The sequence below is a fragment of the Bactrocera oleae genome, chromosome 4 (genome assembly GCF_042242935.1).
Source record: "Bactrocera oleae isolate idBacOlea1 chromosome 4, idBacOlea1, whole genome shotgun sequence".
Classification (NCBI taxonomy): Eukaryota; Metazoa; Arthropoda; class Insecta; order Diptera; family Tephritidae; genus Bactrocera; species Bactrocera oleae.
The window spans coordinates 71785220-72040670 of NC_091538.1; the positions used below are offsets into that span (position 1 = coordinate 71785220).

The following is a 255451-nucleotide window of genomic DNA, read 5'->3' on the forward strand; positions in this document are numbered from 1 at the left end:
TGTGCTTAATTATTGGATGTGCGAAAGTCCGATTCAACCACCAGCTGGTTTTTGTGAGGCGAGTCTATGGAGTTGGGCTTGCCAGATCCAGAGTACGAACTTGGAAGCGCAACCGCTTTTTTGTGTATATTTTCCATTGATTTGAATATTGATAAACTATCATACCATCTAGATCAGCCTTTACCTGGTAGTGTGTTAGGCGACAGTATACGAATACCATCTCAGCTTTTGAAAATGAAGCTGCGTGAGCTGTTTGCTAAACCGAAACCGGTTTGTGTGGCTAGGCCCAATAAGAGTGTCTACCAGCCGGCGATTTTCGTTTACGAACAACGTATTGCAGATTTGGATTGATTAGAATAATTTGTTTTCATGTCACTTACTTAAGAATGTGGTTAGATTATTTTAGATGAGAATATAGTTCATATCGTTGAGACAGTGCCCTGGAGGCATTAGTACGTTGACGCTTCAGATAAATGATTTATTTTTATATGAGCATTTTCACTTTGAAATATTAACGTTGAAATATTAGCTGCTTTGTCGGCTTTGTTTATACCGACGAAGTAGCTGTTATGTGCAGAGTGCATTATGATTGCCACGAAGTTTGCAATACCCAGAAGGAAACGTCGGATACCTTATAAGATACCCTAAACAAAATATATAAATTATCAGCATAGTAAGCTGTGTCAATTTAGCAATGTCTGTCTGTGTCTATGGAAACTTTTTTATTTGTGAAGGGTATTATAGTTTATGTTTCTAAGTGATTCCGACTTGTTTTCGTGCAAAAGTTCGATCACCGCCAGAGAAAGTAAACCAAAATATCGGTCGTTTTCGTTGACCAAGCCTACGACAATCGTTCGATATGATTTTATACGCCGTTTCAAAGTCAAACGTACGTCAGTCAAAGTTAGCTCAATTAATAGTAAAGATTATGTAATACAGTATAATATTATATATGTATGTATATATATAACGGTAATAGTATGTTATGGAAAGTATGCGAATGCTAAAGAAAGCGAAAGTAAGGAGAAGCTGAAACAACATCAAAATAACAAGCTTTCACTTTCGTTTTCAATTCACAGAGCCAAAATCGAAGTGTGGCACATTTAGATTAATTTTCGGCTTCAGACGCAGCGCTAGTCAAATTATTCGTTAACGGTGGTCATTTGGAGAAAAGTTAAATTAAGCTTCGTGTTGGTGGAATGATTGCGCATAAACTATTAACTGCTGTGATATTTACTCTGATAGTTGGTGGATTGACAAAATTGTCGCAAAGTGATGAAAAATTTTTACGTCGTCTCTCCAAATTGACGTTAAGTGAAGTTAAAAGCGAATACCAAATCAAGGAGGTGGTGCAGACTGCTCAGCGCTATAACGGCAGTCAGTTGGTGCCGGCCAATAGCTATAAGCTAGCGCTCTTTCCGCCGTTTTATATTGACGTGATCTACAACCCCGGCAGGCTGCAGCCAATAGCGCAGAATGCAGCCAATGAAGGAGACCCCAAATAAGTTGCAATCGAAAGGCAGAACAAAAAAATCAATGATATGCCAATAAGCGGAATCATAAATATTTATGAGTGTATTTATTTGTTAGAAAATAATAATTTAAACATAAAAATTGGTTGTTCAATTTCAAATGAAATATTTTAATAGTAACCTATACCCTCTACTACTATTCTAAATCAGTCTGTTTACTATAACAACTACTCTTGAACGCAGCGCTTATGCGCTGATTACACACTCACACACCACATAATTGCGGCTAAACATAATCCCTTGCCCATTTAGTGGGCACTTGCATCCGCAATTTCACTTTGGGTGCACGCATTTTCGTCGCCTTCGTCCACATCCGGTCGGTTACTTTGCATTTCCTTTGATTTCCGCGCGATTTCCGCCAGCTCAAATCGTGCATGTGCATATGTAGTTTGAGTTGGCAACGTTGCCTCATATACGCTTCAAAATAGTTGCCATTTAGAAATGTACTAATTTCCGTCTTTGCCAATGTATGCCACCAATTTGTCGTTGTAATATCCGCTTATGAAGCAGTGTCAGCGCGATGCATTGCTCTGCGCGCTTTTGACGTCGTCGCCGTTCGGTTTAGTGACATCTGCGACAGCAATCATCGGATCAGCGGCGGCAGCACTCACAGCAACAGCAGCAGTGGAATCTTCCGCTTCAGCATCAGCAGCTGTGTCATTCACATCCGCTATTTCCTCGTCATCATCACTGTCACCGTCGTCGCCACTTTCGCCTTTGCTTTCATCGTCGTTATTTTCGGAATCATCGCTGTTTGCGTCGCTAACTCCACCGCTGGCATTTTTCAATTTTGTTGATTCTGTCTCGGTTTTCAACAGCTCTGCATTGTAGTTCTCGATATTTTCCTGCTCTTCAATAGCGGCAGCATCCGCTTTGGTACGCTTGTATTCCAACCTATCGTCAGCACCCACTATTTCGTCAGCAGCTACAATCACAGCAGTGCTGTTAGGTTCACGGTCCACGCTACCAATATCCCCAGCCTCTACTGCTTCTAGATGTTTTCTGCCATTCTCCGTTTTGTAATCACTGATCACATATTCGTCGGTATCAATGGACGCATTGCCATCATTATCATCGTCATCATCATTGTCATCGTAGCCATCATCATCTTGGTAATCTTTGTCAGCGCCATCTTCACTGCTGTCCATTTGTTTGGTGTTTTTGCTGTTGACGGCGCTTACTGCCACATGCTCGACACTTTGGAAATTGACGTCCTTATCACTCAAGCCGCCTTGGAGTGGCTGTCGAGTGTCATACTCGTATGTTTTGTCATTATCTGTTTCTAAACTGGTTGTAAATTGTGCAACTGCTGTCATTGCAGCTGCCTGCCGCACACGGCTTTGAATGCCATTAACATGAAGCGATGCAGCGTTGGTCACATAGTCATCAACACCACCATCACCATCACCATCAGCATCGGCATCACCATCAATTGCACGCACAACCTCATCAATGTAGTAATTTTCGCCGCTCTCCATTCCATCCTCCGCAATGTCCACACCAGCATTGCTTTCGCCATAATATCCATTGCCATGAATGTCAGCGCTGCCTACACCTTCGTCAGCGACGCCTTCATTCGCTTTGTCACCAGTGCTGTCCATTTCAATGCGACGCTCTATTGGCTCAGCAACCACGGGCTCTCGGGGTCCTACTGGCAGTCCATTTCTGCTGTCATCGGCACTTGTAATTGTCAACTGTTCATGATTTTTTATTATTTTCTCCCGGTTATTCTCATCAGTAGTGTTTGCTGCTTGTACGACTGTTGCGTTTGTAGTGGGTAGCTCGTGTTCGCCGATATGACAGCTTATCGTATAACTCAAGGATCGTCCAAGCAACACACGTCCTCCAGATATCATTTCTGCCTTTTCATTCTCAATTTCATTTTCATTTCCATTTTCATTTGTTTTGCTGTACTGCTCACTTTTAATTATCTCCGTTTTGTTGCACATCACTTCCGATTTTGGCACTCCTTTACGCTCGCCCATCACACTACCTACGGTTGTCGTCTTGTCCGGCTGTGCCGAAAGCGTGTGGCTGATGTGTTGTAATCCAGTAGCCACCCAAGCCGACTTGTCGTTTGTGTTCTCCGCAAGCAACTCCTTGTTGGCGGCGAAGTGTGAGTGTTGTTGTTGGTGAATAGTTTCCACTTGCATTTCATTGGTTTTGTCAATATTTTCAATTTCCTTTCCTACATCGTTTTCAATTGCCACTTCCAGATGCTCTAAATTGTTTGCTGGCTCATTTGCAATCGTTGCAATCGGATAGGTTGCGAATGGCATTGCGGTTGCATCAAATAATGTCATTACTTTAGTTGTTAAAACTTTTGTTTCTGTTGCTGCTGGGTTTGTGGTTACAACATTTACATTACTGTACTCTGTTGCTGACTTGTTATTTTCTTCGTGCTCACTTTCATTACTTTCGCCATATTCATTCGATTGATAATTTGTTGTTGGTTGGTTAAGTTTACTAAATGGCGGTGCTTCATCTTTCTTTGAATCCTCAACACACATTCCATTGCATTCTTCCTCCCCATTAAGCACTTCCTGAAAAAGATATTCTTTTGAACTGTTTTCGTCACTCGCAATCTCTTTCGTGCGAATAAAATTTGTGAAATTCATCTGGGCCTGTAATATCGCATAATTCGATCCATAACCAATCTCCATAGAGTCGGTGCCATCATGCAGCATTTCAGCTATCGTATCGGGTCGTTCGTTGCTAACTGTGAAAGTTTGAGTTTTTTGAGCATTTTCGTATTCGTGTGAGCTCGTGGGTAAAATTGCGTTTTCTGGGCTTACCTCGTGTCTATCCATTAGTTGCTGCATCACATTAGAAATGGGTATAGAAAACTCATCAAATATTTCTGTGAGACTCTTAAAACCATTCTCTATATTGGCTGTTTTGAAAGTATTTGATAATGCGCTCGTGGATATTGTTGGCTCCGAGGGCTCAGATAAGGAAACCTCAGCTATCTGCTGTGGTTGGTTATATTCATAAATATTCATCAATTCACTTGTTTGTGACAAATATTCGTTTGATACACCGGCTAAGCTAGTTGCGTCGTCTGAGATTGGTGATTGCTTTCTTTTAGACGGTTTCGGTGCTGATTGTGGAAGTTTTAACGCCTCATATGATGTCGTACCATAAACCAATTCATTATTGTAGTTTGACGACTTGTTTATTGTAATGAAATGAGTCTCATATTCTTGCTCCTCTGAGATTCTATCATCAGACAGCGTCATTGCTGCTTGATGATTCTCGTTGGTAACCTCTTTCACATTAGATTGATGCGGAGGCTTGGATAATTTTAATCTGTCATTATCGAACGGTTCAACGCTAGGATTTAAAGTCTCATTTTGTTGACCTCTTTTTGTTGTAATTATAGTATCCTTCAAGACTGGTATTACATATGAATTAGCTGGTTCTTCATTAGTATCAGTTGGTTGCATTAGAGGCATTGGTAATTCCGGTAACACACTGTACGAGGATGCCTGATTAATTTTTTGGTTGTAATTTGTGGCAACATTGGCCGTCAAGTTTTCATGATTATTGTTTATATTACTAACCAGCGCATACACTCTTTCTGTTGGGTCTTCATCAGTGTATTCAGCCCTTTCTAGAATATTCACACCATTTACACCAACCATGTGTTGTTGTTTTTTGATGTTCTCCGCATTTTTTTGTAAAAAGTCTAACTGCTGCTTTAAAGTTTCATTGCTGCCAACATTCTTAATGTTCATACTCAGATTCTCTATTATGTGATCCTCAGATTCGTTCGAATCTTCACTGCTTGTAGTGGTTAGGTTGTGATCATCGAAGTTGGTTGTATTTTTAATATGCGTCAAATAGTCAATTGCCTCGGGCCATCGTTCAGGTGTTACTTTGGTTGAGAGTTCAAGGGGTTGTGCGTTTATCGTTGCGATTTGTTTGTTCTCATTCGCTGAGTTTTTTTGATTTGACTCATCTTCGCTCACTCCTGTAGGTGATTTTTCATTTGTGGCATATTTTCTTTCATAATAGTTAGGATTTAGTAGTTGTTCTGTTATAATATGATTTTCTCCTTGCAGTAAAAGCTCATCCATCAAAGATTTCAGTCGCTGGCTCGTCTCGTCTATCGCGATATTGTCTTCTTTTTCTGAAATATTGCCTTCCTTCGCTTGAACATTTTTATGTGTTTCTTCTATGAAATCAGTTGAAATTTTCGGAGTTGTAAATATAGTTCGACCTGAAGGAAATGAAATAATTTAAAATTGTATACTGTTCTTTATAATCGTTCATTATTATACCTTCATTTTTAGCTATTAGTCGTATAAAAATAAGCACCGCTAAGAAACATATTTCCGTTATTTTCATTATAAATAGAATAATAATATTCTTATAAATTATTTAATATAAGAACACTTAGCAAGAACGCTGCCGATTGAACTAAACCGAATTCCGAAGTTTCGCTCAATTTTATGAGCCATACAAACAATGTTGTGCCAGAAACGAGATCTATTCTAACTAGTGTTATAACTTAGTGTTAACTACGCTATTGTTATTTTTTTAAATAAACAATACAAAAGAATGAAGTCAGATTAAATGAGACAAAATGCGTTCAAATCCATTATAACTGATCAGCTGATAATTGATTTTCTCTTTTTGTTTTATTTTTTAGTTTTGAATTTTGGATGCCGTTGGCATATTTGGTTGCTGTTATCTTAGACATAACGGCTTTATATATCACGGCATTGCTTGTTCCGTTATTTGCATAATGTAAGTGCGCCTAGTTTTTCAGAAATATTTAGGACACTTTCTATTCCAATTGTTTATACCAATCAATTTAATTTCTACTATTTGCTTGTTCGATTCGACTCTCTCTAAGTTCTGACCTACCTAAGACTACTGATTTAAATTAATTAAAAATAATAAAAAAATAAAATAAAAACCTTAACTGCGGTTGCACCGAAGCTATAATACCCATCACAAATAAAAAGTTGTCTATATATGAACGTCTTTGTATGCTATAGATGCTAAAGAGCCACGGTCTAAAAAATGTGTTCCAAAATTATACCGTTATAATTGTTCAAATTATTTTTGCCAAATTTCGTGAATATATTTTGAGAAATCGGAAAATATTTTAATCGGTCAGTTTGTATGACAGCTATATCCTATAGTGGTCCGATATCGGCGGTTACGACAAATAACCAGCTTTTTGCTAAGAAATGGAAGTATGAAAAATTTCAGATCGAGATCTCAAAAACTGACGGAATATCTCGCGTATATACAGACATACTGGAGCAAAGACGCTAATCATGCATATACTTGTATACATATTTTATAGAGTCTCCGATGTTTCCTTTGCAGCAAACTTAACATACCCTGTTCAGGACTTATAAAATGCCCTTCTTTGTGCCATTGCTTGTTTAAAAATAAAAATGGAGTTTTGTTCGCAACAATAATTGCATTTACTCCGAATTAAGTGTGCAAGTCGGCACAATATGTAGAACACTGTCCTAATTCAATTAACCCTTTCAAAACAGTGCAAAACAGAACTAACTGCACGAAAGTGCCGTTACCATGATCAGTTCCATTAAAACTCCTTCCCTCCCCTTCTACAAATGTTTGTCTGCATATTGTTATGTAAATTGAAATTTATTGAATTTGCGCGCAGCTTTTGCCAACAAATCAAGCTCTCCGCTTTCGTTTCGCTGTTGCACATCAAATTTGTCATAATTTCCGTAAAATTTTATTCATAGACTTGTCAATAGCGAGCCATATATCAACAGCACAGGCAGCATTAACATTAACAGAGCAGCTTTTACTCGTACACATCAACATATGCATGTATGTATGTTTGTGTGCGTTTGAATGGTTTTGTACTTTGGTTATCGCCGACTTCACTATTCATCGGGTTTTATTAAAAACTAACTTTTTTGCCATTTGCCCATCATTCTCACATTCATTGGTGCGTTTACGCTTACAACACCAACAAACCGCTATATTTACATACATATGTGCGTATGTATGTGAGAGTTTTTGTAGGCCAACAACTGAACCGGTTTCACTGTGTTATTAGTTTATTTCCAGTTTTCTGAGTTGTTTTTGCCCACAGTTTGGCCTGCTTATCATCGCTGTTGTTTTTCTTGTTGCTTTACAGATTTCCATAATGCTTTCGGGCTCGATGCGGCTCACTGACCAAATGAATAAATTTCCATCAATATACAGCTATGTAAATATGTATTTACAACGCATTCGTCAACCGAGGCAATACCGTAAACATGCTTTACGCTTGTGTATGCGTGTGTGTATGTTTGGTTAATGTCAAAAACGTATTGATTCTGTCCGACAAAATATATGTAAGGTATCACATTATATAATATTTATAGCGCTAAATTAGTCAGTATTAAATTAGTACAAGATATCGCTGAACTGAGTATTTGTCCGTAGTAATAATCTTGATCTTTTTAGCTGGTGGTGCAAGAGTTTTAAAAACACTTGTCGAAGAATAGATTTACTAAGAAGCCATGGCCGTTAATATCGAGTCATCGTGATCATGCACTTAGGTTAGGATATTTGGAGCAACAGTCGCTTATCTCTTTTACTAACGAAAAATAATATATAATAAAATGAAATAAAACTGAGTGGAAGAGCTCTTTCATACCCTCCGTTAATCAGTATAATTATTCCTGAAAATAGTCATGTATACTTGTGTTTATAAATTTGCTTATATGAAGACCTAAACATTTTCAAGAAAGCAGCTCAAGAAAACGGAAGATCAACTATAATTCATTCATGCCCGAAGCGTTCGACTTTCGGTAATATCTTTGTTTCTTATTATTATTACAACGAAATTCCCGTCCATAGATCACAACCTATCAATATTATCGCATCACATCGTCATCACATCACCATCACATTCTGATCAATTTTTCGCTCTAACTCTACTTCTAACTTCCTGAGAAATATCATTTATGCAAATAATCTCCTAACGATCTTAAATCATAACTTATCATGTGATCATCAGTTGATGTTCACTACAGATAAATTAGTAAAAAAGTGACCATATGATATATTGTAATTCTTTGAAACTCACTTTTTCATATCTCAAAATTAAACTGTAATTTACTAACAAAATTGAAATTTGTGGCATGATGTTAAAGCAAATATAATTTCAGTAAATCCTAATTACTCATTTTAGCTTGCATGCAATTAGTAGGAGTCAACCTCTCGCATCCGTAACATGAAATGAGTCCCTCGCAGAAATGAAAGACATTGATACATATGTATATAGCTTTCGAATACAAGTATCGCATATACAAATAACTGCCAATTATTATATATATGAAAGTGAGTAAAAAGTTTTCGAGAGCAGCAATTTAGAGTGTGATTACCCGAAGCAGGATTAGCAGCAATGAAGTGGAAAACTGCAATGACTTCGCATTCAAATACATCGGAATAAAGGGCAGCGGAAGAGGAAGACGAAACTGAAAGACTTCAAATTGCTTGACAGAAAAGTAATGAAACGAAATGCTATTTGTCAGGGCGGCGTCGAGTTGGGTGAGAAATCGTGGAGCTGACCCGTACGCTGCTCTTCGCAATGGCAATGTCAACAGCAATCATAATAATTGTCACTTGCTGCATTCCATTGCCTGAGCAAATAGCACACAAGAAACAGAAACAGAAACTAAGTGTGCTCTGCAAAGACGTACACACACACACACAGCCAAAGTCAGCAAATCTCATTGAGTCTCCGTGTAATTCTGCATAACCTTGTCCTTTTAATCTCACCCGGTCTTATTTCTCTTTCACACTGCTTTCTTTCTAATTTTCACCATTCTCTATGCTTCTTGCACTTGTGCGCTTCAATGGACAAGTGTATGTGTAAATGTGCAAATGTGTGGGTATGTGTGCTATCACTCGTATGCCATGTCCATAGCTGGCGGTTGAGTGAAGTTCAAACAAACGCTTAGTAAAGTCAAGAACGTCAGGTAATGTCGCGCAAATAAGCCGGCAGCTTGGAGCAGACTAAAGTCAATTGTCAGTCAGTTGGTGTAATTAAGAAAATTACCGGACTTCTTTGTAGTGCCAACAATGTGAGTACAACAGAGTGTGTGTGTGTGCCTTACGTTAGAAAAGGTTTCACTGTGTACTGAATGAAGCTGAAGTGCTGGGACAGAATATTTGACTTTGGAATTTTTGAATGTTTCAGATTTCGAATGAAAGAAGCGCTATTTACTTTAATGTCCCATCCACAGAAGTCGACTTTCAGCACAATCCTTTGATAGATGAAATGGATGCGATAAATTTCGTACAGTCTGCTTGGCCACTTGCATTTTATGACTGAAATTTGTATTACTTTTTGTATTTTGTATAATAAGAGAAAAAATATTTCTATGTTTCTACATTTGCACAAAGATCGAAATTTAACGCGATATTTAACAGACTTTTGTCCCGTTTGAAACCTAAAAATTGGTCAACCCACATTTACTCTTATACGAAATTGGGTACCAGAGTGTTCCGACAACGATAAAAGCCAAATAACTTTCGGCCCGAAATTTGGTTTTGCTAAATATGTATTTCGCCGCTAGTGGGTGGTCCAGGCTTTTTTATGGTTAATAAATGCATGACAGCATATCTACTCAACTAATTATTCTAAGTTTCATTAACATCTTTATCCTCTAGAGGGTTAATTTTTCTCAAAAGCAACCAAACGAGTGATCTATTTTGCTTATAAATGGTATCGAAGATCTGCTGTGTTACGACGCACACTGAGCCTTACTTGAAGTAAATACAAAAACAACATGGTTTAGCCAGAAACATCGACCTTTATCAAACGTTTACTTTTCCCAAGAAGTAGTACAACTGGGATCGAATACAAAAGTATTAAAACCTATCACAAGTATTCTGAAAATTGTTTTCTGCATAGTCCTTGTGAAAATCTTCCAGACGTTCTTTTCAGCCTTGCTACACTCCATAATGACTGTAGAAAGCAAATGTTTCTTGACTAACAGTAGAATCTATTAATAACGTGTCAGCTGTTTTTAAGAAGCTCGCTCAGTTCGAAAGAATTTATCTGAATTAAAGGCCAGGTAAATTTTTTTATTAACTTGCTACCATTTATAATACGAGAGAGCTAAGTGGAAATATTGCCTCCTACATTTATACTTTTCTTAGCACGGCAAAACGGAGAATAATATGATTCTACAATTTAAACCAGAGTAGATAATTCTATCAGCGTCTAATGCGAAAGCCTGCAATCCAATATTGACAACATTGTTTGTCATTCATATGACAGCTTTGAGTTCCGCGAATAGCTCCGTCAATCCAGTCGACTCTGTCAGCTCGACATCAAACGACACGTCTTTTAAAGGCAGAGTGGAAAGCTATTGAAGAAGAAGATGTTCACTTGTGTAGTGGTCAGGCAGGTCGGGTCGGAATAACTTACATACATTTGCGATCACACACACACACGCACTGAAAGAAATCTGGCCTTGGCTGTGAATGTGCTAAGCAGCAAACTCAACACTTGAAATCAAGCATTCAGGTATATTGTCTGTCAGTCAGGTAGTCGGAGCGACAGTTGCCTAGAGAGCTATTGACAACTCTGTGAGAATACTTTTGTGCTTCGTTCTTTTTCCGTAGAATTCTAAGGATGAATTTGTGTGTGTATGCTAAGCGTGGGCGCTGTCGTGTTCATTTCCAGTGAAATAACTTCATCAGTCATCATCAAAATAACGAAATGACATTTACAAATTATGATTGATTGCTCTTTTTTGTTGGCAACGAACAAAGAGTGTCAAGAGTGTTGTTTGACACTCAAGGCTGCACATTAGGGTGGAGCGGCAAAAAATTGTATGTTTTTGCTTAGCCTAGGGGTAAAATCTGTAGATTATAAAAAAATACTAGTTTTAAAAGAAGTCTTAAACGACAACTTGCTTTACTTAAGCGTTAAAATAAATTTTGAGTCAAAAAAAGCCACATTCGGTAAATTTTAATATGAAGAGTTTAAACCAAAAATAAAAATATCGAAATTTTTCTTTAAAACTGAGTCGCATCTAGATGTTCACAAATTTTTTTTTTGTCCAAAAAAATTTTTTTTATATAATATACAGATTTTACCCTCAGGCTCAGCAAAAAAGAAAATTTTTTTTTTCGCTCCACCATACTGCACATCGCCCTGTTGCTCTCAAATAAGCAGTCTTCATTTATGCATAGATATCTATACTAGAGCGGGTCAATTCTTTTTCTATAAAATCCGACAACTATATCTCACATTTTCCATAGAATTAATTACTCAGAAATTTTATCTAAATGCATCTATGTCTTAAATTTTTATCTCAAAACTGACGAAGAAAACGGTTTTAGACCCATATTCTCTTAGGCAAAGTTGTTTAGATTGATCCGCAGAATATTTCTTGCAAATGTGACTTTTTCGTTTTGGTTTTGGTGCCCTGTAAATTATCCCGCTCGAATATATACATATATATTTGTTTCTATGGATATATGGATTTGCTGGAATCGATTGTGATTTAGCTGCCAGCTTAAATTGCTCATGAGTGCATATGCACTTGAGATGACTGCGTGCTCGCATTCATTGGTTTGGCTGCTGTGAAGCTTAAAGTGGGGAGAGCATAAAATGGCAACACCTGCTAATAGAAGATGCATTTATACAATATTCTATTTGCAAATTTGCTGTCTGCAAATTGAAGTGAGAGGGTACTAGAATTAATATATATGTATATATGATATTATATAATAGGAGATTAAAGCTTTTCTAAGCAGAAAGTGTGATTTTTGGCCATTGTATTGTGCTTGTCTTAAGAGTGTCTGAGTATCTGTATTTGAGTATCGGAACGTCTCTCAACGGTTAATGCATTTTAAGAGCAGCGTTTGCATTGAAAACCTTTAAACTTTCGGTTTAACTTTGAGATACAAGTAGAATAAATCGAACGCTATTAGAAAAAGTTCTTCAAATGTTCGCTTTGCATTTGTAGAGATTTTCATAAAGCACGAAGTCGGTATAGATACGCAAGAAGGTCTTTTCTACACTCAAACTGAGTAACATAAAATAAGTGTGGTTCTAAGTTTGAAACTTTTTTATTAATAAAGGGTTCCGTGAAACTTTCATCAAATTTAAATTTTACGAATTCATTTTAGAGGTATGCCTTAATTTTTGTCAGTGCTTGTTGTTTGTGTGATTGCTACTAATTGAGTTTACAAACGCGACACTTGTTATCTAAGGGTAAATGTTAAGCCTTACTTATTTCTTTTCACTCTAAACCCATGTATGTAGTTAGACACACGCACAGGCGCACGTGTAAATGTTTGGGATTAGCAGTCGTGATTCGTTTACAGTTTCAGCACACACATTGTGTTTTAGTTAGGATTTGTTAACATCAACACGTGACATATCGCTTTTGATCAATGTTTCTAGCTCATACAATCCAATAGACAGCTTTTAACTTCTAGTTTAAAACTGTTTTTTGCAGTTGTGTCCGCTTTTTGGCATTATGTACAGTTTTTTATTGTGCGCAGCCACAAAACTTTGTTGACGACTTTTTTGCGTGTTCAAAAGTCAAATATTTTATTAGGCTTTTTTTGTGCGTGATAATAGCTATTGATATGGCAGGGGAAAATATTAAAATGCCAGCACTGTTAATAATTTCATCAACTGTCAAAGCATGTTGCTGAGATCTACTTGACATTTCCAGCTAAAATATTTGACTAGCACAATTCACCGATTTCGCAGCGCAGCTTAGCAGATTTAATTCAATTCGTTCATAATATAATTTAGGAATTCAGTCAATTCTAATGGCTTTGCTATAAATTGCTGTTTGTATCAAATAATTCAATACAATTACAAGTATGTGTTGGCCTTTTGGAGTATTGCGTTTTAGGATATTGGTGTAAAAAATTTGTAATGCACTTCATTGGGAAATATATCGATATATTTTAGAAAATTTAATCAAATTTAGCAAATAAATGCAAATAAATTTTCGCCACAAAAAATGTAAATAATAAAAAATTTTTGTCACTTGTTAATTGATTGATATCCTAATGTCAGCCACAAGGTGACCACATTGCGTATGAGTGACTTTCAATTAAGTAATTAGTTTCGCGTTTCCCAGCTCTTCCTCTTGGCATGTGAAACAACAACTGACATTTATTAGTCAATCCTTCGATTGTTATGTGAATTATGAAATTTGTTCAACGCCATCGGCAATTAGTAATTAACGCATAGGCAATATAAATAATTGGGTGTGCATGTGTGCGGAGCAAGCACTTAATCCCGCGGGCCAGCGTTCGATAGCGATCTATTTTGTAAGCCGTGACGCACGTTTATGCTAATTTTACATCTAATTTATTCATTCATTTGTCTAATGTAGAGTAAATACGAACTGCAGTTGACGTTGAATAAAATATATATACATACATATTTACAGCTGCATTATAACGATGAATGTATCGTGGCTGGTTTGTTTATTAAATGTTGAAAAATAAAGAAAAAATGCTTTCATATAAATTTTTTTCACATATTAATGTTATGTTGATATCTATTGTTGAATTATTTTTAAATTTTAGAAATATTGTGTTTAATGTTTCTATGAATATTTTGTCTAAGGAAACGAGATGTCTAAAATTCGCTGCTATTATTTAAGTGTTAGGCCGTCAGTTATGGTATTTTATTAGACGCATCTTACTGCTACGGTATTCGTAACCAAAATGCCATTCAAATATCTTCTTTCTTCCAAAAGGCGACACCTTGTAATCACATTTCCAACACATGCGACCGATTAGGGATGCAAACGTTAATTTACAACACCATCAAGCAGCATGCAGCCTCGCTGAATCTTTAACTAACTTTTGTGTACCCAATAACTTCCTACAGCTCCATAAATGCAGTTCAGTGCCCTATTAGCCCATCAACTTGACAACTTGCCACTCACTTAGAATTCTAAGCGAAGCCCAGTCGATCCAAGCTCGGTTACGAGTAAATTCACACACGCACCCTCACAAGGCGTTGCTTACTGCTGGAGGGCTGTTTGTATGTGCATAAAGCAGCTGTTGATGCAACAGCACTAGCATTTTGACGCCTCTTTGTTGTGTTGTTGCAACGGCTGTAGTTTGCTTGCCGTTCAAACCAAACAATTATGCGCTTTTTGTGTATCTTTCGTTTTTGCGCCAGTCACCGGCAAGCAAGAAGGTTAAAGGCACTCTTGCCATTTTTCTCAGCTGCAAGTTCGTGCACCCGTACATCACCTCGCTTGACTTGCAGTCCGTTAACTTGAGGCAAGTCGGCTTAGCTAGTTCGTATTAGTGTTGCAGCCTCCTCTTAAGCTGTGCTATTGTTGTTGCATAGTGTTGGCAGTTACACCAACTAGTGCCGGTGTTTGCGGTTAGGCTGTGTAATGAGGCAGCTAACTTTGAGCGTTTTTAAGCACATTTCACTCAACAACAGGTGTTTACGGGTTTCCGAGCTTATAGTTGGGTAATTATGCTTACAGGTGCGCACACACCAAGCACACGTTGAATGGTCGCACACCAGAAAATCATTTCTGAGGTTTAATTTGGAGAATATTGAACTTTAAGTTAGAGTAATTGTTTGAAATTTTCGAAATCAGGCGCTCAGTGTGTAAGTCAATTCCTTTCACTTTTGTTAGTCTGTAAAGTTTTGAGGTTAATTAGAGCTGGATTTGTTTCAATGAAGAATATGTGGAATGTATGTTGGATGGCTATTTACTGAGGTCAGAAGGGAAAGCAGATATAATTAACCTGTTAATTCGAATTGATTGGCTATTTTTGTGGTGCAATCAGAGTTAACACCATATGAATCCAAAAAGTAAGAGTCTAGCTGCCGAATGTCCACCACCTTTTCTTACTCTTCTTTACTTGCGTTCAAGGTGCCCAATTTTTTGAATCGTCTTTACAATAGCGAGTAAAGTCGATTGCTTGTTTACCAAGCCGATGTCAATTAACTAAAAGTGAAGCTGGTTTTTGCGCTTGGCCCTTTTAATGCCAAGAAAGACTTGATTTTTATCTGCAGGCGCCATCTCATATAGCTTTAAGCGGTTATATCCACTCGAAAATTTCAGCAAATAGATTCTGCTTATATATCTGCTATGGAAAGTTTTAAGTTGATCCAGCAAATATAATATGGGATATGAGTGTTTTTTTAAAAAATATTTAACTTAGTGTAATCGGTAGGGTGGAGTGAAAAACATTTTTTTTTAACATCTCAGTTTTAAAGTAAATTTTCGAGTTAAAATTTTTATTTCGTAAACAATTTTTGATAAGTGTTCTAGAAGCTGTGGAGAGTACTCTATTTGGCCAATTTAAAGTTATCAACTTAAAAAATTTTTTGTGCTCATTATTAGAGTTTTAAAAAAAAGTGTTAAAAGACAACATGCTTTCCTTAAGCGTTAAAATAAATTTTGAGTCAAAAACCATCAAACTCGGTAATTTTTATATAAATGTGAACAGTTGAAATCAAATATAAATTTTTCTTGCCCAAAAAAAATTTTAACTCGAAATTTACTTTAAAAGTGATTTTTTTTGTAATCTACAAATTTTACTCTCAGGCTAAGCAAAAAAAAAATTTGTTTCGCTCCCCCCCAATACATTAATACACTGTTTAGATCTCTATGGAGGTTCAAATAAACTTATAGTATTTCGGGAAGGATGCTCAACTTAAATTCCCAAAATTAGTGGATCCACTAAAGCCACTACTAAACCCTAATTATTATTATACAGAAGTAATTTAATGCTTTCCCGCACACATCTCTAGTTAACAGCAGTAGCAGGTAAAGAAACAAGGTCCAGGATACGAGTACTATCTGCATTGTAAACTAGTTTTACCGTTCCAACAGAACGAGTCCAACAATTTGAGCGTCCGTATGTAATGTTCAAAATTTAGTTTTTACAATACGGAAGACATATTCTCATATCGCCATGTTGGAGGAAATAAATGCACTAAAACATTTGCAAGCACTCGCACCGGTGCAAACAAATTGTGAGTTGTATACGCTATGAATATTGCCACATATTGGCGATGGCTGAGTGAGGTCAGAGTGTCGTTGTTGTTGTCGTTTTGTTCCCTGCTGACGGATGTCCGCGCTGTTTGCACAATAGCGCACCATTCATGAATACAATGGCACCTCACAGTGCATACCATAACCATACATATTTGTATTAATGTACTTTTCACATACACACGCACACACACACACATGCTTAGAAATACAAGATGTTAATATTCATGTGCTAGAGAAAACATTTCACACACATATACACGGATATTTGCATGTGTGTGCGCGATGCTATAAGCACAAGTGTTTGCACGCACCCATACACTTACACACACACACACACACACACACACTTAGAAACAGCACAGTTACTCGGAATATTCTGAATAGCGGAAGTGAAGCTCGTGCGCCGTAGGTGCCAGTCGTCGCTGTTGTTGCCGCTGCTGCAACTGTTGGCCGTTTTTAAATGACTCAGCATTCAAGTTGATCGGAAGTGTGTGTAGTCCATCAAGAACAACAATAACAACAATGGTAACATACAACAACAACAACAGAAAACTTTTATGATAGCAGCAGTAAATTTGTGAGGCCATAAGCACCAACGGCAACATATTCTTAAGTGGCAATAATTCGGCAGTTGCGGGCACAACAACAACAACGACAACCACGAAAGCAGCAGCCGCAACGACGAAACAGCAACACTTGAGGACCACAAATCTCACTAGTAACGGGCAGCGGAAGTGTGAGTTGCTTGCGCTTCGTGAAAGCTGCTCAGCTTGCTGCGCCACTTTGCCGTTCCCAGCGTCTTTCACTTGCTAAAAGACACACACACACACAAACCTTCGAGTGTACATACTGCATGTGTAGACCCCTTAGTTATTGGCATTGTTCTTTTTTGCGTTGTTATCTGGCCCGAGCGTGCGGTGGTGCTTGTGGTGAGCCAGAATTTATTGTTAATTTATGAGCCGGATAGCATTTTAAGTGATTTTTTCCATGCTCCTGCACCATCTTGCTGCTCTCCCTATTCATACGTTGCCGTTTCATTCAGCGCTCGTCGCTGCCATTTTGACTTTTACGCCATTGCAAATATTTTCACTTGGAACTATTGCAGTTATGGTAGCTGCTGTTGTTGTTATAGCTGTTATGATATATATTTCACTTTTTCATCGCGGTTGGCCAAGTGTGAAGCGTGCGGTTGGAGAAGTTAAATGGAAATAAATGAAAATAAATTCATAACCATTGCAATCAAATTATTTATACATGATTTACAGAAATGAATTCACTTTTAGTTGATTAGTAGCACATATATACATACATATATGCAGACATGTCTGAATATTAATATATTTCTATATATTATTATATATATGTATATTAGATAATTTCTGTACAATAGCACATCGAGTTGCTGGCAATATTCTTTAGAATTAATTAAATTTATTGCTTCAATACTTTTTGTTTCATTCACAATTTGTTTTGGATAAAATATTTTACAGAGTTTTAGTCTGAATCTCAAAATTTAAATTTAGCTTTTATTTTATTTTAATTGTTTCATAAGTGTGTCATAAATACATAGTATTGCTGATGATTTAATATTGCTCTCTTCGACCCAAAATGGCCAGAATTTCTGAATCACCACACTCTCTAACTGTAAAATTTTTTCAAGAACGTGAAAGTTTTTTAGATCTAAATCAGTTAAAAAAGTCGGCTTTTTCAGAAAATATATTTAACCCAATCTACTAATCGTTTATAATGATCGTAATGTAAGAAAGCGCTAATAAATAATTATAGGCTTAATAAAAGAAATTCATCATTTTTTGTATAAACGACTTTAGTGAACAGTATTTTGCGTTGTATAACTGTAATCGAGTTACGCTATATCGCATTAGAAAAACAATATTTCGTTGGCAAAAAAACTTCTCAGACAGTTTTGTGATTGCTTGACTCAGTATTGTTTGAGCACGCGTTAAAGATGGATACCAGTAAAGAACGTTTGGAAATGTGATTAATATTTATGGAACTAATACTGCAGACGCCTATTATGCGCATATTTGATTTCGTCTAATTCGATCCGCTAATTTTGATGCTAAATATGTGCCACGCTCTGGAGGGTCAATTGTGGAAAATATCGATTAAAAAAGAAATCGACTTGATTTCCCAGGAGCAAAACATGACCCAAAAAACGTTTTCAACAATTCATATAAGTGAGGTTAAATCAAAAAGAAGCTCAATGTCTGGGTGCTACATAAATTAAGGCAAAAAAAAAAAAACCTCATGGATCGCATCTTTGCTGAATCGCAACAAAATTGATTTATTTCCAAAGCGGATGGCTACTGGTGATAAAGAGTGGGTAACTTACGACAATGTCCAGCAAAATCGATCGTCATCGAATCGCGGGGAGTCGTCTCAAACGGTGGCCAAGCTGTAATTGACTCTCATGAAAGGTTTGATTGATATTTGGTTGGATTGACAGGGAATCATCTACTTTGTGTGCACTCCTATAAGCAAACTCTTAATTCGATCCTGCACTGTTCAGCAATTGGACCGTCTGAAGGAAGCAATCGCCCAAAAGCGGCCGATTGGAGAAAAATTGTGTATCATCAGGACAAGGCCAAGAGAGTGAGTCGCTAGAAGTTCCGGTAGCTTGGTTGGGATGTTCACCTTACAGTTTCGACCTAGAATCAAGTGATTACTATATGTTCATGTCATAGACGAATGTTTTTGCAGGGGAAAAATTCGCTTCAAGTGAAGCTTATGGAAATCGACTGTCCTAATTTTTTGTAAATGGGCAGGAGCGTCCTGCAATGTTCTACAGTCCTGCTAAAAAGTGCTGGTTTTAGATCAAGAGAGTCTTTTGTATAGACAAAGCGCTTGAACGTATTATAAAGTTAGTTTGATTTTAACCAACACGCCCGATTGACTAAAGTCAGGAAATTTGAGATTTGTTTAGGCCTAGTCAACAAGCTGTGGCGATGGTTGTAATGGTATTAAGGCAAAAATGACCATCAGTTTTAAGCGAAGGATTTTAAGTCCTACCGTAAAGTGCATTGAATTAATTGATTATGATAGTAAATTTATTTAGACTTCATCGAAATAAATGCCGATTCGTTTAACCTGGCCAAAACCTATTAACAAGTGCTTAGAAAATTCAGCACTGCCACATCTGAGCAGATTCAAAGTGAGCTTTCGATGCTTGCAGATATTTGGTAGAAAGCGTAGTTTTCATGTCACACATGTTTTTACTACTATTTGTAATTAATTATACACAGAAATAAAAATATCTCAATTGGATGCACGTAAGCCCAAAGCCTGACTAGTTTTATTAGCGAAAATATATGTAACATTTACACGTAAATCTATAGAGTATTTGTGTATATGCAAATCTGTTTACTTTTGTAACTATAGATGTTTATATTCCCCCTGACAATGAATGTGCATAAAAATTGCTATTTTTCAAGCTGAGCAAGGCTTTCTCGAAATTGTCATGGTTTACAGGAACATAACACCAACCACTCCGTTGCTGCGCGTCCGCATTTCCGTCACGCCGCGCTGTCGAGTGCTCTTAATGCACCGGCTATTTTGTTAATCCCTGACTCGTGCCTATGCGCTAAAATACACAAAATCACGCAAACGAAGAACAACACGAAAACTTACATGGCACATATGCCGAAACACGCACGCACGCGCTCACACCCACACACGCATACACGTTGCAAGCGCCCGAACCCAATCCGACGCGGTGACATTTTAATTCATTGCGCAATGGACGCCTATTTGTTGCACAAATGAAAGCACAAAAAGCATGTAAACGCCTACACGGCATGTATGTGGGTGTGAGTATTCGTATGCTTGAGTAAATACCGAGTTGTAGGCAGTCAGTGATCACGCGCCGCGGGTAATGCCACTAAAATTTCCACTGCATGTAAGCGCCTCTAATGGCTTATAATGGCCGCCAACGTTTGGGCCAGCAATTGAATGTTGACTGGGAAAAGGTAGCTGCTGGGCGCGGGGCTTTGCTAATGGCAACTGTGTGTGTGCGCATATATGTGTACACATAGTAGTTGATTGTTAGTTTTTGAGCGTCCGGCGGTCGCTGCTTGTCGTGACAATTGGCCAAAAGACTGACAAACAACAATTGTGTTGCAGCGAGAGTTTCTGGCGCACGTAAGCCGAGAGCAGGAAAAGCAGCGCGGTTAGCAAACAGAAGCCGAGCAAATGAATCAAAACGATTTGTGTGATTTTTATACTGGCACGAAAGCGTTAACGATTGACGATTGCGATGAGCGGCTTACTTGCACGCCTATACAAATATATGCACGTATCTGTGTATATGTATGTGTCTGATTTTGACACTTATTTATTTATATACAACTCAATATACTCAGTTTTATATATTCCACGGCTTCATTTTCACAGTCACCGATATGTTAGTAAAAGCAGTAATTTGCATCGCTGTAATGGTGAAGGAATGAAAGAAAACATAAAAGAGCAGAAGTGTGCAAATAGGAGCGAAATATTTGCAAATCACCCTAAAGCGCGCAAATCTGGGCAACTTCAGTAAACGAGTAATGAAATAAAAATTAAAATAAATAACAATCAGAGCATACAGGCGCATATACCAGATACATATATACCGATATATACATACATATATTTATTCATTATTATTAATGTGTATGCACACTTGCATTTAACATTAAGGCTATGATCATAGCTAAATTTACGGAATTCGCAAAATCAACGCTTTGAAAATACCTGCAGATGTCAATAAAACTTGTTAATATAAATGTTGTTCACAAATCATGATTTGATGCTAAGCTTGATCTCGCTCGACCCCCAGCTTCAACTGTCGTGATCACAAGCTTGATTTTATTTGACCCCTAACATGAGCACGAGTGGCACCTAGTTTGACCTCCTTTATATCAACTTAACCTCGCTAGACCATATGCTTCCTCCCCATTGAGCCTTAGCTTGACGTGGCTAAATGCCTAGGCTGATATCTCTTGATCCTTAGACAGGGCATGTCTCAATTTTTAGTTAAGTTTGTATGCATAGATGGACCGTCAGACATCAGAAGAGTAAATCCTCTCATCATCGCGTTCACATTTATAAATTAACTCTATATCTCTTTCAGGTTATGCAGACAACCGTTAGGTGAACAAAAATAGTATATGCTGTGCCCCAAGTAGCTAGAGTATATTAAGACAATTTCTTTCTAATAAGCAGTAACAATTGGTTCTTTAGCCCGCTCTTAATAATTTAAGCAAGCTTGATACTAGAAAAGAATTTTCCTTCCTATCATACGATTTTTGATTTCTGCTGCACATCCGCTGACCGCATGCACTGCTGCTATGGACGCAGCCTTAGAGCTATTGGCTCGGCGCCCACACATTGCATGCGAACTCAGCTGAGTTAAACTTGTCTGCGTTAATATTGCAAACGTGCTCGAAATTGTCATTGTAGTCTTAGCGTTCATGCTGAAGCATTCGAATTCCCACCCTAACGCTCCCACTCCGGCGCTCTCTTTTTCGTGTATTTGCAAGTTGACAACATGGAAAAATAGTGTTTTATAAAAAGGCAGGCGAACAAAAATAGTAAATGGCATGGAATTTAGTTAAGTTACTTTAAAAAGTGGCGAGGGCGCTTTTAGCAGCCTGGGTGAAGGGTGGCCACTGATGATGGAAACGTGATGGATTTATGTGTGTGCTTTCGATTTATGACGCAACAGCACGGAAATGTGATTTTGAAAACGGTAGTCAAATAAAACTGCAACAAAGCGTTGGCAGAAGCATTCGCTTGCGCAGACAAACGCTTATGTTTCTATTTAGCGTAGAGATTTTTTCAACTTTTTTTAATGTTTTTTGCAGAAAAATAATTCTAGGCTTCAGCGGTGTTTCGCTGCATTTACAAACATATGCCGGTATTTCAGAAATCTGTAATTTAGACATAGCAATAAAGTTGTCATCTCTAATAAATTAATGAATATAGCGTCCACCTCTACAAATATTAGATTTTGAAAAATATTTAGAAGTTCTTCAATACTAACAGCATTAGCGCTACTAATTTGGAGACTTCATACTGCATGGAAAGCTCATTTGGTTTTATCATTTAGTTTGAAAAGCAATAAAAGCAATTCCAATTTTCGCAATTTACATACACATTAATCTGGTTGAAATTTACTTAATCTTAAAACTCCACGAAAATCCACTCAATGCTTAATTTGTATTATTTGCGTGTCTACAAACATCACACAAGCCAGAGGCATCCTTCAGATTATTGCTAAAATTGTGCTGAATGCAAATATACAAGTATATAAGCGCTTAAGTTACCCAGCGATATATTCAGAAGCGAATTTCTATCACATCCAATCAGGCGCCTTTTACTCTTCACTTCCCACTTGTCAAGTTAATCATCGTGCTACAGGTCGTATGAGTAACATCAATGCGAGTTTCAATTGTCGCACAAATTTACTTGATTACTGTAGTTTATCAGACGTGTGTGTATATTTACATTAGATTTTATATTTTATGTTACTCCTACATTTATATTTCATATTTAATAACGCAATGGTAAGCAACCGATTTCGCCGAACATTTAGAGAATAATTTACACAATGATTAGATTGCTTTCTGTTGAGAAATTTCGGAAATCATCGATTATATTTAATTTACAATGAATTTAAGTTATTAGTTCGGAGAAATATCAGCCGCACTCTTTTGTGAAATTTTGTACAAGAAAACATTTATCCTTTTGTAAATTATATTTTTCAAGAAAGCTAAAGCTTAGCTAAAAGATTTTTAAAATATAGTAGTATTTGATTTGCAGTTATGCAGAAGTGCCAATCAGCGAATGTTATATACGAGGTATGCTCAAAGGAAAAGATGAATTTAGATTTTTTTTTTTTAAAGTGCTTTTTTAGTTAACAATATCTATTTTGTCCCCTTTAAAGTAATACCCTTCGGATATAATACACTTGTGCCAACGCTTTTTCCAATCTTCGAAGCACTTCTGAAATGCGCTTTTCAGTATGGCCAACAGCTCTTGCTTCGATTCTGACTTGATCTCTTTTTCTTTCATTGGTTTCTTCAGTTTTGGGAACGGAAAAAAGTCACAGGGAGACAAATCTGGTGAATACGGTGGTTGAAGTATGATTATGGTTTTATTTTTTGCCAAAAAATCTCGAATATGCATGGACGGGAATCCACGATTTGTTTTCGCACAATTCCGATCGTTTGAGCCATATTGCTTCACGCATATGTTGCATAACTTCATTGTAGTATATTTTATTAACTGTGCGACGTTTTAGCAGGAACTCATGATGCACAACACCATTGTAATCAAAGAAAATGGTGAGCGTGCTTTTTCGGTCTTGGCTCATCTGTCAGCTTCCATTGGGATGATTCGGCCTTGATTTTGACGTTATAACCATATACCTACGTATCGTCAACACTTATGATCTGTATGAGCAAAGCCGGATCGTTGTTGATGTCATTCAACAACTCCTAAGCGATATTGCAATTTCATATCAACATGGCCATCATAAACCCAAACTTAAAATTAAAATTTCAATAGCAATTTAACACGATAGACGTAATACGCATCTCTATAAATAATTGAGAAGTTAAAAATTTTGTGAAGGGATTAGCTGTATAGGTATTAGCGATCGTCTGAAGTGATTGCCTGACACAACTTCGCTGAAAACATTGCTTTGGATTTGTCTAGAATAGACACTAAAACCATACTGATTTACAGCAATGGCAGTGCCCTTATTTTAAGAATAGAAAAGCCCAGCTACTTACCTACTCCCTGAATACCACGATCGCGTTGATATTATTTTGTTGAAGATGATATTCTTGTGCGCATGCAGCTTTGGCGAAATTCCATTCTTCGCTGGTTGATAAAATCTAATAAACTTCTTGTTAAATTATCAACTACGAGTGACCTCAGTTGCTTACGTAATCATAAATCATTTTGTGCAACCTTTTGCGCGGCGGTGCCAACATCAAATTCAATTTACAACTACTCGTCATGCAAATGGTCAGCGGCTGTTCGTCGGCCGGGTGGAAGGAGGGACAACTAAGGTAATTGAAATGAAAAATGAAAAGAAAAAGCTCGGTTGTGGCAACAGCTGCATTTGATTGAGTAGTTGGTTGCGCTCTTGCCGATGCAAACGAGAGGTGGGCGCCGAGCGCAGCGCACGACATGGCGGCGATAATTTACATTTCTGCATCACTTTTTCTTAATCCGAATGCAATCAAACTAAACCAGCAACCAGCGACCGGCGACCAACGTCCACCGAACAGGCGGGCTGCCGGGCAATGGAGTGGCTCAAGGAGAATATTACACAGCTGACGTCCGTCTGTTAGCCTTCAAATTAAATGAGTTTACAAACGTAGCAGTTGACGAATGAAACGCAAAACGAAAAAGTTGTTAATAATGGAAAGCAAAGTAAACTTGTTTGTATGCAAATAAATAATAAAGCGGTTTCTAGCGAGATGCATCTCTATAGTTGACTGGTGACGCTGAGTTAATACCCCTCTTGTTTAGAGTTTTTTCTGTTTGGATGCTTGATGTTGGCTCCGACTTCAACGTTTTGCCTTTTAACCTTATTGGATGGTTATTTACAAAGGCGATGGACTCTTAAGAACACTCTGCAGAATATTAACGGTTTACTTTTCGTCTCGTATTTTGCTAGAGAAGCAGAAGCTCAAATCGGGAAGGCTTCTTTGTTCCAACTTTTTTCTTCTGAAGTGAGCGATTATTCAAGAGTACTTCGTTTGACGGATATGTCATTCGGGAACGTTTGAGGCTCACCTTTCTACATAAAATACCTACGCATTTCTCTTAAAATTCTCAAATGTTGAGTAATACTTAGAGGGTATCCTTCACTAGCCTTCTTGATTGTAAGCAGTAGAAAGAAACGGTTGGAAGGCGATAGTCATTTGTAAACAATCAACAACTGAGCGGCAGCAGGAGAGCAAGCTCTTGACATCGTGCGCGTATCATTTGCTCATCATAATTAACTTTCCGCTTCACATTTCTCGCTTTCCAAACACAGAATATTTATAAATGTGCTCCTGGAAGTAAGTTACCTGCGTAGATGGGCACGGGGGTTCTTTGTCTATTAATTATAAAATGTCTTATCCGATCTTTAGCTAATTGAATTGTCTGCAAAAATTTAAATGTATATGAGTACATGATTACTTAAGTTATTTATAACGAAGTAAGCAAATTAACAAATCAGCAATCAATGCAACTGACTCCACTAACCAACGTAGAACGAAGCTAGAAACTAATTTTTACCCCACGTTTAATGGCAACGTAGCTGAGTCTCGGGCTCCTTCTGCCAGGTTTGTCGCATACTGATGAGTTGTTGCTTTTCTTTTCACTTCTTTTCTCAACTCATTTTAATTTGATTAATGAAATTAATTTGCGATAATCAACTGTCGGAATGACTAGCAAGGAAATAAGTTATAATTATGGTCATTAGAGTGCGGCCTAGACACGCGCCCTAGGCAATGGGGCTGCGCGCTGCGCTGCGTTGTGTATAGCTGTGGCCTGGGCAAAGCGCGGCTAACCGCACGTTACCCGCTTTTATTTAAACACGCTTGCAGGGGAGCATTGGTGGCGGTAGAAGGTGGTCGCACTAATTATTGCTGAGAAGGCTGATGTGGCCTTTTATTCAGCTAGTTTTTATCGTGGTTCGCTGCGCCGAAAGTGATTAATTGTATCGTTGAGTAAATATTTTAATATAGTTTAGATAATAAATGAAACATGTGGCATACCCCTCGTCATTATGCCGTTAGTTATACTTAGCAAAAGGAATCGTAGAATAAAAAATATGGAGTTGTGCTCGTCTTGAGCATAATTTATATTAATTAATAGAATAATATGGAATACACAATGACTACTTAATCAACTCAGTGTACAAGTACTTAATAATAACCAATTTCTTACGCTTTTTAATCCAAATGAGAATCGCCAGATAATTTCTTTAACTTTAGTTTGCTCGCTTAAAGATGCTGATATACCATTTGATGAGTTAACTAAATTCACCCGAAAATATTGAACTTTAACCTCACAAAGATTCCACAACATCATTGTCTATACAGTTATGACAACAGCGATTTGCGATTTATTTTGTCAGCTTATCGGTTCTTCTGGGCTCCACTTATTGACTCCGGATTGCAAAGCTCGTGCAGGGCAATATCGATTAAGAGTAAAAATAGGTAAAATTCTCCTCATAGATACTTTCAGGTCAAAGACAAAACTTTTATATCTAACCGTATACTCCGAAAAAATTCCAACAATGGCTGTACCTGGGTAGAATGTTGCAAATTTGCTACTGTAGTAGGTCTTGTAAAAGGAAAGATATCACTTTGTGATTGCTTAACTCAATATTGTGCGAGCAGGCGTCAAAGTTGGACACCAGCAAAGAGAAAATACGCAACTTCACAAAATTCTTAGTTGTTAGCCGACAACGCAGGCAGCTAAAAATGAGAAGCGTGTTTATGATCCTGATACAGAAAAAGCCAATGACGAGCAATTTGTTTCCGTTCTGGTAATTTTGATGTCAAAGTTGTGCCACGCTGTGGAAGGCCTATTATCGAAAATAACGACAAAATAATGGCAATCGTCGATCGTCAAGTAAGCACTTGTTCGATTGCCCAGAAGCAAATCATTGCACAAACACCGTTTGCAACCACTTAAATAAGGTTGGATGTAAAAAAGAAGCTCGATATATGGATGGCACACAAGTTAACGCAAAAACCGCCAGCGAAGCGCAACCAAATTGCAACAAAATCCATATATTTCTGCAGCGAATGGTTACTCGTGATGCAAAGTGGTTCACTTAGACAACGTCAAGCAAAAACGTTCGCGTTTAAATCGCGATGAGCCGGTGCAAAGGGTTGACAAGCCAGAAAGGTTTCGATATGTGTTTGATCTCCTATAGCCAAACTCTTAATTCGATACTATACCTTCAACAAATTAAACGTAAAACAATGAAACTAAATAAAATTTTAATTTCAGTAGGTTAATAGAATAATAGACGCTTACAAAATCCCTAGAGAAAAGAACGGATTTCAGTTCAAAGTTTAAAACGTGTACACTAACCGTAGTATGAGATCACTATTATACTACACAACGCATGCAGGGCGTGCAGAGCGTGAAATACATACACATATCCAGAATGCATAGAACTAATACAACGGTATCTATACTATAATTTTACTGTAGTAATACCAACTATATATATTACACACAAGCAATGATATGCAAGTAAAGCATACATTTGTACATGCAAATGAAACACGAACAGACTGATTGCAATTACAATACATTATTTCACCGGTTTCACTTAGCTGAGGAAATTAATTACATTTATTTAGAGTATGTAGTATTATATCGGCAGGCCAGTCAGTGCTATCACATCGCAAGTTGTGAGTTCATTTGAAGGGATCACGCAACAAAATATTTCTAACCTCAACATAAAGTGACAGAGTCACTGCAAATTCAGGTAAATTATATGTAAATTTGATATGCCTATGCCGCGCTACTTCTGTGTGCGGTTTCGGCGAGATACATATGAGCAGCGGAAGCCAATAAACTGAATCAACTGAATGCAGCAAACTCACAGCTCAATCAGTTCCGCTTGGCCTACATTTCGATGAATGCCTGTGTGGTCTGGTAAGCAATATATTAACAGTCGGGCGGCGAAACAACAACAAGTGGTGCCATGTAATGCACTGAACTTTCAAATCGTTACATCTCTCTTTGGATCTGTAAAATTTTACCATTCGAGAACCATTGTCCTTTACGCATTACTGGTTTCACAGATTTGCTCTGCTTGAAAACTTGAGGTTCGAAGAATAGTGAAAGTAATTTTAAGTAAAAGATTCTCAACTGTAGATAAAAACACGGTTCCAGACAGATTTCAATAAGAAATTTAATGCAAGGTTCCTGTCTCAGCAGAGACTTAAACCTATACAGGTTTTCTATAGTTTGATAATAAGGGGGCGAGAGCCTATAGGTCATAAGGCACTCAGAAAACAACCATTTTATGTTGTAGTCTTAATACCCATCAATTGCTGCGTTGTAAGGACAATAAAACACATTTTTGTGGTAAAAATTTTTCAATTAAAGATAAGGAAAAACCAACTTGCCAGTCCACGTCCATTTTTCTACTGGGTCAGGCTTGACACCCTCTCCTTAAACGGATACTTACAACCATAATGCTTGCAACATGCTGGCATTGCCGACAGCGCAGCGACAAATTGCCAACCATGATTTTTCGACGACAAGGCAAAAAGCATTAAAAGCAACAACAACAACAAACCAAACTAGCTGATAATCGATAGTCATAGCGCAACACGCGTAATTGAATACAAATCAATCAAATGAGATCGAAACCACTCGATTTAGCTGCAACGTGGGCCACACGCACACACACATGCGAACCTATCCCCCCTTCTCACACACACACACACACACACAGCAGTGGGGTGGTTGTAAAGATATGAAAGCAGCAGACGAACAATTCCTTCATGTTGAGGCAAGCAAATGTGGGTGTGTGCTTTTGATTTTGATAGATACAATATGCAACGTTCGCTACCTACACATACACACATATAAACATGCATGTTGTGTGCTGTGCGCCATCATTAGCGTTGCGCTTACAATTTATTGGCAATGTTGCATGCGAGAGCAGCGTTGAGAGCGGAGAGAGCGGCGGTTGCGGTGGTGCGGAAAGCAAACGAAATATTTTAGTCCAACTACATGCTGTTGCACCAATTTGAGTGGCGCATAAAAAAAAGAGTTACAAATGGGCGGATAAATGGATGCAAGCCGACACACCCACACACACAGACCCACATCATTACACAGACGGACTCGCATGCGACCGAGGCGAAGCAGGCAAGCAAGCAAGACTAATGGATGCGTCTAATAGCAGCGACAACATGACATGTGATGTGGCAAATTTAAAATGTGTTGCATGCTTGCCCACGTGGCGCCACCGAACGCCGGACATCAGCGGCATTTTGCATAAAATCTACAAGGAGCAAGCGAAAAAAGAGTGAAATAATGTTGGGCGGATCAAACATGCAGCGTCAGAATAATGGATTATCTCTCCGCACAGCACACATACACACACGCTCGTACACAGGCACAAATGTACATCAGCGTGTGGACGAAGGGCCGCATGACTGCAGGGATAAATGCATTTGCATTGAAACAAATGGCTTAACAATGTGTTGGTGTAGAAATACTAAATTTATCATGACATCAGCGCTGATGGCACTGCGATGCAATAAATATGACATGTGCTTATTTGTTTTTATTAGTTGCAGTGCAATCGACACATGCATATGTGTGTTGCATGTGTGTAGCTGGTGTTTACTGCCATGAAATGCCATTGGGTAGTTTGTGGCAACGTGAGTTCCGAGATTTATTTCACATAGTAATTAAAAATCCATATTAAATGGGTCTGGCACACAGTTGTCTGTCCGATTTTAATCGCTTTTGCATTTCGAAACAGTTCGACTCATCTTCATATTCATATACATACATATGATCATATACATACATATACTTTTATAATATAAATATTTATTTGCGTACACCTATGAAAGCTCTTCATGGTCTTCAAAACTGTAAACTAATTTTGCTAAGAATTTTAAGGTAGTTTCTCAAAATAAGGACAAAGTTATCACGTTCCCAATTCCGATTAATTATAACTTCATATGAAAGGATGTAATCGAGTTCGAAACGATTGCACAAGCCGAGCCAAGCCGAGTGCGGTCGCGAGTGCCGAGTTGAAGGCAACCGGAAAGGTCATAGGTTGCGGTTAGAGATCTTTAGATATAAGGGTTAGTTCCCGACAGAGTTTTTTGGTTTGCAATGAGTCCTCCATTCATTCTGAGTACCTATCAACGCTCTAGCGACATAGCTGCATAGCGCGGCAGTAGAGGAGCTCCCAGTGAGCTAGCGGTATCGTTTACAAACCACGAGGAAGTCCACTACTACTATATGTTTAGTCATTAAAGGACACTAGCTCCTTAGTATAGTCCCGCTTTGTGCTTATAACTTTCGCTGGAAATCTACCAACTCGGTAACCGTGTATCGCGAAATCCTCCTGCTTCGGCAGCCTGCACAATGGATTTGTAGGTACAAAATGTATGTTATGTTAATACGAGTTATAAGTAGAAACCACAGAAAGCCTATGCTCTATTAGGAGCCTATGCTCTATGACGATGATGAGCCGGGCCGAGCCGAGCCGAAACAACGTTAATAATTACCTAAACGGGATTTATGCCCTCAAATGATGCCGCTCGAAGCAAATCTAACTCAATACCGAGTTTTCGGTTCACTGTTACAGTATAACAATTTTAAGATCAACAGGTTACCAAACGAGTTTATTTAGACTGTTTCGAATGAGTTGATGTTTACTCCAATTTGCTCACTACAACTAATGAAATATCCATTATCGGATAATAACTCTGCTCTTTTCACTGTCCCTGCAGCCTTAGAGGTAGTAGATCTGATCAAAGTAATATTCCACAACATGGCAGATGGTTCGGGCTCTGCTAGTTCTAACAACACGTATCTAGTTTGTTATATCTTTGAATATTTTTTAAAAGCGATTATCATATTTTTGTCAATTTCGTGTAACAGAAATTTTTACGGCATTTCTGTATTCCTCTCTGCTGACCTAAGAGTTATTTATAGCAGCATTGCCAATGGAAACTGAACTTATGACGCCACCGCATAAGAAAATTGATTGTCAGTCCCAAATTTCGTATACTAAGTTTTGGATTTTCTATAAAAAAATTCATTGTAAATCAAGCTTCTGCTGCGACTAATCTTATACAAAAGTTACTGAAAAGGGATTGCCCCTAACCACTTATGGACAATCAATTTTCAATGGATTATATTACAACTAACGAAATGGTGCCTTCAGTTATCTAGATTTTAATCGAATATTTGTGGATTTTGTCGATTAAGGTGACCACCCCTTTCCAACACCCACTGCAGTTATAGTCCTCAAGTTGATTAGTATTTAGAAGATAATCTGCAACTTGTTGATTTCACCGCTGTGCTTTGGCAAAGATACCTGATACGTCTCTCTTCGTAGTAAACAAGATAAATGAAATTCTGATGTAAATTTGATTTGTTCAAATACGGAAATGCAATCCAATCCAAACATACCTACTTATGTATATGGAATAACTAACGGGAAAAACAATTGCAACAAAAGCAATATCAATGCAGCAAAGCACAAGAAAGGCTGACAAGGCAGTTAGCAGCTGCAGCTAACAAGTGCAACAAAAATCAAGCAAACTGCAACACGATAAAAACCACAACCCGTGTGGCAACTCAACCCAACTGTACATATTTGACAGTTGCCACAGTGAGCACCCGCCCAGGCACCCATCTGCAAACGCACGCACCCAAAGTTGCGCTGCAGAGAATGATTAATTATGCAATATAGCAATTGCCCTGAAAATTAAAATGCAAATATTACTTAAGCTTGTTATTATGAAAGTAAGAGTGGGCGTGGTGGAGGTGTGTGCACTTAATTGCTTTATGAAGCGAACGGTGGGATGGTTTCGGGCTCTTCACTCTTAGCACATATTGTACATTAGGTAGAAATAAAAAAATAGTAGTTGCTGGGGTTATTATGTGTAAATGTAATTATAAGATACTGAAACTATATTTTCCCTGGTTGTAACTCTCGCTGTGAATGCTGCTTGAATATGCTCCCAATCATGAATGTCATCAGCAAGTAGTATTGTGTCGGATGTATAGCTTGTATAACATCCGTGGTTTTAACAAAAGGAACGCGTTATCCTTTACTAGCAGGTAGTTAATGGAGTGGTTTTGTGCCTTGATAGTCCATGTAAAAAGGGGCTTCAGCGTTTTATTGAAGGGAATCTATGATCTCATGTTTTATGAAAAGGAACTTTCTCCTGTTAGAATGGTTTGCCTTAATTTATTGCGTTAGAGAAGTAAGCAAGTTCTTGATGAAAGGGGCGTACATTTAAACTTTCAAACACTTTTTGGCATATAAAGAAGAAAGAACAAATATTTGTTAACAAATATCAATCATCATGTGATAAATATATGAGATAGTATATCGCATCAATTTTAAACAACAGCTGTTTCAACGTTACTGGAATCAGTTCACTTTTCTTACGGAAAATGTCTATTTCCGGTGATCAAATGGTTTTTACATCGGTTAGGTGCATGCTTGTACAATATCACATTAGCTTACATCACATCTTACGGAATCGTAACATAACAGATCACATGACAAATAATCAAATCAAGCCACATAAAAACACAGCTTGTCGTCATGCTCTCATAGAATATTTCATCAAAATAATTTACTCTATCTCTGTGGTATTGCATCTTAATACTTGTCATTTTCATTTCTTAAATCACATCATATTATCACAAGATATCACATCACGTCGTGTAGCAAAGTTATATGGGTAAATTCTGTAGGCAGTGAATAATTTCACTTATATAATCTCTATAAAAAAAAATATAATATTTACTTATATATTATTCACATCTAGATCTGTGTTTTTTCGCTGTGCACCAAGTTCCAGCCGTACTTTTACTTGCTTGAGCAGTTCACAACTACATCAAGAGTGTGTACAAATGCATTAAATAATATTCATTAATGCATATAAGTATTTACCTCAGATTTTCTAATAAGCCCTCGTTGTTTTTGCTGTTGCAGCCTTCGTTATGTCGCAGCATACATTTTCTTTATGCTTTCATTTATTTCTCATCTGCGCTTAATTTATTTTGAATGGACTACTTTCTCTGTTCCGTCCCTTGAAAGAAATATTCTTCTTCTTTCTACAGCTATTTTCCATGTAATTTCTTTTTATTCACGCATTCTGCTCATATTATTTACCGTAATCGTCGTAGCGGTATCGTGATCTATACTTTGATTGCCATTGTTATTGTTGTTTCTGTGCATTTTAATATCCCCTTTGTCTGCGTGTGACGTCATGCAATGCACTGCGACAGCGTGAAAGGTTTTGTTATTATCACTATATTTACCATATAGCAAATCAACTATATAAACTACTTTACAACTAGCTTTGTATCATTCCTATTTTGGTCGAAAGTATAATACATCATTCTTTTGCCTCTCCAATAGAGACTCCCTTCAAAAATACAAAAGGCCATGCAATATGATATTTATACTAAATTTGGCATGAATTTCCGAATATTTTTAGATCGGACCACTATTGCTCTCATACAAACTGGCTTATCAAATTTAATATAAAGAAATCTTTATGTTACAAGAAATCCACGTTATAGATTCGTTGTAGCCGAACTTAACTTGTTTTCTCTTTTACACTTTTTTGTATAAAAAGTTCGTAAGAGAATTATATAGAAGAATTTCGCCTTTAAATTATTCTCAAAGATCTACCTTACATTTATGGTTCTTTGGAAATAATTACAAACCAATTCCCGTGAATAAATATGTACATGTATGTATGTATGTATGCATGTATATGTAGAAATAGTTTCTTTAGAATCAATTCCGCCTCGAATTTAGGTAAATAATTTGTGCTCTGAACATTTGCTAATGAGAAACTTCAAGTCATATTGCTTCCATAAAAAATCATTTAAATATATAAACTCACACATTATCACACACATAGATATAAACATATCTTTAGCTTTATAACTTTAAATACGATGCAAATACAAATTGATGCTTATCGATGAGGAAGCTGCAACCACAAGCAGGCAAGTACACAATTACCGAACGATATGAATCCATCAGCAGGGATGTAAATGTTCTTCATGATTAGAACAACAACAACAATAATATAAAGTATGCAGGTAAATACATATGTAAATCCACTTGCTATATATATACAAGCAAATACATCAGCATATATGTGCATATGTGGAACGCGAAACTATAAGCACAGTGAAAGGACTATCAAGTCAAAGAACAAAGACAGCAATAACAACTATAATAACAACAGGCGCAACAGCATACGCTTGACATGTCAACAGCATAAATATTTACATTTTGATTACACAAAACTCGCTTGCAGAATTAATTTACATGCAACAAAGGGGCGAAAACAATAGCAGCGACAAGGCAGAGACCGCAAAAACCTCACCAATCAATTGAGTTGTAAAACGCGTAAGAAAGTCATACACCGCTTTATATAAATTACAGCATACATACAGTTGATATATATACATACATGTGCATATAATATTACGAAGCCGCTGAGGTAAACGAAGAAGCACAGGGAAAAGAAGAGCGGAAATAATAATGACTGAATTGAGATCTTAAATCAAAAGCAATTGTCGCTTTAACGAGATGAGAAAAACCAGAAGCGGAAAGAAAATAAGAGGGCATGGTTTCAATTAAAAAAAAAAAAAAAAAGAAAAGGTCCAACTTGGATGGCAGCCATATACTATAATGATCCGATCTGAGCAATTTCTTTGGAGAATACATTGTTGGCTTAGACAATAACTCATGCCTAATTTCGTGAAGAAACCTCGTCAAATGAACGACGTGATTTTCCGTACAAGCATCATTCCGATCATTCAGTTTTTATGACAGCTATATGCTATAGTGATCTGATATCGCCCGTTCTGACAAATGAGAAGATTTTATTGAGAAAAGAACGGATGCAAAATTACAGATCGATATCTCAGAACTTGAGGAACGAGTGCGAGTTTCAAATTGAAGTTGGATATTGCCCTGCAAATCCGAATGGCTTGAGTATTCTTAGTAAGGAAAGAAAACTACCAGTTTGGAAACCAGAAAAGAGCAATCAAACTCTGAGTTCACTTAGATTATGGAAAACCCGTACGTTTCGTCAAAGCTTCGACTTTACTCTTAATGTGGTTAAAGGCAGGCAAATGCAGCATTTCATGCTTAGCTTCGTATACAAGTATGTTGATTTAGCTGAAAATCGCTCAAAGACTCTTTGTAACATTTCCACAACGTATTTATAATTATTTAGCAAACAACAACTTATCCGAGTCGAGATGTGAATAGTGTAGGGTTACGAAGAAAGCTGTCACAAAATGAGACGAATATATGCACCAAAGCGTACGAAGAATGATGAATGGCATAAATGAATTTAAGAAACTTAATTTTTTTTCCAAATTGCTATACATTTATGTCGCAGTGTGTTTTTGAACAGTGACAGCACTTAAAACCGGCACTTCCCCAGCAACAGCAGTTATGTTGACGACAATGCGCAAACACATGTAACAGTAAATATGCAAATATTACCAGAATACGGTATTTTTGAATGTAGCCAATCTGCTGGTAAACTGACCTAGCGCCGTGAGCGAATTTTCTCGCTTTCATAAAATGCAACACCTACACACATGGACACTCACATATACGCACATACACATGCGCACCTGCAAATGCAGTTGGGCATATGGAGGTCTGGAAAGTGTTACAAGGTTCCGGCACATTTTCAGAGCACTTGAAAGAATTGCTAGCCATTGGCGTTACATCCGGTCAAGGAGACAACTTTTAATGAGAGAGCTGAGTTGTACGAGCATCAAAATAAACATGGAGAGGGTAGAATATTTTTTGCAAGTTTCAAGTGATTCAACTCTACAAAAAATGTTTTGAACTTTTTCGAGAGAACATTTTTTTTAAGTGGTTGAGTTAGGTTAAATTAGATGATCGATAAATGGAAGTTGGATAAACGGGCTTAGTTCTGTTGAAGCCTACTTAGATTGGATCTTGTTTGCTCAAGTTTGATTTGGTCTAGAGTAAGCTTTTAATAAAACTACTGATGTATAAACTTAGGTTTAATGAGACTTATGGTTAGGTCAAGACTTTTATGCTAAATCTATACAGACATCTTCCAAAATTTTCAATTTTCGGCTGCGAGTAAGCTTACTCTTTCTTAACCTCAATTTATTAATTTTCTTTTTTGCCATTCAATCGGCGTACGAAAATAAATATGAATTTCTTCTGGAAAGAAATGAAATTTTTTCAGATTAAGTATAAGATTCTATTTTATGCACGGTGGACTTTGAATGAATATATTTTTATCGTAACTCAAATATGTCGATTTATTATGGAGCTATTAATATTTTTAAATAGATGGGCCATAGTTTTCATGATTTATTAAATTTACAGTTATACAGACATTAATTAATTGTTGATGCTTTTCAATACATTTAACAGTAATCTATATAAAATAGGGTAATTGATGCGATTTATGTAAATATGTGTCTATGTACATAATCAATCCGTAGGCAGTAAAGCAACACCAGATCAAACACTGACCGCCTTAGGACATGTTGGTGTCAAAGCAAATATTTTCTAATACTCACATACAAAGAGTTAATACTCCAAATCAAATATAATTAATCGAATAGGCATGTATATGATAAGCACATTCTTACATAATTAAAATCTCTCTTGCTAATTTATCCACTCAACCTATTATTAGCTACGGAACTAGCTCGTTTACATACACACACGCTTATAAATACAATTGTGAGAATTTTCTTGATGTTGTCGGCAACTTATATTTACGTGATATTTTCGACAGATTTTCCTTAAAGCCGATATTGTATGATCTTAAAAGCAATCCGCCTAATTTCAACGGCCAATACTTACATTTACATATTGCTTTAAACAGTAAAGATTAGACGTCGTTTGCCTGTTAGCTGACGATGTATAAGCCGCTTTGTGCGGCACTTTGGTCCACGCACGACAATACTTGCAAAGCTGAGTCATCAAACTTTGATATTTTGATGCGATTCCGCTCTCCTTCGCTCACTCCGTCACCGTCTGCTACGCACCCGTTATTTGGTATACTTCGCTGCTGCGCTTGATAGTTCAAATGCATGCAAATCACTTGCGGTTGTCGTAACACCTGCCGCACACGAATGGCTAAGCTGCCAGCATACCGAAGGAAGCGCACCGATTCTCGGTCATTGTGCTTGCTATCACGCTGTAAATGGCTTTAGCTAGGTGAATTGCGTGTGCTCTGTACTACCTGTGTTTGTTGGTGGTGTAATTTTGAACTACATATAATGCTTGTTGGAATATTTAATACGTGAGCATTGCCATTGTCTCATTGTAATCCGCTTAGACGCTTTGTTTACGTTGTCGTCGTTGCTCTGATTATTATGCAAATTCTTAACTTATTAGGCGTGGGAGAGCTTAAGTGAGCAGTGCTTAGAGTAGGTGCTTGATACAACTCATCTGAGCTGAGCTGATCCCCCGAAATCATCATGCAATGCCCACAAAGTGATTTCATGTCCTCAGCAAATAACTGGATAACTGCTTTCTGCTACTTTGTCTGTTATGTGAAGGTGGGGGAAGTTAACAAGTTGATTGCAACGTGATAAACTGGAAACCCAATCTTAATTGCTTGTTTAAGAGTTCGTGTTCGCATTTAAAATAAGTAGTTGTTTAATTGTACTTACATCACTCTGCTTAAAGTAATGCGTTGAAACGAAACTGGAATCGCATAGTTGGAAAGACTACAATACAACTTTAAAAAATTGATAAAATCAAGGGTCAATCCTATACTAAAATATTTTTGTAGCATAGCTCTTTCTTTAAAAGGTTTCTATGTAAGTTTTTAATGAAACATTTTTGAGTATTCTAATAACCAAAGAAAAGAGCGGTCAAAAGATCCATTCATTGCAATAGCGCTGCCACTTATTCATAATGTTAATATGCATAAGCTTTTATAATATTCAGAAATTTAGATATAGGAAAGTGTTTATTTATATTTATTCAATAATATTGATTCATATACCCGTAGTGTTGCCCTCTTGCTAGAACGTGCTTCGACAGATGGCTCTTGTTCTCCACGTCAGTCCCATATGCTCGGTATTGCTTCGTATTCGTTGTTGTAGCGTCAGAGTTCTGCCGTGTTGACAGTCCTTGACCGGATAAAAATCCGAATCTGTTTCGGTTACGTAGACCCGACTGTCGTGTGAACGGGCTTCGAGTTCGTCGCTACAGACTGCTGTTCAATGCTATTTCTCACGTAAACAGGGGCTGTGTAGGGTAGCGCGTGGTTGTATGAAACCTTCGGATAGTTGGACTGATAGTTAAATTGTGGATACAGCGTGGGCTGGTAACCGCTTTCCGAGTAACTTGCGATCTTCGCATATGAACGGGTTTGTATGCCGCTCTCATCTCGTTTCACTTTCGTATGCCTTCCTCTAATTGGAACTTTGGTTGGTGCAAACCCAGAGTCTATGCTATCATTTGGTGGTCGTGTTTTGGCGATTCGCTTCGATCTCTGTTTTTTGGTAATTGTTGACCTCTTTGAAGCTGAAGCTGATTTTTTCGACTTGGCAGAAGAATTCTGATTCTCCCTACTGCGTTCATCGTAATATTTTGTGTAGTGTTCTCGGCCAATTACCGCAACACCGCCACCGTTGGATGTTGGACCATATATGTAGCTGGATTCAGAGTTTGGTGAAGGACTATTGCGATTTAAAGCGACCTCCTGATTGGAATAATGGCTTGTATAGCTGCTTGGCTGAGGGTCGTAAGAATCGCTTGGGGGAGGATCTGGATAGGCGCTTGGAGGGGCGTCGTAAGAAGGACCAGGATTATTGCCTGCAGGAGAGGAGGCAAAAGAGCCAGAATAGGCGCCTGGGTAAGTGTGAGTATAAGAGCCTGGCCTATTTGTTGTATAAATATCCGAATAGGCAGGTGGATAAATAGAGGTAAAAGTTGTCGGCTCACTGTAATACGGATTATAGTGAGCTGTTTGCCAATACCAGGGATTGTTATAAGTACCGTAAGGCGATGCAGCCGAGTATGGACTTTGCGATGCCGAGTATGTAGGTACTTGAGGTTGAGGTTGATGTGGATATGGTAATGCTGGTTGATATGCTGGTAAAATAGGTGGGGTCACTGGCAGTAATACCGTGTATGGTCTATGTTTCCTGCGCTTTCGTTTCGGTCGCTTAGTTGTTGTGTGATGATAGTGATGATCGTCTTCATCAACATGTTGTTCATTTTCTTTCAGCACAACAATACAATTCACGACCGGCGCCCACTTGTTCTTATTTCCCACCATTTCAATACTGCTAGCATGTTCTTCGCTGTGGTCAACATTCGAGTGACCTTCATGATGCTGTAGATGCACTTCCTCCGCACTTTCTTGACTCTCATTGTCATCTGAGCGGCCTTGTCGATTGTGATGCGCACGATGTATATGGTGATCCTGATACTCGTGATGATGCTCGCTCCCCAGCGCTTCTTCTGTTCTAATGACACAAAGTGGATAACTGCCGCTTGGTGGTTTCTGTACCGGGCTAACGGAACCTAAGATGTTGGGGAAACCCAAACTCGTAACCCAGTCCATTGTCAGACCGGCCAACGCCGCGAGGCCGCTATTTATGAGACGACCTTCCGATATAACCGTCTTACCTTCGGATAGGTTGAGTATGGCCTCATATTCGGCCTGTGAGATGGGACGAAAGCTTGTGAGTTTTTCGGGCTTTGTATCTATGCCGGGGTGAATGCGATAAGTGATAGCGAATTGAATGCCAAAAAAGTTTAAGCTTACCTCCGCTTACCGCGTCGCATACCAAGCAAACCGCTGTGGCCACCAACAACACGCTTCGAATTAACATTCCGTAAGATTATCGAAATCTACTTGGTATCTGTTCTGCTAATAGATTCACATGCGTTGTCGAACTGACTAACTGAATTCGAGCGACACTTTAGCCGCCTCATTTATAGTCTCAGCTATAGACAGCTTTTTTATTCTAATTGGATTCGGCTAAACGAATGTGTATATATTCGGTGGTTTATTTTGGTAGCCGACTCCACTGCTCTACGACATTCTTTTCTTTGTGATTTCATTTTTGTATTTCTTTAGTAGCTATTATTTACAGCATTTTCGTTCTCTGCATTATTTGCCTTGCTTAACTTTAGCTCAGAAGATATCTTGGCAGTGTTCGTTTTTGTGTTGCCTGTTTTCGGCTTTTGTGTGCATTCTTTTGTGTGACCTACTTTCTTACTTATGCGAAAATTTTACTTTTCCCACAAAAGATCCATCATCATTTCGATTAATTTGTGCGAAAATATTTTTGTTTATACAGCTGAATATTTGCTTGCTGCAAAACACCGCACTTTCTTCGCTACCCAAGTATTAAAACGAAGAAGAACCAAACTCGTTTTTGAGAATTTTAGAAGCTAGCAGATTCGTGTATGTTTTGAGCGCTGATTATCTTGTGTTTTTGGTTTGATTGTTCAAACCTCCAAGTCACAAGTAAAAAAAAAAGATGTATGGATTTTGTAGATTACTTTTTTTTATGGAATTACAGCGCCTAAATGGAAATAAGTCAACTGTGTGCTGTCGCAACTTGCGCTCTTTTGTTTTTCGAAAGCGAAACCGCCATAAATGTGTATGAGGTTTGGTGTGAAATTCGTGATGGATTATGACAAATAGCGATGTACCTATATGGCCATAACGGTATTGCGGTGATTATTGCCTACAGAAAGTCGAAATATGTGTGTGATTTATTTTATTAGAGATGAATTTTTATTTTGTTATTAATATTCAGATAGGAAAAGCAAATGTATGTAAATGAATTGGAAGCGATTAGCCAGTTATGATTATATTTTAATCTTTGGATACTAGTTGAATATAAAGGGTAAGCACTGAAGCTTCAAGTGCAAGAAAGGGGGGTAAAGAAGATATGTTTGAAACCATTTCGAAATAGCTTTAGACTAATTAAAAACCTTGATCTATGAGATCTCGGTTAGCTTAAAATAAATAATTTAGAAATTTTCCAATTCATATAACAAGTGTTTGTAAAATGAAATCAAACGTTGACATGCTTGTATGATCCTTCCTAGATTGCGTATTGCAGCGATAATCAAGATTTATATTTAAATACGTGATAATGCTGTTTAGTTTGTTAGTCTCGGTCAATTTGAGCATAAGGTATTACAATAGTATTTTAAATAGTTAAAAGAATTTTTTGTAGTTAACTTCCCATGAGTGAGTTGCTCAAATACAAGTAATAGAGGTCTAGCTTCGGATGCAGCCGAAAACTATGTGGAATATCTAAAGATTAAAGTCGTGCAAAATAAAATTTTATTACTCAGACTGGTGCGGAGCGCAAGTATAAACTGATATCACACAACTTTTTTGTTCGAATCGTAGCGAAATAAAGTCAACCAGTATACCGAAAATCCTGACATTCAGTATATGGGGATAGGGAGGGCATGAACCGACAGCGATTATTTTTGAATTAGAGTTAGCGCATATCATGAGCAGAAGTTATTTTCAGTTTCGTTTTTATGCCATCACCAATGCTTGACATATCCATTATAAGCAACCGTAGCTTACGAGATATGCATATAAACCGACAGACATGCGAACATGAATTCATTTTGTTACTCGGTTCAGTAGTAGGAGTAAAAGACAACCGTTAAATGAGCGTTTAAACAACTTAAACTCACTTTTTTTTACAACGCGTCATACAACATCCCATCCGTCCCTCCATCGGTACCACATTGTCAAAATAAAATGCAATAATTTGAAATTTTTCTAAATCATGACTTTTATTAATCTCTGCTTGTGTTCAGTACAATTAAATGTGTGTTTGTGTGTGTTCGTTTATATGCAGTTATGTATTTGTTTACATTTCATTATTCTTAGTATTCTCCAATGCTAAACTATTATTATTCATTTACATATATAAATGTTGCATTACTAAGAATATATATATATATATATATATACATACATATATACGTATATATACTATATTATTTATTTATTGTTTTTTGGTTTTGTTGTTTTACACATAATCGTCATGCCTTTGTCATTATCATTAGTACTTATATCATTAACATTATTGTATGCCAAGCATAGATGAAAGTATGTAAGTATTTATACACATGCGCTAGTTTGCATGTATATGTGCACTACATATTTTTCTATGTGTGTGTGTATATATGCACAACATATATGTATATGCATGCACTATTCGAGCTCTGAGCTATGAAGATGAACTAATTTTGAAATGCATTATAAAATTACGTTATTTTACTCTATTTACTTTACGCTAATATATATGTATGTACAAATTAGTTGTATTTTTGCTGTATTTATATGAACTCGATTTCTAATATTTTAATCTTAGAATTCTGTAGCACATTACGTGCTTAGTTGCAAAGAATTATCGCTATTTTTGGTTAATATTTACAAATTTCTTTTTCTTTTACCATAAAAATTAAATGAAAGTTTCTTATTTTGCTAACATTTTTATTTATAATTAGACGCAATTTCTGCTGAATATTTATTTCTCTTCTTCACACTTTTGCTACATAAAGTGTGACTAAATATGTTACATTAGTAACTTTATTGAAAAAATTTATTTATAAAATCTTAACTCATACTTTTGTGCCTGCAAGAGAGCTCTATTCCCAAGAATCGGTAGTCTTTTATTTTAAATGCAAATGAACAACAAATATATACTGCATTAAAAATCAAGGTTTTCCGCGCCAAAATGTAGGCAATCGCGCACTCATTACCACTCCTACTTCCGGAAATTAAGGACAAAACACCTAAGGGTTAATGCACATGCAAGTCAGCAAAAGCGCGTTGTTCGTGAAATTTTTTTTTAAAAGGCAATTTATATAATAAATATATACAGATGATGTACTTTTACAAAATAGCGTTTCGTTCTAAAAAAAATTGGGATTCTCTTGATCTTGTTGATCCAGGAGGACTTCCGAAAAAAGTTGTTGAAGAAAGGTTTTTCTGCTTGAAGGTTTCTCAAAATCGAAATCTCAAAAAATGTATTAACACTATAAATGACTACAGGTAATGATCGGAGCACTAGACAAAATTTTGATTTTTCACATTCTTGTGGCTTTTCCAAAAAAAATTTTTTTTATGTGAAAACTTAAAAAAAATCAAATTTCTTATTCCTTTGATCATTACTTGGCAAATATGTCTAAAAAGGCCGTGTGAAAATTTCAATCATCGGCCCAGTCGTTTCGTAGAAGCGATTTGTGAAAACTGCCAACGCCAACTTAAAAATTCTAATAAATACGCACCAAAGCTTCTTGTCGGCTCAAATTTAAATTTTCGGTTAATATTCTCTAATACATACATACATTCAATAAAAATATATGCAAACAAAATCGAGTCTTTGCAATTGAATATAACCCTTCAAAGGTTTACTGCTTTTCAAAATCACCAGCCTTCGCCGCATCTATGATATAGTACTCCTTCAATTAAACTTTTTAAATATGCAAGCGCATTAATTTACGAAATATTGTTTTCAGAAATTCTTTAGAAAATATTTTTGTAGCGAAAACCCGAAGCCGAAAACAGCGCTAAAGACACACTTAGTTTGTTATTAGTGAGAAAATATATAGTTAAATAAACCAATTCTATTAAAAACTTCTGCTGAATATCCACTTTCAATGCTCTTCGATATTACAATTACAATTTTTTTTTTGTTATAAAAGTGGCTTGCACTTCATATTTGAGTTATTGTACATTTTCATTCATTACATTTATAGCAAAAAAAAAAACAATTTCTTGCTTCAACTTAATTTCACACTGTTTATTTTCATGTTTACTTAACTGCTAATGCGTTGCGGCATATGAAAATCTAACTGTATTTACCATCTAAAATTTAAATCGGCATTTCGCCTCCATTCTTCCAATTAGCCTATAGTTCAACTATATAAATATATTTATGTGTGTGTGTTGTGTGGTTGGTTCATTGTTTTACGGTTCGAGTTTAATGTTTTTGTTTTTGTTATGAAATTCATTTACCTTTAAAATTAGCTTAAAACTATTGACTTGCACAGTTCGCTTACTATTTACATATATAAACGTGTTTAGCATTCAATTGCCATCGCAGTTGAACTGATTGCAGTGGTAATACACGCCAGCGCAGCGCCGCAAGCGACTGCATGTATGTGGGTATATGTAAGTGTGGAAATGGAAATTCAAAACTGCGCGGAAACTAAATTATTAGGATTTAAAAATGAAAATTCACACATACACACAACTTTATACAGTTATTTTTAGGTTGATAATCAGCTTGGTGCTGATTATTCGTGCGTTGGTTGGTTGAAAAAAAAAAACTCAAACTCAAATAAAGGTAATATTTTTCGAACAAACATACAAGTACTTGTAGTTCATAGCATGCACACAAAAGAGCAACTAATTCGAAACTAATAAAATATTTACACCGCAAAATGAGTTTAACTACACAAAACTTATTTACTTGATACGCACACACTCGCACAAATACATCTATATTAATATTATATACGAACAATTGCTGCCACAATTTTGTAAAATTCGAAATTGATTGGAAATATTGTACAATACTTTTTCGCTCAAATCGACGGTTTGAAGAACTCCATGTAAAAATATGTAATCATTTAGGGTAGTTGCAAGTTATTTCAAAAATTATATTCTTATTTATATGTATAAATATTGCTATATTTATTTGAAATTTTTTTTATTCATTTATTGTTATTTATTGCAGGAACCAATTTATTGCAGTGCAATTTCATGACCAAATATAATTTTGCCCTCCAGCTACAAAACAAATTAAAAATCGCACAATTGAGAACTTTTTATTTCAGAATACATAATTATGTATACACATAACCATAAATCCTGCACTTTGCTATCAATGACATTGAAAAATTAATTCAAATAATTTCAGCATTTACTCCGGGCCAACAACACCAGCTAATAGAAGTGCATGCGATGAATGCAGAAGTGAGCTGAAATTGAATGCCGGCAAATAAAAGGTAATTTACTCTATTAATTTAAATACACATATGTGTATGTATGTACATACATAATTAGCAGTAAGTATGTATGTACATTCTTATGCAAAATGGGATTTAAAAAATAATGCTTATTATTACAAATTACGACTACATTTATTACACAGTATATTCAATTTAATTTAGCCACTCATTATTGCAAATTTTAACCGATTTATTTTATTATCATTCATTTTACAATGTGCGGCTTAAACGCTCTGGCGGCCATCATCCTTATTACATACATGCATATGTGCACACGCGTAACGGAGTATCTTCCCCACCGCCAAGTGAACACACACACACCCGTTACTTTTGCCAACGCTTACTTATTACAGCTACTATATGTGTGTTTAAGCACCCCGCGGCAGCAAACAGGTTCTAACTAGGCGCTATCATTTCTGACTAAGTTCAAATGTTTGACAGACTGCGCTTGAGTACCATTAGCATATCTTCAAAGTTGAAAATTTTTTTTAATAATTTGCAATATCCTTCTCTCGAAGGAAAGTGCATTAAACAGTGGAAAGAGCAATCTATATTCAGCATTCCTTTCAATTAATTATTAATGAAGATCCACCTAGCAATACCACAAAGTTTTTGAGTTAATTTATTTGCGTAGGAAAACAAAACAACAATTTTACAACTTTTGAAAGTATATTTAGCTTAGATTTCGTATTGCCACTTCGCTGCTTGTTGAGTTTTAATTCTATTGAAAGAAGCAGAAATTATATGAAGTTAAATTTATTACACAAATTTTGCTTATACACGTTTCTTAGACTTACAACACTTGCATGTTCGATTCGCCACTTTACTTCATAAACTAAAAAATGTCAGTTGTGAATACTTTTACATATTTCACTCTCTCTTTAATAGCAGTGCAGTTTATGACTGATTAGAGACAAGATAAATAATATGTTTGGTATTAAGTAATTATGAGTTGCCACTAGCCACACGCAAATGTAAGAAAGTTTTGGAAACGCTTTGCTTTCCGACACCACTGAGTGCATGTAACACTGAGATTATAGAGCTTCCTAATTAATTGATGGAAAAGCTTTGTATATTTTTAAAATTACAAATGCTTTTTCTTTTATAAATGTAAGGTTAACTGTGTCATCCAACACCAACTATTTTAAAAATGTTCAATTTGCTTTTAGGTGATTTTTTATGAGTCTACAAAATTATTTTAGTTAAAAAAAAATATATTCACACAGAAACTCGTAAAAATGATATTGCAAAAATTTAAAGCGTTGTGGGAAACGGTACTTTAAGTATATATCTGCATATATTTGATAGCGCATTTTCACATTTAAACCTGCGCGTATTGCTGCGGGGTGTCTATATTTACATACATACATACATAAGCCCCACACACATACAAAAAGAGCTTACGCATACAGTAACAATTTCAATTATGTCTAATATGGTAAGTCTTACATTTTACGGTTACTTATCTATGCTCCATCCTCAAAGAGCGCAATTCAATTGTTGACCTCCAGGAGGTTGACTCCCACAACTCACCTGCACACTTAACATTACGCTATTAAGTTATACTAACATATTTATATTTATATATATTATATATGTGTGTGTGTGATAGAATCCTCTATTTTACTTGATGGCTTAGTATCTATGATTTTTGTTTTACCTTTCGTGTTGTTTTGCTTTAATTATTATTTTCACTACAAGTGTTTGTCTTAAATTTCACTACAGCTATTTGATTTCTGGAAATATCTTAATATTTGTATGTATTTCTAAGGTTGCGTGCGTGTGTGTGTTATGGTTATCCACAGCTTAACCTATCAGTAGTATGTCCTCCATTTGTGTGAGTGTGTATGCGTGTAGGAAAGTAAAAGTAATTTCGTAAAAATTTCTAACCCAAATGGCAACACACAGCGAGCGAGTTCGTTCAATGAGAAAATGTGGCAACGTGGCGCGGCTGGGCAAGGCGCGAAGTCACGCTCAAGTCGGCAGTAAACTGGTCATACGCTGACACGGCACTAACGCGCCTAACACTCCAGCTGGGCGAAAGACAGAGGGCGGAGGAGCCACAAGTAATTCAAATGCATGTCGCAAAGTGTTTGGCTAGAGACTTGCGCTTATTTCTTAAAATTGCTGGTGTTTGCTTAATGTGTTGCTGGGTGGTATGTGGTGCTCGTCGTTTAATCACCAGCTGGGCCTGGTCTCTTGCGGCATAGCGCGGCGAGGAACGTTCAACCGAGATGGTTGTGGCGCTTGAGTGCGTGAGTGTTTTAACTTTAATGCGTTTACGCCCTTCTGCATGCTCCCGCGCCCCCAACCATTGCGTTCGGCAAAGCGCCTTCTGCTACTCCAGCCCTGCGTCCAATTCCATTTGTGAGCTCAAAGCGTGTGCGGCCCTTCAGCGTTGCGCAACTGTTGCGTCAACTACTTCATTTCGCTCACTGGCTTTATAGTATGTGTTGCTGTATATATTGTATATGTATGTTTGTGTGTGTGCGTGTAGCAGTATAATTGTTTGTGCTCGGTCACAGCTTCATCTTCATCTCGTAATTTCGCTGAGTGCGCGTGTTGCATGCGAACTTCTTGCGGTTGCGCCACTAATGCTAATGCGCCTCGGGCTGCGGCTACGGCTGTGTCTTTGGTAGTGGCGATTGTTGCAACTCCTTATACTCACGCACCTGTAGTCGTCGGTGGCTAGTGCCGTGCTCTGTGCAGCTGACGTTGGAGTTTTGCACTCGCTTCCGCCGTCATCGTTATTATTGTTTTTGTTACTTCTGCTGCATTTGCTGGTGCCTTTGGTTGTCACAGTGAGTAGTGTTGCAGCCGCTGTTGTTGTTGCGAGGAAGTGTTGCAAACAACAAGTGAAAATTGTGAAGAGCATGCAACAAATGCTACAGTAGAAATTGCCGCTGTACATGCTGCTCGAGTTGTGTTGCATGGCGGCAGGGTGCTCACCTGCAAAGAGGAAAGAGGAAAGATTCGAATAAGAAAATTACGTAGCAACTCTGTGGTCGTGAATAATTGAGCGTGTGTACGCCATAAACTATAAGTATTGAAGTACTTAACAAATGAAGAAATAAATGCGTGAATGAGTATAACGGTGAGTGTTCATGCTTTCGTGCGGCAGTATTCACACCGAGTACTGTTGAAGGTCCACTAATGCCGACTGCGTTTGAAGCCGTTTTAAAGTCGCTCAAGCTACAGATTTTTTGAGTAAGCATTAAAATATTTCTTCTCCTATTTACGTATATAACTCCAAGCAAAAAAGCTTCGAGGATCTACCAGTATCCAGATAAAGACCAGTACTCGGCATGGACACTAATACCCCGTATCGTGAGTAGCCTAACCGTGATAATCTCGAACTAAATAAACTCCAAAGCTTCCTCTAAGCTTATTTTCAGCTTTAAGCTTAGTTAATAATTACGTTGGCTTATTCCGCTTGCCCTCGAAAGGCTTAACCGTGTTTGGTAGCCCAGAATTCTGTTGAAGTTACATTTTTGTTAAATTTTTTATAATAAATGTATTTCTGAGCTACTTGACCAATAAGCTTGAGCGTTGAATTAAAACTTCTAAGATCCAAGACTCACAAAAAACTAGAATATGTTCTGCGAAACAACCAGTCGAGCAACTATTTTTATTTTATAAATAAAACAACTGTCTGTGCTATGGGTGCATTCCGACCAACCCTATCGCCATTTTCTTATTTGTTCTCTTAAGTATTGCTGCAAAAGGGCCAGTGTTAAGATTCCCCAACGGGGTCTTTCGTTCCGTTCATTCCGTTCGCTCCTATTCCACAATTAAAATACATTGTGTATTTATGTTGTTTACATGGAGTAGGTAACAGTAAACACAAACATCACGAAGCGGATACAATGCGAAAGTCTATAAAGTAACGGTGCTGCGCCAGTTGAAAAGGCAAAGCATGAACTATTCCAGAAACTTGAAAAACGACCACACTGAGTAGTGGCGAAGAGTAAGAGGCGAAGTTAGGAAATGCTAACTGCTGCAGGCCAGACACACACACTTACTAAACCGATACTTATGTAGTATATGTGGGTGTATGTGTGTTTGTGAATTTTCGTATAGTTTGGCTGCGTAGAACTGCTGGCGCCATTCACCTGCATCCTTGGCAGGGCAACCAAACCAACTGGAAGTGGCCGATAACATAAATGGCTTTTTCTATTATTTAGTTCAACCGCCCTTCTCTTTCCACCTGGTGACTTCCTCTTATTCGCTTTTGTAAAATGTTGCAGCGCACGTAATACGTAGTGGCATTAGAATTTGCTGCAGTTGCAAGTAACTTTATGTCAAAAATAAAAAAGTTTCTTATTTAGCGTCCAGTTTGTAGGATTTGGTGCGTGTATTGAATCGCTTTTTTATTTTGGCATCGTACTTCCGTTAACCACACTATGTTGCAGCAATTGATGATAGTGAAAGCTCGACTTCGAGTTTTAACACTCCAATGATGAGTGTTGCTTCTACCTTTGTGTTTTCAGTAATTTTGTTTTTCGCTGACAAAATAAGCTATTCCTCTCCTAGATTTTAATGAAGAATATCGTGAGATTTTTTAGACAGTTTAGACTTATTCTAAATATATGTACAATAGAACAACAAACAATAGAAGCTAAGTATATGATCATAAGCACAAAAATGTCTAAAATTGTGAGATCCGAGGTATTTTAGCTTTGATCTGGCAAAGCCGGGACATTCGAGTAGAAAGAAATTCTATCTTAACCGCTCACAAACAGCTTATGCTACTGGCATCCGGTTAAATGTTTAATCTTACATGACTACAGTTTGGGCTGTGTCCACTTAGCACACCTAAGATTATTGAGAGGAGAACTTTGCTGAAGATGAGTAGCTCACTAAACCCCTTACGACCTACCCTGACCCAGAAGAACTTGGGTTCGCACAGCTGCTCGTATCTGACCTGCCGAGCTCCTCTGAAGCTCAACGAACCAGTACTGAACCGAAAGATGCCAGTGGAGCTCCCCCTGTTGAAGTACCTGATGCAGTAAGCTCATCAGCATTGCATTTTCCTGGTGCTCGAGCACCAACCTAAATTTTCATTTAAATGAATTTAAATAATTCTTATTGACAATTTCTGTTGCTGCTCGAGGTCTCACGAATAATAATTAAGATGACTCAAGTGAAACAAGTGAGACAAGGCGAGAATCGTAAGCCGTTCAATGTAAGAGTAAAAAAGAGAGAAAAGATATGTTGTGAGTGGAAGCTAAGCAATTGCATGGAGTATAAAATGAGATGCGCCTAAGGCACATTTAACTTTTGATTACATTACACAATGAGCGGACCGCGTAGCCTTCACGAAGGATACGTAAACCTCCATATGGCAACATATGTAAAGCTACTTACTTATGTACGTACGCGTGTATTCCAGCCTGAAAGCATTTTGAAAGCAAATAAGCCAAGACGCGCACCAATTCAGTGCTACGGATATATTGCGGCAGATTACAAGTGCTTAAATGTCAGCGTGTAGGGAAATAGAAGGGTTCTGCACCTTGCAGAAAATTTTTACACTCTAGCATATGCACACAAGAGTTATATATATCAAAATGCTCTAGATGTCTGGATGAATTGATATTTGATTATGCTCGAAACTACTAAAAACGCGATCATTATCCAGAGAGTTCCACAAAACATATATAATTTAAAACACAAATGAAAAGGTAGGCCAGATAGGCGTGACATCACCTATTTTAAGATAAAATTTGATAACCAAAACTCACTTAATAAATTTAAACTGACCCCTTTCCCTTGGAGTTATCTATGTGAAATAAGGAGGACATAATTTCTTCATGAAAGTACGCTTTGGTGACCAAAATGGATGTGAAGATTGGTTTGTTGGAGGTTTTGACTCCCCGTTGAAATAGCGAAGTACCGCACTTTAAAAAATTTGGTGCCTATGCTTCACAACTAAAACATTTCATATTAAAGATTTGATGATGAGAAGTTATTACGAAAGGTTTACGAAGTTTGGCTTTAGCAGTGGCGTACGTTTTTCCTACAGGGTATTCACATAACCAATAGCAGTGTAAATGTCATATAAATGCTTACAAAATAGCAGAAGGCATGGTCACTCTCTGTGCACCATATAAGAAACTGTATAACAATGGCACTTGAAACAGAATCAAAAATGAAAATAGAATCCGACCTGGAAGCGCACGAGCAAATATATGTACGAACTAAAACGAAGTGAAGTAGCTGAAGTGAGTGAATGGCCGAAAGCCAATTGACAGCAGCGCTCTCTGCCAACACACTACGTACTAACATGACAAACGACAACAGCTTGATTACTAAATGAACATCCTTGCTGCAACAGTGGGATTGCCCCCAAACAGTGTTGCATTAACGGAAATGTTAGACACATAGCAAAAAGACGAAAAGCAGCACTGAGGAGGAGACGTCACCTGCGACACGAAATCGCTAAAGGCGAAACAGCAACTCACATACTTACAAAGAACACTAATAGTTCGCAGTTTCAAACGCTGACCAGCGAGCGAATAGCCTGTCTAACTAGCACAGGCACTATGAAAAATTGTGCATTGCCCCAGTGAGTACGTGAGTCGAAAAGTGGCGGGTATGCAACGCTGCGTTTGTGCGAAAGTCATGCGGCAGGCCTCAAGCAGTAAGCAATTGGACGCGAAGCGACTCGGAGCTGCAAAGACTTTCTAATGAGCCTGCTGGCTGGCGGCAAGCGGCAGCGCGGACCAGTGCGACCTGGAAGTATTGACACAACCTTTTTAACTTTTTTTTTTGTTTGCCGCCTTAGGCCAAACATGAAACACGAACAAAACGCAAATGTAGAGAAGTTTTGCAATGCAACACATTATTTTCTGCGCTGCTTGCAGCACACTCCACATTCCATTGTGACGAATTGCCGCGCACAGCGCACATTTTAAGTGGCCTGTCAAATGACTGCAACGCTTCGCGAGTATCAAGATTGCCCAGCGTCCTGCTGCAGTGTCGCGTGACGCGATTGTATGACTGCGCCATTTTGTTGCTGTTGTTTCGGGTAATCGACCGTTAAAGCGGCTTCGCCATTTGCTTTTGTTTGCAATGCGCAATGCATTTCCTCTCAATTCAATGCAAAGCCCCACACAGCCCCGCACAGCTTCGCATCAGCATTTGCACTTATTTATTTATTTTGCTTTCTTCTTCTGCTTTGCGCGAAGAAAAGCGTCTTTCTTGGTGTGCACTCAGAATGAAAGCAAACATTTACCCAATGCAAAAAATGTAAGAAATGCAACAAAAACTGCAACAAAATTGCACAAAAAGAGTGGCTGTAGAAAATAGTGTAGTAGTTGTTGCATAAAAGAAACCATTTGGCACAAGTTTATTTATCGCCAGAGGCGCCTCAATTTCAGTCTGTGTGCAGCAACACCACCGTTAGAACGTACTTACCCACATAGAAACACTCGCATAGAAAGCAAGTTGTAAGCTGTCACACAAAGCCACGTGAATATCTGCTTAGCACATGGACGCACATGCTCCTACACACACACATATATATATATATATATATATATGATATATATGTATAAAAACGCGCTGTGTAAGTGGTTTATTGTATGTGTTGTATAAATATTGGTGTGTAGTTAATTATTTTTTGCCGCTCGAGGCACTTCCTGTATACACAGTCATCAGCCTTTGTGCGACTGCTCGTATGTATGCGGACTCTTTTAACCCCAAAATGGAAAAATAATAAGAAAAGCAACAATTTGCAAGCATTTATATGCAATAGTTTCACATAAAAGTGCTGAATAGCTGAGGGAGGTAGCAGAGGACAGGTTTTAAATAAGTCAAAAGAAAGGAAATTGCAACAACTCAAAGCTACATGGCGAATCGAAGTTTTGCTGCTGCAACATGCGGTGTTAACTGCCTCGCCTAGATCTGTACACTTCCGTTTGGTTTAAAATAATAAAACTAATTTTACACCTGATTATTGATCTCTGGCGCATTTAATCGAAAGTACATTAAAAGTTTAAGAATTGCTGATCTGCGTGTGGCTTAAGCGATATGTCATAGGTGAGGGCTGATTATTAGTAGTGCGGGTACTCTTGGGGTCTGTTTAAGTTCCACCACACGGCATAATTGTAACTACATCGTAAACGATCGACTTACGCTATTTTAAATCAAAGCAATCCGTGAAGCTCGTAAAGTCATCGAAAGCTTGCCTCATGCGTGACGTCTATCCAGCTCTGTTATGACGATAATATTGAAAAAGTTAAGAAAACAGCGCTTGGAAAACGTTGTGTTGGCATCAGAGAGATAGCAGAGCAGCGCAACATCTCTTATGCATCACATTTTGGTTAAAGTATTGGGTATAAAGCGTGTCAGTGCCTAGGCTCATATCATAAGACCTGAATCTTTTGCAAACGTCGAGTAGAGGTCGAAAAAGTAATGCTTGACAACGTAGCTGAAAACCTTACATTTATCAAACGCATCATTCCTGATGATGTCTAGTAGCACTGAAAAATAGCAGTTTTGTTTTATGAAGTTTCTTAACCGATTTTGATAAACTTTGCCACGCTGATTCCCAATCTGTAGTCAGTTTTTGTCTAGCAGCTCTAGTTTTAGACACATAAACATATTACATATTTAGCCAAAAATACCACAATTTAGAATTTAAAAAAATATTGCTCTTACTTAGCATGAAAACAATCTTATTTGATGTGCTTTTCTTGCATAAGTAAAAATATCAGTCATGTTTTGGTTGCTCCAGCAGTAATCAACCAACATAATTGCATTCGAATGACGCTGGTATCGCTCTTCTATAGTGCGAATATCCTGGTGGAAGCGTTCTCTTTGTTCTTCGCTTAAGTCGCCAAAATTTTTTAGGAAGCGGTCTAAGTGGCTTAAGGGAAAGTGCATTTTGATGTTTATGGTACATCCCAGCCTCGGGAAGTGCAACATGAGCTGCTCAATGTGTTGAATGTAGTCTGGAAACTTTTTATTTCTTAAGAAATTTTGCACAACTCAAATAAATTCAATCCCTGCTGATTTCTCCTTAACCTATCTTACAATCAGTAAAAGTTGGTCCTTTATGAGTTCACTGATTTGAGGACCGTCAAAAATATCAGCTTTAATAGTTTCTGTGCTCAGCGGAGCTTTAGAGCTTTTACAAACTGTTTTATCAGGTCTCACTTTATAGGAAGAGAGGGTAATATAATGAGGTATCTGGCTATTAGAGCGGCATTTATCACATTCATACTACCCGGTACTAAATTCACTCTCAAAAGCTAAACTTTTCTAGTCCAGTGTTTTGTCCTGGCTCGGCTATCCCATAAGCACATGAGATGAGGGTGTTTGGTACAGGCTCGCACTCTCTGTTAGACAGTCCAAACATGTCTGCTGAAATTTTTGGTTTAAAGCATATCACAGTCATGCTAAGGAAAAGCCAGCAAAACTGCTCTCTAAGCTCATTTTCAACAGGCCTTTGCGACTTTGTCCAGCTTCCAAAAAGATCAAAAGGAAATTCACTGAGTAATATAATTAGTGCTATAAGAGTGAGTTAAATTATTGGTATTCCTTTATGAAGATTAAGATAAGGAATTTAGCGAGTAATTATAAAATTTTACGATATGTTATGTTATATAGAAAAGAACTGTGTTGTCTGAAATGTGCAAGAAATATGCTCCTGAAGAAAGGGTGAATCAAAGTGAAGTGATTACAATCAACTGAATTCTCGACTACAGTATACTGGGTATTAAGTTTTTCTGTGAGCTTATCATTCTGGTTGAATGGATTGCTTAAATAATTTCGTCGAAAAATAAACATATGGTTGACTTCGAAAAAAAAGTGTATTTATTTTTTAAATTAAAAATCGGTAAAATAGAAATTTAGCGATAAAACAAAATCCTAGCTCTTGCGAGAGCTATTGTTGAGTAGAATAATATATTCAAATTTCAGCACAATTGGTTGGATAGAAATTTGTTTATCATCCGGGCCGACGGTAAGAACGTTATTTCTAGAAAAACTCGTTTAAAGTCTCAACAACAAAATTAAATATGTTTCATAGAATTATTTTATTATTTTAGACAAATCATGCTACATATCAGTCGTCTATTCCTGGTGCGTATAATAAACCTACAACTTTTTCATAGGCCTTATTGCTAGTCACTTTTTCTGATCTGGGACTCATTCTGGCAATTTTAAAAGGATAAGCTAAGAGACGCTCAAGTATAGGTGCTATAATTTCGCCAAATTTTCGATTTTCATTCTAAATTTTTATAGTGTATTCTTAATATATCCTGCTTTTGAAAAAAGGAAATTTTTCTAAACTAAGCTACCAGGCTGCTACCTTAACTATTTTACTTGTGTTTTAGCTGTAAAGAGTATTATATATTGTTATTTATTTAAAAGAAAAAATTTTAAACTGGCGAGGACTTTAGTTGGGTCACTTAATGTATATTGGGTTGCTTGTTATTCTAAAACATAGGTTCTTAGAAACTTCAAAGAAAGTATCTGCAAGTATGAGCTCTTAGTTCTAAAGGCAACGTTCTATGCTTTACAATTATCTATTTTTTCTTATCATCAGAGAGAAAAAATCCAAATCTCGCTTCCAACTACCTGAAAAATTGTTTTCGTAAACCTAACCGTTTAAAAGATATTAACAGTTGAAATTTGATTAAGACACATTTTCTTTCGCCTGAATTTTATAACTCAATGAAAAAAAAATCGTTATATATCGGAAAACCTATTATACATATGTGTAAATACTTTTACTGCATTTTAAGCTTTTACAGCACATTTCACACACACATACGCATGTGTTCTATGCTAAAAAATCGCAATTAAATTTATTTCTTATTTTACTTCAATCTGTAGTCTTTACGATTATGTATTTGAATGACTATAAACATGAAATTTCCACAATCAAACCGATTAGCACATCGTTGAACGATTTGTCATCAAATTACGAGAATTTTACTATCAAAGGTAAAACATATTCATTGCAAATGTCGGCATTATAACTTTTTATTGTCAAATTACAGTGAAATACTTTTGTATTTAAGTGCATTTTTACTTTGGGGCATCATTCCATTTCGGTTTTGTGAATAAGCTCCGAATGCTTCTGTGCCTTTTATAGACTACCTTTCAGGCTGATTTAAATATGGACTAGGCAAGTCAGTTCGTAGAAAATAAAACTCTGAAACTCACTAAAATTGTTATTGTGCTTGTACTCAGCATAATAATAAAATCAGTTTATGACTAATGCCGCCAGACGACCAAATTGTGCCACTAATAAATAGGCACTAATGCCGCAGAGGAGGTTGGTGAATCAAAGGGAAAACTTGTGCTCTCGTATGAAAGCAGCGAACATTTGACGGCTTCTTGGAAAGACTGTTGCCACAAAGAGGTACTAAAACAAAAGCAAACACATAGACAGTGAAGTTGGTCTACGCCGTGTAATTTGCATAAACGACCCGTAAAGAACCTAACACACACACGAGGAGCACTTATCCACTCAGCGGCTGAAAGTTAGCAAAAATACAACTCTTTATGTAGATGGGATATACTAGGTATTTGTATTGCCTCGTTTTAGTCTGCTTTCCGAAAGTAGAGCGGTGAGTCTAGCAGCAAATTTAGAGCAGACCAGAATACATTCGCGTCAGAAACTAAATACTATGCGGATGTTAATATGAAAGTTGCTAACTTTATGCATCAATCTACTTACACTTGCTGTTGTGTTTCAGGTCTCATGCGAGGCAAATGACGGTTTCGTGAATTTTTTATTATTTTAAAATTTTATTGCATGCCAATTTGTGGCGGCAAAGGTATATCTTTCAACTTAGCGCCAACCGTAAAAACGAGCATTTTAAGAGAGGCGGGTGTGACGCCTTCAAAGTGTGCCATTGTACCATCTGCTAATGAAGAGAGCGACACATGCATAACTACATATATGTATATGTATGTATGTTGTATATGCGCGCACTAACGATTTAAACTGCCTTACATCCGTTCTTCTAGCGGGTAATTTGACCCAACTGCTCATTATACTCGAACCGCAATGCTCAGCAGTGAACGAAATTTTACGAGTTGGCAAAAATGCATTTCAACTACTCATGCGCATAAATGCACACACATATATATAAAGTTTGAAAAATGCAAATAACGGTGTTGTTAGCGCGCTAATAACGTTGCGGTTACTGACAAAGGTGGCGGCAGCGGATGTCACAAGAAGCTCATATATTCACCGCTCACTATGGCAGTCGCAACGACCATTGCAATAATACTGTTATTCTTTACGATCGTTTCGTATCGTAAAGCTGCTCATCAACTGGCTAGCTGTTGTTGTTGTTGCTATCATTTCAGAGTTGGAACAAACATGCGCCGAATAGGACTGGAAATAGTTCACTATTGTTGTTGCTGCTGTTGTCACCTGCTATCAAAGCTTATTCGTTATAAAAGAGCAAAAGCTCATGCATAAAAGCATTCGCTTATCTAAGTAGGAACGCTCATTTATGCGTTGAATAGGAAGAGAAGCACACTAAACTGTGCTTTATTTATAGATTGCTAAGCATTGAGCTGAACAATATGCTTATAACTCCGCAGGATTCGTGATAAGCACATAACTATTTGTAAACAAAAACAATAAAAAAACACACGTGTAGAATAATGCGCGGCATGCTTTGTTTGAGTTCGTACTTGGTGCACACATGTACCTAGATTTAATAATTTCATTATAAATATATTCGATATGTGATGCTGGCGACGAAATATTAAAAAAAAATTTTTTTAAAACCTTCGAAACTAGGCAACCTTCATAGCGTTCACACATATTCTACATAAATATAAATTTGAGAAATTCGTATTTAAAATCAGATTTTCATCTACTGAGGATTATATATTCACAGCATATGCGAGGCTTACATTATGTTAAATTTAATGACGTCAAATCGACAAAAACAACTTCCTTCGCTTCGATGAAGATTGTTAAACGGTTAATAAGTAGTCAATTTCAATTGTAATTGCTAAGCACAAATTTAATTCTCTCACACGATTGTTATTTGCTGGAATAGATTGCTGAAACAATTAATTTACTGCACTTTTTCGACTACAATTGTCAGTGAATTTGACACACAAAAAGAAGAGCATAATAAAAGCACTACCCCAAGAACTTATGGTGAATTCTTTAGTGAGCAAAAGCATTTTAAGCTACCGAAAAGGTTTCAATTTGAGAGAACTATCACATCTAAAACCTTCTTTCTTAGCAGAGACGTATTTTTCGGTTGTTTTGTTGTTTACTTGGATTTCTTTCTTCGTAATTCAACTCCTTCACACTCCATGATCAACATGAATACTCATCAACTATTAGTATAAAATAGTAAAGCAATGAACTTACTTAGCTATTTACTTACCTATTATAACGTGCACATACACCGAGGATGACTTCGCTATCGTTGGCACGCACGTATAATTGCCGGTGTCAGAGGGCATGGCACGGCGAATTTTCAATCTAAAAGAGAAAAAAGAGAACGGTTCAGCTGAATATGTTACAAAGCTCATTTGGTATTATTCATAAATATAATTGTATAGTTGAAGAGCTAAGCTGCGCGCTGGAGTCCCCGCTTAAGTGTAAGCTGTTTATATGCTCAATAGAGAATACCATTATTTGAGGCAGAAATATATGGAAATCGGACACAATAAAATCGCTTAAGCGCAGAAGAACTTTGTTTTTTTAATAGATTTTAGCTTTGAACAAGAAAAATTAAACTACTGATATAATAAGAAATAAAAAGAAGTATGCGTAACGTACTTGGGTTTATTGTGACCTACAAAGGAAGCAGGATCAAAACAAGGAAAAACCCTTTACTTTATTTTGATCGTTCAGTTTGTTTGCCAGCTATATGCTACAGGGGTTCGATGACAGATAATTTGTTTCCTTATCAGCCAATGAATAGCAACCTGACAATAAAGAAGCTAAAAAACTAAACATTATACGATTATGTACAACAACCACTTTTGGAGATTCTATCACTAGAATTGTAGTGAATTAATTTATCCACCATAAATGAACTATACGAGTATTTAAAATAAAAAATTGTGTGAATTAACGTTTGGCTCACCTTGATGTCAATCCATCTGTCCAATCGTTGTCGACACTAATCCGCGTCGCGCTGTCGATCTCATTTAGATTCGCTGACATATCGATAATTTCGGTGCCTGAAAAATTTAATTGAAAACTTTGAGTGAATCCAGTAAAAAAGTAATACAATATTTACAACAGCAACTGAGCAAATGCAAAATGTTCGACACAGTTATAGCAAAGATGTAATAAAAACGACTGAGTGCTGGTCAGCACATATAACGGATTTTCCAATAGGAATAATATGATTTCTATCTATATGTCGTTTCGGTCATTTCTTATACTTGTATGTAATGAACTGTAATTTATTTTTTCATGCTGAAGTTGTAATGACATTGAATGGCCTCCAAGAAGTTGTGATTTAACACCATTAGACTACTTTCTGTAGGCTGATTTGAAGTCCATGGACTTCAGCAATAAACCAAACTCTCTTCAAGCTTTAGAAGACAATATTGAACGTTAAATTGAATCAATTGTACTTCACGTTAAATAAAAAACATTTTAATTTCTTTAACAATTAGTGTGTTTTTTTTTTTTTTAAATCATATCACTCTTATTGGAAAACCCTGTATATACATGTGTGTGTGTGTACTTTTGTGCGTGTGCATTGGTATTGTCCACAATTATGCGCTTTTAATTGTCACATCAATTATGTGTTGGCGTATTTGCAGCATAATTGAGTAAAGTCATTTACGATTGCGTTGCTAGCAACAGTAACTACACCAATGTTGTTGTTTTTGTTGTTATGGTTGTTACTGTTATTGGCTTTGAATTATTCAGCCGTTGACGACACTGGCAAGCCGCTGCTGTGACACCCACAATACTTGTTGTTGTTCAGTGCCACTGAAGTATGGGCAGTTGTTAGTGCTAACGCTGTTGTTGTTGCTGGACTTGGCGGTGTTGTTATTACTTATGCCCATCGCTGTCGTTGTGAGCGAAATAAGATTGAAATGTGAAGTGTTAAAGCGAAAAAAGTGACACGCCCTGTCCAAATGTCGTTGTTGTTGTTATGCTATATTTTTGTCGGCGCTGTTTTTTTTGTTACTGCTTAACACAATTAGTGCGCTTGTCGAGGCTCGCGTCAGTTGGTGCCACACGTCATACGGGCAGCGGCAACAGCACAACAACAGCAAATGACAACGCCAATAAAACGAAAAACACTTTTTAATTAATTTGCGGCTAAAAGCGAACAACAAAACAACAACAACAAGCGAAAACAAAAACAATTGTAAAGCGCACGCGTACATAAACTATGGTTTTCACTTCTAGAAGATATAAGCACATCAATAGGCTTGTGAGTGTATTTGTATATGTGTATGCGCGTATGTGTATGTGTGTAAATAGACTTTGCGTATACGCACCTTTGTACCAGAAAATGTTGCCCAACTCGTGCGGTCCCTGCATGATGCGGCAGGTTAGATTTATATCGCTGCCACTTTTCACATACAAATCCGTTGGCCCGATTATGTTGGCTTTGAGCTCTGCAAAGATAACAGCGAATAATAACAATAACAGTTATCAATGAGCACTTCATACACATTATAGACTGTATAACAGTAACTAAAGTCAATGGCAAATTCACAAAGTGTGGTGTAGTCTAAATAACTGTAATATTAACTGTTCATTTGCATATATGCATATGCATATATTGTATATATATGGGTGTGTGTGTGCTCTAGTGATGTGGTGTGTGAATATGTGCTTGTGTTTGTCGAGTATTTGCATTAAGTTTAGACAATCGGTTCGCGCGTCATTAGATATAGAGTACTCCTTTGAGGTCACATGTAAATTGAGCACTCATTTAATTTGCGGATTATCACAGCACATTCATGAACTGATTAGAAAACAAAATTGTCAACTATATGGATGAATGTGTGTGCGTTTGAAAACATATACAGTTATTGTACGATTTATATTCCAATACACTATGAATTAACATATTGTTTTGACTAGTCTTACTTTTAAAAGGTATTGGTTTTAAGCAAAGAGTCAAAGAGAATAAATAATTTTTAAATGAGGTCTTTGTTGCTAGTGCCTTTAAACTGTAATATACAATAATTATTTTAAAATTTGTAAATGAAAAATTAAAAACTGTGGAATTTTTTTAGTTTGGGGTTATCCTGTGCACAAATCACTGTAAAAGGATAAACTCAATAGTTGATTATAGTGGGGTGGACTCAACAGGTTGTGATTTCCGTTTGTAACAGAAATAGGTACTAGAAAAGCATGCTCTGCAGTTTCTACAATTCGGAATATAAACTTAAAAATATAGTTTTTCGAATCTGCAGAAAAGACTATCGGATCGAATTTAAAGAGATTTAGACCAGCATCGATAATTTTTGAATGCAAAAAAATCATAGTAAAACTAAAACCATCGCAAAGGAAAATAAAGTAACAAAAATAAAAAGCAAAGCATTTTCAGGCGATCTGAGTTGAGGAAGAGAAAGTGGCTGAATTTTGAAGGGCAAAAAATGGTTTACCTAGATTGGCAAAACTACGAGTCCTATTGCAAAAAGTGTGGTGAGAAAATTTCAGGTAATAAAAATATCTAAATATTTCGTGTTAACTTTTTTTTCACATAACCTATAAATGTATGTGAAAAAAATCGAATAACCAAGTTTGTGGTTTTTATATTTGTCTTTTACAAATTTTTTCTTCCTTCACGAAATTTGGAGAATTAATCGTTTAATGTACGAAACTAGCTGCAATTTTTGCGTTTTTAAACCTTTATTTTCTCACTTATTTAAAAATTAATGTAAACTCAATTCGATTTTCAGTTTCAATTCAATTTTTCCAATCGCTTTCGAGCCGAGCTTTGTCTAAGGTTTCTATTTAGCAAAGCTGGCATAGAATCAATCTGTGTAAGACTTTATAAAACGCTTTCTCGAAAAGCCTTAGCTCGAGTCTCTAAAAAGCTTGTATTTGTGTATTCCTGAGAAAATAGTTCACATCCACTGGCCAACTTTCGTTTGTGTAGTCGAGTTTATTTAGCTCAATTTGTTTGTGCACAGTGTTATTTGGTTCGCCTCACATTGTGCTGTGCACATTTAAGATGTTATTTTCCACGCAAATAATAAAACTTCTAAGAAAAACACATTTACACAGCATTAGCATAAAATCCGAGCTCTACCCGCCTCCACCTGCGTGCGCTCTAAGCACTTTCGCCAGCAAATTCTATCCACTTGCACGCCACTCAAGCAACCGCAGCTAAGGCGCTTGCGGCGAAGGTTGCCATAGCAACAAAAAACTAAAGAAGAAATATTATTTCAGCAATGCACACTTCTGTGGCGCTGAATTGAGCAGAAAGTCTCGCAACTTTATGTGGAAACGCAAGTATTTGCACTTCGCTGAAATTTATGTAGCACTTCATGTAGCGTGTCCAAGATATTTGGTTGGGGGTGTACATGCCACTAAGCCAGCTTAACACCTGCTCAGTGTGGGTGTGTACGTGTGTAAGTGAAAATCAATTCGTTCATTCTTCTCTCTTTGACAACATTTGTTTAAGTTCTTTTTTTGCCTGCTTTTCTAAACTCTCCTCCACTTCTATGTGCCGTGTATTTTGCACAGTTTTGATACTTTTAATATCCCCCCGAGGGTCGCATCGTTTGTGTCATGGCGTTGATTTCGCTGCGGTTTTCACTTTTCAATGAACTCGATCGCAGTTGGAAAAAATTGTCACACGCTCACGCTCTGCAGAATTGTCGCCGCAGCGGCGGCTTCTATGAAAATTCATAAAACGGTTAGACGTTTGTATTTTGCACGCATGCCAACGGCGTAACACAGGCAAAGGTAACTTATATACATACATGTGTGTTGTGTTGCCCTGCAGGAAATTCTACAACAAGGTATAATGGAACTAGTAACACTTGCAATGTTCCTTTGGACTGAAGTAGCAGTTGATCGATTTCTTCACATTTCAATGGGAAACAAGCGATCCGAACAAAAATTCTCAAAATTTTACTTTGTATTTTTAAAATATGTAGAAATATATTCTTAACATTTTTAAACAATTGATAGATTATTATTTTTTCCACAAAATTCGCACGTTTAGTCTATCACACGCCTTGAGCAAAAAGTTTAGGCTCAGCAAAGTTCCGAATCACGAAGATTATTTTTAGTTATAGGACCACATAAGCTTGTGTGACTTGGGAAAGCATTTGTATTTGGTACAATATACTGACGACGTTTTTGAATTAAGGTTGAATCAAGATCTTATCAATTCTCTCGACAGTTGCTTATAGTAGATAGAGAAAATATATACGCTAATCACTGTTATCATACTGGTTCGAAGCCGTTCTGAACTCGCTTGGTTTATATACATTAGGGTGGAGCGAAATTTTTTTTTTTACTTAGCCTGAGGGCAAAACTTGTAGATTATAATAAAAGAAAATTTTTGCAAAAACTCACTTTTAAAGTAAATTTCGAGTTAAAATTTTTAATTCGTAAAAAATTTTTGATAAGTATTCTAGAAGCTGTGGAGAGTCCTCTTTCTGTGCAGTCAAAAGTTATCATTATTGGAGTTTTTAAAAAAAAAGGTCTTAAACGAAAACATACTTTCCTTAAGCGTTAAAATAAATTTTGAGTCAAAAACCATCAAACTCGGTAATTTTTATATAAATGTGAAGAGTTGAAACCAAAAAAAACTGTTAACTCAAAACTTACCCTAAAACTGAGTGGACCGCCACATATTAAAAAAAAAAATTTCTTTCCAAAATTTTTTTCCAAAATTTTTTTTTTTATTCTAAACATTTTACTTTCAATCTAAGCACAAAAAAAAGTTTTTTTTTCCCGTCACCCTAATATACATATATGTGTATGTCGTCATAAACTGTTATAAGCGTTCACATGACTTATATTATATTTGCAGTTTTGTTTACAAAACTTTTTTTTTTCTGAACAAAGTGAAAATAAAATCGGTCAACTGTTTTTAGTTATTCACCCATACATACATATACTATACACATACTTATTCGCTAACCTGCAACAAAAATATAAACTTATTGCCACTATGGGTTTTATAAAGTTTTTATATCGCAATACCAACAACACATTAAGTGATTACACTCAAAGCTTTGGTGCGCTGAAAGGCGTCACAAACAGCACACAGCACACACACATGCGAGAAGTAGGCGCAACGACTGTGTGCAAAAGTGCTGTTGTGATAATCACTCAGGTATTGCTTTTATAACATAAAAGTTGTTGTTGCTTATTGAAATGGGTTAAGAGGATGAAAGAAATGCTGTGCGCAGCGGACACTTTTACGCTACAAACACACTATGCGTGTGTGTTTGTATGTGTGCATGAGTGACGAGAAGATCGTAAGTTTCAATGAAACTTGCAGTGGCAAGTTGTTGAAGGATTCTACAATTCGTTTGATGTTGATTTCCATAAGTGGGTCAGTAATGTGGAATATAGCAACTTTAACTGTACAAAAAATGGAGAGCGCAAAATGCAAGGCATGCGTTGTGGCTTCTAGTGTGAAATGCATGCTTATTCTTTAGCCATTAAATTGACCGGTGAACGGAACCGCATTTTTTCATACGCCTTAGTCAGGCTGGGGTTGCAGTTTCTTTTTTCCAACCCAAGCAACTAACAAATTAAAATTTTAGTTTAGTTATTGTTGCGCCAAAAAATCGGTAATATTTCAGCCTTAAAAGCTCGTTATACGCTTTGTTCAATATATGATTGTGTTAACTGAAATATATATCAATTAAAAATCATTAAGTCATGAAAGCTCAGAAGAGTCCTACAAATTTAAATTTCCGAAACCCCAATCGATATATAGATGATCTACGCTCACACCGCCATTTTAATTAAACTGAAACAAAAACTTATTTAAAAATATATATATTAATGAACCTATCTCATTAGTTAACGCCTTAATTGTAATTTGTTTTACGCTTTTCTGTCGCGTGCAACTTCATTTCGGTCTTACGCACTGAAAGCAATTTGCGTCGTGTTGGAAATTAATTGTTGTTGTCGATGTGAAAAAAAAAATCAGTTCTCAATTTGCCGCGAACATATTTTCAGCACATTGGCGGCATTTTCGCGTTGCGCAGCGCGTAAGCAGTCAATGACATGAAAACATCGCATGCAAATGAGGAAACGCGGCATTGTGGCACATTCACCAAATGCCTGCCGGAGTGTTTGTGAGGCTTTGCGCATATCTACCGCATACTTATTTACTATATAAATATATATAATAGTTTAGCTGCCCTCTGGAGAACCCGCACCGAAATATGTTTTTGTTATTTGGAAATTCAACAACACTTTAAACCAAATTCATAAAATGATTGTAATTAACTGTAAAATGAAGTCCTTCGAGCTAGATATCAATTCAATGCGTTGGACGACTGAACCGAACGACCTGAAAATTTCTTACAACTTTCATAGACATATTTTTGCGATAATAATCTAAGGAATAAGCTTTTTGATAATATTGTAATTTTTTTCACAAAAACGTTTTTTTTTTTTTTTTGAGAAGCTGCAATTTTATTAAAAACAAAATTATTAACTATGCTTCCATCATTACCTGTCTTCAGTTATAGTAGGTAAATCTTTTTTTTTCGTAGATCCTCCAAGAAATCGGGTACGGGGTCAAGAGAATTCAAAACGAGTCGACGATTGTTTCTATCTTTTTATTAAATAATATGCCTCTTTGAAAACAATTCACCAAAAAAAGTTTTTTCTGACCTGCAAGTTTATATAATCCCTCAATATCTTATAAAGGGTGATTCGTTGAATTATAAAATCGTATTCCGCCAAAAGCTAATTGCTACACGAATTTTTCAGCCTGGTTGGCATACATATTTGATTTACTTACTGTATTAACAGTATGCTAGAGAATATTGGTACATATGTTTATTCTTAAACAAAACTCCTCTACTTTCTTTGCTACTTTTACACATTTTTGGAAAAAAAGCTGTGCCTCTCAAACTACAATAATTATCCAAATCGTTATGGTAGAAAAAAGTTTCACAATTCGAAAAAAAATTTCAAACTTCAAACAAATGAGCAGCTTGAATTTCCTGAAGGGTTTATGTATAAACCCTTTATATATACATACTATTTTATTTAAACACTTAAAGTTTTTAAATACTATATGGGCGGTTTATTAAGAGCAACGTTTAAAAGCAATATTTCAGCAAATGAATATGGGCAATGCGAGCGAAAGCAGCAAACGCATTGCATACTTATAGGAGCCACTAAGAGCCGCTGCTGCATATTTAATTGAAATCGTTTTGTTAAACGATGGATGTCATTAGGTGGGAAAACATTTCTATAAATGTATACATATACACACATACACACACATTCATACAAACACTGCATGCCACACAGTGGCATTAAAGTGGATTGCGTCGCGCTCAAATGACAACCGCACACATCCACATCCACATGCAGATGTACACAAAAAGCAGTGACGACTGCAACGCGGTTCGTCGCTAAATTATGTGACACCAGTGAATTAAAATGCAAAAAAGTTTATTGCAAATGTTGAAGGTTTATTAAAATCTTAACAGCTCTGCGACAGTGCCACCACTTTCCATGTGAGCGATGTGTGTGCATTGTGAGATTATTGTGGTAACTGTAAATTCGCTTTTATCTGCTTTTCCAATATTCCGCATGCATTGTTGGCAGTGTTGAGTGTTCTTTCCTCGTTGCTTCGTAAATTATTTCCCACAAGCGTAACAAATCTTGCACGCATATCACATGATATAAATCTCGTGAAGAGTATGAGTGCCCGCGCGTGTGTATGTGTTTCCATGAGTAAGCGCCGACTGTGGTCTACCTGCCGAGCGGTGGATGCACCCAGTCAACAATAGCGGAAAGTTTTTAGCAAATTTTTGCCTATGAATATGAAGCGGAATTAGATAGGACTGAACTAAAAAAATTTTAAATTGATTTATGTTAAATTTTTATTTATTTGTTAGTTGTTTAAAACTGGACTTGTAGAGCAGAATTTCATCTACTAATCATTAAATTTTAAGCTCTCGTCCAACATTTCTGCCTGTTACGCGACATTTTTCATTGCTGTGCAACACATTTCACCTGCGTCAATAAAAATAACAAGATTTTCGCAATCAAACACCCTGTATATATTTGCATTAGCAAATCTTTGCATGAAAACGCTGTGCGCCTTGCGATATGCTACGCGCATATTTCGCTTTCGTGTTTGTCGTATTGTATGCGTTCAATTTCGTGGCAAACGAAATAATTTTTCCTCGATCACAACAATGTACCGCAATTCCTCGCACCGCAAACAGTTATCTCTGCCACGCGCCACAACGCTGCTGCCACAACCATGCGGCAATACTTGCATGTGACATCGAAAAACTCGCACACACACACGCATTAATGTGCGTGTGTATTGTATTGTCATTGGGCCCGCAACGAATTTATTATGCTTGATTTTCGAGCTGTGCTTCGGTTTTTAGCACGCTTATGTAGGTACATGTGGACGTGTGATGCATGCCACAGCGTTGCCACCAGCCGTCACAATGCTTTGCTGACTTTTTTCACTTCACCTGGCATTCGACACACCGACCGCGCACATACTTTGTTGTTGTTGTTGATTTTTGATTGGTAAAAATGCGCTTTCAATGTTGAATGCGGAAACCAGCGAGCTTTTGCGTTTATCTCGCATTTATTTCTGTTTTGTAGGAATGCATAGAAATGAGGTGTACACAACGGTAATTAAAGTAATGAGGTCGATACGGAGTTCTAAGTTTTTTGAAGCGGTTTGTGTGTGAGTGACGAAAAACGCCAGAAGAATATTTTGGTTTACAAAAGGGAAATTTAGGGAAAAAGAAATTTGTATGAAAAATAATTTTTAAAATTTTTTTGTTCCGGTATTGAAATCGTACCATCGTAGATTTAACGACCACACAATGCAACGCTTTAAATATTCGATTATAAACCCAAAGCATGAAGCACAGACAAACAAACAGTTCATTGCTTCGACCAAAGCGCTTTTTCGACGCTCGATTCGTTAATTCTCATTTCCCTCATTTGCCTTCTCCATCCATTTTTAGTCACTCACTGCAATTGACTGCCATTACTACTAACTTGTGGTGAAAGCACATGTGACCTTAGAATTTATTGCGACAAATTGATTTTGACAGTCGCAAAATCTGCATGCGATGCCACCATCATTTATATCAAACTTTTGTATGAGAAATCACGAAAGTTACTGAGCGCAATACAACAGCGACCGCCCGAGCGTATGAGTGGCACACACAGCGCTTTATTTGCACAAAGTCGAAAAGAAAAAAAGGTTTCGTGTGAAATGAATTTGTCAAATTTATTTTTGTTTACTTGATTTGTCAATTAATTCCACTCAATTTGCGAACTGAGTATAAATTAATGATTGTCACGACGGCAAGGAGCAAAAAAGCCAATACAATGTAGATGAGAATTGAATGACGCAGCGGAAAATGAAAAAAAAATTTAATTTTTCTATAAAAGTTTGAAGTTTTGTAGTTTTTAGGCGAGTTGTTACATTCACTTCTTTTAATCGAATTAAATTTTAATTCACTTTTACTTTTAGCGCCAATTTACTGCGCGATTTAAATGAGGGAAATAATTTAAATATTTATTCTCTATTGTGCCACACATTCGCGCTTGCTTAAAGGCCTTTTAACTTGTGATCTGTGTCAGCGACATTGATTTAAACTTTTTGTGTAAAAATGTGTACTACTCCGCGCTTGCGCCCAGGGCAGAATAATGACCCACTTAAATAGAAATTACCCAATAAATATGGGAAAATGTGCGCATGCATCAACATATTTGGGGCAATAAATTTTTATCACTCCGTTACAGCAATGCGGTCGCCATACGAGCCCAGCAACTCAAGGTGCTTCGCAACGTGTACGTGTGTGTATGTGTGGCCACACAATATGTGCATGCATTTAAGTATGTGTGTGTGTGTGAAAATGTACAAAGTGTGCATGTGCCTAGTGTCTGAAATATATTGCTTTGCATACACGCTCAGACAGTTGTAAAAGTTCGGTTTTTTTTCTGCGAATACTCGTGAGTATATTTCGTTGGTTCAAAAGGACAAACACACGCGCGCGCAGTCATATGTGAGTGCATGTGTGAGTTGCTTTGTGTATGTATATAAATATGTGTATGCATGAGCATTTGTATATATTTTGGTGGAGCCTGACTTTTGTTGTCTCTATGTGCATAGCAAGCATAGACCGCGCCAGGCTTCGTCCCAGACAGTCGGCGCATATTTACAGTTACAAAGAATTTTTGTTTTAATTTTTAATGATTTTGCTTGCCTGAGAGCGCATAAAGTGACACAGTTGTATAAAATATCAAAATATTAATATTAATTGCGCCTAAAAGTGAGCTATATTTCTGGCTTATCTAAGGACTTTTTTACTTTCGTAATCCGTGGTTCATTTTGAATAATTTTGGATTTTCTAATTCGCGTAGCCGATCACCAGGGCGAGAGCCGAAAAATATGTCTGGTGGTGAATCATATTTTTCTGCTCGGTCTATCCGTTTCGCAGAAAGCTTCAAAAAAAGAGTGTCAAGTATTGGAGGCCGATTACACTAAATCAAACATTTTTACCAATAAGCTCATAACTCAGAAACTATTAGCCTGTTAAAAAATTTATGTAACTTCTTAATTTGAAAACCACTTCTAAGATTTGTGTGTTTGCCTAACATAAAAAGCGTTCATACCCAACCAAAACCCAAATCATCTTGAAACATAAATCAGTTTTACTTGTATGTGTTTGCACCTGAGTTTATTGGTTTGAACCTTAAGCTTGTAAATGTCGCTGCATCTGGTTTTTACAACGCGCGGCAACCTGCGCCAAATGTAGTAGAATAGGTACGGAAGATGTGTGTGTAGATCCAGAGGACATGCTAACATAATAAAATATATTTTTCTTTTGCTTCGGCGGCTTATGCATGCAGGCTGCGCTTCAAAGCAAGTGCATTTTTATGTTCCACATTGCGCCGAACTACCAATACTAAGCGAGTCATGCAAACGTACTAACTGCGCTTCTAGCAGTGCAAGCATGTGCACACTTATTCACATGTATACAGTCTGTATGTGTGTGTGTGTGTGTATGCAAAATAGTCTTTTTCCGTTTTTCAGTTAGCGATTTTTTGTTGTTATTACGACTGAAGCCAGCCGCTCATACACATACATATATGGTATAAATATTTCACTTGCTTATGCGCATATAACGGTGTCGGCATATGTTGTTGCCATTGTTGTTGTTATTTATTTGTGCTGCGCCTGGCTGTAAGCCAAGTGTGATAAATTTGAAATATGCCAAGTTTAGTAGCGCGTAAGCAAACACACATACACACGCACTCACACACGGAGAATGAAATGTATGCGAGTAAAGAAAAAACAAAACGAAGACAAAATATTGCTTTATAAAAATAAAAGTGTTACATGCTTGCATATTTGAGAACATGAAAATGAATTGCATGCTTTTAGGCGCATTGAGCGGTTGCTAGTTTTATGCCATTATTTTCGTTGAAATTGGAACAATTTCGGCTTTGCAAAATTGAGCGCAGAGTTGTAGCGAATTTTCTCGACTTGAAATTGGCACGAATTAGTTGGTCAGAAAATGAAATTTGGCGATTAAAAATAGATTAGCGAAACTAGCGCTAGCTGAATTTATATATATTATTTGGTATGAAATATTAATATTACAACTCAATAAATATTTGAACTTGCTTGTATAAAAAAAAAAACAACGTTCCCCACAGAGAAAGTAAAATATATTGCTTTCATGTTCGCTGCATAAAATTCTCATTTATTTATTCAATTTGAATATTTTCTCACAATGTAGGTGAGAGTGCGTGCCATGCAGACAGGCTGACACTCCCTATTACCTATACAACAATAGCATGTCTGCTCACTTAACACAAGCAGCACGACTTTACAGTTAGCACACACACACGCACACAAGCATACTGAGCGAAGATGTTTGCCCTTTGGATGTTTTCTATTTATTATGAGTGTGCTTGGCTAACATATTTTGTCAATTTCGCATATTAAAATTCATAACAGCAACGTGACCTGAAATTTTCCGTTAGTTGAGCACACCTCCACTTGTGCTCGTCACAACAATAGCCAGCTGAGCGCTCCGTTGCAGACATACAGGCAATTTCGCGCTGCGTGTTGCACGTTTAGCATGAAAAATAATGAAGAAACATAAACTCATACTTTGAGGTTCGTCTCACTTACAACTTACACACACGCACATAAGCAAACTCTCACATGTGCCGTTATGCACAGGTAAATGCGTCCTCAATAAGTAATTTATGCAAATCGGCTGCAATTTACCTACTAAATTGAGTTAACGTATCAAATTTCATTCCACCCACACACATGCACATATATATATACAAGTATATACATACGCATTTGCTTATGGAATCACATATATATTATATATTTATATATATATATAAATTAGAGTGGGTCAAAGCACACGAATATTTATTATTCGCCTGGTGCTCTGAAAAATAGGTTCTTAGATACTCTAAGAAAATCTCTCCATGCATGAGGTATACCAGCTGGGCTTGTATATTTTCATTTCACTATGGCACCAAGTGTGCCCGAGCGCCCCACCTCCGGCTGCAGTAATCGAATTTTGTGTGAAATTGAAGAACTGAGAAGCTGAAGATGTGAGGAGGCACAAATGCAGCCAAAAATCGAAATTGAATACTGTGCTTGTCAAGAGCAAAGATGAGCGACGAGTGATCCACAAAAGCAATATTACTTGAAAGAGTTGGAGATGGAGTATTTTCAATGGAAGCAAGTATAGCAAAAGCATAATTGATTGAAGGCATAACACCGGAAACGAGCAATAGGTTTCGATTTCAATATCTTAATACAAATTTAACATTTGTTGTCAGAATAGCCGGTGAAATTTTGAGTGGCATTTACGTCACTCGTTTTTAGAAAATATAAAAATATAAATTTAAACATAGTTGAATTTAGATTTGTAATCAAAAACCTGTTTTACATTGTGCCAGTTTGAGAAACATTTTTTTCCGAAAAAATTTGAATTGAACAGTGTGCAGTGCAAAATAGCCCAGGGAATAGCTGACAACGCCATATTATAAATGAATGCTTGAAGCTTGATTGTGAGAGAAATTTATAATAGAATACGAAATCAAAATAATACTCCATTTCAAAAACTCTAACAATAATAACTTCTGCTGCAACACCCATAAAATGCAATGCTTTAGCGTGACTCATACGCCATGTCTCACATTAAAATTAAATCAATACAAACGTGCAACAATGCTGCATATTTTGCCTTTAAACCACTGCAAAAGCATAACTAAAAAGCATAAGAAATACAATGCAACGTATTCTTAACGAATGCTCAGACGCCAGCAGCTGCTTGTTAAGTTGTTGCAGGCAACGCCGTAAGCGATACAAAAGCTCAGATAAATACATTTCTTGTAACACGCTCGCTTCAATAAATTAAACAAAGGCATCCAGTTGCATTCACAACTCTTGCGAGCTATGTTTTTATTTAACGGCAATTTATCTTTCAGCCAAGTAGAGCTTGTATGCGCATAAGTTTACACTCAGACAACTTAACACACTTAACGTACAGTTATATACGCTGATTACTTACATACGAGTAATGTGTGAAAATGTGAATGCGAATATACAATCGTGAGAGTATGTGAATTTAACTCATTTAACAAGCAACTCAATAAACAAATCAAAAGTTTCATTCAAGCGCTCTTCAGTTCGTTTATGACCTGTGAATTTTCATAGCAGACACTCGTTCAAAATATATTTACGTATACATATACATACATATATGATAGACTGCAAGGATATGTGGCCCATTTCACTCGAATTGGAATGCATTGAGATAGTTTATGGCAGTAGTTAATTTTAAAATCTAAAGCGATTGCCGTGTTGAAAGCCTAGATGGGTTTATCGAAAAAACAGAATCTCAAAAAAAAAAAAAAAAAAAAAAAAAAACTATGTAAGATAACGTTAAATACAGGTTGAATCCAACATTAGATTTTCTGAAAAATTTTTAGGTAAAGGAAAATGTTACCGGCGAGTGCTCACTCTCTATTTAGATATACTCGTGTGTTGTTTGCAGAACCAAATTAGTTTATGGACATGATTTTCATTTAAAACTATAGTCAGAAATATGCCGATTATATGCAATATAATATTATAATTTTCACAAAAATTTTAACTCGCATTTATAGTATGAACAAATTGCTTCAAAATTAAGTTAGAACGGTTATTAGGTAGTACATAACAGTTACAATTAGGCGGAATTAATTTTATCATTCAAAACGTATTAAGTGATTCTTCAAAAGAGTATATAACAGAAATTTGAAGTGAGTTAAATAATGTAGTGGAGATTTAAGTACATGGATATACAAGCACATATACACATACCCACTCTACATTATTATATATTCAATAGAAATGAAGAGGCAGCTACTCCAACTGATCAATTCAGACAACCGTAAATTAGGTGTGCATTTAAAAGAAAATATTTATATAAAAATATAAATTAACATGCTTTTTTCTTTATGCTGTGGCAGCCAAGTATCGAGTTTGTGGATTTAAAATTTAATGCAAATATCTCTTCTCTAGGCCACTCTGACATTGCAGCCTCTTTTAAATTTTGCATTGTAAATTTGCGAGTGAATTCTTAAAGCGCACTTTGAACAATATTAAAGCACATAACGAAATATTTGCAGGTAAATGTAGAAGAATAAAAAAAAGTTATTGTTCAAATTTGTGCCAACGGTAAATGCGTTTGTAGAGTATTCTGTTTAACAGCACAACACAGCAACAAAAAGAACACGAGTTTAACTTGCACTTCTTATGCACATATTTACTTTTGAATTTTGCATACGAAATATTTATATGTTTATGTTTAACAAAGTAAGAGTTAGGAATCTAAACAAATATGTTTTCTTAGCAAATATTTGCTTTTTGGCAAGCGAAGAAATCAATAATAGTTGTAGAGGAACGTACTACAACTTTCGGTCTATTTTGGTTGAAAGAAATCAATACAACTACTTATACATAATAATATTACACATTTATTTAAAATGCAAAGATAATTGCATGTTATTATTTAGTTGTAAAAAGCTTAGATATAACAAGAAAAAAGTTAACTTCGCCTATATCGAAGCTATATTACACTTCAAAGGGTCATTTATTATAACATAAAAGGGTATAAAACGATCTTTGTCTTGATTTTAATCGATTAGTTTGTATGGCAGATATATGTGCTATAGTAGCTTGTTCTAAACAATTTTTTCTGAGATTATAGCGTTATTTTGGGCAATAATCTGTGCAGAATTTCGTTAATATATTTTGTCGAACAAAAAAGTTTTCCATACAAGGGTTTGATACTGAATGATCAAATTGTGTGACAACATATCCTATAGCGGTCAGATATCGGCAGTTCCACCAATGGACAGCTTCTTGGAGCGAACAGGACGTGTGTAAAATTTGAAAACGGTATAGACTGTATATATATACGGTATATAGACAGGCGGACGAAAAGCTTCTCATATATATTAGGGTGGAGCGAAATTTTTTTTTTTGTTTTTGCTAAGCCTGAGGGTAAAATTTGTAGATTAAAAAAAAAAGAAAATTTTTGGAAGTAAAAAAAAAATTTTGTTAACATCTAGAGGCGGCCCACTCACTTTTAAAGTACATTTCGATTCAAAATATTTTTTGGACAAAAACTAAGTTTTGTTGGTTTAAATTCTTCACTTTTATATAAAAATTACCGAATTTGACAGTTTTTGACTCAAAATTTATTGTAACGCTTAAGAAAAGCATGATGTCGTTTAAGACTTTTTTTTTTAAACTCCAATAATGACCACCAAAAATTTTTTTAAGTTGATAACTTTTAATTCGCCTGAATAAGGCTTCTAGAACACTTATCAAAAAAATTTTACGAACTAAAAATTTTAACCGAAAGTTTACTTTAAAAATGAGGCTAGATGCTATGTTTTTTGTTTATTTCCAAAAATTTTTATTTTTTAGCAGGCTAAGCAAAAAAAAAAAAATTTCGCTCCACCCTAACATATATATATACATCTTAAAGGGTTTCCGACATTTCCTTACAAAATATACTTGTATATAAATGCACTAGATGATTAAAGCCATATAAAATAATTAATATTGATGTAACGGTAGAAAGTGCCTGCTCTTCTATCTGCTAGACTTATAAAAGCAGCATGAAATTTCATTCTAAAATACTATCTGTTGGAATTTGCCTGCATGTGTACACAAGTGTTGTTAGTGCTGTAAGTTTTATTACGTCTTACGTTCGCTTATGCGGATTATGTGACAAATTTGTGGTGTAAAAGAAAATATCTAAAATCGTAATCTGCTCAAATATACATTAAATTTTATTTTGTACATAAATATAATATATTTATTCTTATTAATTTCATTTATTTTTCATTTATAATAAATTCAACACAATTCCTGAATGCAAGCTCTCTCTCAAGCGCGTGTGTGTATGTTTGTAGACTGTTGAAAGCATTCTTTAAGAGCTCAAGCTGCATGCTTGAAAATGTATATATTTTTGTATATTTGCATTTTGCATTAGCCAAATTGCATCGAAACTGCAGTTCTCTCTCTTCTTCTTTTTTGTTTGAATTTTTAAAGTTTTCAATAACAAATGTCCAATGTTTTTGTAAATATATTATATATAACCCTCCTCTATATATATATATATATACATTCTTTATCAATTTTGAAATATTTCGAGACAGAGACAAAAATAAAATTATTTAACTGACAGTAAAGGAAGCCATATCAGTCATCTCTCCTTCATATCTGCTGCCCTTTGAAGAACAACTTTGTTAGACTAACTTGCTACTTAAGTAAATTGAAGGCCGAATGTGTGGCAACTTGTAGTGCTCTACTTGCATAGAATGTAAATTTGAATAAGCAACTTCAATGTATATATTAGGTTGCACTCCACAATATTGTTTGCAGCGCACTATGTGCTTACAAATGCTTTACGCTACAGCAACAGTGAAGAGAATGTGCGAAACTTTAACTCAAATAGAAAAATAAACCAAAAAAAAATAATAATAATAATACTTAAATATGTACTTTGTGTGGATTTATGACTAGTAATTTAGTGAAATATTTGATTGTGAACCCATTCCGGTTACTCACCAATCACATTGAACGTGTATGAAAGCGACATTTTCGGCTCCGTGTTGATCTGGCATTCGTAGATGCCAGAGTCGCGCTGCTGTGGATATTTTATTTGCAGGGTCCAATTGCCCGAATTTTCAGGTCGTATAACCTAAGACGAAAAATACATTTTCATAAGTTGTAATTTATTTTCCAGTTAAGTTTTAGGTTAATTGCACAACAAACTCGAGTTTAAGGGGCACAGCTAGTGTAAGAGCCTTATAAGGCGATTTTTAGGAATTTAAGAAAAAACAACTACTCTATCAATTATTTCAAAATTTTAAAAGTAAATATATATATTTATTTTGTGAATACACAGTAAATTTTTGAAAGCAAAAAATAAATTATTATTCGAGTTACAAGCGATCTCCGACGGCATTAAAAAAAAAGGTACTCCAACTCTGCAGTGCTTCCGACCTTCAGCGCAGATTAAACTTAAAAAAAAATGTTGTAATAGAAAATATTGTGCCTACGGTCGGAAAACAATCAAAAGCTCTTACAATGGGGGCGTTAAAACAAATTAAAAGTTACATAAAATTTTGGTCGCTTTTGGCCTGCAAAATTCGATTTTTTAACAGGTCAAAAAATTGCTGATTGAACTGAGCGGATACACTTTAGAAAGCTGTAACTCAAAAACTATTTGAAATATCGTTTTAAAAATTTAGTAATTTTTTTTTTTTAAGTTATAGCCTATCGAAATATGACAAGAAACTATGATTGTTACAAGGAAAGGTTGCATCCGCTTAGGGGACAAGAAAAATTTATTTCGCTTTAGATTGAAAATTTTGAAAACTCTTGCTTTGGTGGTATAGGCCATACACAAAAATGGCAAATGAACACGGGTGTATGGAGCTTCAAGAACACACTGTTAGATTTTTTAAAAATAATTAATTATATTAGCAAATAGCTCACCTGAAATCGCTGATCTGACGTGTAGGTCGTGGAACCAGCGGTTAATATGTGTAAGTCACGTTTTCTTATCCAGGAGACCTGTAAGGTAAAATCAAATAACAATTTCATCAGAAAAAATTTTAGAAAATTATGTTGTATGTCTTATTAAAAATATATTTCCTTCATAAAATTTACTTGAAAATTAGTTGCTTCGGCTTTTAATTGCTATAAATTGATTACTTTTAGATTTTGCTGCATTTAGATGTCACCAAATTCATTATTCTCGAAAGAATAAAGCAGAAAATAAATAAATTGTTACTTTTACAAATATAGTGCTAATAACTCTACCATTTTTATTCAGGTATTTGTAACTCGCTGACCTCAACATCGGTAATTTGCTCGCTTTAGGCCCCCGGCTCTGCGGCAACTTTTCGCAAACATTTATTTGCCAGCGCTAACAAAACAACATTAATTACCCGAACGGTATTGGGGTCACAAAAAATATTTCAAAAAAGACAACAACAATTATGCAAAACTCGAAAGACGAAGGTCACCGAAGCAAAACAAAAGAAGGTGCCTACAAATCATTTGCTACCTAATTTAAAAGCCACTCTCATCCGTTGACGCGGCTTTAGCCCTTGAAGCCCATAAAAACCTCGGATTCATGAACAAAGTTGTGAACAAACATTAAATACAATTAAAATGTTATAAATACATTTAAACTTTCAAGGGAAAATATGCGCATAGCCATGTCCCACCAACGAACCCCCCCAACTCTCCGGCATTTCGCCGGCTTAAGTGTCAACGCTGTTAACAAAGAAGTAAGCAAACAAATAGCAACAACAACACAAAAGCGAAAACCAACTAAAGTCTTTAAGTTTGTCGCATTGACGTGCGCAGTTTTGCCGTCTTCGCCAACTCTTTCGGAAGTTTTCGACTGTTTGGTCGCTATGATATTCGCTTCGCTGGCGCAAAATGACGCAACATTGCCAGTACAACAACAATGACACAACAATAATTATAGCTGCTGTCAGTAAAAGAAGGGCACCCGATTCCAATTGTAGGCAAGGCCGTCGTCGGACCGGCGAAGTGGCAACCCTAATAACGGCGACTGAACAAACAACAGCGCAAACAACAACAACAAGTCAGCGCAACCCTTCAAGTGTCAAAACAGAGCAAGCAAATAAATAACGCTAGCAAAGCGATCACAACTGACTTAACGGCTCAATTGAAGCGGCGTCAGCGTGCGACGCAAATGCACGCAGCAAAACGACGACAGCGCAGTCAGCGGCTAAGTGCAAGTCAAGCGAGTTTGCAACCCAACTCAAATTTGTTACTTCCCCCTTTTACATTTGGCGTTGCTTTTTAATGCTTAACATAATAAAGTTACCTTAAAAAACTTTGGCGACACATTCGGTTGCGGCTCGGCATCAAGTAACTGCTTCAAAGGCTTCTCGAGCAAAGGTAACTATGAGCTTAAATTTTTCCCTTTTTCACATATTTGTTTTGTATATTTTGTAAAATCCTGTTATTCAGTTTAGTGTTTGTTTGTTGATTTGAATTGTAACCTTTGAAAATTGGTTTTTGTTGCAATCAGTGAGTGTGCCACAAAAGCCGCGCAGTACAATAGCGCTGACAACAATGGCACAACACTAAACAAATACATTATAGAGAATAACAGAAAGTTTAAATTATGATAAATGCTGGCGGCAAAGGATGCCGCATACATAGATTCAGCACAACAAATACAATAACACGAAAATTTTATTTTCACTCAAATTATTTTGTATTCACTTTCATTGATTTTTGGGTAAATACCAGAGTTGAGTACACTGAGAAAAATTGAGGCATTATTTTCTTTGCCATGATAACGGAGTAGAAGCACAAAAGTTTAATTATTTTTCTGCAAGCATAAACTTCCAATGATTTGTAGCCTTTCTGATAGTATGCCTGGTGCCATACAGGGTTGTATAACCAGTTGTTTCTCGAATTTATGGAGGAATACCACCAAATTTGACTCCGATTTGACTTGGTTCATTTATATTGCGCGCGCAAATCAAATTGATCAAAATTTTTATCGTAGATTGGTAAAAACAACCTTATTTTATGTTCATATGAAGCTTTGTCGCCATATGTCAATTTGTCTGTGTTTGACTGCTGTTTGGTGAAGAAAGAGAAAATTGCTTGAATGCTTGAAATTTTGTGTTTCCAATGGAATGACGACTATGGCAACGAGTGACCGTTACATCGAAAAGGTTAAAATGTTCTCAAAAGAGATAATCGACAACCGATGTGTAGTTGAGGTTACTGCTTTCATCAAACAAATAATTAATGGTGACGAGACATGGGTTCAGGAATATGACGTCTAAACTGTTCAAAAATCTAGCGTATGGCGCTCCAAAAATAAGCCTAAACCGAAATATTTCAAAAATTCAGGTGATGCTTATTTCCCTAGCGTTATTCAGCATGAATACGTTCCACAGAGTCAAATGTTCAATAAGAAAATTAATCGCTTGTCCGTTTTAAGGCAAAAAATTCATGCCATATTCACCACAATGCGCCGTCACATTCTAGTGTGATTGTGACTGTCCTTTTGGCCAAGCCGATGACTATTTTTATACTCTCGCAACCTGTTGCTACAGAGTATAATAGTTTTGTTCACCTAACGGTTGTTTGTATCACCTAAAACTAATCGAGTTAGATATAGGGTTATGTATATATAAATGATCAGGATGAAGAGACGAGTTGAAATCCGTGTGACTGTCTGTCCGTCCGTCCGTCCGTGCAAGCTCTAACTTGAGTAAAAATTAAGATATCTTTATGAAACTTGGTAGACATGTTTCTTGGTACCGTGAGACGGTTGGTATTGCAGATGGGCGTAATCGGGCCACTGCCACGCCCACAAAACGCCATTAATCAAAAACAAATAACTTGCCATAACTAAGCTCCGCAATAAGATACAAGACTGTTATTTGGTACACAGGATCACATTAGAAAGATGCATCTGAAGTTAAAACTTTTTTTTAAAAAGTGGGCGTGGTCCCGCCTCTACTAGGTTTAATGTGCATATCTCCTAAACCGCTAATGCTATATTAACAAAATTCACTAAAAGCAAATGGTTTTAGCACTTCTATTGACGGTGTGAAAATAGTTGAAATCGGGTGGCAACTCCGCCCACTCCCCATATAACGGTACTGTTAAAAACTACTAAAAGCGCGATAAATCAAGCACTAAACACGCCAGAGACATTAAATTTTATCTCTGAGATGGTATAAATTGGCTTTATAGGAACCGCGTTCAAAATTAGTCAGTGGGTGTGGCACAGCCCACTTTTAGGTGAAAACCCATATCTTGAGATCTGCTCAACCGATTTCAACCAAATTCAGTGTATAACGTTCTTTTCATGTTTCTATGTCATAGTACGAAAATGGGCGAAATCGGACTACAACCACGCCTATTGCCCATATAACACCATTTTAAATTCCATCTGATTCTTTCACTTTCCACTATGCAAATCAGGCAATAATGACTGTATCGGGATAAAACTTTGCGTGAATAATGCAATTAAAGTATGCCACCTTGTGGCCAAAAATTATCTAAATCGAACCAAAATTGTTTAAGCCCCTAAGTACTAAATATGTGGACCCCATTGCCTATAGTTGACCTTCTACCGAAAATATCAGTCAATCCACAAAGAAATCTCAAAGGAGTATACTTTTGACTTTGCGAGAGTATAAAATGTTCGGTTACATCCGAACTTAGCCCTTCCTTACTTGTTTAATTTTCTAAACGCCTCGGGAAACACACCAAGTGTCCATTGACATCATTAAAAATTACTCGTTGAAGGCACTGAAAGCCATCTGGGCCGAGGCTTATAACAAGTGGAATGGAAAATTTACTTAAGCGTTGGCATGTTTGATTTGGCTCCTATTTTAAAGGCAATAATAAGGAATTTTATTCAAATTTCAATTTTTTTTTGTTTGTCAGTTCGGTTCAATTTTGATCAGGTGTTAAGTTGCTTTAGTAAGTATGTAGTTGGCAGTTGCATAAATTTAAGTTTTTTTCTTCTTTTTTTTCATGTTCCACCTTCTATATGACAAGTCCAAAAGATTTACTTATTGTATTTTTTTTACAGTATACCCTATTACCAAAGACACACAATAATCCAGGGCTAAAACCTAGCATGTAAGTTAATATGTGTCTGTATGTATGTGCTTGAAAAACAAAGCCGAAAGTGAGGAAAGTTATGAAAATTGTATTTCGTTTTCAAGCGTGAGCGCCTGCCTTCTGCCCGCGTTAACGCATCTGCGCATTATTAATTTTGTGCTTTCTGTCTGCGGCTATGATTGTTCCCCATTCGCACATTGTTAAGATTTATTTAATGACTTTAGTTTGCTAGCATTTAGTGAATGTCGAATTTGTTGGCTTTTATTGTTTTGGTGGCATTCCATTTTAATTACGTGCGCAAAAGTTATATAATTTTCAAAAATATAATATACATATGAACATGTAGTTATATATGTACATGCTCGCATATAGGCATTGTGGTGAGCATAGTTTAAGCCAGACAATTTACAAAGGAAGTGATAATTAAATTTGGAAATTATACATATATATGCAATTGTGTATATATATATACAGGTAAATTTAATTTTGCTTTACGAAAATGTATAACTCATTAATTCCGGTGATATTTAAATGTCGAAATAAGCAATAAGAAGAAAATTAATGAAGCACAATTAAATGAGACCATTAAAGAAATGGCAACCTTGTTCTCATAATATTTGTTTTTTAATTTCGTTCACGCTTTTTAACAATTTTACACTTACACACCTACATAAATAAACATTTTCTGACGCTTTGAATTAAATCGCGTTTCCCCACAACCTCAATGTTCTCAGCAATCGGTACTTAATGAGCTTAATTTTCTCACCATTGAACGGCAACTGTCGTCTCTATGCTGAGGCCGAAGGAAAAAAGCGAAAAACATGCCAAAAAAGGATAATTTTCAAGTGATCCCAGGCGCACTGATCCGAACCATATGTGCGGCTGGCAAAAATGCAAACAAGGCATGAAATAGTAACAAAATTAAATAAACGGGAAATTGTCATATTTTTCGTCGGCTTGTGCCATCGACCTGTGACCTAACTTCTGCTCTTAATTTTTATGCTATTTGTATTGAAATAAACGGAAAAACTGTCACGTAATGCGTGAATATGAATTCGTTCAACAGAAAATAGGACTTAAACAGTCTACTCCCAGGAGCACCCTGTTCTTATTTTTTGGCACAGTGGTTCTTCTCTTACAAAATAGAACATGAAATTTTGTTGCTATTTCTTTTTTTATTAAAATCAATATTTTAATGTAACCTTATCTACATACATTTTGATAGCGTAATAAAGTTTGTCGGAGAACTCGAGTATATCTCCAAACGTTTTATTTATGTAACCACTCCACATTAGGTATCTGAAGCAACCCTCTGTGTAAGGTGCGAGCGAGACTGTTTATTTTGATCAACCTGTTCTTTATAGAAAAATTTCATGCATTTATGTTACTGACTATTGAAAGATTAACCAGCTTCTTACGAAAACTATTTTTCCTTGACTATTAACGGTATATCCTCTCTACAGCAGATGTAGGTATCAAGAGGAGCTTATTCAGAGATATATGTATAAACTCCAAAAACATTGAAATATTTAGGAGAGAGCAGGCATAAATCTCCACACTAATCAAAATATGCGGTGCCGTGTCAATCCTTTCGAGAGACTATGAAATGTGACATACTCAACGACATTGGTTCCACCGATTCAATACTCAGCGTATTTTCTAGCTCTTCAAAAGTGAGAGGAGAATTATTCTGGTAACAAAAAAAGCGTTTGCATAATTTAGCTTAAATTTTCTTGAAAGTCGTTAAGTGATTGTAACACAGCTAGTTTGTCATTTTGGTCTTCTATACATATGACTGTTAGTTTCACAAATTGATCTGTTCCAGTGCAAGCGCCGTTATGTTGAACAAATTTTGTTGGTGAGCGTTACAAATTTTGAAACGGATTAACATTTCGTATTTATTTACTTTTGTGAAAGCCGGCGGAGCGAGTTCAATGTGAATGCTTCATCGCTTACCCTCAACAACAACTCAAGCCGAAGTCAACTTCCGATATAGTGTCTACACCAACTCACCGTTCTCTAATCCTTTCACTAACACCAAGGAAGACTTATTTCACTTTATTCATCTCAGCCCTTAAACTTATTATGTTAATTTAACGGTATTTACGCATACCAACAACAAAGACGAGCGAAAACAAAAAAGTGACGAGCTAACGGCCACAAGCCGTTAGGTAAATGTAATCGCAATTGAAAGCTTGCAAAACTCAAAGGATCCGAGTCGGCAACTAAGAAATTAGAAAAACGCGCTGAATAAGTGTTTTCACCCGTGTTGCTTGCTTTTGCACTTTTTGCGTCTCTCACCGCGACTTGCTATATGCTTGCTTTCTTTTCCTTTTTTGTTGAGCAAACCGGCGGAAAGTAAAACAATGCGAACCCTTGCATTTTCACATGCTTTCACTCATTTAAATTTAATCACTTGACGCAATTACCTAAGTAACGGGGTCTGAGTGAAGCGAAGCAAAATATATAGGAATTTCTGTTTGAAGAGGTTTTGCTCACACAAAGAGTGTCCATTTTTGAGATTATATTATATTTACAGTTTTCTGAACCAAGAGAATGTTGATAGCTATACTTGAAAGACTCTAGAAGCCAGCAAATTAGCTTGTTTTAAAACTGTTTGGATCATATTATGATGAACCTGTGGTTAGTACCAGATCTAAATTATTTCCTACCGTCTCTTATACAAATCTTATTGTCAAAGGTAATATTATCTTACATAATCTCTTTTACACAATATTTCGCTGGAATTTCTACCGAACTTCTTAAGAAATAAACTTATGTGTTATATAATTTTATATTCTTAAATGTGCCACAAAGTTTGCAATACCTTGAAGGAAACGTCGAGTCTATAAATTATATGTAGGGTAGAGCGAAAAAATTTATTTTTTTTGCTTAGCCTGAGGGTCAAATCTGTAGATTTTCAAAAAAGAAAATTTTGGAAAAAAAATTTTTTATTAACATCTCACTTTTAAGGCAAAGTTTCGAGTTAAAATTTTTATTTCGTAAAAAATGTTGATAAGTGTTCTAGAAGCTGTGGAGAGTCCTCTCTCTGGCCAATTAAAATTTATCAACTTACAAAAAAGTTTGTGGTCATTATTGTAGTTTAAAAAAAAAGTCATGCTTTCCTTAAGCGTTAAAATAAATTTTGAGTCAAAAATCGACAAATTCGGTCATTTATATAAATGTAAAGAGTTTAAAACAAAAAAAAAATTTTTTGTCCAAAAAAAATTTTAACTTGGAATTTACTTTAGACGTGAGTTTTATTTAGAAGTGCCGCCTAGATTAAAATTTTTTTTTTTATCCAAAATTTTTTTGTTTATTATAATCTACAAATTTTACTCTCAGGCTAAGCAACAAAATTTTTTTTCGCTCCACCCTAATATGTATATCTTTACGAAATTTGGCATATATTAGTCTCTTGGACAGTGCAACAATCATCAAACATATTGTACAGATAGGATTACTATAACTATTATATATACAAGTATATATAGTTACTATACAAATTGACCGCTGAAAATCAAAATAAACATATTTTTGTACCCTTTTATGCTATAAGATATGTATTGTACCTATGAAGGGTATTATAGCTTCGATTTTTTCTTGATTAATATCAGTTGCTGGAGATATAATTTTACAGGGGAGCCGCTATTGTTCATAAAATAAACTAAAAGTATTTGATAAGATAAGGAACGCATTGGCGATAAGGGTAGTGATCGGTACGATGAGAACAAGACAGATTTTCGGCCAGTCTGATTTCACAAGGCCAATTAATACTAAGACAACTTTATGCAAGTACTCTTCAAAATATGGCTTCTGTAGGGCACACCCTGTCTCCGTTTCAGGCAAGAACAAGTTTTTAAACAAAAATTTCACCACACTTGACCACCATAAACGATGAGAAAGTTCGGCTAATAGCAGAAGAAGATTTGTTTTCCTAAGCATTAGTCAAAGCCATCATGTACGCAACACCACACTACCACATAGAGAGCGCTCTGCGAGGTATACACTTAAATACAGGCTATGATATCAAGAATGAGCAATTTGCGTCAAGTCTCGGTCGCACTTAAGGCATAAACAAAGTTTTGCAAACTATAAAACACCCTAAAAGATTTTAATATTTCATTAAATTCCAAAAGTGAAAAGTTTTACCCGCACCGCCGCTCACCGCCGCTCGCCGCCCCATAACTGGCCACCTCAACGTCGTTGTGTGAACGGAAGCGTTAAAAACGAGCCGTCGTCCAACGATGCGGCATAATGAAGCGTCTTTTCGGTTGGAAGGTGTGACTTTGCCCAGCAACCACTATGTGTGTGTGTGTGTGTGAGGTGAAGCTGTATTCCCTCGGTGGTTATACAAGAAAACTTTTCCTTGTGAACAATTTAATAAGGTTTTTAGGTTTGAATAAATTGTACAGTAGTTTCACTTTACACTGTGTAACAAAATTTTGTTATCGCCGGTAATTTTTCATGTCACGACGCCGACCAACCCCTGGCCCGTCGTCGCGCTCCCTACAAGAACATCCTTTGCACTTTACTGTTCTTGCCGCTGATGTGGATTTTATAAAGGTGCCAATGCCTCGGTCGTAAGTTGTGGCATATCGCTTGTGGTTCGGCTATTAATGTGTACTGTGTGCGAAACTCTCGTAGTTGCTTGCCAAGAATTAGTTTAAGTGGTTGCGTAAAGCTTCATTCTATTGCGCCGCGCACAGCTGGACGAAAGGGCTGGCCTGCAGATTGGCGAAATGTTTTGCCAAAAATGCATTAAAACTTTTCTGATGTTCTAGTGCCTCGAGTGGCAACACCAAAAACTAGTAATATAAAACCTGAAGGCCGAGTGATATCTTCCTGCCAATCAGCAACTATTTCCTAGCTTAATGCATGCATGTGGAGATACATCTAAAAGCATATAGTATATACTCATATATATAAGTGATAAATTACATATCAATATGTAAACGAATATAGGTACGACACTTCCTACTCGATCAATAAGTCATCTGGATTGCGTTTAGTTACATTTTGCAAGAATAATTGAAAGCATAGTTGAATACTATACGTATACGTTTATATATCATGTATATTGTCTGGACCATTAATAAACTTAAAAGCTTTCAGTTTTCGAAGCCTTAAGAATGTTTAAGATTCTACATCAAATACATTAATCTTTTTGTAGCACATCTCTACCTTGAAAACAAACATATATAACTTAAAAGCATTCGTTGCCCACGCCACACCCAAGCGATGCCAAGCAAATACCCAGGAAATTAAATTATAATTAAGAAATCATGGAATTGCTTCAAACTCTGAAATTTGTTGTTGGTTGTTGACCTTACCCATCAGTCATCTCACCGCCTCACTTTGCACACGAAATTTCACCCGCATTTCACGTTCCCTTGCTGCTTCAGCATTTACCGTTTGCTGCCGGTAAAATATAAATATTTGTTAAACTTTGCCTCACCAATATCACAGAAATATTATGTTCGCTGTTTTTGTATTAAACAATCTTCAACGGCCTCTTTACAGCTTGGTCATCAGGGGGGCGATGACAAAGGTGTGAATGCTTGTTGATAGGAGCAACCATTAATTTTATGATTTCAGCATCAATAGCAAACAGCTTGTCACAAATATTCATTTTCATAATTATATAATTTTCTAAATATTACGTAATAGTGGGTAATTTCATATATAATCATTTTGTGGTACATTCAAAGCAGGTTGATGACCTTGTAAAGTTCCGAGCAGAAAATTTATTAATCACTTAATAACAATAAAGACCCAATGCAATATTTCAAAAATTAAAATTTTTTATATTGTATGTATGGAAGTGAACCAGACTTCTAGATTTACAACTTTGAATGCAGTGAGAGTTGCTTTAATTCTTTAGAACTTAGAGGCTCCACTTTCAAACCACTATTACCAGTGAATGAGAATCGGGAAAATGGTTTAAAAGAAATCACTAAAATGCTAATGTTCAAAATACTACAGTTTGAAGAGCGAGTTAGCGTTACGAATGTCACATTGATATCATCTACTGATAAATTACCCTTTATACTGCCAATTACTCACTCTCTCATTTTTTCTTCATCTACAAAGTGATTCTCTCTAATATGTGCAAATTAATATCAAATTACTTTCGCTTCAATAAAATAAACCTCGAGAAATTTAGAGCTCATTCCTAATGTTATATCAACGTCGCGTTTTGGCCGCATCAACAATGTTTTCGGTAAATCTTTTCTTTAACTCCACTAGAAATAGCAGAATTTTGTCTAACTTATTGTTAACACAAAGCCATCCAAAAACAAAAATTATGGAGTGTTTGTTCACTTAATGTTTTTGTATACTGTTCACTTAATGTTTTTGTATGTCTTTCTCGCTTCTTCGGTGCAAGAGTGTGGGTTCAAGAGGGCGCAAACGTTTTAAAGGGAGTTGCTCTCAAGCTGCTTTGCGGTCGAACCGAAAATTGAACGACTATTGTGATGTATTTAAAGCGAAAGCAATTTTAGTTTGTTGTAAATGGCTGCACGAAGTGGAAAACAAAATGGAAGGTGTTTAAAAATAGTCTTTATTAAAGGTAAGGTACCCGGTAGGAAAACTCTGATTTGAGCAGAAATTAAAGTTTTCGATAAATAGTCACTCCATTTATTTTGTATTTAAAAAATAAGATGTCAGAAGAGAGAAAATAGGGAAGAACTTAATAAATAATATAAAATAAATTAGTTTTTATGGGCTTAATAAACAAATTCTTTCACAAAGCGAAACATTGAGCTGCACGCTGTTGCTAGGACAGCAATCTCCGATTCACTTCCTGCCTTCCGATTTTCCTACATGGTCACCACAAGATATTTTGTATGCATTTGCTATCGCTTTACAGAAAACTTTGGCGAGTTCCTACTCCCAGGAACTGGTTAGCCCGTTGGTTTCACGCACGCTTATTGTACAATACTTTTGTGGCCGGAAATAGTACAACTTCGGCTTCCTGTTGGCTTTGATTTATCGCTCGGTGAGTTTTGCTTATACACCAAATAAAACAAACACACATACAACCAAATAAGCTGTACTGTTAGAAGCGAACACCCTGTATACTCTTACACAAACAGAGAGGCATGCATGAAATCCGCTTCGGATTTTGTTGATCGGAAGTTTGCTTTCAGCAACAAAAACTTCAAAAACGAATAGCCTGCAAATTTGTAAATGACCGTACGTGCCCGAGTGTGACCGCTTGTGTATGTGCCTGTGTCGGTGCTATTTTGTGGCGCGCTGACCGGAAACTTATTAGAAACTCGTTTGCTTAAATCAAAGCTAAAGTGTGCCACAAAATTCTGAATTGTGTATATAAATTTTGTTTTTTATCGTTATGTTTCAATACTTATATGTTTGAATGGCTTCATTTCGCTTATTAGGTGACCGGTGCTGTGATTTATTTAAATGGACTTCCAATCCATTCAGAAATGTTGGTTTTTCGTATTTAATGGTGTATTATAAATTGAAACTAAACATCTAAATGAAATGAAAAATTTGAGTAATATAAAGGTGTAAGAAGCAGAGCCATACCTTAGTTTTGAGGATTTTCGCAGAATGCAACACTCGCCAAGCGATTCCTTCTGTCCGCTTGTCAGTGTCAACATAGTTGAGAGTTTTTCCATATAAAAATTACGTAACTAGAGAGGCATATGTACATACATAAGCGAGAAAACGTGTTAACTTCGGCTGCACCGAATCTATAATACCCTTTACAGGTTCAGATTTTTCTAACAAGAATTTCATTTTGATCGATAAGTTTGTATGGCAGCTAAACGCTATACGAGTACACTACGATGTAATCGGTTCCAAAAAATGAACAGTTTTTTGGGGAGAAAATGATCAGATCGATTACTCAAAAACTGAAGACCTAGTTTGCATATATACAGACGAACAGCCAAGCGGACTTGGCTAACGCGACTCAGCTTATTACGCTGATCATTTATATACACATTATATAGGGTCTCGGATGTTTTTTCTGGGTGTTACAAACTTCGTGGCAAACTTAATGTACACAAAATACATAAATGGTTTTAACAATAATAACCCTAACTGTCGAAGTCTCACGACACATCATCCAATTGTTCGGAATTTACATAACATACACTCAATTTATTGACCCGGACTGGTCCATGTGAAATTCCGTAACGGTAATAAACCTAACACGATCACAAAGTATTCGTAAAATGTTTCGATACTTTTAGGCGTATTTTCGCATATTTTAATAAAAATGTAATTAATAAAAAAAAAATATGCAATATACGGAGTCATAATATTAGTAACATTACTTTTATTTTGGTAAATAGCTACCCCACCTTTTACAATAGTTTCTCGTTTGACTTGAACAATACAATTGAAATAAGGTATTTTAATCATATTATCAATGGTAATAAATTTCTGCTTATCTTTGCTGGCGATTTCAACATCAACTTCGCTGATAAAATATCAGAGCGGTTGACAACTTTTCTTTCGGAAAACTTTAATTTGAAAATGAATAATGATCCACAATAATCCACAACAAAATATCGTTTGTTTTTATTTTTCTTATGTTCGTGTGAAGTTTGCTCTCCATAGGTCAATTTGTGTGAATTTGGCAGCTGTTTACTTATTGCCGATGGAGCTTTAATGTAAGTAGCGAGAACTCAAACGAGTTTCGAGATATCCATATAACATTAATAATATCCGGAAGAAACGAGCGTATTTGGTTTATACACACACTACGAACGATTTATTCGAAAAGTGTTTGAACTTTGCAATTTAAGTAAAAACTGAAGGGAACCAATAAAAGAAAAAGCATAAATAAAAAATAGTGTGACTGAATTATAAATTTTAAGCAAAATTGTTCGTAAATTATCTAAGAAAATCATATAAAAATCACATACGAATTGAAAGCGTTCCATCTGCTGAGAGCTGCAAGCGAAAGCGGATAACAAGATCAAGCCAAAAGGAATAGAAGAGAATGGATGATAAGAATACTAAAGAAGTTAACGACAACATTGGCACCACTCACGATGGTAAGAGGCAAGGGGAAGGTTGCGAAATGCACATAAAAATGACAGAAGCGCCTTAATGCAGCTTTCACCTCCCCATGCGCACCCATATAATTGCTTTTAAGCTGGTTCAAGGAAAACTCAATAAGAGTTGTGTTGACACACGTGTAAACGGCAGCATGAGTTTCATGTTGCATGAGCGGAAAGCATTTATAATTACTTTAATTAGCTGCAGCACATGTCGTTCAACAAAAATGACCCTCGAGTGAGACAAACGGACAGCAGGATTTTCAAATTTAATGCTTTTAATATAATATTCCTTCAGTTGGCTCACACACCGTTTCTCTTTCCTTCAGCGCCTGCGGATGCGAAGAAGCAGTTGAACCTGCAAAGGCTACAAAAGCTTGCCGTGTTAGCGGCTGAGGCCGCTGCCAAATTTAAGACGGTGCCAGACACTAGCAAGGACATAAAAACTGCCTTGCCAACGACAACAACAACACCGATAGAGCTCGTCGCAATAGCCACACAGACAACCTTAAATCTGCTCGGCCGCGAGTGTAGCGATAAACCGCTTAGCCAAAAGTCTGATGACTCTGACTGTACTCTACAGTCCGACCAATCCGAAAACAATGCATTGAAGGCGCTTGCCACACCAGCGACAGATGGGAAAACATTTGCCAGTAATCAGACTCTCGACCGCATACTGCTGGCGCACTCGGAGCAAACGATAACCACCGCGCATATTGAGCTTGACTGCAATTCGAGTCAGCGTACTGCACACGAGCTGGTGCTGCAGGCCGGTAGCGGCTGCATCAAGCAGATGAGCTTAACGGCGGTTCGAGATGCCCCTTTTATAGCAGGGGCGGCAGGTAGCGAGTCAGCAGCGGTTGGTCTAGGCGGCAGCAATATGGAAGGTGCGCCACAGACCACACCCACAGGTTCCGTGCGTTCAATCGGCTCGCTCGTCTGTCGCATTTGTCATAATGCCGAAGATCCTGAGAGGTAAGAATTTGTAAACAGTAAGAGGTTATCTTGTTACAAGAAAATACGAACTCGCGAGGTTTTAACACTAGTTGTCGAGCTTCTGACGAATACAGAAAGCTACGTTTTGGCACATAGATACTCAGTACCAAATTTTGGCATAAAAATGTCTATATATATCATTACGACAGATGAATACGAGTATAAATCTCTAATTTCTAGTTTTTGATTCCGTTAGAGTTTTAGCATGCGAGGGTCTTTATTAACCAGAAAAGAAAAAGAATTTGTCAGCTATCATTGACGAGATTGACGGAATTTGAGCGTCTGTGCCGAAAGAGGCACACTAGTTAAGATCCACATTATTTTACGACCCTCACCTACCTCTGAAAATTTAAGAAACTGTTTAAAGAGGTCTTGGACTAAAAGTTATGTGATTTTTATATACCTCATGTAATATACCTATGCTCAATTTTTAAGCTATGCTTTCATTTCATTCTACAAGCACATGTGAGCGGGGAAAAGTTTATGTTGCGTCGGCGGCGTTAAACGCGCAAACAATAGAGACACTTTAATATTTTTGAAAATTTTTTTAAATACATGAAATATTAAGTCCTTATTTAAATATTATCTGTAACCAATAATGTAACCGAAAATGCCATTCGAATTATTCGCCGTATTTTGCTATTTAATTAAATTTACATAAAAGTGGCAATAATTAGTTGTTTATTTTTTCCCCCTTCTTTTTACTTGTTGTTGCTTCCAAAAATGTATTCAAAATTTAATTTCGACAAAGCACACACGGGTGCACCCGGTGGCGCCTGCCGGGCGTGTTATCTCTGTGCAGGCGAGCGCTTATCAGCGATTTTTAATCAAATAGCATTAACGCATACTTACAACAAATACAACAACACATATGCAAATATATTAATTTATATGAATGCATTTTAATTTGAAATATTTCTATGTGCAGATTAGTTTCGCCATGTTTGTGCAAGGGATCGCTGACATATGTGCACATTCACTGCCTAGAGCGCTGGATTAGCACCTCGAGGAGCACCGTCTGCGAGCTTTGCCAATTCCAGTACAATACCGTGCAGACGCTGAGGTGAGTGTGTGTGTGTGTGCGTTGTCGGGATAGATAACGATTCATAAGAGTGGTGGTGTGCAATTTGCGCGCTGTTTATCTTTGCATATCAATTCGGTAATTGGAAAATATTTGCGCTAATTAATGAATCGCGATTACAACAGCTGGTGAATTTGGGTGAATTCAACTGGGAGCAGCGCGATTATAAAGAACCGAAATATACACTCTTACATAAATATTGACAATGGCAGCTAAGCAATTAAAACATAATTCTATTTGCATTGTGCCGCATGCGGAATTCGAAAATATGCGCTCTAAACACAAGCGTTTGATTTGGCAATTGGTTAAAGCTGCGCGCACCGCGCCCTAGCACCTGGGTGTGTTCGCATTTTCAGAAAACATGTTTTTGTTATGCAAATTCGTGTGTAACGGATTTTTTACTTTTTTTTTGAGATTGGTACAACCTTTTTTAACATCGTGTGAATATCAATTTGGCAGTTTAATAGATTTGTTTTGCTTTGCAGAGTCAAGATACGCCTTTATAAATGTATATGTAAGAAAGATGTGCGGAAAAACCAGCAGCGCAAATACAAAAACTGCGTAGAAAGTAAAACAAAAGTCACAACATTGTACCGTTATAAGAGCGCCTGTTCAAATTTTTTTGCGTTGAATGCCGTGTAGTTGATAACATGTATGTGCACATTCCGAAATGCTTTTTCAGCTGCATGTGCTGCCTCAAACTACTCTTCGCCATATATCAGAGAGTAGGCTTCGACGCATTGACGCGCTATTCATTCCGCTGCAAATCCGGTCAAACGTAGCTACAATGTTTCGGTTAACATTAAACAGCGCAGAGGCGTGCGTCCTTTCACTTGTGTCCTGTGAAGCTTTGCATGCGGATAATACCCTCTCATGGCAACGCGCGATGCTTCACAATGTCTGCTGCTGTTGTTGTTATCTTATTTTTCGCATTTTCATTTTCACTGTAGTCCCATTCGCTTTTGAGAGTGTGTGTGTGGCGCGGGTTGAAAACCATAATGTTAAAAGCGCGCGCGAGATGCCATTTCCTTTTAAATTAAACCCGTAAATGGCATTTAGGACGCGAGTGTTGCCAACACCGAAGTGGCAGAACGCGTGTGTGGCGCCGCAGCTGCAACAAAGGAAGTGAAAAATTTCAAAACACAACAACAATGAGTGCTTTATTTCACGCATACGCGTACGCATCTAACAGGCATTTGAGTCGAAAGTGGGGGCGTTGCCAGCCCAAATAATCAACAAGCGCCTTCCGTTTATCGAAGCGTTGTTAGAGTGTTCGGGTTTCCACACTTTGTTCGGTGCACAGATATAAGCGGTAGCGGGATATATAATATATGAAGGCCCTACTGGATATAGCGCCTAATCACCACTACTTCCAGCAACCCCCCCTCCTATAAACGACCCAATGGAGCATTTGGCCGGACGAGTGGCTGTTGAAAATGGGTATAGCGAAAGTAACGGTGTCAAATGAGCTGAAAAATTGTATTCCGCAACCACATATGGGCGCAAATTTGCGCGTGTGTGTGCTTGTATGTGTGCAAATAAATTGTGGCACATGTTGGCTTTTATTGTTAGCCAAATTTGTTGTTGCTGTGCTTAGTCATACAAAATGATCCACAATCGGCCAAATATGTGTGTAACAAGCAAATTCGGTTGCTTTATTCGCTCGATTTGCGGTTCACATTAGGAATACCGAATGCTCAGCGAGACGGGGATTGTCAGTGAACACTTTGATTTGCAAAGTCATAACTTATCAAGTTAACCGCCAACCAATCCAAGCCGTGTGTGTGTGTGTGTGTGTGTGTTATAGGAGTTCTTTACATGTACTTATGTTAGGGTGGTTCAAAGCCAGTACTTTCGCAGTTGATTGCGGTGCGTATTGGCTTGGTACATAGCCCTTTCAAAAGAGAAGCGCAAAAAAATATTTAATTTACCAGGACCAACCTAATTTATATTTGTACTTTTGTAGGTTATGTAATGGCATATATTGTGTTGCTGTTATATTTTAGTTACTTTTAAATACACACACATATTCATATATGAATATATGTTTATAACGAATGATTATTGCTCTTTTGAGTATACAGCTCTCTCAGCTCCAGTTTTTCCTATGCCCCAGTTTATATGCTTAGCTTACTACGTTATATTCCAACCGCATTCGTACACAGCTGAAACTGATTGACTCAACGAAAAAACTTGCGTATGAAATTAAAAAAAAAAAACATTGTTTTGCTTTTACGAATATGTTTGTTGATTGCATTTTTTTAAACATTTCATTATTCATGTCAAGCTTAATGATTTAATATTTTCTTAAAAATGTATAAATTTTTATAGTGTATTTATAAAAATTAAATGAAATATTAAATAAAAAAAATTGTAAATATCTAGAATTATTTTCGAGCAACGTCTAGTAGGAAACATAAATAAAATAAAATCTCTACCATTTTTGAATCAATTTTTTCCGCGCCAGCCTTTGTGCAATGAAACCTGCAGCTATGTATTTACCATTTGATCAAACTTGACCCGGAATGACATAAAAAGTTATATTTTCACGTATTTTAGTACAAATCTGTACTATCGCTTGTTATATGCCTCGGCTGGAATGTCCTTCAGTGCCCGCAAACAGCTGCCAAACACACACTAATTGACATATGGAAGTATTTTTATTGTAATTGAATTGAATCTGGCCACATTTGTCAGTTAAAATTCTTCACAAATTTAACATACGATGTAATTTATACATATACATATTATACATTTTTGCCAATGTATTAAAGTTTTTATTACAGATACACGTGCTTTCAATCGCTGCGAATGTGGTATTCCCGTTCGATGAGCCGTCGCGCATTGCAGGTGAGTGTGAACCGACAGGCGTAAATAGATTAACTTTCATAGATTTTCTTTCACGCAAGCAGAAATATCGTGCTGATCAAGGCCACGATAATGTTTGTTATTTTTGTGTTCATATTTTAAAGTGTGGATGAGCAAAACTGTCGATTATATTTAATACTTGTATTATAAATAATATTTTAGTGATAATTTTTTTTCACTCAAATTGCTCATTTTCTTAGAACATTTAACTAAAGTAAAAATATAATTCTTTACCGAGTCATATCTGTGATATTATGATGATAAGATCGCCTAGTAATATTTAGCTCAGTAATATTTGGGTCATGAATATCTATCAGATTATATGAAATGTTTTGAAGAAAGCTTTTCGACAAACATTTGCTATAATTCTAAACTTAGTCGATGTTAGCTAAACAGCTGACGCCTTCAGATCTCATTGCACATATTTTGAATACACGTATTTCATATATGGAATACTTATACTTATATATTTAGGTCTATATAAATAAATTTTTAAGTCCAAGTAGAAAGAGTAAATAAAAATTAATTTCTCATTAATTTTCGTTCTCAATCAATATAATTTTCTCTACAGGAGGACTGTCAAATGTTCTCGCTGCTTACACTGGTCGCCTTTGGCATAATCGGAACTTTACTCGTTGGTATACAATATTATTTCTTGCAAGGGCAATCCTGGCTACTGAGTCGCATGTGGACCAAAGGGTGGCTGATATTCTTTCTATTCACCACGGTAAGTAACAAAATTTTTCAGAAATTTCAGAAAAGTCGAAATAAATCAAATAACATATTTATTTTTTTGTTTCAGCTGACGATTTATTTCATAAATATTTATATGATCCTCAAGTCACAGTTGAGCCCCTGGTACAGGTAAATGTGAAAAGCGACAAATATAAATATTAATTAGTGCTAGTATATGTGCGCCTCTTGGGCATCCAAAGCAACAGCTGCATGTTCCGTCATAATAACGATGATTTCATGAGAAAAATACATTTTTTATCTCTCGCTTTGTGTTGATGCGACATTGGTTTCACTATCCATTCTCAAACAAAATACTCTCATTGTAGAAATCAGTCGACATTTCCATGAGATTATTTGTTTTATTTGCTTTGAGTGCATGCAACGCGATAACAGCACAGATTACAAGCTGCAGTCAGCGAGTGACAGAGGAGCGTATGCAAACAACAACAAATAAAGTCAGTAACAAAAACCATATATCGAAATTGCACAGATAAGCACGAACGAGAGTCAAATGATCAAGCTGACCGAATGAAAAGGATTAACTGTGACAAAAGCGACAAAAATTGTTGACTGATTTTTGTTAGCGTTTTTGTAGTTCGCTGCTTTAAAAGGCCCCAATTGGCCTTGAAGGTGCGGTTGTTGGTGCATTCGGGAGGGCGCCGTTTGCTCCAGCTGTTGTATGCAGGGCTACAAATGCCATCTGACAACAGTTATGTTCTCTGGTGGCAAGTTAATCTCACTAAAAGTATACTCATATAAATACACATTTGTATATGGTATACTTGTATGTATGTACGTATGTGTGCTTATGTGTCAACACTTGCAGCATGGAGTTTCAAATTTTATTGTCAAAAATGGAAACAACAAGACTACAACAAGACATACCTACATGCAACAACAATGTTGTCACCGCTAACTGTAGTCATATGTACAATGTTTTTCCATGCACCCGTCCTTGTATTCATTTTCCATCTCCAGCATACCGTTATAATTTGTATGCAAACTCAATTAGTTGCAAGCTGCGAAATCATTTCCACGTCACCCTGGATACCATAAAAATTTCACATGTTTGGTTTTTATTGTTTTTTCTGTGTGTGTGTGTGAAAACTTTATTGCTCCCTTCCAGGGTTGGCGCTTTGGCAATCTTTTTTAGAGCAGGGTATATTAGTTTTGCGATTGTTTGCTGCAAATTTGCGAACTTCATTTAATTGGAAATAAACACCCTACAAAATTTCCCAATTCATCCCATTAATGAAGTATAAGGACATATAATTTTTTATTTTATAATTCCTCCCGAAGTGAACTTTCCACCAACTCGAACATCAATTTGATCAATATTGACTTTTCAACGATGCTTCGCTAGTAGAGTCCAAGAAAAGCTTAGTCAGTATTTTTAAAATCTAGTCGAAAATTATTGTTTTAACTTTCATAAAAACATCGTCACTCTTCAAGGGTTAATACTTTCTCTATTTGAGTTTTGACCCATTTCCCTTGCTAACAAATTAAAATGAAACAAATATATTTAGTCCAGCCAGTGGCCTTGATCATATTCGCCACTTACGGTAAAGGAACAACTTCTGCTACTTAGTAGTATGCTATATCACTGAACACACACTCATTTGGTACGCTCTATTTGCCTGAGCTCTAGGCGTAAACATGGTCTTCTTATTATCGTTGCGGATATTAGGCATATGTCACATAAAATGCCACACCTGTCACACCGTTAATGCACATTTTGCTCATTTCCTTCACGCTTCTCTTATACTCTCATTCTGGCGACTGCAGGTGGTGGCAATCGGCCCGTGACATCAAACTAATATTGGAAAACCGCAAGCCCTTCCAATTTCGCCCAAATCGACGGCTGCAGAACCATCAACTCGCACAGGAGCTCTCCGATATGGCTGACATGGCACAACAACAACAACATCAGGCATCAACAACTGCCATTGCACCGCAAACCTCACAAATGCACGCAGCGCAGCAGCCCTACCACCCAAGCCCGCCCATGCCGCCAACCTTTGCTGCCATCAGCATACCGGTGCACATCGGCAATGCACAGGAGAGCTCGGAGCTGCCCGTATCTCTAAACGGCATTGAGTTGCAACGCAGCGGCGACAATGACAACTTCATTGCCGACGCTGTTGACACATTGAGTTGTTGCGGCAAAGGGCCGCGGGCAGTGGCCAGCTGCAAGGGGGCGGCCGTGGCTGCAGCTGTGGCCTTTCACTGCAATAAACTGACAACGTCTGCCACAATTGAGATTCCGCTCGAAGGTTGCCTTTACGAATTCGAAACGATGCTTTAGATGTGAGATGTAAAAGTGACGAGCGGTCTGGGAAAGGCATATAATTGACAGTTAGTTAATATCGGAGATAATGCATGACGTGGTTTGTGGTGTGCAAGTTCGTGGTGAATATAGGTGAACGTGTGCTTGTGAAGCTTCCATTTCGCGCTGTTTCTGTTCCTGGTACTCACTGGGTTTTCGACATTAGGGTGAGAACCGCGTAGATATAATGAAAGCACGACGCAATTATGAAAACATAGCATATTTGGAAAATCAAAAATTGGTATTTTTATCGCACAAGAAGACAACCAGCAGTTCACGTCTACAAAAAGTATTTGGATCAATTGAAAACCGTCGATTTAAGTTTCGTGTTTTATTCTCATTCTACATAGGTATATCTAGTCTCTATTTTTGTGATATGTATGTCTGATACGTATATTTGTCTGTCCATAAAAATTACCGTGTTCAAATATAGCTTTAAAAAATCAAACTGAATAAATTAAATTTCATTGTTTAAAAAATTGAATTTTGATATTTAAAATTTAGCATTTTTCTCAGAGCTATTTAGAACTATTACTAATTTGGCGCAGAAAACTAGTCCGAGTGGCAAAAGGTAGTAGCACAATCAATTAATTAAAAATACAGGTGATGAACGCAGGGATATACACATGAACGAAAAATGTTGGTTCTTCGAAGAAATTATCAGCGCAGACATTTTGTAGACTTTTAACAAGATGCTATGGAAAGTACTCACTTGCAAACATTTAATTATACCATCTGATCAAATTTGGCCCGGAATTTTCCATTTAAGCTGAGCGAGTAAACCGAATCGAGAGACATATTTTCTTTACTAGAGAGAACCTTTTTTCATGTTCGTGTGAAGTTTGATTTCCAGCTGTAGAGTTGATTTGCCAATTTTTACCATGCGAAAAAATTTAGCAACGAGTTTGCTTAAACCTAACGGAATCATTAAAAATGTCGCTGAAGTGTTTTGGAGTGTCTACTTTATCACGAACATAAGCATATGAGTGGCGCACAGCATGAAGTGTAGATCGTTGAGCCCATGCGAGCCGTCCATGCACCTCTGTAAATGACCAAAACATTGAGAAGTTAATGAAACAGTGCTTGAAAATGGTTGTATGAACATCATAGACATAGCGGAGAATCTCAACATATGTTATGGATGGACTGAACACATTTGGTTATTGTTTTGGATATGAAGCGTCGAGTATACGTGGCATAAGATATGATCGGCAACGTAGCTAATGATTTCTTTTCATTAAAGGCATTATTGCTGGTGACGAGACGTAGGCTTATGAAGTTGACGTTGAATGTGTCCAAAAATCTAGCGAATGGTGCTCCAAAAACTGGTTGAAACCAAAAAATATTTTAATTCGCTGAAGACACTAAAGGCCACCCCAACCGAGGCTTATAACAAGCAATAATAAAGAGTTGTATTAAAATATGTGAAAACGTACTCTTATTTGTCAATTCGGGTCATTCTCAATCAGATATATGTACCGTGCAGGGCTTTTTAGTGTTATAGTTAAGAGATAAAAGTTTAGACTTTTAAGCTTTGGCAACGATGAGAACGTATTCACTTGATTCGAATATAAAGCGGTCGACGAAAATACCAATTTAGGCGATTGGCACGTTAATCAGTAAGTTTACAGTATCAAAAAATAAATAGCTTGACTTAATCACCTTTACTGCTGTGACAATGCTTATTACTGCTTATATGATTGCAGCTTGCTAAGATATGTGCTGACTTTGAAGAGTCGCATAGCATATGAAATCGAATACAAATCTTACTTAGGTACTTTTTTTATTTTATTTTATTACCATTGTAATTCTTTAACTGTCCTCAATTGTGGAGTGCTTTACAAATTCGACATTGTTTAAGGACACCCCCATGTAAATTAAACTAAGCTATTGTTCATTATGGCTACAAGCTGCCCTCAGGGAAGTAGACCCCCCGTCGTGAGCAAGTGAGACATGACGCGAAGCTGACAACTCGCCAATATAAGAGCAATTCTTCTTTATTCATTGCCTTTCTTCTGTTTTGATAATAAATTTTCGAGTGAAACCTTAATTTATTGCCGAGCTTTCGTGTGCACGGAAAAAGTACCAAGTTGCCGGCGTGGGAGTTGGTCAGTGGAGTGTTGCACAACAACATGCATAAAATAATAAAAAAAAATATCAAATCAAAGCAATCGAGTAGTACATAATCGGAATACTGGCACTCAGGTGGGAGGTTTAACATCTTGAGACCACAATAATGGAAAGTTATTAAATGCAGAATTGCTAAGTTAACGGTAATGTAATGCACTGCTTGTCTGCTGTAAGAAAGACGAAAAGACGTGAAAGGCATGCAAATCAAGGCAAGTAAGTAAAGAAGTCGGAGCATAATAATTAACTGTAACATTGGGAATATGCTGGTAATAAATATTAATAAAATAATTAGTTTAGGTAATTTTCTCGTAACGTCGCATAATAATTAGAAGATACAGCAAACTCTATGCTAACAGTGTTTAAATTATCTGGGCAGTTTCCAAATGCGCTGAAAACTCATATTCTCCTGCCGTTCTCCTGTTTGTAGTTTAGATGTCGATAGATGATAGATAGCCAAAAGAGGAGATACTCCAGGGAAAAAAGACCAAATAGTAATTCACTAGAAGAATCAAGGTTTAGAATCAATAAACAAGTAAAACGTTGTGCTTTTTCGAGTTAATTTTGAAAGCAACATCAAAAGAAGATTGCTAAAGAAAATTATTTGTATGGAACTCCCATCATCGTGTTTATGCTAAGAGAGCGCTACGGCTTTACTACGAGTCGAGGCACATTTCCATCAAATTTTAATTATATATAATATAAGCCAAACGGGAGAAGCCATGAATTATTCCACTTGTTACTCTTTTTCACAGTCGCCCATGGCTCGTCCAAAATGATCAGCAATTCATTAAAACAATTTCTATCTGAATTAATTAATTTGTAAGTGTCATCGATATTCATCAATTCTGGGAAGACAAGACAACTAGCAATTCATCAATTGGAAATTTTTAAAATTATATATAATATCGAATTGTGGAAATATTTGAGCGAGAAATCTGCTTAAAATTAACCAGCTTATATTGTGAGTAGGAATTTGTGTTTGTGTGAGTGTTCACATATGTATACTTTTCCATTTATTTTGAACGCCTTGCCGCGTGCCCTTTACTTTGCTGACTCAGCGCTGGTGTTGAAAGGGTGCAAGTTAAGCATCGCTCATGCATCACATTTGATTACGACGCAGTCTTAATTTCTCTGCTTAAATCAACGTAATTCTTATCGCCACCGTCACTTTCAAAAGCACTTCAATCAATGTCCTGACTGCTTATCGCTTTTGCGTTCGACTTATCCATTTGGCCTGGTCGCTTCGCTGCCTGTTTACATTTTTTCTGCTCTCCCTTTAAGTGTATTCGCACATACATATATTTCATATTTATACTTTAGTCTGACTGCTACACTCGATGGCCAATGCAATGAATGTTCGCCATCATTACACTTTATCTCAGCCGGTCACGCATTTGGGCGCCAGTTTCCACGTAAAATGCTCCGTAAGCTGCATATGTGTGTGTGTGTGTCTGATTTGAATAAAGCTCACACCTTTCAAGCTTTGTTGGTGATGCTCTTGATTCTCTCCTCTTGGTGGCGCGCCCTCGCCCAGTTGGCTATACGAGTGCCTCATGTCGGGCCTTATGGCTACGCTAATATGTCAACATCACAAACACTTTATGCTGCCCAGAAATTCAACAATACCAACCGAAATACAAATACGAGACGCATACATTTAAACGCATGCATTGTTGTTGGTCGCTCAATCTTCTATGCCTGCGTACGTCCAAATGGAGTGAAGTGAAATTGCTCTGGCAGCGCACGACAAATTGTCAACATGAAGATAAAGCAGAAGCAACAAAAGTGCATAAGAAACATTGTTTCATTTCATGTGAGCGTGTAACGGTAAAGCTGCTGCCCAGCTCTCACGCTCTCCTCCACACTCTCACCCTTTATTTCCTTCGTTGTTTTACGATTTATTTTGTGTTCACCATGACCGGGAGCGATGTTCGAATTAACGACGGGATCGACAACAACCGCCCAAAATGACGAATTTATGAACCATCAATCACGTTGCATGCCATTTGCTGTGCAGCAGACGCTCGCACGCACTTACACATACACTCTGTTCTTTTTTTTTTTTGTTGGCAGTAATAACCCCGCGTTCGCTGAACCAGTTGCAGAGTACTCCGAAGCTAGGCCGGCAGGCAAGCTTAACTCATCAGTAGATTTTCTAATACAAGCCCTGCTGATTTACGCAAAACAAAGTCTTTTGGAGAGAAAGCTTCGTTGAATTATTGCTCAGTTCATCCGGTCTCCATTGCTGAGGTAGTTGGCACCTCAAGGCACAGCACGGAGGGATAAATGAGTTTTATATCTACACAGCGGCAAAGCAACTGCTCTTAATTGTACTAGTTATAGACTAAACAGTAACTGACGGATTGGGAGCTTTTTGTGGATAAAATCTTCGTCTTCCAGTTCACCTACACATATTTACATGTGTACATATTATATATGTGTGTGTAGGTATGTGTAAATGTGAACTTGCAAACGCATTTATTTTAGCAACATGGACATATTAACATTTTTTTATTGTTGTTGCGTGGTGATTTTGTGTAAGAGAATGTGATTTACAGCATAGTAGGCAAAACGGCGTGCGCTTAAGATGTTTAAAAACCTTGTTCTTTTTATCTTGGAAAATTAATAATGCAAACTTCGCTATCGAATAAGTCTAAAGTGGGGTTGATTTATCGTGAGCCATAGATTTAGCGATTTTACTTTGTCAAAGTGATATTTTATGGTGTTTTTGAAGTAGCAGCGCAGAAAAGCCACCGCCAGGGGTGTAAGTTTTTGGAACAAATGGGGTTCAGAGGTGTAGGCGAATGGTTTTTGCTGTGCAAATATAAGCTTGGTAATCTTTAAGAAGCAGAATTTTATAACCAAAACCTAAAAGCTAATTGATTTCTCGGAATATAAAACTATCATTGCAAGATAAAAAGTTAACTGAAGATAATACGAAATTCCGACGTAGTTTAGTCACCTACTAATTTCATGAAAATCGAAAAAACTAGTGAAACTTATTTTTAATTAAAAAGCTCAATTACTTTAAGGTCGTTTTTGGAAGGGTTTGTTATTCGTTCTCCTCAAAGCAGGTAAGTCTTCATTAAAGCTCTTCAATCCTCCCAAAAGTCGTTTTTGTTGTAGCTACATTAAGCTTTCCTAAATATTTTTGGAAAATGCTGCTCCGAATCGCTGCTGTATATCATAGATCCTTTGATTGCACTTTCAAAAATTCGGACGTATCTTTCGGTTCTCTTTGAAAGCTCAAGTAAGTTTAGATTAACATAATGGCCTTGCGAAATTACTTAGCTTAAGTAAGCTTTTCTAAACTCCTATTATATACTAGACTAGAAAAACAGAACAATGGATCTAAAACTTTACTTAACCAAACTAGATCAAACGTGATCTTCAGATCATTCAAAATATATTTACGAATTCAAAAGTCTAACTCACAGAGATACTTACATCTTTATCGCCCAATCGCTCGACGCGACAATGCAGGAAACCCGTCTGACCGACCGTCACCGTCAAATTCCGCGGCACATCGAAGTCGAAGTAGGGCAGTAGATTCGCTGGCGAGACCGTCGTCGTCGAAGTTGTAGTCGAGTAGGAGCTCAACGACTCTGAAAAAAAAACAAAAAAAATACAAAATTTATTATATAATATATAAATTAATAACAACAAAGGTGTGACATTAAATCATAAAAAGTGGGCAACTGAGCGTTGAGGCAAAACTTTCCACGTTCCCCAGAGCGTAACCACGATTGCCCAACTCTTAGAAGACTGAATTATTTTCCACAATTTCATTTCCATGTGTTCGGCCCCATTTGTGAACATTAAAGCTGCAAAGTTTTATATGCTTTTTATTGTTATGTATAATTGTATCTTTTTTCACTTTTATTGCCTTTTATTTGGCGCCATGATTCATGCTAAGCCGTGCCACAAATGTGTCGACAGCGGCAGCGGACAAATCACCAAAATAAATAACGAAAATCATTATAAAGACTTGACGAAAAAATCCTTTTTGCTCCGCAAGGCAGATTTGCTGTTTTACAAAGTGCCACAAAACAGTTAACTTGCCACATGCCACACATGCACATGTACACGCCGCAACGAAGCTTTAATGCTTAGTACAATTCAAAAAAAAAAAAAGCTTTTGTGTTTTCAATTGCTTTGTTGACGGGAAGGATGTTTTTAACACCAAAGAAGTGCTGTCTTTGTTTGATTATAATTTCATGCGGCTTTCTGTATTTCTTTCCGCTCCTCCTCAGCTTACCGCCTGAGTTGTTTGACAAGGCAATGGAAGGCACAAACTCACACAGCCACCGAGGCGGATACGCAATCGAATGGCGCATAAAGGCAGCCAGATAAGGAGACAACACAAAAAAAAAAACATTTAACGGTAAAATGTGTGTAATTGTGTGTGTGCGTGCCTGAAACCGAGTACAGCCGACTGATTTGAGGTTTTGATTTTTGTAAATTTTTACGGATTTCCGTGGAAACGCGAAAAATATATGCGTTTGACGAGTGTTGCTGTAGGCGTTGAACATGCGCGCTAAAAGTTTCATCATTGTTCTAGCGCAGCCGCCCATCTGTACACCGTCTTTCGTGCAACTTAAGCCCGACAAATATTTTTACTTTTTTTTGCAGTTTTCCTTTTTCTTTTCCTCTTGTGCATGTGTGGCTAAAAGGATTTTGAAGTGGCAATCAACAAGAGTGATGAATTTACTAAATGCAATCCTGTATTCTTTGAAAACAACTACTGCAAAGGGGTATCGTGCGTGGTTCAAGTGTGTTTACGTGTGCCGACAGTTTTTTGAATTCTTAACGAAAAATTTCTCAGTAAACAAAACGACTGAACTTTGCATGATAGCTTAGTAAATGGTTTTCTCTTTCTATTTATACGTATACTATATTTATAAAGGCACTAATCTAGGTAGGATAATTGTTACTCGAGTTACACTGACAGCCCAAATTCTCCTCTTGTTATAAGCTGCATCTAATGACTCTTGAAGGAGCGAATGTCAAGCTTTGACGGAGTTTAGATAAACGTTTTCAAATCTTTAACATTATCTCAACGGAAATTTGTAAAAAACATGGCTGAAATCTCTTGATAAAAACTTTATAAGAATTTAGGTTAAAATCGGTTAAAGTAATTCCACACAAAACTGAGCTTCTGTGAATATCAATCGTCTAAAAACCAATAGTTAGCGACAGTCTAATGCCGAACGAAAAAGATTCCAAAACTAAGATTACTCGAGGTGGTCTATTATTATTATTCTCTGTCAAAAATAGGTTCCTGAAGACGCATTCATCCTCCAAAAACAAGCAAAATTCTCGTCTAAATTCGCAGTAAAATAGAGAAACTGTTAACCAATTTTTAGTGGCCTCACTTAATACGTACGCTGACATTTTATATGCCACCTACTGACAATTCTTCTTTAATATGGCATATCCATTAAATTATACTTGTAGTTCATGGTAAAAGTTAGAAGTTTCTTCCAAGTACTTCCGAGAGTCGCTGAACTTGAAGAGAAATGTGAAACGCCGCTTTTATGCTCGCAAAATAAGGCACCATTTTAGTTAGGCGTCACTTATGGCAGAAGCACAAAGCCAAACAATTAACAATGCAAAGAAGAAATGGAAATACAATCGTAAACTCCTAAGCCCCTGAAAATCAATAAAAAGTAACCCGAAATTACGTAAGTAATCATAAATATAAAAGAACCATAAACATATACACATATGTATGTGTGTAAACAAGGAGTAGTTAATACTCGGCTAGTGGTGAAAATATTTGCACAGTGTGAACAAGAAAAAACACTGTGTGTGGCAATAAATTCGTGGCGACACAAGCTCTTCGAGTGTTTCATAAACATTCTTAAGAAAATGGCGAAATTTGCATATGCCGTTTATTGTGCGGTAGAGATTTAGAATACACAATACATATGGACATTTCACATCAATCTTATATTCATAGCTCTATAAAACATAAATATGCACTTTAGTTTCTTCTACTTGTTCTGCTATTGGATATATTGAAGTGGCGAAATTTGTGAATTGTTTACAGTTACATAACAAGTTCAGTTTTGGATGAGTATGAGCACTTTCAGATGAGGCACACTTATTGTTTTAAAAAAAAGGGCAGTCTCTTTCTATGCTAACATCACGAAGCGTCACGATGTGACACCGTCTGTGCTTTTCAATTCTCCGAATTACATTGAAGTATCGTTTTGGGGCACCCTACCGCATGTCGTCATCGTCTATGTCGAATCACATTACTTGTAGAAGCAAAGAAAGTAGAAGAGATGAAATGTCATTTACATTGCTGTGTAATTTATAGTTTCTTAAGAGTTCTGAGAGATTAATTATAACTTACAAATTAATTACAGAGTTGTAAATATTTATATGTATGTAGTTGCCTTTCAGGTCAGATCAGTTCAAATTTGTTTGATTTGCTGCCGATTGCAAACGCAACATGATTGAAATTTCGTTTTTTTTTTGTTTTTTTGTACGCTAAGGACTTATCGGACCACTCTCATTTATCCAAACTTTTTCCCTTTCTCTAAAAAAACACTATCGCTTTCCGTTATTTGTTCCAGGTCCAGCCAACTGCTGGAGCACGTCAGAGCGCGCATTTCTCCACGGGAGTCACGATCATAAAATAAATTTCTACAAAGTGGATGTTATTTATTTATCTGTAAAAAAAAAGAAACAAACACATAAGCAACTAAAAAACAACAGAGGAACCATTTTTCCCCAGCTAAAATGTAGAAGCAGTTTTTTCATACTCCCTTTTAAAGCAAACCGACAAACTTTTCACCATTCACAGCCGAACTTCCCTATGCTGTTGTTGCGGTATGTTAGACTGCGATATTTTCATTATTGTTGCGCAAAAATTGGCGTGAAATCTTGGTCACGTACGAAATTGGCATAAACTTAAAATTAGCTTCCTACATAAATCTGATGAACATTGATAAACAATACTCGTAAATACGTGGCCTTCGCGACTCAAACAGCAAACGAAGGGGCGCACCGAGGGAATATGTTTGGCGGAGTAACGTGGAAAGCAGAGTGTTGTGCATGAAAGTTCTTCCACGAAGCGCTCCCATGCCTCCATACAAACATATGTACGATGCGAAAGGAATTTGTCGAAATTTTCTCATTCTGGCATATTACCTTCACGTTCGACACACATATTAACGGTTGTGCTGCGATTTTGAGAAAGCAAATGTTTCGTTATGTTTTCGTAATTTAAATGCTGTCACGTAACATGCCACGCATTAAGTTAAACGTGAACTCAGTAAATAAATATAGGCTTATTTAGGGAATGAAAAGAGCAGTTTGTGCTATAATACAATTTTCCATTAAGTATATTCGCTTATCTAAAGCGCCTGTAAGGCTTGTCGTGTGATATCTTTACTTTAAAACGCTCTCATCTCTTAAAGATGAGTATTGCTTGTAAAAAAAAAAACAAAGGTACGCTTTGGAGAAACAATATTGTGATATTTAATTTTCATGGTGTTGAGCTGTTCTTTGTGTTTGTATTACTATCTGATCGGATTTGCACCCGGCTCTACATAATCAGAAAATAAATAATATAAAATAATAACTATTTGCCTTCTCTTGATGTCTTTTTGATGAAAATTTTAATATTATATGGGTTTAGTTCTAAAATCGGGTCTCGGTCCGAATTAGCGCAAGCTTTTGTCTTCTAAAACTTCCTTATACTCGAAGAACGAAACTCTATGTTCAAGCAAAGAAAAACAGTTTTTTGCTAAACCACAATTACCTCCAAAATACTATGTTATATGCTTGTAAGTCTAGTCTATATGTATACCATATATGTGCGATGTTCTAAACAAATTCAAACACAAACAATATCATAGAAAAATATGATTTTTCAAAAGCTTTGCATTTGCTCATAAATCACGTTTTAGAAGCTAGCTATCAGAAATCAAAAAGAGAAGCTAACTAATAATATTCTCAACCCAACAAACAATTTTAATATTTCATTGAGTCTTTAGTTTATCGCACTCTCTCCCACTAGGCAGTCACAAAAGCGCAGGCGACAACTTGACACGTTGCCAGAGAAATGAAGAAGCACCAAAATACGTTAGAGAAAGGGATACAGAGGAGAAGGCGCTCAAGACACTGCAGTGTACTTGCAAAGTGAAAGTTGTCAAGTGATGAAAGCAAAATGGATAGCTGATAGGAAGGGTTAGAACAATGCACTTCTATCAACGCTCTGAAATGGCAAAAACAAAGAGTACGTCACAAAATCAAACACAAATCCAATGCGATTATGTAATACGATGATATGCAAATATGAAAATAAAATAATAATAATAGATCAAAATGGCACTCAGCTATGGAGGATATAATAGTGAATGGAGAGGATAAAGAGGAGAAGTGCAGTGACCGCATTTTTAGAAATGTCACAGTAGAAACTGCATAGCATATGCTTATACATATTTGCCAAAACTTCTAGCTATATGGAGGAGTGCATTTGTAAAAATATGTGGGGAAATGTGAAATTGATTACCAGACGGGAAACATATCAAACGGAAGACACATTCCTTTTATCTACCTTGAAACGGTATTTTTAAAAATGTTTTATTAAGATAAATACATATTCAAAAAATAATAAGTATTATCTGTGTGCGTAGGTGGCTCGAAAGACAGTCACTTTACCTATCTGTGTGAATATTGGCATGATAATTAAGGCATGTGTCGCATGAGCAGTGTTAAAACCAAAACTCCGAAGGCCGCCAATGCAGAGCGCAATACTTTGCGAAAGGACTAAGGAGACCCCGATGATAGCTCAACTAAGATTATTTTTTTATAACGCGTTTAAGAGTTAGAGAGTAACAACGACGTTTTCTATAAATAATTTAATTTTAATTAAAAATATTTTAATATTTGGTAGTTATTTACAGTTTGACCAATTCACAACGGTGAAAGAGATCTAAAATGTAAAAAATATAATTTGGTGTATTTAAGAATACAGTTATAATCTCTTGAATCGAATGCAACTCGACAACTTCATGATAGCTTTTACGGCACAGAGCAAAGAAGGCGAGCACGGAAATGACGAATCGAACAGAGTCAGATACCGAACAAATATGCATTGAAGACCACCTGGAAGTAAATAGTATTTTCAAATCTCGCAAGTTCTTTCGCCGTCAAAGCTCTTGTACACTCCTTTCTTGTTTTAGTTTAGAAAATATAAAAATACTCGAATAGAAACTAATATAAAGATATTATAAAAATGCATATAATTTCAATAATACTTTCATTGAGCACAAGCATACATTCACATACAGCTACATAACCACATCAGACTTTCCATTAGTGCTCTGCTGATATTATATGTATTAGCAGCATGTCAATTAATTTAAATGATGTGCTTCAACTGTAGAATATACCCAAACCTTCTAGGTAAGCCAAGAACCACGCAAGTTTATAGTAAGCCCGATCAGATTTGAAAAATTCTATTGGTAGAATGACGCAAATGTCAACAACTGCTTACCTAAGCACCCGGCGCAATCAAATCACATTCTGGCGCGGGCGTTGCAGATAAGGAGAGAAGATTGAGAATAAGCGAGAAGCGAGAAGCGACGGAGGAACGTAGCAAATGTTGTTTATAGCAAAGCCATGAATCCCGCTACATTATAGTTACTTAAAAAATGCATCCGTGCACAGTTAAGTGCATTCATTCATTCATGTTTACATATGCACACACTCAAATTCGTTCGGATAAGCAAGCTAAAGTGGGCACAAGGTCAAATAATTATAAATAAATATGGAAGAACTATTTGCATACGCTCGGAGAACGAGTGCGCTGCTTAGCTGCATATTTACAGCAACAACAACTACAAGTCCTCGCCCTTGATACATACACACTCACATGCTGAGTGCTTAGTTTTCATAATCGCACACTCAGTCTCACACGCCTGTCTGTATGTAAGGTTAGCTGATTGGGCGGCGGGGCGTATGAGTGACACTCACTGCCAGCTCTCACTCTTTTGACTGCCGCCTGTGGGCTAAGCTCCTCCCGCCCGTCTCATCTCCCTGCCAATTGCCACCTGCCACCTGCCGCTTGCCAAGTCGGGCTGTCTGCCGACGACACTAAGTGCAGCACTCGAGTCAAGTGCGCACTTCTTCAAGCAGCTTGCTCACAGTGGAGCACAAAAGTGCGAAGAAATGAATGCAGAAAATGCAAAAATTTTAAAGCAGCAAGAAATCGCCATAAACGAATCAGCAGTAAAATGCGAAATATTTATTTTCTCTAGAAATATGCGAGCACGTAAGCACAGTCAAGCATGCAGACGAGTTGAGCGCATTTGCATACTCTCTGGCATTTTTGCCAGCAAGTACTTATAATAATAATTTAATCCCACTTAATTCCCAAATAAACGACATTCGTTCGTTTGAGTGTGTCTATATGTATGTTGGTGTAAGTGGGTGTGTACAAGAAGCTTTTTCAAGGGCAGGAGCACAAGCATGGAGTTTGTTGCTGCTCATCACGTTTAACCACAAAGAAAAGTAATTTGTAGTATTCTTATATACAATAGTTGGTTCTTTGTGCAAACTAGGCAGCACGTCGTTAGTAAAGCTAGAACTAATAGAGAGCTCTCCTCCTCTCCTTTGTCTAGTGTAGCTTAAAGCTACTTGTGAGTAAGATTAACAACTGTCATCTGTGTAAATAATTAAAATATCCTAGCGCTTTGGAGGAAGGCTGAGTTAAGGCATCTAATCTAAGTTCAGCTCACGACAAATTGAGGTTAAAACACTGTGAAATCCTTATGTTTAGACAACTATAAAACGAAAATCAATCGCCTCAACAGATTTTGAAAGCTCTCAAGACATTTACTTGTTACATACCTTGCTTCATACCTAAGCGATTTTGTTAACACAAATGCCCTAACTTATATTTACTAAATCTAATTTTCGTAGAGGTCCACAGCCATAACTACCCTAACTTTTGATCAGCGGTTGCTGCGTATAGTAAACTCATAGCGAAAAATACTCGTCAAAAAAATTTGCATAAAGTTGTTATATTCAACCAAAAATCAAATTTATATTTTTAACACAAACACATTCATTGAATTTTTCGGACATATGATTGTCATCATATGAATGCTCGTAAACAAAATTTCTATTAAATTCGTATACGAAGTTAATTCTTTGTTATTTGTAGGTGGACAAGTCGGTGAAACTCTCTGTCACTCACCGCAATAACTATATTCTAAAACTCATATTCGGACGATAAATGACAGTGGCAGTAAATAAAGCAGTAAACACATGCCACAAGCACATCACTGTGCAAAATAACCATATTTTTCCAAAAACTATAAACTAAAATAACCGTAAAAATAAATGCGAGAAAATGTGAAATTTTTTACATCAAATTGACAGTTTTTTTTTGTGTTGAAAAAGTGTGTGCATTTTGTGGATTTTCAATTGAAATCAAATATATTTTTTTTATTTTAACAGATGTTGCAATTCAACGCTCTACTAGCCAAGCAGCGTGATTTTTGGATTGCAAAGACAATTTATTTGTTGTGTTTGAAGAGTCTTCATTGTCTTAGTTTTATATAGACGTTTGATAATAATTATGAATGGTTAGTTTTCGGATAGAATATATGTAAAAATTTTGAAGAGCATGATCTATTTAAATTGTATATATGTATAGAAAAATATTTTTTACCCACTCTGTAAGAATAATTGGTTAAAGAGAACTGGGACCGGGCACAGGTCCTCTGTAGTGCGACGCGATGTGCGCAAACCGCATACTTGCGGAATTAGCCGAGTCAGTAAAGGCAAGAGAATTTTTTAAGTGTTAAGATCTAAAATTGTTCAGCTATAGAAATAAAAATTTCAACAGCTAAGATTTAATGTTACGATATAGTAACAGTACCAATTTAATTTGCTGCAAATTTCAAACGATGCGAGTTTGGCAAATCAAGCGCCATTAGCGAATGCTAGACAAAGCTGTTTAAAGGGCACAACTAGTGTTAAATTTCAAAATGATATTTTTCTTTTCTTTTTTGCATATTTCAATCGTACTTATGTAAAGGTATATCCCTTAAAAAATACCATGCACAATTTTTTATGAATACTTCAAATATTTTTGTCGAAACAGCATTTTCGAATTTGCTGCACTGATTACTCAGAGAAAAATGCTGCGATCACTATCCAATTTGTTCGACATATTTTTTTATTAAGTCCATGCAATGAGCTATCACTTTTTGATCTGCTCAAAAAATTTAGGTAAATCAAAGCGACCAAAACTTTGGAAAAATTCAACGTTTCATTTTTTTGGATTTTTTTGGACGGTAGATGAATGTACGCACAATAACTTTTAGACGAGAACTTTTTTTCGATTTCATTCACCATCACTGAAACAGCGGATAACCTTTTTTTAATGCCGCCGGATATGGCGTGTAACTCAAAAATATTTTTTTCTTCCCTTCAAAAATTTTATTGATTTTTCTTAAAATATTATATATCTATATATCCCTTTAAAATATTGAAACATTACAAAATCAAATATATATGTTGTGAATATATGTAAGTATATTTTCTTGCTATTCACGTCCCTTTATAAACCATCAAAATGTTGATTTTAACTAATATAAATATATACGAGTTCCAATTCTAAACATCTTCTCAGTAGAAAAGCTATTGTTTAGTGCTAACAGGCGCATCCCTAGCCTCGATTTTCACACCTTTGAGGCATGTAAAATAACTATATGAATATTTAAACTTATATACATATTTATGTTTATACTCGTATTTGCAATTCAATACTGCCATAAATAATTGAAAAGATTTCAATATTCCTTCGTTTCCAGACACATTGGCGCAAGTAATGATTTATGGAAAATGTTGCTGTCATTTAATAATTTTAATCGATTTTCTAAGGAAATTGTATAAAAGCAAAACATTTCTATTCCTAAGTTCACAGCTACTGTGCAACAATAAATTCACCTTAAAATTTATCATTAAAAATGCGAAAATAAATTGCAACAATTTTTGAGTTTTCAATTATGGAAAATTGTAGTTGCAGTATTTATTGAAAGTCAAATACAAACGAAACCGCAGCACAATAAATAGTCACTCAGAAGTGCATATGCCTTATACAATTATAAACCGTTTGAACGTCTTCTATCACTTTGAAAAAGAAGCAAGGAACAAAAGATGCATGCAACAATGCACCGACAACCGGCAACAGCCCGCAATTGTCACTTTATGCGGTTGCAGCCACAAAATTCACTCGCTTTTTACTTGACTGCAATACTTTCATGTTGCCTACACACCCACACACATACACACGTATGGCTTGTGGCGTTGAAATGTTATCAGCAAAACTGCAGTTGGTGTGCGCTGCAAAGTGTGGCTTTTTAGAAGAGTGTAGAATGCACCGATGCAAAAGAATATAAAATTAGATGAGAATGTCAGAAAAACCGCTAACAATGCTCGAGCATAAAATGGTTTGCTGCCGCTGCTTCTGCTTGCTGCTGACTGTCAGCTTCTTGCTGAACTCTCAATTATTAAATATGCTACTGGCATATTTGTTGTTGTTATGTTATGTGTGTTATGATTCGGAGCAGCGCGTGAATATGCCAAGAATATATAATTTTGCTTTACTTCCAAAATGTGTACGTGTCCCTAGTAGGTTCGGGCTTAGACTGGCGATGCCTCAGAAATAGTCGACACAAAGAGTATAAAGTTTACGTCGGTCAATTACGATGCGGAGGGCTAAGAGCTACAATTTTTGTAAAGCTAAATATTTTTCAAAAATTATTTAAATTTTTTACGGTTTTGCGGTACTAACAAGTTTGTCTGAATAGCATTACTTAACTCAGCATCAAGGTTTTTCAAGCGAAAGAACCGGCCACCCAAGTGGAATAAGTGTACTAATATTCTCAAATTGTCGTAAAGGTAATTAGTATTTTCATTTTGATGAAACGTGTAGATGACATATCAAATGCACTATTTTAAAAAATTAAAGATAATGTGTTTTAAATGAAATTTCGGTCAACAAATCCTTTCTTAGTTCTATTTAAGGACCATATTATACGAACTTTAAAAAAAAATATTATATTTATTATGGAAAAGCAAACATTTTCCCGACGGTCCGCTAGCTGTGTGTTACCAAAAAACTTAACCCCAGCGCCACAGGACAACAACATCAATAAAAATTACAACAAAAAATACTCTGACTCAAGACTATATTTCTACTAAATTAACAAAAATGTTAGCCACAGTGAATTAATGACGCTTATCCTGTAGCTTCGAGCGTGCGACGGCGCCAGCGCAAGCCAACATGCTAGCTGTGATCACTTTGCGTGCTGCTTTTAAAAATTCTTACTTTAAAACTTACACTACAAACTACATATTTAAAAATTATTTTTTTGCTTTAATTATAAAGTCTATCTAAAAATAATTTCGCTTTATTTGCCAATTCTATGGTGTTAGTATTTTTGTTGTCCTCTTTCCGATCAAATGCAGATGATTAATAATGCAAATTTGTTTATATTATAATGCCTACAAATTCATTTAATTTTTATTTTCTGAGTATGGCTAGGTTATGTACATATGTGGCTGGAAAAGATAAATTTGCGCAAACCATTTTCGTAAACACAATTTGATAAAGAGTCCCATAGCGATCAATTTTCCTTCGCCAGCCTAATGCATTGCGCAAATTTTTCACTTTTATTATTTTATTTTGCACATAGAAACTGCGAACATTTGCTAATGTTAACAAATTGCTGCAATAAATAAAATATAAAGACCAACCAAAATATGGAGCTTTGTTGTAAAGTTAAAATTTGTAATAAAAGTTTGAAAAATTCAACACAGCCGAACAAACAACGCACCTTTGTAACCCTGTCCGCATATGAGTGGGCGTGTCCCATACAAGTATATGTACATGTGTCATTCTTTTGGCCTGTGTATATATTCCAGTGTCAACTGAATAAATTGAAAATGTCTGTATGCACGCACAACCACAATGTCTTTCGATCATTATCCGGCCGCAGTTGTAATGCTGGTGTCTCAGAATTATTGAAGTTCTGTGTGAAATTGAAAGCCCAGTAAAAGAACATCAACTCACACATAGCATATGAAGTTAAACAAAGACAAGGAGTAAAAGTGTTGATTTTTTTATTTTTTTTTTTTGACCTAACAGCTATAACCTCCTAACTCACAGCATATGGAAGTACAGGAATCTGTATGGGTTTTTTACGCAGCTTTCGTATACTCTGTTGGCTTTTCAACTACTTGTAGAACTCTAAAGAATCAGAACGTGGCTTCTAAGCTTTGATAAGCATTTGTTTCAACACAAACCCTCAGCACTTAATGTTATATTTTTAGGTTATTGTTCTATATCATGGTTAAATTTTTTTGCTTTTCGGTTATCAATAACCGCAACATATTTCATAGCGGTTTATTTGATTTATGATTGGCGACTTGACCAAGTGATTCCGGTCGGGTTATAAATTGCTGGTAGGTGTGCAAACACACACACACATACCTGCAGGCACGCATGCATACACACACAAACCCTTACGCGCTTGCCTGACTGCAAGAAAAATTACATTCGAAATTGCGCTGCCACTTGCATGCGCCCACTGACCAAAATGCCAGAACGTTTCAACTCTCCGGGTGAATCCCTCGGTTGATTGATTCTAATGGAACATAAAGCAAAATGATTGCAGTCGCGTATGATTTTCTCATAGTCAGGGTGTTGCTTACTAAATTTAGGCAACTTTTATGGTTAGGCATTTTAGATGGATATATATCTGAAAATAAATCCAGCAAGTTCTTTTGTGTAACGTTTGTAAATTAAGAGATTATATCCGAAATTTCCACAAATAAAAATGCGTAAAAAAATGCAACTACTTTCCCAAATACAACTACTTTGGTAATACATCAAACCGCGACCTTTCTATTATGGTTCAGCAATCAAAACAATCAATTAAAATCCATTTGGATGTAATCGCCAATCAAACTTCCTCTACAGCCACTTATATATGGAAACCTACGTGCCATACGGCGCACACAGAAAACATCATATCGACAGAAAAACGCGTGTAAATGCCACAAAAATAATTTAATTGATTGAACAAGAAGAAAGCGTACGAGAACGCCTGCATGAATGCTGAGAGCACTGGCAACACGATTGCCAATTAATCACAACATTCTCGATGAGACACAAGTTGACGAACAAGCGAGCAAAAAATAAATCTAAAACACAACAAATGCCTGTCGAATTAGGCGACATGTTTGTCATATTCAATGAATCACATGTATGTATAAGCACTCGCCGAACAACACAAAACAGCCGACGGGAACACACGCACACGACACCTGCAATAAAAAGTACAGTGGTTGCAAAATGTTTGGGAACGTCGCTGTTTATTTTATAAAACATTGCAGCGACAAAAAGGTCAACAGCATTTTTGCGCAAAGGAAATTCTTACCTTATTTTTTCTGTTGTACCACAAAATAAGAATAAGAAAAAAACAAGGCAATTCAACTCAATAAAAATATACAAAACTTTCACATATATATTTATTGAAAGATACCGATCATTCATTTTGGATTCATTTTTTCAATAGACACTTTTAAGAATAGACTCCAAATGTTTACAAATGAACAGTTTTACTTTTCCTGTTATGCTTCGTGGAAGTAGTTTCTCTTATTAACCTCCAAATAAAATCCAATCATGCTACATTGGCCTTGGTAACGTCTCTCAAATTCCATTATATCTTGGTGAAAGCGTTCTCCTTTCGTATTATCTTAAAATTTATCAAAATGAAAATGTCCATTTTTTGAGTTATTCTACATCCATTAATAGAGAAATTCCTAATCATGTCAGTGATCACCTAGTCACCTAGATCACCAATTTCATAATTATCAGCCTTATGGTTTTGCAGGAAGCTTTGCTTTACTGCCTTAAACCTGTTTCAGGCTTTATTCTCCTCTTAAATTATATATTAAAACCTAATTATTGGTAACAAAATAGTTAATAATTATTATAAAAAATGTGGAAATAAACTTACCATCCAGAATATATCTGCAAGGGTTACATGCCACAAGTGAAGTCCATTTTATGTATTCATTGTTAACAGGTAGATTGAAGTAAACTTGATATGTTTCTATATGTTACTCTCTCATTTTAATAAAATCGCCGCAAATATAGCATTGCGAGTCAGCGACTCGTTTACAACTTTTTGTAGACATTTTGTACTGGTTGTTACAGAAAACATTATAAAACACATTATTCCTCTGCAATTTGCAAACAAATACTTTCATACATAAAAAGCAATTCAAGCAATACTATCTCCCGTGTTTTTCACTCTTTTTTGACGGCAACAGCCTGCGAAGACCGACAGTATATGGGCGCGAAAATCAAAAATCGTCAAAAGCAATCGCTAAAAAATATATATTTTTTTTTTTGTTGATGGGTGCATATGCCGGATAGGATAAATAATAATAAATATGAAAAAGAGAAATTGATTTGTTGAAAGGAGCACTGCCGAACATAATTTGAGTAGACAATATAGTATTGCAAACAACATATGAGAAAAAAACTCTGGAGAGAAGGAGGAGGATTTATATATTTCATAGTTATCCTCAAAAGTCGAAAAATAGGTCTCCGAATTTCGAAACTGTGCCGTTTGTAAAAAAAACTATCAATAATTTAGCCAGTGCTGAAGCCTAAGTAGACAGACATATATTTTTACGAGAGAATTATCGATTGAGAATTAGGGTCACTTTTCGTAATTAAGGCAAAATAAGTTAAAAAAAAAAATACTTTTACTTAAAAAAAAAAACTACGTTTGCGACATTAAAAGTTTATTCTACGCAATATTTTTTGAAATAAAATATATTTTAAAAGAAAAAAACCAAAACCCTTGTTATTTAAAGTTTTCACATAAATTTTGAGGTTAGGTGAGAAAGATGTTAATACAAAGTTATAAATCTTTTTATTGCCTACCTCCTTCCAGAATTTGGGCTTCATCCCAACATAATTTTGTATGCTTGCATAAATTATCAACGTTGTTCTAATTTTAGTTTTTGTAGAAAAGTAAAAATATGGAATAAATCCGCTCTTCTCTCTAGATTCAATAGTGTATAGTATTAGTGCTGATATTACATATGCTGCAAGCTGAACAATTTTTGAAATATTGGTACTGTTGTGAAAATGAGTTTTAACATACTTCGCTTGTATTTTAGGTTTATTATTTAGCAAAGATTTAACTGTTCAACTTTCTATTACATTAATTTTCTCAGCTAGAGTCTTCTTCTTAGCAGAAATTGACGGATTTTCAATAAAACTTACAAGGTATGAAGTTTCCACATAACACTTTTTAAGAGAAACGTATTGATGATAAAACAATATACTTACAGTGGTAGCTAAATGTACTGGCATTCCACTCAAAGCGGCTTAAAACAAATTATTTTATTATTTCTCATCCGGCCTCTCGAAAATTAATTGCTGTCTCAGAGTCTGCGCTTGCATAGATTTTGGCATAACAGCTTATGGTGGAGCTTTCTATATCCACACATACAACATGAAAATCCCCTAAACAAGTACGAGTTTATGCTCTTGTTAAATCAGCAACATACCATGGTCTGCTTACGGGTGCAATCGTGTTCTTGTTTATTGTGTTTCGAAGCGAAATTTTAGCTAAGAATCAATTAATCTTTATTCTCCTAGTAAAGTTATATCACGCACACAGCGATCATACAAATCCGCTGGGCAACGATGCAGAACAAAGCCTGTTAGAGAATTGCCAGACTTTAAAAATAACTTTAGCTACCAATTTGGAAATAGAATTAAAAATACATTTCACGAGTGGATGAAAACACGATTATTATTCTTAAGAAATGGGTGGAAGTGTTTTTCCATTAAGGCAAATTATGAAAAGGAACAGAAAAGCGATGCTAACTGCTCTACTCGGCTGTCTTGTGAGCATATTTGCTTGTGAAAGCAACAACAAAATATTTTCTAAACAATTTTCACAACTTTTCCTACTCTTTTGCCAGTTAATTAAAATATCTATAAATGCATACAAACTAAAAAAAAGATGATTTTGTTTTCAAGTAATTAATTCTTCAAAATAGCATATACGCACCCATACATATTAGGGTTTCCGTTATTTTCCAGCTTGATTTTTGACCCCTAAAATTGTTAGTAAATGCCTTAGAAAAAATTATGAAACCCATTTGAGCTATTAATATTGATAATAAACCATGTATCAAAGATGATTAATTTCCCATTTAAATAATATAGGGTTGTCGTACTTTTTGCAATTAATTTTTTCTTTGCGAAGCCAGTTAATACATTGCTGAGGCATCGAACTATTTTTATAGGAAATTGAACGCTCTACAACAAAATTTCTTTGGCATTTAAAAAAAAATCCTTTGCGTCAAAGTTACTCAAGGTCAAAGTTGAATTTATAAGGCACTTCCAAGAATGCTCAAGTCATTTGATGTATAACTTTAAAAAAGTATAGTATAACTTTTAAACGAAAGATTTTAGGAAAAACATGATTACGACATTTTCTATAGAGCAATAAATTTGGTATTAGAAAATCAGTTAAAGCTGGAATTTATTTTCTTAATTTAAAATATCAATAAATCGCATGTTATATACATGAGAGAAGAAAATTAATTTAAGCACCGTCTAACTTAAAAATATAGAGCTTGTTTACGTTGCACCCTCATTTTTAGGGCTAAAACTATAACTACAGGGGGCGTTTGCAAAAAAACAATCACACAGAAACGCCAAATTTAAGGAATATGATTATCTACCTGAGTTAATCAGGTGCCGCAATGGTTACTGTTAGTACACGTGTGTTATTTTGTCAATGTCTGCGAGTCAATGAATTAGCGACAATCAATTGAGGAAAGCTATATTCAGCGCCAAATATATCTAAACTCACCGCACTCACATACATACAAACGCGCTGGTATAAAGTACAAGTATATATGTGTGTGCGTGTGTATTTGTTCACTTGCGGTTGAGTCTCACTCACTAAAAATACTTAGCTGTCTATGACTATAAAGGTTATGACTATAAACGTGAATGTCTGAGAACCTCACGCAGCGCTGAAATTGCTTCAAGTGTGCACTTGAGCGTATACGTAACCTTTTTTACTGTTTTCTTCTGCTTCAATTTCGCATGGTTTTTTGTTGTTGTTCTCATACTTAATATTTGTGCGCGATAATTTGAATTTTTATGACTTCATTAAAGGCAGCTATGCAGCAACTCGCTTTCGATTAGCGTTGATGCCTCAATAGACCGCACATACACACACACACACACATTAATATGAGTATGAAGGCAAGCAAATTAACTTATTTATATCGTAGTTATATACATGTAAATATGTAAATATGTACAACTAGGACTGCAAAAATTAATTTTCTATCTGATTGAGCATTAATTGCGTATGACGGATATAGAACGCACACACCCGCCTCACATACACATCGCTTTGTATTGCATGTAACTGTTTAGCATAATTCCTCTCATTCAGTAATTTACTGGCTTAATCGATGAAATGATGAATGAGCCGAAGCGCTGTGGAGCCGAACAAGCGATTTTGAAGCATAAATATGTGTTCATTTAAGATTTTCTATTTATATTACAAGAACACTCAACAGCTCGTTGAAGATAAGCTTAAGTTTAAAATACCTCAGGTCATATACTCGTGGTTACTTGTGCGTATTTTTAACTTAATTTCATTTATTTAAAGCGTAAACAAAAACAATTTTTTTTTCGTTGAAATATTTGAAGCTTTGTGCCTGAAAATGCATTTTTTTTTTGGCGGAATTATTCATCATTCATTACTAATCTAATATGAAGATATGTAATACAAGTAATATGAAACAAACCTCAGCCGAAAGTCATCGTATTTGGGTGGAAAATTTTAGTGAACTTGCTCTAGCTGAGCGAAGGTGTTAAAAGTAGTTCACACGGTTTAAAAGTGGTGATTTTGGTTTGGAAGACGAAGAGCGTTCTAAGCGACCCACAAAGTTTGAAGATGAGGAACTGACAGCATTACTCGATGAAGATTATTGCCAAACACAAGAACAGCACACCGAATCTTTCAAAGTCGCTCAAGCAGCAGTTTTAAAACGTTTAGAAGCCACTGAATACATTGAAAAATTGGATGCCATATGAATCGAAGCCAAGATACCTTGAAAATGATTTTGCAATGCAGAAATGTGTCTTGAGCTACAGAAGAGAGTCATTTTTGCATCGGATTGTGACTTTTGATGAAAAATTAAATCACTACGACAATCCTAAGTGTACGAAAAGCAAATATGAAACCTAGGCAAATCAAGGGGCAAAGCCATATGTGAAGGTATTGTGGTTGGCTCTGAATTTGGTGGGATCGTGAGGGCGTGCTATACTATGTGTTTTGAAAACCTGGTAAATTCATTAACAGGAAACGCTACCGAACACAACTCATTAAATTCAAGCGCGCCATTGGCCGAAAAACTTCTGGAATTTACGACAATGTAATAATTTGCCATGATAAGATGCCAGTTAAAAAACATTTTGAAAATTATCGTTTTGGAAGTTTTGCCTCACCAACTTAAAGCTGAGACCTTGCATCTTCTGACTACCATTTGTTCGATATAAAACGACCTCACTGGAATACGTTTAAGTTAATCAATCACTTGAATTGTTATTATTTTGTAGAAATTGATATTCAATAAATAAAATAGTGCCGAAAGGCATTTGGCGTGGGATTTCTATCAATTTTAATTACACATACATAAGTGAGCTTACATTAGCAAATAAGCGTTAAATAACTTTCCACTCAATCAACATATAAAAAATAAATATTCTCTCAGTTACAATTTTAAACAAAAATTATTAGAAATCTGCTGGAACGCTATATGATATTATATGTATCATACATATATAAATAAGTGTGCCTGTGTGGGCTGATAGCATTTTCACGCACAATTCTAAAGCTTTTAGTGAAAATTTCAAATTTGTTATTGATAAACGCTCGCAAACACACTTACTGACACAAATGACACAAAGCGTTTGACCAATTCATACACTGCACTCACACATACACATATTTAGATGTGGCCTTGTATCTGTGTTTATGTGCTTTGCACGCCATCGCTGGTTGAGTTCATGATTTGGGCATAAATTGAGATGTGCAAATAAAATTAATTAACGTCATAACGAGGCGTTGCAAAATGCTTTCGATTGCCAGCGTCGATATAACGGCGTATCAGGCGAACGCGTGCCGGCCATTGCTGGCAAATACATGTTTCCAATAATGAAAATTGTCAGTCATATATACATGTATATTTATATATACATATATTAGGATGGGTCAAAATAAGAAAGGTTATTTTTTTCGCTTGATATTCCAATAAATTAGTGGGTAGACACCTCAAAGAAAGCCTCTTCAAGTATCAGCTCTTAATTATAATGGGAAGGTTCTCCGCTTTACCGTTATATATTTTTTGTTTTTAGGTTAGCATAGAAAGATTCATATCTCGCTTTGAACTACTTGGAAACATATTTGGTTTTGTAGGAAATTGAATGCTTTACAAAATGGTCGCTTACGGTTTTTTCGTAAACTTTAAAAGCTTTGCAATTTAAAATGATGTTTTTTTTTATTTTTGGCCCACCCTATTACATATATATATATATATATGTTTACATGTTTGTGTTTGAGTGTCTAAAACCGTTCTGTGCTCTTTGATGGCTGACATTTGGGCGATTGCTTAATTGAAATACGAGAACTATTCACACACACAAACGGACGCTGGTGTAAGTTTAGTGCGCGTGTTAGTTCGGCGGGCAATTTGCCAAGTCGAAAGTGAATGCATTAATTAGTACACAATTTTTACTTCAAACGTTCGAACAACTTTCACAAACTTTCATTATAATCTTTATTGTGTTTGTTGACCTAATGGGGGACTTAGGAAATTGTAAAATATCACGAAATTTTAAATTTAAAGGAATTTAATGAGCAAACTTGCACTCACTTTGAATAAAAAGTATAATAATGAAACATTTTCTCTTTAAGAAGTAATTTATAAAAAAAAATTGGAAAATTCGATTCCGATATTTTAATTTGCATAGCTCTCTTATATTGGTTGGCAAAACTGAACATAGCGTGTGTGTGGGAAACTTCCGTTCCAGGCTGTAGTTGGATCTAACTAATTAATACTTACTTATACGCAAATGTTGATGAAATCCATAGTTTTATTATTATTATCAACAAATAAGGAATTTTTAATCGGGTTTCGAGTTAAAATAAATAATTAGTCGTTCTAAGTAAAATTTCAGTATATCCAAAGAAGAAACCCTAAGTTTTTAATTTGACTATACAAATATATATCATATAAATTTTCTGATATGATGTGCTATGTATAATTAAAAATGCTTAATATTCTTCACAGAAGCATTTCTCATAGTATAAAAGCGTATTAAGAGAAATTTTACTTCAATCGGGCAATGCGTATGGCAGATATATAAGATATACCATGCCGTATTTCGTCAAATAAAAAGGTTTTCCATACAATCACTTGATATTGATCATACAGTTGGTGCTATATGCTATAGTGCACCGATATCGGCGCTACCAACAAATGAGCTAGTTCTTAAAAAGAAAAGGACGTTGGCAAAGTAAGTAAGTAACTAGCTCATACAAGCTTCGTAGCAAACTTAGTATACCCTGTTCACAATATAAAAACACAAATTATTATCTCATGTGTGTATTTTCGAGCTCTTACAAAGGTCTCAATCGCCACAAACAAATACCATTTACTATAAGTATCTTAAACAAAAACTATTAACTACAAAATAAGGTAATCGCAACGCCTCCCAGCAATCTCCCATAAATAGCGGAGCATTATGGAACGGGAAAACTGCTTTGATAGCCTAAGGTACCAGCTTATGAATCCGCAAAATCATACTATTCCTCACCACACCAAATTTTCTTCGGCAAAAAAGCACACATACAAGATAAGAAAAACTGAAAATTGCAAAGCTTTTGTTACATTGGAATTTTATTCAAAGAAAATGGTCAAAAGTTGGAATGCCAAACACTGAACTTCCGCTTCGAACGGTTAAGAAAAATCAGCTAAAGTATAAAGAACGGCAGAGAAGAAAACACCAAAAGAACCAAAGAGCAGAACAAACTATAAAATTTTAACAAAAGCAACTTATAAATACATACAAATACACATTTGCTTCAACTGAAATATTCGATGAAAACCAGTTGTTTATGTGTGTGTGTGTGTACGTACGCCAATTTTGTTATTTGTGTTGCCATTTGGAAATGAGGCCAATGACAGCAATGGCGGTGTTGACGACAACGAACTCCCGCTCAACCGCTGCTAGCATCGCCCACACATACACGCAAACATGCACGCAATCAACACAGCTCCAATCAGCAAAGCAGCAGCAGCGGAATTGAAAATATCTGTGCATGTGGCAAATCTATTGCAGACCTCCAGGCGCCGAAACTTCGATAAGTTATTTTCACATGTCGTTTTTGTGAAATTTGTGCTTTTGAATTTATTTTTATACATACCCGTACCCTTCTCCTTCCTGCTTGAATGGAGATAGTTTTCCACATATTTTGATGTGAATTCAAAAATCATTCCTAACTTAGGTTAGACATTCCTTGATGCTTTCCTTAATGACGTTGACAAGGCTTGCACAGCAAGCTTATGAGTGCTAGATTGGTGGTTTGTGCTGAATGCAAAAACTGCAAATGGATTTTTCGTTTAGGAACGGCAATAAATCTATCAAATTCCGAAACTGAAGGTGGCTCAGCCGCATAATCTCAGACTTGCGGCTTTAACGACGTCGCTCTCTTATTGTAAATCTAACGTTAATAATAATATCATTTTATTAACAGAGAGATACTCATACAAATGCATGCATTTTGTTTGAAATCCACTTATGAACAAGATAATTTTGAAAGCAAAGCCGTCACATTTCAGCGAGTGTTATAGAGAGAGATATATATGGTATGTAGAGTAATCATTAAGGAGCAGATTTCGCGAGGTCCGTTCGTCTGTCCGATTATCTTAAAAATACACTGACATATTATGATGAACCTATATCACAGAGGATAGGTCATGGGCAGTTTTCATATGTATTAGGGTGGAGCGAAAAAAAATTTTTTTTTTTTGCTTAACCTGAAGTAAAATTTGTAGATTTTTAAAAAAGAAAATTTGGAAAAAAAAAATTATTAACATCTCACTTTTAAAGTAAATTTCGAGTTAAAATTTTTTGATAAGTGTTCTAGAAGCTGTGAAGAGTCCTCTTTAACTTAAAAAAATTGTTTGTGGTCATTATGGGAGTTTTAAAACAAAGTCTTGAACGACCACATGCTTTCCTTAAGCGTTAAAATAAATTTTGAGTCAAAAACCGTCGAATTCAGTAATTTTTATATAAATGTCAAAAGCTTAAACCAAAAATTATTTTGTCTTGTCCAAAAAAAATTTTAACTCGAAATTTACTTTAAAACTGAGTGGCCGCCACTAGATATTAATCTAGTGATTTTATCCTCAGCCTAATATATATATAAAGCCATTTTAAATCCCATCAGAGCAAGATGTAGCCCATATAGTACTTTCGTGTGGCAAGTATATCTTTACTATCTATTAAATCTGTTTCGAAGATATACACCACTAAACACTAGTGATACACAAATTCTCTTCAAGGCGGTTTCTTCGTTCAGACTTTTCCGAATTTAGGGGTTAATATGGCCTGAACTAAGTGCTACTTTATCAATTTATTTCTAGATTGTAAGCACCGTAGAAACATAAGACTGACAAAAAACATTTTGAGGATGCTCCACGACACAGACCGGGGATAAATACTGCTATTATTAGTAATTTATATAAAAATGCTTGTTAATAAAATTCCAGGAGATGCTTAGATAAATACAAAAATTCAATACATCACGTACTTAACTGGTCTAACTACTCATATATATGCTTCACTGCCGAATTTTGAGCACAAGACCCACATTCTCATGTGCGAGATGCCTGCAGTACTGTGACTACTTGAAAACTTTTACAATTTCTGAAAGTAAATGCATAACAAAACACGCGAACAATTTTGTTTTTGCACTCATTCTCTGCCATAAATATGTGGGTGCACCCGGATAAATCCCTACCACAACGAAGCGCGACACAAAACCAACGCCAAAGGCCAAGCAACAGCACCAAGTTTTCATAAACTTAAGAAAACGTGCGAGCGATTTGAAAACAAGGCCAGCGGCGCAAGTGAAAGTGGAAATAAAGTTGAAAGCTGCAAGCCGAAAGCGCACGCGAAAGCGAAAGACAATAGCCGAATCGGTTAAAGCGGGCGACTTTTGTGCCAAATATGTGTCATGCGAAAACAGAGCCAGGCGAGTAGCTGCTGGCTGGTGGCCCACTCTCGCGCTTTTGTCTTGCGACGTAAGGAGAAGTAGACAAAAATGAAATCGTACAAAAGAAACACAAGTGATAAACATGTAGATTAGGAATTGTGTGCACACGGCAAGTTGCAAACACATACACACTTGTGTGGAGCGCACGCAAGCGACATGGGCGGTTCGAGTCGGTTCTAAATGCAAACAACACTTTTGTCACAGCGGCAACAAGCGAGTGCCGAAAACAAGCGCCGTTCCAGGCAGTCCGACTAATGTTTGTCACTTAAAAGTTGCAACGCCAGTTGACACAACAACAACAACAGCCAGCAACATGCGGCGTACAGTGGGAAATGTTTGCTCTGGCAACAGTTGATGAAGGTTCTCGCACACACACACACTTACTCACATGCGGAGTACCAATACATTGGTATGCGCAGTTTTTAGCACCACGCCTCCGTCGAGGCACTGTGACAACTCCGGCCGCCATGAAAACCATTGTGTTGACTTTCACAGCCGTTAGTTGTTGTTGTTGATGTTTTGGCTTTAGATTCATGGCAACACAATGGCGGAGTCTTCGCTTTACCCGCATGTGTACGCGCAGCACAAATACAGCCATGTGCGTATGTGTGTGTCTATGTGTTTGACGCAAATGCATTTTTAATCGTGCGGGCGTTCGTTTATGCCGAGCATGCGTGCGTGTGTGTGTGTGAATTTGTGTTTTATGTTTGGAAGATTTGTGTCATCTGTTGCCACTGCATGCTGCATATGCCGCACATTAAAGTACACAGGTTTGCATGTGTTGAGATTATACTGATTTTACAAGTTTTTTTTATATTCTCTTCTTCTTCGATAGTGTCGCTATTATTAATAAATAGAACAAAATTATTTTACTTTCGCTTTTCTCATTTGCTTTCACTTTCTTATTCTCTCCCAGCACATGAGTGATGCACAGAGAGTGAAATAATTATACCCTACACAGAATTGAAAATAAATAAATTTGCCACGAAGTTTTTAACACACAGAAGGAAAGAACATATATATAAATGTGATCAAGTGACGAGCTGAGTCGTTTTATCTATGAAGATCCCTTTGCCCACCCGTCTGTCTATATATTCACGAACTAGTACCTGAGGTTTTCAGATATCAATCCGAAATTTAGCACACTCATTTTTTTTCGTAAGAAGCTGCCACACCAACTGTATGATCAAAACGAAGTCCTTGTATGGAAAACCTTTTTATTTGACAAACCTTTTTATTTATCTTCGCAAAATTTTCCACATAGTATAGTTCAGGGCAACGACACAATCTCTGAACCTTTGTTTTAGATCGGACAACTATAACATATAGCTGTCATACAACCGAACAGAATGGAGGAGATGAAGATCTTTCTATACCTTTTTATGCTATAGGAAATGCACTTGTGAAGGAGATTATACAATAGATTTGATGCAGCCAAAGTTGACGTTCATTCTTGATTTTTTTTTTTTTTTTTTTTTTTAACGGCTGTTTGGAAAGACCAAAAATAATCGCCAATGGTTGTTGTATCAAAACTAATAAGAATGATTGAGTTTCGCTCTATATCTATACGTCTATTCGCGTCTATGGATATATTCTTTATGAGTGTAACGTAGATAATTGGAGCAGCTTCGGAATACCTGGTAGGTGCAATAAATCTGACTACTTAGAATATCAGCATCATATAATTCCACACTACTCCACATTATTCAATTTACGAAAATTAAAAAAAAAAATTTTTTTTAACCAAATTTTGCGCTTCCTTACATCGCAATTCTTCCTCGTTGAGTTTTTCGGAACTTTCTTGTTCTCATTACTTTTTTCTATTCACTTCACCGTTTCCATTTGAAGCTTTTAGTTCGGTAGCTTTTAGTCGCCAGTAAAAGTTTCAAATGAAAAATTCAATTCCAATGAAATATCAAAAAAAAAACTTACTTTATCCCCTTATGTGTGCACATATGCCGTTATTTAATTTCAATGCGGTTGAATATTTCACAAATCCGCATTGATTTATGGCTGTGACTTTTGGAATTTTTTATTTCTGGCTTGAGTTTCGCATTAACTTTTCCTCTGTCAAATTATCATGTTTATTTTAATTCTATTTTTATTTCTTGTGGGCAATTGTTTTAAATTTGCGCTTTGGCGCTTTGTCGCTTTGTTGTTGGCCATTTATTTCATTTCATTCGCGCAGCCACTCAGACAGCCGCAAAAAGCGCGGCAACAGCAATCGGGCAAAGGCGAATATTTAACAAAAAAATGGCCACATTTCTGTTTGCGTAGGTATGTGTATGTGTGTATAACATAAATGTGCTTGAAACTGCAAGAAACTCATTTGTGCGCCTGGCGACGAACACTCATGAGCAGCACTGAGCAAAAGAGAAATTTTACTTGCGCGAATAAAATTGCAAAATTATGAAAATACCAAAGAAAAGGAAAATTTCAATAAACTGCACCATTTATCACAATTCCGAGTGTCAACTGAACGCAAAACAGCAATGCGGCAAGAACCAACCAACATTGGAATTTGCTTATTAAATTTAAAATTAAATGAGTAAAAATAAATGAAATCAAGCGTAAATGTAAAAAAAAAACTTATTTAAATCGAAAGTGGGAAATTCATTTTGACTCTAAGCTTTTTTCTGTGCATAAGTATAATACTTGTACATACATACATCACCAATAGATGGCTTGCTTCAAGTATTTCAAGTTGATGAATCGTGAAAGAAGTCGCAAGATCGTCCTTTATAGTCTCTGAACTAGATTCCGAAATATTCGCTATAGCTCAAATAATTATGCTGGTGAAAGCATCAGCAGCCTCTTAAAGTAACGCACTTCATTTTAAAGACACAAGCTGATACCAGATATTCATACATGTATACATAGAGTACATGAGGCCTTAGTTTCCATCTGAGGCAACTAGCAAGTGGACAAAGGTGATTTGCATATAATCTTGAATTATGACAAAACAGAAAACTTTTATAAGACTCGGCATCAGCAAGTTAACACATTTGAGAAGACTATAAATCGCTCGATATTACTCCCGTAGAAATACTATATCTGTGGTTTATAGATTTGAGGCTCCTGATTCGAGGTAGTTGGGCTTTCACCTGCTCCCTTTCGCTATGAAAACATTTTATATTATTTTAAGATTTATTTATGAATATAAACATATTTGTGCAGAGAATGAGAGAAAAACACAAAGGATATTAAGTTCTTTATGAATTGGTATTTATATACAATGCATAATACTCAACGCGCTTCTATGACATTTCAAATGAATTTCAATTGAAGCGAAATGAAAATTTGACGAAAATCCAATTAAGCTCTTTTCAAATTTTCAATTGTCTGGCACTTTTCCTAATGCCACAACCGCAGCTGTCTGCTCAAGCGCTAGTACTACACACACACATATACACACGTGCATGTATTTCTGTGCGTTTGTATGTGTGAGTGACTATTTATGGAATTGCCTGCCGTCGAATGCAGTCAAAACCTCCGATTACATTTTGGCCAAAGGAAATGCCTGTTGCTGCGGTAAGAATTTGACAGTACTCGATGTTCGAAATACGCACACAGACACATTAACGTGGAAAATACAAAAGTTTGCGGCCTACACGGGATTATTTAAAATTTCATTTCGATTGAGAAATAAATGTGCGCCTCTTTGGAAAAAACATCGATTGACATATTTACTGAATGTGTTTGAGCTCGCTCAATTAATAATTCGAAAAATTAAAAATCCATCCAAAAATAATATAATATTAAATTCTCTTACTACTTTAGGAAGAAGCATTTGGATATTTATAAGGATAAAGACGTAACTTGAATAACTCAAGTGAAGCAAAAAAAAATTAAATCATAGTTCTGCCGAAAGCGAACTGAAAGCAAAACACGTATAGACAAAGCTCTTTACTTATAGCTTATGAAATATAGCAACACAGATAGGTGTCAATATTGAGAATGCATAATTTATGGAATTATTTATACCAGATTGATTTATGGGTGTTATTTGGGCGTATATTTAAGGCACAATACTTGGAAATACGTTTTAAAGCAGTTATCAAGCTCTTTCGCTAATTTATATACTGATTTATTAGGAGTTATATAAATTAAATAAATAAAATTATATAAAATTTAATCCTATAATTGTAAGACAGTTTTTTATTTCTTATTCGATCGTGGAATTGTATAACTTTTTTGAATAGTGCTGTTGCGTAACACATTAAGAGCTGCCAACAAGAGAACATAAAAGTGTTTAGCACTTTACTTCGAAAGGCTTTTTCAAGCTATTACTTAGCTTTAAAGTGGTCTTTAGCCCACTGGCGCCCACATATGTATAACTATATATATATATATATATACTCGCTCTTTGTTTGTAACTGTGAATACAAAACATTTACGACTGCATTTCCAAGATGGAAAGCGATTCTGAGAACAATCCTTTGTGCCAATAAAACAATAAATCCATATTGGCCAGTGCTAAAGACTTTGAAAATGATAAAAGGTGAAAAAATTCATGAAAGGATAAAAGGAATTTAATAATGATCTGTGGTCAAGGAGAGCAAGTGAAGGGGATGGCTGAAGTTTTAAGGATTAAAACGGTTTATCTCGATTTCCGGTAAAACTACGCCTCTTATGAAAAATTGTTAAATGCAAAAGGTATAGACCATAAAAATATTTACAACTTTGAGTTGAAATTTTTTTTACATAACCTCATATTTATGGAAAAATTTATATAACCAAGTTTTTTCTTTTATATTTTAAGCTTTTACAAAAAAAATTTCTTTTCATATTTTTCCTTTCACTTTTATTATTTTATCTTCCTTATACAATTGGTTTAATCTTGTTATACAATTTTGGCTTCAATAATTATCGATCCTGTAATAATATTTGTCGGCTGTTAGCAATTTTCGAAGACAAGAGTCGATTTGATAACAAACTTTTTTGGTTTAATGTTTAACATTATTGTTTTTGTTTTGTTGATGCAAGCGAACTGCTGTTGCTACGCAATTTTAATGTCCTTGCGAAGGAAAATTTTTAAAGCTTTTAAAGAAGCCACGCAAAAGAGAAAAATATGAGCAACATTTCGCCTTGAAAACAATGACGAAAACATTTAAATGATGTTGGAGTGCCTGCGGAGTAGCTTAGATGTTCATTTTAAAAAATTATACGTAATATTTTCATTTAAATATTTTTGTATGCAAATCGTAACAACAACCAGGTGAGCAAAAAACTTACAAGGAAATTAAAAAAATAAATAAAAATAATTATAATGTTTACTAGTTAGTATTTCTTCGAAAGAGACAGCCCAAACAAATGACTGTGTTATTTTCTGGAGTCTGTGCCATCGCCTAGGGCACTGCGCCAACATTTTACTAACCAGCCTAACTGGCTAACAACCCTGCCGCTCTTTCTTTCCGCCTAATAACATTACCTTTCGCTAGAAGCAGCAAATTATGTTTTGCATAATTTTACACATCATTTACCGCGGCAGGCAGCCAAGCAGAGGCAAATATAGTTATTATCACCGAAAATTGCCATTACCGCTATCGACACTAATTCTACAACAGCGATGTTAAACGCAGCTTTGCCCCCATTTTCGTTTTTTTTTTCTCCGTTTTTTGTTCATTTTTACCTGCTGCTGTAATCACTTTGCTCACATTTAAGCCGACTTTGTCAGGAACTATTTAAACGTTTAAACTGCTTTGCTTCGCTAATTTTCCTCGTAATCCGGGCAGCCATAACCTGAAATTGCAGTGCTTAGCTTATAGGCTGAGTACACGCGCATCCACCGTTTATTTTTTGGGAAAGTTGAGGAATTCACATTTAGAGTTCGCAGCTGAAACATTCGGGTGATGTCAGTAAGCTAAATTCTCGCTTGATGAGTTCATTATTTATGCAATAACCATTAAATTAATTTTGCTTCGAATATTTATAATCACCTTGAGTCATAAAGGATTTTCCAATGCCAATCCATATTTTAAAAATTAAAAAAAAAACAAATTTTTCGGCTTTTTTGGAATAACACATGTGACATAATCGCTATTTTGCAATAAAGCTTGTATCAGAATTTATTCATTATTTGCTCTATGGCCCCCACTTTGGTTGAGCAATGCGTCAAGTCGCGTTCATCAGCCCCCTTCAACGCCTTTCAAAGCTCGCTCGCTCACCATAATTCATAACTTTTACTCCCGCTGGAGCACAACAGACGTTGTTGGGCGCCTTGGTGGGATTGCTGTAAGGACGGTGTGCGCCCATCAGCGGGTAATCACTAAGCGGACACGCTGTGGAGTCGGAGGTAAGGGGCGAAGAATCACGCAGAATGACAGCGCAGATGAGAGTATTTAGCACTTATGCATGTTGACACATTTGAAACTACTTTTTGTGCGCCAACACAAATGCAGCACTTTTACAACAAAAAGAACATAGACTTGTATGTGCTTCGTTAAATGGATGAGTGACTTACATAAACCCAAATATGTTATATTTGCGCGCATGTGAGCGTGCGCCTGCTATAATGTAGGACGCGAGCATACACACACACACACAGTGAGTTGGCTCACTTGCTCGCCTGCACACTTCAGCTTAAACCAAACTTATTAGAAATTTTGTCTGCGTGAAGCTTTACAAGGGATGAGCGTGAAAATCCTAGTTAAGTAATGACTTATAGGGTCTTTGATAGCGCTTGCGAGGTTTTGACAGTGACAACGCAGCCAAGCTGACTGTCACATAAGCGGGTGTATGTGTATTTTTGTGTGCCTAAAAGTTGACTGACTTTGCGTTTGCGGTTGAGCACACACACCAATACCAGTTACGCGTCGTATGAGTGGTATTGTCATCCGGCTGATGGGCGCTTTGCTTGCTCTACACTTTATTGCGCTGACTACAGCCGGTTCAGTGGCCTAAATACCAGCTGTGTAGTGTAATTAAGTAACGAGCATCAGGCGCGTCTATACGGTATCTATACGGTCGCATTGCCAATATACATAAATGTGACAGCTGTCAAGCGCCGTTATAACTTTCCAAAGCGATATGTGCAAAGCTTTAAAGAATTTGTGTTTGCCACAAATTTGCGCTGCGCTGTGCTGGCGTTGCTAAACTTAAAGTGACAAAATCTCGAGCATTTATTTTGTAGTGAGTTTTGCTTTTTTTCTGCCACACAGTATGAAAAAGTTGATTAGTTGGCGCCTCGAGCGCAGTTTCAAGCTATGCTCACGCTCTCTAATGACCATTAGTGAGCCACACATAAACACAAAAGCAGCTTTACGGGTAATCAGAGTAGACATGAGCATGATTACGGTACATTTGCGCCACATTTGATTATCGCAGTCCAGCTATCTTTCGCGAATTTATAACTCAAAATTCTTTTTTTGCTTGGCAGATAGTACATTAGTGTATTCATAAAAAGTAGTCGGCACTTGGCATTGCGTAGAAACAGCGTAAACAGATAAATTCAGTGAATTCTGACTAAAAGTGTAAAGAAAAATCGGGGCAAAAGTTATTAAAATAAAGAAACATTTACGTTGATGTTTGATTTATATTTTCGAATTTCGTAAGTTCGTAGGAAATTTAAAGAAACCTATACGTGCCGTAAATTTCGGTCATGCCATAAATATCGTATATAATGAATGTCGTCCTGTCATCAACTTCACTCTCCAAACAGTCAGCATAGTTGATATTATAATACAGTAAGCGAGACCCTATACTCATTACTACTTCGCATGGAAGCAAAAACAGTTGAAGCCGGTTTATGTTTATCCCAAGCTGAATAGGGTATATGGAACCACATGTACTCGACATCAATCATGTCCGCTTACTCAGTTCATTGAAAATTATCTGTCTCGGCTTATACGGAAGAGAACGAATTGTGTTGCTTAAACACTCTCTTTTCGGTTTCGCATGAATATAAAAGTAGTCGCAGAATAAAATAAAGTTTGCAGTAAACATTTTAACTCTTCGATGTATGTACTCTCTCAGTTAGTCCTTTATTTGTAAGTCAGTTTTTTCTTTTAAAAACCAAACATTTAATAAATTGCTTCGATAAAATTAAAAAAGTACTTTTTTACGAACCAAATATGCAACACTTAAGTATGCCACTATGTAGTATTTTTGTAATGGAGATATATTTTCCAGTTGCGCGCACTTAGACTACTACAGCTAAAACTGCTCGAGTGGCAACACTCCAACTACTTACGCCAATGCAGCGCAATCGCCAGCTCTTCAGCAGAAGTTGGAGTTACTAACTCGACAGACAAATTTGTGGAACTTGAAGATGCGGCAATCTTACAGTAAATTGAATTAAATTGCAACATAATAACTTAAACGAGTGGCTGGGAAAAGAAGAAATAAAAAAACATGAAAATATAATTTGGGCTCACTTCACATTTGAGAGCGAAAAGTGAGGTGGAAATGCTGTGCCTGCGGCCAACTTGGCAACAACCTTGTACACAGATAGCGCAATTAGACTCGCCTAAGCAATGTAACACACCGACAACACACAGGTACATAACGGTGACGAGCGGAAAAACACGAATTAATTTGTTTCAGAAAAATGCTGAATTTGCCAAAGCAAAGATTGCCGCGGAGACTGTGTGTTTAGGCAGACAGCGGAGTTTGCAATTCGGTTTCGGCTGATGAAAAAATAAATTGTGTGTTGTAAAAAATATGTGCACTGCGTACCGTTAGCTTTCATTTATAATGAGCGGAGAAGGCAGAGACGAACTGTGAGCGCCACCAAGCCAAGGTCTGGAAAATTAAAAAAAAAGAAACACAGCAAGAGGAAGAGAATCTGATAGAAGTGGTAAGAAATATGTGTAAATTAGTCCAAAGTTGCTTTCTCAAAATAGCATACGCACCTATAAATGAGTAAGTTTGGTTATAAAAATACCGAAATCAACTGAAACGATTTAACAAATTGCAAACTTAATCCATCTAAGCAACAAACTTGAGACAACTTTTCGGCACTTTTTAATTAGGGTGATATGCAGCCACAATTTGTGCGCACTAAAGTTGGCTGCCACACTTCGAAACTTACACGAGGCAAGCATATAAACTGCGTGTAAACGGCGGTTGCAACAAACAAATTTTGTGTGGCCAACAGACCTGAACGGAAAATTAATAAATATTTAAAACAGCTGCCGACGATGCATTGAAAATATTAAAAACTCTCGAACGTATCAAACGCCAATGGCCTTGAACCTTGCCACGAAGCTCGCACTAAAATGGAGGCAGCGTTTTGTCCGACAAACAGTACGCACCAACACATTCATATAGTATAATATATGCATATACATATATAGTGAGTGTATATGTGTGTGTACTCTATTAAAATTCGGAGAGAACGAAAACCATTGCTGGCGTATAACGGCATTACTGGCAGTCAGTGGCGCGTCTCTTCGATGCACAGCAATTTGATTAAATTTCCATAAACGAATTCCGGTCAATGGGCCAAAGTCAATATTTATGAAAAGTAGGCTGCGGCTCGCTTTAGGGTCACATCAGTGCGGTTGCTTGTAGAAACTCAAAAAGTTGAAAAATCAAGTAACGTGTACAAGTAAATAGTTTGATTGATGCTAACGATAAATAGCAGCTCAGCGTTTGTGGTTTGCAACGCAGAAGCTAAGAAATTCTGCCATAACGGGATAATTCAATCACTAGTGCAATGTTCAATTTTAATAAGTGCTTTGGGAGGCAGTTTTGTTTGTCAGAAATGAAGTGTCGGACTGCTGGCTGACAAAACGACTACTCGATAATGCTGCAAGTGAAGAGTCGACTCGAGAATTGGAGCGATCTTATGTGAAAATAAAAGAGATAACAACTGACGTTAGCATTTTTTAATTAGAATAATTACCTTACCTTTTTGACGTTCGCACATAAAGATAAATAAATGAATGCCTTTTAGCTTATTTTGAGAAAGATCGCGTAGTTTGGTGATCTACAGAAATATTAGAACACTGTGTTGAAAGATTCTTGCTTCCCACTCAGATCAAGTTTTCAACTGAGAAAGTTTTCAGGAAAAGGTAAATGTCGATTTATTCAATAAATACTCAACTTTTAGGCAGATTCATAAGGATCATATCGCCATACACCCATATTTTGAATTTCGAAATACTTACGACAACACTCAAAAGCTGCATTTATGCCGTTATTAATGAATTGAGAATTGGGAGAAGCATGTTAAGGGTACCTCTCCAAAAGTAGTAAGTCTTCAGCACCACAAAGGTAACTAACTCCTTCACAAATACTCAATACATATATTTGTATGTATGTATATTGATATTAAAACAGAAAGCCCATACAACGGTATTTTCCTGAATATTCCCAGCCAAATCGATAAAAAATTTTGTTGTTGTCCACCTACATATGCTCGCATATCAATTTTCTTTCCACTCACGCACGTGTGCGCACATGCATACGAATTCGCTGCAATAATACATTTACATAGTCATGAAAATATTATTTTACCCCGGCCAGAGGCGGGCGTGCGTGCTCCGCCTTGCCCATGCAGACGGCAGGGAATATAGAAAAACTATAAAAATGCAAAACAAAAGCATTAAAATGCAATCAAAAAGAACAAGTAAAAGAGTCTTTAAGATCACACCAACGATACTTGCATTGGAAAAATAGACGCAGCAGAAGAATTACAGTGGAGCATGGAATACAATGGGGCCCTAAGAGGCCCTATGTTCCATCTAGGCGCTATACGTAAACATACTTATAGCGAAATACTGCGACTCAGCAAAGTGGAAGTCTTTTATGACATTTGAGCAGTTGGCAGGGTTGCGTGATGGCGAAAGGCAGCGATGGAGAAAGAGAGAGAGCGAGAGCGTTTGACAGTCTGCCACAGCGGCATAAAAATAGACAAGGCACGCATATTTGCGCCGCTTACATAGATGCTAGACAATTTGGCTGATGAATGCTCCATCACAGTCTCTGTGATGGCAGCCATTGTTGCAGGCGGCTCTTAATGAGATTTTTATAACATTATTAAATAAGTTGCGTATACGCCGTGTATACAGGCGTTGTGCAGCACAAAAACACTGCTTGCCTTTTTTACGATTTTAACTTTTTTTCTTCTACGGAGAGTCTCATACTTATCACATTTGTTATAGCGCTTGCAGCTTTTCTTCTAATTGACAAACGCTAATTGCATCAAGCAACAGAAACAAAAAGTGAAAATCATTATAAGAAAATAAGCATTTTGCAAAAAAAAAAAAAAATGTCTTATTTTACTATTAATTATTGTAATTTATTTTCTTTTTCTGATCTCTTTCTCGATCTTGCACTCATACACATATGCACATATATGAGTTTCGTGTCCCTGTGGGCTCACGGGAAGGCCGCTAGTAGTCGCATTGCTGTTGTCGATTTTGTTTTGTTTGCACTAATTGACCGAACTGCTGCCTTTGTCATTTCGCTCTCTCGTTTATTTAGCTAAATTTGGTATTCATTCAACTTAATTTGGTCATAAAAGTTTAATTATTACGCAATCTGTGTAAGACATTTCGAATTTATGAGACGCGACTCAAGGCGCCGCTTTAGTGCCGTCTCTACACATAAGCTGCATTATATACAAACTCGCACATTGCCTTGTACATATTGTGGCCAAATATACCAAAGACCGGCTTATGTTATTAAAGCGTTCAAAGCATCTTTAATTTTTTCATTAAGAAGTGTGGGAGAACATATTGTCCTGGCAAAGTAAATCAAGAAGCGATATAAAAATAAGTTTTGTATTATAAAATTTTCCTAAAAATTCTCACTCAGTTAAAAAAAGTTAGTAAATTTACCTAAGACAGGCAGACGTACATGGCTAAATCGACTCAGCTCGGCCCGCTGATCGGGTATCCGACGTTTACTTCTGGCTGTTACAAACTGCTTAGGGTTTAAAAATACATAGTAATGAAAAACTACATTACTTGGCATTTAAGTCAAGTGTTCTTATTATTTCTACTTTTAACTACTACTAATTTTAGTAGAACGGGGCGTAAGCGTGATATTTATGTAATATATATTTACTGGTCTGCAAGGTGTGAGTTTTTATTTTTCAGGGTCAGTGATATGACGCAATTTCTTCTTTCTATGTATATATAATTTATATAAATTTTGCATTCCTAATAAAGAAAATAACATCTTGTAATTTCTGCTAACAAATCTGAAAAAATATGAACAGCAAAATTAAGTATCCGTTGCTTTCGAAAAGCCTCTGGCTTTGCTAATATTTGTGCAATTATCTAAAATTATTCCCTTATAACCATTAAAATCCAAAACTACTGTAAATTATAATAATGCCTCTAACTCACTTCGCTCACTAACTAACTTGGCTCAAGTGGATACAAATATCCCTGCACTCATTTGGCCATAAATAAATTGCAAACAATTTGTGCATTGACTGCATTGCTGCGGCCAGGCAAACTATTTGCTCACTTTTATTTGCGGCACACACATTGATTCACAGGCTTTTGCTCTCTTTTCACTCAACTTGGCATCATGTACCAGCCAGGCTACAAAGTGTGCGTCCACTATTGTTCAAATTGTTTCTATTCGTGTGCGCAAGTTGGCACTCACATACATATACATATATATGTTATGTCTAATGTGTGTGTATGTATTTGCGCATGTATGGTGATGTGGTTGCAAAGCCACACATTAAGTCTTGTTTGCATTGCGCTTCGGAAATATTAATGGAAAATGAGTTTTTAATAGCCATAGAGCGCAACCACGGTGTATTTGCCCAGTACAGTTATTCTTGGAATTCGCTTCCCCTTTGCCTCCTGCCAGCTCTCTCACTAGAAGTCTTTTGGGTTTCATATTATTTCGGTTTGCGGCCAAATATTTGCTGTATTTTGAGCGCTTGTGAAGAGGTGCAGCGAGCATAACATACACAAACCATTTGGTTATATCTAAATATGCGCATAAATACCTGCTTGTGTACATTTTTATTGAGTTTTAAGTTTGTAGATTTGTTTTACTTCCTTTATGTTATATTTTATGCTTTTGAATGCGGCTGAAATAAGACTTGGTAAGAGGCATATTTTTTTATGGAAAATGCCAAACCAACAAACCACAAAAAGGGATAACTAAAAAGCACGAAAATAAATAAAAATCGAAATTACAGTTTTACAAAACATAACCAGTACCATGAACGAAAAAGTATTAGCTATGTAGAATCAATAAGTCGTGAGGCCTAGGTGCGTCGTTAGGCTGCCACTCTACCTACCTACCTAAAGCAATCACGAGATAAGAAATATATTTATATTTACAATTACTTACGTAAAATTCAAAATATTTGACGAATGTTGATTGCATACTCACGGGCCCTCAGGCTCAAATAACGAATCTTTTTTACCTGAAAACATAAAAATGTAACTGAATAAATGAAGTCTATAACTAGACGATATTTATTTGTTATATAATGATTCCTATAAAAGTACAGTATGCATTCATAGCCCTAAGATTTCAAAGCATACATTAGACTATCTACATATTATCCAAATTGCATTTTTAGTACGACAACTCTAAAAAATACCTTTATGTGCCCCAAAGAGCTATAAAAATGCTCTTGCTCATCTCTAAGACATTTTGCACAAGATTCATAAACACCCACTTAAGCTAAAGCATATTCGTTTTGATATTAATATAATACTAACACTTAGATATTTGAGTATAATATTACAAGCGAGTAATATTTTATGCTGATGACACAAATTAAATATTGCACACTTATTAGCCAATCTAACACACATATTGTCGAGCACCTGCACATATATACACCTATATGGCACTTAGATAACTCTACATGTGTGTATACGTGTATGTGTGCAGTTGTGAGCCCAAGCTCAAAAGAAATTGTCAAATGTTGACTTTTGACGCGGCAGAAACGTCAGCTATTCTCCGTGAAAGTGGAAAGTGGCACAAGTATCGAACGTAGGCGAAACACAAAGCAAATAACGCACGCCACACATATACTTATATGGTATAATATATTTATATATATACAAGTATGTAGTATATATATATGTATATGATTATACATAGCGCAGTAATGGCTTGTCGTGGCGGTCGGTTAATTACGATAAAGTGTCTAGGGCCTGTGTCAAGTGAGCAGGTCTTAATATCATCTTAACCTTTTACGAGTGCGGTGCAAGTAAAGGCCTGCGCCCACAACCGTTAAGCTATACGACATATTAAAATGTGCACTTTATTTCCTGAGCATAATGTATTTTTGCACTTCCGTCAGTAAAATGCTTGATTTTGCACATTTTGCCTGACATCCTTTATAATACACTCTCATTTGTGTGTGGCAGTAATTTTGCCTTAGGTAGATGCCTCAATCTGATGCTGTGCGACCAGAAAATCACCTAACACACTCGATGTGGTTCTATTGTAAGAAAACAAATTTATATATATATATATATTTAAAATTATTATATATATAATATATTAGGGTGAGTGAAGAACTGAACTGTTGAAATATACGAATTTTGGAATTGCAAAAAATCACACAGAGGTAAACATTTTATTAAATTTTAAGCTCTAGCGGAAGTTGTGAATTCCATCAACAATCTAAGCGAACTGATGCTACCTTGTGATCGGTAGACTATTGAGAAGTAAAAAACTCTCTCTTTGACTGCTCTATAAGTCTTTTAACATTCTGAGCTTATTATGCGGTGCAAAAACATGAACGACGACGAACCGAGATGAGAACACTTGGAGTATTCGAGAGAATTGTTTTCGCCTAGGTCTTCAGAGCCGTCCACGTGAGCGATGAGTATCGTAGAAGATGGAAGGGATGGATTTTTCACGTGTTATTTATATAGGAAATTTTGAATGCTCACCGACACCTATTAAAATTTTGTTAAAAATAATGTTTCTTTGCAGGGATATTTTTTTTTTCTGTATATACATAGGTTCCTTTTAACTTATGAATTCGAATGTGGTAGTTTTTGTCTCACTCTAATACCTATATAATCAAAAATACGTGTATATATATGCAATGAAATAACTATTTGTAGACAAAACTCAGCACAAAGATTTGCTTGTGGATATGAGAGCATAGGGCAATATTATTTTAATTTAATAAAAAGTAATGTTCTCGGAAATAGAAAGCAATTATGTTCTAACCGTAATAAAGAAGGCTTTTCCAGCTTCAAAAATTTAAAGAATTATTTTTTGCATACATTGTATGTATAAATATATATAACGGGAATAGTCCATTACTTTGTATCTTACTTCTGCTACAGGAATTAAACCTTTTATCGTTAAATTTTCAGTCATCTTCAAGAAATTATTTGCCCATAATTTGCTCAGCCATTTTACAGTGAGATAAGGCTGCGATATCAGCTGGCCATAATATATCACCGATTTCATTTCCGCTCTTCGCGCTCAGCATCTCAAGCACTTAGTATTTTAAAGCTTTTCTAATTTCTTTAAGACTTACTTTACCGTTCTTCAAAAACTTTCCCGAATGTCTTCAAATTTTCCAAGCGGAATGAAGGTAATATAAATATTTAGCCGTTTCCATTTTGTTTATTATTTCTACTACACGAATAGGAAACCAAGAGTTTCACGGAAATTAAAACAAACCTCAATATGCTATTAATTTCCTTATACTCATAATTAATTTTTCATATGTTTTTCCAGCTAAAAGCTTTTCCAAAAGTAAATATTTAAGTACATAAGTACAGGTACAAACGGTATTCGCATTCGCATTCGCATTCAGAATGTAAGTACATTAAGCCGGGCATAAAGCAAATAATAACTCTTACGCAGTCGCTGGAAAATTTTGTAAATCAAGGAAAAAGAGCGAAAGCCGAAACAACTGTGAAAGCAACAAAGCAAATAATAAACAGTAAAATAATTAAAGTTAATTACACGAATACCACCGAAAATTGTTATTGCGTGCCTAAAAGTTCCACGTGAGTCTCACGAAGTGCACACAGCCTTGGCGAAAAATGATTTCATATTTACGTATACCTCGACTCCCACACCGTGGTAAGAATGCACACGAGCACACATCTAGATTATTTATTTTCTCCCTATTGGCGTTTAGTGATGACCTAGTTTTCGCGCGCATGCAACATAATTAACATGGACGCGTGTGAGTACTAATAAATGCCGCAAACTTGACAGTTGCGTCAGCAAATATGTGACATGTAAATCTGGTATTAGGTAGATTCTTATTATTTTGGGCAGCAGCACTACCAACTCTCATGCTCACCCGTTCACCCTTCATTCTAGGCAACAATCGTAAACAACACTGTTATTCAATTATATTTTCTGCTTTTGAGCAAAAGAAAATGATGATTATAATGATATTTCGCTCAAATTGAGAGTTTCAGTTTTCACTCCTTCGATTGGTAATAATCCTCACCTGTGCTATTGTATAAAGATGATATATTTTCGAAATCCCTTTCATTTGATATCAGCATTGAAATATTAAATTTTATTTATATTTTTATATCTTGAACAGTGTATATCAAGTTTGCCATGAAGTAACGCCCAGAAGCAATATTCCGAGACCCCATGAAGTATCATTTATTTGAAAAGATATCTTCAGGAAATTTGGCATGGATTGTTTTCCAAAGCAGCACTACAATATCCGAAAAATTATTCAGATCGTACTACTATAGCTATATTTGCCATACAAACCGACCGATCTAAATCAGAATAAATATCGCTTTTCTATATTAATAAACTTAATTCGACTTAAATGTTGTGTACATGAAACTATGTGGCTAGCAAGAGTTAACAAAATATTGCTGGATGCAAACCTATTATTTATTTCAGATTTAGTTATACAAATAGTTCTTATAAGAAATGCACCCGTGAAGGGTATTATAACGTTTTTGCTTGTTTAAATTAAGATGCGCAAAAATATCTCTGTCAGAGCTTGATTATAATACCTCATTTATTATTTTAATTGGCAATTTCAATTAAGTGGCAACCCTAAGTCATCTAAAATTTGTTCAAATTTAATACGCTATCAGGAACCACCTCGAAATATATTTGAATCAATATAATTTTGTAACAATTCGTCTATGAATTAATTTTCATCAGTTGACGGCACGTCTAAAAAAAAATAGGTATGTCTACTGTGAGTTTTTCTTGAAATCATTTTTAAATGTTTGGATGAAGTACCCAATAATAATAAGTAAAATTTGTGAAAAATCCACATAACTAATTTTTTAGGAGCTAAGTTATTAAAATATTCTGCGATTTCTTCCTCTTCTTCAAAATCATAAAATTGTTCATCTAAATACTTGTAGAGGTTCTGGACTCTTGCCCCACTGAGTTGACTATTTACATGCGTGTATCGCACTTTGTATTTGTGCATACATTTCCTAACATATGTCGGTTCTCATGCTCATGAATATTTCACGCGGTTCCCGAGTAAATTATCACGAATTGCAGTTGTAATTCAAACAAAGAAAAGAAATTGTAAACAAGCACGTGTGGCTTTGCACCATAAAAACAATAAATAAATGTTACTGTTTTATTTTTCAAGTATAAATTAAGTAGGATGGATAAAACATGAGTCGCCCTTGGGAAAGTTCGTGAGATTTTTAATTAACTGTATATCGGAAATCGAGGGCATTGACAGCCGCACTAACGATCGCTGCACGCCCACTCACTTCACTATCATTCACCGCCGCAAGTGACAGTCGCAAACAAATTTAATCAAATACAATCAGAATAATCGAAGATTTGATGAGATGTCCGCACCGCTTGCGCGCTCTCCCACGCGCTCTGTTTGTGGCGTTTATTTGCTTATTAGTTGCCAGCTTGTAGTGTAAATGAAATTATTGCACCAACGAAGCGCTGAAATGATTACGCAACCCTCACTAACGGCAGGCATTAGGAAAGAGAGTGGTAGGGGAGCGGAGAGCTATTTGCCGCAATGATGGTCACCAATTTACCAAATACCGACCGTCGACCTGCGATAGTTAGCCACCTTCAGTAGCAAATTACAAATTGTCTATGTATACATGTGTGTGTTTGTCGCTTTGCGCTATCCAACAGCGCCTCTAGGCATAGTCGACAATCACTTAGCAGGCCTGACATTATTGTCGGCGCTCTTAATAGGGCTCCTAGGCGGAAGGCAGCGTGTTATATTGTTATTAGCACTCAAACACACACACAACGGCATATGTAATCGCGTTACATTGACATCGCCATGAGCCCGTCATGCCGCTACGAGTACTTAGGTGGGTGTGGGCGTGTGTGTGCGTTTGAAATGTTGTGTATTGTGTAAACGAAATTAATTTTAATTGCGTGGCAGTGCCAAGATGTTGATATGACAGTGACAAATTCAAATGAAAGCTCTCTTTGTTTATGCAAGCACTCTTCTCTGCTCTTGCTTTCAGTCTTTATAGCCCTTTGTGTTCATTTTTTGTGTGTTCCATTGTACTTTTCTTTCGCTTGCGTTTGAAGCTTTCTTTACACATCCGTTTGACAGTCGCTTTGTGTCCTTTCTCGCAATTTATGTAAATAACACGACCCCCACACAGCTCTCCAAGTAGACAACGCATCACCCACCCTCACTATCGCTTGCTCATCTTTGCGCACAGATAAAAGCGCAAAGCGTTGCCGTCGCTTAATCATCTCAGTTGAGGAGTTCGTGTGCTGCAAAGTAACCACAAATCATTAAATTGTAACAGTTTATGTGCCTCTGCTGTTAGCACGGTTGTGGATGCGGGACGAAGTGATTGATTTGCGTCGTGTCTATTTAGCTGGCTTTAGACGCTCGTATGCTATGTATGCATTTCATTTCAGTGCGTGTAAAAATCCCACTTAATTCGCTTCTCATGCATGTCGTTGTGTCTTCTGTTCCACAGAATGAGTAGTAATTTGCTTTTTTGTTCAAAGAATTTATATTTTTTTTTTCTGCATAGAAAAGACTAATACGCCGAACGAAATGATTAAAACGCAATTTGTAATGCCAACCCTAAAAAAGGCCGCTCGTTAACAAGAGCATTCGGTGTTATATTCATAAACATTTTAGTGTTTATGCTGGTTAACGGTTAAGCAAAATTACAATATACAAGAAATATGTTTTTGTCGAGCTCATACCAACTCGCTATACTCTAAAAAGACTATCAGCAGAGTGGCTAAAGGTTAAGGGATCGTAAAGCAAAAATGTAATGGGATTTTTTTTATAATTCTTAAAAAGGTTTTCCTAATTCTCAAAGTCGAATTAACATTACTTAATAAGGAAAAATTATATTTTGTAAAGATGTTTATATCGCTTTTGATCAGCCATTTTGTAAGGCATATAGGTGATATAGTGCTCCGGTCTGAACAGTTTCTTTCGAGATTCCAGCGTTGCCTATAAAATAAAAAAGTTTTTCATACGAGAACTTGAGTTAGATCGATCATTTTGTATGACAGTTATATGCTATGTAGAGTGATGCGATATCGACAGCTCCGACAAATGAGTAGCTTATTGGGGAGAATTTCAGATCGACATCTCAAAAACTGAAATACTAATTCGCGTATATACAGACAGACGAACAGACTGACAGAGATAGCTAAATCGAATAAGCTTCTTGCGGGGATTATTTATATATATATTTTATAACGTCCATTTAGGTGTAACAAATTTCGTGACTAACTTAATATACCTTCAGGTAGAAATATTAAATATTTGGTATATTTAAATGCCGTAAGAGACCAACTGGAATTGTGTTAATCTTGTATTGTTTTCAAAAAAGTTTTTCATTGGTCTATTGTGTCAATTTTCCAAACTTTCTATAACACGTTCGCAGTAAAAGATCAATTAGCTTCAAAATGGTCTTCAATCTGCAATTACCCCTTCATTCTAAATTTTTTTCAGCGAGCGCTTCCTTGAAGTTTCAAAACAAGAAAAAAGCATTGTGGGCCAGATCTAGTGAAAACATTGCATGTGGGATTCACCCGTCACATGATCTTGATGAATGTAGATCCTACTCGATGAAAATTATTCCCTGCGCAACTGAAAATAGAAACAGCTACACTTTGCCAACTGATTCTTGCGTCTTTACAAGCTTTAATGTAAAGATATGACGGAGCCACGTTATTATTTTTGTCCGATATTAAAGAACTACATGAGCAACATATTACTTGTCAAGGGCTTCCGATTTTTGTTTTCCACTTGTCCCGCCTTTTCCAAGCACACGTCACTCATCAATGCACTGCGGTCCTTTATGGCATAAAAAATTATTCGATTTTGCTTTGCATTAAAAACTCTCCTCAACCCCCTCCTCAACAATCAAAATTTCATTGCAAAATTCATTGTTACTTCATTTTCTGAGCTTTGCAACACCAGCATATAACCATGGCATTAAATTCGGGATTAAACTGAAATTGTTGCAATATCACCTAAAAGCCCCGCAAATGCCTTGTACAAATAGTTTACTGAGAAAAAACTCACAGCATCTCACTATTGCACATTACTTGTGTCAACGCTCGCAAACTTTCCCAATTAATCGCAAATCCCAAAGTAAAGTTGCAACCGCGAATTCCAAACTTTCTTGACACGCTAAACAAATGCCAGAGATTGCTTTGAAATTTACAATTCATAATCAATTTCGAAAGACAAATGTTTAGGCTGCTCATGCCGCAACTGTCACAACAACAACACGCACACACACAAACAAGCAAATATTTCGGTTGCAATAATTTGCGTCATGCAGCACTTAAATAAATTGTCAGAAATAATCAAACTCACACACTCACACGCACGCTTGCAAATAGAGCGTGAGCAACTGTTGCCAACCGCTGGAGAAAATAAGTTTTGACGCATGTAAGCGCGTTGTTGTTGTTGCCGTTACAACCGTCTTTCAACGTAAGTGTAAGCATAATTCGTGAACTATATATATGTATATGTATATGTGTGCATCACACCACACACACATACATACTATATTAATGTGTATATGTATATGTGTAGAAAGCATGAACCCCAAACATATGTACATTAAGGTGTCTGCTATTTTTAAATTTATGATATTTTTTATAAAAACATTTCTGTCAACGTTATTCGCAATTAAACTTATGCATCAAATGTACCGAACATTCATACAAATGTCTTCTCTGTGTTGCTCATACGTCAGGGTGCACTCTATGAAGGCTCAATTAACGAATTAATGAGACTCAGCGCATTTGATGTATAACTTTAATTGCGTATAACTACTCGAGAAGTGGTTTTATGGAAAAAATCAACGATACATTTTTTGTCGGGCGAAAAATTTTGCGATTTTTCAAAGTTGTAGGTTTGCTTGTATAATGCAATATATCAAAAAATTGCTTCAGGGGGGTGTTTTCAAAAAACAAATAAACTTGGGAAATAACGGACACCCTAATGTGCAAGTATGAATGAGCTTGGGAATTGAAGTCCAGTGTTGAATGTATGTAAGTCTGTATTTATATATTCATTACACAAATACTTTCACAACTACCCTCTGCGCCCCTATGTTCCACCTAGGCACTAGAAGAAATTATATATTGCATATATATACCCTCAGTCGGCAGACATAAGCGAAACTTTGTTGAAATGTTTTGAATTTCGCTTTCTGTTTTTAGACAAAAGTTGACATGTGCAAAGTTGAAAGTAATATCAATGCATTAAATATTCACAAAATACCTCGTTAACGGGATCTCATACAAATTCACCATTTTGTGTTCGGTTTTCTGTTTTCCGTTGCCACTGCATTGTTGTTGGACTTACATAAATGTTGCCAATGGGCGAATAAAACGGCAAAGACGGCTGTGGATTATGTACTCGCTGTTTGTCGATGCATACTTTTGGGCTTTGCAAGAGCCAAAATGAACTATTTTAGTAAATTGAATTCGAGAGCGCTGAGTATATACATGGACCGGGAAAATTATATGTGATACTTGAAATCAATTAAAACCTTATATAAAACAACTGTACTCAATATTATGTAAGTATTCAAATTTTTTTCAACCAAGTTAAAGCGCAAACCACATTTCTTTTATTTACATTAACATCTGCCTATGAGTTCGTTTAATCTGGCAACATTATATTAAGCATTTGAAAGCAATCTTTAGGAAAAATTATTTCAGACATAATTCTTGAAGATTTCAAGTTACCTTTTATTTTCTGACAAATCAACTGACAACTCTACAAACAATGATATCTGTGATATTTATCTATCTACCTATATATATAAAAATTACGCGTCCTGTTTTGTCCGGGGTAAACTTCTAAGCTACTGAACACATTTTAGTAAAATTTAGCACACGATATTCTGTTTGGTCCAACTTAAAAGATAGAATTGTTTATATCGCAATTATGTTGAAAGTTAAAACAATTCATGCATTTGTTCAAAATTCCACAAAAAAATTTATAATAATAAAAATAATTGTTATAATTTTGGCTAAAATGCCGAATGAAAAATTCATTAATTTTTCCGGTCAAAAATATTTACATAAATCATTTTCAAAATTGAACCTCAAATACGGGCAATAAGGTTTTCGTCTTTATTCGTGAACAATATTATATATATACATATATATAGTATTTACCGTGTACTATACCCACAGCCATATATGGCCGGATCCACTAGTATTATATATATTTTATCTTTAGTCTAAAAACTTTAAGTAAACCCAAAAATATTAAACCTGAGCAGCAGAGTCAGAGGCAGAGTCAGCGCAGTGGGGGAGAGAGAGATAGAGAGATACTAGTAAAAACTAACTGTTATATATATGTAAACAAAATTACGAAACATTTGCACAAAATTTAACGAACATCGAGGAAAAAATATACAATATATATAAAGTCGCATACAAATTTTATTTAAAACAAATATTTTTTGTAATTGGACAATTAGCAGATCTATTCTAATTACGCGTAAAAAAAAATTTGCATCTAGATTGTTATTCATTATTCGGCACATGATTTAATAGTGTCTATTGTGTGAGTTTCTAGTCAGAGTTTAATTAAAATATTTTTTTTAAATCAACACCTATAGTTAATTTATAGACGTGTAAATCGCTTTGCTATTAAAAAAAAATTTAAAATTAACACAAAATGTAATTTTTCATTTTTCGATAGAATCGAAATCTTGAATTAAATCGGAAATCTAAGACTTCTAAGAAAGTATTTTTTTTAAATCTTAATGCTAAGTTAAAAACTAAAATCTGTAAACATTTTTTTGAGCAAGCACTATCAATGATGTGCTTAAGAAGCCTTATGGAACGGTTTTTCTTGTTGTTGTTGTGTTGCAGTGAATCTCCGAACCAATAAGAGATAGATCTTCGCAGCAAAGCTCGGTCTGATGCCTTTATTTTCGCATTTACATATATGGTACATACATAGATACGACATGAGTTCTATATCAGCAAAGAACAAGTCCATGCTAAAGTGAGCAGACAGCTTATTTTCTGCAAGTCTGTACAATTGTCTCAATGCATTCACAAGTAGCGCGGCGTCACCAATAAAATGACGAATGAAAGCATATTCCAATGTGCAAACAAAATGCGAAAACTGCAGGCATGGCAACTCTGCTCGCAGCATATTTTCATTATTTACGCATAATTTCTTTTCATTAGCGCTGACCTACTTTACAACATGTTGTTGCCACACACACACACACCTACATGTACACACGACAACGCCATCTCCACAAAAACCCATTTGCCTAGTTCGACGCACCGAAAAAAAATCCGTAAAATCAACTGAAAAGCCATGAAAAAACAACTCCAACAGCATACAGAAACTCAGAGTAATTGCAGAATAGCAAGTGGGCGCAAAACTATGTCGAAGATTGCATCTGAAGTAACTTTCGCAAAACACACGCGAACGCACACGCGTATGTGTGTGAAACATGCATGCAGCCGCAGCTGATGAATGTGTTGTCTATTGCATATATATACATAATATGTGTATGTGTGTTGGTGTGCGAAAGAATTATGAGCGAATTGTGACACTTTGGGGACAACTGTGCGGCTGCGGAAGTCTTTGCACGTTGTCAACCAACTTGTATGCCGCGCTGATTCATGCATAATTGCAAACGTGAGTGTGTATGAAAGTCGCATTCTGCGATTTTGAAGCAGCAATTTAAAGTTTGTCATGTCAAGTTTTGCAGCAGAGCGCCGGTGAGTTGGCGTGAGTATGGCCGGAAGTTGCACATGCAGTCGCAACTATGCATAAACAAACTTCACTGACTTTCAGATCGCGCTACCGTGCAAGCACATGCATTCAGACTAGTTGACAAGCCGTGAGCCGTGAAGATTTTTCGATATTTTCACGCCAAAAATTTACAGCTCTGGATAATAATGATGGCAATAATAATAATTACAACCAAGACAGTAACAATCTTCTTAATAGTCTTCATACTAGTACCCTCTACTCTAGTGCTGCAGAATTTACATCGGACTTCGTCTCATATTTTTGGTGCGTCATATTGTTAAGAACCTTACGAAGACGAGTGCCACACTACTACGGACACACTTAAGCCCATTTGGTATACATATGCATTTTATTCTCTATTTTAAAATGTGAGGTAATCTGCTGCCGGCGTCCACACTATTGGTGCAAAAATCTTACAGCTATAATGTTAATTAATTGCCTCAGCAACGGCTTAACTCGCGCACTTTTTCATGCCTAATTTATGCTGTAAACCGCTGCCGCAGCACTACTACAAACACACAACCGTTAAGCTACTGCAACGGTAAAGGACAGTGTCAACATGCGAGCGCGCGACACACAAATTTATATGCCAGGATAATAAATGTAATCGCGCAGCAGAACAATACCAACAAGAAATCGCATGCCGGAGACACGACAACTGCAGCCACATAAGCGCCAGCATTGGCTGACGAAATAAAAGACTGTTGCAGCTGCATGCTCCGCACAATTTGCGTGCTTAATGTTCTTACTTATGTACTTGCCACACGCGCGGCTCGCCATCTTTCGCTTCTTACTCGGCGTCTGGCTTCTTTCGCAATGTACTTGATCCTCTGCTGCACTTTGTTTGCGCTTCGAATACCAGCAGCTTTCATTAAAATTTACTTCCGCAGCGAAAACAAGCGTTGACACACTAACACACATACATACAGTGTACAGCAACAACCAGACTACTCAGTAGGAAAAACTACTATAAGAAAAACTCACATTCCGACTAGTTCCCAAGTAGTGAAAACGAGATCACTTCAGTTCAGCCACACAAACTTGTTTAACAAGCACGAGCTGACTTTGCTGAATAATTAGTTTACTGTTCACACAATATTTCAAAGTTGCGCTCTTTTTCAATAATCTTCGTGCACTAATTCCTACAGGGTCGCCTTAGCGTGTGGTTGCATTGCTACATGGAGTGCTGCCAGCCAGATGCGAGACTGACGTGGGCGCAGTCTGTAACGGCGATAGCCCGAACAAAGTCTGAGAAATATTTTCATTTCGGCCAGGCAATAATTGGTGTTTAAGCCTGGCAACTGTTGCCAACGCAAATGACAGGGAAAACAAAACGACACACGTTGCCACACACACAGGAACACTCGTCAAAGACTACATACGTGCCACTAGCCGGGAATATAGCACATTGGGTGGTAAGCAGCAAAATATCGCTGCCATAATGGCATTCAAAGCTCCTTGCGACGTCCCAGCCCGATCTGTGTGTGGTTACATACTTTGGCTTAAAAATATTTTTCGTTTCTCCTCGAATTTGTAATGCCGCATAACAAGTGCTCGTACTGCTGAAAACCCAACTGCATGGAAATAATTACAAAAGCAAAAACATGCATGCTGCTAACGGAAAAATCGAAAGCACATGCAAAAACGACAACAAAAACAAAAACAAATGGTAGAACAATAAAACCTGCACATAAACATAAATGCAAATGCACGAAAATCAGCGCTCCCTGTGTATATTTGCAGAGAGATTAGGAGATGCCACATGTACAGAGTTTTAGAGCATTCCATTAGTAGTTCCGTGGTGTTGAGTGGCGACGTGCACAGCAAGCTCGGACATAAGAGGCTAAATAAAATGTTAAACGCTTCCAGTGGTCACTTCAGCGCCATAGCTTCGCAGCTGAAATCTCGATTTAATGCGTACTCATACTTTTATGGCTGACTGTGATGCTGTGCTTAGTGGAAGTAAGTTTAAAGTGCGCATAAAAGCTAAATGTAGCGTGGAACGGCATAAAATGCGAAATTTGACAAGTATTTAGCTCGTGAAAATGTTTGGTTTCCCTTTTTTATTTTGCAAACTGTGTTCAACAGTGATTTGAGTTGACACACTTTCAAAACACATAGGAAATTATACGTATATAGCAAATTGCGAAATCAAAAAATATAAACGTTTATTATTTCATGAGAGAATGACACTCGTAGATATATAGATTTTTTTTGAGCTGTGTGCTAGTAATTTTTAGCAGCGGTTGCATGTTTGTCGTTTGTCGTTTGGTTTTGGTTTGTGCTTTGATTTTACGAAAATATAATATCTTGGCAGATCCATAACAACGTCCAGTTTAAATTAGCCGACAATTCTTGTGATATTTCGCCTCCATAGCCAGAATGAGTAATAACACACGGTTATCCAGTTATCTCAAATCTAGCAATATGAGTTGAGACTAACATTGGTATAGAAGGAAACGAAAAGGCGGACGAGTTGGCCAACTTCCTCTCTGCTGCGGCCGGCCCGTACTCCTTATAAGCAGCCCAAGATTGTGTCGCTGCTTCAATGGCTGCTTGAAATAAAAAATGTTAAGGGAACACTACAGATTTTGAAACATCACCAATACAGGGCTTGCCATAAAATCACTTCGCGATTGGGTGGATGATGGACTTCTACTTTTAAAAAAGCAAATATTGAGACTCAGTTTAGAAACTTGGTAAATTGAAATCTACAAAATGCAGAGAGGCGCTGGCGCTCATGAAATTAGACAACAGGGTTGAAAAAAACTCAGTAATTATATAAAATGGAGTTTTTAAATGATACTACATAAGTTAAGACGCACTCCAGTGCACAATGGAACTAATGATGACTTAAATGCAGCCGCTTGGGGTCTGATGTCTTTAGACCTCTCCCTTAACAAATACGCCAACCCAAAAATTTAGAACATTTGCGCAAAAGTTTTAACAAGTAACTGAAACTTCGGAATGTTGATGTCAAACTTTGTCGGTTCGATTATCAAATTCGAGCAAAAAAAAAAGATTAACTGCTGATAAAAAATGTCAAAAAGTTCCGCAATGATACAGTGTTATACTAATAATGAAGATGGAATTGCCACACGGTTTAAGCGTCAAAAATAACAGCTGATAAATACACGAAAGACATTTGGACGCATCGACGTCATCACGGCGCTAGTTTTAACAACTAAAATTCCTTGCCATTAAACACTTTCTTCAAAAAACTCACTTTTACAAAAAGCAAAAATAATACTAAGCTTTTATACAAAATCAACTTCTTTCTATTTTCAACATATTAGGCCGGTGAGAAGATAGCAGAAGAGCATTCGTCGAATTAAAGTGCGAGCAGGAATGTCTGTCTCTGGGTATGATCAGCGGTTGGCCCCATTGAAATTTCGCACAAATGAAACATGTCAGCTAACTGGACTGTGTCAAACAACAAATTCACACTCAGGGGCACTAAGCGGATCGCAGAAGCAATGGCACTTCACACGCCCACATAAATGTATTTGTTGTAAGTATATGTTCTGTGTGTGTATGTGTTGGGCGCAATGCAAGCAAAAGTTGTATAAATTAGAAAACAATTTGTTAGCAATGCTCGGCAAGAAATACATTGTGGCACGCATGTGTATTTGAGAGCTTGAAGTGGGGGGGAGGTACATCGTAAGAACACAAAATCATTTCCCAGAGGCAAACGAAAATAATTTCCGCTTCTTGTGCTCATCTCGTCTTGACGTTTGCACACGCATGTGCGCCTTGTTGTTATTGCTTTGCTGTTACATGTGTGTGTTTGTTGTTGTTGTGCAAGTAACTATAACCGAAGAATGCATGTTGTTGCTGTTGTTTCAATGGCTTCGTGTTGCTCTGCCTTTTGCAATTTGTAGCAATTTTCTGTGTGCATATTGCTTGCTGACTGCGATGCCCTGGATAAATGCTGCATAACCTCACTTTCGGTTGGCAATTTCGAAATGTTGAAAGTCCTGCAACACGTTCGCACAAGCAACTTAAGCCATTTGAAGTTTGTCTGATATTGCGGCGAACTGTTGTTGCCATATCGCTGAACCTTGTAGATTTTCTCATGTGCTCGACAATAGCTGCTTCGCTCATTATATATATAATATGTTATAACGGACGCTTTACAAGCATACACTTGTGCAGTATTCTATCGCAAGTGCCTCTGTGTTGAAAATTTATAGTTACTTGTGTACCAAATCGGTGTAAATGCTAACATCCAATGGTTGGAAGGAGTTAATAAATAATCCAGAAGGACTGAACTTGTCTCTATGTTATACTCATAGGTCAATATCGCATAGATATCTTTATGATAATTAGTAAACCCGCTTGAATAACAATTCCTGACGCCAAAAATTATAAATATCCATCATTCTCCTAACTCTCATGTACCCTACTTTATGTCCTACATATAACTTGGCGAGGGAGGTATTTCAACAATATTAAATGATTTTTAACAAAACTCTCTCTCTCAAATCACCTTCATGAGTAATTCAGACCCTATCACACTAGATCATACTATCACCTACTCAGTTAACTAAATTCCAATTATGAATACTCAATTAATCTTAAGATGTGTCGAACCACACTGTCTTACACGCTTCGCTAAGATTTGAACCGACCACACGCACAATAACAGCGTTTGCTTTCAGCGCCGACTTGCTTCAGCCGTGAGAGCAAAGTTAATATACTCGCGAATAGTCAACACTTGCCAGCTATAAAAGTAGCAGCTTAACGCTTTAGTAGCCCAAAATTCATAACTGTATTAAAAACACATTACGATCATCCACAAAGCGCACAATGTTGCGTTATCTGCCGCGTTCGTTTAAGCACACACCCACATGTACATTTTCTCAAGCTTATGTGCTGATGAGTGCACTCACATAATTGTGCATCTCTTCATAGTTGTACATATTCGAGCTGAAAACGTTGTAAGTTACGGCAACCTCTGCGGGGGTACTCTCACACATTGAGTTTTAAGGTGCTTGTGTGAGATGAGAGTCAAGAGAAATACAAGCATGTGAGTAATGAAACCTGTTGCAGGAATCGCTTTAGGTAGTAAAAATACAGGAAATATTCATGAGAACAATTAAATTGCAAAAGATAAAAATCAGAGCACACCCACACCCACTTCCGGTATAACAACGTTTGGAACAAAACAGAAACAATACTACAGGCCGCTGTTATGTGGCAAACTGATTGGTCTGTATCCTCATATAAAAGAAATACGTGTGACACTCGTTGACTGACACGGTAAAGCTATTGCATAGCATTTTTAATCAACTTATGCAATTATAATTACTTATTTATTTTTTATGCAGTATTTTTTTTTCTTTGATATTAATTCAAGTTTTTTCTTTGGTATGAAGTCAAAACTCCCATATTGAGCATGGTGACGGATAAGAAAACAAAATTTTTTTATTTTATTGAATAAATGAGAAGTTAATATTCTTTAAAAACATATAGGTAATTCAAGAATTTTTATCATTGAAACTATAGATTTATTGTAAATGTAATACATGAAATAAAACATAAGTTTGAGACTTTAAATCCCCTAAATATCTGGAAAATAACGCGTCTATGGTGATCCAATATTTTGTTGTGGATTCTCGCGGATCATTATTCATTTTCAAATTGAATTTTTCCGAAAGAAAAGTTGTCAACCGCTTTGATATTTTATCAGCGAAGTTGATGTTGAAATCGCCAGCCAAAATAAGGGGAAATTTATTACCATTGATAATCCGATTGAAGTAAGATATTTCAATTGTATTGTTCAATTCAAACGAGATACTGCTTCAAAAGGTAGGGTAGCTATTTACTAAAATAATTATAATGTTACTAATATTTGGACTCCGAATATTGAATAATTTATTTTTATTAGTTAAATCTATATTAAATTAGATATTTTTATTTGCCATTAAAAAAATTTTATCTTAAATATTATTATTTTTTAATCACCCAGCTCTGTCTCTTCAATTGATTTGTTCCGCTGGAGATATGCGAAGATACGCCTAAAAGTATGCAAACATTTTGCGCATACTTTGTGATCGTGTTAGGTTTATTACCGTTACGGAATAAAAGCTATGCAATAACCTAAAAGTATACCAATGAGGGTTACCCTTGATATAAGCTAACTTGCAGTCAAGACAGAGCGCAATTGGTATAAACTTCGCCCAGTAAGTTCAGACTTTATCTCTTATTCAAATATATTAGAGGTATCTAGAACCTTCGAAATTTTTTAGGATCTTTAATTTTTAAAATTCTAAAACAAAACTAAACAGACACACAGTGGCAATCGAATTCCTTTGTGAGGCGGCAGCTAAAGCCCATTTTAAAATAACGGTGCAAATTTAATGATAAACGCTCCCCAGCTGGATTAGATGCTCACTGTCGGCCCAAAAATTTATTCGACAGATTTTCCCACACATACACACAAATACCCAAGTGAATAAAGTAAAGTTGTTACCACTTCTTTTCGGCATTGTTATCGCTCCGATTGTTGACATGTAATTCGTTGTAATTCTTTCACTTTTTTAACTGTAACGCAGTTTTTACGAAACTTCTTCTGGCCGTCGGCGAAGTAAAATCGTGAAAAGGCATTAAAAAGTTTTTATCGCGTTAAAATTTGTAAAGCATTGCCTGAGAGTGTTACATGCTCGCTGCTCCTCCCTGGATGCGCTGACAAGCCGCAATCGACTAAAAGCGCCACCCCCCCACTCGACAACACTAGTCACGAAGTTTACAGCTTGAAATTTGCACATCTACGATTTCTTCCTGTTCGCCAGTTGGCCTTGCTATGCTCGTGTGTTCGCTTGGCTTGCCTGAGCTGATGCGCTTGTGTGCGCTGCTACCGCGTCGCTTAAAAGCTGAAAATTTTAAATAATTTTCACTTTACTCAACGAAAACTCTCTCCGGCACAAACGCGCTTAAACGCAAACTGGGCTTTGCATGTCCACCGAGCAGCATGCGGCATTCTTCATAGTATAGTAGCAAGCTGTTGCCATTCGCGTTCCGCTGGAGCCGCGGCGCCGATCGTGGCTGATAAACTGCATCCACCGCTGTACCGACAACTCTGCTTCTCCTTCATCATCTTGTAGCTGCAGCGCTTTTGTCTGCTTATCCCCTGACGATTAATTACACGTTGCTGGCTGTGCGCCAAAACCAAAGGCAACAACAAATATGCACAAGCACAGGCACATTGATTAGCCAGCGCTGGCAGAGTAGTGGCGCTCAGCTGTCGTTTGGCGCTTTCCTTAATATGCATTCATTGCCTCAGTGTTTGTTGTTACTGTAACGGTTGTTTTTCAACCATCACGACATCATGACGTCGTTATCCTTTCATTCAAACAGCCCCCTTCTTTGGTTACGCGCTGATCTTCTGCGCCCTCGCCTAGTAGGTTTGCTGCTCTGCCATGCTCTAGCTCATACATCCTTCAGAGTTCATCAAACCTTTTAAATTGTCAAACGTTGCAACATGTAGATAATCCATGCTACACCGCCTACTGTTTGCCCAAAATCAACCAGCTACTCGCTGAGGCTATAATTGCGGCCCTGCTATGCTCGACCCTCCTGCAGCCGGCCGTCAGCTGTTTGAACCAGTTGCGAGCAGGCTAACAAATGTAAATAATTGTAGAACAAGGCAATAAAATCGAATGTGAAAAGGAAAAAATAAGCAAAAAAACTACAGTTGTACGCAAATGCTCGCTTGCCTTTCCTCTACTGTCTATATATCTTTTAACATGCATCGGTGTAAAGCTTTGAGTAAAACCCAACACAAAAAGTCTTGAAAAATGTTTAAAAAGGCACAATCGCTGGGATAATTTTTGGCGCTTAAAAAGCAAACATTCACAATCATTTCATTCCTTCCAAAGCATACCAAAAAAAATGAGGAGACTGTCGGCTTCAATAAGCGCTGATTCCCTGTTTTTTGTACTTTTTTGACGTTTAGAGAAGCTCACAGGAGTTAAATGGAAAATAAAGACATTATGAATAAACATTACCTAAAATAATTTTTTCTCATTTTTATGCACTTCCGGGCATTCGCGAAGATTTTCGAAGCCTTAAATGTGGCTACTACATTGTTAATTCATCAAATGGTAGAAACATTACATAACATATATCCAGTTGCTGACCAGCCTTTTCAATTTAAGCAGTTACGCAATAGGGAGGATTTTTCGACAAGAAAAAAAATTTTTCTAACATCTAGAGGCAGCCCACTCAGTTTAAAAGTAAATTTTGAGTTAAAATTTTTTTTGGACAAAAAAAAATTATTTTTGGTTTAAACTCTTTACATTTGTATAAAAATTACCGAATGTGACGGTTTTTGACTCAAAATTTATTTTAGTGCTTAAGAAATACATGTTGTCGTTAAGACTTTTTTTTAAAACTTCAATAGTGACCACAAAAATTTTTTTTAAGTTAATAACTTTTAATTGGCTCTTCGTCACAGCACTTATCAACAATTTTAACACGAAAATTTACTTTTCTTTCTAACACTAAAATTTTATTTTTTTATAATTTACAGATTTTACCCTCAGGCTAAGCAAAACAACAAAAAAATTTGTTTTCGTTCCATCCTATTACACAACCACTCCTTGAGCGTAAGGTACTTAATAATCCGTTAAAATATTTCACAGACAAAATAGAATATATATACTTTATCACTATTCCCTCGAGATCTTTCAATCCAAATTGCTGGTGGCCTTTAAAGATTAAGGTCGACAAAATAAGAAAAACTTCTCTGTATATTTTTAGGCGCTTCACGCAAGATCAGTATGTTTAAACCCACAACTTCGAAACTAGAATGAAATTAACAAAAACGTAACTAAAAAATTTAAAATTCGATCAACTTGAATAAATTTATATCTGCAGAATATTGTGTTCCTTTTTGGAAACTTTGAAAAAGCTCATCAGCCCATTCAAATTTCCTAGTTTGACAGCGACTGTCATTAGCGACATCTTGTTGCCACTCCAACCAGCTAGCCAGCCGTTGAAACATTAACTGTCATTATTTTCCTAAATAATTAATGCCAAACTATACAATGAAGCCCACGCATACTCCTCCGCTCACCCCTCACGCACAGATAAAGTGCTCGGCTGCTAATATCCTAAAAGTATACTACAACAAAGCAAATGAGAACGCAGAGTTTTGAATTTGTGGTTTTAATTTCCCATTGAATTTTAAATTAGCTATTTTGGTTGTCCAAAAATCGAAGCGAAACAAAATTAATGGCGACGGTATTATTTACAAACAAAACAACAACAGCGCAGATAACAGTTAAGTGGAAACGAAAATAAATAACTTATTCAGCAGAAGACGGCTGTGGATAAGGAAGCCACCTGTCATTGCCATTGCCGCCATGTGATGGCCACTTGGCAGTGTCGTTTCTTGTGAAGACCATACGCTCATTTTGCGGTGGCAAGCAACGCTGTTGGAGAGTTAGGGCTTCAAGTGTAGCAGGTGTGCCAATGTGCTTGCTGGCCTATTAAAAGATGTGAGAGCGGGAGATACCGCAAGTTTATTTGCGGAAAATTTTAAAATAATTACATTTTTTATTTGGAATTATTTGTGGAAAGGGAGAGCACTATAAAACTTATACTAAGCCACTGTGCTAAGAAAATGATTAGGGCAAAATTTAATCGTCTAACTGTTAGCGCACTAGTTCATATATACTATACACCAGATATTTAGATATAATCCAAAAATGGCTACTTTAAATAAGGTATATCATGGTGATAGCGAAAATAATAATCGATACTTTATGAAGTTGATTATACAGCAAAAAATCTGTGTTAATATGTCGAAATAGATCGAATCACTACAAAATAAAAACAAGCGTTATATTGAGGGATTACTTCAAATCAAAATAAGTCAAACTTAGTCAATCGAAATTTTGTGTAAAATTGAGTTTACGGCGTATTGTGATTGTAGTAGAGCAACACAACTCTCTCCCTGTATCTCTCAATAATAACAGATAAATTACGTAGTGTGAACATAGGAGGAGAGTTAATCTCACCACTAATACTCTTATGTAAATATTTTTGTCAATGCTTCAAATATTTTTCTGACATTTCAAACAGTAGTGTATTGTATATTTGCCAGCAAAAATTTAATTTATCGTGAATTATCTCTTTTCCAGATAAAGTGAGTACAAATGAGGATAAAAGTCCTGCTGAGTGCTGAGTCGATTTAGCCATGTACGAGTATATGCGGAAGCTACTATCTAAGTTTTCGAGATATCGATCTGAAATTTTGCCTACGTTGTTTTCTTCTCAAGAAGCTGCTCGGTCGGAACCGCGTATATTGGACCACCATAACATATAAGTACGTGTCATACAAACTAACGGATCAAAATCAAGTTAAAAATCTCTATATACCCTTTTAAGCTAAAAGATATACCCCTGCGAATACTATTACAGCTTCGATGCAGCCTCGGAAGCTAGCCGTTTTATCTTTTTTTCTCTCTCTCTAACATCTCTATGTATCAGATCTATATTAAAGGACGCTCTCCTTAATATTAAATTAAGATTTATTTAAACTCGACAGCATCATGCTCAATAATTTTAACTTTAAAATTAATTAATTTAGTGAAACTGAAAATTTGTTTTAAGATTTCTTCAAAAGAGATTACAAAATTGATTCTGAATTTCAGCTTGAACTTAATTCATTTAATTTAACTCAAAACATCCGCTAACCACGCGCACTTTGCCAGAAAAAGTGAAAAGATTTGCAACACATAAAACCACTTCTTTTATATAACAGCGTTGCTTTTCTTGTAACCAAATACGTTTTGTTGCAGGGTACACACAGATATACTCACAAACACACACATAGTTCAGTGGCGTTCATATTTCATATAAACGCTGGTATAAAACGTTCACTCAAAGAAGCGGCAAAAATTGAATTATGTTTATGCTTTCCTCGACGCGCGTTGGCACATAAACACAGACACACACACTCAAATATGACGCGGCTTTACGCATTTTGGTGCGTTCGTGCGTTGCCAAACATAATTTACAGTTGAGCTGACAGTTAAGTTGGCGCGCGTGCACTGCTGGAATTTCATTTTAATAGGCTTTAATGAAAATCGGCCGACTCCAGTTGGCTTTAAGTGGCGAAATCTGCAAAAAATTAAGTCTAATGAGAATATGGCGTGCAAAGGGGGAGTGACGCACACCAATACATAAGCGCCGCTTGGAGATGACGTTGCTAGCCGAAGCTGTAATTGGCATAGGGAGGAGCAGTAGAAACGCAAAGCAACCCTTCAGGCGCCAAAACAATGCTCATGACACACACACAACACACACTCGCAGACGCTCATTAAAGGCAATATTAAGGCGTTCAGTGTCAAAAGCAAATGAATGAGCCGAGCTGGCGAAGCAGTGAAGGAAATGTACAAAACAGGGTCGATTGTTGACTTCGACGGAATGTGCAGGAGAGCGGAGGGTGTCGGGTGGAGATGAGCTTGAGTTGGCAGGCGGCAATAACGATCGCAATATCATTAAACATCTTCGTTTGCATGTGTGAGTGAGCAGCAGCAAACGCTTACAAATAACTCTGCTTGGCATTGCTGTTATTGCCTGCTGCTGAATGTGTCCATGTGTGCGTGTGCGTGCTTGTAGTGACAGGTTATTAAAAGGGCTTCGTGCCGGAAATTATGTAGGCGCTGACATGTCTGCAAAAAGCGATGACAAAGCATTGCAAATACTTCGTCGCTTACAATTACAATACCGTAATGGGCCAAAAGTTAATGCGACTAAGCATGTATGTATGTGTGTTTGTGTGTGTGTATGTTGCCCTAGTAGGAGTACAGAAATTGGTAAGCAAATTGAAAAGTCTAAATGAAATGTGTGGCAACAGCGAGAGCGGATTTGCTCACGAAAAAAAGCAACATAATATGAAGCCTAGCAAACAAGCTTCACACACGCACACAAACAAAGACTTAATGAAAGCAAGGCACAAAGCGCCGAAAGTTATGCAAAGAATGCGCATTTGGTAAATATCTCAAAATGCGTTATTCTTTCAAATATCGCTTAAGGTGTTTCATTTCCTGCGCAACGCACACACACCGAACTCAGGTATGTGTGTGTGTTTGTGCGTATGCGCTTACAGCCGCCAGAAGCGTGTAATTTGACGCGCGTGAATGCCATGTTTTCACAATCGCAGAATGCATATATGAATTTGATCATAAATATGGTGCACGTGCATTTGTTTGCTTATAAACATATGTTTGTGTATGTGTGTGCGTGTGTTAAACGTGCTGTTTGCTGCGGAAGATGCGTAAGTTGCAGAAAGTTGTTGGCAATTGCCATCGCAATATTTAAACAGCTCACGATAATAGAAAGCCACACGTGCCAAAGTAACGCAATCTGGCAATGATATATACGCACACATACAAACACACGTCCATTAGTGCTGTTGTAATCACCTAACGTGTATACGAGCAGGCGATATTTTCGAATTTGTCAACAAAATTTCGTAGACAAAAAAATTTTTCAAATAAACCAAAATGAATTGCGTTTTTATTTCCTTTTGTAAAGTATTTTCCATATTATATACTAGGGTGAACTTTTATATAAATGTGAAGAGTTTAAACCAAAAAAAATTGTAACTGAAATTTACAAATTTTTTTTTCCCCACAAAAATTTTCTTCTTCTATAATCTACAAATGTTACCTTTTTTTTATATGTAATATAGGTATAAACACAAATATTTATTGGTAAAACTGTCTTTTTAGCGTGCATATATTTCTCTAAACTCATAGAACTCGTACAACAAACACAAATCACCGCCGATTGTCGATTATAATGAATAAAAGTTTATACAAAATTTAGTTTGTTTGCAGTGATATATTTCATTTGGGGGACCTTCTGACCATTCTATTCATCTGTACAACTTTAAAAGAGTATCGGCTTTTAGAAACCTAAAAAGTGTATTCCAAACTAGCTTTTGCTGTGCGATACCCTGTTGAATTTAGATGTGGTGAGCTATTTTGTGGTGAGTGTTAGTGTGGTGAATTCATACATACGGATTTAGCTATCATAAAACTAAGTGGAATATGTACATTTAGGCGTTGTGAATCTAGATATTTATAATTTAAAATGAGGAATTTGTAATTGGTAAATTAGTTGAAATTAATTCAGGAGCGCCATACAAAATTACTGTGATCTCTATCTCCATTTTCATCTTCCTCTTTTTTCTTTCCATCATAGTTTTGGTTTTCGGAGTTAATTTAATTTCGCATGAAATATCAGCCCGTATGCAAAATATAAAATTAAATTTATTACACTCATAGATTGGTCAATATTTGCTATGAGTCCACATATTTTCCATCATTCAGCTTTATATTTTTCATAATGAAACTATGAAGTTAATACTTTCCACATCCTTAAATTTGCTTTCAAAAGCACTTTTTGTAGCATTAGCCAACTTTTTAAATAAAACCAAAGTTCTAACGCTACCTCGAGTCATAACAAAAATTCATTGATAGTGCCATAATTGAATCTGTTTATGAGCCGTTTAACTTCTTTGTAAAATTCCAGTAATTCTTCTCAATTATTACACATAATAGAAATATAAATGTATTTTAAAATCGGCTGCCAACAAAAACTCAGCATTAACCAATTTAAAACCGAGTACAATATTTCATGTGAAGTCAATACATTAAATATCACCAAATTGTTGAATGTTTTTTGAGAGGTGGGAATAAAAACTAGATTCCAAAATAGAAACCAAAAAGAAGATATTTATATTCGTACAGTTTGGACGAGAAAAGTGTAAATCCAAAATAGACTAGTTTCAATGCTCCGAACATATTTATTTAGAAGCATATTGCTTATATGTCGTTTGAAGTAACTAACATATACTACAGACACATACATAAAAAAACGTGGCACTCCTTGATTAAGAAACAAGAAATGTATTTCCGAACCTGCTGAACAACCTAGAATATGCCGGAATAAATACACCTCCCCATCTTCCCACTCACACTGATACAGTCACGAAAACAATTTTATGGCTTTTAAGGCGCCGAGAGACAGGCCAAAGGCAGTCCAGCACAAATTCGAGGTTTACAACAAACAAACCACATAAATTTTTGCAGAGAAATTTATTTTTTCTCAACGAATTTACCGAAGAACGAACGAGATTTCCAAGCAAAGACGAAGCATCGACAGCAATACATAACCAAAGCCAAGCGCGCACGCAGGCGAGCAAGAGTGAGCATATCCCTGAAGACAGCCGAGGAAAGTCGTCGTTCCTTTGCAACACATTGACACACAACCATTGCTGGTACGAACAGTCCTTGCTTTAGTTGCTGTTGCTGCTGCTGCTGCTGGCGCTGCTGTCATATAAATGTCAAAAAAGGATATGTGGTAAAAGACGTGCCGCTTGTGGCAAGGCAGCGACAAAAACTTGCCGAAAAATAATCAGCAAAAACAAAACAAATGACGTGGCATTGTGCGCCATATGTGTTCGTGTGTGCGGCCCGCTCACGTAGACGACGGCGACGAAGCAAGAAAGCACACATAAATGAAAAAACAAATTGAAAAGATGAAAAAATACTCGGAAAAACAAAGGAGATCGAAGGCCGCCGCTTTACCTTAACGTTACAAGCGCGCCCACTCAACCACTCAAAGCGAAGGATATGCAATAATAAAAAAACAACAATAATAACAACAAGTCATTAAATGACGTTTAATGTCGTCCTACCTTCAGCTGCTTAGGTTCGGGAGTTGATGCCGGAAAGAGATACTCACTATTGATGTTTAAGCGCTAGATGGCGACGGAAAGGGGAAGAAGGACGGTTAGGAGCTGTGTGTATGTGTAGCAACAGCGAAGACACGTCTGGCATGTGTGATTACGCTTATCAGTGCGTGCTTGCTGTGCGAATTTATTATCAAAAGCGCCTGAATGTGCGGAAAAAATAATTTGTTTTTCCCATAAATATTGCCAATAAAGTCAGAACTCGCAAAATATGGTTGTATAGTATTGACAAGCTCTTTTCACACAATAGGCAGATCATGTCAACCTTTGAATTAGGCAATTGAGTAGTTAGATAGCAATTTCAAACCGTGTGGCGCCAAATCTGTAGGTAAAATAAGGCTTCTGAAAGAATATAAGAATATAAATTTACTGTATTAACTGTAAAATAAGCTACAACTATAACTAAAAGAATCTGTTCGTCATCTCACCTATCATATCCTATTGAACCATATCATATCCTTTCCTCAGCTACGCTGGTGTTATCCCATCTCATCCATTCCCATCCAAAGGAGATCGATTCTTCCCTATCCTTATCTGTCCATCCTATCCTGTCTTACCTAACACTATTCTATCTTTTTCTATCCAATCGCATCCTATCTTATACAATCCTATCCTATCTGAACCTTTTCTATCTGCTCCTATTCTCTCCTATCCTATTCGACCCCCAGCCTATTCTTTCCTGTGATATTCGAATCTAACATCTCTGTTCTGATCTATGAAATCCTATTCATTATTATCCAATTCTATCCTCTCTTAACTTATTTTGTGCCACCCTGTCTTATCCGATGCTATTCCTCCCTTTCTTCTCCCTGCTTTCGGAACAAACTAACTTCATCTAATTCTTTGTGAGCCATGTAAATTTGCATATGTTTTCGCGCTAAAAGACAACAACTCTTAATAACTTTCTGAGCGATTGTAAACATGTAAATGCCTCTTGCAAATTTTTCGCTGAAATCGGTATTTGATTTGACGCTTATCAGCAATAGACAGAGACTCCTCTTACAGCTGGCATATCATGAGGTAGCACGCAGAAAATTAATTCCTCATTTATCTTTAAATTCTTAACGACGCTTCCTCTTATCTTTTTTAATAAATGAAGGGCTCTACAAAATCCTTTTGATGATTTGGTGAAAGAATAGGCTCACTCAATATATGCTGGCCGCCAAGATTGAACATTGTTTCTAAGCAAAATTTTTATCTGTGTCTATACAAATATATAGGCGGTGTAAATTTTCTTAAAGCCATCTTCAGCTAAGAATTTTTTTTAACAAGCACCTGCTGTCTATTACATATAAGCAACAACAAATACGCATGTGTTCGACCGAATGCCAAGCTCTCATGAATTGGTAGTATTCTGTGATCTTAGTATGTATATACGTATGTATAGAATTCTTCTTTCTCTAACAACAGCTTCGATTTAACATTCAAAATCGTTGGATTACTTACTGTACAATCCAGAGGAATATGACCTTTTTTGTTTAAGTAAGTATGTAATTCTGTATGTGTGTAGGGAAATGCTGCCAACTTGTGTACTTTTCAGCAGCTGTGCGACTGGATGGGCGGCGAGCATTTGCATTTTATTGACTGATAGGCACACCCAGGAAATCACAAACCCATTTATGGCCATTTCGTCCCACTTATAAATCGCGTGTAAAAGGTATTTACAACCCTGTAGGAAAAACTTAGGTCTGGCGACGAAAAAGGACAGCGGGTGTGAATGAGACTGCGGCTTAGAGACTAACACCGATAATATGGCTCAGACTTAAACGTAACCGGTTGTAATCAGGCTGTGACTAGACTTAGTTTGAGACAAATTCTACTGAGACAACTGAAAATGAAACAACCGAAGCTGTGACTGAGACTGGTCGCAGACTACGGCGGAAGCGGTGACTGGGGTGAAACTACAAATAAGGTTAACAGCGATATTATTATTGAGACTCAAACTAAGATTGACTAGGGAGTGAGATTGAGATTGAGATTGAGACTGAGATTGAAATTTAAACCGCGACTGAGACTGAGAATCAGATTGATTTTAGAGATGACAACTTTGAAAACACTAATGCGTTTGTCAAAGCCACATGTCAGTTACCCTACTGGGTAGCTTTCGAACAACTGGTGCCTGCATATACGATGTATTTGCACGCGAGCTGTTGTGCTACGTACATATGTACACGCTGTTAACTGATGTTGACATGATGTGATATATTGGAAAAAGTTTAGGCATTAGCTCCATTTAGTATGAGAGCCGCGGCGATATCAAGCTGTGCCTCGTCTATTGTTGTTGCTTTAGTAAATAGTTTGATTATAGACTAATAGTAGTGAAATCTGTGGGTAGTTTTGTGGCCAAAAGTGGGAGCGATAAACAAATCGCAGAACGAAATGAGTGTTTAATATACCGTTAGCATGATACATTGCCAACGAGACTGCGGCAACAACGCATGTATGCTTTTCCGAAAAAATTTGTTTAGATACAAGTGATTATTATTCCGTGTGTGGAAGTAAATGCAAATATATTGTATATTTGTAATTCATTATCATACAGCCCAGCCCATAAAGGAAGGTGTGACTAAGATTTATGGGAAATTTACTTAAATATACTTGATTGCAAGAAGAATGGAAATACACTTAATAAATTAGAAGAAGTTGGAAAAAGTTTTTTTTAAGCATGTATATTGAAATTTGATTTGAATGCTAGAGCCTGCAGCAGTAATCAATAAATGCAAATACAAGTATTTCACTTTGACATGTTTCTCCCTGAAGCGACATTTAAGAACTTACCAAAAACCCGTCACGCCAGAGTCCAGCTATATCAGGCGCCTACTTTAGTAGAAAAATATGTATGTGCGTATGCGTGTGTGTGAATAGCCATAATGTATATAGATATATGCAATGAACAAATAGGCTTAAGCAAGTCAATAAAAGTAAGTTTCACCACTTCCCCCCAAGTCGTTAATACACACACCTCTACACTCAATGCAAACGAGCATTGGCTGAGCACACTTATATTCAAGTATATTCATGTATGTGTGATTGAGTAAAAAGCAAATATGAAATCAAGTGTGTTTTGTATTAGTAAGCAAGACGTATGTGTGTGTATTAGCTTTGATGCAAATAATAAATGCAATTGATACTCTATAAATATTTTTTCTGAATTTATTATAGCCGCAGGCTAACAAACAGACAGACAGCATCAATTTCTCGAACCGGCAATATACATGGAAGCTGCGACAGCTGAGCAAATAAACAATCACGAGTAGCAATATCCATGATGAACAATATTGTTGAAAGGAAGAGTGCTGATTAAGAATATTCAATAAGAAGACTGGACCGAAACTAGTTCAGTTTATTACAGTTGGAGGTAGTCGCTAGTATGTATACCCAATAGGCCTAAGTCTCATATGCATGTTTTTAGTAGCCTTATGCGGGGTCTTAAGTTTTTGCTTATACACGCAACGTTATAATGAATTTATGCTGGGTAATCTGGTTAATGGATTGCGGTTTTGGTGCTTAGATTATGTTTATACCCTGAATAGAATTCCACGAAGTATGTAAACCCAGAAGCAAACGTGGCAGGCCCTATAAAGTGTATATATAAATTATCAGCGTGGCCATCTGAGTCGATTTAGTCATAACCATTTTATTGTCTGGCCGTCTGTTTACATATACGCGAACTAGTCCCTTAGTTTAGAGTTATCGATTTGAAATTTTACACACGCTCTTTTATCCACATGAAGCTACTTATTTGTCGGAATCGTCGATATCAGATGATTATAGCGTATGGTTGCCATACAAACTGACTGATCAAAATCAAGTTCTTGTATGGAAAACTTCTTAATTTGACCAGATATCTTCACGAGATTTGGCGTAGATTATTATCCAAGGCAACGCTATAAACTCGGAATATATAGTTCCGATCGGACCACTATAACATAAAGCTAGAAACTGACGTATAAAAATAAAGCAAAGATTTTTTTATACCCGTTTATGCTATAAGAAATGCACCTGTGCAGGGTATTATAGCTTTGGTGCAACCGAAGTTAACATTCTTTTTGTTTTCAAATTCAAATGTCATGCGTAAAATTAAAAAAAATTTATGTTAATACTTTACTATAGAACTGTATATTTATCGAGTTTAAATAGTATATGTTTACGAATGTTTTTTTCTACCATAGAAAAGGACTACTTATATGTTTTGCTGTATAGAGAATGTAGATATATTTTTAACTAATTAAATTTAAACGAGTAACAGTTAGAAGCACTCTACTCTTGTATGTAAACCGGATCTTATATTGTATTATTTCACCGCAGCCAGTTATGGAGTCACGAGTGCGTGATCATTGAAAAATTCAATGAGAATTAAATTAAATAGTGAACTATTTGTGGTCGTTTGTGTGCGTTGTGTATTTACTAAGCACAATTATGCTGTTTATTATTGGCGTATTTTTGTATGAGTGAAATTATTATTGTCAATCTTTAATCTTCACATATTTTCATATATTATACATAAGTGTATATAATAGGAAAATAAATGAAAGTGTGTAAATAAATCTGCTTTTATATACATAAATAGATTTATTTGCATATATCTGTGTATATATATGGCACGAGAAATTAAGCCTCAATTAATTTGCCCTTGGCACTTGGCAACTGGCAAATGACAAATGTTGTTTGCTATTTTTACTCTCTCTTTAACGAGTGTGGCTTAAATGGCGGATTAAATTCCTTTGAAAAATGCAAAATATAAAAAAAGTAAAAAGTGAATGTTAACCAAAAAGCTAGTTATAGTTTTAAAATTAATTAAACTTAACTGTTTTGTGTTTTTTTTTTTATTAATTAGTGGTCTTCATTTAAGTATTTTTAATTGAATGTAATTAAATCAAATGAAAAATATGTTTTAAAAGGTAAAATTGAGCTATTTCGATATAAACTACATATGTATGTTACTGATTTATAATTTCCTTTTGTTTCATAATGTTCTTTCATTTTCATTTCTGTTATTTTGTGAAGCCGTTTTGCGTAGAACTTTAATTCAGATATACCAGCATTGAATCCCTCCTCAACCACGCGGATACCACTATGCATGCTTTCACTCAGCCTCTCCCTATTTAGAAACTTTATGAGTATCTCAATGACACTCGAGCTTTGTTGTTTTCTAACTCTCTCGAGTTTCATTTGAAATTCAGCTTCTTCATCTTTTTCATTTTATTGAGTGCTTGATTTGTCGTTTATATTCTCTTACTCACTTTATATACCCTAAACGTCAAAGTATATACCATAGTTTTAATGATTATAGAAATTTGCGCCGATCTTACAACCTTCAATGACTCGTCCCATTCCTTTAGATTCCCTTAAAAATTCAGTCATATGACTTCGCACTCAAACATTTAAGCCCCTTTTTTATGTTTGCCCTTCTCCTCTTCAGTTCTTAATTAAACTCCTGCGGAATAGCTTTCTCTTGGCGTGAGCGTATCATTCTGAGCAACTCTCGAACATATATTTCGCCTTACCAATTGTTAGAGCGGAGCTTGCTTTCTTGCCGCGATACCTATAGAGTAAAAAAGGGAAGATATTTCTCTTAGAGAGCTGTAGCAATATTATAGAGGAGAATTTATCAGCTTTTTTTTATTGTGATGGCAACAGTTCGATTCTGAGCATTCCATCAATCGATCAATCGTTTATGAAACGATTTCCTTTCATTGTCGTTTTAAGGGTTTTAATTATTCAATTAACCAGTGTATTTAAGAGATTTTTAGAACTATATGGGCACTCACTGAGAGCTGTTATTAACATGCGTACCAGTACACATACAATAAATACAATTTCCTTGAAATCAACGAAACCCTGTTCAATTATAAGTTTTAATGTTTGTTTTTGTAATTTAAGCAAATATCGCGCTAAATCTAATATGGCAATCACAGCTGACTTAATCAGACGGCAGACGGCAATGACTTAACCCTGCCACATGCGCCCTCTTACACACATACATCGTAAGTTGCTACTGTGTGTGTATACTCGCTGAGCTTTGATGGAAGTTGATGAAATTTGAAAAAAAAAATCATCGGTACTTAACCGCTGTTGACTGTTGACTTGTTGTGCTCGATGTTGTTGTGTTTGCTCAGTGTAATACCCGCCGGTTGTTTGTCTGCGCTTGTTTGTTTGTTTTCGATCGCATTCGCGTGCAGCGACAAGTCAGCGAACATTTACATGTGTGTGTGTGTGTGGTAGTTGTAAATTAAAAATCTGCTCTCGCGTACAACGAACTCTGCGAGCGCTGTATTCGCCTCGATTGGTCGTGCGAGGGGGGTATTTGTGATAAACGATTTGCAACAACAACAAAAAGCACAAAATCAAATAGCGGACACAGCAAAACCAACAATCGAACCCTTTGTGTCCGACAACGCTTGTAACGGTAATATCCTGCGGACAAGTTCGGACAAATTGCTCATACGCCGCGGGTGGCCAGCGATGCCAAGGCAAGGGGGCAAAGTGCAAGCCAGCAGCGCCACCTCAAGCCATGCCGGACGTACAGCGCTCGGAGCGGTCAAGGTGCGAGGGGCGGAGTTGAGGAAATTGCCAACACTTTGCGCTGTGTCAGTGCGAAAACAAGCAGAAAGATAAACGAAAAGAAATGCTGGCGAATATGCAAGCTGCTACAAATTATTGCTTACATTTGTTGCTATTGTTATTGGCCATGTAACTGTTTGTGCATTGTCTCTGTGTCTGTTTCAATGTTTATTCTTGTTGATGTTATTGTTTTGCTTGCATTTCTTTGCATTGCAACTTTCGTTCGGTAAACACACAATCACAACAACAGCAACAATAGCAACAACAGTGCTTACTCTCAGTTCATTGCATCCGAGCAACAAATGCAATGTTGATTTTAATTCCAGTGCAATATAAATAAATCCATCTGGATAAGCGAGTGAAGTAGATGGTTGGTCTCGGGCAAATTGAAGTCAAGACATACATAAATAATAGATGACTGATTTCACTGGCGTAGAGTTAGACAAACAAGCGTTGTATATACAAGTATGTTCGCTCGCCAGCAAGGAGCGTTGCAATGATATTATTATGGTATTAATGGACTGCAGTAATTGCTCAGCTGGGCAGCCGACACTATTGGCTAAGCAACTGTGTTTCGGTTGGCATATGTGGAAATCAACTTGAATTGAGAAAATATTTTTTGGTTTTGTATTTTGTTCTTTATTTTCTGCTAATGATTTATTAATGCAAAGCTCCATGAAAGATAAACACAACAGTGCTTTTTCTGTCAGTTATTTCGAAGTAAGTGACCACTGTCAGCATATTTAAAGAGATTTACAATCCAAATATAAATTAAACCTATTGCAATTGTTCGGAAAACAAAATGTATATACTTACAGTTATACCGTATAGTATACATATACATATAAGTAAGCGTATATGCATATACTATATAACTGCAAACTCCCCATTATGCACATAGAGCATCGGGTCAAACTTCCTACATTTTCAGTTTCACTGGAAAGCTTTTACACTTATGATTTAAAAGGGTTGCCATATGTATTCAGTTCAGAAATTAAAAACAACAATAAAAGTGTGTACATTTTTTTTATTTTTTAAGACACTCTGAAGATTAAAGGTTTTCGCAAAATATTATTTTTTTTTGAGATTTTGTCAAAAACCAAAACCAAATTTTGTAATAACAATTTTTTTGGTTCTTGGATTGGAGCTAGATTCCTTTTTTGGAAATCCTCCTAAATATCGGAATCACGAATTATTTAAGTACATTTGATTCCTAAACAGTGCATTTTTTTATAGTTATTAAATAAACTTATAAAAAAAATCACGAAAGCAAGACGATATAACCCTTAATATTAATTATTTATAATCCTAAAAAAATGTGTATTAAACAATTTTTAATTTTTCCTCGCAGTTTCCATATTATTTGCATATTTGGGAGCTTCATTGAGCAAAAAAAGTCGAACGATTATCTTTATTTTTCAAAACTTCTTCGAGTTTTTATTTTGTTTCTTACTTGTACACCCGCATAACAAATATTTTACATACTTAACCACACACTATTTTAGTAGACTTGTCAATGCTTCCTGGAAAAAAGTTCCAACCTTTTCTGCTACCTGAAAGTTTGTTATGAACTTCTAGGAAACAGTTAAAGTGTAGAAACGGAGATCACCAGTTAAAGTTCTGGTGAAACTAGAGATTCACAAAGCATTGAAAACTGCGTAAAGATGAGGGCAATTCCATTTCATTTTTATTTATTTATATATTCTCCCATGAAAGTAATTTATGTTAAATTAAATTAAAATATTAAATTGTTTACTCGAAACATGCCGACACAATTTTACGAGCACGCACGGGCATTAACTTTTACATTTCATTTCACGCCAGCAAATTCACTCAAAACGATACTTGAAACTCTATTGAATAGTTAACATAACCAAATGGACGCGGCGAATGTGCAGGCCAAACCGCGGCAAAACGAGCGCCACTCATGCGGCGTGAAGTTATTGAAAACTTGCCATTACCGAGTGCAGGGTTGCCAGGGCAAATCACATGAAAAGTACGGCCGATGCGAGAGACGAAATATAACAGCAATTTGAGCACTCAACAATATTTCCAACCAACTTTTAATTTCGCAACTACATTATGGGGCATACATTCATAAATACACACAGACACATATAATGCAAATGTAAATACGTTGAGGCTGATTTTCACATGGGCAGCCCTGAGCGGCGTGCACTGACGCTGGGGGTGAGCAGCTGCAATTCCCCCCACCAGAACTACACCAACCGCACTATAAACAACTTGAAGCGCTTGAGGCAGCCCGCGAATATTGAAACTGGCGAAACTCGGCATGCAGCATCTGGCAATCGGCAGCGAACATATACATATGTATTTTAGTGTGTGTGTGTGTGTGTTTGGCGGCAGTTAGAAATTGGAAACCCACATTGGCAGCAAGTAAAACCGCGACGATATTGTTGCCACAAGCTGTTAGCGGTACCGACAACAGCTGCAACAAAAACAACAGATATTTGAACCCGCATTTTTTTGTTGGCTTTTCACATTTTATTTAATGGACCAAATATTTTGCAGCGCCCGCAACTGGCATAGTGAAGAGTCACAGAATTGATACCCACCCGAGCACACGAGTGAAATGTTGTCGAGTCTTTCGCGTGGAATTTATAGTACGCTACGCTCTCGGCGCTTGTGTTAGTTCGGTGGACGCAGTGCTGATGGCTGCCCAATTTAGATCAAGTGCAAAATATGGAACAGCACAAACTGCTGTCTTATGTTACACATAATCACACTCGAACGTGTTTGAATATCTGCCGCCGGCGCTTGCCTCTTTATTTGCGCTTCGTGTGCGTGTGTGCGTACATGAATCTGCGCTAACGAGTGCGCCAAACTCCAAAGTACTCAGCGCGGCAATCGGCTATTGAACAAATGTGCAAATGCTCCCGCTGAAAATTTTTCGAAATAAATGTATTTATATTTAGCTTTTATTTAAATCTGCTTGGGCTTGCAAGTATTTTGCCAAAAATTTATGCAAACATTTGCGAGCTATGTGCGGGTCAAGTCCAATGAGTGTTATTCCACACTAGTGTACCAGCAATGTCTCGGCAGAGTTTGTGCGCCAACAAATCGTGACGGAATGCTTGTCATAGGGATTATTTTGGGCTCTACACTATTCAAGGCTTTGTATCACACGTAAAGTGTATTTAATATTTAAAATCATACTCAGTGCGCCACGTTTCACGGTATATTAATTTTAAACTTTTCCCTTTATTAACCGACTGACTTCGATTTGCTTTTAAGTCTTTAATCATCAGTGCTTTTCAACAAGATGCCGTTCGTCCTTGAGCTCAAGTGAACTGATTGTTGACATGCAAGATGATAGATGATTTTAGTTTATTTTCATATAAACTGAAATTAATAGAAATATTAATTTTGAGCATATAATCCCGTAGATATGAGGGTATTTGTTAAAAATGTTGAACATAGTAAAATCGGCTTCAAAAAGTTTAACACGTTTGTCTCGAAATGCCGTTTTCAGAGCCAGAGCGAAAAATTTCTCCAAAATGACTAGCTCAATCGAATTTAAAGCTGCATACGATTTTTCAAAATACAATTTTCAGGTAATGGTCGAAGGAATAAGCTTTTTGACAATAACTTAAATTTTTAAAACGACTCTAAATTGTAAATTTTATCACCAAGAGCGCCTTTTTTTTGGAAGCCGCCTTCCTCTCAAAAAGTAAAATTTTGTCTAGTCCTTAGATCACTACCTGTATTCATCTATTGTAATAATACCTTTTTGTTTTGGAATTGTAGATAATTTTAAGCAGAAAAATCTTCCTTTCCACCAGACACTTTTTTGGTGGCCTACTGGATTGGAAGGGGCAAGGGAATTCAAAATTTTCAAAAAGAATCGCAGATTATTAAAGTACATTAAACTCTGCAGACGTACATTCTTTCTTTATTTTTTAACTAACATTTTTTTTTATGTACAAGAAAACTTCAAAGACGGCCAATACTAGCTAAAAAAAATTAATTAAGCTATAACTTTTGTATTTTTTTCGAAAAAAAATCAGATGTTTAAATATGAAGTCTGCCATCTATCAACTCAACCTTCAAGTGATTGTAAGAGCATCCCACGACGTTATCGAAAATATGTAGTTTTACTTCACTTTATTTATTTATAAATCTTTTTAGAAATTAGCGTCAGAGACAAATTTGTATGTGTTATTATAAGCTTAATAAATGAAGCAAAAGATTTTGTTGAAAGAAACAATACTTTTATCACATAATTATATTATAATACTCTAAAAGATCTGTGTTAATCATAAGAGGCAATTAGGAAGCAACGAACTGGAACTTACTCCCGAAGATGTTCGCTCCCAAGCAAATGAAAATATTGCAAACTTTTTAACTCTGATTCACTGAAAGTAGCGCAATCTGAAAGACCTATGAAAGATACATAGGGCTCCATAATAAAATAATAGGATCGCGCAATAGTTGCTGAAGAAACCGAAGTCATTACAGTTTTTTATATGACGAGTTATTTGGGCAAAAGTACTTAAAGAGAGAAATGGTGTAGAAGAGACAATTGGACGTAGGTGATGAGCAATTTGTGTATATAATACTTAAAGTAAATTTATAAAGACCAAAACCAACCGGATATGCGTCATCTGAAAGCATTTAAATTAAATAAATGATATGGTCACCAGAATATATGTTTTAAATAGTAAATTTAGTCATTCACAAATTGAGAGAAGAGACAAAAGAGAAAAGCACAATTTTATTGCACTCGCAGCAGAGCCATTTAACTCTCAAATATACTTTGTTACTTCTGTAAAATTAAACGCTAAATAGCGCAGATCCACTTGTGAAAGCGGGTTTATTCCCATAACTGGACGCAATGACAGAAGCTTAGTGCAGCTCCCAGCTAGTCGTTATTAGAACACATATACAGTCACAAATTTGAATATGCATGTGCGCCACAAACAGTAGCATTAGTCTAGCGTACTTGCGACCGCAGCATGCATTTAGGCGCACTTCAGCGTCCAATACATGCGCGCGTTGAGTGAGTGATATGGGCCAGCGCGCGGCGTCTCATAAATATTGCAAACGGAGCTGCATTCGTTCGCACAATTTTTATCTACATTTCATTTTTTTCTCCATTGCCTACGAGTTTTTATTTAATATTTATTGTGGACCAGATAACACGACTTGCCATTCAGGCGTAAGCGCTCGAGTACAGCAGCAACAGAAGCGGCAACGGCAGCGGCAGCGGCAGAAACTGCCGAGGGAGGACAAGTGTGTCGGCCCTGACCAGTGTAGTGCGCACTTGTGTTTTGATGCTTCACTTGCTGCCACCTCAGGCATTCACACTAATGCACAACAATGGGCGAGTATGGGGCACACACGCAACCACACACACAGAGACACACACATGTTTCAAGTTGCAAGTTGAACATTTCGAGATTTGCATGTCAGTGTCATTTGCATACAAACCGACAATAAAAAGCATAAATTCATCTCTCTCTTTCTCCGCTTCCTCTTTCTCTTGCTCTTTCAACAACGCCCAAGCAAAATGTTGCCCACCCCACTACCCTAGCACACAGCAAACGCACTCGTTACAAAACCTTCACCGCTTGACGCTACAGCTGGTCCAATCGTGCGCATTTGCCCTTTCTTTGATAGTTTTCAAGTGTCTTTTTTATGTTACTCATGTTTTTCTATGCTCCATAACCACTACACTTTATGCGCGCAACTGCCAGCATATTTTTGCACTTGTTCTATTTTTTTCACTTCTCCCATTTTCTGTTTTATTGTAAACAATTTCGCTGCTCTGCTCGCATCAATCCTTTGTCTGGTCCATTTCAATGTCCTTTGCGCTTCATCGCAAGTCGTCAAAGTTGAGCGTAAGTCTAAGCCGCTCTATTCGCCATGAATAGTCGCATACATAAATGCTTCGTGTGTGCGGGGGGATGCAATGTGTGAGTGTGTGCGCATCAATACGCATTGAGGTGTAGAGGAATTCACAAGATTGTTTCCACTTTTTGCAATTGCTCTACTTTCCTGCACTTTTTCATGTGAAAAAAGTTGTGGCACAGTGGCAATGTGCTTCACATGCTCTCAATTAAACCAGCTTTAAGTTTAGTTTTATACCTTTGATGCATTTTAATTGTCAATGCATTTACGTCAACACAGTAATGCGAACCAAGGGTGTTCCATTAGTAAAAACTTTAAAATCGGCAGCGCTAATAAGCGGTCTTCCGCTGCTGCAAAGATTCCGGCCTCTTCCGTGGGTGAAACCTGAAAAACGAAAACTCTCTAGCAGAAGATATTATCCGAACAATGATCTACGGTCGATCAAAAATCACAAATTGACACAGGAATTTACTCGAACTTTTTTTTTGCCAAATTCGATTTTTGATCAGATCGAATAACGGATAGGTCGTTGTATGGAGATCGAATTGAAAGTTATCGGCTAATTTTCTTCGAGTAATCGCTCAAGCATATTTAAAAAAAATGTGGTTTCTGATAGAACTGAATGGCTATACTTTAAAGGCTATAACTCAGAAACTATTTGAGATATCGATTCAAAATTTTAATACAATATCTCGTATATGGCTGTTAACTCATCAAAATATGAAAAAAGCTTTAAATTTCACACTAAGTGTGCCCCTTAAATTTGAAAAAGTATTTCCTCGTTTAACTTGAACTTTTGCCAGTCGGTTTACATTATTAATTATTTTCAATACTTATACTCCTATCAGATATAGTGGATATTTGAAAACTTAATAATTTTAGAAATTAGAATATATTAGCATTCATTCAAAAGCGTTGGTGAAACCAGTTTTCTCACATCTTGGAACCCATACACCTCAAAATAAAGGTATTTTGGAAAGAGTATGTATAAAAAGTTTTGAAATAAAATATTGGTCTTAATGCTGACTTTTATAGGCTTCCAAGCTTGATACTAATATTTGCATATACCTAAGCTTTTACTATTTACTGTTGCTATAATTATTTTCTATATATATATATACATATATTTTTTTTTTTTATTAAATTCCATTTTGAATACTTTGTTGCATACCATTTTAAGCTTAACTTATTCAAGTGAAGCTTAAATAAATAAAATGTATATCAAATTCAGATGCGCCCTAAACGCCACACCCACTATCTCAAAATGAATAACTCAATTCACAACAGCTCAAGGGCAACGGTCCTTTCAGTGTTGCTAACGCAGAATTGCACTTTCTATGAAAATTATGTCACGTGAAAAAGTTATGCGGCTGCTGAATAGAACAACATAAAAAGCGCAAAAATCGCAAAGAACAATTTTCCACATTTCAACAATCAGCAAATTCAACCGCAACTCAACTCAACGCGGCTAGAAATACCAATAAAAAATAAATACGGACGGTATTGACTAGATTTGTATGTACAAAGGCGTACAGGCGGCAAAAATCACAGCCGCGTAAAAACCAAGTTAGGAGTGGAAAAACTAACGGTATTTGACGTTTTTTACAAACCAATTTAATTGCATATAATTAAGCGTTTTTCCAATGAAAGCGCAATTTGCGGAAATTTTTCGATATTGCACTCAATAATTATAAATAGAAATTATTTGCTTAATCCGCCTGCCAAAGTTGTTGCATGTTTAAAGCAGCGCTAAGTCGTGCTATTAGCATATAAATAACCATAAAACAAAACTAAAAAAATGAAGGCAACAATTAATTGCTTATCATAATGAGCGAACTGAATGCCTTATGCTGTTTTTAAGCACACAAATGTAAGTGAAAAATTTCACAGAAATAATTTTTTAAAAGCAATTAAGCTTTCGCGCATTTACATTATCCATATATATTTTTATATAAGCATAATTTGGGGTTATAAACTAATGAAGAATGTTTAATTAAGTTTAAAAATATTTGAAATTTGAGAAAATTATTGGAAAATACTAAAATAAAATGTTCATTAATAAACGTTGGGATGTAGCCAATTAGCCGTAATGAATGACTATAACGGATAAGATTTCAATTTATGCCTTTACTAATATTACCAATTAAGGAAATAAAAGAAATAATTAAAATTGTATCAAATAATTAGAGTTGAGTGTTGTATACCTAACACTTAGATGTAGAATTCTGTTCTTATATTGAAAATTTAACTGATTTGAATAATGCTTTTGGATGATTCAGTGTAATACGCTCCACTAATTGTTAACACAAATAACCCTAGAACGTTGCCAGCTGTTGAAAAGTTTTCATTGTTGAAAGGTTTTAGGAAGCTTACAGTTGAAATTTATTTACGTTAGGTTACCAAGTATTCTTTGGTCCCCAACATTGTATTTCCTTGCAGAGAAATGGGGGAAAGAGCTAAGGTGGATAGGGACACATTGCAATGTCTTCCAAATAATTATATACAAAAGTAATAGATTTCTCTTTACTAGACCTAATATAACGTTAGATAATCGCCAAATTATGATATTTATGCATATTTTACTTTTGAAAAACAAAAATTAAGAAGAAGTGCCATTAAAGAATTATTTTTCAGCAATGCACGAAACCAATTACCCTCTGAACTATGACAGGCTTATTTGATTTAAGATAACTAGTTATTTAAAGACTCTAAACTGAAAGGTTTAAGAAATTTAGATAATAAAGTAATTGAAGTAATATACTGTTATATATTATTTTACAAACGCTAAAATTAAGAGAGTTGAAGTCAATTAAACTCAAGAACCCTGACAAGGCTATAAGGAAAAGAGATTCCATCACTCTTATAATTTATTTACACAGTTTATTCTTCAAATCGAAAATTTTGTTGTTGCTTGCAGTTTTAAATTTTTTGGTGAGCACCGCAGTGACGAATCGGAAACGAAACATTTAGATGAGCAAGGCACATTCAGAACTAATTACAAAAAAAAATAAATAAAATATTGTAGTTGTACTTGCTAACAATTGGCATTGCCTCATCCAATCGCTTTCTTCTCGAGAGCTGAATTTAATCAGGGAATTTCCCACCATGTTTTCTTAGCCGCCTGACACTACGTAATTCTTGCAAATTAATATTTCTTGCACAACTAATTCGAATTCTTTGTTAAATAGAAAAATTCCAAGCGAAACAAATTCGCATTCAGACAAAACAATTGAAAACTTTCGCTGTTGCCTTCACACCTACACACACACATACATACAAACACATAACTTCTGTTGAAATTGACGAAACGGAGCGCGCGAAGACTGCGCGCAGCTGAAAAAGAAGTGATTGAAGCAATACCGTTATGGAAAACCAACACAGCAATTCACCGGAACACCGTTGACAGAGCGACAGCCAGCTTTTGTCGTTGCGAAAATTCAAATTAAAAACAATTGTCAAACACAAAGCCGAGAATGAAAAACACAAATAAGATATCACACACACACACTCACTGCCGCGAAGCACTGAGGTGGCGCTATTTGTGTAGAACGGGGATGTTTCAAAGTCAAATTAAATTAAAGTATGCAACAATGCTTTTGCCAACTCACCTTGTATAACGGCCAACAGGAGCAATAGCTGCAGACCGGAGCTGAACGCGCCACTAACGCGAAGCTCACTTGAAGAACTCATTGTGCCGCGCCGCGCAATTCGTTGAGCGCGTGTTTGTGGCTGTGTGTGTGAAAGGCTTGATTTGATGCTAATTGCCACACTTGGTCGCTTCCGCTGAGATACTGCCACTACCAAGGTTCCTGTTTAATTGCAATGGATTAATAGGCGCCGCATGCAGAGTTGTCCAAGCGTTGCTGCGTTGCTGCGTTGTTTCCGTTGATTATTCGTTGCCGTTAGACGGTTGAGAGGGAATTTCAGTAAATTGAAAAACACGCGCCCGCACAACGTAATTGAGGGAGGTGCCTTCGTTCACGGCCCCGAATAGTCTTTAGCGCCACGAGCAAGTATTTCAAGTGTTTATCAGCACTTCACATACCCGTATCCCCTTGGGCTAGTCACCCCGCCTTCAATGTGCTACTTTTTCAATTTCGCTCTAATATTTGTGCACATTTCCGACAATCATAACAATGTTTCCCCTTAACAACTGTGCCGCAGCTAATATGATGACTCGGCGCAATGGACACAATCGGCGTTTTACAACAACGACAACGAAAAAATGGCAAAATCAAGTCTGACAGCCGAGGCGGTCACAATGGTTTACACAGGGTGCGCGGGTTACTCAAAAAATGCCAACTAAAGATTTCATCAAATTAGTGCCAGTGAAATACCAGAAAAATGGTCTTTTTAAAAAACACTCCCGGGACTAATAACCTAAAATGCTTTTCCTTTTTCTCACTTTCTCGCTTTTCCTAAATGTTTGCGCTGCTCACTTCATTCGCTTTGTGCGCTTTGTTGGTTTGGCGAATTGTTGGCTGGCAGGCGACCAAGTGGAGATGTGGTGGGCAGCCAAGCAGACAGCCAGGCGGGCAGACGAAAGTTTGAATTGTAAGCTGTTTGGCTGAATGGTAGCGCTCCCCAATCCACTCACTCACCGATTATCAGCTACCACACTGTTGTTGCCTACCTCCGGGCGCGCAGTAAACACTTAACTCGACTTCAAGCGCACGCTGCTTTTGCTGCCGCCATTGAGTGCCTGGTGTAGGTGTAATTTTTGCTTTTGCTGCTGTTGACGTGATTTCGCTCTTTTACAATTTTTTGCAGTTTTTCCCCGTGACTGCTTCTTCTTTTTTGTACTTCTTGCTCAAAAACACGGAATTGTTCTTTTAATGGCGGTTTAACCACGTTTCAGCGCGTTACAGTGTTTACGCGACAATCTTTAAATGGGTCAAATTGAATTTCTTTTAGTATTTTCGGATTTTATCTACTCTTTCTTGGTTTACATTTACAACTATATTATAGTAGTAACTTTAACATTTGATATTTTTTAAAAAACAAGCTTCCCTGTTTATTTAGTTACTTTGTGGGATTTCTTTAAACTCCTCTGGCACTTTGAAAACAACACTTGTTGTTGTAGCGCATGATATGGTAATCTTTATTATACAGTTATGTTACGTCCAATAGCACATGCAACAACACCTTCACCACCTATGTGGTCATCAATCAACATGACACAGCATAAATTTTCTTCATGAACACTTATTAGAGCAATTAATTTCCCTTTCTGTTTTTCCACTTGTTTCGTGTTTGCGCTCTTTAACGCATCGCCGCCTCAAAATGCAAATTATGCAAATTATTTCCTCATAATATTTCTACACTTATCACATTTCGTTTTATTACTCACATTGGGTATTGCATACTTTTCAGCGCAAATACTTAATGTGTGCCAGAACCTTCAATATCAATTAAAACCACTATTCACGCACTTCTAATTCATTTAATTTGTAAGTAATATTCAACTTCTTCTGGCAAAAGTGCTCATCTTCAGATTTTTATTGTCTTCTTTCGCTCTGCTGCGACACACTCATTACTTTTGCTGTCAGTTATGCAGGTGTGCGCCGAAAAATATGCCACACCATTTATAACACTTACTTATTTCAGATAATATTTCACTTCAAGCATAAATGGCACTCAATTTATATCAATGTCGCGAGCAACCTGCTCTACTTTTAACTTTGCTTACATAAAATTTTGGCTTTCGCTGTTCTTTACTTTTTTATTTTTTTCTTCGCTATTTCACCTGCCAACGCTGGTGATGACTGTAATCTCATTTATTTACTTCAGAAGCACAAGCATGTTGAGGCAACACTGGTTTGGCTAAATCATGTCTAGATGTCATTTATCTTATTGCGCCTACTTGTAGGCAACAGCATTGAACGCCCTAAAGTTGTAACAGTACCAAAGCTGCAATAAGCATCTTTTTTAAGTCTCACCAACAACCAATCCCAGTCGTTCAGCAAGCTCTAGTTTTTGAGTAAAGCTTAGGCCACAAGTGTGTTGCAAGATTGCTGCTTGCTTTTAGACTGGCACTTCACATAACTCCTCGATAATACCGAACATAATTTTTTTTTAAACTCACAGCTGTACTTGCAACAATTATCCCACTATTTATTGCTGTTACTAAATTTTATTTGCATTGTTAGATCAGAATTAATTTCGCTTGCATTTGCTTTCGCCACGAGCGCGCGAATGCGTGCAACACACTTGACACACAGCATGAAACTACTGACTGGCTACCAGCTCCAACTGCGGCTATGGTTGACAGCCTGTCGCAGCACAGTACAGCCGCGGCTTCGTGGCAAATCTGTGCGAGTACATTGCCGCAGACGCAAAAGGGGCGCAAGAAAAACGAGTGCACGAGCTGTATATGATTCGTGTTGCTTTGATGGCAAACGAAGTGAACACATGTCAACAACGAGTAAACACTTCGAATGACTTTAGTTCGCAAATGAGCAAAGAGCACAATATAAGAGCGCAAAAGAGAATTCGGCGCAAGAGCAACTAGTTCGAAAACACAAAACAACAATAGAATTGGCATGTCAGTTTTTGAGCAAACCGGTGAATATTTCAACCGAGAAAACCGGAAATGCAGTTTATAATTCAAATTAGGAAAGATTTCCAGAAATCTTGACTTTAGTTTCGCGGTAAAAGTTGAGAAAGTTTTCGAAATATTAACAACTTCTTTTAAAAGCTTTGCTCTGTTCGAAGGACCATTTTTGTTTGGAAGGGAGTAAATATTAATAATTTATGTTTGTGCTCAAAACAACTTTTCGATAATTTATTGAAATATTTGTTTTTTTTTTAGAAATGCGCCAACAACTTTGAGTCTTTGTCTTAGGTCAGTAAAAGAAATATTCGAATTTTCTTCAGTAATTCTGAAAACTAAATTTCTCTTATATAATTTCTCACAGTTAGTGTTAGAAATTTTTCGCATGCGAATATTTTTCTCTTACAGAGTCACCACATAGATTTGAAATAACTCACCACACCTGGCCGAAGAGAAATAATCCTTAAACTTAGCAAAAAATGTCCCATAACCATAAATGCCCAAATTAAGGATGAATTTCCACTTTGCAAGAAAAAAACAAGTGGAAAATTATAGCAAAAGGGTATTTAAATAAATAATTTAATAATATAGGATAACTATTTGTAGTCTCCAAAGCTATCAACATTTTTATTGGTTACATTAACCTATATTTCAAATGGGCGCTTTGAGGTTCGTAGGTGGCTTTGTGAATCATCCGTAGATTTCTGTAAAAAAACATGTTTTCTTATTTTATGTATAAGATATGCACAAAACTGGACTTTGTAGGACTTCTGAAAACCAAAACAAAGCGCTGCTTGCCGCCAGCTCGGCGAATACTCTAATACTCTGAGCGAAAAGTAGATATCACTGAAAGTACAGTTCAGTTTTGATCAGAAACACCCTTTATTCAGAGACTTCCGTTATATAACACTTTAGTAGTATGCAACTCAAATAAACTAGTCGTGATATTAAAATTCAGATTTGAAACTAATTGTATTGTCTTAAAGCATATAATAGATTTGTATATTACATTATGTTCTTATGCCTCCCAGTACTGGTATTTGGTGATAGTTCGAATCTTAGCACACGCTAAACTAACCGAGTGTTAAGATAACTTAATTGATATAAATATTTGCAACACAGAATAAAGTGTGCATTAATTTACTGGAACACACGCACAAGTAAATATTTTTATTTACATACACACACACAAACACACATTCACATTTATAAGCAGTGCAAGTCTTGCCGTTATTTTGCGCTTTTTCTCATTTCTCGCGATTGCACTGCAAGTGAAAGTTTTTAATTGAGGCAATTTGTTTGAGGCGATAAATGTGCTAGTTACTTATTCTCCACCCTGATAGGGTTTCTTGTAAAGTACACCAACAAAGTACAACATAACACGGCGAAGTTTAGAATTTTCTCGCACAAGCAACTTTTGCGAGTAGTTTATTAGTATTCTTTCACTTTGCTACCTGAAGAAGTCTTCGCCGCCATTTTGCTGATACTTTCCTCCCATATCATTTGTAACATTTAGTTTTGGTGCTTCTTTTTTCCAACTATTTACCTACTTAAGTTTTGTTAAGTTACAAGTTAAATGCGTACATGTCATACATGCACACACATATACATACATGAAAGTATATACCTTTATAAATATATGTTACTTTCTAAGAACATCCTTATCATGAACTTATTATTAAATGTTCTGAGACACAAAAGGCTGAAAAGAGACATCAGTTTCACGAACTCTTACATTATTAGAGAAGATGTTAAGTTATAAAAAGTGTGTTGTATGGGCACTGCCGGCACAGAAAGGTAAAGTCATTGAATGCAGCAGTCGTTTAAAAATAACAACTTTTAGTGAATTTCTCATAAAGCTTTTCTGCATTTTGGAAATATAATGCGGACTAATAAAATTTCCGCACTTGTGAAAGGTAGTTTTTCTTAAATACTTCCCGTCGAAAATGTACAAGTAAACTGAAATCTGGAACCCAAGTTGTACACTGTTTTTGGTTTTTCTACTTTATCGAGAACGAAACTACATAAACCATTATCCTCTCTACTTTTCTTTGACTTCGACACGCCACCTTTTGTTAATTTAGTTCCAGATTTTACTAGATATGAGCTTATATATTTATATGGTTTCAAAATCAATGCATAGTACTCAGGTACTATTCCTTAAATCATTACCGGAGCAAAAGTCGAACTATACGTTTTTGTAACTGAAACAGAGACAGCTTTAAATAGACTCACTTATTAACGTATTTATCAGCAATCAAAAAGCTGGCGAGAATTTTGTGAACAAAATAATTTCAAAAATAAAGAAACTGACTTAAAAGCTAGGAAATTAATCCGTAAGCAATGTTATCATAAGCGTCCATAATTTTTAAGTACAAACAGATATCAGATTGACATCAGATAGTAGCGGTCAAACGAATATCAGATGGTAAACCTCAAGTGGGCGTCAGCTCACAGCTGTCAAACGGATATAAGATTGACGTCGCATGACTACTGTCGAACAGATGGACGTCAGATGACAGCTGTGAAATAAATGTCATATGGATGGTAGATGACAGCTGTCATATACATGTCAGATGGCTATCAAGTGCATTGCAAATGTCAAACAGATGTCAAATTCACGTCAGCTGTTAAATGGATATCAAATTAAAATTAGATGGTCAGATTGACCTCAAAGGGCAGCTGCCGAATTGATATCAGATGGTAACTGTAAAAGGGATGCCAGATGAAAAATCTTAAACGGACTTCAAGTGTCAGCTGTCAAATGAACAAAGGTTGTTAGCTGTCAATCGGATGTCAGATGGATACCACATCCATATCAAATGACAGCTTTCAAATGATCGTCAGATAGTAACTATCGAATGGCTGTCAGATGGCAGGTACCAAATGTCATTATCTTTACATCCAGAGCGGTATTGATATTGTAAATAGTAATATTTAAAAAAAAAGTGGACAAAGATAAAATAAACAAGCTCAGTATACCCTTAATTCTTGTATACAATTGTAAACGCAGTAACTAACTTCGAGGTATTATATATTCTAATTCGAGAATACATAAATGTAATAATTTCGTATCGCTGGCTTTTATGAATACCCCGCACCCTAATACTAGTAATAAATTAAATAATTGCCCAGAAGTGTTTTTATTATTGCCACCAAATCCAATTCCATTTTACATTTCTCAAAGTAAATATCGTCTTGAAGACATAAATCATAAAAAGACATAATAGCTATCTGAAGCACCAGCGAAACAATGCACAAATCCATTATGCTTCAGCACCTGACAATCGCGCCAACGTTTTACGGGGAAGGAGGTGTAACTCCCTACCATTTGAGGTTGCTTGAAATTAGCGAGTCACTCCACAACTTCATTTATGTTGGTACACCAACAGCTAAATACACATACATTTAAATACGCATTAGTATGTGTGTGTTTATGTATATATATGTGTGCGAGACCCATGAAAATTAATGACCGAGTCATTGAAATGAATTACCAACAAAAAATAAATAAAATGTGAACTGCAAATTTACTCATCAACGCATTTCTATTGCCTGATTATTGTATTCAATGGTTATACGATTTTGTTGTTGCTGATTATGCTTTTTTTTGCCTAAATATCATTATGCGTTCCCTTTTTGTACACCTTCCTGTTTCGCGCTTGCTTTGAGAGGTATGCCTTCGTGAAATTATTATTTGATATTTTGAGCCTTTGAAGCAGAGAATGATATGGTAAGCACACGAGAAGCTAAGCCCTACGCCAGTTTCTCTGCTGCCGCGTCCACTTGTTATGCTATTGCTCACTCCACACACACACACACACACATGCGTGCTTTGGCAGCACAGACTTAATAATCGTAAAATAAAAGAGTCAACTACTTATAACTACGATACTTGTATGCCCACACTCACACACACACCCACATATACGTATACAAATATGTATTTAAATCGGTTAACCAACATCAGTGTGTTCGGAAGGTTGGCTTTTCGTTCCTGTGCTTGTTAAGAAAATCGGCGAAGCAAAAACCGCTGGCAGCCGAGCAGACAATTGTCTTTAGAGCTATGAATGTGCGAGCTACACACACACATACATGCACTAATAATCGGCAACCAGTAAACAGCAGTCAGCACGCGTAATTTGACAGTGTTTTGCACTACCGCCATCCTCTCCCTTTACAGCTTGAGTGACACTTGGCACAGCCGTGAGGCCACTGAAATCACGGTGGCAAACGCAAGTCGTTTAAAGCGATTTCCACTCAGCGAAACAATTGCAAACAAATATGCACATACAGGCACACACATACAATCACACCCACATCCGGTGTGTGATAAAACGGGCCATGCGTGAGTGTTGGTTATCCCAGCGCTGATGTGCTGCTGGTCATGCATATCTATTCTCATTTTTATGCCCTCACACACACACATACAGCGATAGAATCCGCATTTGTGTGCCGTTCTTAATTCCTTCATCCTTATATGCACGACCTGGTAATTTTGGTTTTATTTCCCGGTGCTCCTTCAAGTGTTTATCACCGGAACTTTGGGCTTTGCTGCGATTTCACACGTACACACCGATAAAACATCGCTAAATGCTAAAACAAAAGCAGTCTAGTTGCTGCCGAATGTTGCTGTAGAATTTTTGCCTTTGGCAGAAAACTTGTCTGTCTGCATACAACCTCGTAATTGAATTAAAGTGTACTGCGGAAAGCACGAGTATTATTCTGAACACAGCGACGAAAATTTCTGTGTGAATTAATAGTGGTTGAGCGCGTATCTAATACACACCTCGTCAACGTGATTTCATTTTCATTTTATTATAGACATTAAATAAATAAATACATTAAATAAACTAATATTAAAAAAAACTCAACCCAACATAGCGCGAGTTCACTGCCGTACCACCACACAATTTATCGAATCACCCGGGCCCGTTGCTGTACTTGAGACGGTGCCGCTCTTGGTTTCATCTCCATTGTTGACGTCTTCGTCATCGCCGTAGTCCCTGTCATTGTTGGTTGCAGATGGCGAGGAAACCTCGCTCCTCTCGGGATTATAATTATCATAATCTGAATAATCGGCCGATATAATTTCATCGCCATCATTTTTTCTTCCTTCGGGGTCCTCATCATCATTATCGTTGATCTCATTCAAACTGCGACTATTAAAGCAGACTTCTTCAGCTTGCCCGGCTTGGTTCTGACCATTTGTTGCTAAGAGATTAGTAGCCAAGTCTACAAGCAATGAACCACCGATGCCCTTAGCCAGTCCAACGGCAAACCCGGATACCGCGGCTATACCCTGCGTGACCACGCGTCCCTCGGGCACTGCATCTTCGCGGCCCGCCTCACGCAGCAAGCGATACACTTCACTAGCCGAAAGGGGAACTAAGGATACACGTTTGCCTGCAAATAAAGACCAAATTGGATTATTTTCTCAGAGTTACACAGCTAATGTGTTATACTCGTACATCTGATACATCGCATAAAGAAACTAAACCTTGTTGCTGGACGAAATTCGACGAATCCAAAATTTGGTCTACTTTAGAGGTGTATCATAGCACAAATTTTTAGTTTGATAAATTAACTTAGTATAAATATATAAATTCTTAGAAAAATTACAACACTTTTTTGTTGAGTAGCGTCACAAAACTTAATTTAATTAAGTTTATTCAAATAAGAAATTATTACAACAAGGACAACACACTATAGAATTGAAGCATGCTTGCAGAGGAAGGAGTTTTTGACAAGCGTTGCCAGTTAAAAAAACTTTTTTAATTGAAATACTTGAAATACTACAATTTTAATCTGATGCCAAGACTAAAAATATTTAAGAACCCTATCTATAGCAGATAGCAGCGTTGCCACTTGTTTAAAAAATGTTAATAAATTAGATGAAAGAAATTTCAATTTACCAAACTGGTAACAATAAATGGAATTTCAATAATATTTAATATATGTCAAACATTTCTGAATTCAATTGAATATTTACGATACTCCTATTGATTCACTTCTGTATTCTCACATGAAAATTTCTATTTTGTATAATTTAGATTTGATTTTTAAGTTCAATAAGAAAAAATAAATGATATACACTTTCTCCTCTCGGCAAAATTAGTGTCTTATCGTTATCGAGATTAGATTTCTCAGTCCACTGTATACAGATTAATCAGAAAAACTCCAAAAACCATTCCAACATTATTCTCATAATCACATTATCCCAAAGCTCACCTTCTGCTGGTAAAGTGATGCTGATTAACGCAAGCGCGAACACTGAGATCACCAAATGAAGCCGCATATTTCCACTTGTAAATTTAAGTATTGCTATAATATATAATATATCTACTATATCTTATTGCTAAATTTCGCTTTGTTGACCGTTACCCGCGCGTGCAATTTCGCAACTAAATCTTCAGCGCAAAACTTTTACTATTTGACTAAGGCACCGCGCAACAGTTGCACATCTTTTATTGACAACAAGCACAATTAGCGGCACACACGCTTTCTCATAGATATGAAAAATTAATTTCACCCAACGATAGCGAAAGTATTTTACCACTAAACCACGGTGTTACGTAAATTCTTAAAATGCGAATTTGAAGTGCATACGCTACATTGAGCATATCTGAGTTCGAAGCGCTTACCCTGACTTACTTTCGGTATCTTGTATTGAAATAATTAACTTGTTCTATGACTTGTATACCAGGTATAGACCATAAGACAGGAAGTTGAGGTGTACAATAGTCCGTAGTAACGAAGTTTTTGGGAAATACAGTAGAATCGACTACCATAAAAATCTGTTGAAGGGCACGAGCAGAGGTAAGGCGAATCACTTGTCATAAGGGACAACTCCATATTAAATTCACATGAATCCCCATCTATTTGTAACCTAATTATTAATAGCATTCTGATTCGAAACGACTGTGTAAAGCTTGTTCGAATTTGAGTGATTCGTTTTCGAGAACAACTGTTAAGATCTCTGGCAAGCACTTGAGCTATATAGACATGGCTTCATTTGCTTTTGGGGCTTCTTTCACTTTCTGGAACATTTCAATGGCCGGTGACATGGAATATTAACATGGATAACTATAAATAATTTGTTAATATTTTTATTATTTGACGCAAAAAGACCTCAGGGATTGAATGCCATCTGTGAATCGCAATAAATATAATCAATTTCTGAAGCGAATAATTGCTGGTGATGAAAAGGGAGTCACTGGCAACAACCTCAAGGGAAAATAGACGTAGTCAAAACATAGTGATCTGGCGCAAACAGTGGCTAAGCCAGCACTGATAATCAGCTATGCATCTACATCTAACTCGGACTTGTACTGTCAACAACTGGACCGTATCAAAAAAGTATTTTATGACATTCTTTAATTTTCGCAGCTCTAAATTATTTTGCCAAATACGCTTCTTAAGGGAACCTCACTTCCAGCTACAACTCAACCAGGTTATTTTTCTGTCCTCTATTCCTAATATTAAACGAAAGATTGTTGTCGCTTCTCACCGAAAAGTAGCAGATTAAAGCAGTCAACGTTGCCGCTCAAGTATTTTTCCAAACACCTAACACACCCAACTAAGCTAAGATTAAGCGAAAAAAAAATTACGAAATTATTTCAACATTTATTCACTCATTTTATTCATTCTTTTTAATAACAATGCAGTTAATGGCGCCCTCTGGCGATGTGGATGTTGTGAATGTTGTGATCGTGACATCGTTATTCCGATTCATTGTTGTAGAGGGATTTGTCGTCACAGTCGCATCTGTTTTGGTCATCATAGTTGTTACAGCTGGGTCCGTAGTGAGCGAAGCGCGCTGCGGTGAAGAATGAATGGAAGAGTCCGTACTATAAGTAGGTGTAGCCGTGCGAGAGCCCAAGCCGGGCATACTTAATGGCGCATTATCTTCATTTCGAATGCGTTGATTTCCCCCGATTTCTTCATCTGCACGTAACTTTTTACGCTTCTTCAGCTTCAAAATGCGCCCCACCTCACTATTACGCACTCGTTTACGCTGCCTATCAGCCTCAGGTCGACTATTGGCCGCTACATAAGACTCGTAGACCGCTTCAGCCTCGGCTAGACTCCGTGCGCTACGCGTTTCATAGCAAACCTCTTGCGTAGAAATGCGCGTTTCCTTACCGACACCGATAATACGGCGTGTGATGTCACCGATGAAGGTGAGTCCCTGTGTGACAATGCGACCCTGCGGTATGTCATTACTACGACCCGTATTAGCTAGCAGCTGATAGACTTCCTGTGCGCTCAATGGGCGCAAAACAAAACGGTGTCCTGTGTTAGGGATAGAGAACTTCGGTCAGATCTCTTAGAGAGTTAGTTATTTATTAAGTTCTTTACCTTGAACTACATTGAGATTCCTTAGGCATGCTAACAGCGCGAGTAAGAGAATCGAACGAGCCTCTTTCATTTTACAGCTAAAAATTATATCCTCTACTTCAAAATATTTGCCCTCTGTGCCAATGTTTCACCGCCTTTTTATTTATCAAATGGACGCATATTGACTCAACATTGCCCTTTTATAGTAACCTATGTTCAGAAGACTAAATGAAAGTATGAGAAATCGGAAATGTTATCGGTAACCGGAGTAACATAAAATTAATTAGTGAGAGATCAAAATGAACAAAGCAATTTTTAATTGCTAAAAATATGTTTTATAAAGTAAGTAAGTAACTTTTATAAGGATTCAAGAAAACTTAGTATTAAATAATCCTTACTTATAAATTTTTTCTACAATTATTTGGGCTCATAGAGACCTAAACCATTACACATACGTTATAATACACGTACATACATCAGCATTTGCATCTGAATGCCAAGAGCGCAAAAATTAATATTGATTTAATTTCGCCAAAAAATATTTCTCCATGCAAAAAATACCGAAAAGCTTTCACTATCGAAATTTATTTAAATTTAAAAAGCGCACTAAAAAAATTCGTAGATGACCAATATCTAATATTTAAGTATGTAGCAAAACTTTCCTCTTACACAGACGAAAGATATTATAATATTAAACCTAAGGATTCACGCTTTCGACAATGTATAAATGAATGTACGAGTAAGCAGCTTTGCTTAGTATTATTTTTATTTTTACTATGGTTTTCATGAATTCCAATCCAATTACAAATTAGTCATTCAATCTTGTGGTTGACTAGGTTTGTTTTATTTTTTGCATTCTCCTTCGTTCGTTTCATAAAAGCAAAGGGTGTGTCGGAAACAAGCGGCTTATGAAATTAATTTAGCTTCGAAACAGATGATAAAATTCGAACATAAAAGTCCCACAATTTTATAAATATATCGATCTGAAATTTTACTCACATATTTTTCTCACTAAGCAGCGGCTCATTTGTCGGACCACTATAGCATATAGCTGCCATACAAATTGAACGATCGGAATCAAGTTCTTGTAAGGAGCCTTTGTATTTGTGAAGGGTATTGTAGCTTCGGTTCAAACGAAGTTAAGGTCTTTTATTCTTTTTTAACTTAACAAAGCTGCATTTAAATTAAGATTTGTAAGATCTTTACTCATACGAGTATATACTTTGGGTTTTAATGCCAACCTCGCTCAGAACTTTTTTCGGCACCACCCTTTACACTTAGAGACAAAACATCAAAATACAAATATCAGCAAGCTTGGTTACAAAGAAAATTTTACTATATGCTAATATGCCACTAGTACGAAAATAAAAAACCGTTACCTATACACGAACCAATTGATTCGAGCAGATACACAAGTCCCCGACGGCGTTAACGATCATTAATATTAATTAATTTCGCGCAGTTCGCTTTAAATAGAAATAACACTGCAACAACAAAGCTGGTAAGCGGCATCAAAGTCAATCATATTCACGCACAAGCTATTTACAAGCCAACAGCTGCAAGGTAGATCGGCGACGAAACAGTTAAGCGTAGCACTCGCGGCGGGGAGCTGCGAAAGTTTGGCTTCATTCAACTTTTTGACACAAAACGCGATGAACTGACTAACTGAGCTGCTGAAGATGGGCGACAAACTGGTTTCGCTACTGTTAGTTGGCGCGAAGCCATGCGCTCCATTTAATGCATAGCAGTATATGCGTGCTTCGTCTAAATGATTTACGGATTTTATTGACGTGTTCTTTTTGTGCCGAAATTTAATTCATATTTGTTGTTGTATGTGCAAGAGTTTCACATATGTACATGGTTAGTTGTTATTGGCTTAGACAAATGTTGATTCTGACAAGTAGTTTGGCTTTGTTTTCGGTCACTTGTTTATTCGCATTGATTTATATGTTTTTTGACCTCCTTTTCGGGGGATTATAACTCATAGATGTACGTATGTAAAAGTAAGGAAAATGCACACTGCAAAATAAGCACACTTCCTCAAAGGACACAAAAAATTGTCGGAAATGATTTCGGTTTATTTATAACTTCATTGAATCCGACGCCGTTATTTATTTTTGACACAACTCTGTATCGACTAAGCATGTATGACCTTGAAAGTAAAAATATGAAATTTTCGATACAAAATGTTTGTTTGGTTTTTGATTTTTTTAAGTCTTCTTGAATTTTTATTCGAAATAGTCGCCCAAAAAAGATAAGTTTACGAGAGAGACCAGAATATGTTAGCAAGAGTGGACCAATATGGGCTCACACAAAACAACAACGCATAACTTTGTAGACGTGTGTCTGAAGAGGGGTAGTCGAACGATCTATATACTTATGTACATGCCAAATGAAAGCAATTTGTTCCTAGCTGTATGGTCCGAATTCGATCACGTCTTGATGAGAATTCAATCACATCTTTTCGCTACTATTCACGAGTTTTCTTTGAGCCGTTTAGTTTTAAGGGGATGTGTATGTCCATAAGCTACTTTCAAAATACTCATACAGGCTTTTAAATATTTTCTGAAAATGAGGACGAATTATGGGTGTTTAAAATTAACCACTTTGGTTTGTGATGTGATTTTGACTACTGTTACTCGCTGTTTCCTCAATCCACCTCCAGTGGCCGTAGCGGGTTTACCTCTCCTGAATCCGCGATTAATTTCTGTCGACAGGTTCAAGAGATCGTTTGACCAAACTTGAGTATTATCGGCATATAAGCATACATTATTAAATACCAGTGAACTACAATATTTTATCAAAGTAATGAAAATATATTTTAAACTCATCAATTTTATATAAAATTTGCTTACTCTCACATAATTGACGAAAATATATATTCACCTACGCATTGCAACTCTCGCAAATGTTGAATAGAACAAACCAAACACACACTCGTGCTGAAGTGCAAATTGGCTTAAAACTTCGCAATTGGCAATCACTTTGCTTTAGCTCTCCCGTGGCGACTAAGTTGCGGAAATTCTTACAAACTTCTTATCCATTGTTGCACTAAGAGTGGCCACTATTTGCTGCATGTTATTCCCCACCGATACTTTAAATGCAACTATTATATAATAATCCTGACAACGGTCATTCTTCACACCGAGCATGAACGAGGTCCCGCAGCGCTTTTGGTAAGCATTTGGCATGACCATTTTGGGGCGCCTAGGTGATGGCTTAAATGGCTCGCATGCACTTTCCAAATGTGTCAAAACGCCTTGCGCTATGCTACAAAGTTGCAACAATTTGTCGTTTTTTTATTTTTGTTCCTGTATTTGTAGTGCATATTCGGGTACTTACGAGACTCACATTGTCCGAGGAGGATCGCTATCGCTTGTAGTTATAGTACTGCTGTTTGTATAGCTACGCTACTTTAGACGTAAATCCATTTCTTCTCGAACTTTTTCACTTTGCCAGCGGGGATGAATTTAAACTTTTATAAGTGAGCGTCTCGTTAGTTGAAAAAGAAAGTGCAAAGTGAAATAGAAAGTGTTGGCTCATTCATAAAAAAATATTTTGATGTTATTTGTCATACACCTTCAAAGTTTGAGGGTTGAAATTTACTTATATATGAAGTAAATTCAGGGAATAGATGAATATTTAAGTAATTCAGAACATTTTCAAATTTGATTTTCTCCAAAATATAAATAAACTGCGAAAAAATCCGAGTAATACCGAGTGTTAACGGGAAGTACATACATTGTGAGCAGAAAGTTTCTGAACATTCTCATATAAACTGACCGCGCTAAATATTTTTCAGCATTTTTCTTTCGTTAAGTTGGTAGCACTGTTCTTAATCACTATGCCAAAAATGAGCGCGATCTGTCAACCAGTTGGCTTGCAGCAGCTGTTGAAATTAGTCGATCTCAGTAGTGTTTTGCGATTTTCTCAATGGAAAAAAATATTGAACAAACTATTTGCATCAAATTTTGTGTTTCAAACTAAATTTCACGTGCGGAAACAATGCGAATGTTAGAAAAGGCTTATGGTAAATGCATTCTATCGAAAACTCAAGTCTACGACTGGTACAAAGCCTTTAAGGATGGTCGAGAAACCGTCGAACACATGCCTCGTTCCGGTCGTCCTTCGACGTCTACCACGGACGATAACATCAAAAAAGTGAAGGTACTCGAAATAAAGCGAGTGTTAAAGAGATGGCACATAAGCTAAAAAGCCGTGAAGCAGCTCGTTTGAGAGCTGAATGTTTTACAAAAAGGCCGTAGTTGAGAACGATTTTAAGACCACAAACTCGTTCAATGCCATCGTTCAACCACCGTATTCACCGGATTTGACCCCAAGCGACTTTTTTTTGTTTCCAAAACTTAAGTTATCACTCCGTGGAACCGGTTTCGACTCGATTGAGGCCGTAAAAGAAAATTCGCTGAGGGAACTGAAGGCGATGCCGGACAGCTCCTACAAGGCATGTTTCGATGATTGAAAAAAGAGGTGGCATATGTGCTTTCTGGTCACAAGGTATATTAAATTTATACAAAAATTAGAACAAAGCATTCATACATTCGGGTTATGGGAGTACAGAAATTAACCATTTTTAACCAATTTTAACCATTTAAAGGTTATAAGTTCGGGTATAAGTTTCGAACACATATGAAGTGTGTCATGACCTTAAACCGATTTGGACCGTTGCGGTACCACAATAGCTACACAAGCTAAGAAAATTCGTACGAGAATCAACGACGAGTTTTTAGATGTTATATAAGCAGCACTTGTGTACATAGTTTGGGTAGATCGGTCATGAGATATATATGATAGAATTTTAGGTAAAAACAAGTTTTTAAAATGTTTACAAAGTTCCGTTATATAGCAAATAGATTTAGACAAGTTTGTCTAAAGTTACGGTGAGAAAGCTTCTTTTCTCCACTTCTGCTCAATACACTCATTTCAATATTGTTTTTCTTTATAATAGTTTTCCTTGTACTTATTTGCATTCCAAGCAGACCAATCGGGTCTGAACTACCGTCAACACCTCATAAATTTGTCACTTCATCAGGCGGAAAGAAATTTCAACACAATCATTTCACAGTTCCCCTTTGCCATCTTTTAAGTAGAATGCGCCAAGGAAATAGTAAAGCAGCCAAAGAATCAACTGAGTCAACTCAAAATTGCCGGCAACATTGTGCCAAATCAACGGCATTCTCGCGACAACAACAACAACAGCCATCAACAGATACATCGTGAGCACGCAGAGCAGATTAATGAGCTGCGAATTATTTGCATGCAACTGCGACGGTAATACGGATGCCCACACAGCCAAACAGGAATATGTGTGAATGCGAGAGGCAAGCGTTGCATGCCACGCCGCACACATAAATCACGCAAAATCACGCATATCAAACGCAACGCGTCGGCACGCACGCACAAACAAACAACAACAAGAACAGCGACAATGACGCGACTAAACAAATAGCGAAGTTGCGAAAAACACAAATACCAACTGTAGATGTGTCTTTGCATGGGACCGCGTACCACATGGCGCATGCCAAACGTCGCACAACTTGCAGCAGGCTGCCCTGGAGTGAAGCTGCCACGGGTGTTGCCAAAAAGAATCCGCTGATAGAATTGTCAGCGCTGGCGTGGCGAGCGCTTGACTTCGCTTGCATTTCCGTCGCAGTTTCGCGTGCGTTTTCATCGAAGCAAAAGACTGAGCGACGCACCGAAGCTGCGCATTCTTGCAGCGAAGATCTTTCTGCTAAAATGTGGAATTGTGTACGCCCCGCAAGGTGTGAGAAATGTGTTATTAATGGACGTGTTTCAGTGGCGCAAATATGTCTCGCGAATTTATGAGATCTTCAATTTGGAGATCGTGGATGCAGCGGTGGAGTAGCCACTTTCGGAATATTTTATTATTTTCTTTTCGGAATTTGTGATATTTACAGTCCAAATATATTGAAATGAGTTTAAATTACTTTTACATAAAATATGCACAAACGAAGTGCTATAACTCCGATGTAAACTATAACTCTATAAATAAATAAGTAGATTAAAAGTATATTAGGCAGGACCCACAAAGCAGCTTAATTTAAATGTTATAAGCTATTGAAGATATTTTAACCGAAATTTAGGAGAACATAATACCTTAAATCTTATATTATATATTTTTATGAAAGAGCGGAAATGTCACGTATATTGGTATTGTGTAAAACTTGTTTAGTGAGTTAACTTTTTAAATAATGCCGGCGTAAGTACTCCTTTGATAACTTAAAAATATTCAAAGTCAGTCAATCTCACTTCTAACCTCCATATACAGAAAACGAGGATTTCAATCCTTCCAATCCTTACAATTATTAATCCAAAAAATGGCTTAAAATAGTCCACACCTTTCCTTAGATCTCATAAATCTAAAGTAATGATTTTCACCACTATTAATGGATGTATTTGTATAATATAAAATGATTAGTCCACTTCAGAGATATTTCTCAATCATCCTGAATATTTTTAGCTTCGAAGAGTATGCAAAAAAAATATTTTCCCTACTTTGGGCTGAATAATGTGCAATAGGCAGAGTGACAACATTCAAAGGTGCTTTTCAAATTTGTAGCATTCACGCTCCTGGCACGCAAACTAAAAATAAGAACCGCCTAAAATCTGCATAGTCCACACAAATTCACACCCAACACAATTTATTGGAGACTCAAACCCATAAACATGTACCACACAAATATATGTATGTGTGTGTGCACACATACGAAGCGAAAATTTATGATAACACGACACTTGCGACACGCAAACAAAGCAAAATTCAGCACATCAAATCGCAGCAAAAGGGAAAATTCAAATAAAGTAACAAAAGACGCTTTTACTCCTTTCATTTATGTGCCTCGCTGGTAATCCTGTCACATTTTCAATCTTCAAGTCGATAACAAAACTTATTTGTGTAAGCGCGCGTTGGTTTGTGCGTGTGCATGTCATTTTTCGATTTATAAGTGGCCCATAAATGCCTTCATTATCATAAATTGCAAAACACTTTGACGCCAAATGGCCATTAATAATAATAAAATAATAACTACGCACTCGCACACGCAACCATAACCACACAAAAGAGGGTCAAAAGTCAAAAGGCGAGTGCAGGTTTCCGCCATACCATATAAAGAGATGTGAGTGTGCGCGTTGATCATAAAATTCCACTAAACAAGATACTCATGCTGACACAGGGTTAATAACCTTTAGCTGAGTTATGAATTGAAAATGAAAATTTTAGACGCAAATTGAATTTGATTTTAATGCGTCGGGTCGCAGGTGTTGTCGGTTGGGGGCAAGCGGAGTGCCGAGTACTTGCAGTGTGTTGTTCGAGTGCTTTGAAAGTTTATGACAACGCTTATAAGTAATGATGTTCACTATAATGAATTGAAAATTTACTGTAATAAATGTAGAAATCGTTATGGTAATAGATTTTCAGTTAAAACTTCTTCCAAGCGGGTTGTCAATAAACCGATTTACGAGCTATGACAAGGGGGAGAAATAATATATGGTAATCTAGATAAGCAGAGGGTTAAGAATGGAAGATCGACCATCTAAATTGTGAAGCATTTAGTGTGTACAGTAGTCCTCAGGACCGTAGAGAGGCACATCAAACCCCGAGACATGGATTTGTCCAGACTTATGTTTTCTTCTTCGCCGATCCTTACGAAACCTCTGGGCAACTGTCCAGGTAAACCAGTATTTTTTGTTGTTTTCAGGCGACAGAAAAAAATCCACAAAGTGTTTGAGTAATGCTGCCGAATCGGACGTAGACGCTACTCAACCTCTCAGCAAACCTTGTAATACTTCTAAGGTTACCACCAAGTTTTCGAACCAAAATGCCTTGTTGCGTAGATGACGATAATACTTATCCAACACACGAACCAACAAGCTTCGAACAAAGTAGTTTTGTCATCAGGAGCGCCAAGAAAGTACATTCACTCATGTATGGTAGAAACCGAATATAAAACAAATATGTAACGAATGCGCGTACTAAAAACTCAATACCTGTTTTCAAGCAGATTCAAAAGTTTTTAAAAAATTATAAAATATCTAATGAACTTTGGAGTTCCAAAGAAGCACACCATCGGTAGTAAAATTGGTCTTGTAAGGTCGTTAGCTTAATATTCTTCTATAGCTAAAAGCTGAAATTACTATTGAATTTATTCGGGAGAACGCAAACCGCTCACGGCAAACTTATCATAAACTTAAATCGGTTCAAAACTTATTGTACTCCTCGCTTTAATTAATTATCAACCAGCTAGAACCCATTCCAGGTCGTGGACGCGTATAGTCTCAACGAAGTTGTGTCAGTGCTGCTTTAAGCTTGTGAATGACAGAGCATTTTTCCAAATGTCCATCTATTTTAGGTGATGAGCAGCGGACTGCGGTTTGCCGTTATCTATGCGGAAACAGCGTTAATAGATTACGCTTCATAATACCGTTATTCTTATGTCGTTTACTTCAATCTCTTCCTTTTCACGTCCATCCTTTGCACGTTCGCCGTTATATTGTCGTTTTGCACAAATTTCCATCCAACCGTCAGCGCATCTAAATCTGCGGCGCGTTTTCTCTTTTACGCCCGCATATTGTTTTTTAAATGGCAAAACGTTTAAGCGAAACACACGAACGAGACTTAACGCCAGCTGCAATATTTTTAATGTCGCCATTGTCAGCGGCAAATGTTGCATTTGACGAACACGCCAGTGTCATTGTTGCCCTCACTTGTTGGTTACTGTTATTGCTTTTGTTTCTGTTTTGTTTTACGTACATTTTTCCAGCGCAGTTTTAGTTTTTGATTTTGTCAGCGCAGTGTCTGTTGCATTTTGCGTTGCTAATGGCTTTCCGTTCATTGTTGTTGTTGTTGCTGCTTGTGATGTTTAAAAATAACGGGGAAAATCTGTTGGCAGCGCGTATAAAAATGTTAGTGTTACATAAAAATATGAACACTTTTCCGCAGCGCCCGAAGAGGGCTGAAACCTGTGACAGCTTCGACATGCCGCTGCCACTCACACACACACTCCACTCCATACACGTGTGTATGTATTGCTGTGCGATGTGCAAGCACTTATGCGGTTCCGGGGAATAACGCGAAATATCCGCTTTAAATTATGGCGACAAATATGTTCTCGTTCAGTGCTGATTTTATAAGAAAATTGCGAATTGCGCGAGTTTTACTATAAATTTGGAATAGTTTCAGAGTTTTTTTTTATTATTTCTTCGCCATTATCATTTTACAGCACGAAATACTCCGAAAACAAAGTTTATGATACTCATAAAAAATAGGTCATTTCTAAGTTGATAATTAAAATGGTTCGCAGTTGTGGAAACATCCAAATAATTGTGTGGACAACATAACTTTAGAATGTGCACTCCATCACAACTTAGCTGCATATCTACTAACGCAAGCCCTGTAATTTACACACACATAAAAATGTCCGAAATTTTTCCCTTGCAACAACACCCGCCCTCATATTTGAAATAATTAATCGCTACGCTCTTTATATAATTATTTGTACCATTAATGATAAGCACAAGTCCATTAAATACACACATTCACTGCTGGGTTCCATACGTACCAGCATACCATATGTGGGCCGCTAAAAGTATGCTAGGTTTTTTGCGGCCAACGATGATAGAGTAACAACTTTCCATTGCCGGGATACACAAATCAGTTCAAAAAGCACTCCATGTTTTTCTAATTGTAGGCACCCTGCAGGGCAACACGAACCAATCTGACAAGTTTTGAACTAAAGACTAAAGCAATTTCGTCAATTTCACAACATGAAAAGAGAACCGTAGAAGAGAGTAAGAAAAATAAATATCACTGTTACTTAATGATTTAGTGTCGAATTAGTGCTTAACTAGCATCTCACTCTTAGCATTTACCTCTTCATTTATGCTAGATTTCCGTAAATATTACTATGAGGTCTGAGAGCAGTAGAAGTCAATGAAGTCCTGATCCGGATAATACGGTGAACGATAAGTCCAACACATTCCCTTGATATCCACAGAGTGTCAGTTTTCTGAAACAACTTTATTCTAGGGATATTCGGTAATATTTTATTTTATTTTTTTTTTTTTATGTTTTCATTCAAAACATTCGCTTTTGAACATTTTCTGGAAGAAAGTTTATTTATGGCAATCCTTTACGAACGAGATTTCCTAGAGCGCCTGGTCTCTCTAGTTTATACATTCATATATCAGCTCATAGCAACAATCTACTAGCTCCACCTTCCCGTCAACCATAGAGGTGTATTGATGATGATTTAACATGCAATAAAATATGCTGAATTGCTGGGTTCACTCTCTATTAGAAATATGACGGTACCCCCGAATTAACCGAAATTAAACCGAACAAAGAGCGCACAGTTGCTCATATGAGTGTAAGATAATACACCGAAAGGGTTAAATTGTGTGCTTTGGCTGTTAATGTATTTAAATTGCGTATTTTATTTGCCTACACCGAAAGAGTTCGCAATTAAAATACCCCAAAATTCTGGTATTATGTTTCGTTTAGAAAATATTTTTGTATATAATTAACAGAAGATGAAGTATTTGAGAGAAACCATATTTTTTTGTGTACATTTTGTGTACAAATTCGTCTGCTTGTTGTTGCCCTTAATCAATTTAGTAGAAAACCTTCGTCAGACAGACTCTGGTGATGAATATTTTAGATTTGAGGTCTTAACGTAATTTTTGATTGCTTCAAAATTAAGCACGTCGCTGGTTTCAGAATTTAGGTTTGTCTACCTCCATCATAAGTTGATACAATTACTTATTTACGAAGCACGCTTCGGTTGTCAGAAAGTCAAGTCTGCTTTTGGCTAAAATAAATTACCGAAAATGTCTCTATGCTTATCGTATGCAATCGGCAGGCTGTCTCTCTCTAGATGACTATAAACAGTAAACCACATTTGTGAGTTTTCATGACTTATTATGTAAATAACAATCAAGACATCAACGCATTTAAAGATGTTTCAGTAGGGTATTCTTTGTTAACAATCGCAAGATCTTGCGCTAGGTTCGTAGTCTAAAACTATAAGCATGTTACATTCGTGAATATTTTAGCTCTAAAAACGAATTGAAATAAAAAAACTATGAAATTAGAACTGTATATTACCGTACATATCCAAGATGAGATAGATGAGATCTAACAGTTTGCAACAGTTCTCCAAGCAAAGTATTATGATAAATTATACCAAAGTTGACAGGATTTGGTACGCGTGGTTGAAGTGTGAATAGAGAAAACAGTACGTTCATCGAATCCTTTTCTCCGGAAAACGCAACACTAGTAGTGCCCTATTTATTTAAATAAAATGAGACCACCATTATTTTGCCCTCTCTAAGCAGTAAAAAAATAGCTTAGACAACTTTGAGGGTATCATTCTTTTCCACAAAAAGAAAGGCAGTGTATGAGTAATTTTGGAAACAAATATATAAAAATAAAATAAATATGTGAAAGGGTAGAGAAAAGCTATACATGTGCCTTTTTTTGACTAGCCACATATTGGCATTTTAAATTAGGACTAATGGCAGAAGAGTGTTCAGCATGTCAGCATGTCACAGGCTCACTACTTTTTCTCCTTTACGCCAGCGACAGCAGCAAGAGCAATTATAGCGAGAACTACCCTTTTATTAGAAGCCAAGTGTAAAATGTCATCAGGCAGCATTGAATAAATTTTCAACAACCTAAAACTGCCTAACGGCATATGTCTGTTGGTCATTAGGAGAGTTGGAAAAAGGCTGACAAGCATATGTTAAATGTCTACATGTCTACATATACATATACATATATTAGGGTGTCCGTTATTTTCTAAGTTGATTTTTATACCCTGAACAGGGTATATTAAGCTTGCCACGAAGTTTGTAACACCAGGATGGAACGTCGGAAACCCTTTAAAATATAATATATGTATGCAAATGATCAGTGTGGCGAGCTGAGTCGATTTAGCCATACCCGTCTGTCTGTATATACGCGACCTAGACCTTCATTTTTGAGATGCCGATCAGATATTTTACACACGTTCTTTTCTTCTTAAAGAGCTTCTCATTTGTCGGAACGGCCGATATCGGACCACTATAGCACATAGCTGCCATACAAACTGAACGATCGGAATCAACTGCTTGCATGGAAAAATATTTCTTTTAATGAGATATCTTCACGAAATTTGGCCTGGATTACGTGCAAGGCAATAACGTTGCCATACAAACTAACCGATCAAAATCCAGCACTTGTAAGGCATATTTTTTATGCAAACGATCGCTAAAGTTTCGGTTTATGTCCTTAAAGAGGGTCCAACATAACCATTGGATATTTTGATCATTAGCAATAAATTTTTTTATTTCCGAATAAAGTAAACCCGCAACTTTGAAAAATTACATTCTAATACAAAACTTTCCGCGCCAAATCTTACCGATTTTTTACATAAAAACATACCTTTAAAAATTATTCGCATTTAAAGTTATAGAAAAAATATTGTATACTGAGCATTCCATATATCTTCTAAAGGAATATTTTAATGGAAAAAATTAATCAGAACTTTTTTGTAGAATGAAAAGTTTTGATTTTTGAAAAATTTGAATTTCACATTTTCAGTTATAGATTTATTTGCTTAATGCGAAATATCAAAAAATTCCATGTTATACAATATATATGAAATAAATAAACTGATTTCGACACGGTTTAAATTGAAAATACAGAACTTTTGGATACATTTTTGGGGCAAGACTGAAACATGTTGAGATGGGGAGTTCCCTTCGTTTGCAAAAAAAAAGAACAAAATAACTTGGAAAATAACGGACACTATAATATACAGATATATTATACACATTTTCACAATACAAGTAATTAAGCCATACATGCGGAGTGGCAATTGTCTTAGTTATTACAAATGGACATATGTCAACAATAATATATATTCTGATTCAAAATGTATTTAAATAATTGAACTGTAAAAACATGTAAATCCGTTATCCAACATGGAAGGTCACAACGAAGTGTTGCTTGTCACGTGGCTATTAATATGCGACTATCTTGGCCGTCATCTGACTATATGCCTCTCCAATACAATACAATTCTTCTAAATTTCAAGGACATCTTATGTACGTTTGCGTCGTGATAACAACGAATAAATCTGCTATTGGTTAAACAAACAAGTTACAGTTTTAACAGCTAGCAACGCTATATCTAGCTACAAGATTCCAAATATTTGTGTAAATCCTTTAAATATCATTATTAACACAAAATAAAATTGCCAACAAATTAATTAAATTCCTATAGAGAGCGTTAAAGGCCATAGTTTAAAAGAGACGCACAGAAGTTTTAGCTTATCTGCGTTTCCCTTTCGCTTTTCTAATTTCCATTACAGCCAAATCCGCCTTTGTCTTACACTCGACAAAGCATTTCAATTAAGCGCAATTTTCTAAAATGAAAATGATGAAAACAAATAACGAAAATAAGAAAAACACATATGTATATGTACATGTATATATATATATATATATATATATATTATATATAAGCATCAGCAAAGTCGTTAAAAAGCTAAATGAATAAGCACACAAGTGACTGCAACATATGCGCCATATATAGAGAGCCAATAATGCAATGTGCAACACAGCGAGTACCCAGTTGGACAACTGGCAGCAAAGTATTTTATTGCGTAACATGCTTCAAACTATTTGAAAGGCCTGAAGAGCGACTTGCTCTACATTATTTTTTTCTACAACGTTCTCACCCTCTCCACGCCATGAGAACGTAGGATTGTTGGAGCATTTCACTTTCGATTCGCCAAATGTTGGAGAGTAGCGAAACGAACAAGCTTATCCGCCTATGCAAATCGACTAGTAGCACTTATGGTAAACCCTGTTCTTACATGTTTTCTAACTTTTATATTTCTTGTAAAATTACTCATATTATTTTGACAACAATTTGTCAGTTGTGCGATTCGCAAAAATGAAATATGTGTAAAATCAGTAAGCGCAAACGGAAAATGGCGAATCGAAGACAGCCAATAGCAGACTCTACGAATATGTGTATGCACAATTATAAGTACGAATGTTGACTTAGAAGATGAAACTTTTACGCACTTATATTTATCGTCAACTACTTTCCTTACATTAAATGTTGCGTAGACTTTTGAATTCCATTAACTAAAGACTCACTGAGTGCTCTCAAATTTCTTGCAAACCACAGCAAAAGACATGTGTATGTATGCATATCCGCATACATTGTTGTATCGTAATTGGAAAATTTGTTGTGATACAATTCGGACTTCTCGCTATTTTCTTTTATATCGACTTACGCCCTTTTGTATTTGTTATCTCTTTACTTCATTTTGGTTTTTTTATTTCTTCTTGTTTTTAATCGCTTTGTAAAACTTCTAGTTTTATTATTGCACCGTCTAGTACATCCCAGTGAAGACCAGAGTTTTTATTTGTTAATTTGTACATGAGCAACTCGTCCGAAGTTGTTGCTTTTAGCGCGTCGATAAAATGGTCAATCCGATACTTCTACAATATTTTTTAAAGTTCTTTATAAGAAAGAGAGGTGGAATCATCTCGGCACTTTCTTTTTATTGATCCAGCTTTTCCAAAGTTAAGCATCAAAAACTTTGGTTCTCATAGCCTTAGTCACCCAGGCGCGCCATATGGTATCACAAAGGTGCGGTATACAAATGTCCAAATGTGATCGCCGCATGGGTTAGTTTTTATAACTTACCTAACCAAAACTACCACTATGGAATTAGCAAGTATTATTCTTAATTTAAATCAGTTTTGTCTTGCATAAAATTTGCCATGAATAAACACTACGTAGTTCCTTCGTAAGTAGTCTAGGCCTGGTCCAGCATCAGCTACACATTCGGTCAGTTTCTACTCCATCGAAATAGCTAGATACTAATTGATATATTTACGCAGCCAGACATACACACACCCACTCGGTCGGGCGAATGTGAGCTGTTTGTCGTTGGAAGTGAGAAAAATAATAATTGCTCGCATCCTTTGGTCGCCACGTTGGATTCTGGTGACCTTGTGCAATGCAACAAATTTCGCAGCGTAAAAGCTTAACTTTGTGTACTTGTCCATCTATTTTCAGATGTATTCATTTGTTCGTGTATGTACTCGGCATCACTTAGTTAAGTTGCTATTCATTAGCGCTTCCTATTTCTCGATTCATTGTAATGTTGTTGTTGTGTGTCGCTTTCAGTATTGCTCTTACAATAACGCCAAAGTGTCGTCTAATTAGCAGGATTACAGTTGAATCATTATAGAAATAAAACGTTGCGCCACAAACATTGGCAGTCCGATTGCAATGATATCCAGCAATTTCACCGTTTGAGTACCCTTTGCCTACGGAAAATCATTAGCGTGAATGAAAATAATATCAGCTTCGATTACATTGCGACAAATGATCACATGGAGATTACAGATACTCATGAAAAAGTGGTGTTACAAATGCTGCAAACTGCAAATTTCCAAAACAGAGATTAATCCTGAAAACAGGTTAATGTGAAGTACTAATTATAGTGCACTAATCTTCGTAATATAAGATTTCAAAGATTTCAGGAAATTGCTTTTTTGCTGTCCTCAAACGTTTAGATCGATCAAATTTTAGTCTCTTGGCAAGTAGGACTTAGTTTAGTTTATTCCTGATTTTAAATACAACTGCATATGTAGAGCCTTGTATATCCCTATTAATTGCTTCCCAAGCATTTGTAAAAAGATAATTTATTGATAATGTACACTGCACAGAAAAAGAATAATTTATTCACTTATAAGAGAAAAGCGCAAGTTTGCCGATTCCGCCGAAAAAAGTTTCACCAAGACCTTCTTAGTCGTTACCAGGGGTTTTGTAAATCTATCATCACATTTAGCCAATTTGTTTACTTTTAGCGGAGTCAACAACCCTGAGCTTTGGGATCATTGACGATTGCGGTCAAGTTTCTCGCCTTTCTTTCTGCTCTATTCAGCTCTTGTCGTGGATAATCAGAAGTGTGTTTAGTTTCAAAAATACCTCTTCCTTTAGTTAAATCAATACTGTCAAATACTGAGACTAAGAACTAAACAGAAGATGCAATTCTAACTCAATAAAACTAGCTGCCAATTTGATCGATCCAAACGTTTGAGAACAGCAAAAGAACAAATTTCTTTTTACGCATACTTCCTGAGCTCGCCATTTACAAGATCTCATAGGTAAAGGATTGGGTTTCCGTTTGTATCCGATGACTTCCAATATAGGTTTTAGTCACTTAAAGACTATGATCATATCGGAAATTCGAACAGTTTCAGTTTAAAGTTATAGTTTAAGATAACTGGATTTACACAGTGCTTTAAAAAATATTTTTATACAAAGATAAATCTTACCCTCACTCCTTAAATTGGTATATGAAATATCTCCCAACTTGAGACTATTACGCCTATCATCATCAGCATTGTCATCGGCGCTGACATCATGCAGACACCAGTGCGTCAAACATCGCCATCGTCACCTGACAGCGAATGTCACGACTGATTAACGTCACTTTTTAGCAGCGTCCGCTCCAAAAACGCGAAAGCTACGAAATTTAATTAATTAATGTAAAAAACAGCAATAATCGCTAATACCATCAAATCCACCATATCTGAATGGGACGGTGGTGCACCAAGCGGCGTGCGAGTATCTGCTGTCAATAACAATGCGGCACACATAAACGAAATCCCTTAATATTTTATTTATTTTCCGATGTTTTATGTGATGTGAGAACAATAAAAAACGCCCACTTTCATCTCCAGCTTGAACCGCCATTTTGTTTGATAAATTTACCGATAACTCCTGTGGCACATACTCCGCCAACGTTCGGCCCTACTCATGCTCTCAATCCTTTGTTCAACATAACGCATTTAATTATTTATATAATAACGCTACTTTTTAGAAAATTCATCAACGTAATTGAGTATAAACTTGGTTATTCTGCACAGTATTTTAAAATTCACAAAACAGCGCCTGTGGTTATGCTTCAATTTGAGTTTGAGCAAAGGAATTACGAGCTGTCGCGCATTTTGCAATAAAATTTAAATATAGAGTGGTAGTCTATGTAAATTCTCTTTTTTTTACAATTCTTCAGCTTCAATAAATTAGAGCTGAGTGACTTTCTCTGCCAGCGATTGCGCTTCGTGTATTTAAGTTTGCACTTGCACTTGAATTTGCATATTTTCTGTGATTAACATTTGCACTTGATTGCATTTGTTTTCAAATTTTCCATTTCTATATTTAATGCATTTACGCCACGCTTTTCTTCAGCATACTTTTATTATCCTGCCCTTTTGCTGAGTACACAACGGTACTTTCATTTGGTTGTCTTCACTCCCTCTTACTGCAGCTGCTGCGTTTGATGAAATTTGAATAAGAAAATATATCATTGTTGAACTTCAATAATAATTGTATTTTTCTTTCAAATTAAATAATTCTCGCAGTGACAGAAGCTCAGAGCTCCATATTGCTTGTTAACATCACTGACTATTAGCTCTGACAGATCCACAAACTGCGAGGTGATATAATGACTGCAGTTATCCGATTTTATGAGAAGATGATTCATATCGGCTTTGCAGGACGATATCATCTGGCTGGCATTTAGTGACTTCAGCGAATGACTTTTAATGGCTTCAATAAACTCATGGCGCATTCCCCGAAACAGACTTTTTAGTTTAGAAAAAAAAGTCGCATGGAGCAAAATCTGGCGAATATAGTGGCTGAGCGAAGACTCTAGTTGCGTCTTTGGCCAAAAAAGTCAGTCACAATCATGCTATAATATGACGGCGCATTATCGTCCATGAGTTTTCTGTTCTGAAATCCGGTCATTTACGACAGATTGCATCATGTAGACACCTCAAAATGGCAGAGTATTATTCCTTATTGACCGTTTGACCTTGTGAAATGATACCAATCACCGACTTTGAAGTGGTTTTCTTCCTTTGAGCTTAGTTTTGGGCCGACATTCGTTAGATTGTAGGGAAAACAGTTGTACAAAAAAATAAAAAAAACTTTTTAACGATTTGTTTTTCTTGCGCAGTTTAAATGGACCAGTTCGAGTCAGATGGTAAAATATTGAAGTAAGCAACTCTCTCTCGCTCTTTTGCTAAAAATGTCTTTCGCCAATGGCAAGTGTTACACTGAAGCTTCTTTAATTTGGCAAATATGATAATATTGTGAAAACTTAAAACGAAATAAGTGAGAAAAGCTTTGTTACTAAAGCAGAGCCATAGCTGCGCTGATGGAATTTAAAATGAAGCCAATTTTCAGGCGCTAAGCAATAGTCGCGCTTCGGTTGCTCTTTTTACGCAAGGAAATTTATATAAAATTCGAAGTTTTTACTTGAATTATATTTTTTATGCAGAAGTTCATAGTTTTTGCCGAAAATTTTTTTTCATGAACTTCGTCAATATTTATTAAAATGAAACCAATCGAAAGAATGCTCTTTAATTTGAATTCCAGCAGTTAATTTAAAAGTCCGCAACAAAAATGTAATTTATCCACCATTTGCAGCATTTTAATTGTGACCAAGGACATTGCAATGCATAAATACTTGACAGCTCTTATCATAATTGCATTGTAAATTCCTTTTTTTCTGCATTTTGATCCACCGCTCTCATTAGCAATCATTGAGCGACAAATCCGACCGACTGTCACACACGGCCGACAATATATTCAATCATAATTTTATTCAATTACGAGGAATTTGCAGAAGTTATGCGCCGGGTGCATGTTGCATGTGTGCGTGAACTCGTAAACATACACATACACACACACAAATTGTAGCGATGTAGCGAATCGGTTTGAAATATGTGCAATGTGAATATAAATATTTGTTTGAATTTTTTTCTTGTTGCATTCATCATGTGTACTTGAAACCAAGCAGTAATTTGAGTTGAGTCACAGCACATAAATTTCTATAATTTTCGAGCTCTATAGATGTACATTCCAAAAAAACAGATCATGACTCTGCAACAATTTATACCAAGATTCTGGTATAGCATACATTTAGGCGCAAACCACATTTATTTTTAAAATGACGTTAGAAGGTTTCCTGTGTGCCGCCTTTTAAACATACAAATAGTTAAAGCAGATAGGTCAAATAATATTAAGAGTGGACCTGTTATTTTTCTTGCACATATTTCCATTTTTACCCGAGGACTAAGTGCCTTAAATTCACTACACAGGGGTATACATTTGCATACATCTTCCACACCAGCCACCGATTCCATTTGTGAGCGTTTATTGGATATCATGAACATAAATCAATTTTGTTGCGATTGTTGGCTGACAGTTGGCATATGTTGGTATTGAGTTTACAGTTGCGACACAAACAATTTGAATGCACAGTGAAGCGTGTTATGTTTGGAATTTCCCACAAAGCGATGGGCATAAAAATAAGAACACAGGTTTCATCTTACCGGGGGATAGATAAATGCGTTTTAAATATAAGACTATCCAAGTTCTTGCCATCTAGATTACAAATGTAAGCTCAGTAATCAATAAAAAATATTTCGTAACAGGGTTGCCATTTCATTACATATTGCCATACCAAGGTTACTTAAGAAGTCGTATTCATTTGTGAATTTCAAAAATTCGATTTTTTTTACATTAAATATACAGATATTTGAAAATATTCAAATAGTTTTTTGTAATTCGATTCCGTAAGATCTTTTTTACTTGGTGTGACCGGCTCTCAAAACCTTAAACGTATTTTTCTCAAATTCTGCATTCAGAGTCGGAGGCCCCTTCCACTTCTTAGATATATTTGTGAGATAGTGATCGAAGGAATAAGCTTTCTGATAATAATTTCGTTTTTTGAAGGCTTTCTGAAATGTAAATTTTTTTCACAAAAAAAACAAACTTTTTTTGGGTAGCCGCTATTTTGGCAAAAATCAATATTTCGACAAGGTCTTAGATTACCTAAGCTCATTTATTGTTATAAAACTTGTTTTTTTTTTGGTTTTAAGATCTGAACAAATTTCAGGAAGGAAAATATTCCTCATCGCAGACACCTTTTCTCGGAGAAACCGCCTAAATCGGTTACACGATAAAGCAAATATAAATAAATCACCGATTATTAGGGCACAATAAATTCTACAAATGTATACTATTTTTACTTATTTAAATAAAAAAAATTTACAAAAAATAAAAAATTGCAAAAAACGCGCTTTTTTTACTTTCAATTTTATGTGACCACTTAATGACTGCTTGGAAATTTATCCAATGTAGCTCACACCCACTAGATGGCGCACCAGTGAAATTATTACTAAAAGTTAAAAATTTATATGACTTTATTTGGCATATATTCGTAAATTGTTGTAACAGGAGTAAGGACTAATTTCATCCACTAGGAGACGACAATGTTAAAGTAAAGAAAAACCCGCTTTGATTCGATTACAAAGGAAATGCCATAAAAAATACGAAGCTTTCAATTTAATAAGATTGCCTCAGGGCAATTCTTTCGAAGAAATTGTAGAAATTGTGAAAAGGCGGGTGCGAAAGATCAACGTATAAGGAAATATTTTATTCTGTTATTTTAACACAAAAGTATGCATCACCACTACTAAGCTTAGCGAAGATTTGTTATTTCTATTTACAAAAACAAGAAATCCATTGTTCACATTTCAATGTCCGTCACTGTAATTAGGTGGCTGTGTGGGTAAATTTGCAGTTAAGTAAGTGCGTGCCATAAACAATGCCATTAAATAATTGAAAGGAAATTAACATTTATTACATTGCGTACATATGATTACAAGCGCAAATAACAAATGATACAAAATGGCATTTGTACCGTTATATAAATACCATGTGTGTACACTTGCGCCCACACATCGGCGATAAATCGAACTGAACAGCATGACACAAGCGACTGGGCATACACGACACGACACATGTCCTACACATGCCAGTATGTGTGCTTATAACATATATATATATATATGTGAGTGTGTGTGAGTGAACATTTTGTATGAATTTGTATGAATTTATTGAAGCGCTCATAATTTATCACGATCATTAATTGACAGCTGCACACTTGAGTACCAACAATTCGGTTAAGATTTAGACTTCAGTCTCCACTGGTGAGTAGGAAATTTAAAATTTCAATAATTCCGTGTCTTCTTTAATTTGTGTGTATGTTTAGGTGATGCGACATCATTTGTGGGCAATTAAGGTAATATTTACGTATGTATATGTATATGACTTATAAAATGATATGAAGAATGAATAATTGTTGTCACTTGCAGTCTTCTAATAATGTCAAGCAACAACAAAAACAAAATGTAGTAAGTAAGTATTACGAAACCTTGTCATTAGGACCATCGTTTTCTCAGCAGGAGCATCCAAATTAACTCGCACAGTGCAGCATCAGTAAGAGACTGTTGAGAAGTGACAGTGGTTTCAGCGACTTGCCTCATTAACTGTAATTTTGTTGACCGTTAAATAAATACAGTGTCACCAAATTCAATTTTGTACACATTTCAGCATAAATTTTCGCAAATTTTAATATTTCTCAAATTTTTCATTTACAGTCAATGAGAAATATGTAGGTTTGCATAGGATTTTAAAAATTATTTTGCCATAAATTTTACTTCTCTAATTTTTTATATAAATTTTACAAATGTCATATATTTCTCGAATTTTTGTGGCAATTTTTAAAAAACACTTTAATTTTTCTCTGATTTTTTATGATTCTTTACAACAACACAAATAATGGCATGTATTTTGGCAGTTACTTCAAATTATGAAAAATAAAATTTGCTTCTCACGTCATTTGCATGCACAACAACGTTACCAGATTGTTAGTTGTTGACAGCGCAGCTGGAGATGCAACTCAAATTTGGCGTCAATTTGTAAAGCTCCAAATGGCTCCCATTTGTGGCAAGAATATATAAAAAAAACTTGAAAAAGCTTCAAAATGATATACCGTTATTACCATATATGCATAAATATGTATATATTCTGTTATAAAACCCATTTGTGTTATTTTTGTGTCTACATATAGGAAATTGCTTCTGTATTAAAAAGAAAAGAATGTTAATGAGCCAAATTCGAGCTCAAACCTAAGCTATCCGAGATCAAATACAAGTTTCACACAGCCAGAGGAAAAACGAAAAAAGTGTTTTTTTAATCTAGCGACTAGCAAAAAACTGAAAAATGTTTACCATTTTTATTCAGATATATGTATTATATTCGGATTAACCTATGAGACATAAAGTCTATCGCAAAGGTGTTAAACATATTACGCATATGAAAGCTAATGTATCTTTTTTTAAGCACAGATAGCATGCAGAATATATTAAGAAAGCGCTGTATAAAAGTCACATGCCGATGTTAGCTAAAATCAGTCAAATAGTTTGTGAGATATTTGCCTAAAAGTAGATCATGCTAAAGAAATGATTTTTCAACCAGATAATTCAATACTTACCCAAGTTAGTTTTTTATAATGCATAAGTAAATGTAAGTTGGTATTAAAAACTTACCTTCAACAATAAATGTCGCTTAGAGCCCTAACCTTTAAAAATAAAAACAATATCAGCGATTCTTTACTCATATAAAAATATGCATGCAAGAATTGTAACCAAGGTCAATGATGAATAATCAACAAGTACTGATTTCGTAAATATTTACACGAGTGATCGGTCAAACATTGCTCAAATGTAGCGTAAACTAACCTCCATACGTGCGCTTGAACTGATACACGCACAAGCGAGGGTGCGAACACCCACACAACACCCCTCCTTACGACCGCAAATACTACAATTCATTACACGAGCATACAACACTCAACTACTCAACATTTTACCGCTATTTTGTGTGCCCCTATCAATAATCCACAATAATTACCTTATGCGCCTAAAAGTATGCAATTATAGCAGCATACAAAAAGCGCAAACGACATGAATGGTGCATTTTGTATTTGCGAACGCTGCATCATAACAAATTATACATATTAATGGAAATTAAATTATTAAACCAGCACACACAAACACGCGCAGTTGCATAAGCGGTTAACGGTATTTTGGCCTATTTGTCATGCATGCGTGGCAGATTGTGACTAAAATCAACGCGGCCCAGCCGAGAAAATCGTGCGGAAAAACGATCCCTTTGCCGGCGACAAACGTGTACAATGGCCGACGGTGGCAGGCCGAGCCGCAAAAGGTCAGGTGGGGGCGCGACTGCGTGTTTTAGTTATTTTTGTCGACATTGTAGGCGGCTTGCGATACTTGCGTGTGTTTGCGGTTATTGCTTATGCACATATAATAAATGTTTTACTTAAATTTTACCGTTATTGTTATTGTTGTTGTTATATTTATAACGGCAAATATGTGGCTTAAATTAATTACTTACAATCATTATTAACATCATTTATAATTACGGCATATTACCCGCCGCCATGTACAGGCTCCAACGGTGTACGCACACACATTAACACACACACACACACACATATGTATATGTATGCATCTGCGGGCAGCTGAAAAGCACGTGTACACACAAGCGGTTGCAAAATATACACGGCATTGGAATATTGTAACATTTTAATGATATGTTAAACAATCACGGCATGAAGCATACTTTATGGCGTGCGGCATTGTCGGCCGTCCGCTGTGGTGCCCCGCATTGTTTGCACGCGTTAATTTCGCCGCCCAGCAATGCAGGGGGCACATATTTAACGAGCAACGTCAATAATGCAAAAGCGCTGGAAATTGAAATGAAGCTGAATTTACGCAGTTTCCTCTCAGAGAGGATTATGCATTTGTCATGAACGCTGTATTTTGTTTAAAACTATGAAATATACTGCCATTTTATTTGTTTACATTGTTGATGGGTAATTAGGTATGCAAATGTTATTATTCGACCCCATTTTAAACTCTAAACACCATGTGACTAACAATAGTTTAGTGTAACGATATCTATATATACTCCTATATTGTAAAGTATAAATATGAAGTGATTGCGGAGAGATTTCTGACCAATTTTCAGATCTCACCGAAAAATGTTATAAAATTGAACGCTCGATAACTGATATTTCCATTAAATAGAAAATATTTAAAACAAGACGACTTTTGTAACCAAGCACGGCATTGCAATATTTTCTTTTAATAATTTTTAAACGATGTGAATTTTTGTATGTCCAAAACAGCTGTTTAAATCTGCAATGGCAGTGAGGACAGTCTAGATTAGTAAATAGATTAAGTGTAATCTAATCACTACAAATTTTTGGTAAAAGTATTGTATAACATCAATTATTTTAAGGTGTCTTAACAACCCACACGCCATCACGACTGTGGAAAATTGATTGAACGCTAGCAGGCTGAGGCATTAGTAGCACAAAAAAAAACGAATTCGAGAAATGAAGTGCAAATTGATTTAGTTATGAAATACATTCATCACCAGCTACTAGTATCTATGAAGTGGTAATTTCAGCCTCCGCCGCACACTGCCACGCTCTTCAAACTAAGAAAGTCAATATATATGCACTAATGTCGGCAATTTGCATAAATTTCTAATGAAATGTACTTGAACTGCATAAAGTCGCGATAAATAGCGCCGCAGTAGTGGAAAAAGCAAACGCTGGCGAAAAAGCGAACAGAAAAGAATATTTACGAAGAAACATTATTAAGTATAGAAGTAGAAAAGTCTCGCTGAAAAACATAGCAGTCATTAAATACGAAAGCGAAGCGTGCAGCAGATGGCCAGCAGCTGATTGGGTCGGCGAGCGAGCATCTGTTGCGGCAACGAAAATGCAAAGTGCGCTGGCAACGTCTACAGACGACCAAAGCCTACAAAATGACTGTTCGCGTAGTGTGTGCTGGTATTAGTGCCTTTATCATACAATGAACAGTTATGATTTGTGAATGCAAATATTTTGGAAACATCGGAAATTCTTATATAATAATTAAATGCAATGCCCTGTTCATATTATCTGGACTTTTGTGTTTTCATTTGAGAAATCGTCGGCGTCATATCTAACAATAACTTAGAAATTCCGACAAGACCTCGCTTCGGCAGCCAAAAAATAGACTCAACTCAAATACTCAAAAAATATATAGTGCGGATACTCTAATAAGTTTTAAATGTTTCTTCGAAAACAAGCTTAAAAAGGAGTCAGGTCAGCATAATAACGTAACAATTTTGAACGCCGGTCCACGGTATAGCTGTAAAGACTCCAAAAAGTTGCCATTACCTATCGAAATCGAACGTTTGCATCTGATGAAATCTGAACTCATACATATATGTTAAAACAGATCTCGTATATATTACGTTTCACCTATATACACATGCTGTTCAATTTTCTATGAAATTGTCACATTTGTGCAGGTTTATGTGAAATTGGCGAAGGATTATTTTCTGCGCAGAACTTCCCTCACTTCTAATAACTGCACTCAGCAATAAGTCGATTTCTAAAGCCTTTAAGTACAGTCGATTTGCATAGTTAATGTAGTTCAGTTGATAATTGTGCAATTAATTAGCCTGAAACCATAATTATCGAGCAGAATTAATACAGCGAATTAAGCATTCATACACAGTCGTTGATTTCGACTGTGACAAATGGCCAAAAACGTGACAGTAGAGCAGAATGGCTCGTTGTCTGCATGCACCTGCTAAAACAGATTTGTTATATATTTGTATTTTATCATAATCCTTTTGGTCGAGGGCATCGAAATAATTTATACATACTGCATTAACGAATATTTCAGTGGAGTAATTGTAATGTGGACCGTACGGCGTGCTGAGACACTTTTTGGGAGAAAACAGACTCAGTCTCTCTTGACTATCAACCAATTTTAAAAGAGGTTTTCAATATTTCAAATTGACTCTTAGAACTTTAACAGAGAATTTACGATGCAAATAATTTTCACACAACTTGCCTTTAACGGCATTTTTTCTTACTTACGGAGCTGCAACATCGCTTTGAAATCAAATTTTCTCGCTCGCCCCTTAATTGTGTATTACTAATTAGGATTGTGACCCAAAGCTTAAAAAGTGCAGAGATGTATGGCAACTAAGTATATGAGCGCACCCAAAGCTATTAATTAAGTAAGAATGCAAAAAGGCACCAGGGTGTCTATGCAAAAGTCTTAAACAGCTTCCCCTCCAACCAAATGGGTGTCTATTAAGCTATGACCAGTGGCAGCCTCTTAGTGCCACTTGCTCATGCAGACACAGAAAAGTGTGTGTCTGTGTGGAGAAGCGTTTTTATTTTCAATAATTGAAAGCATAAAGTACTGGAGCCATTGCTTGTGGTTGTTGACAGTAATATTTCAATGGGAATAATTGCAAAAGCTTTTTCCAATTGAAATTTCTGTCATTAGAAACTGCTTTTCCTAAAAGCCAATTACTCATAGTAAAGCGAAAAAGTTTGCAAACTTTTTATCATCGCCCGTGGCAAAACAATGGATTTATGTGGAGCAAAAAATTGCAGTGAACTTTTGATACCACAGTTACGGCACATATGTGCACATGTGTGCTAATACATATGAACCATATACATATATACGCATAGATGTCACTTGTGTAACACTGGTGAAAATACATTTTCATTTTTGGATCGCTGACTCTTTACTTTGTTGCACTAAACAAATTTTATGACGCCAGCGTAAATTCTGTAAGTCACTGGCCTATAAACTATCGTCACCAAGTCACATCTGCTCTACTGATGAGGTCTACCAGTGCTACTGAATAAACGAACTGTCTTCTCGTCGACAGGTCGCTGACCTCTGCTTTTTCTACAAAGTAGTCAATAACATCACTGATGCTCATGAGATCCTAAACAGTTTTGAACTCGCCCCTGCTGGTCTTACCCTGAGGCGAAATAGATTACTAAAAACATCGAAATCCAAGAAAAATTATGTTATCCATGGTCCTCAGAATAGACTGGCTAATTTAGTAAATTTACTTCAAGGTGAAATTGATTTCTATGGAGGAACATACGCTGCTTTTACCGAAAACACCAAGAGACACCTGCTCGTCTGAATTACATCTAAATCAAGTCTGAATTACATATTAACTTACAATTATTTAAATATTTTCCAGATATTACACTAATATACCCTAGCCACTTTTGTATAATACTTTAATTCTTTATTATATCTATGTATATTGCCGATTGGCGTTTAAATAAATAAATTATGTTTTTTGTTATTCTGAAAACCAAATGCAATCGGCGGTTCTGAAAAAGATCTTCAATTCAAATTTAACCCCAGCTGTAAAACTTTCTAGTTTTTAGAATAATTTTATAGTGACGTAACAGACACAAACCGATGCTTGTCAAAATCATAGTCAATCTGTAGTACAGAACGTGACAAAAAATGGGAATTAATCAAATTTCAATTTATCGCGCCATCTGTTGGTATAATTTAAGTAAACGGCAATGGCTGCTTGTCGAAATAGAAAAAAATATTTACAGAATCATTCATAAATCGGGTTTTCCAATAGGGATGATATGATTTCTAAGTGTCGTTTCGGCCATTTTTAATATGTCATAATCGTGCGTACTTCTTTCGAAATGAAACAGGTGACATCGTTACTGTCAATGAAGAGTCTTATTGATCACTGATAACCAATTTTTTTTAGCCGAAATTGGAAGAAGTTGGTCTTGACAACATCTGGTTCCAACAATACAGAGCTACGTGCCACACAGCACGTGCAACAACCGAATTATTGCGAGAAAAGTTTGGAGTTTCGATAATTTCAAGAAATTGTGACATTGAATGATCTGCAAGAAGTTGAGATTTAACACCATTAGACTACCTTTTGTGTGGTTATTTGAAGTCATTGGTCATTAGCAATAAACCAGACTCACTTCAAGTTTTAGAAGTCAATATTGAACGTGCTATTTACGACATACGATTTGATTTAGGGGAAAAAGTAATCGAAAATTGGGTTAGTCGAATTCGGCAAAAGAAGTCGTGGAGGCTATTTGAATGATGTTACATTTAGAAGTGAATTGTATCGATTGTACTTCACATTAAATAAAAAACCTTTGAATTTCCTTAACAACTTGTGTGGTTTTTTTAATCATATCACTCTTATTAGAAAACCCTGTAATTTTCAAATGTTTGCCACTCGCAATGCTTCAGAATCTGACAATGATCAGAATTTATTGCGACTGTCGGTAGTAAGGGACTAAAAAGTTGTGGAGTTCAAAGAATGCAGATATGTAGCCACTCGTTTTACCACAAAACGTATATATTTTCAATAAAATTTTATATGAGAATTATTGAATATTAAATACATTACATTTTGAATGAATAAAAACTTTGTTGACCATTGTAATATATCCACTAGCGCGCTACGTGCATTAAAGGTCACCAAACCAATCGTGCAAAGCGTTCTTCTGTTCCTCAATTTGTTGGCCCATTAATTGGGTCATACGGAACTGTATGAGTATGAGCAAATAATTGAAGACAACTGCCGTTATCTGTTGAATTGAAATTGAAAAAAAGTGCAACGAAAAGTTGAAAATGTTTGAAAATAATTATCACACACCACCAACCGTTGCGATGATGGTTCTATTGAAGATCATATTGAAACCGCAAGTGAATTCAATTTTGTTTTCCAAGCGCCAATGCATTGTAGCGTCCACCACTCGTTTGGCTGATTTGAAGTTTGGAAACCAAATGTCGATTTGTTCGATTAAACGCAAGCAGCGTTTGCCCTGAAAAAGTAACGAGAGAGAAATAGTTCAAGTAACAGCTTTGCAATCAGAATAAAAGCACGGAGTTCAGCGAACTTCTGCGAGTGGTACGAACGCAAACTCACCTCCTCAATCGCCTTGCTGCAGTAGTTGGGCGTAGATATAAATTTGTGCAACGGCACTATGAGCCACATTGCGCCATATGCGAAGAATATGCCGTCATCGCTTTTGCCGATCGAGTGGCCGAAGAGCATGTACAGTATATTGGTGACCAGCTTGAAATCGTGCAATAACACCGCCACCAAGGCAGCGCGGTAAACGTTATTAATGTCATCGATGATTTCGTGAAAACTACGCACCATACCGACAAGGCACTGAAGACGAACTTCACATATATGCAGTTCTGGGAAGTTCGTTAACAAAAAGTCGGCATTGAGCAACTTTTGCAGCAGACGAAAACGAACACGTAATATTTGGGCGAAGCCTGCATGCAAATAGCAAGTCCAATTCGGGCCGCTAATGCTGAGTAAATATAAAAACACAAAGACGCAAGCTTGCGCCACTCTATCCGGCACCTCATGTACTATGGTCCAAGTAATAGCGGAGTAATGGAGCATTGTTAAAATTGTCGTCTGAATAAGGTTCTTTTGCAGCAGCTTGTGATAGTTCAAATTCACACCGAACTCCCGTATCAGCTGCTGGTCCAATGCATCCAAGCGTTCGTAGAGTGCAATGTGGTCGCGCACCTTTCTTAGCATTAAATACATGACGATCACATGATTCAAAGGTGTCATTAGCAATTCCAAAGCGTAAATGGTTAGCTTGAGCTGATCCATCGCTTCGATGCGCTCTCGTTGAATGGTATCATTAAACAGCTGATAAATACTAAGCAGCAAAGCGAGTAATATGACGTTTGGTAAGGCGATTGTGTAGAGTATTGTCCAGCGGTTGACCACGTACCTTCTATTGTGATACCAGAAGCCATTGCATGCGGTTAAAAATTGCATTGAGGTAAATATAGCGTTCGCCTGGTATATGCTGCGTGGATGGTAGACGAAGTCCCGCCAGCCCATGATTACGTATAGAAACCCAAAGTGAAACTAAAACACACTTAATTCCCGATTCACAGCAAATATTGCGTGATTTTTACAAATGCGGCAGTGAAGCCGCGGGTATGAAATATTTATAAGGCTCCATTTAAATTCGAATTAGGGAAACAAAATCAAAATGAGCTTAATCACATTAGCGCACTAATTTTGAAGCTTCATAGCAATTTGTGTGAAAAACGATTGATTCCAGAGCGGATAAAACGGGACAGTTACCTCAGCATAAACAAAATATATTTTTTACGTTTGAAAGAATGAAGGAATGATGCATAGTTGCATTTTTGTTTGTAGAAAGGCTAACTAAACAAAACGTTAACTTCGGTTGCACCGAAGCTATAATACCTTTCACAAATACAAAGTCCCTTACAAGAATTTGATTCCATTCGTTCAATTTGTATGACAGCTATATAATATAGTGATCTAATCTGAAAATTTTCTGCGGAGATTACACGGTTGCCTTAGAAAATAACTCATGCCAAATTTCCGTCTATCTGTCCGTCCGTCCGTCTGTCTGTATATAGACAAACTAGTCCTTCAGGCTTATACCTATCGATTTGAAATGTTGCACTTGTCCTTTTCTCACTAAGAAGCTGCTCATTTGCCGGAACAGACGATATCAGACAACAAGAGCACATACAAGTAGCTGCCATACAAACTGAACAATCGAAATTAAGTACTTGTATGGAAAACTTTTTTATTTGAATAAGTATCTTCAAGAAATTTAGCATGGATTATTACTTGAAGCAATAATGCAATTTGTAAAGAAATTGTATAGATCGGATGACTATAGCATAAAGCTGCCATACAAACTGAACGATCGAAATCAAGTGCTTGTAAGCAGCATTTGTATTTGGGAAGGCTATTATAGCTGCGGTGCAACCTAGGTTAACGGTTTTTCTTTTTTTCAAATTAAACATATTTTTGTAACAGTCTAGGTCGAATTTAATGAGTTAGTGTGAGTATTTAGTAACTTTCCTGCCTGTCATCCTAGTGAAATAATTGTTTCGACTAAATAAAATTGAAACATTCGATGTAAATTCTATTTTGGCAATTACTAAATAACTTAAATATAAGTAATTGATGGTAAAAGCATAAAATGCCTCCCCAATCCCATTTTCTGCAAAAGATAATCATCGAAATTTGTGGAAATGATTTCTTCGTGAAAATATTTATGGCAATCAACGTAATTGAAAGCAACCGCAAAGCGATGTTATATACAAGTGCATTGAATTACAATAATTTTATACAAATACCGCACAGTGTGTACAATATATTCAAAATGCATTTTATCGATTACTTTTGTTAAATAACCAATGAAACTCTTACAGGAGTTAATAACTCATCTGTTCTCGATCCAACCTCGGTTTCTGATACTTACAAGGTATCAAACAAATTCGGCGAGCACTGTTGTGTTGTATTCATCAAATTAAATACTAAATTTTAAATGTAATAAAAATAAGCTAAGAGTATCTTACTGAAAACGTACTTAATCTTCTCTCTCACTCTGTTCGGCACTTCCATGACTTGTCATCAAAGTATTAAGAGGCAGGAAAGAGGAAGACGGAAAATACACACAGATTAATTTGAATAACACTTGTGAATTTCTTAAAAATACAATATATAAATAAAACCCAATGCGATTAGAAACGCCGAGTTTGATGAGCTCTTCGTCTCCACACCTAATAGCGGGACTCACTTCAAAGGATACAGATCGATATCTCTAACACTGATAGACTAGTTCGCGTATATATCAATCCAATCATTTTTTTTACCATAAAATTAACTAATTTGTAACTATTGTTACCTTGATATACATTACCCACTGTGCTGTTGACTTGTATATACACAATTCTAACCAAATAATCAGTTGTCACTAATTGCCTACTCATCTCCTGGCTATTCCAACTTGACATATTTATTACACATTGCTTAATATAATTTCATTACCGAAAACAATTTATGAAAGCCAGAGGCGTCGTTAAGCTGTCATTGCGGCAATCAAAATTCGGAGCTTCTCAGCTAGCTGAAAGGCAATGGTCAATTGCAGTGTGTCAAAAGCTTGCCGCTGGGCATTAACTTTATCCACTCTTTCATTGGCTGTTCCCCGCTTCGTTGAAATATTCCTCTTTTATGTCTTTTTATTTATTGTTGCTTCTTTAATCATCCATACATTCCAGCTGCCCTTTCAGCTATTTGATATCCAGCGAGCAACGGTGAACTGTTATTTATTTTTCCACAATAATGCGCCACTCAAAGGCGTCCTCGGCGCAGTTGTATCAATAACGATTGAAGATTTATTTGCCTTTTCATATTATATTTCATACGAGAATAACATTTCATGAATATTTTCGCGAATGAATGACACTTAATGCGTTTCCTTATGTTTCCCTTTTAGGTATTTCTCTTTTATCATATTCACAGGAAAGCTCTGAGGATATAGGCAAACAATGAATTTTCCATTTTGTTGTTGTGTTGGTTAATACTTTCGACAATTCCCACAATTATTACCTCAACACAATTAATATCGATCATTTTATTAGCCGAAATATTGCCGCTTTCAAGTTTCGAAGGCGGAGAATCTTTAGTTATCTATAGCCTATTGAGATAACATATTTGTATAAACTTGCAGAATATACTCATACCAACTTTTTACGTTCTTTGCCCAGAGGTTTTACCTCAGTTGGTTTCTTAATGTTGATCGAAACAATAAAAACGTTAACTTCGGCTGCACCGATGCTATAATCCCTTTCAGTGGGGTATTCTTATAGAATTAAAGGGTATAAAAAGATCTTTATCTTGATTTTGATTGGTCAATTTGTATGGCAGCAGTATCATATAGTGGTCCGATATGAACGCCGGCACAGCCAAACGGATAAGGCTCAATCGACTCAGCTCGTCACTTTTATCATTTATGGTATATATACACTGTAGAGGGTATTTTATTTCGGCGGATACTGAAATTCGAAAGAAAGTGTTCTGAATTTATTATTCAATACTATATTAAATAGTTTTTGACTAATTTTTTCTTAAATGAGACTTCGTTCATTGAACCCGTCTTCCTTCCCGCAGGCACTTCAAGAGATATGGAAACAGTCGAAAAAATGCCTAATATGCGCACAAAAGTTTGTTGATCGGATGAACAGACAGACATCCTTATATTAATTCGACACGTCATATTGATAATTTATATACACATATATAATATATAACTCTATTGCTATTTCGATCAGCATTTTGTGTTACAAGCAGCCGTTAGGTGAAGAGGCCTAGTAAAATCTGTACAATATGTTACGAGGGTATAAAAAGTGAACCCCTAAATTGTATACATTAAGGCTTACTAGTTGTAAGATTCACAAACAAAGATTATTTTAAGAGAGAGAGAGAGAGAGGGGCTCTTTTAAAAAGCTGTCGTTAAAAAGGAGATAAAACATAAGCGAAAGACAACCCAACATTAATGAAATTATGCGCCATTTAATTATATGCCCCAACATATTTTAAATCCACAAGAGAATACCTCGGATACTGGTTTTCATATCACTAAGCTGTTTTTATAAAGAAACCAATTAAAGTCTGCTATCTTTATAAAAACTGGAAAAGCTAATGCAGTAAATGCTTAGGAAACCAAATGTAAGCAAAATCGTTTTTATCTCTCTCAAACCCACCTCCAATATATAAAAACGCACCATGATAAAAGCGTGCGAGAATTAGCAGCTCTTTTAAAATTTTAATGAGTTAAATGAAAAGCTTGTAAACGTTATTTAACGAATGCTCGACCAAAGTTACATTGCCTGAACTAATTTACGCTTTAACTTCAGCAACAATGTAGAAATATTTCCGGGCACTGGAAGAGGTATACATCCACGCACGTAACGTACGTCACGCGGTTATTACACTTCAGCGTTGATTAATTAACCCAGTTAATTACGTGAGTGTTTCAGTTACTCCCAACCGCGTTGATCTCAGAATGCAGTTAAATCTGCATACATGCAAACTTATATGTGCCACAAACCGCACCACTGAGCTTGGCAGCAGCGTTCACTTCATAATGCAACTGTTCAAGTGTCCGCTAAAGCACCAACTCACACATGCATATATACATATGTAAGTATTCTACATTAGATTCCGGCGATTCGCAAATGAGCTAAGCGTTTATTTATTAGGTCAATTTGTATTAACTCGGACACGTAGACACATGGCTGATGGCTGTAACCTCCTAACGCCTACATAAGTGTCCACCCATTTGGCTAAAGCTTCTCCACTATGTACGCTCCGCCAAGCCGCTTTACGCCACTCTGCACGGTTCCGCATCATTCCTCTAATTCTGTAATTCTAAGCCGAACATCGCTCTGAATAATGTGCAAGCTCGTTGTGCGCATCAAGAGCGTTATCGTCAAGTATTCGCACTAATTGAACATTAGCATATGCGTAGAGAGCTGTAAGACTTGGCGTAAGTGAGTTGGGTGACGCAATCCTCCTGATATGCTGTAATTAGTTGCATTCTAGGTAGATATCGGCTAGTTGGTTAACGTTGTTGTTGCTGTTTTTGTGCAGCCATAAGCAATCGCAAATATACGGACATTGCAAATACATAGGGTTTGTTGTAACTGGGTGTGGCAGGTGAAAGGCTAATTAATTGCCGGATTCCAAACGCATAAACAAACACGCACACATATTCGAGCCGCCTTGAAATGCGAACCTCACAGCCGAGTGTATAGTAGCATTCGCATATATTGCAGGAATCGAGCATCAGGTACTCTGATTGTTCGAAGAATGTTGATAATTGAGGTATAATATTCCAATTTTGTAAACCATTGATTTCATGAATACATCAAAGTTTGTCAGATTATTTAGAAACAGGTTATTTGGAAATTCTGCATCAAATTTAGTTGCCGTACGGAATCCACAGTCCTCAGAGCAATTGCATACATTTATACAGGTGCATCCAACTGTAAAGAAACTAATCGCCTTTAGAATTTCGGGATAGGTTCAAGACGCTCTGCTGATATATGCGGGTTCGGATTCATCTGTAATAATTTTCGATATTTTCGGTTTCACAAACGACCGGCCTAAAACTCGCCAAGTGCGAATTTCGTCGAGAGATCTGCCTTAATATCTAACGTAAGTAAATTGCTGATAGCACGAAATGCAACACAGTGACGCTGAGCGGCTGTAAACGACAATGTAAGCATACACTTGTATGTACAGTGTACAATGGCAGTCGGCAACAATGCTTCAGCAGCATGACAGTTACATCGTCAATGCATTTAACTCATTATAATTATACAGGTCAGCGCATTGAAGGTTGTAGGCACGAATCAGTATATCATTGCTGATTACAATTACACGCATTTCAACCGGAGTTGAATGTATAGACATAAACCTAAGAGATATAGGATGTAAGAATGTTAATGTGCTGAGAATGGAATCAAATGTGGCTCTTAAATAATTCCCAGTAAATACCATTTAAGGCAATGTAAGTAATGCACTGGTCAGGGTGGGGCTTAGCAAACCTGTAGTGAGATTTTTGAAAACTGCCTCTCCACGCAACCTTACCCCTTTCACAACATAAACGCGCATAAACACCTTACTGAGGCATTAGTAAGCACTAACCATCAAGCATATCGAAATCACCTGTTGCCGATGCGTCGCACTAAAAGGTGCATATCCTTGAGTAAACCATCTAATCTGCACCACTTATGACACATTTGGCAACCCACATTTACTTCCACATTTACTTACATTTAAGTGCACAGGCTCTGTAAGCAAACAACCTAAAATGTGAAAGGTGCACAGAGCGGTCTCAAGATCGAGCAGGAATTGCATTTAGGCACGTACATTCTGTCTCCTTCGAAAACGCCGTCAGCCAGCGGGATTTTCAAAATGCTAATTTCCTTCAAAGGCAACCAAGCACACCTTGTATCACATAGCAAAGATAAAATAATTAGAGAAAATGTGGAAGGGTATCGGTGAAGCACTGTTCGCCACGGCACTTTACTTTCTTAAGCCACAAATAATCACACTCACTAGTGCCAAGGGTTCACTACTTCCCTCAAGTGCGGCTTTTAAACAAAATTGCCGAAAGTGTGCAATGAAAATTAATTCAATGCAATGCAGTTGTATCAGGTATTTTTCTATATTTTGTAAATAGTTTTAGCAACTTGAAATTCCCCAACGGGGTTGCTTACCGTTTCGAGCCACTAAAAAGCTCTTTATATAAAATATATACATATATATATATATATTTACACAATCCTTCTGTGTAATTGCAGATATCGCCTGCGTTTTGAACTCATGACCATCCAAGCTACTGCTAATGCACTTTGGATACCAAATTATTTCATAAATTTTACGATTTTAATTTAATGAATTCAACTGAAATTCATAAGCAGAATATTATTTTACTTAAAGCCTCCAGTTTCCGTGTCTAATTATGCTAATTAATGCAAGCTCATACATACCTACATATGTTTGTACATGTGTGCGCTTGTATTATATTAAAAGTGATTCTTCTGTGAGTGTTCTTTAAGTCGCTTAAGTTTTTGTTCGCCATAAATCATTTTTAATTGGAAAACTTTCCATTGCATATATACATACACACATACATACACTCACACATACTCCTGTGTGAAAATTGCGACAGTAAATCGTAGATTTGTTTTTAATTGCCTTAAGTGTGTAAAAAAGTGTTTAGTTAGTTGCCTTTAAATGTTGCATGCAACCGCAATGAAATCACTGCCATGCCACAAACCCTTTCAGCCATTGCTATGACAGCAAATAATTTGTTTTGCAATTTCTACCGCTGCTGTCGCTGTGGCTAATGCATTTTTTATGAGCGCCACACTATTGAATAACACAGTAGATGCATGCAAGACGGACTGACGGACAGACAAACAATCACACACAGTTGCAAATCAATTTAATTAAATGGATTTGCATTTGAAATGTGATGGGTTTTCCCGAAAGTATAGGCACTTACCGAGGCGAGTCAAAGACAAGCTACACAAGTTTACATCACATATATTATGTATATGAGTTATGTATATGTATATACGTATATGTGTTTATATATGTGCAGATACATAAACTTCAGAAAATGTAGAATTTGTAGTAAAGGCATAATTGGCCCATCATTTGCCTTCATGAAAGAATTTGCGAAACATTTTGTTTGAAATATTTTGCCGTTTTTAGTTCTTTTACCAGTATCGGATAGAATACCTCTCTTCTACTGCTTAGAGGCTGTGAATAATTGGAACCGAATGTAGAAATGGACTTCTACTTCTTCCCCTTCATGATATCCAACAAGTACCCAAATTAAGCAGCTTACATCCGGTTTATGATTTCTTACAAGAATTTTTTTCATAGTAGAAATACGCCCCGAGGTTGGTCGTCACCTGCGAGAGTCGATAGCTTTCATTGGTAGGGAACTATTGCATCAAGGCGATCGCTTGTATATCACATCTCTTCCTTTATACATAGGTATGAGTATATAACGCTTGTCTTGGATGCTACGTACGCAGCTCGACCAACAAACCCTACACTGAAGCAACAGTCTCTTCGGATTCGGTTAAGCCTAATTTATATGCTTACATACTTACTTAAGCATGTCCCTTCGAGAGCATGAGTAAAAGATCGAGAGCGAATTAACTGTATTTACCAACAGCAGCTGTTTCAGCGTTCATCCTACTTGTGTTGCTTATAGCATAAAATCAGATGTGTGTATTTATTGCGTGGTCAAGTGTAATCTATATAAGGTCCTACGCTAATTAAAATATCAAGACCCTGAAAACACGTTTGCCAATTTTCATAATGTGATTGATGTCTTTTCATTTATTGTCAAGTGCTATAAGATCTCATTCATTCGAAAAAACAAGGAGCTTAGTCAACCGGTTTGAGCGATCGGATTTTTGTATAGAAACCTCTCAAATCGATCCGTTTAAAAATACGTGTGTCTCACACAAAGAATTGTCATTGGAACCGTATGTAATTAGCGAGCAATTGATTACCGCATCTCGCAATGTTCAATAAATTTCACTCATCAATAAATATACCGCTCCAACGTCAATAATTACTCCCCTTCCATCAAAATAAAGCTCTCTTATCCGCTGAAGTCTAAATTCTTAAGAGATCCCAGATTTTTACTACAGAGCGGTTTATGGGGAACGGTATGTTTCTTTTGTATTTGTATTTTTCACTAAAGAAAATATTTCTGCAACCGCCCTCTTAAATACCGAAAATATTTGCTTTAACCGCTCACCTTTGCAAAATACACATACAAACAATCAGGCACACACATGCATAAGACTGCAAAGTAATTTGTTTACTTTGCTCATTTCGCATTTTCAAGAGTGCAAACAAACATTAAACTGCACACACTCACACATATAAACACACATACGCGTAGTTGAAGCACAGGTACCAACTCGAGGCTAAATAGCCATGCCAAACGCTGTGCAGCAGGTTCAGGCGCGCGTTTCAAAGTAGCATACATCGCGTTGTGCCCGAGGCTTCGACTTTAATGCACACGCTGTAGAGCTCTTCTGTGCGCGCCGTATGTGTATGTGTGAGTGTGTACGATATTGTCGGCATTCTTTTTCAAAGGAAGTGTAATATTTGCAGCAGCTGCTTTGCTTTTAAACAGCTTTTCACTCGCTACATTTCCTGGGTAAATAAACGAAGAGGCATTTCTTTGAACCGAGTCCTTAATCCTTCACATGAACAGCCATATAGATCCACAAGCATAGAAAACTTAATGTTAACTCCAAACCATATCATTTATATTATATTATTTAGCTTTTATTTAATAAGCAAATGTATTTGTTCTAAACTATGTAAATGAACCCTTATCACGAACATTAGGCTTTCCTCAGATATTACATTGGTATATAATTAAACTTATATATTATTTCATTTATTATTTTATGAAAAGTAATTTAGAGTTAAGATTTTTTTGCGATAGCAATTATATATGTACGTATGTCTGACATATCCGCAGCCTTGAAGCTGCGACAAACGCAAGCTCGCAACAGTTAATACCAGCGACTGCAAGACTGATGCTCAGCCAGTGCTGCAGCGTGCCTTTGTAAATATTGTTGCACTTAGCGAGACAGAGCAAAGTAATGCTTCCAGCTTGCCATTTGTGTCTTTATCACTTCTAATGGCATCTTGAGCCGCAATCTTTTTATTTTCCCTTTTAGCCATCATTCCTTCCGTCTTCCGCCAAGTACAAGTAAACAATGCCAATGGAAACGCACAACGAGCAGAATAGCTCTGTGTAACGGTATTCTTTGTAACTTGCGCAGATAATTACTTTTATTTATTTTCCGTTCAAACATTAAATTACATAAAACGTATGCTGTGTATGTATTTATACTATCATATATACAATACATATTAGCACCCTCATTGGAAATTCATGGGCAAAAAAATTAGTATTTAGTGTAAAAATAATTGTTTAAGGTTGCCACTGTTCAGCAAATTCAAATATTTCTTATCTTCCTAGTTGAAACTATTAAACAGAATCATTATCGCCTATATGATATAGTGATCTGGAAAATTTCTTCAGATATTTTAGTGTTGCCTTAGAGAAATTTTGTAAAGATATCTTGTCAAGTAAAAAAGTTTTCTATACAAGAAGTAAATTGTATATGACGCTCAGTTTATATGGCAGCTTTATGCTATAGTGATGCGATATCGGCGGTTTCGAGAAATGAAATGAGCAACTTCTTGGTGAAAAAAACTTCTGCAAAATTTCAGAACGATATGTCAGAAACTGAGTGACTAGTTCACATATATACAAACGGACAGACGAACATAGCTAAATCGGTTGAGCTCATCACGCTTATCATTAATACATATATATTTTATACGGTTACCGACATTTCCTTCTGGGTGTTATGAGCTCCCTGTACAAGATATAAAAATTACTAGCAAATTAAGAGCTAATGTCTTGTATGCTAGAGTTGCCATTAAGTTTTATAAAAAATCTCAGAAAGCGTAATATTTCATTGCAATCCTTTCATGTCAGCATTTTCAATAGTCTTCTCATTTATTATTTATATTTTAACGTGTTTCTTGTGTTGTATTCTTGTAAAGAAATATTACTTCAGCAGTCCAGTACTCAGCTCCATCCATCTACATATAGTCATATAGTCACACATTCTGCCACCATATCATCAATGCTACCAACGATGAATCCAATTTCAGCACAAATAATAGCAAATACCATTAATCCAGTATTCAAGACAACAGACACCGGACACTAAATTCGACACCAAGCTGATAACGCAACATACATACATATTGTACATACTTACTTATAATAGAATTCGACACTTAATGTCTAGCCAGTAGACATAATCGGTATGATCAATAAAAACCGTTTCCAAATTAATTGGACACCAACCAATTTTAAATCAGATTATGTTCTTTTGATGTTTGGCCAACAAGTGAGGTTGTGCAACTATAAAATTCCAAAGTGATCAAATTATCAGTGACGGAAGAAAGTTTAAAAGACACAGCTTCACATTCTATGAGAACAAGTAATTTCTAATACTCGAAGTGACGAGTCAAGTGATAATTAATACTCGAATTAACGGGACAAGTGACGATCATAGTTAACTTAAGTATGCACAGGACTATGATCCAGCATTAAGGACTGAGGACTAAACCACGATTTGCAAAAGATAACGAATCTTTATATTTATTATAAAAATAAAATAGACTTGCAACACAAAATCTATTGCTTTATGCAAGGTTATGCAAAATATTTTTTACTAAACTTTTTTTAATTTATTTTAGTTTAATTAGTAGAAGTCCAATAGAATACTGATCAAAATGACTATAAAGCGACTAATAAAATTTTCGATTCGATAACAGATACATTTATTCAATAATATTTCGTTTATTTGGTGAAGGAGTATATGCTTTTTATTGCTGGCTCGTGCGCGCTATAGCAACTGATCGCACTATAACGGACCTTCGAGATTTCGTAACGCTGCTTGGCACTCCAAACATTTCAGCAGCTAGCTGTAATTTCTCAGTTAACTGAAGCAAAAGGCGGAAAATTGCATAAGCTAACACTCATTCAGAGCGCTGGAATTTTAAATTTTCAGTTAGATATGTTGCTGTATAATTTTGTGCATTTTTACTAAAGTTGTATATTTAGATGAAAGTGTAAACATAGCCATAATAAGCTGGTATGCAGGTACCCGCTAGGAACTATTTCTATTTAAAGCGGCCTCTCCTTTTAAATAGAAGGAAAAATAACAAATTTTGAGAGCTACAAAGTAAAAAGTTTGCCTACGTTCAGCACCAGCTTTCACAGACCAAAGAATTATATATTCGGAAACCATAACAATTTTTCAAGATGTAAATTTGTATGCCATAACTTGATACGAAACATCGCAGAAAGCCATATATATATTGCTTTGAAGAGCATATGATTTTCTGTCTTAAAAAAAATATATTTAACCAAAAAATACCACCATCTTCATGTTTGTAAAATTGCCCTTTGAACTTTCTGTTCGGAAGATAATTTTGTTTGCTTTCCTTTCGGACAGACAGACACTGCTCCAAGGCGAAACCGGCTGGCAGCGCAATTGCATGCCTGTGTGCGTGCGCATACACTCACATCTTTATTTACTTACGTACGCTGCAGGCCCTCTTGAAAACTAAAACTTGCGTCAAGGCCACATTAATCCCACGCAAAAGCGCATGCGGCCAAGCGCGCTTAATTAAAAGGAATAAAAAATTGCAGGCGCTCACACCACCGGCTTCACTCGGTCTGTTAGCAAAAATTCCGTACGAAAGTAAATGCGCAACTTAAGTGTGTCTGTGTGTGCGTGTGGGTGTTTGTTTTTGAGTGCAGCTATGAATAATTGCATGCATTCATCGCAAGACTATGCCCACTCAACAGCACCAGTTATGCGCCCTTCTACCCTTTACCACATCGAAGGCGCCTCACATTGTTGCGCTGAATGCATACACAAACAATGTGTGAGTTTTTGTAGTTGTCACGCTTGTTGCAGCTGCACTTTTACTTTCTTCTCTTTGCTTAATGTCTTAATTTATTTTTCATTAATACGCTTACAACTATATTAGCGCTTGTTGGCACACACACACACAGGCGCACCCATCAGCATGCACGTGTGCAGCTTAAAACGCCGCCAGCAGGCTTTTGTTGTTATTTCAGCTTTTCCTTCTCATTTTCCGGCGCATTTTTCACACGCAAACACCAATTCATACCCTCACACACACACACACCCATACATATTTATTCGTGTGCGCGTGTGTGTGAGCACACTTGAGCTGTTGCCTTCGGCCGTGCAAATGTGCGCGTCTGTTGGCTCGCACACCGGTGCGTATGAGTGCTGCATAAGTGATGATGAGTCGCCACTTAACTTGCGTCAGTGTCATTTAAACGTTTAACGACATGCAACATGCACCATACACACACATGCATGTAATCTCAGCGCAAACATGTGAACATTCGTACGCACACGTGTGTAAACACGAGCAGAAAAACGGTGACGTTGCTAAGCACTTATAACGGTATGCTAATATGTACGTGTGTCCGTGTGTTTCTGAACAATCAAGTGAATTAGCGCTGTTGACACTCAGCTCAGTGTTGCATGAGAAATGATATGCGCTTGAGGGCGTTCACTAAATGATTTCTGTTTGAGTTCGCTAAAATTAAATTATTAGTGAGATTCTCCTCATGCCGAACCCCTCTCTTAGCTTCGCGATAGAAGTGAAAGTCTACTTTTAACGAATATTCATCAAAATTTGAAACTACATTATATTTGGTATGCTAAAATTTCTTAAGTTGGCTCATAACTTTTAACACTTCACTCAATATGCCATGAGATTAGCATTTACAATTTTTTATATAGCTCTGAGAGTTAGGAAAATAAGTCTTAGTGTCAAGCAGAACTTAAAAGATCGTTATAAAGCTCAAAGTTCATTGTGTGTTTTAAGTCTGATCAAATTTAACTCAGACTGGGCCATATAAACTATGCGCGCAAGTCGAATCAATAAAAGTTGTCTGGCAATTCTTATTTCCAGTGGAATCACGGCTAAGGAATTGTTGGAAATGTTACAGAAGGGTTTTGGGGGCGTCTGCTTTACCACGAACACAAGTATTTGGGTGGCACAAAGCGTTCCGTGGAGGTGGTAAAGTAATTGAAAACTTGCCTCATGTGAGTCATCCATTCACGTCTATTAATGACGACACTATCAAAAAATTTAGAGAAACAGTGCCTAAAAATCGTCGTGTTGGCATCAGAGAGACAGCAGAGAATCTCAACAACTCTCATGAATCGATTCAACACATTTTGTTTAATGCTTTCCGTATAAAGCGTGTTAACCTGAATATTTGCAAAAACGATAACGTTGAAATTGCTCAACCAACTAGAGAATGGCGTTCCAAAAATAAGCCAAAACCGAAAAAACCACATCAAAGTCGCTGAAAGTTCAAGATGATGCACTTCGGCAATTCATCGTAAACGACCAGATTTAAAAGTCCTTCGCCGAAAGCACTGAAAGTCATCTCAGCTGAGACTTATAACATGTGTATCGAAAATTTGGAATAAGCGTTGGCGTGCTCGAATTGGCTCAAAAGTAGCCTATTTTAAAGGCCATAAAAAGATTTGTATTAAAATGCGTAAAAAACATTTTTTTTTTTAAATTTTGAATAAATGATAATTACGCTCACTCTTTCCTTTATGTGCACCTTGCTTGGACTTTCAGAAATTGTCCGTCCTATCATTATAATAAAGTAAAGTAAAGCAAAATGTATGCAAAAAATGCACTGCTCTCTAGATTCTTGGTGGATTGAGAACTAATTATTTGATTTATTTTTGGTTTTTCTTTAACGCTTTTTATTCAAAGGCAACGCATACTTTATATGTGTTTACAATTTATAGAACAATATATCCGCAAGACTCAGTTCCAAAGTATTCCCAGTTTTAAGAAAAAGGCAAAGGAACAGCGTTTAGTTGGTCTTATCACATTTACTCAGAAACTGGGCATTTTTGACTTTTTTGAAAGATTTATTAAACTGAGAACTTACATATCTATCAATATTAAACAAACTTTCGACACGGTCTTTGGTCGAGCTTCTCTTAACTATTGATGTAACTCTAGAAAATTATGCTCAAATTGGTTAACAACTGACGATGTCTTCTTGTCTTGTCGAACACTATTTTGAACCCATTCATAACACTAGTTATTTTATAGAAAGCACACATTCTTATACCAGTTTGTATTAGAACTGAATGCTTCATGGCGACATGTACCTTGACACTTCAACCCGGCCATGGAACGCTTCATTGGCGCGCTTGTCGAAATATTTTCACGATGCGCTCGGAAATGAAGCCAAAACAATCAAAACAACAAAGCAGGCAATTAAAAAATGCAGGAGGTGACAAAAAAATATGTGAGCAATTGTGTGCATAAATAACTGAAATAAAAATTCATAAAATGCCAACACCACAAGAGCCGCAATAACAGTACTGCCACAATATTGAAATTTACATAAAATAACAATAATGCAAAAATATTGTCGCGCCCAGCACGAAAGTGGCGCGAAAAAGCTGAAATGAGAGCGGATAGCGACAACAACAACAACGCAGCAAAATAAATGGTACTAAAATTCGCAAATATTTGCACGCACACACACACACACTTAATCACACATATGTGTATGTAAACATGCCTGACATGTGTGCATATTAATAATGCCGCGACTGCGTTGACATTTATTCTTTTGCAAATATGGCCAGGCATGCAGGCATGTGTGTAACAGTGTTCACGTGTGTGTATGTGTGTGTGACGCGAGTAGGCACTAAAAATCATAATTTTGCGGCACGCAAAACAATGCCACTTTCATTTATTTTTATTTTTATTTTCATTTTTATTTTTTAAATTCTTTTTGTTTTGATTGCGTCAATTTGTATAGCAACGCTGTGGCATCCTTGATTTAATGTCACTTAGCAAAATAGCAGTTTTTTGTCTAAATGTAGTTCTGTGTAAAATTTATAATTCAATTGAAGGCGATCATTGTTTCCATCACAATACTATTATTTAGCGATATAATCAGTAAATAACGGCAATTGCTTATTACGTTTTGCTTATCGCATTATATTTGTAAATATAGTTTAATGGCAAAATAAAAAAATTGATAATAACAAGTAAGGAAAGGCTCAATTCGGGTGTAGCTGCACATTTCATATTCTCGCAACGAGCCAGAGTCAAAACTGGGGAAATACCTCATGCACAGCGATGCATTGTTATTGGAGAATCACGCTCTTACAATTTCAATAAGATAACTCACATACTGGCCGATATATGCGGTATAAACTCAGCCGGAAGTTCGTAAATCTTTCTATCAGGTATATGGCGGCTAAAGATCAATAACTCGATCTGATTCAACCTATTTTTGATATACAAACATATTTAAAAGAGCAAAATCAGAATACAACCACGCTTACTTCCCATATAACACAATTTTAAATTCCATCCAATGCTTTCACTTTCCCGTATGCAAGTCAAGCAAACCTGAATGTATCGGTATAAATTTTTGCAGCAAGAATACCTTTAAGGTATGCCACTTTATGGCCAAAATTTGTCCAAATCGTATCTAAACTATTATACCCCTAAGTATCGAATATGTGGACCGTGGTGCCTATAGTTGACTATTGACCGAAAATATCAGTTAATTTGTAATATTTCTGAATGTCAAAAATGCGTTGAATCGGGTCAATCCTTCCCTTAGCCCCCACATACCTAAAATAAAGATTTTCGAACTTCCGCGCGACTTTATACCACACACATCGGTCAATATCTGCGTTATATCAATCAAATTGAGAGAGCGTGTTAATACAGTGTATCTTTGTGCCTAAAATGGATAAATTGGGCGAAAATTGTACCTAGCTCCTATATAAATAATATCAAGATTTTCGAACATTCGACTGACTTTACTCCATATTATTGGTGATGGTAAGTGAGTTACTTTAATAAATCGCTGGAAGCAGCGAGGCACTGAAGGCAGGTGAAAATTTAGTTTTTTTGTTATCCCGAGTCGCTTTTGCAAAAGATTTAGGTATTTTGGTACGAGTCTATCATTGACCCATTTCATACCCAAAACTAAAATACTTGAGTCGATTCATAAGAGATGTTGAGATCGTCTTCTACTTCTCTGACAGAGGTGGATGGACAACTTGCATGAGGCAAGTTTTCGATGATTTCACGACCTGCACTCAACGCTTTGTGCCACTTAAATACTTGTGTTAGTGATAGAATAGACTTCCCGAAACACTTCTGCAACATTTTCAATGATTACGTAGCCGTAATTTCAATCGCAACACAAATTTCGTACCCATGGCAAAAATCGTCCAGCAAATCCAGGAATATTCCATGAATTCTGCGTTGTCTAAGACCAGAAAGGATTGCTAGCTTTAATCCACGGCTCAAAAAATGTTCAAATATTACCATTACATGTTATCAGGTCTGTACCTTATAAAGCATAAGATCTGCGAACAGTTACATGTGAAAATATGTGACAAGTTTGTTGTGTTTAATTGAATTTTATTTATCGGTTTATAATCCAACGCTTTGAATACGATAAAAGTTCTTGTGAAAGTATTTGCCAGATATATTTTTTTTTTTGGCATGACAGTCGTCTGTGGACCTTCGGTAACAATTCATAGCTTGATATATCCATTTAAGCGCTAGAGGTAGCAAAGGTTCACAGAATCTCTCATTTTCGAAAGGAGGTAATTTTTGCTTTCTCCTACTCTCTTAAGACTCCGTTCGTAAATACTTGTCGTTGCTCTTTTTATTACCCGACTTCATAAGCTGATTATTTTTGTTAAAATTGAAAAATTCAAATTTCGCATGAACTACTTAAAAGCCATGAAAAATACATTTCATTCAAAACAACAGAGCCTATCCACAAATGCAAATACTCATAAGTCTTCGGTATGCAATATAAAATGGCAGAGAATTGTAATGATTTTTTCCATTGACGAATATACTAAATTATGCGCAGACAATAACAAATTAAGAAGTTCAATCCAAACAAACAATTAAGCGATAATAATTGGAATTAAATGCGCTGGATGTCACTGTACTGTAGCTACGCACGTGTCCGACCCCACCGCATATTAATTTCAAATGAAAGCAGGGTTAATGTCACAAAGACAGACCACGCAGTCTGCCTGTATGTGACGCACCCATACACACCCTGCATCCATTGCGCCTGCAACGGCACCGCCCAGGCAAGCGACAAGTTCCCTGCTTTTCGCACTGCCATCCAGCGAATAGTAATGGCTTTGGCTAATCTGCTAAATTGCTATTTCAATAATTTTCAATTATTAGCATCGGAACGTCCGGCAGCTGAGGGGCAGTGGAAATCTGCCCAACACACCACACACACCACAGAGCGTTTGATTCAGTCTGAACCAGAGAGATTGGCAGCAGAAATTAGTCTCCAAAATTGTCAGATTGACCAAGCCAATGCAAGGGGAAATGGGGCCAAAGGAGTCTCAAAGGTGCACAATCGAGGTGTGGTGCGTTCAGTGGGCAAGTTGAGTCGGTATGTGGTTGGATAAAACGCGAGCTCCAACAGTAATATCCATAGTTGACTGACTGACTGACTGTCGTGCCCTTATCGCAGCGCCAAAGCAACAATTCACTCGCTTTATGTTGTCTCCGAGCGCAAGAGCAATGGAAGGGCTTATTTCGAGCCATTGTGATTGCTGCGAGTATTTATGTATATTTATTTATGGCGTGGACTATTGCACAGACCATTGTTGTTATTGTTGCGACAATTTCATTGTGTCTGTGGATTTCATTCATTGTTTACGCTACGCTTTGCTTTGCTATATGCGCATATGTGTGGGTGTGTGTGGTTCTTTGATTGTTTGGTTATTTATGTGTGGGCGGTGCGGTGGGTGGCAACGCGGCGATTTATTACGAAATTAGTGTGCCGTATTCAATTCGGGGTGATGTGGGGTCAATTCCTGACTGGCAACCGCCTTCGTGTATAATTCAATTGCTTCATAAATAAGAGTTAAAGTTAGGTGCAAGCCAGAAGCCAAGCGAAGTCCATGTATGGAATGATGGACAAGTGTGTCATTCTGGAACACATTGCAGTTGTTATTTCGTCCTTTCGAACTGGAAAAAATATTGTACAAGTATATATGTATACATAATTTTTTCCACGCTTTCGTTCACTTAAAAGTGTTAGTGTTTATTTTGATGTCTGCAGTGTTAGCGAATCAATCACACATTACTATCGAATAACGTCAGGTCATCAGTTGAACTCTTCACTTCTAGAGACTTCTTTTTAGCAATTACAAAGCACCAGCGTTCATTACTGTCCAAGTGGGATATTGCGTCACCTTTGGTGCGCGGATCAGTCCTGCGACCTAAACTAATGTCACCTGACTGCTAGAGATCACAATTATTATTCATTTGTAAGCTTGAATATTTGTCTTATTATATTTTAGTGAGGTTAAGTTCGATGGGTTTGTATTCTCATATTTTTCGGTGGAGCAAAACGTTTATAAATTTTACATAATTATAGTAAGAACTAAAAAAACTAAGACAATAAACAATTAATGGCATTTATTTAATGTTTGATTAATTCACAAACTCATCTCTCACCAAATTTTTAATTATGGCAGTATGAGCGCAAAATCAAAAATGCCTCAAGCAACAATAGAGGAAAATAGCAAATGGTATATTAGCAATACACGGACAGACAAAATGTTAGTTAATGGCAATGCCTCGAGCCAAAGCTTCAGCTTGTCACCTGACTTCAGCTACACACACACACCCTTTGAGAAGCTTGTGGTTCCAGCTTCTCAACGCACTCGAGCTCACAAGGTGTAAATTCCATTGTCCAAATTTATTTCGTATACCTCATCCGCTACCTCTCCGAACACATTAATCAGTGCCGAATATTCAGCAGCAAGGAATTTAAGTCTTTTGCGTCGACTGTAAAGCCCACAAGATTTATGACATTTGTATTACTTTTTGTTGTGTTAAAATGGCAAAACGGTCACTGTTGCCAGCCGTTGTGTTTGAAACCCATTGGAGCCTTCCCTTCGAGCCATCAATATGCAAACCCGGTTACACAAAATGAAAGCCGACTGCAGAATTTATATACTTGGATACAGCAGAATAAAGGAGCAAAATAGATTAAGAAACTTTGTACAGACTGCAACCAGCAGGTGGAGCCGGCGAATGAAGATTAAAGATTAGAGAGGAAGTTTTCATGTGAAAATGGGTCAAATTTGTTAGGCACAAAAGAGGTTATTTTGCATTCAACTCTCGAAAGCAAATTGCTACAAATTGAAACCTTTAAAGAGAAAACTAAACGAAAATAGTTTGAGACGTGAGTAACTGCGATTCTACACACGTACTATTTAAAGAAAAGTTCAGCAAGCAAATTAGGCTAAAATCTCACTGGCGGTCAAAACTAAGGAAAATTATTGAATCTAGGAGGATAGTAAGAATGCAACAGATCATCTGTACGATTTTTGAGCCAATTTTAGCTGTTAAACCCAAAATACTTATTTTAATTCCAAAGAAATTGATAACTAACTTCAAACAAGACATATCTCCCTGTTGTCTTTAAAGATCCGCTTCAATGAAAAGTTTGCTCTTTGCATCTCTACTTTTTGGAATCTTTCCTCGGCGGCATCTTCGCAAGAACACAACTGCTCAATAAAATTTATTTCACCCAAAAAAATGTAAAAAAATGGTTTAACATTATCTGGCGAAGGGATTCTTGTTGAACAATAATAAACCTGACTCAGTTTTGTAACTCCCCGGATGGCTTTTCCAGAGTTCACCAATCTAAGGATAACATTTTAATAAATCCATGCGCTCACTATACACTACCGAAGCGCAAATCTTTATATGGAAGAACGCTCCATAGAAACAAAGAACTTATAGTGTTGTTTGAGTGCCCGACCCAGCAACAACACGCCTTCGTTCAAAAGAAAGTGGACTTCTAATAGAGGTTGACGGCTTAGCGAATGTTCATACTCTCAGAAGTGACCTTGTGTGCTTAAGTCTTGGTTAAGTTGATGGCTCGTGTGTGGCAAGTAAGTACCGCAAACAACCAGGTAAATCTCACTTAAAATACAAAATCTCCATTCACACTGTACACAATGGAATTGGTATCGCTCAAGAAGATGGGGACTGCATTACAAGTGTGACAACTGAAGAGTCATGCATTTGAAAAAAAGAAGACAAACTTCAGAGTCAAACATGCCGAAATGCTCAAGTTGCAGAGATGCTTTTATGTTGCAGTCTCTGACTGTCCGTACAATAAACATTGCTGTGGATCTAGTTTATCTAGGTCGAAATTCTTCTTCAATTTTTGGTATGCAGCTCAACAGTTCCCGTCAAACGGTGGAACCAACAAGTTGCACAGAGGCTCACACACTAAAGCTAAAACTCACCGCATGCCCGCATACTTTTAATGTACATCCGTAATTTTCACTTGCGTTATCTCAAACGGACCTAAACATATGAGAAATTCGGTACTTACCATAATCACCGCTAATATAATAGAGTTCTTTAAAATAGCCAAAACTCGAGAAGCTGTTTCACCGCTCGAAAGGTAAACTTTTGGAGACATTGAGATATATTTGACTAATTTGGCTTTGGTTTCTCTATAAAAATTTTTTCAGTGTTAATTCGCACACACTCGCAGTTCTCCATGTGAGAAAGTAATTGTCGCAAACAACTGCGAATGAGGCACTTTGACCCCGTTCAGCTTTCGGCTCGCAGCTGTTTGACCACTGCAGTTGCTGCTGACACTTCAGACATTCCCGTTGCGGTCGGCAAAGCTGCTGCAGGCGAAGCACGGTTGGCGGAAATTTGGTTTAATCTTACACAGCTCGAACTGACCGAGGAATTGCTTAATTAAGCTAAGGATTGCGGTGGACCCGCATGCGCTCACACATGTGCGTGTGTGTATAGCTGTCATTACAGCATGCGACGATGCTGGTCAGAGCAATGCAAGCCATCAACAATTAGTAGCTGCCTGGAGATGCTTTTGAAAACCAAATTGTTTACTGAACATTCGTAGCCACACACAACGGTTTTATAATGACCGTTAGGTGATTTAGCCTCAGCCGAAATCACTCCTTTGCTTTATCTGCTAAGAACATTAAGGCAAAAGTTCGATTTCTCAATAGGGTAAAATATAGCAAAATTTTGTGAAAATTCCGTTATTTTAAATTCAGAACTATGCGCACCCATTTGTTTGTATGTTTGATGTGTACAATAGTTATATAAGCTTCTGCACAACTTGAACGCACTGCGAATGGCGAATGTGTTGACTTTTGCTGTTTCAGCCTCAATAAAAATGTCAGCGGGTGCTCGCCAGCTTTATTGACAGGAACGCATTAGATGCCATCATACAGTCATGCCATCAGCCTAACTACACACATAAACAACAATAAAAACAATTGTAAAAACAAAAGCATAACAAATAAATAGCATTGCCAGCGGCAATAAAAGCTGGAATTATTTTCTCTCCGTTTTTCAAGAAATTAATGTGCCAGCGGGAGCGGAGAGAAGGGAAAATGGAATTTTTATGAATGCGAAGCAGCAGAGAGTGTCTTACATTTAATGAAATTAACACCTCCTATACAACTATGTCATTGTTAACAAGCATATACACAAACACACACTAGTGGAGTCTCACACAAATAAAGCGCGGCGTGAAGCAAATCAAAAACTAAATCGAAAAACCACGGGATGCCTGAGAGACACACATGCCTTTAACTGTGCTTGTACAAGTATGTGTGGGAGTACGCGCGTCTACCACGATTCTATTTACATATTTTTCTGCTTATGTGTGGGTGTGCGTGCAATAAATTGAAAATCGAATTCCTGTAAATGACCCATTTTTGCTTAAATGAAATGTATTCACAAGAAATTGAAAGCATTGAAGTCTAAAACAAGCCAGAAACCGTTAACTTTATTGTGATTCCTATTTATTCACAGTTGAAGCTGCGAAAAGACTTGATAGAAAATTGTAATAGAGGAGAAACGCATTTCTTAAATTTATTCCCGCAACATGTTGCAGAAACTATAACGGTTTTAAGCGGATAACGGTGGTGTGTAATAGAAAGATGTGAGATTATATGTAACGCCACTTTCAATCCTGCATAAAAAATCGCAGTAGACCAAGAGTTATACATTTCTTGTTCTCCTTCGTTCTCAGACCGATTAAATCAATTCTATTAAAAGTTATATTTTTTTTGGAAACTAAAAATGCTGAACTTCATACCTATATTATATTAGGTCTGTAACTATATTCTAGCGGAAAACGTGTACAATAGTACATTTATTATTTAAAGCATTGTCGCTCTGAAGCTATAACATTTTCCCATCTTTCAGACATTTTGTGGATTCTCTCCCCAAAGAACTGCGTCGTCTTGACAGCTAAGAATGCATCAAGCCAATTTTTGCTACCCTGTTCTGATGTGAACCGTATTCCAGTGAGCGCGTTCTATATCGACCGGAACAAATGGTAGTCAGAAGTGGCAAGGTCTGGGCTATAAGGCAGGTGAGGCAAATCTTTACAACCGCTTTTATCCAAATAGTTTTTAATCAGTCTTGCAACGTGTCATGATGGGAAATTATTGCCTTGTGTGTAGTCGCAAGCTTCGGGCCTTTTTCGGCAATCGCTCGCTTCAATTTGATGAGTTATTGTCGGTAGCATTCTCTATTAATGGTTTGACCCAGTTTTAGAAGCTCATAATACAGCATGCACCTCTGATCCCACCAAATACATGACACTACCTGGGTGTCATGCATATTCGGCTCTGTCGTGATTTGGCTGGTTTAGCTGGTATGTACAGTAACGTTCAAATGCATGTTGAAAAAAAATCTTAATTTTTAGGAACTTCTCTAAAGTTGCTGAAGTTTAATGTTGGTCAAGTCGGCTGAGATTTCAATAATTGCTTGATTAAGGAGCAATTCTCAAAAAGGTGACGTGTAGTTATATATCTATATTAGGGTGGCGCAAAAAAAAATTTTTTTTTTTGCTTAGCCTGAGGGTAAAATTTGTAGATGTAAATAAATGAGAATACAAAATAAATTTAATAAATCACATCAAAAACGATCAAAAGCATGAAATTGCATGAACCAAAGCACTGAAAAACTTTGCAGTAAAATCTTTATTACCACCTCAAAACTAGAACGTCCTACCTTCGATGGCTACTGGGTTTTTCGAAAAACTTTTGAAAAGAAAACAATGCTCACTTTTTTTAGAGCACACTGTACTTTGAGTAGACATTACCACTTTTGCCACAATGTTTGTTTCCACTTGCAAGTTGCCACTACTTACGAAATACTTGATATTGTTTTGTAATTTAAATTCAAATCCAACATATAGTTGAACAAAGTGAAAATTGCATCTCCGTGGCGGCATAATTACGGACGCAACGTGGACATAACAGCAATCACACGCCGCGTCTGTGCTGCAGCAACAGCGACAAAAGTTTTCGCATGCCACAAAGGCACAGAAACCTCAAGTGCAGATCATTGCAACTGCCACAGCAGTAGTCGCTGACTCAGTTAGTGGTCTTACTCCACGCAGAACACCAGCTCTACCCTGCATTCTGCCGCCTCTCTATGTCTGTGATTAGTGGAACGCGAGCGAAAGCTTAAGTTTTATCAAGTTTGTGGCTTAGTTTCGCCGTAAACGCTCGCTAAATTGACTGACAATATACAAATTGGAGTTCGGGAAGCAAAGGCAGAAAGCGAACAAACCGTTGGCGGTGACTCTAAAAAACAACACAAGCTGCGCCAATCCACACTAGCGCAGCAGCAGCACTTGTGAAAGAGTTTTTTTTTTACATTTGCACGCCATGGCCCGGAATGGGTGCGGCTTGGGCGACTTAAATGTAGGAGAATTGTGTGCGCATCCACTGCGCAGCTAAGTTTCTAAGTTCTTCGGCGGCAGAGCAAACACTTTAGCGAAGACAACTGCAAGCACAAGCTGGCCGTCGCAGCTCCGAAGCAGCACAGCCACCAACTTAAGTATTTGTGCAATGCGCTGCAGCAATTACGGCAGCAAGTTTCATCGCAACAACGGCTTTGGCTGCCACACTGCACGTGTTGCCACCAAACCGCTCAACAGCTATGGAAGCAGCTGCATGTTGCCACTTGAAGAGCGCTCTCAAGCATTCAAGAACTGCTGCTGATCCACTTTGTGCAGTAACTTTCTTTCAGCGCTACGCTTCCAATTGGCGAAAGTGTACCGTAATGGCAGCAACAACGTGCCGTGCAATTGTAACGGTATCACCTGCTTCGACATCACTTCCACTTGGCGCAACAACTTGTTTGTCCAACAAACGTACACACATACACGAATACGTGCCTATTGAGGTTACTCATCCGCCCTGGCGTGCTCACCAAACGCCAGCATCGAGCGTTAACTTGCAGATTTTGCATTTGAAAATGCCTTCTCCAGTGTTCGTTCACACACGTCTATTCATGCATGCGTGTATGTTTGTGTGTGTGACAGTCTCTGGCTTTGTGTATGGCGCTCGTTGAAATAACCGTTCAAGTGGCGATTCTGTATTAATACGACAAAAAGGCGGTTAAGTGCTTGCAGACGCGCAATCAAAGCAGAAAATACGAGCCGAGTTCTCTTTCAATTACTCGCGTCTCGTTTCAATTTAGTTGCCAGTGCAAAATCTGCTTTCACCATTACGCTAACAAATGCTGGAGTGCCACTCAACTAGATGAATACAAAAGTGCATCCATTCACACCTGGATACGCATTGACTGTCGTTCGCGTGCACATTCACAGCCACATCCGCATATTTTGCATCCACCTCTGCATTTGTGCAAAAGCTCAACAAGCTATAAGCGCATTTTATTCAAGTTGGAATCACAACTTTGCACCGAAAGCCATTTGAAAGTGTGGCAAAATGCGTCTCCTTTGAAATAAGTGTGTCGAATTCTTTTTCAAGTGCTAAATATACAGTCGCGGACAATGAAATCCGGACAACCGCTCGGTTTGTATTTGAAGCGCGATTGTAACCGACTAGTCTATTTTACTGCCGAAAGAGTTATTATTTCATATTAATGTGTGCTCTGTACACGTTTAATAGCTACTTTCAGTTTCTTTTCATTGTTTATTTTGTGCTCGTGCTTCGTTAAAGCTTAAATATGCCGAATTTAAAAAAAAAATGTCTGAAATGCAAAAGAGTAATATTTTGATTTTGCGGGAAGAAAATCTAACCATTCGGGAAATTAGTCATAGAGTTGGCTTTAGCAAGTCTTCCATCGGAGAGTTTCAAAAGATTTCGAAAGAACCAGGTCTCTTAAGAGAAAACTGGCTCTGGAGCAAAGAAGAAGACAACCTCAAGGGAAGATCGGGTGATAGAACGTATCAGCTTGAGGGATCGCTTTAAAACGGCTAAGGATATTAAAGTGGAGTTATTGAAAGATATCGGTACCAAAGTTAATGCAAGAACCGTTCGGCGAAGGCTTAAAGCGGTTGGTACGCTCGTCGGGCCGCCAAAAAGCCACTTTTAACCTCAAAAATGCCTCAAAACCATTTACGATGGGCAAAAGAACATTAAAGATGGACTCATCTTGATTGGCGATTGATCTTCTCAGATGAGTCCAAATTTAACCTTTTTTGCAGCGACGGTATGTCCTACGTAAGAAGGAGAACTGGTGAGCGGTTCAAGGACGAATGCGTTCAAAGAACAGTTAAGTAGGAGGCAGCCGAATGGTCTCGGGCTGCTTTTCTTACCATGGCCTTGGATGGAACCGTTAACGGGACTAAGTATCAGGAGATACTTGAGACTAATTTAATACCCTCAATAGTGAACCACTTTTCACGAGCGGATGTCCTTATTTTTCAGGATGACTCTGCGCCCTTCCATCGTGCTAAAATAGTAAGTATAACTTTTTTTGTACAACTAGAGTTTATTGCTATAATTTTGATTACAAATTTTACACTTCTTCTTTCTTTCAGGTGAAGAATTATTTATCGAATCCGGGGTCTCGTCTTTGGAGTGGCCAGGTAACAGTCCGGATCTCAACCCCGTTGAGAACCTTTGGTTTGTAATAAAGGCTCAGGTCGCACAGAAGAGACTAAAAACTTTAGCGGAATTGGACAGAATTCTCGAAGAAGTGTGATATGACGGTATCGCAGCAGGAACTTTACAAAATCTTATTAATTCAATGCCCGAGCGTGTAAAAGCCGTTATAAAAAGCAGAGGAGGTTCGACAAAATATTAATGAGATTGTTTTTTATCAATTAATGTTTAATTTGACTTAAAATAAAAAATCATTTCTATAGTGTAAATAAAAAATAATTTACCACTGTTTATATTGTTAGCTACCAAAATGAAAAATTATCTAAAATGAAAAAAAAAAAAATTATGAGTACAATGCACAACACTGACTTTGTATACACTTAATACTCGTGTATTAACCATATAATATTGTTTAAAAAAGTAAAAAAAAAAACATTTGACCAAAAACTATGATTTTTCAGTTGTCCGGATTTCACTGTCCGCTACTGTATATAGCTGCACTTACAGATGTATATACGAGTATAGTATATATAATATGTGTGCAATTATATCAATGTTTATAAAGCATTGTTTAATTCTGAATAGCGCGTTCATTATTGACCTGAAAATAATATGGCAAATACTTAAAATATATGCAAAGAAATTTTTAAAATATTTTAATTTTTATTTATTTACTGGAACTACTAGTAAGCTCTATCCTTGCTGAGAGCCATCAGCACATCAAAGCTCTTTATCTCCCAACCTAAAGCATTAACACAGCACTCACTGTGACAGCAGAGAGGCAATACTAGCGTTGAGTCGATGAGCGAGCAAGAAGGGGCAACAAATTGGATCTCCGTTGAAATCTGGCGTTCTAGTACTGGAACTTTGGAGCTCGCGTGCGCTTAGCAGGCGTCGGCATCGAGTAGAATGCTGAAGATCTACTGAATTACTTGCCCTTAGTAAAGTGCGCCTTGACGCAAACGTAGGGGCTCTTACTGGACATTGTCCAATAGGCATTCATGCGGTAAACCTAAAAATATTGTCAAAGTTATTTAGAAGAAGGAGAGATGGAAAGATCCAGGCACTTTCTGACATTATTTATGTTATAAGAAGGGCCCACTTCCATTATTGTCAAAATTATAGTCGTGGCTTGATCCGCCTAACCCATTTTTACAAGTTACTTATGTGACATCAAGAGGCGTTTATAATGAGTTTCATTCTCGTGTATTCCTTAGTGCTTAAGATACCGCTTCCAATATCAAAAACGTTGATGGAACTATGCATGGTAGTAGTTCTATCTGGCACAATTTCTACAATGACACTGGTCCAAGCTCAAATTCTGATTCCAGACATTGTAAAACACTGGAATTTTTCTTTTTAGCTCTTAAAGTTTGGTTTAGACTGATACAAATGGGCCTGATTGGCCCATACGAACATAAAAAAATACGAAAAGAAGTTCTTCAAAAACAAACTTTAAACAAAAATTCCTTGTTTTTGGTGTAGGAGAAAATGAAATTTAACATACAGAAGTCGGAAGCCCAAAAATCGTGTCGACCGATGTAGTTTGAGTCTGTCATATGAAGAATGTTACAAGAAACAGGGAACAGAAATTCCCTTCGAGATCCATAAAATGTCATTTTGTGACCAAAATGTATCTCTTTCCAACTGTTTTCTACGCGTTTCGAGCAAACAAGTCAACGAAACAGTCTATGGAAATCGATATAAATGGATGAAGGTATCGACGATTGCTGGATTCAACATGATAATATAGGTCGAAAGACAGGTCAGACGTAGTAAAGTTTACTTTCAACCCGAAATATATACAATTTCCATTTCGAATATTACACCTTTAACTAACCGTGTAAGTTTCCGCTGTCGCGCTGTAATATATTCTGAAGCACTTCATAATCGCTAACAGCGGCAACTTAAGTCCACAGACATGTAAATTGTTGTCATTTGCCTAATTTATGCGCGTCATCACTTAAAAATTTAATTAAACGGAAAGTAATTTTAAATTACTTTGGCCAGTCAACATCAATTTCATTGGGTATTTATACTTCCGACAACGGCAACATCAACAACAACAGCGCACACATATGCGCTCCTTAAGCCCAACAATGTGACACTACATTGTCGCAACAACATCATCTGTGCACAACAACACACAGCAGCCATGTCGCCAATGCCAATGAGGCCGTCGTGGACGCGGTCATGGTGCTGCCGGTGCTCGGGCTGGTGGCCTTGTGACTTCTGCGTCACACCGTACCGACCGAGGTGACCGACACATTGGACAGCTTGCTGTTGTTGTTCTTATGGAAACATTTAAACATTCTATGTGTAATTACCATGGCATGCTATGGCAGCGCGACACACATACAAACACAAAGCATGTAGGAACATGTCACTACATATACACATGTGTGGGAATATGAGTGGAGTTTTTGTGCGGTGAAATGCGCGCGTATACCCTTCAAAAGCTTTCGCAATGTCCTGCTGGCGCATAAATATCACATGAATCCCTATGACCTCTTCAGCGACCACGACGGTGTGTAAAAGAGTTGATAAACGGGTGGCTTTTGGACAGAATGAGCAACGCGACACTGAAAAGCGACCGACGTAGAGCCGGAGCCAAGGTAGTGAGCAACTGGAGGCTCACATACATGCGAAATGCTACTTATGTGCACGCCAACGGATTGACAGTGGAATGAAATTGGGATGCATTCTCACTTTCAACGCAGCTAGCTGTAGCGCTGGCATCGGTGAAGCCTGACGGCAGCAATTAGGCGAGTGTGGCGTTTAGTGTGGCAGGCAAAGCGCGTGGAGTTTAAAGGCACGACATCAAACGCCACATTTGACGCATTTGCGGCGACCATCAGTGCCATTCTTTCGCTTCATTTCGCGCGCCAACCAACTAGACGCACCACCCCTACCGCCGTCACCACAAGATATTCATCAATGTTGAGTGCAATTAGTGCATTGTCCTTGAACGCAGCCAAGTCGAATGTCGCACCAACGGCGAGCCGCAACAACACGCGCACACACACAACTCGGGCGCGCTGCTTGTGGGTGTCGCTGGGAAAATACGAATACGTTTTTTTTGGCTTTGCGCGCCTCATACACTCTGCAAACTCGCTAGCGTTGCCGCATAAATGGTTGAATGAATGAATGCTGAACCGGAAGGAGGCAAATTGGCGGTAATGCTGTGGCAACTGAAACAAATTTGCTGCAATGCGTTCAACATCAATTAGGTATTAATGCTTTGGATATGCGGCTGCTGGTGATGCTCAGATAGCGTCGGCGCGAGCGCCCATAAATGCGGGATGTCGTTGATTTCTACCAATACAACATCGTGTTAGAATGAGTTTTGTTTGCACTAGTGTTGTTGTGCCTGTGTCTACTGCGTTTGTTATTGCCATTGATGGCATTGTTTATGATGCTCTTTGATTAGTTGGCACTCTCTTTGCGGCCGGAAAATTGAAAATAATTGATTTATGCCATGTTAGCGTTCACAGCCTTTGGTATGCGCAAAGCAAGCCTTTGGCTTTCGAATAGACAAAGCGAAATTTTTTGTCAGATAATGTTGTCGGACTTTTCGAAGTCTTTAAAAGTTAGAGGAGAAAATATTGGGAAAACTTAAAAATTTAGTGTTTTCAATGCCTAATCACAAGCGCAGATCATATTGTAATGCAAATCGTCTTGGATCTACGTAACTACTCGGATTTATGTGCGTACAAGAAAGATTACTTGAATTACGTACAGTGATGAAAGACGAACACGGAGCATCCTAATAATCGCTTCCGATAGTAATTTCCAAAAAATATAGCCGATGCACAGCTGGAGAAGAGGAGCCAGACATCTTCTGTTCAGATTATCCCAAAATGGCACCTCAATTTTTAGCACCAAATCTAATGATGTCTAAGATCTTTTCACTTAGGTTCTTTGATCCTCATCCTCAAGGAAGTGACTTGGGGGGCGTAGTAGTAGTCTGCGATCAACTTTCTTTTTATATCGCTGATTTGTTGTTAAAAAGGAGCTAAAAGCATAGAATAATCTATATCGTTTATCTGGCATTCAAAAAGTGTGGTGGCGTACGAACTTACGCATAAACTGCGTTCCGCTTGCATAACATTGGCCATTAAGGGGCCTCTAATTACATACATGTGCACCCAAGGACTTGCAAATCTCGACAAACTGAGCACACGAAATATTTCCAACATTTCAAAGTAAATAAGAGTAGCGGCAAAATATGAAACGCTTTGCGATTTATTTGACGAAAAACATTTCGTTAGAAAGTGGAAAAGTTGTGCAAAGGATTGCAATGTTTTTTTTTTTTGGTTTGTTAGCGTTGCTGTTTCTCCTCTTTGCCATTACGTTTGTGTACATTATAGCATTTTTCTGTGGCATTTTCACGTCGAGTCAAGGAAAGAAATTGAAAAATTCCACTCAAAAATGTAATTTTTTCCGGCACAACAACCGAAGTGTAGTACATTTTTTGACTGAATGCACAACACACAGAAACAGTGTGTTGCAAGACGAATGCAGGTCTTTAATGCGAGAAAAAAGTGAACTGAAATAGTGCTGGCAGGCTATTGTTGCAGTTAGTGGAGGCCAGTCTTGCATGCGAAAGTGTGCAGCGCCGGTAAGAAATGGCCTTTTTATTTAGAGCAGCGTATAGACAAATGGATTTGTCGCCTGCAACAGCTGACATATTTACAGCAATAAAGGAGTACTTAGTGACAGCGTAGCACAATGGAATGCTGACAAGGCATATGGTGGCACTCAACAGCAATGGCGACTGTGTGAGTGAATGTGCCTCGTATTTGGAATTGCATACATGCATATGTTTGGGTTAGTGGTGTTTTTGGTGCTTAGCATTCATGTGGCAAGTAATAAGAGACCCACTTCTAGTTAGTAGTATAATTTGCTTTCCAAATTGAAAGATCTTAGAGCATATAACTAGTTGAAATTATATTAGAGCGAAGAGGTTGCTGGAGAATATCTGCTCTGGTTTGGCAATCGTATCTTGCTCCATAAACCTAATTTAAATCAATAGAACTATGTTAACGCGATCTCTAATTGATCAAAACAGTATTCATAAGTCACCTCTGGGTTGGTCTTTAGAACACAACTCCAGACTACCTCTTTTTGCATTTTATTACTTACGCAGGTTAAGAAAATGATAGTTGAATAAAGCGCTGAATTTCAAATGTGTCGATTTCTAAAATTAGTTTCATTAGCGAATTTTTAGAACACCGATCGACCCAAAGTTCACTCATCGGTGCGAGGTTAGAAATTGCTGATTTTTATTCGTAACTGTCGCTGACACTCTCCAGTCATAACCCGTTAATCAAAATATGCTACCAAACAGATATCGAAACAGTGCCATCTCTTCTCATTAGCACGACGATTTACGAGCAAAATCCAACAAAAAGCAAATTTTCTACGTTGCAATTCACTCGCCGAAAAAAGTTTCGGTGAATCAGATTAAAATTTTGTGAAGCATAAATAATACGAAATAATTGTAGCACGTAACTCAAGTCTCGTGAACCAATTGCAATCTAAAATGTCAAATTTAGCAATAGCTTAGCCTTAGCACACCCATATGAAGATTTATTGCCGCTCACAGTTTGCGCGATTTCAATCAGTCGCCATAAGTTTCTGCATTCAAACTTCTGTCACTTGCTTTGCTATGTGAGTGAATGTTGAATAGAATGCACACATGCGCAATAACTGCGTTGCTCTTGTGGATTTCTTTCCAGACTCGGAATCCATTTAATATATTCGGCAAGTAAAACTTTTTTAATTTCGATTATTTATTGCCAGGAACTCAAGTTGCAGCCAATCAAATATGCGTTGGCAGCTGGCAATTGCCGCTCAAGGCAATTCAAGTCGGCAATATTACTCGCATGCAAAGATAAACCCACACACACACACAGGCATTTGCTCGCTTATGAGTTCACAAATATAAAAATACACTAATGTTGGTATGTATGTTTATATGTGTGCGTGTGTGTTGTGCCAAGTGGTTTTATT

At 36.6% G+C, this 255451-nt stretch overlaps 8 protein-coding genes across 9 annotated transcripts in view; 2 read left to right on the top strand and 6 right to left on the bottom strand.

Annotated features, from left to right (window-relative positions):
* Window positions 1-360, top strand: part of LOC118681705 (uncharacterized) — a 2254-nt gene extending 1894 nt beyond the window's left edge. The window contains 2 exon segments of the mRNA XM_070108501.1: window positions 1-92; window positions 173-360. The exon segment at window positions 1-92 is cut by the window's left edge and continues 82 nt beyond it. Coding sequence (XP_069964602.1) covers window positions 1-92; window positions 173-360 — 280 coding nt within the window.
* Window positions 361-2044: 1684 nt separating this feature from the next.
* LOC106617319 (serine-aspartate repeat-containing protein I-like) lies at window positions 2045-5882 on the bottom strand. The gene is made up of 2 exons (XM_014234846.2): window positions 5816-5882; window positions 2045-5754 (listed from the first exon to the last, which is right to left on the bottom strand). The coding sequence occupies exons 1-2, from the start codon at window positions 5880-5882 to the stop codon at window positions 2045-2047; spliced, it is 3777 nt and encodes a 1258-aa protein (XP_014090321.2).
* A 32464-nt stretch (window positions 5883-38346) lies between these two features.
* LOC106618094 (DNA-directed RNA polymerase II subunit RPB1) lies at window positions 38347-40274 on the bottom strand. The gene is made up of 2 exons (XM_036367387.2): window positions 40114-40274; window positions 38347-40052 (listed from the first exon to the last, which is right to left on the bottom strand). Exons 1-2 carry the CDS (start codon window positions 40178-40180, stop codon window positions 38500-38502), a joined length of 1620 nt encoding a protein of 539 aa, XP_036223280.2. The 5' UTR covers window positions 40181-40274; the 3' UTR covers window positions 38347-38499.
* A 1822-nt stretch (window positions 40275-42096) lies between these two features.
* dpr1 (defective proboscis extension response 1) lies at window positions 42097-184890 on the bottom strand. The gene is made up of 8 exons (XM_014248265.3): window positions 182283-184890; window positions 104343-104500; window positions 77579-77656; window positions 76646-76778; window positions 60819-60938; window positions 59438-59534; window positions 58730-58827; window positions 42097-48302 (listed from the first exon to the last, which is right to left on the bottom strand). Exons 1-8 carry the CDS (start codon window positions 182362-182364, stop codon window positions 47887-47889), a joined length of 1182 nt encoding a protein of 393 aa, XP_014103740.1. The 5' UTR covers window positions 182365-184890; the 3' UTR covers window positions 42097-47886.
* LOC106627917 (uncharacterized) lies at window positions 90493-99244 on the top strand. 2 transcript variants are annotated; one of them, XM_014248245.3, is made up of 7 exons: window positions 90493-90756; window positions 91089-91734; window positions 92684-92818; window positions 95611-95686; window positions 96276-96431; window positions 96507-96568; window positions 98225-99244. In XM_014248245.3, the coding sequence occupies exons 1-7, from the start codon at window positions 90702-90704 to the stop codon at window positions 98742-98744; spliced, it is 1650 nt and encodes a 549-aa protein (XP_014103720.2). In that variant the 5' UTR covers window positions 90493-90701; the 3' UTR covers window positions 98745-99244. The 2 variants fall into 2 exon arrangements, with proteins under 2 accessions (XP_014103720.2, XP_014103727.2); XM_014248252.3 differs by having other exon boundaries at window positions 90494-90756; window positions 95623-95686.
* Window positions 184891-190101: 5211 nt separating the features above from the next.
* Window positions 190102-191525, bottom strand: LOC106618929 (uncharacterized). The gene is made up of 2 exons (XM_014237243.3): window positions 191459-191525; window positions 190102-190633 (listed from the first exon to the last, which is right to left on the bottom strand). The coding sequence occupies exons 1-2, from the start codon at window positions 191523-191525 to the stop codon at window positions 190119-190121; spliced, it is 582 nt and encodes a 193-aa protein (XP_014092718.2). The 3' UTR covers window positions 190102-190118.
* Window positions 191526-192866: 1341 nt separating this feature from the next.
* On the bottom strand, window positions 192867-193658 carry LOC118681706 (uncharacterized). The gene is made up of 2 exons (XM_036367318.2): window positions 193589-193658; window positions 192867-193522 (listed from the first exon to the last, which is right to left on the bottom strand). Exons 1-2 carry the CDS (start codon window positions 193656-193658, stop codon window positions 192867-192869), a joined length of 726 nt encoding a protein of 241 aa, XP_036223211.2.
* A 28239-nt stretch (window positions 193659-221897) lies between these two features.
* Gr57a (Gustatory receptor 57a) lies at window positions 221898-223225 on the bottom strand. Its single transcript, XM_070107984.1, is given in 4 exon segments — window positions 221898-222024; window positions 222100-222261; window positions 222366-223195; window positions 223198-223225. Coding segments are annotated over 4 exon segments (1140 nt in total). The 3' UTR covers window positions 221898-221904.
* Window positions 223226-255451: the final 32226 nt, after the last annotated feature.

Excerpts from the sequence above, each read along its gene's own strand:
- LOC106617319 (XM_014234846.2), bottom strand. The coding sequence starts at position 5,882 with ATGAAAATAACGGAAATATGTTTCTTAGCGGTGCTTATTTTTATACGA. Across the intron at positions 5,755-5,815 it reads ACTAATAGCTAAAAATGAAG|GTCGAACTATATTTACAACT; the intron begins GTATAATAATGA and ends CATTTCCTTCAG.
- LOC106618094 (XM_036367387.2), bottom strand. The coding sequence starts at position 40,180 with ATGTTAATTCGAAGCGTGTTGTTGGTGGCCACAGCGGTTTGCTTGGTA. Across the intron at positions 40,053-40,113 it reads ATGCGACGCGGTAAGCGGAG|ATACAAAGCCCGAAAAACTC; the intron begins GTAAGCTTAAAC and ends ACCCCGGCATAG.
- LOC106627917 (XM_014248245.3), top strand. The coding sequence starts at position 90,702 with ATGGATGATAAGAATACTAAAGAAGTTAACGACAACATTGGCACCACT. Across the intron at positions 90,757-91,088 it reads CATTGGCACCACTCACGATG|CGCCTGCGGATGCGAAGAAG; the intron begins GTAAGAGGCAAG and ends TCTTTCCTTCAG. Across the intron at positions 92,819-95,610 it reads AATACCGTGCAGACGCTGAG|TTTTTATTACAGATACACGT; the intron begins GTGAGTGTGTGT and ends AATGTATTAAAG.
- dpr1 (XM_014248265.3), bottom strand. The coding sequence starts at position 182,364 with ATGAGTTCTTCAAGTGAGCTTCGCGTTAGTGGCGCGTTCAGCTCCGGT. Across the intron at positions 104,501-182,282 it reads CCTGTTGGCCGTTATACAAG|AGTCGTTGAGCTCCTACTCG; the intron begins GTGAGTTGGCAA and ends TTTTTTTTTCAG. Across the intron at positions 60,939-76,645 it reads ATACACGTTCAATGTGATTG|AGCTCAAAGCCAACATAATC; the intron begins GTGAGTAACCGG and ends TTATCTTTGCAG.
- LOC106618929 (XM_014237243.3), bottom strand. The coding sequence starts at position 191,525 with ATGCGGCTTCATTTGGTGATCTCAGTGTTCGCGCTTGCGTTAATCAGC. Across the intron at positions 190,634-191,458 it reads CATCACTTTACCAGCAGAAG|GCAAACGTGTATCCTTAGTT; the intron begins GTGAGCTTTGGG and ends CTTTATTTGCAG.
- LOC118681706 (XM_036367318.2), bottom strand. The coding sequence starts at position 193,658 with ATGAAAGAGGCTCGTTCGATTCTCTTACTCGCGCTGTTAGCATGCCTA. Across the intron at positions 193,523-193,588 it reads GAATCTCAATGTAGTTCAAG|GACACCGTTTTGTTTTGCGC; the intron begins GTAAAGAACTTA and ends TCCCTAACACAG.